Source organism: Ranitomeya imitator, chromosome 1 (genome assembly GCF_032444005.1).
Source record: "Ranitomeya imitator isolate aRanImi1 chromosome 1, aRanImi1.pri, whole genome shotgun sequence".
NCBI lineage: Eukaryota > Metazoa > Chordata > Amphibia > Anura > Dendrobatidae > Ranitomeya > Ranitomeya imitator.
Genome location: NC_091282.1, coordinates 877,616,296 through 877,904,653, shown reverse-complemented (window position 1 = coordinate 877,904,653; position 288,358 = coordinate 877,616,296). Strand labels below are relative to the sequence as shown.

The window sequence follows — 288,358 nt, the reverse complement described above, 5'->3', positions numbered from 1 at the left end:
CCGGCTATGGCTGCACACAGACTACAGGGCGAGCTGGGCTCACACGGAGACCGTGCAGACAGCCGTAAACGGCGCTGCAAGGCCAAAAAACCCTCCTCTAGGTTATCCTATATAGTGTTTTTCCACTATTTAGCTGGATACGAGTGGAAAGACACTAATAGGAATTTTTTTTTTCAAATTTTAAACAGGCTGCACTATTTGAAAAAAAGGAAAATTTTTCTCAAGGTATGAGCCAGTAACGAACCCTGAGCTGAATCCAACCGGCTATGGCTGCACACAGACTACAGGGCGAGCTGGGCTCACACGGAGACCGTGCAGACAGCCGTAAACGGCGCTGCAAGGCCCAAAAACCCCCCTCTAGGTTATCCTATGTAGTGTTTTTCCACAATAGAGCTGGAGACTGGTGGAAAAACACTAATAGGAAATTTGAGAAAAAATGTGCAGCAGGCTGCACTAAGAGCAAAAAAGAACAACTGTGTGAGGCAGTGTGAACCCCCCCTGAGCTGAATACAACCGGGTATATGGCTGCACACAGACTACAGAGTGAGCTGCACACACACACACACAGAGACCTTGCAGAACGCTGTTAAAACAGCGCTGCAAGGCAAGAGCAAGGTGAACAGTGAAGAACACACAGCGTTTTGCTAAATTAGCCTTTGGAAAGGAAAATAAAGCAATTAGCTAGCTCAACTGGCCCTCAGTTAGAACACAGCGTCCTGTCCCTAACTGAAATCACAGCAGAGTGAGCGCAAAATGGCGGCAGCGCTTTTTTATAGTGCAGAGTGACATCATTTCAGCAGCCAATCCAAGCCTTGCCAGTACTTACATGCCCACCATGCTAAACAGGATGTGCCCACACTTTCATTCATTCCTCATTGGCTGCTGCGTTCAATTTGAATTCTGGGAACTTCCGATTCCGGTATCCGATACGCGGGAAGTATCGGAATTCAGTATCGGAATTCCGATACCGCAAATATCGGCCGATACCCGATACTTGCGGTATCGGAATGCTCAACACTAATCGTTAACGATATCGTTGCTTTTTGTGACGTAGCAACGATATCGTTAAGGAAATCGTTCTGTGTGACAGCGACCAACGATCAGGCCCCTGCTGGGAGATCGTTGGTCGCTGAGTAAAGTCCAGAACTTTATTTCGTCGCTGGATCTCCCGCTGACATCGCTGGATCGGCGTGTGTGACACCGATCCAGCGATGTCTTCACTGGTAACCAGGGTAAACATCGGGTTACTAAGTGCAGGGCTGCGCTTAGTAACCCGATGTTTACCCTGGTTACCAGCGTAAAAGTAAAAAAAACAAACACTACATACTTACCTACCGCTGTCTGTCCCCGGCGCTCTGCTTCTCTGCACTCCTCCTGCACTGGCTGTGAGCGTCGGTCAGCCGGAAAGCAGAGCGGTGACGTCACCGCTCTGCTTTCCGGCCACTGTGCTCACAGCCAGTACAGGAGGAGTGCAGAGAAGCAGAGCGCCGGGGACAGACAGCGGTAGGTAAGTATGTAGTGTTTTTTTTTTTTACTTTTACGCTGGTAACCAGGGTAAACATCGGGTTACTAAGCGCAGCCCTGCGCTTAGTAACCCGATGTTTACCCTGGTTACCCGGGGACCTCGGGATCGTTGGTCGCTGGAGAGCGGTCTGTGTGACAGCTCTCCAGCGACCAAACAGCGACGCTGCAGCGATCGACATCGTTGTCGGTATCGCTGCAGCGTTGCTGAGTGTGAAGGGGCCTTAAGTTAATGTAAACTGGAAAATATCAGAAGATACTAAAGGCCATGTATGGATTTTGTATAAATAGATAGATTACCAGTAGAAAGTAAAAATGGCAGCAATTTGTAGTTACTTATATTATACATACAGTATTTATTTAGCAGTAAGCCACATTTGATCAGATATATTTGTCATCTACAGATTGATGCTGACAATTCTGACTTTAGCTTTGACATTTACACTTCTTTGTTTCTTTATATAGAAAAATGGTATCTGGCAGCAGCTTCTCTCCCTCTCTTATTGAAACCACTTGCCTCTCCAGGCCGAACGTACATGATTTCAGTGGTTTAGTTTTGTATAGATTAAAGGGTTTCTACAGAGACATAAGTTATCACTAGCAATGAGCGAGCATGCTTGGTAATGTTCGGTGCTAGCCTGAGCATCACAGGTATCAGTGGCCAGGAATATTTTTTTTTTGCATCTTAATCCTGTTTATTTTTTTTTTAAACAATCCAGAGCATTTGCTTGTTGGTAGTGCAGAGAATACAGTCAGATCCTTTCTATAGTACAGCAGTAAAATCCAGCTATTTTAAACAGGGGTTTGGCCGTCACAGCGATCACATCTGAGTGCGCATAATATTCATTTTTGTGGTACTGTAAAAAAATTTTGGAGTGTCTTTTACAAGTTCTTGACACCAATTGGCTTAAAAAAAATATCTTTATCTACGGGGCAGATATTTTACACTGTGTTTTGTCCGCCACACGGATCGCCTATCCTTGTGCTCAAAATTGCGCCATTTCAGGACTCCATTGAATATTTTTTGCTGTGTCCTAGCCTACTTATTGACACAATTTTCCTGTAAAGGAAAAATACAGGCCAGATAATTTAAAGTCTGAAATCTCCGTCACATGCCTCACCTATCTGGGTGCTAAAAATTGGGGCATTTTTGGGCTCAATTGAACTGTTGTTGCTGGTTTTAGCCTCGTTATTGATACAATTTTGCTGTTAAAACAATGAATCCAGACCAGATAATTAAAAGTGGGGGGATCTCCGTCACAGGCCTCACCTATCTGTGGGCTAAAAATTGGGGCATTTTTGGGGCTCAATTTAACTGTTTTTGCTGTGCCTTAATCTAGTTATTGACACCAGTTTGCTTACAAAAAAAAGGTGTTACCTACAGGCCACATATTTTAAACTGTGGTTTTCCCGCACATGGATCACATATAAGTTCACTCCAAAGTCAGTCATTTTTAGTGAACGTGCAAAATTTTGTAGTCAATTTAAAACAGGCAAGGCACGTGCCAAGGGACGGGGAAGTGGGTGTGATGGTGATGGTGCATGCAGAGGGCGAGGCCGAGGATGTGGGCAAGCTGCCACCACCACCACCACCACCCTCTCTTACACACGGTCAAGTCTCAGTAGCTGTGAGTCTGGACTGCATATTCCTCCAACTGATCCTCTTTTCTCCCACCATGCAGAGCACCTGGAGACAACTGATCCCACACTTGGACACTCTGAAGAGCTGTTCACTTTTCAGAGCTGTTCACTCTGAAGAGATTCGGGCCTCTCTCCCGCTGCACTTGAAGTGGGGCAAGAGGAGATCGCATGTAGCAATGCCTAAATATTTGAGCAGCCACGTTCACATGAAGGCAACAGTGGGAATGTATCACAAGAGGTGGACAATGATGAAACACAATTGACAGAAAGTCAGGAGAAGGACCAGGGTGCGGAAGTGGAAAAGGAGGTGGTGGATGATATAGTAACACACCCAAGCTGGCAGGAGGACACGCAGAGTGATGACAGCTCACAGGGGGAGGTAGGCATAGCACTCCAACAGGTAGGAAGAAGCAGTGTGGTGGCCGCAGACAGAAGACAGGCAATCATTCCCCGTAACACAACACGATGGAAGTTGCCAGTACAAGTGTTAGGTCTTCCCAAGTCTGCTTGTTTTTTAAAGACTCTGCCAATAACCCCAAACAGGCGATTTGCACCACCTGCCATGCTCAGATCAGCAGGGGTAGCAAAACTACCAGCCTGACCTCAACCAGCATGATCAGGCACGTGGCAGCAAAGCACCCGACTTTGTGGGCCGAACCCCAGGGTCCAGAAACACTGTCTGTAGGTGAAACCACTGCTTCTTCCGCTGTTATGCGTGGAAGCTAATCCCCTGTTTATGGTGGCTTCAAAGATGCCTCCTGCCCTGCACCTGAAGTTGCACACACTCAACTAGCACCAACATCAAGCACACCCTAGTCCTCGGAACACAAGTGGAAATACACTGCAAACGCCCCACAGGTTGCCCTACTAAATTCACACATTTCTCGTCTGCTTGCTCTCAAAATGTTGCCTTTTAGGCTCATGGAGACAGAAGCTTTACACAACCTGATGTCAGTGGCCGTCCCAAGGTTCTCGGTCACCAGCCGCCACTTTTTCTCCCAGTGTGCTATCCCCACATTACAAAAGCATGTGTCCCTCAACATTAGCTGTGCCCTCAACAATGCTGTTACTGGGAAAGTCCAACTAACCACGGACACGTGGACAAGTGCTTGTGGTCAGTGACCGTATATCTCGCTGACGGCACATTGGGTAAACATAGTGGGAGCCGGGACCCAGTCAGACCTTCCGACACCGAGGATTGCGGGCCCTACGTCAATCAGGTTTGCCCCCACAGTCTACAGCTCCTGCACCTCCTTCTCCTCTTCAGCCTCCATCTCTGAAATAACCACATCAGTCACAAGCTAGAAACACTGCAGCACTGCCTCAGCCAAGCGGCAACAGGCTGTGCTGAAGTATGTTGAGGTGTACCCCCACAGAGGGAAATGTTTGTCAGCCCATACACTTAGTGTATGGGCATTACAAGTATAGGTGACCCGCTTCTTTAAATTGGGAAAACATTTTTAGGAGGCCATCCTCCACGTCTCTTCTGATACCACCACTAGATCACCAGGGTGGACGTGTTCCATGATGCAACAGCCACGTTATTGTTTTCATAGGTGTTTATGATGCCAGTAAAAAAAAAAGTTTACACAGTATGTTGATGTGTACCCCCAGGGTTCAAATGTTTGTCAGCCCACACCCTTAGTGTATGGGCATTACAAGTATAGGAGACCTGCTCCTTTAAATTGGGAAAACATTTTTAACCCCTTCAAGACCCAGCCTATTTTGACCTTAAAGACCTTGCCGTTTTTTGCAATTCTGACCAGTGTCCCTTTATGAGGTAATAACTCAGGAACGCTTCAACGGATCCTAGCGGTTCTGAGATTGTTTTTTCGTGACATATTGGGCTTCATGTTAGTGGTAAATTTAGGTCAATAAATTCTGCATTTATTTGTGATAAACACGGAAATTTGGCGAAAATTTTGAAAATTTCGCAATTTTCACATTTTGAATTTTTATTCTGTTAAACCAGAGAGATATGTGACACAAAATAGTTAATAAATAACATTTCCCACATGTTTACTTTACATCAGCACAATTTTGGAAACAAAATTTTTTTTTGTTAGGAAGTTATAAGGGTTAAAATTCGACCAGCGATTTGTCATTTTTACAACGAAATTTACAAAACCATTTTTTTTAGGGACCACCTCACATTTGAAGTCAGTTTGAGGGGTCTATATGGCTGAAAATACCCAAAAGTGACACCATTCTAAAAACTGCACCCCTCAAGGTACTCAAAACCACATTCAAGAAGTTTATTAACCCTTCAGGTGCTTCACAGCAGCAGAAGCAACATGGAAGGAAAAAATGAACATTTAACTTTTTAGTCACAAAAATTATCTTTTAGCAACAATTTTTTTATTTTCCCAATGGTAAAAGGAGAAACTGAACCACGAAAGTTGTTGTCCAATTTGTCCTGAGTACGCTGATACTTCATATGTGGGGGTAAACCACTGTTTTGGCGCACGGCAGGGCTTGGAAGGGAAGGAGCGCCATTTGACTTTTTGAATCAAAAATTGGCTCCACTCTTTAGCGGACACCATGTCACGTTTGGAGAGCCCCCGTGTGCCTAAAAATTGGAGCTCCCCCACAAGTGACCCCATTTTGGAAACTAGACGCCCCAAGGAACTTATCTAGATGCATAGTGAGCACTTTGAACCCCCAGGTGCTTCACAAATTGATCCGTAAAAATGAAAAAGTACTTTTTTTTCACAAAAAAATTCTTTTAGCCTCAATTTTTTCATTTTCACATGGGCAACAGGATAAAATGGATCCTAAAATGTGTTGGGCAATTTCTCCTGAGTACACCAATACCTCACATGTGGAGGTAAACCACTGTTTGGGCACATGGTAAGGCTCGGAAGGGAAGGAGCGCCATTTGACTTTTTGAATGAAAAATTATTTCCATCGTTAGCGGACACCATGTCGCGTTTGGATAGCTCCTGTGTGCCTAAACATTGGCGCTCCCCCACAAGTGACCCCATTTTGGAAACTAGACCCCCCAAGGAACTAATTTAGATGCCTAGTGAGCACTTTAAACCCTCAGGTGCTTCACAAATTGATCTGTAAAAATGAAAAAGTACTTTTTTTTCACAAAAAAATTCTTTTCGCCTCAATTTTTTCATTTTCACATGGGCAGTAGGATAAAATGGATCATAAAATTTGTTGGGCAATTTCTCCTGAGTACGCCGATACCTCATATGTGGGGGTAAACCACTGTTTGGGCACTCGGCAGGGCTCGGAAGAGAAGGCGCGCCATTTGACTTTTTGAATGGAAAATTAGCTCCAATTGTTAGCGGACACCATGTCGCGTTTGGAGAGCCCCTGTGTGCCTAAACATTGGAGCTCCCGCACAAGTGACCCCATTTTGGAAACTAGACCCCCCAAGGAACTTATCTAGATGCATATTGAGCACTTTAAACCCCCAGGTGCTTCACAGAAGTTTATAACGCAGAGCCATGAAAATAAAAAATAATTTTTCTTTCCTCAAAAATGATTTTTTAGCCTGGAATTTCCTATTTTGCCAAGGATAATAGGAGAAATTGGACCCCAAATATTGTTGTCCAGTTTGTCCTGAGTACGCTGATACCCCATATGTGGGGATAAACCACTGTTTGGGCGCACGGCAGGGCTCGGAAGGGATGGCACGCCATTTGGCTTTTTAAATGGAAAATTAGCTCCAATCATTAGCGGACACCATGTCACGTTTGGAGAGCCCCTGTGTGCCTAAACATTGGAGATCCCCCAGAAATGACACCATTTTAGAAACTAGACCCCCAAAGGAACTAATCTAGATGTGTGGTGAGGACTTTGAACCCCCAAGTGCTTCACAGAAGTTTATAACGCAGAGCCATGAAAAAAAAAAAAAAAATTATTTTCTCAAAAATGATCTTTTAGCCTGCAATTTTTTATTTTCCCAAGGGTAACAGGAGAAATTTGACCCCAAAAGTTGTTGTCCAGTTTCTCCTGAGTACGCTGATACCCCATATGTGGGGGTAAATCACTGTTTGGGCACATGCCGGGGCTCGGAAGTGAAGTAGTGACGTTTTGAAATGCAGACTTTGATGGAATGCTCTGTGGGCGTCACGTTGCGTTTGCAGAGCCCCTGATGTGGCTTAACAGTAGAAACCCCCCACAAGTGACCCCATTTTGGAAACTAGACCCCCAAAGGAACTTATCTAGATGTGTGGTGAGCACTTTGAACCCCCAAGTGCTTCATAGAAGTTTATAATGCAGAGCCGTGAAAATAATAAATACGTTTTCTTTCCTCAAAAATAATTATTTAGCCCAGAGTTTTTTAATTTTCCCAAGGGTAACAGGAGAAATTTGACCCCAATATTTGTTGTCCAGTTTCTCCTGAGTACGGTGATACCCCATATGTGGGGGTAAACTACTGTTTGGGCACATGCCGGGGCTTGGAATTGAAGTAGTGACGTTTTGAAATGCAGACTTTGATGGAATGCTCTGCGGGCGTCACGTTGCGTTTGCAGAGCCCCTGATGTGCCTAAACAGTAGAAACCCCCCACAAGTGACCCCATTTTGGAAACTAGACCCTGAAAGGAACTTATCTAGATGTGTGGTGAGCACTTTGAACCCCCAAGTGCTTCATAGAAGTTTATAATGCAGAGCCGTGAAAATAATAAATACGTTTTCTTTCCTCAAAAATAATTATTTAGCCCAGAATTTTTTATTTTCCCAAGGGTTACAGGAGAAATTGGACCCCAAAAGTTGTTGTCCAGTTTCTCCTGAGTACGCTGATACCCCATATGTGGGGGTAAACCACTGTTTGGGCACACGTCGGGGCTCAGAAGGGAAGTAGTGACTTTTGAAATGCAGACTTTGATGGAATGGTCTGCGGGCGTCACGTTGCGTTTGCAGAGCCCCTGGTGTGCCTAAACAGTAGAAACCCCCCACAAGTGACCCCATTTTGGAAACTAGACCCCCCAAGGAACTTATCTAGATATGTGGTGAGCACTTTGAACCCCCAAGTGCTTCACAGACGTTTACAACACAGAGCCGTGAAAATAAAAAATCATTTTTCTTTCCTCAAAAATTATGTTTTAGCAAGCATTTTTTTAGATTCACAAGGGTAACAGGAGAAATTGGACCCCAGTAATTGTTGCGCAGTTTGTCCTGAGTATGCTGGTACCCCATATGTGGGGGTAAACCACTGTTTGGGCGCACGTCGGGGCTCGGAAGTGAGGGAGCACCATTTGAATTTTTGAATACGAGATTGGCTGGAATCAATGGTGGCGCCATGTTGCGTTTGGAGACCCCTGATGTGCCTAAACAGTGGTAACCCCTCAATTCTAACTCCAACACTAACCCCAACACACCCCTAACCCTAATCCCAACTGTAGCCATAATCCTAATCACAACCCTAACCCCAACACACCCCTAACCACAACACTAATTCCAACCCTAACCCTAAGGCTATGTGCCCACGTTGCGGATTCGTGTGAGATATTTCCGCACCATTTTTGAAAAATCTGCGGGTAAAAGGCACTGTGTTTTACCTGCGGATTTTCCGCGGATTTCCAGTGTTTTTTGTGCGGATTTCACCTGCTGATTCCTATTGAGGAACAGGTGTAAAACGCTGCGGAATCCGCACAAAGAATTCACATGCTGCGGAAAATACAACGCAGCGTTCCCGCGCGGTATTTTCCGCATCACGGGCACAGCGGATTTGGTTTTTCTTATGTTTACATGGTACTGTAAACCTGATGGAACACTGCTGCGAATCCGCAGCCAAATCCGCACCGTGTGCACATAGCCTAATTCTAAAGGTATGTGCACACGCTGCGGAAAACGCTGCGGATCCGCAGCAGTTTCCCATGAGTGTACAGTTCAATGTAAACCTATGGGAAACAAAAATCGCTGTACACATGCTGCGGAAAAACTGCACGGAAATGCAGCGGTTTACATTCCGCAGCATGTCACTTCTTTGTGCGGATTCCGCAGCGGTTTTACAACTGCTCCAATAGAAAATCGCAATTGTAAAACCGCAGTGAAATGCGCAGAAAAAAACGCGGTAAATCCGCCATAAATCCGCAGCGGTTTAGCACTGCGGATTTATCAAATCCGCAGCGGAAAAATCCGCAGAGGACCAGAATACGTGTGCACATTCCTAACCCTAACCCTAACCCTAACCCTAGCCCTAACCCTAACCCTACCCCTAACCCTACCCCTACCCCTAACCCTACCCCTACCCCTAACCCTAACCCTACCCCTAACCCTACCCCTAACCCTACCCCTAACCCTACCCCTAACCCTACCCCTAACCCTAACCCTACCCCTAACCCTACCCCTAACCCTATTCTAACATTAGTGGAAAAAAAAAAATTTCTTTATTTTTTTATTGTCCCTACCTATGGGGGTGACAAAGGGGGGGGGGTCATTTATTATTTTTTTTATTTTGATCACTGAGATAGATTATATCTCAGTGATCAAAATGCACTTTGGAACGAATCTGCCGGCCGGCAGATTCGGCGGGCGCACTGCACATGCGCCCGCCATTTTGGAAGATGGCGGCGCCCGGGAGAAGACGGACGGGACCACGGCTGGATCGGTAAGTATGATAGGGTGGGGGGGGACCACGGGGGGGGGATCGGAGCACGGGGGGGGGAATCGGAGCGCGGGAGGGGTGGAACGGAGCGCGGGGGGCGTGGAACGGAGCACGGGGGGGCTGGAACGGAGCACGGGGGGGTGGAACGGAGCACGGGGGGGGTGGATCGGAGTGCAGGGGGGGTGATTGGAGCACGGGGGGGTGATTGGAGCACGGGGGGAGCGGACACGAGTACGGGGGGGAGCGGAGCACAGGGCGGAGGGGAGCCGGAGCAGTGTACCGGCCAGATCGGGGGGGTGGGGGGGCGATCGGAGGGGTGGGGTGGGGGCACACTAGTATTTCCAGCCATGGCCGATGATATTTCAGCATCGGCCATGGCTGGATTGTAATATTTCACCCGTTATAATGGGTGAAATATTACAAATCGCTCTGATTGGCAGTTTCACTTTCAACAGCCAATCAGAGCGATCGTAGCCACGAGGGGGTGAAGCCACCCCCCCTGGGCTAAACTACCACTCCCCCTGTCCCTGCAGATCGGGTGAAATGGGAGTTAACCCTTTCACCCGATCTGCAGGGACGCGATCTTTCCATGACGCCGCATAGGCGTCATGGGTCGGATTGGCACCGACTTTCATGACGCCTACGTGGCGTCAAAGGTCGGGAAGGGGTTAAAGAGGCCATCCTACATGTCTCTTCTGACACCATCACTAGATTACCAGGGTGAATATGTTCTGTAATGCAACAGCTACGTTATTCTTTTCAGGGGTGTTTATGATGCCCGTAAAGAAAAAAGTTTATACAGTATGTTGATGTGTACCCCCAGAGGGAAAGGTTTGTCAGCCCATACACTTAGTGCATGGGCATTACAAGTATGGGAGACCCACTCCTTTATAATGGGAACATTTTTTTATGAGGCCCTCCTCCACATCTCTTTCAAGGGGCATTGGATTGCCTCCTAATTTTTGGCAGGCCTTGCATTCACTGCATAGGCAAACACTATGGGAGACCCAATTCCTAATAATGGGAACATTGTTTTCAGGAGACCCACCTCTACTTCTCTTCCAAGGGTTATTGGGGTGCGTGTAACTTTGGGGCAGGGCAGACCTTGCATTCAATGCATAGGCTAACAGTATGGCAGTAGCAAATTAATAATAATGGGAACTTTGGTTTCATGTGGCATCCAGTATGTTGGTTCAAAAGGTTTTTGGGGTGCGTTAAACTTTGGGGCAGGCCTTGCATTCTAACAGTATGGCAGTGTCAAATAAATAAGAATGCGAAATTTGGTTTCATGTGGCCATCCATGACAAATGTTCCATGGGTTATTGGGGTGCGTCCAAATTTGGGGCAGGCCTTGCATTCAATGTTTAATAATGGGAACAGCAAAGCATAGCCGGCTGATGGCTCTCTAAGAATAGTGAGGACCAATTGCTGTCCCTTTAAAAATACTAAAGTCTGCCTGATGGCCCTCCTCCTTTAACAGTCCCTCTTTCATAAATTAAACAGGATGTGTCTGATGATGTGTCACACAACACATGGCCAGATAAGGTTGTAAAATGTTAAAATGCATTTCCCAGTGAATGCATTTGTCTTGGTTGAAAGCAATGCTAAAGTTAAAAAATGCATCAAAAACGCTACGTGTGAATATAGCCCAAGTGGTGGAGGAACATTTTTGTTTTGGGTTATTTATTTTGCCTTACATATAAATCATTAGGCTGGAAAGGATGTTCCTTAATATATTTCCCAGGAAAATCAATTTATTTTTATTTTTTTTGGTATGTTTTACTGTGCGCCCAGAAAAATGGCATAAAACGCTGAGAACATTGTTCACAGCAGTGAACTGAGAGTCAGAAATGCTTCCAGGGGTCTTCCCCTTATGTTCCCATGTCATTTGAGCACTGCTGCCATCGATTTCCGATGTTTTTAGACCCTAAAAAGACCCATGGGGGGGTCACGGCAAAAATGCTCGGGTTTACCATAGACTTACATTGGGATCGTTGCTTGGGTCGAGCACCCGAGCATTCCAATTTGCTCTGCCCGGGCAATGAGCACCTGAACATTTTTGTGCTCACCCATCACTAATTATCACCTATTCATATTATAAGTTATAACTTACAGATTGGTAGTACAATCGCTGGGACATTCTCTGATCAGCAGTATGGAAAACTTTTTTTCCCATTAGAAAGTAGTGGCAGTGCACAGGCACAATTGCCACGCTATTCATCCTCTATAAGGCTACCGGAACAATCCCAATAGGGAATGAATGAAACTACAGTCAGGCATACAATCTGCCTCTCCATTCATTTTCTATAGGGCTACCGGAACAAGCCTAATGGGGAATGAATGGAGCTACGGTCAGGCATACAACCTGCCGCTCTATTCATTCTCTATAGGGCTACCGTAACGAGCCCACTAGGGAATAAAGGGAGCTTCAGTCAGGCACACAACCTGTATTTCCCAATAGTCGGCCTTTGTGGATTCATAATAACTTCACTGGAGAACCCCTCTAAATATTGTACCTACAATGTGTATGTGGACCACATATCTAATATGCATAGGAAGAAGGCAAAGGAAGCATTGGACTATGAAAAATACAATATAATTGAATAATTTGATTTATTTTCACCATAGAAATACTTTTTATTTTAATTAAAAAAGACTATGAGAAAATTGTATATCATTTAATTTCTCAGTGAATTCCCAGCCAGACTCTTAGGCTCCCTTATATCTCATTTGTGTGAATGTGCTACACCAGCCAAGATTTGGATTATTACGTTTATGGAAAAATCTTCAGAGCTCAAGATGGATTACTATGGTTTTAGCTTTTCAGCTACTCCTGAGGAATAAGTTGTGATCTCAATTATCAATCTTGTTTGCTTTCCAAAATTGAACACATACCCAGGCTTTACTCTTTAAGGCATCCTGACCTGAAAGGCACAGTGGATTTTTTTTATACAAAACAAATGTTGAAGACTGATTGCTATAACCAAGCATCAACATAGCCTTTTTTCTACATGCAAATGCTTCTCTATGGAACTGAGGGTTTAATACAGCTAAAAGATTAATCAAAATGTACATGGGCATTTTTACTTTGTAAATTGTGCAGAGCTGAATATACATACCTTTGCATACCTATACATACCTTTGCATTGTGGTCTATTATTTTTAAGTATTGATGGGCGAACCCGAACGGTAGAGTTCGGAGTCTGTACCAAACACCTAGTATGTCCGTGCACGGACCTCGAACACGGACTTCTCTCTGTTTGGGTTAGGCAGCTCGAACATCAGGTGTTTCCCATGCTGTAATTTGCATGACAGAGCTAGAAACTCCGCCTCTGATTGGTGGTAAGCTTGTTACCGTTGGTCAGAGCGCTACAGTTCACAAAATATCATACAGATGACAGCATGTGAGCCAGCAGATGTGACCGGCGGTAAACAGGCTGCTGCGAGTCACAGGTGTCAGCTGATGAGAGTACTAGTCTCATCATTGTGCGCCCGTGTCACAAGTGTGTCACATCACCATGGAAGACTTGGAGTTAAACGGTCACGTTGTGTAATGAATCGCAGTCCTCTTTAGAGATGGTGTGATTCGTGTCCTAGTTTAAATGGATTTCTCTTTCCTGTTCTTAGGATAGGTGGAGTCCCAGTGGTCGGACCCCAGTGACATGGATTGGGAATACCATTCAAACTTGAGAATACTTGAAATTGTGTACCTCGTCTGCGAAAGCAAGTGGTGACAAGTTCTGTACAGCAATGCAATCTACTTTGACATTATATAGGCAGCAAGAATAAATAAAAGCCATTGAGTTACTGACCTCGGTACTCACTAGATTCTGACCAAGATTGTGTTTAGTTGTTTTCTTTCATTTATCCCCCTCGGGGTTCCCAAGGTATCAAGGGAAGTTCACAGGTCCTCATCTGCTTCAGGCACCAGTGAACTGAGCTCTGTCTTGACCGCAGGAGTACCCAATATGCAAGCGGCACTTGGAGATGAAGAGGACTGCAAAATGGTGAACATAATGTTTGTGGTTGGCCTGAAGTTTAAATTTATTGGTCTGAAGCCTGAATTTATTTAGAGGTCTGGTCTCTTAACTTTATCTAGGGAACTATAACTTGCTCACAGGCTGAGTCTCTTGTTGGAGACCAATGTATCACTGATATGCACACATGACAGTGGCCTTACTGTGTAAATTACTAGTCCTTTGGAGGCCCAATGTCTTGTGTTCCTCACAGAGGAACAGGATAGACCAAATTAGATAAAAACAGAACTTCCTTAATTGGCGAAGTTGATGACGGCACAAAGCTTGAAGTTTCACATCTATCTTAGGATTTCAGGCATCACTCAGAAGCCTGTTTTTCACACGCCTGTTCTATCTGTTCTATCCCATGTACTATAGGTGGTTGTTCACAATTCCATGTTTCTGGTGAACTAAGACATGCCCATTTTTTATCTGAGTCATGGATGAAAATTACCCAAACAAGTCTGTGGGTCTGTGAAAAACATGGACAGCTCACAGATCTATTTGCAATAGGCATGGTGTGTGGTTTTTAAAATTGTAATGGATAGGAGAATATTTACAATTTTTTTAGCATATGAAAAAAAATCACTGATAAAACACTAATATACCGACCAAACACTGATAAAAATGTGACCCAAAGCAGTGATGGACATCGGTCTGGATGAAGCAAGTACTCGTACTTGAAGACAGGTTACCACGATAGGCAGTCGGGATTCGCTATTCTTCACACAGTGTTCTTACCAGCACAAGTGTAGTTTATTCACTAAGTTCCCTGGAAAATTCCTTGTTCCTCCATTCCAAATTTGATTTTCTTAATCCCAGAGGGTCTCAGTGGCATAGTTGCCCTGCAGATCTTTTTCACTTAAAAGGGTATTCCCATCTCCAAGATCCTATCCCGATATGTAGCATGTATAATGATTATAATAACAATAATAATAATACCAAATTCTTCCAATTAGAAATATAATAAAGTTCTTCTGATTCCCTATGTTGCTTACCCCATGTGTAAGGCATTGCAATAGCTTAGGTAACCATGGTTACGACAACTCATATAGTGACAGTTAATTGTTATTGGTCACAACCATGAATACCTAAGCTACTTCAATACCTTGCACACAGGGTAAGTGACATAGAGAAGAACTATACTACATTTGTAATTGGAAGTATTTGCTAATATTATTATTACACATACCACACATTGGAATAGCAGCTTGGAGATGGGAGTATCCTTTTAACCCCTTTCTGACATCCGACGTTCTATCCCATCCATGTGCCCTGGGTTCATCTGACCATGGATGGGATAGTACGTCGTAACCGATCGGCTGCACACACGGGTGGTGTGAGACCGATCGGGGCCAGGTGAATGCTGATTCTCACAGCTGACACATGGCACTAAGTGCCAGGAGCGGTCACAGACCGCTCCCGGCACTTTAACCCCCCAGACACTGCGATAAAACATGATCGCAGCATTCCGGAGCCGGCACAGGGGCTGACAGTCTCATTGCCTTTGGATAGGAGACCCCGTGGCGTGCCACGGGGTCCCAATCACTGCCATGGAGACATCCAGGTCTCCAGAGCTGAGAGACTTCCTCTCATGCACAGTGCAAGTCAGGAAGTCTCTCAGGTCAGTGTAAAATACATGCAGAGCTGACAGCTTCTATAGCATGCAGATCTGTATGCTATAGAAGCGATCAGCCTGCACAAAATGATTGTCCTACAGTGGGACAAAGTGTAAAAGTAAGAATGAAATAATAAAAAAAATGTTTTAAATAATTGTAAAATATTTAAAGAAATAATAAAAAAACAATATTCTTTCTATAAATAAATATTTAAATGAAAAAAAAAATTGAAACAATAAAAGGACACATATTTGGTATCACCGCATCCGTAATGACCCGACCTATAAAACTGTCATACTAGTTAACCCCTTTAGTGAACACCATGAAAAAAACAAGGCAAAAACAATGCTTTATCACCATACTGCCGAACAAAAAGTGGAATAACACGCGATCAAAATGACTGATATAAATAAACATAATACCACTGAAAACATCATCTTGTCCTGCAAAAAACGAGCCGTCATACAGCATCATCAGCAAAAAAATAAAAATGTTATAGTTCTCAGAATAAACCAATGCAAAAATAATTATTTTTTATATAAAATAGTTTTTATTTTATAAAAGCGCCAAAACATAAAAAAATATATAATTGAGGTATCGCTGTAATTGTACTAACCCAAAGAGTAAAACTGCTTTATCAGAAACGGTATAAACGCCCTTCTCCTAAAAGAAATTAATGATTTGCTGGTTTTTGTTCATTCTGCCTCCCAAAAATCGGAATAAAAAACGATAAAAAAAATGCCATATGCCCTAAAATGGTGTCAATAAAAATGTCAACTTTTTCCGCAAAAAACAAGACCTTATATGACTCTGTGGGCCAAAATATGGAAAAATTATAGCTCTCAAAATGTGGTGATGCAAAAACTACGGTATTTCTTTAAAGAAAAAGTGTCTTTTAGTGTGTGACAGCAGCCAAACAGAAAAGCCCGCTATAACCCCTCATACACACGTCCTGATATTTCCGGTACTGGAGATGTCAGTGTCCGTGTGTGTAATACTTGCGGCACACGTGTGGCATGCGTGTGCCACATCAGTACCACAAGGATGGGCACCAGGGAAGAAGCGTTAAAGTAAGCGCTGTTCCCCAGCGCCGGGTGTTGAACACGGCTCTCATCATTCTCCGCTGCTCTGCTGGCAATCGGCACAAGCAGGGGAGAATGATGAGAGCCTTATTCAGCACCCGGAGCCGGGGAACAGTGCTTACTGTAATGCTTCTTCCCCATCAACGATGCAAGTCACATGGATGACATCCATATGTGTTATGCATATGCACAAGTGCATGATGTTTTGTGGTCCGTGCTCACATAAAAAAATGGACATATCACTATGTTTTGCCCATGGACACATCGTCCGTGGAAACACACTGACGTGCAAAGACCCATTCAACTGAATAGGCAAATAGCGCTCCGTTCCTCCCGAGTCTCTCCGCATGGCTGCCCACTGGTAAAAATTCTGTGACACACCCATGATCACTGCACCCCTAGATGAATTCATTGAGAGGTGTAATTCATAAAATGGGTCACTTATGGGGGGTCCTGCTGTTTTGCACTTCATGGGCTCTCCCAGTGGGTCATGGCACCTGTAAACCATGACAGTAAAATCTGGCGCTCCTTCCCTTCTGAACTCTGCCATGTGCCCAAACAGTGGTTTACCCCCACATATGGGGTATCAACGTACTCAGAACAAATTTCGCAATAACTCTTGGGGTCTAATTTCTACTGTTACCCTTGGGGAAAATAAAAAAATGAGGGGCAAAAAGATCATTTTTGTAGATGCACTTGGGGGTTCAAAGTGCTCACCACACAACTAGATAAGTTCCTTGGGGGGTCTAGTTTCCAAAATGGTTTCACTTGTTTGGGGTTGCCACTGTTTAGGCACATCAGGGGCTCTCCAAATGCAACATGATGCCTGCAGACCATTCCATCAAAGTCTGCATTCCAAAATGTCACTACTGCCCTTCTGAGCCCTGACGTGTGCCCATACATTAGTTTTCTCCAAAATATGGGGTATCAGCGTACTCAGGACAAATTGGTCAACAACTTTTGGGGTCCAATTCCTCCTGTTACCCTTGAGAAAATAAAAAAATGAGGACTAAAAGATCATGTTTGTGGAAAAAATATGATTTTTTTATTTTCACGTCCGGGCATTATAAACTTCTGTGAAGCCCTTGAGGGTTAAAAGTGCACACCACACATCTAGATAAGTTTCTTTGGGGGTATAGTTTCCAAAATGGTGTAATGTGTGGGGTTTCCACTGTTTAGGCACATCAGGGGCTCTGCAAACACGGCATGGCTTCCGATCTCAATTCCAGCCAATTTTGCATTGAAAAGTCAAGTGACGTTTCTTCCCTTCCGACCTCTGCCATGCGCCCAAACAGTGGTTTACCCCCACATATGGGGTATTAAAGTACTCAGGACAATTTGCAAAAGAACTTTTTGGGTCCTGTTACTCTTGGGAAAATTAAAATTGGGGTGAAAAGATAATTTTTGTAGAAAAAAATGATTTTTTAATTTTACAGCTCTACTTTATAAACTTCTGTGAAGCCCTTGGAGGTTCAAAGATCTCACCACACATCTAGACAAGTTCCTTGGGGCGTCTTGTTTCTAAAATGGTGTCACTTGTGGGGGATTTCTACTGTTAAGGCACATCAGGGGCTCTCCAAACGCAACATGGCGTCCAATCTCAATTTCGGCCAATTTTGAGTTGAAAAAGTCAAACGGCGCTCCTTCCCTTCCGAGCTCTGCCATGCACCCAAACAGTGGTTCCCCCCACATATGGGGTATCAACGTACTCAGGACAAATTGCACAATAACTTTTGGGGTCCTGTTACTCTTGGGAAAATTAAAATTGCTCACCACACATCTAGATAAATTCCTTTTGGGGGTATAGTTTCCAAAATGTTGTCATTTGTGGGGAGTTTCCACTGTTTAGGCACATCAGGGTCTTTCCAAACGTGATATGGCGTCCAATCTCAATTCCAGCCAATTTTGAGTTGCAAAAGTCAAACGGCGCTCCTTCCCTTCCGAGCTCTGTCATGCGCCCAAACAGTGGTTCCCCCCCACATATGGGGTATCACCGTAATTAGGACAAATTGCATAATAACCTTTGGGGTCCAATTTCACCTGTTACCATTGGGAAAATAAAAAAAATTGGATCTGAAGTAATTTTTTTGTAATAAAAAGTTAAATGTTCATTTTTTTTAAAACATTCCAAAAATTCCTGTGAAGCACCAGAAGGGTTAATAAACTTCTTGAATGTGGTTTTGCGCACCTTGAGGGGTGCAGTTTTTAGAATGGTGTCACTTTTGGGCATTTTCTATCATATAGACCAAAGTGACTTCAAATGTGATGTGGTCCACTATGCCAAGATCAATATACCAATAATACCACATACAAGAAACAAATAATGCCTCAACACCATGGCCATATATTTCTACCATACAGTGTGTGAATCCTTTCACTGAACAAAGCACAGTATACCTATAATACCACATACAAGAGACAAATACCGTCACACCATAACCATATATTAACACTAAATAAAGATCAAATAATACCACTATAGTAATCATTGATAAAATCTTACCAACACTAATATTACCCGCATACATTGATGGTATAGTTGAAGGTAATAGTATATACAGTATAGGTAACTACAGATTGAAGTAATGTCCTACTAAGTAGCACTTGTATTAATATTGCCCTCCTATGTGGCCCTCATGCAGTAATATTGCCTCCCTATGTTGCCCACATGTAATAATAATGTTCACCCATGTGGTTCCTGTCTAGAAGTAATATCCCTGATAGGCAGCTGCGATCTGCCCCCAGTGTTCCTCACACTGCTATTTAAAGACCAACCAAATTGCCTTGGTACTTTGGCATCATGCCCCAATCCCCGCTTGCATTTGTGATGCCAACATACTCTTCTGCTTTGACCACTGATAGACGTACAGTAAGTACAGGGCAGGTAGCCAGTGGCTCTTTTCTTCACAATAGTTTTGAACTGAAGGTGCATCCAAAGTCCTCAGAAGAAAGAGATGTTGATGTTCAACTAGCAGGAAAAGTTTACAAAATCATTATTGAAGCCTTCAGACTCCACCAATCTATCGACATGCTCCCCACTCAGGAGCTGTCAACTGACAAAGATCATTCCAAAGGCAAGGCTCATGGTAATCACATAGAACAGAGGGTGACCTGCAAGCAACTAAAAGTCTCTCTACATTAGTTAATGTTCTTGAGTGCCTCGGAAAGACTGCAAGTAGAAAGTCACTGCTCTTCAAAAAGAACAGGTTGCCCATCTGCTGTTTGATAAAGATCATCTGGACAAAACAAAAGGCTGTTGGAACCTTGTTTTGTGGAAGGATTTGTTTTAAATGATAAGCTATATGTACAGAGAAAGAGAAACAGTGCACTACAACATGACAAATATCATACCATCTATGAAATACGGTGCTGTTAATATCATGGTTTGGACCTGTCTTGCCGCCTCTAAGCAACAACAGCTTGCTATCAGTAATGGAACAATTAATTCAGAATTTTCTTAGAAAATTCTAAAGTAATATGGCAGGACATTTGTCCATGAGCTGAATCTCAAGAGAATGTGAGCAATGCAGCAAGACAACAACCCAAAGCACACAGGTTGTTCTACAAAAGAATAGTTAACAGAATAAACTTAAAAGTCCTGACCTTAAACTAAGGCATTCAGTCCTCCATGTGACGTGTAGTTCTGTCTGCTTTTTTCTCTGACAGAACATTGACATTGACCCATAGAGTTTCTTGATCCATGCACACTTTAGTTTTGAAAGTGAGTCTGTGTCTTCGATCCCGTAGACTCAGAGCAAGTCCTATTTTCATTTGTTTTGCGTATCCCACTGTGCCATTAGAGACCATGGTGATCCGTGGTGAAACTAGTAATATGCACTCTGTCTTAAGAGTTACAGCCTAGTTTCATCAGATAATAGTCAATGGTAAAAAAGATCAGTCTACCTGCTTTAGTGAAAAAAGGGATGAATAAAAAACTGATGCAACTAGGATATAACTACAAAGTGACTAAGATGCAACTAGAATGATACCTAAAAAAAATCAATCTGTTTCTTTCGTATGGTAATATTCATATGAATGTGTGAATCTAGCCATGTAGAAATGTTGGTGAAAAACCTGAAGTGAGCAGTTCATAGAAGACAAGCTACTAATGTTACAAGGATGAAGCTGTTTTATATGGAGGAATGGGCTAAAATTCCTCCTAGCCAATGTCAACAAGTCAACAATTACTGAAAATGTTTAGATGCCATTACTACTGCACTAAATGCACTAAATGAAGGCAAAGGGTAACATACTCACAGACAAGTGATATTGGATCATTTTCCTCAATAACAAAGTCAAACATTTTTGACTTATTTGTTTACTTTTGTTTTCTTTATCTACTTTAGGATTTGTGGGAAAATCTGATGCAGTTTTAGGTCATATCTAATAAAAATATGGACAATTCTGAAGGTATCATAAACTTTCAAGCAGCAGTGTACCATTTGAGCACACCACAGATATCATTTAATTATATTGTAACACATACCAGGCCCGTTTCTTTACATTTTTGTCTAGCCACCTGAAGGACCTTTTACTTAAATGCATATATTTTTGACTGAAAACTTTTTTTCTGATATACTTTTATAAAAACAGAGCTGCTTGATTTGAGCTATGAAAGCTCAGTGAAACCTAGTACATAACTGTAAAATCACATGTAAAGCGCCATGGAATAAATGGCGCTATAATAATAAATAATAATAATAATAATAACTGGCTGTAAAAAGGAGTTCATGGTAATCATCCATCAGAGAGTTTGTTAATAATAATATAATAATAATAATAATACATTTTATTTCTATAGCGGCAACATATTCCGCAGCACTTTACATTTTAGAGGGGAGTTGTACATACTGTACAATAGACATTACAGCATAACAATAAACACATAGATCAAAACAGATACCAGGAGGAATAAGGGCCCTGCTCGCAAGCTTACAATCTGTGAGGAAAAGGGGAGACACGAGAGGTGGATGGTAACAATTGCTATAGTTATTCAGACCGGCCATAGTGTAAGGATCGAGTGTTCATGTAAAGCTGCATGAACCGGTTAATTGCCTAAGTATGTAGCAGTAACGACACAGAGGGCTATTAACTGCATAAAATGAATGAGAACATGATGCGAGGAACCTGGTTATGGTAAAAATGTTGAATGGGCCACACAGGGATAGTGAGGTTAATGCATTGAGATGGTATGGCATTGTAACAGGATGTTTTCATTGAAGAGATGCAGAAAAACCTTATCTCACTGTTTTTCTCAGGTGGACCAAAGGATCAGGCCTGACAAACTCCAACGTGCCCAATACCTTTTTTTTCCCAACTTCTGATAAGAAGGTAGAGTTGTCATACTACCACACACCTTAGATCATTTTCCTCCCCAAATGAAGGCGTCAGCTGATGTTCAGCTAAAGTGTATGGGAACTTTAATGGATTGTAAGAACAAATTTCTGAAAATGTATTGTGTTTACTTACGTTTCCATCATCTAATGCAATTAAATATCTGAAGCCAGTGTCAGAAATATGCACATCCTTAAAAAATATTTTAACACTTTCTATCAGTTTTAGGCATCTATCCTTAGCAGTTTTGCTATATGACATAGTTGACTTACTGGAACAACCATATATGACAAAAGTGCAGACTGGTTTGTAAAATAAATGGATAGCACAATTACTTTTGTGTTCTATATAAATACTAGGCTCATAGAAAAGTGTACAGCAAAGACACAAAGGTCAGAATTTATCTGCAGCTTTGCCTGCACAGTATTTATCTTTCGTGCTAATTTATGACGAGAAGATAATACTTGACAGTTTGATATACTAGCTTCTTGAAATAACCCACAATATTTCCCTCCGGAGGATTTTATCAGTTTGATAGATATAGGCCATATAGGTTCCCAGCTGCCCTTCCTTGCTGTCTTTTTCTTCAAGCTGCTTAACCATTATCAGTGTATAAGAAATCCTATATCTCCCGAAGTACTATCATATCATCTTTGGGATATACTACCTACCCAAATACAATATATAATTATACATACCCTAGTCTTAAAACAACTGTACAGTATTGTGCTCAAAAGTCAGATGTAAGTCAATACTTTTAGCTGATGCTTACCTGCTATTTATTTTCTTCACTTCTTGCTTTTAGCTGTATTCCATCATGCAGAGCTGTGATCTGTGACTACAGCTTATCTACATTGCCTGCAGGTAGCCGGAGGTGGTCTGAGACACGCCTCCTCTCTGGTGATTTAACTCTGCAGTACTGTCTTCTCAGATAGGTGATGGAAAGGTGAGAAGAGCCATGCTATACCAGATGCACAGCTAGTAGACCTGCATGACCAAACATCTCTTTTTCTTATGTGCTTGCGCCATAATAAAGCAGTAACTGATTGTATTGGAAATGACTTGGACTTTGATGCTTTTTTTAAATTATGCAAGTTAAACCCATATTTGTGCATTTCTTTTCATACACATATATGGTTCCCTAAAGAAAAATTGTGATTTTTGATCTGTAATGAGATATACACTATAATTTCATTTGCGCAAGCAAGAAAATACTTCATATAAGATAATGTCACTCTTCCACATGACTTATTTCAAATCCAGACTTTGTCAAAGTCAAATCAAAACTTTAATTGCATCTTAGCTAAGGAATATAGATTAGTTCTTGGTTCCGTGTTTTGCACTTCTCCTGATCCTTAGTCCTGCAACTCTAGAGCTTCAACTTTTTTTTTTATACATGACTGGACAAGAGTAGTATTACACACAGTGGCATGTAAAAGTTTGGTCACCCCTGGTCAAAATTACTGTTGTGAAGAGTTAGGCAAGTTGAATATGAAATTATCTCGGAAAAGTCTAAAGTTAAAGATGACACATTTCCTTTGTATTTTAGGCAACAACAATTTTTTTTTAAAAATTACAAAAATGAAAATGAACCCTGCATGGTTAGTACATAGTAGTACCCCCTTTTGAAAATAATACAGCTTGTAAATTCTTTTTGTAACCAGGCAAGAGCCTTTAATTCCTTCTTCCTTGGAAAATTATTCCAGTTCTGTGAGATTCCTGGGTCGTCTTGCATGCGCTGCTATTTTGAGGACTAGCCACAGATTTTCAATGATGTTCAGATCAGAGGATTGTGAGGGACATTGTAAAACCTTCAGCTTGCGCCTTTTGAGGTAATCTAGTGTGGATTTTGATGTGCGTTTATGATCATTATCCATGTGTAGAAGCCATCCTCATTTTAACTTCAGTTTCTTTAAAGATGGTGCTATGTTTGCATCAAGAATTTGTTGAAATTTCATTGAATTCATTCATCCATCTACCCGTGAAATGTTCCCCTTGCCATTGGGTGAAACCCCAAAAGCATGATTAATCCACTGCCATGCTTAAAGGTTGGCGAGATGTTCTTTCCATGAAATTCTATGCTCTTTATTCTCAATTTGATCAATGTGGACACATAGTACTATTTTAACCTAATCTGTCCATGGGACTTGTTTCCATAATGCATAAGGCTTGTTTAAATGTTAATTTCCATACTTCAGATGCTGAATTTTATGGAGAGGATGCAGGAAGGTTTTCTTCTGATGACTCTTCCATGAAAGCCATATTTGTGCTGGTGTCTCTGAACAGCAAAGAAAGGGGTAGAAAAAAAGCAGACAGTTTATTAAACCCATAAAACATGATTGATTTGAACAAATAAAATTACAAAAAAAGTAGCAAATTCAGAGGCAGCTGAGCACAATGCAGGGACTCACACAGATATAAACAGTGGTAACACGTACATATTAATAAAGAAATAGAGGTATAGCCCTAATATTCCTAAGTGTCATGGGATAGACTTTTCCCATGATGGAAAAACAATTGATAGTACCATAACATGCACAGACCACCGGTAACTGCGACGTCCCCACCGGCCCAACGCACATTTTGTTCTTTCCTCTTCAGGAAAGAACGCTTTTCTATCTTCTTATAGCATTCTCCTGCTTTGTGAGCCTCCATCTTTTTTATTTTCAGAGTGCTAGGCTGCTGCTTAGAAGAACCCATGGCTGCCATTTTTTGACACAAGGTTAGAGGAGGTTGGGTTTTCATAAAGCTTTGAAATTTGCATCACCTGGCCTATTCCAATGATGATATTGAACGATCTATAACCCTAGTAGGTTAATTAAGATCTGAAACCTTGGTCAAAGTTATCTGAGCACACAAATCTCCAAGGTTGTCAAAACTTTTGCATCTGCCCATTTTGTTTTTTTGTAATTTTTTAAGTGTAAAAAATTACAATATATCTTTTTCCCCTAAAATGCAAAGGAAATGTGTCATCTTTAACTTTAGGCATTTTAGAGAACATTTCATTTTCAACTTGCTTAACTTTTCACAATAATGGTAATTTTGACCAATAGGTCCCAAACTTTTACATGCCCCTGTAGAAAAGGAAGAATTTGTGGTTCCCTTCAGAAACGCAAAATTTTCCTGTGCCTAGGACAGCATACCATTGTCACACTATCCTACTACCACCACCATGCTTGATTGTATGTATTGTGCTTACTATGTAATCTTGTAGTACATTAACTACGAATAAAATTCAAGATGCATGCAGTTCTTTTAATGTTCGTTAAAGGGTTGTCCACTTTTGGGGACATTTTTTTTTTCTTAAATGCATGTAATTGGGGCTAAAGAACTGAGAAGCTGTCAGTCAGCCCACCATGATGGACTGACATTGAGTGTGAAACTCTTTTGTTGGTCTTCTGCTTTAGCTCCTTTCAACTAATGTTCAAGAACACACCACATCAAAGTTGAATGTGCAGGGAAACGAAGAGCCTGTAAAAGCAAAATGGTGCAAAGTTTTAAATGATACCCAATTGCAAAAAAATAATTTCATCCCCAAATACATGCATTTAAGAAAAATAACAATAGTAATATTAGTCCCCAAAGGTGGACAGCCCCTTTAATAATAATTTATGACTTCCTTGCTGCACTTATGGAGTGGATTTGTCTGTACTATTTTGTGTCACCCCTGTTTATTTAGAGATAATGACTCTCTATAACGTTTGCCATAATTGGAATTAAGTATTTTGTACATAAAAATCTATCTCTGTTTCAAAGAAATTTTGCAAAGGGTAGTGGCCCCGTGTTAAAATTTCTACAGAAGGCTGAAATAGTCAATTATAGAAATTGTTTAGTTGCTGCTAAAATGGTGCAACTAGTAATCAAAAAACATTTTTTTTTATAGTGGATGAAATGGCTATTGTATGCCCATACAAATTAGATTTATGTCGGCTAAATGTGTTGCAGCCAACTTCATGCACCAATACACATGCACAATCAGAATGTTTCAGTGCACACATTTCTCAACAGTGCACACCTTGCATGTCACCATATTTAGCCCGTACCTATAGCTCTAGTGTCTAGGATCATGGCTTAGGACTTGAACCACAAAATAAATTCCTAACTTTTGATGCTGAAGAAAGCAGACGTGGCACTCACCAAAGGTATGCTGCATTCACCTGGACCCGTAGAAGCGCATTTGCGCGAAACGGCCGTCGTCCTCTCCTCACTCCCCACACCCCCTCTTTCTCCTGCCGCCTCTCCACTAAATGTCCATCCTTGTATAAAGATGAATAAAGGACATTGAATGCAGCATACCTTGGGTGAGTGCCACGTCTGCTTTCTTCAGCATCAATTGTTTCTGTATTTCTGCTATATGTTGAGCACCACCCGTGAAATGCTTGGAACACACGTGCTATAACGGTCTTAATAAGAATCCTCCTGTATTAACTGAGCCTGTAAATATAGTACCACCTTGTGCCGTTCATTCCTGGACTTCTTGTGCATTCAAAAAACCCTAACTTTGTTCTTTAACCCCCTTAACGACTGGCAATACACATTTTAACAGCGGCAGTTAAGGTGCTTAACTCTTTTTTAGTGGTGCTGAGAAATAAGGGTACAGCGCCACCCAGCATCGTAAAATCTCTGGGCTCTCAGATATTGGGGGTAGCTTAGACCCCGGAGAACATGATTCGAGTAGGTTTTTGGGGTTAAGGTTGTGTTGGGGTTAGGGTTGTGTTGGGGCTAGGGTTGGGGTTACGGTTATGGTGTTGGGGTTAGGATGGTATTAGGGTTAGAGTGGTGTTGGGGCTAGGGTTATAGTTAGGGTTACGGTTGTGGTTATGGTTGGGATTAGGGTTAGGAGTGTGTTGGGACTAGGGTTGGGGTTAGTGCTCTGTTAGAGTTGGAGTTAGAATTGGGGTGTTCCACTGTTTAGGTACATCAGGGGGTCTCCAAACGTGACATGGCACGCACCAGCCACTGATTCCATTCAATTTTGCATTCAAAAAGTCATACGGTGCTCCCTCCCTTCTGAGCCCTGCCATGCGCCCAAACAGTGGCTTTCCCTCACATAAGGGGTATCGGTGTACTCAGGAGAAATTGCTCAATAAATTTGGTGGTCCATTTTTCTCTTGATATCCCTGTGAAAAGAGTTTGGGTCTAAAGCAAATTTTTTTTTCCACATTGCTTTAGTTCTCGTTAATCACCTGAAGGGATAATAAACTTTTTGAATGTGTTTTTGAGCACCTTGAGGGGTTTAGTTTTTAGAAAGGTTGTTAACAGCTGATGCTGTTCAAATAGTCCGCTTAAGGTAATCATACAATATTAACAAATTGCAGAAGGTGACACCATTCTAAAAACAATTATTAACAAATTGCAGAAGGAAAATAAACCCCATCTACAGAGTATAAAAATTAACTTTTAATTAGACTATTTAAAGGAATTTTAAAAAAAATCTACTTAGTCAGTGATGTCCTAGGATATCGGTACACTACTATATTGGTGTGGCCGCTAAGCATATAAGGGGAGGTATATCCTAACCCTAATATGAGACACTAAGCTATCGGGATTTAATACGGTCTCAGTATGATGTGATCTCTTTATAATAAGAAAAATTTCTTGATAGGATATAATACTTAATTGGGATCATGTATAGTAAGTAGTATGCTGTTATCCAAGAACATCACTGACTAAGTAGATTTTTTAAAAAAAATTTCCTTTAAATAGTCTAATTAAAAGTTAATTTTTATAGTCTTTAGAAGGGGTTTATTTGCCTTCGGCAATTTGTTAATAATTGTTTTTAGAATGGTGTCACTTTGGTATATTTTCTGTAATATTGACCCCCCAAACTCACTTCAAATGTGAGGTGGTGTTAGGGCTAGCGGAACGCACCAAATAATTAAATAGATAGAATAAGGTGCGATCGCAGCCCGGGATCCACCGTGCAGAGATGGAACCTGCTGCTAAGTAATGATGGACTATATGGCGGTACAATGAGGATACACATGGGTTAACTTCACCCTGTATGACGAAAGCGAACCCTGTTACGTCACAGGGTCGCGGTACCACACAGAGAGTGCAAGCAAGAAATCGCAGAACTCTATCCCAGGACACAGGATTAGAGTTCATGTAGACCTCTTGCGATCGACACCACAATTGGGGTATCAGAGTAACTAATATGCACAGAAATGCGTGCTGTGCCACACTGGCGGACGCCACTAACCACCCAGACTTGGGTAAGGTAAGCACTCTAGTAGCAGTTAGATGCTGTTTATGTGTGGCTTTGTGCTGATAGCTCAGCCGGGTGCTAGATAGCAGACATCCACCTTTTGCGAGCACTCATACACAAGGGAGGGGATGTTTAAAGAACGACTTGCACTCATCAACACACACATGTTTTCAAATGTATACCAGCGTATGGCCATGCGGCCATGCAAACCTTTTATAGCTGCAGCAAGTACAGGACCTTCCCAGAAGGACCAATGGGAGTCTGCCACAGAAGAAGAACACCTTCAGGACTTTCCTAGAGGACCAATGGGATTTGCTGCAGTACCTAAGCATGTGACCCCCGACCTCCAATGGGAGGTCATCCCGTGGACATGCTCAGAAAGGGAAAAGCTGGACTTAGTCCCAGAAAGACCTGCTCGCTGCTGAACATTGCTGGCTACAAGAACAGAGCCTGGAAGGGCAGTAGCAATCAGTCATCCAGTATCAGCCTGAGCTAGACACTGGGACCGACGTCTCCACTGTGGCTGGAGAAGAATGGGAGACCGCAGCGGAGATGGTTTGAGATTTCCTTTGTGCAGAGGCGGGAACTCGACACCTAACAGGTGGTCCCTAAAAAAATGGTTTTGTAAATTTTGCTGGAAAAATGAGAAATCGCTGGTCATCTTTTAGACCTTATAATGTCCTAACAAAAAAAATGTATCCAAAATTATGATGATGTAAAGTTGAGATGTGGGAAATGTTATTTATTAGCTATTTTGTGTGACACGACTTTCTGATTTAAGGGCACAAAAGTTAAAAGTTTGAAAAGTGCAACATTTTAAAATTTTTTGCCAAATTTCAGTTTTTTTAATAAATAAACACAAGTCATATTGAAGAAATTTTACCAATAACATAAAGTACAATATGTCACGAAAAACAATCTCAGAATCGGTAGAATCAGTTGAAGCGTTCCAGAGCTATAACCTCATAAAGTGAGGCTTCGTCATTAAGGTCAAAATTGTCTTGGTCACTAAGGGGTTAAAGGGATTATTCCCATAATCATTTTCGCTCCAAGTCCTTAAAGTCTGTTAACCCCTTCATGACCTTGCAATTTTCCATTTTTGGGGTTTTTCTTTTTTGCTCCCTGTACGATAGTGGTAGGACAAAAGATGTAATATGGTTCAGTTACCAGTAGATGAAAGGCCTGGCTTGCGGAGGAGGGGCTGCTGCATGGGAAGATTATGATCCTCTCTGTTCTTGGACTTCTCCTCATGTGATATGTTGTCACAACCTTCCCAGAGAAAAAGCACTGGGCCATGATTTACCAAAGCATTTAATCCCTAGGGGTCACTCCCCTCCTGCCCTCTAGGCTGAACCTAAATCCCCTCCCTTTGCCTCTACAGCTGCAGAACTGCAATACCTATGAAAGATCATAACTCCTTTCTGGACGGTCCTAGGATGGCCATTCTGGCGCCATCGGATCCAGTTGGGTCTCTGCTAAGCATTAAGCCCAAACACACACAGCTTTAGTACCTGGCTTCTAGCAGCTGTTCTATGTATCTACATACCCCTTGGTGTTAGAATGGATGAAGACCCTGGAAAGAATTTAGTGCGTTCTGGGAATCTTGGTAATGTTCACGATGTATGGCTAGGACATATACTATCTCCATAACTCCTAAGGGAGTCATTTCTGACTTAAAAAAGCAATTTTGACCACATGGTCTGAATCCACAGGGGGTCTTCCTGTAGGAGCTGAATTCTAGCTGGCTGGTGGGGTATGTGAATTCTGACTTTGCAGCTGAAAGGCAGGAGTTATATACGTCCCTGCCCAGGTGTGTCAACGAGTGCTGTCAGAGGTTGCCACTGGGTCCTAAAGTCCTAGGAAGGAGTCTGCAAAGCCAACTGCTGAGATTGTCTGCAGCTTGATGGAGCGTGACTGTCTGCAGCCTCTGACTCACCCATGACACTGCCATTATATCCCCTCATCCTTCACATTCCCCTTCTTCCCAGAGTCATAACTTTTTTATTTTTCCATCAATATGGCCATGTGGGGGCATGTTTTTTGCAGGACGAGTTGTAATTTTGAACAACATCATTGATCTTACTTGTACTGATGTACTGGAAAATGGGAAAAAATCCAAGTGTGGTGAAATAAAAAAAAAAAAATTCACAATTGTTTTTTGGGGTTTTTGTTTTACCATGTTCAGTAAGTGCTAAAAACGTAATTCTGGCATTTCACTTTTTTCCTCTTATTGCCGTTTAACGATTGGATTAATTTACTTTATATTTTTATAGATAGAGCGATTCTGAACACAGCAGTACCAAATATGTATTTTTTTTGTTTGTTTTATTTTGAATGGGGCAAAAGGGGATGATTGAAGCCGCGATAATTCGATTGCCTGTTCTACACAAAGCAGGGCTTAAGCCCTGCTATGTGTAGCAGAATTCATCATCTCCTGTTCATAGCTGTTAGGCCAACCCATCGGCGCCCTGTCATCATGTGACAAGGGCGTTGATGGGCTGTTCTTAGGTTGTGCTTCCTACACACTAACAGCAGCAAGTGGATCGCAATTCCACCCGCAGCTGTTAGAGGCACATGACAGCTGATTACAAAATGTGGGCTCAGTGCTGGAGCCTGCATAAAAGAGGGGTACAAGACCTTGGACGAATCTAAACATCCAAGGTCATAAAGGGTTTAAAGAAAAATTCTTGGCAAAATTTGTATTCCATAATCCTGCTGCGCAAATGCTCTGGTCCATTTGATTTTCTGGTGCTCTACGTTGGGCTTTACAAGTAGCCCGGCGTGGTTCATGTGTTGTATATCCAAGGCCTGTATAAAGTCTCCTTAGAAACACACCTGTGTCTTGGTATTGCTCTAAGACTTGCAATAACTCTATTCGTTTGCTGTGCACAGTTCCAGTCCACATTCAGTCCACATTCATCAGGATGTCTACAGGCTGTCTGTGGTCCCTGTCCATTAGTTACTTCTCTGTGGTTTACAGTAACCTTGATCCTGTCAGTGGAGGACCTCTCATATTTGTCTACGGTTTCCAGGAACCTTGCTACCTGACAGTAGAGGACTTCAACTGATTGTCGACAGTTTCCAGTATTGCTACCCAATTGCCTATGGTTTCCAGTATCATCCTGCCTGTGGCTGTCTGTGGCTTCCAAGGTATTAGACTTTGTCACTCCTAAGTCTTGTCTTCTACCTGTCTCTGGTATTCTAGGACCTTCTGTATGTGTCCGCCTGCAATTTTCAGGATGTTTTCCTGGCTGTGTTTGGCTTCCACAATATTAGACTTTCTTGTCACTCCGGAATTTTTTCTGCCACCTGTCTGCATCTCCATGACTCTTCCTATCTGGCTGAGGTCCTAATTAACCATGTTACCTTTCTGAGGTCTTCAGTAATCCTGCTGCCTGTCCAAGGTCTTCAGAAAGGCTGGAGTCACACTAGCAAGTAATACGGACGAGTGCTATGCGAGAAAAAATCACATAGCACTCGGACCGCTGTTAATCTATGGGGCAGCTCCCATTACCGTTATTTTTCTTGGCCGTATTATACGTGCGACTGAAATCGGAGCATGCTGCGATTTGCTGCGTATATCGACTGAGACTCGCCAATGCAAGTAAGTGGATGTGAGAAAAAAATCTCACAGCACTCGCACCATGCGAGTGCTGTCCGATTTTTACGCACCTTTGTCCTTTGAAAAGCAGGTAATTCATGTGCAGTGTACAGAAAATCACACTGACAGGTTAGAATAGAATAGATAAATAAATAATAATAATAATCTTTATTTTATATAGCGCTAACATATTCCGCAGCGCTTTACAGTTTGCACACATTATCATCGCTGTCCCAGACGGGGCTCACAATCTAAATTCCCTATCAGTATGTCTTTGGAATGTGGGAGGAAACCGGAGAACCCGGAGGAAACCCACGCAAACACAGAGAGAACTTACAAACTCTTTGCAGATAAAATAGAAATATACACATAGAATATATATATATATATATAAGTATTGACACCCCTGCAATTCTGTCAGATAATACTCAGTTTCTTCCTGAAAATGATTGCAAACACAAATTCTTTGTTATTATTATCTTCATTTAATTTGCCTTAAATGAAAAAACACAAAAGAATTGTCCTAAAGCCAAATTGGATATAATTCCACACCAAACATAAAAAAGGGGGTGGACAAAAGTATTGGCACTGTTCGAAAAATCATGTGATGCTTCTCTAATTTGTGTAATTAACAGCACCTGTAACTTACCTGTGGCACCTAACAGGTGTTGGCAATAACTAAATCACACTTGCAGCCAGTTGACATGGATTAAAGTTGACTCAACCTCTGTCCTGTGTCCTTATGTGTACCACATTGAGCATGGAGAAAATAAAGAAGACCAAAGAACTGTCTGAGGACTTGAGAAACCAAATTGTGAGGAAGCATGAGCAATCTCAAGGCTACAAGTCCATCTCCAAAGACCTGAATGTTCCTGTGTCTACCGTGCAGTGTCATCAAGAAGTTTAAAGCCCATGGCACTGTGGCTAACCTCCCTAGATGTGGATGGTAAAGAAAAATTGACAAGAGATTTAAACGCAAGATTGTGTGGATGTTGGATAAAGAACCTCGACTAACATCCAAACAAGTTCAAGCTGCCCTGCAGTCCGAGGGTACATCACTGTCAAGCCGTATTATCCGTCGGTGTCTGAATGAAAAGGGACTGTATGGTAGTGTTAGGGCTAGCGGAATGCACCAAATAATAAGACAGATAGAGTAAGGTGCGTTCGCAGCCCGGGGTCCACCGTGCAGAGATGGAACCTGCTGCCAAGTAATGATGGACTATATGTTGGTACAATGTGAATACACACACGGGTTAACTTCACCCTGTGTGAAGGAAGTGAACCCTGTTGCGTCACAGGGCCGTGGTACCGCACCAAGAGTGCAAGCAAGGAGTCTCGGAACTCGATCGCAAGGCACAGGATTGAGTTCATATAGACCTCATGCGCTCGACACCGCAACTGGGGTGTCAGAGTGACAGAAATAATAATAATAAAGATGCACGAGAGTGCGTGCGGTGCCGCACTGGCAGACACCACTAACCACCCAGACTTGGGTCAGAAAAGCGCTGTGAAAGCACACGGTGCCGCACTGGCGGTCACAGCAATTGGACGCTGTATTGTGTGTTACGTGCTGATGGCTAAGTCGGGCGCTAGATAGCAATCATCCACCTTCCGCGAGCAGTCATACAACAGGGAGGGGATTTTAAAGCACGACTTTCACTCACAACACACACACGCTTACAAATGTACACTACCGCATGGCCATGTGGTCATGCGAAGCTTATATAGCTGCAGCACATTCAGGACCTTCCAATAAAGGGCCAATGGGAAGCTGCCACAGAAGTTTAGTACCTTCAAAATCTTCCTGGAGGACCAATGGGAACCGCCGCAGCATCTGAGCATGTGACCATCGATCTCCAACGGGAGATCTCAGCCTGGGCATGCTCAGAAGGGAAAAAGCAGGATTTAGTCCCAAAAGCGTCTGCTCGCTGCTGCCCAGCACTGGCTTCAATGGCAGGAGCAGGAAAAGCAGCAGCAATCCTATGCACAGAGTGAGACAGGGCAAGACGCTGGGAACAATGTCTCCGCTGAGCAGACTCCACTGCGGCTGGAGAAGAATGGGAGACCGCAGCAGAGATGGTTCGAGACTCCCCCTGTGCAGAGGCGGGAACTTGACACCTAACATTACCCCCCTCCTTGGACCCCGCTACGCTCGAAGGCAGCAATGAGCTGTGGAGCTTGAATGTATTCAGCAGGCTCCCAGGACCTGTCCTCTGGGCCATAACCCTTCGAATCCACCAAATAGAATTTTTTGCCACGTACCACCTTGCACCCCAAAATAGCATTCACCTCGTAATCGTCCGTAGACGAACCCGATGTCCCGGCAGATGACTCGGACGGAGAGCCACACTAAGTCGCCAGGAGCAAAGGTCGGAGCGGGACGCCGATGAGCATCGGTGGAGGACCTCATTCTCTCCTTGGAGGTCCGAATGGCATCCTGAGTGCGGTCCCAAATGTCCCATGCCTCCACAGCCCAGTCTGCCACCCTGGAGTTGGCGGAAGACACAGGCATGGGCACAGGGACACGCGGATGCGGGCCGTAATTTAGGAGGAATGGAGTCTGACCGGTGGAGTCAGCTACGGCGTTGTTAAGCGCAAACTCTGCCCACGGTAGCAAGGATGCCCAGTCATCCTGCCTGGCAGAAACAAAATGTCGTAAATATGTGACCAAGGCCTGGTTGGCAATCTCTACCAACCCATTCATCTCGGGATGATATGCCGAAGAGAGATTCAACTCAATACTGAGTAGACGACAAAGCTCTCTCCAGAATCGAGATGCAAACTGAAGACGCCGATCACTAACAATTTTGTCTGGCATACCATGTACGTGAAAAATATGTTTGATGAACAACACAGCCAGAGCCCGTGCAGAAGGTAGCCGTGGAAGAGGCACCAAGTGCACCATTTTGGAAAAATGGTCGGTGATCACCCAGATAATGGTGCAGTTACGAGACTTGGGTAAGCCCACTACAAAGTCCATCCCGACCATCTCCCAGGGCCTGTCCGCAACCGGCAGAGGGTAAAGCAAACCAGCTGGCCGTTGCCGAGGGGACTTGTTCTTGGCGCAAGAGACACACGCCCGAACATATTCTGTGACATCACGAGCCATATGCGGCCACCAGTATGTCCTCGCCAGTAACTCAGATGTCCTTTTGGAACCAAAATGTCCACCCACCCTGGACAAGTGTGCCCAAGAGAGAACCTCCGGTCGCAAACTGGATGGTACAAAAGTCTTGCCCGGAGGCACAGACTCTAGCGAAACCGGGGCCACAGTTTTCAAGCTCTCGAAGGGGACAATAAGCCGAGGCTCCTCTTCCTCCTCCACAGATGACACAACAGAGCGAGAAAGAGCGTTGGCCCGAATGTTCTTCTCCCCAGAAACAAAATGGAGGGTGAAATGAAACTGGGAGAAGAACAAGGACCATCTGGCCTGGCGAGAATTTAACGGCTGGGCTGTCTGCAGGTACACCAAATTTTTATGATCTGTGAAGACTTGGAAGGGAAAACGAGCTCCCTCCAAGAGATGTCTCCACTCCGAGAAAGCCAACTTCATGGCTAGCAACTACCTGTCCCCGATGAAATAATTCCTCTCTGCTGGTGAGAAGGTCTTAGAAAAGAAGAAGCAAGGATGCTTCCGACCTTGAGCATCCTTTTGGAAGAGGACTGCTCCAGCACCAACAGATGAGGCATCCACCTCCATGATAAATGGCTTATCTACATCGGGGCGATGTAGGATCGGAGTGCTAGCGAAGTGTGACTTTATGGGGTTAAAGGCCTTGGAGATCTCCTCAGACCACAATTTGGGATTTGCCCCCTTCTTGGTGAGGGCAACCAAGGGAGCTACCAAAGTTGAGAAGTGCGGAATGAACTGGCGATAATAATTAATGAACCCCATAAAGCGCTGCACCGCTTTAAGAGAATGGGGTTCCTGCCATTCCATCACAGCCTGTAGTTTGGCAGGATCCATAGCCAATCCCTGGGCGGAGATGATATAGCCTAGGAAAGGTAAGGACTCCTGCTCGAACATACACTTCTCCAACTTGGCATAGAGGGAGTTTGACCATAGGAGGTCGAAGACCAAACATCTCTCCGGTGGGAGTCAATATCTGGAGAGTAGATGAGAATATCATGCAGATAGACTACGACCGAGGTGGAGAGCATATCCCGGAAGATGTCATTCACAAAGTCTTGGAAAACGGCTGGGGCATTACAGAGCCCGAAGCGCATCATCAGATATTCATAGTGCCCATCCCTGGTGTTAAAAGCCGTCTTCCATTCGTCCCCCTCACGGATGCGAATCAGGTTGTAAGCACCCCGCAGATCTAATTTAGTAAATACCCTTGCTCCCCGAAGCCTATCAAAGAGTTCAGATATCAAGGGCAAAGGATATTTATTCTTAACGGTGATGGCGTTAAGACCCCTGTAGTCTATGCATGGACAAAATTCCCCATTCTTCTTCTGCACGAAGAAGAACCCTTGCCCAGCAGGTGACACTGACTTCCTAATGAATCCTCTTGCCAGATTTTCCTGGATGTGACTGTGACATTGCCTCCATCTCCGGGAGAGATTACGGATAGACTCGACCCCGGGGAGGCTCAGCACCAGGCAAGAGATCAATAGGACAGTCATGGGGGCGATGGGGCAGAAGGGTCTCCGCCACCTTTTTGGAGAACACGTCTGCATAAGATCAATATTGCTTGGGGAGAGAGGATAGATCTGCGGGTACCTCTGTAGTAGCAACCTAATGCACTCTGTTGTGAGTTCTGTTTTTGGGCTTCCTCTGGTGGTTACTGATGGTACTGGGTGACTTGTGTTCTCTGCGGTCTCTGGTGTCCACCTGTTCCATCAGGTTATGGGAGTTTCCTATTTAACCTGGCTTTTTTGTCATTTCCTCGCCGGCTATCAATGTAATCAGCGTGTCTTTTTACCTCTGCTCCCTGCGTCTGTTATCTTCAGGACAAGCTAAGTTTTGATTTTCCTGTTCCACGTTTTGCTTAATTTTTGTCTTAGTCCAGCTTGCAGAGATGTGATTCCTTGCTGCTGGTTGCTCTAGTGGGCTGAAATTACTCCTCATGTTCCATGAGTTGGCACATGAGTTCAAGTAATTTCAGGATGTTTTTTTGAAGGGTTTTTCGCTGACCGCGCAGTTCACTTTTGCATCCTCTGCTATCTAGCTTTAGCGGGCCTCATTTTTGCTGATTCTATTTTCATAACTACGTATGTGCTTTCCTCTCATTTCACCGTTATTACATGTGGGGGGCTGCTATTTCTGTGGGGTGTTTCTCTGGAGGCAAGTGAGGTCTGTGTTTCTTCTTATAGGGGAAGTTAATCCTTCGGCTGGCGCGAGACGTCTAGGAATCATCGTAGGCACGTTCCCCGGCTACTGTTAGTTGTGTGTTTAGGTTCAGGATCGCGGTCAGCTCAGGTTCCATGTCCCTAGAGCTTGTTTTGTTTTTGTGCTTGTCCTTTTGTGATCCCCTGCCATTGGGATCATGACAGTATAGCCGGCCCGAAAAAATTGGTCATCGTTTTGGCTGAAGTAGGAGGAAAAGTAGTCTGAGGAAGTTTTTTTTTTTTTTTTTTCTCCTTCTCAGTGTTTGCTGCCTAGCCTTAATTGCAGCTTGACTGCTTCTTTCCTCCTCTTAATCCTTGAATGGCTCTGACCTCAGCTGTTTATCATGGACGTCCAGAGTTTGGCTTCCAGCCTGAATAATCTTGCTGCTAACGTTCAAAATATACAAGATTTTGTTGTACATACGCCTATGTCTGAACCTAGAATTCCTGTCCCAGAGTTTTTTTCTGGAGATAGATCTAGTTTTCTGAATTTTAGGAACAATTGCAAGTTGTTTCTTTCCTTGAAATCTCGCTCCTCTGGAGACCCTGCTCAGCAGGTCAAGATTGTTATATCTTTCCTGCGGGGTGACCCTCAGAATTGGGCATTTGCATTGGCACCAGGGGATCCTGCGTTGCTCAATGTGGATGCGTTTTTTCTGGCATTGGGTTTGCTCTATGAGGAACCTAACCTAGAGATTCAGGCTGAAAAAGCTTTATTGGCTCTCTCTCAGGGGCAAGATGAAGCAGAAATATATTGTCAGAAATTTCGGAAGTGGTCGGTGCTTACTCAGTGGAATGAGTGCGCTCTGGCTGCAAAATTCAGAGATGGCCTTTCTGAGGCCATTAAAGATGTTATGGTGGGGTTCCCGGCGCCTACAGGTCTGAATGAGTCCATGACTATGGCTATTCAGATTGATCGGCGTTTACGGGAGCGCAAACCTGTGCACCATTTGGCGGTGTCTTCTGAACAGGCACATGAGATAATGCAATGTGATAGAATTCAGTCCAGAAGTGAACGGCAAAATTATAGGCGGAAAAATGGATTGTGTTTTTATTGTGGTGATTCAGCTCATGTTATATCAGCATGCTCTAAACGCACAAAAAAAGGTTGATAAGTCTGTTGCCATTGGTACTTTACAGTCTAAGTTCATTCTGTCTGTGACGCTGATTTGTTCATTATCATCCATTTCCGTCGATGCCTATGTGGATTCAGGCGCTGCCCTGAGTCTTATGGATTGGTCATTTGCCAATCGCTGTGGGTTTAGTCTGGAACCTCTGGAAGTTCCTATTCCTTTGAAAGGAATTGACTCTACACCTTTAGCTATGAATAAACCTCAGTACTGGACACAAGTGACCATGCGTATGACTCCCGTTCATCAGGAGGTGATTCGCTTCCTGGTACTGTATAATTTACATGATGTCTTAGTGCTTGGCCTGCCATGGTTACAAACTCATAACCCAGTCCTGGACTGGAAAACAATGTCTGTGTTAAGCTGGGGATGTCAGGGGGTTCATGATGATGCATCTCCGATTTCTATCGCTTCATCTACTCCTTCTGAGGTTCCGGTATTTTTGTCTGATTATCGGGAGGTTTTTGAGGAGCCTAAGCTCAGTTCGCTTCCTCCTCACAGGGATTGCGATTGTGCTACAGATTTGATTCCCGGCAGTAAATTCCCTAAAGGTCGTTTGTTCAATCTGTCAGTGCCAGAGCATACTGCTATGCGGAATTATGTTAAGGAGTCCTTGGAAAAGGGACATATCCGTCCATCTTCGTCCCCTTTGGGAGCAGGTTTTTTTTTTGTGGCCAAAAAAGATGGTTCCTTGAGGCCTTGCATAGATTATCGTCTTTTGAATAAGATTACAGTCAAATATCAGTATCCTTTGCCATTGTTGACTGATTTGTTCGCTCGCATTAAGGGGGCTAAATGGTTCACTAAGATTGATCTTCGGGGTGCGTATAATCTTGTGCGGATAAGGCAGGGTGATGAGTGGAAAACCGCATTTAATACGCCTGAGGGCCATTTCGAGTATTTGGTGATGCCTTTTGGACTTTCTAATGCTCCTTTTGTCTTCCAGTCTTTTATGCACAATATTTTCCGTGAATATCTGGATAAATTTATTATCGTGTATTTGGATGATGTTTTGGTTTTTTCTGATGACTGGGAGTCTCATGTTCAGCAGGTCAGGAAGGTGTTTCAGGTCCTGCGGGCCAATTCTTTGTTTGTGAAGGGTTCTAAATGTCTCTTTGGAGTCCAGAAGATTTCTTTTTTGGGGTATATTTTTTCCCCTTCTACTATTGAGATGGATCCCGTCAAGGTTCAGGCTATTTGTGACTGGACGCAGCCTACATCTCTTAAGAGTCTACAGAAGTTCTTGGGCTTTGCTAATTTTTATCGTCGCTTCATAACTAATTTTTCTAGTGTTGTTAAGCCTTTGACGGATTTGACTAAAAAGGGTGCTGATGTTACTGATTGGTCTCCTGCGGCTGTGGAGGCCTTTCAGGAACTTAAGCGCCGGTTTTCTTCTGCTCCTGTGTTGCGTCAGTTAGATACGTCGCTTCCTTTTCAGGTTGAGGTTGATGCTTCCGATATCGGAGCAGGGGCGGTTTTGTCACAGAGAAGCTCCGATGGCTCAGTGATGAAGCCATGTGCGTTCTTTTCTAGAAAATTTTCGCCCGCTGAACGGAATTATGATGTTGGTAATCGGGAGCTTTTGGCCATGAAGTGGGCATTTGAGGAGTGGCGTCATTGGCTTAAGGGTGCTAGACATCGTGTGGTGGTCTTGACTGATCACAAAAATCTGATGTACCTTGAGTCTGCCAAGCGTCTGAATCCTAGACAGGCTCGTTGGTCACTGTTTTTCTCCCGTTTCAATTTTGTGGTTTCATACCTGCCAGGTTCAAAGAATGTGAAGGCGGATGCTCTTTCTAGGAGTTTTGTGCCTGACTCCCCTGGAAATTCTGAGCCCACTGGTATCCTTAGGGATGGGGTGATTTTGTCGGCTGTCTCCCCAGACTTGCGACGTGCTTTGCAGGAGTTTCAGGCGGATAAACCTGATCGTTGTCCGCCGGAAAGACTGTTTGTTCCGGATAATTGGACCAGTAGAGTCATCTCCGAGGTCCATTCTTCTGTGTTGGCATGTCATCCTGGAATATTTGGTACTAGAGACTTGGTGGCCAGGTCTTTTTGGTGGCCTTTCTTGTCGAGGTATGTGCGTTCTTTCGTGCAGTCTTGTGGAGTTTGCGCTCGGGCTAAGCCTTGCTGTTCTCGGGCCAGTGGATTGTTGTTACCTTTGCCTATCCCGAAGAGGCCTTGGACGCACATTTCCATGGACTTTATTTCGGATCTCCCTGTCTCTCAAAAAATGTCCGTCATATGGGTTGTGTGTGACCGCTTTTCTAAGATGGTTCATCTGGTACCCTTGCCTAAGTTACCTTCCTCCTCTGAGTTGGTCCCTCTGTTTTTTCAAAACGTGGTCCGTCTGCATGGCATTCCGGAGAACATCGTTTCTGACAGGGGATCCCAGTTTGTGTCTAGATTTTGGCGGACGTTCTGTGCTAAGATGGGCATTGATTTGTCCTTTTCGTCTGCATTCCATCCTCAGACGAATGGCCAGACGGAACGAACTAATCAGACTTTAGAAACTTATTTAAGGTGTTTTGTTTCTGCTGATCAAGATGACTGGGTTTCCTTTTTGCCGCTTGCCGAGTTTGCCCTTAATAATCGGGCTAGTTCTGCTACCTTGGTGTCTCCTTTCTTTTGTAATTCGGGGTTTCATCCTCGCTTTTCCTCTGGTCAGGTGGAGCCTTCTGATTGTCCTGGAGTGGACATGGTGGTGGATAGGTTGCATCGGATTTGGAGTCATGTGGTGGACAATTTGAAGTTGTCCCAGGAGAGGGCTCAGCAGTTTGCTAATCGCCGTCGCCGCGTGGGTCCTCGACTTCTTCTTCCAGTATTTGGTCAAGTGGAAGGGTTATGGTCAGGAGGATAATTCTTGGGTGATTGCCTCTGATGTTCATGCTGCCGATTTGGTCCGTGCATTTCATAGGGCTCATCCTGGTCGCCCTGGTGGTTCTCGTGAGGGTTCGGTGACCCCTCCTCAAGGGGGGGGTACTGTTGTGAGTTCTGTTTTTGGGCTCCCTCTGGTGGTTACTGATGGTACTGGGTGACTTGTGTTCTCTGCGGTCTCTGGTGTCCACCTGTTCCATCAGGTTATGGGAGTTTCCTATTTAACCTGGCTTTTTTGTCATTTCCTCGCCGGCTATCAATGTAATCAGCGTGTCTTTTTACCTCTGCTCCCTGCGTCTGTTATCTTCAGGACAAGCTAAGTTTTGATTTTCCTGTTCCACGTTTTGCTTAATTTTTGTCTTAGTCCAGCTTGCAGAGATGTGATTCCTTGCTGCTGGTTGCTCTAGTGGGCTGAAATTACTCCTCATGTTCCATGAGTTGGCACATGAGTTCAAGTAATTTCAGGATGGTTTTTTGAAGGGTTTTTCGCTGACCGCGCAGTTCACTTTTGTATCCTCTGCTATCTAGCTTTAGCGGGCCTCATTTTTGCTGATTCTATTTTCATAACTACGTATGTGCTTTCCTCTCATTTCACCGTTATTACATGTGGGGGGCTGCTATTTCTGTGGGGTGTTTCTCTGGAGGCAAGTGAGGTCTGTGTTTCTTCTTATAGGGGAAGTTAATCCTTCGGCTGGCGCGAGACGTCTAGGAATCATCGTAGGCACGTTCCCCGGCTACTGCTAGTTGTGTGTTTAGGTTCAGGATCGCGGTCAGCTCAGGTTCCATCTCCCTAGAGCTTGTTTTGTTTTTGTGCTTGTCCTTTTGTGATCCCCTGCCATTGGGATCATGACAGCACTCCCTCTGACACCTACCCCCACAAGATTCACCCCATCCCAGAATTCTGCCTGAGGACCACTCGATATGAGGAGAGTGGTACCGTAGCCAAGGTATTCCCAACAGGACCTCATCAATTCACTCAGGAATGATGAGCAGAGATATAATCTCCTGATGGGATGGCGACATGGACAGAGTAAAAGGGATGGTCTGGTGTGTTATCTGTGAGGGCAGTGTCGACCCATTCACCACTCGTACCATTACTGGTTGAGCTAGCATAACCAGGGGTATTGCGTGATGTTGGGCGAAGGCAGAAAACTGCCCTCTGCCCCAGAATCCACGCAGAGCTCTACCGAGTGGGAGGATGAGCCTATAATAATTGTCCCCTTAAACAACAATTTGGAGGCAAACGTCGCCGTGTCTAGTGTACCTCCACCAACTACCACTAGACGCTGACGTTTCCTCGACCGCTGGGAACATCTGGTGGCAAGATGTCCTGACTGCTGGCAAACATGACAGACCTTGAGTGCACAAGCGGTCCGGGACTTAGATCCCGCTCGTGACACTTCCATGGCCAAATGGGACTCAGAAACCAGGACAGGAGATTCCAGAGGTTTGGCGAAGGTAGGAGCCAGCCGAAACCTCTGCCTACACTGGGCTCGTTCTAACCTCCGCTCGTTAAAATGGAGGTCAATACGAGTAGAGACAGCTATTAACTCCTTCAGTGTGGCAGGAATCTCCCTAGTGGCCAGAGCGTCCTTCACGTGATCAGCCAGCCCCTTCCAAAATAGCTCAGAAGCTAAAGTGCGGAAATGTATGGCAAAATGGCTGACCAAGGACTCACCCTGAGTTAATGCCAGCAGTTGGAGTGCAGTATCATGGGTGACTTGAGGTCCTAAAAAGACCTGTTTCAGAGTGCTCAGGAACAGTGGAGCACTCTGCACCACATGATCCCCACGCTCCCACAGCGGCGTAGCCGATTCCAGCGCCCTGTCTGACAAGAGAGACACAATAAATCCCACCTTAGCCCGCTCTGTGGGAAAATGTGCAGCCAGGAGCTCGAGGTGAATAGAGCACTGATTCACGAATCCCCTACAAGATTTGCTATCTCCAGAAAATTTTTCTGGCAGCGGGAGGTGAGATAATGTCGGAACAGGGGTGGCAGTGGAGAAATTTGCTGCAGCCATGCTAGCAGCCTGTACAGCAACTGCGGTAACATCCACAGCTGAGGTTGAGCTCTCGAGAGCCGCCAACCTACCCTCCAGCTGCTCGATATACCGCAAGGATTGCTGTATGTCCGTCATTACTAGCCAGACCCTGGCGCTAGTGTAATGTTAGGGCTAGCGGAATGCACCAAATAATAAGACAGATAGAGTAAGGTGCGTTCGCAGCCCGGGGGCCACCGTGCAGAGATGGAACCTGCTGCCAAGTAATGATGGACTATATGGCGGTACAATGTAAATACACACATGGGTTAACTTCACCCTGTGTGAAGGAAGTGAACCCTGTTGCGTCACAGGGCCGTGGTACCGCACCAAGAGTGCAAGCAAGGCGTCTCGGAACTCGATCCCAAGGCACAGGATTTGAGTTCATATAGACCTCATGCGCTCGACACCGCAACTGGGGTGTCAGAGTGACAGAAATAATAATAATAAAGATGCACGAGAGTGCGTGCGGTGCTGCACTGGCAGACGCCACTAACCACCCAGACTTGGGTCAGGAAAGCGCTGTGAAAGCGCACGGCGCCGTACTGGCGGTCACAGCAATTAGACGCTGTATTGTGTGTTACATGCTGATGGCTAAGTTGGGTGCTAGATAGCAATCATCCACCTTCCGTGAGCAGTCATACAATAGGGAGGGGATTTTAAAGCACGACTTTCACTCACAACACACACATTTACAAATGTACACTAGCGCATGGCCGTGCGGTCATGCAAAGCCTATATAGCTGCAGCACGTTCAGGACCTTCCAATAAAGGGCCAATGGGAAGCTGCCACAGACGTTTAGCACCTTCAAGACCTTCCTGGAGGACCAATGGGAACCACTGCAGCATCTGAGCATGTGACCATCGATCTCCAACGGGAGATCTCACCCTGGGCATGTTCAGAAGGGAAAAAGCAGGACTTAGTCCCAAAAGCGTCTGCTCGCTGCTGCCCAGCACTGGCTTCAATGGCAGGAGCAGGAAAAGCAGCAGTAATCCTATGCACAGAGTGAGAGTGAGACTGAGCAAGACGCTGGGAACGACGCCTCCGCTGAGCAGACTCCACTGCAGCTGGAGAAGAATGGGAGACCGCAGCAGAGATGGTTCGAGATTCCCCCTGTGCAGAGGCGGGAACTCGACACCTAACAGGTAGGAGACCCAGGAAGACCCCACTTCTTACCCCGAGACATAAAAAAGCCAGGCTGGAGTTTGCCAAAACTTACCTGAAAAAGCCTAAAACGTTTTGGAAGAATGTTCTCTGGTCAGATGAGACAAAAGTAAAAAAGGGGAAAAAAATCAATGAAAAGAAAAATTGTGGTTGTTTATAAAAGTTCTAAAATAATAAAAAATGGGGTAAGAGGAACGCAAAAAAACGGAGTAATAAACTGAGGCTAAAAATGTCCTCAAAATAGGCTGCTTCAGGAGAAGACACCAAGTAGGAAAAATGCCAAACGGTTAACATAAAAGGTGCTGCTGTAGTGCTTACCATATTGCTATGAAGAGAAAAGAATCAGCTGTGAGCGGCGCATGGAGAAGGATAGGCTCCTGTAGATTATCTTTTCATTGATTTTTTTCCCCTTTTTTTCCCCCTCTTTTACTTTTTTCACCTTTTTTTCGCTGTCTTTTTGTCTCCATAAACCCTTTTGGCATACTAAGGACCTTATATTGACTTTTAACGGCTTTGTTCTCACTGCTCACATAATGTCTCCTATAGGGTTGAGCGAAACGGATCGTTCATTTTCAAAAGTCGCCGACTTTTGGCAAAGTCGGGTTTCATGAAACTCGACCCGATCCCTGTGTGGGGTCAGCCATGCGGTACGCGACTTTCGCGCCAAAGTCGCATTTCGTATGACGCGCTTGGCGCCATTTTTTCAGCCAATGAAGGAACGTGGGCAGAGTGATGACATAGGTCTTAGGGGCGTGGACGCCTATCGTCATCTTGTCGATTGTGCGCAGTAGCGATTTGCAATGTGTAACACCAGCTTTTCTGTTCAGGGACGGAGGGGAGAGAGAGAGAGAGAGAGAAAGAGAGAGAGAGAGAAAAAAAATTCCCATTGACTTTGCATTGGGTTTCGTGTTTTGGTCGATACCCGACTTTTCGCCATAATCGGCCGATTTCACTCGACTCGACTTTAGAGATAGTCGGGTTTCGCGAAACCCGAATCGACCCTAAAAAAGTAAAAGTCGCTCAACCCTAGTATCCTACTCACAGCCTATTTGGCAATGACGTCTGTTATAATGCACTGAGATATATCTTGATTTTTTCAGGTGCTCCTCATCAATTATTCTGCTTCTTAATCAGATGCTACTAAATTTTGTAAAACATTGTCTTTTGATGATATCTATTGTTTGCGTGTACTCTGAACAAATCTATATAAATTCCTGTTTAATATGAGAATGAAAGAAACACATACAGCCTTCTGATGTCACATGTTATGTTAATGCCAGGATGATATGTTAGACCCTAATTTTAGGCATTATTTGTATTTTGTTGATTTTTAATTGTTTGTTTGTTTGTTTTTTTCTTTCAATCCTAGTCTTAGGAAGGTCTAAGTTACTGACCAAAACGTCATGAATTTTGGATTGCTTATAAATAAATCCTAATTGCCGAGAATTTGAGTGCCGGATTTTTTTGATTTATAGGGTTCTCCCACAGTATCTACTGTCTGGAATGGTAGTTGTTTTCCCAGTGTGAGTCAGTGATAGTCATAAAAAGGTTCCCTAGACTTACATTGAGAAAATGACCACTCATAAATGATGATGATTCGGCAAGTATGATTTCAGGTCAAGTGGGTCAAAAAGAGACCAGAGTGGCACAGCAAACTTGAGAGGACTGCAATTGGTAAGTATCGTAATTCACTTACACATCATTACATGCAAAATTAGGAGCGATTATAGAATCAATTTTACTGAGACTTCTTTAGTAGTTGTTAAACGGAATCTGTTAGCATCATTCTACCCCTAAACTATTTGCATACAGCACTTTCAAAGTCAAGTCTAGCAATACCATTACAGAGAAGGCTGTGCTGGGCGGGGAATAGAGCTGGTATGATAAAGGCTTTAGCTCTACAGCCTCATTTGCATATCAATTCAAACATTGATTTCTCATTATTATTAATGGAGGAATGAACTGGTCATGTAAAGGTATTGGTGGATTTGTCTTTGAAAGATCTACATGCACATATTAAAAGTTTGAAGGATAAAATCATTTTGAGAGATTCCCTTTGAAATCAACGGAGCTTATTTAAAGGCTAAAATTCATCAGAATTTCACCAGTGATCTAAAAGTAAGCTAACCAGCAAGCAGTGTAAACTTAGACAACATTGTTTAAAATATGCACTTAATATATTATCCAGGATCCTGTGACTCATCTTAAGACTCATATAAATTTAAACTGTGGGCACTTGCACAGTATTAGTAAATCTGCACAGGTGTTTCTAGCATAAGAAAATGCCCTTTACATCATTTTTGCTTGTATGTTAGTGTGAGGGAGGGCCAGGGCCAGGGTCGTAGTCATGGCCGAGGATACTGGGGCGCCTGTGCCCTGGCCTTCCTTCACGTGAAAATAATGTCCATTACTTTGCATACCTGTGGCTCCACTTTCTGCGCAGTCAGGGTCCCCTCTGTGACTGAAGTTCCGACTCAGCCTTCACTTCTGGCACAGGCTCCTCCAAGGTGGCCGCTGTTTCTCGTCCGCCGGCCTCCAGCTCTCAATGACTTGGTTCCGGTTCCCGGCAAAGAGGTTCCTGCTCCGGAAGACGTTGAAGGTCCGCAAAAACAGGTTCCGGCCCTCGCTGATGTTCCAGCTCTGGCAGCTGCCGGCACAACTCTTCCATAGGTAAAGGAAACCGGTCGGTCTTGGTTTCATCTGTGACTCCTCTCAATCACCCAGGTCAGGTCTTTTTCTCCTCTATCTGCCTAGACTGCCACAGCTACACACGAATATATCTTTGGGGCCCCACCCGTTCCATGGTGGGGTTGCTTCTGGCTGCTCCACCCATTTTCTAGCAATCGGTGGAAAGGGGCCAGGCCCTCTCCTCTTCAGACATTCCCACTAGGGACGGACAACATACTTAGACCGCCGACTTTGCCAGGTAGTTTTTCGTGCCATTTCTAAGTCAGGACACCCACGAGGGGCTGGATCAAAGTTGTTGTTCTCCATTTTGGTGCCACTTTCTGCCATCTTCATGGCTGTCATCTTGGCCACTGACACTGTCACATATGGTGTTCTAGACAAGTCCAATGCATCAGTCACATTTGTTCTTCCAGCAATATCCATATCTTCATCCTTCCTGTTACTGGTCACATTTAAGTAATCAGCATCTTGTTTGACTAGGCCAAGTGTGAAGGAGAGACGGGGCCGTAGTCATGGCTGAGGATGCCCTGACCTCCCATTACATAAAAATAAGGTCCATTACTTTGCATACCTATGGCTCCTCTTTCTGCACAATCAGGGTCCCCTCTGCTCTGCTGTAGGTTCCTGTTATGATCTGGTGGTTTAGGAGCAACAGGGGACGAGCTCTGAAGGAAGTGGTACCTGTACTGACCGCAGTCCCTAAGCTCAACACAACACTAGAAGTAGCCGTGGGATGCTCCTGACACTCCCTAGGCACCTCGTCACAGCCTGAGAACTAACTACCCCTAAAGATAAAAACAGGAAAACTATCTTGCCTCAGAGAAAATCCCCAAAGGATAGATAGCCCCCCACAAGTAATGACTGTGAGTGGAGAGGGAAAAGACATACACAGAATGAAACCAGGATGAGCACAGTAGGCCAGTCTAGCTTGATAGATAGGACAGGATGGAATACTGTGCGGTTAGTATAAAACACTACAAAATATCCACACAGAGTTTACAAAAATCTCCACACCTGACTAAAGGTGTGGAGGGTAATTCTGCTTCCCAGAGCTTCCAGCTTAACTGAATTAATTCATACTGACAAGCTGGACAAACATAGAAAGCACAGAACGGATAAGTCCACAACCTGTGGAAAGAAAAGAGCAAGCAAGGACTTAGCTTTGCTGAACTGGTCAGGATAACAGGGAAATCCAAAGAGATGTGAATCCAACCAGGAACCATTGACAAGTGGCACAAGCTGAAGCAAAGAGCCAGGCTAAATAGCCGAGCAGAATAGACAATCAGTGGAAACAGCTGCTGACTGCTAAATCCAAGGAGCAGCCATTCCACTTAAAACCACCGGAGGGAGCCCAAGAGCGGAACTCACAAAAGTGCCACTTACAACCACCGGAGGGAGCCCAAGAGCGGAATTCACAACAGGTTCCCTTTAGATGATGTTGCACAGATTGAGACACAATCCTTTTCAACTTTCATATAAACAACTTTACTATTTTATTTATGCAGCACATCCATATTTTTCACTGCATTTACAACAGGTTTCACATTGTAAATTTCTTCCTCTTTCCCTGCACTTTCCTTTCTGTCACACAGCACATACCCGGGTCGAACCGTACCGTATGGTTCCTCAGCATCCTCCCAATTCAGCTCTGCTACGGATAGACCTTCCTTAGTCTATTTTGCCACAGCCTCCGAAGTCAGTGGCCAATTGGCGAGCGACCTGCCCATCTGTACTGTACTCTGTGATGACCCAGCGCACTCCTGGTCCAAGCTCACTGCATCTGAGATTGCCCTCAGCCGTTTCACACTGGTTCTGAGGGCATCTGCACAGGCTATAAGCTGCCACATACTGGAGCTAAATGTGTCCTCGTCCTATCATGGTTTCTGTCTTTAGTCTCCTTGCTTGCTGCTGTACTGGCCTACTGCTAATCAGGCCCAATGCTGTGGCTGGCTTGGCTTCTCCCTTAGTGAACATTGCGTTGTCGCTGCTATCGTCCCAGGTACTTAAGCCCGTATGGACTGTATGGGTACCCTGGCCCACTTAATTGTAAAGTGCTGCCGAATATGTTTTCGCTATGTAAAATAAAAGTATTAATATTATCATACTAGCTGAAGAGCCCGGCGTTGTCCGGGCATAGTAACTAACTGGTTAGTTATAGCACCTCACTTCTCTCATTTTCCCATCACGTCTCTCATTTTCCCACTCACATTTCTCATTTTCCCCCTCATATCTCTCATTTTCCCCCTCACTCCTTTCATTTTCCTCTAACACCTGTCATTTTGACCTCACACCTGTCATTTTCCCCTCAGTATAAACCTGTATGTCATCTCCTGTATATAGTATATACCTGTATGTCATCTGCCCTGTATCTATAATATAACGCTGGGAGCGTCACTCTGTCCGAAGCCTTTATAGACTGCGCAAGCGCCGGCGCAGTCTGGGCCTCACAGAGTGATGCTCCCAGGAGATTGTGGTATTCGTAAACACTGAACGCACACCGCGACCTCAACCGGAGAGTCAGGGACCGCCAGGAGGGTAAGTATATTCACCTGTCCCCCGTTCCAGCACTGCATGCGGCTCCGTCTCCCGGGTCATCTGCTGTGACGTTCCCAGTTCAGAGGGCGCGATGACGCGCTTAATGCGCGCCGGCGCCGCCCTCTGACTGAACAGTCACAGCCAGAGGAGCCGGAAGATGGCGGCGCGCAGCGCTGCAACGGGACAGACAGGTGAGTATAGCAAGTGCTGGGGGCCTGAGCTAGCGGTGACTCCGGCACCTGACCCCCACAGCGCGCCGGTGTCCCCGCCTGCTCAGGCCCCCCAGCACTCGGCGCCCAGCGACGATAGGTGAGTATGGTATTTTTTTTTTTTTATATATGGCAGCATACGGGACATATATAATGGAGCATCTTATGGGGGGCATATAATACAATGGTGGCGCAGGATGGGAGCAGCACATGACAGAACGGGGGCGCAGGATGGCAGCAGCACATGACAGAACGGGCTAAGGATGGCGGCAGCACATGACAGAACGGGCGCAGGATGGGAGCAGCACATGACAGAACGGGGGTGCAGGATGGGAGCAGCACATGACAGAACGGGCGCAGGATGGCAGCAGCACATGACAGAACGGGCGCAGGATGGCAGCAGCACATGACAGAACGGGCGCAGGATGGCAGCAGCACATGACAGAACGGGCGCAGGATGGTAGCAGCACATGACAGAACGGGGGCGCAGAATGGGAGCAGCACATGACAGAACAGGCGCAGGATGGCAGCAGCACATGACAGAATGGGCGCAGGATGGTAGCAGCACATGACAGAACGGGGGCGCAGGATGGCAGCAGCACATGACAGAATGGGGGCGCAAGATGGGAGCAGCACATGACAGAACGGGCACAGAATGGGAGCAGCACATGACAGGACGGGGGCGCAGGATGGCAGCAGCACTTGACAGAACGGGCGCAGGATGGGAGCAGCACATGACAGAACAGGGGCGTAGGATGGGAGCAGCACATGACAGAACAGGGGCGCAGGATGGCAGCAGCACATGACAGAACGGGGGCGCAGGATGGCAGCAGCACATGACAGAACGGGCGCAGGATGGGAGCAGCACATGACAGAACAGGGGCGCAGGATGGGAGCAGCACATGAAAGAACGGGGGCACAGGATGGGAGCAGCACATGACAGAATGGGGGCGCAGGATGGGAACAGCACATGACAGAACGGGCGCACGATGGCAGCAGCACATGACAAAACGGGCGCAGGATGGGAGCAGCACATGACAGAATGGGGGTGCAAGATGGCAGCAGCACATGACAGAACGGGCGCAGGATGGGAGCAGCACATGACAGATCGGGGGCGCAGGATGGGAGCAGCACATGACAGAATGGGGGCGCAGGATAGCAGCAGCACATGACAGAACCGGCGCAGGATGGGAGTAGCACATGACAGAACAGGGGCGCAGGATGGGAGCAGCACATGAAAGAACGGGGGCACAGGATGGGAGCAGCACATGACAGAACGGGGGCACAGGATGGGAGCAGCACATGACAGGATGGGAGCAGCAAATGACAGAATGCAGGCGCAGGATGGGTGCAGAACATGTCAGAATGGAGGCGCAGGATGGGTGCAGCACATGTCACAATGGGGGCGCAGGATGGGAGCAGCACATGACAGAATGGGGGCGCAGGATGGGTGCAACACATGACAGAATGGAGGCGCAAGATGGGTGCAGAACATGTCAGAATGGAGGCGCAGGATGGGTGCAGAACATGTCAGAATGGGGGCGCAGGATGGGAGCAGCACATGTCACAATGGGGGCGCAGGATGGAAGCAGCACATGACAGAATGGGGGCGCAGGAGGGGTGCAACACATGACAGAATGGTGGCGCAAGATAGGTGCAACACATGGCAGGATGGGGGCGCAGGATGGGTGCAGCACATGACAGGATGGGGACGCAGGATGGAGCAGCACATGTCAGAATAGGGGTGCAGGATGGGTGCAGCACATGTCAGAATGGGGGTGCAGGATGGGTGCAGCACATGTCAGGATGGGGACGCAGGATGGAGCAGCTCATGACAGGATGGGGACGCAGGATGGAGCAGCACATACCAGGATGGAGACCATATAACAATATAGATGCTAGCCACCCGGGCGTCATCTCCTCCTGTATATAGCATATTATGCCTATGTGTCATCTCCTCCTGTATATAGTATATACCTGTATGTAATCTCCTCTTATATATAGTATATACCTGTATGTCATCTCCTCCTGTATATAGTGTATACCTGTATGTCATCTCCTCCTGTACATATAATATTCCTGTATGTCATCTCCTCCTGTATATAGTATATACCTGTGTGCCATCTCCTCCTGTATACAGTATATACCTGTATGTCATCTCCTGCTGTATATAGTATATACCTGTATGTCATCTCTGCTGTATGTAGTATATACCTGTGTGTCATCTCGTCCTGTATTAGACCTTGTTCACACGTTATTTGGTCAGTATTTTTACCTCAGTATTTGTAAGCTAAAACTTGGACTAAAACAATCAGAGGAAAAGTTTATTAGAAACATGTCACCACTGTATTTTTCTCCCACTCGTTGTTTTGGCTTATAAATACTGAGGTAAAATATTTAACCCCTTTCTGCCATTAGACGTACTATTGCGTCCATGTGGGGTGGGCTTTACTTCCCAAGGACGCAATAGTACGTCATATGCGATCGGCAGCGCTCACGGGGGGAGCGCCGCCGATCGCGGCCGGGTGTCAGCTGTTTATCGCAGCTGACATCCGGCACTATGTGCCAGGAGCGGTCACGGACCGCCCCCGGCACATTAACCCCCGGCACACCGCGATCAAAGATGATCGCGATGTGCCGGCGGTGCAGGGAAGCACCGCGCAGGGAGGGGGCTCCCTGCGGGCTTCCCTGAGCCCCCCGCAGCAACGCGATGTGATCGCGTTGCTGCGAGGGTCTCACCTCCCTCCCTGCTCCCTCCAGCCCCGGATCCAAGATGGCCGCGGATCCGGGTCCTGCAGGGAGGGAGGTGGCTTCACAGAGCCTGCTCAGAGCAGGCACTGTGAAGCAGCCTGCACTCCTATCAGATCAGTGATCTGACAGAGTGCTGTGCAAACTGTCAGATCACTGATCTGTGATGTCCCCCCCTGGGACAAAGTAAAAAAGTAAAAAAAAAAAATTTCAAATGTGTAAAAAAAAATAAAAAAAAATATTCCAAAATAATGAAAAAAAAAATAAAAATATTATTCCCATAAATACATTTCTTTATCTAAATAAAAAAAAAAAACAATAAAAGTACACATATTTAGTATCGCCGCGTCCGTAACGGCCCGACCTATAAAACTGGCCCACTAGTTAACCCCTTCAGTAAACACCGTAAGAAAAAAAAAAAAAAAACGAGGCAAAAAACAACGCTTTATTATCATACCGCCGAACAAAAAGTGGAATAACACGCGATCAAAAAGACAGATATAACTAAGCATGGTACCGCTGAAAACGGCATCTTGTCCCGCAAAAAACGAGCCGCCATACAGCATCATCAGCAAAAAAATAAAAAAGTTATAGTCCTGAGAATAAAGCGATGCAAAAATAATTATTTTTTCTATAAAATAGTTTTTATCGTATAAAAGCGCCAAAACATAAAAAAATGATATAAATGAGGTGTCGCTGTAATCGTACTGACCCGAAGAATAAAACTGCTTCATCAATTTTACCAAACGCGGAACGGTATAAACGCCTCCCCCAAAAGAAATTCATGAATAGCTGGTTTTTGGTCATTCTGCCTCACAAAAATCGGAATAAAAAGCGATCAAAAAATGTCACGTGCCCGAAAATGTTACCAATAAAAACATCAACTTGTCCCGCAAAAACCAAGACCTCACATGACTCTGTGGACCAGAATATAGAAAAATTATAGCTCTCAAAATGTGATAACGCAAAAAATATTTTTTGCAATAAAAAGCGTCTTTCAGTGTGTGACGGCTGCCAATCATAAAAATCCGCTAAAAAACCCGCTATAAAAGTAAATTAAACCCCCCTTCATCACCCCCTTAGTTAGGGAAAAATTAAAAAAATGTATTTATTTCCATTTTCCCATTAGGGCTAGGGTTAGAGTTAGGGCTAGGGTTAGGGCTAGGGTTAGGGCTAGGGTTAGGGCTAGGGTTAGGGCTAGGGTTAGGGCTAGGGTTAGGGTTAGGGCTAGGGTTAGGGCTAGGGTTAGGGTTAGGGCTAGGGTTAGGGCTAGGGTTAGGGCTAGGGTTAGGGTTAGGGCTAGGGTTAGGATTAGGGTTAGGGCTAGGGTTAGGGCTAGGGCTACAGTTTGGGTTGGGGCTAAAGTTACAGTTAGGGTTTAGATTACATTTACGGTTGGGAATAGGGTTGGGATTAGGGTTAGGGGTGTGTCAGGGTTAGAGGTGTGGTTAGGGTTACTGTTGGGATTAGGGTTAGGGATGTATTTGGATTAGGGTTTCAGTTATAATTGGGGGGTTTCCACTGTTTAGGCACATCAGGGGCTCTCCAAACGCGACATGGCGTCCGATCTCAATTCCAGCCAATTCTGCGTTGAAAAAGTAAAACAGTGTTTCTTCCCTTCCGAGCTCTCCCGTGTGCCCAAACAGGGGTTTACCCCAACATATGGGGTATCAGCGTACTCAGGACAAATAGGACAACAACTTTTGGGGTCCAATTTCTCCTGCTACCCTTGGGAAAATACAAAACTCGGGGCTAAAACATATTTTTTGTGGGAAAAAAAAAGATTTTTTATTTTCACGGCTCTGCGTTATAAACTGTAGTGAAACACTTAGGGGTTCAAAGTTCTCACAACACATCTAGATTAGTTCCCTGGGGGGTCTAGTTTCCAATATGGGGTCACTTGTGGGGGGTTTCTACTGTTTAGGTACATTAGGGGTTCTGCAAACGCAATGTGACGTCTGCAGACCATTCCATCTAAGTCTGCATTCCAAATGGCGCTCCTTCCCTTCCGAGCTCTGCCATGCGCTCAAACGTTGGTTTCCCCCAACATACGGGGTATCAGCGTACTCAGGACAAATTGGACAACAACTTTTGGGGTCGAATTTCTCCTCTTACCCTCGGGAAAATACAAAACTGGGGGCTAAAAAATAATTTTGGGGGGAAAGATTTTTTTTTTTAATTTTCACGGCTCTGCGTTACAAACTGTAGTGAAACACTTGGAGGTTCAAAGCTATCACAACACATCTAGATGAGTTCCTTAGGGGGTCTAGTTTCCAAAATGGTGTCACTTGTGGGAGGTTTCTACTGTTTAGGTACATTAGGGGCTCTGCAAATGCAATGTGACACCTGCAGACCATTCCATCTAAGTCCTCATTCCAAATGGAGCTCCTTCCCTTCCGAGCCCTCCCATGCGCCCAAACAGTGGTTCCCCCCCACATATGGGGTATCAGCACACTCAGGACAAATTGGACAACAAATTGTGGGGTCGAATTTCTCCTTTTACCCTCGGGAAAATACAAAACTGGGGGCTAAAAAATAATTTTTGTGGGAAAAAATGTTTGTTTTATTTTTACGGCTCTCCATTATAAACTTCTGTGAAGCCCTTGGTGGGTCAAAGCGCTCAGCACACATCTAGATAAGTTCCTAAGGGGGTCTACTTTCCAAAATGGTGTCACTTGTGGGGGGTTTCTACTGTTTAGGTACATTAGGGGCTCTGCAAACGCAATGTGACACCTGCAGACCATTCCATCTAAGTCTGCATTCAAATGGCACTCCTTCCCTTCTGAGCCCTCCCATGTGCCCAAACAGTGGTTCCCCCCACATATGGTGTATCATCGCACTCAGGACAAATTGGGCAACAAATTTTGGGGTCCAATTTCTCCTGTTACCCTCAGGAAAATACAAAACTGGGGGCTAAAAAAATAATTTTTGTGGGAAAAAAAATTTTGTTTTATTTTTACGGCTCTGCATTATAAACTTCTGTGAAGCACTTGGTGGGTCAAAGTGCTCACCACACCTCTAGATAAGTTCCTTAGGGGGTCTACTTTCCAAAATGGTGTCATTTGTGGCGGGTTTCAATGTTTAGGCACATCAGTGGCTCTTCAAACGCAACATGGCGTCCCATCTCAATTCCTGTCAATTTTGCTTTGAAAAGTCAAACGGCGCTCCTTCCCTTCCGAGCTCTCCCATCCACCCAAACAGTGGTTTACCCCCACATATGGGGTATCCGCGTACTCAGGACAAATTGTACAACAACTTTTGGGGTCCAATTTCTTCTCTTACCCTTGGGAAAATAAAAAATTGGGGGCAAAAAGATAATTTTTGTGAAAAAATATGATTTTTTATTTTTACGGTTCTACATTATAAACTTCTGTGAAGCACTTGGTGGGTCAAAGTGCTCACCACACCTCTAGATAAGTTCCTTAGGGGGTCTACTTTCCAAAATGGTGTCACTTGTGGGGGGTTTCAATGTTTAGGCACATCAGTGGCTCTTCAAACGCAACATGACGTCCCATCTCAATTCCTGTCAATTTTGCATTGAAAAGTCAAACGGCGCTCCTTCCCTTCCGAGCTCTCCCATCCGCCCAAACAGTGGTTTACCCCCACATATGGGCTATCAGCGTACTCAGGACAAATTGTACAACAACTTTTGGGGTCCAATTTCTTCTCTTACCCTTGGGAAAATAAAAAATTGGGGGCGAAAAGATAATTTTTGTGAAAAAATATGATTTTTTATTTTTACGGTTCTACATTATAAACTTCTGTGAAGCACTTGTTGGGTCAAAGTGCTCACCACACCTCTAGATAAGTTCCTTAGGGGGTCTACTTTCCAAAATGGTGTCACCTGTGGGGGGTTTCAATGTTTAGCCACATCAGGGGCTCTCCAAACGAAACATGGCGTCCCATCTCAATTCCAGTCAATTTTGCATTGAAAAGTCAAATGGCACTCCTTCGCTTCCGAGCTCTGCCATGCGCCCAAACAGTGGTTTACCCCCACATGTGGGGTATTGGCATACTCAGGACAAATTGTACAACAATGTTTGGGGTCCATTTTCTCCTGTTACCCTTGGTAAAATAAAACAAATTGGAGCTGAATTAAATTTTTTGTGAAAAAAAGTTAAATGTTCATTTTTATTTAAACATTCAAAAAATTCCTGTGAAGCACCAGAAGGGTTAATAAACTTCTTGAATATGGTTTTGAGCACCTTGAGGGGTGTAGTTTTTAGAATGGTGTCACACTTGGGTATTTTCTATCATATAGACCCCTCAAAATGACTTCAAATGAGATGTGGTCCCTAAAATAAAATGGTGTTGTAGAAATGAGAAATTGCTGGTCAACTTTTAACCCTTATAACTCCCTAACAAAAAAAAATTTTGGTTCCAAAATTGTGCTGATGTAAAGTAGACATGTGGGAAATGTTACTTATTAAGTATTTTGTGTGACATATCTCTGTGATTTAATTGCATAAAAATTCAAAGTTGGAAAATTGCGAAATTTTCATAATTTTCGCCAAATTTCCGTTTTTTTCACAAATAAACGCAGGTACTATCAAATAATTTTTACCATTGTCATGAAGTACAATATGTCACGAGAAAACAATGTCAGAATCACCAGGATCCATTGAAGCGTTCCAGAGTTATAACCTCATAAAGGGACAGTGGTCAGAATTGTAAAAATTGGCCCAGTCATTAACGTGCAAACCACCCTTGGGGGTAAAGGGGTTAAACTTTTTTTTTTAACTTTTGCCATACTTCAATAGCCTCCATGGGAGGCTAGAAGCAGGCACAACTCGATCGGCTCTGCTACATAGCAGCGATCTGCTGATCGCTGCTATGTAGCAGAAATGGAGGTGTGCTGTGAGCGCCGACCATAGGGTTGTTGAGATAGCAGTTGTTGAGATAGCAACGTGTTGGTTTAGTTAGCGCCGGACAGGCTAGGATTTATTTTTATGTTTTGTTTTATCTATGTTGCTTTCACGTTAATAAATCTGACCTGAGGTCAGCCTGCTCAGAAAACCTGCTGTACGCCTCAGATTCAATGTGACACAACACTCCGGGATCGCCTTTGCTGGGGCCTTTGTGTCACATTGTGGTGGAGAACGCGGGCATACCGTGGCACAGGCGACAGCATGGAAGACGTGGTGAAAGCCTTAGTACAGTCCACTGCCGTACAGCACGAAGCTAATCGCTTGATGGCCGCACAGCTGAAGGAGTTAGTGGACATGACGGTTGCAGACCGCCAACTTCTCCAACAGGTGGCGCAGCGCCTGGTGAGCATGCCTGACGCTGACTCGGAAGCAGAGTCCAGAAGGATCCATGTGAATCGATACTGGCAAAAGCTGACTGCAGAAGATGACGTCGAGGCATACCTGACAACGTTTGAGCGGACGGCATTGAGAGCGAAGTGGCCGAAGGCACGATGGGCCGATTTGATTGCCCCGTTTCTCTCCGGCGAGGCCCAAAAAGCTTACCATGATTTGGACCCGGAGGTCGCTCAGGACTTTGAGAAGCTGAAAGCTGAAATCCTGGCCCGGCTGGGTGTGACGACGGCTGTCCGGGCACAGAGGGTACATCAGTGGACATACCAGCAAGATAAACCGGCACGGTCTCAGATGTTCGACCTGATCTACTTGACAAAGAAATGGCTGCAACCCGAGGTACTGACAATACCCGAAATAATCCAGCGGGTTGTCCTGGACAAGTACCTGAGAGTACTACCACCAGCGCTGAAAAGGTGGGTAAGCCAAGGAAATCCCACGATAGCGGATCAACTTGTGGAGTTGGTCGAGCGTTATTCCATGGCAGAAGGACTTCCCGACGACACCGCCAGCCCCCGGTCTGTGCCTCCTCCTCGTGGAACCGGTAAGACTGTTCCAGGGACCACGGGTGAAGGAAAATCGCTTTAAACTGTGGGGGAGGAACCCGGGACTGCTCGCACTCCGAGACCGAGAGTATTGGACGGTGGTCTCAGTAGGGGACCTGTTAGGTGTTTCCGCTGCCATGAGAAGGGCCATGTTTCTGCGAACTGTCCTGTTACCGCTGAACCCATGCAGTGCGACATTATAGACTCTAAAAAACGCATGTCTTTGGTTACACGGCTAGTGAGTGTGAATGCGGGTCAAAATGATACAGCGAAACACCTGTGGGAAAAATGTTGTGGCATTACTAGACTCTGGAAGTGTGGTGACTCTGGTGAAAGCTAGTCTGGTGGCACTTCCATCTGGTCCGTCTGACAAGTTTTCTGTAACGTGTGTGCATGGTGACACCTGCTCGTACTTAACAGCGGTCATATGGATTTCCACTCCCTATGGGTCAGTGCAGCACAAAGTGGGACTCGTTCCCGCATTGTTACAGGATGTAATCCTGGGCAGGGATTTTCCCTATTTCTGGCAGTTGTGGGAGAATCAGTTGCTCCTTCACGGTAGCTGTACCCGTGAATCTGCTCCCATGCCCTCTGGAGGTCCCGAGTCCCTAGAGGAGACCCCACAGGAAGATGTTGCTGGGGAGGTTAGTGAATCTAACCTTCAGTACCCCTTCTCCGTCATGGCGGGGGAAACGGAGGAAACTGAGGAACCTCAGCGAGAGGCGGAGGCAGACAGCCATCCGGCACCCTGCCTGCCAGATTTGGGAGTCCAGTTGGATGACTTCCACAGCGAGCAAATGAAAGATCCTACCCTGACTCCGGCTAGGAAAAATGTAAAAATGATAGATGGGGTACCCGTAGAACCTGACACTAAGCTAGCGTACCCGTATATGGTTCTTGAAAATGATTTGCTCTACCAGGTAGAAAAAAAAGGGGAAGAGACAGTACAACTGTTAGTGGTGCCCAAACCTTATCGGCGGAAGGTACTGGACTTGGCCCACGGACATATAATGGGGGGACGTCTGGGGGTACAGAAAACCACAGAAAGGATATCGCATTGTTTTGTGTGGCCTGGAATACATAGTGATGTGCGCAACTATTGTGAGTCCTGTCCAGAGTGCCAAATCGCGGCACCTAAACCTCGGTTCCGTAGCCCTTTGGTACCCCTTCCTATCATTGGAGTCCCTTTTGAGAGAATTGGAATAGATTTGGTTGGGCCCCTTCCCCGATCCGCACGTGGGCACCAACATATCCTCATCATCGTGGACTATGCCACTCGTTACCCGGAAGCCATCCCTTTGCGTAACACAGCTACCAAGACGATCGCCAAGGAATTGGTACAAGTGTTTAGTCGGGTGGGAATTCCAAAACAGATACTCACCGACCAGGGGACTCCCTTTATGTCGAGGGTAATGAAGGAGCTCTGCAGACTCTTACAAATAGACCCGTTGCGTACGTCTGTCTATCACCCTCAAACAGATGGCCTGGTTGAGCGGTTCAACAAAACCTTAAAACAGATGCTCCGGAAGGCGATAGACAAAGATGGGAAGAACTGGGATTGTTACCCTATTTGCTGTTTGCCATTAGGGAAGTTCCCCAGTCTTCCACAGGGTTTTCGACTTTCGAACTGTTGTACGCCCGTCGTCCCCGGGGACTGTTGGACGTCGCAAAAGAAACCTGGGAAGGTCAAGTCACTCCCTTTAAAACGGTGATTGACCATGTAACACAAATGCAGGATCGTATTGCCGCTGTCATGCCCATTGTTAGGGACCATATGTTACAGGCCCAGGGAGCCCAGAGGCAAAGTTATGATAGAGGCGCTAAGGTCCGTACATTTGCATCCGGGGATAGGGTGTTGGTCCTAATCCCTATGGTGGATAGTAAATTTCTGGCGAAATGGCAGGGCCCATTTGAGGTCCTGGAAAGAGTTGGTGAAGTGAACTATAAAGTATACCAGCCTGGTAAGAGAAAACCAGAACAGATTTATCATGTGAATCTGATAAAACCCTGGAAAGACCGCTCTGCCCTAACGGCGGATCTGCCCCGTCCGGTTGGTTCACCTACCGTACCGGAGGTGCAGGTTGCCGAGACTCTCTCAGAACGACAAAAATCTGAGGTTAAGCAGTTTTTGTTACAGAACCGACAGTTTTTCTCGGAAAAACCTGGCCGGACTAAGCTACTGAAACATGAGATTGTCACAGAGCCTGGCGTCACAGTTCATGTGAAGCCCTACCGGATTCCGGAAGCACGCCGTGAAGCCGTCTCCCGGGAAGTGATGGCAATGTTGGACTTAGGAGTCGTTGAGGAGTCGCACAGCGCCTGGTCCAGTCCAATCGTGTTGATACCTAAACCGGATGGCTCCATACGGTTTTGTAATGACTTTAGGAAACTGAATGCGGTTTCTAAATTTGATGCGTACCCTATGCCCCGGGTCGATGAGTTGATCGACCGGCTTGGTAAAGCCCGATACATTACGACCCTGGATTTAACAAAGGGGTACTGGCAGATCCCTCTGGCCGAGGCGGCCAGAGAGAAGACGGCATTTGCTACACCGGAAGGTCTGTTCCAGTATGTCTACATACCGTTTGGACTTCACGGAGCTCCCGCAACGTTCCAGAGATTGATGGATCGAGTCTTGAGGCCCCACAGACAGTACGCTTCTGCCTACCTGGATGACATCGTAATTTACAGCATGGACTGGGAAACTCACCTCCGGAAGGTACAAGCGTTGATTGATGACCTGCGAGATGCAGGCTTAACGGCAAACCCCAAGAAATGTCACATCGGGCTTGAAGAAGCCCGATACTTGGGCTACGTGATTGGCAGAGGAGTGGTTAAACCCCAGATCGACAAAATACAGGCAATCCAGGGCTGGCCACAACCAGTGAACAAAAAACAAGTACAAGCTTTCCTGGGGATTGCCGGCAATTATCGCCGGTTCATACCCAATTTTGCAGCCATGGCTACCCCCTTGACAGATCTTACCAAAGGGAAGGGTTCCGTCATGGTAAAATGGACCTCAGCTGCTGAAGAGGCCTTCCACAGCCTGAAACGGGCTTTGTGCTCTCAGCCCGTACTAGTGACTCCTGATTTCAGCAGCGAGTTTGTGGTACAAACTGATGCCTCTGATACTGGTGTCGGAGCTGTACTTTCCCAGGTGAGGGACGGAGTCGAACACCCGGTCCTCTACCTCAGTCGGAAACTGAATGTACATGAGCAGAGATATGCGGTGGTTGAAAAAGAGTGCCTAGCCATTAAATGGGCTCTCGACACCCTCAAGTATTACCTGGCCGGTAGGAAGTTTAGGCTGGTCACTGACCATGCCCCTCTCAAGTGGATGCACCTCCACAAGGACCGTAATAGTCGAGTAACCCGGTGGTTCCATGCCCTGCAGGCTTACTTTTTTATGGTGGAGCACCGACCTGGGGTGCAGATGGGGAACGCCGATGCCCTGTCCCGAGTGCACTGTTTCAAGAGTGTTCTTGCTCGACCGGAGTGGTCTGAGCAAGGGGGGGGATATGTAAGACTCATGTCGGTGTGGTAGTTAGGGGCAGGTATATCTCGCCCAGGTATTTGTCCTATGTGAATTAGGCCACTCAGTATCTTCAGGATGCTAATGGGTTTACAAGTGCAGGAATAAAGGATGACCAGCTGGGGGTTTCCAGCGTCAGCCTGGGGCACACAGATTGCCTGTCTGTGTGAGACAAACGTAAGTGAGAGCTGTGCTCAAGAATTGTGTGATGTTAGCTGGGTGGAAGAAGCCCCCCCCAGTTGTTGAGATAGAAACGTGTTGGTTTAGTTAGCGCCGGACAGGCTAGGATTTATTTTTATGTTTTGTTTTATCTATGTTGCTTTCACGTTAATAAATCTGACCTGAGGTCAGTCTGCTCAGAAAACCTGCTGTACGCCTCAGATTCAATGCACAAACCATGTGGCCTTTGACCCCAGCAAAGGCGATCCCGGAGTGTTGTGTCACAATAGTATATACCTGTATGTCATGTCCCCTGTATATAGTATATACCTGCTGTGTGTCATCTCCCCTGTATATAGTATATACCTGTATGTCACCTTCTATATATAGTATATACCTGTATGTCATCTCCTTCTGTATATAGTATATACCTGTATGTCATCTCCTCCTGTATATAGTATATATCTGTGTCATCTCCTCCTGTATATAGTATATACCTGTATGTCATCTTCTATATATAGCATATACCTGTATGTCATCTCCTCCTGTATATAGTACATACTTGTAGGTCATCTGCTCCTGTATATAGTATATACCTGTGTGTCATCTCCTCCTGTATATAGTTTATACCTGTATGTCATCTCCTCCTGTATATAGTATGTACCTGTATGTCATCTCCTCCTCTATATAGTATATACCTGTGTGTCATCTCTCCTGTATATAGTATATATCTGTGTGTCATCTCCTCCTGTATATAGTATATACCTGTGTGTCATCTCCTCCTGTATTAGACCTCGTTCACACGTTATTTGCTCAGTATTTTTACCTCAGCATTTGTAAGCTAAATTCGCAGCCTAATAAATCCCCAGCCAACAAGAAGCCCTCCCCCTGGTAGTATATATTAGCTCACACATACACATAATAGACAGGTCATGTGACTGACAGCTGCCGTATTTCCTATATGGTACATTTGTTGCTCTTGTAGTTTGTCTGCTTATTAATCAGATTTTTATTTTTGAAGGATAATACCAGACTTGTGTGTGTTTTAGGGCGAGTTTCATGTGTCAAGTTGTGTGTGTTGAGTTGCGTGTGGCAACATGCATGTAGCGACTTTTGTGAGATGAGTTTTGTGTGGCAACATGCGTGTAGCAACTTTTTGTGTGTCGAGTTGCATGTGATAGGTTAGTGTAGCGAGTTGTGTGCAGCAAGTTTTGTACATGGCGAGTTTTGCGCATGGCGAGTTTTATGTGTGGTGCCTTTTAAGTATGTGCAAGTTTTGTGTGAGGCAACTTTTGCATGTGTTGCAACTTTTGTGCATGTGGCAATTTTTCCGCGTGTGCAAGTTTTGCATGAGGCGAGTTTTTCATGAGGTGAGTTTTGCACTTGTGGCGAGTTTTGCGTGAGCCTAGTTTTTGCATGTGGCGAGTTTTGCGTTTGTCGAGTTTTGAGTGGCGACTTTTGTGTTTCGACTTTTATGTGGCGAGGTTGGTGTATGTGTGGTGAAATGTGTGCTGAGGGTGGTATATGTGTTCAAGCACGTGGTAGTGTGTGGCGCATTTTGTGTGTGTTCATATCCCCGTGTGTGGTGAGTATCCAATGTCGGGGCCCCACCTTAGCAACTGTACAGTATATACTCTTTGGCGCCATCGCTCTTGTTCACATCTGGCAGCAGTCAATTTGCCTCCAACACTTTTCCTTTCACTTTTCCCCATTATGTAGATAGGGGCAAAATTGTTTGGTGAATTGGAAAGCGCGGGGTTAAAATTTCACCTCACAACATAGCCTATGATGCTCTCAGGGTCCAGACGTGTAACTGTGCAAAATTTTGTGGCTGTAGCTGCGACGGTGCAGATGCCAATCCCGGACATACATACGCACACACACACACACACACACATTCAGCTTTATATATTAGATGATTACCTTCAAATCAAATGTACGTTACCTCCCATCTCCCGCACCTTTATCCTGTTGAGAGTTCTATCTGTCATTATGTTTACATGTTTTTTTTTTAATGAATATATCATTAAATGTTAAAAAATATGTATTAGTCGTGTTTCACATGTATAGGTTTCTTTTTCTGAATGGTCACACAACAATCTTGAATGTATTGTGTATGCTAGTTTTCTATACATAACTGTGAATGCAGAGATTGCTGTCAAACACTAAATAGGGCCACCTACTGGACTGATGTGCATACAAACATCAGGGTTTTCAATGAATCAAATATGTTATACTGAATCTTTTCCACCAAATGTATACGTCATTCTGCTCAATGTCTCCATCTCTATACTGTGCTGTCCACAGATCAGACTGCATGTACAACATGACAGGGTCACCTTAGCAGCAGGGAATGTGCTGAATCTAAAGCAGGTGTCATCTGTGTTATCCCCAAAGTACGTGCTCTCATCACAATCCCACCAATTACATCCTATTGCCCCTTACCTCATAGGTTATGTTCACATAATGCTTTGCATTTCGTCCTTTGCTGCAATTTTCAAAACTTTCACACTGATTTTTTTGAAAATGCAAGGTATACATAGTACATGAAGATAACCAAATATAAACAGTTGAAACTAGAAGTTTGCATGCACTATATAATCAGACACATATACATGCTTTTCTCTATATCTGACATGAAATCAGAATAAATCTTTCCCCACTTTAGGTCAGTTAGGATTATCATAATTATTACTATTTGCCAAATGCCAGAATAATGAAAGAGAGAGAATGTTTTAAGGCATTTTTATTAATTACTGCAAAGTCAAAAGTTTACATACACTAAGATTACTATTCCTTTAAAGGGAACCTGTCACCTGAATTTGGCGGGATCGGTTTTCGGTCATATAGGCGGAGTTTTGGGGTGTTTGATTCACCCTTTCCTTACCTACCCGCTGGCTGAATGCTGGCCGCAATATTGGATTGAAGTTCATTCTCTGTCCTCCGTAGTACACGCCTGCGCAAGGCAATCTTGCCTTGCGCACGTGCAGTATGCTTTGCCCAAGCTGACGCACTATGTCCCGGAAGTATTTCGCTGTGTTCCGGGACATAGTGCGCTGGCGCATGTGCACTAATGCTTTTCGGCTTTGCCCGTAGTTGGGCAAAGCATACTGTGCGTGCACAAGGCAAGATTGCCTTGCGCAGGCATGTACTACGGAGGACAGAGAATGAACTTCAATCCAATATTTTGGCCAGCATGCAGCCAGCGAGTAAGGAAAGGGTGTATCAAACACCTCAAAACTCCGCCCAAATGACCGAAAACCGGTCCCGCCAAATTCAGAAAAAATAGCCGTAGGCACTACTATAAGTTGTGGTGCTCAAGTAGGTGCCCAAACCGTACAATATTAAAGATAAACTTGGCACACACATAGTGAGATGCAAGTGAGAATTTAATAAAAGGGGACTACATACAGTATGACGTTTCGGTCACAGATTAGACCTTCATCAATGTACTAAACAAAAAGAAAAACTAAATAAATAAAGTATATACAGCAGATTATACATAACAGATAATTAATATGGGTCCAAACAGAAGAACAGAAAAAACGATAAACACTGATCTAAACGGTACATTGGAAATGGCAATTCATTGCGGGTGATGCGACCGTTTGACGCCCTAATAATCATGCAATTATTATAGTGTAAATGTTGGGACTAATCCGAATATGATAAAGAGGTAACTAGGTGAACCTCGTAATTGTGACCATTAGGTTAAGACATGAGCTGTCTGTGAAGACGTGAAGAAAAGGAAAATACAGGGGGAAGCCTACCCTCTCATAGAGCATTTCATAGTTATTTGGGTCGACAGGGGATTAACCTGTAATGATATAGGAGAATAGGCTATAGGTCACTGGGAGGGACCCCCATGTCTGTGAATGGTAGGTAGTACAGGTGAGAATTTACATACCCCACTTCAGGCAAAGGGTCAGTTCAAGAGAGAGTCTGTATACGCCACTGTAGGGATAAAGAGCGGAATCTTAATGGTGGCCGCAGTATTAATATATCCTGTAAAAAGAGTGGTCACACGTCACCAAGTGGTGAGGGGTATGTAACACTTACCAAGTGCAGCGATTAACGGACGCGGTATCCACTGCTTGTCCTGAGTGTGGGGTGAGAGTCCCGGGGGCTGCATTATAATAATCCGAAATTCGGTACTTACCCATGCCTACAATGCACACAGTGCAACAGCGTACAGAGAGGCACTACCTTTTACCATCCCCCCAATGGCAAGGAATATCCCATGAAGGGATTTTTCACATGTGACACGTCATACGTAATCTATCTGATAAAATGCTCTTGTGGTTTATGCTATGTAGGAGAAACGACGCAATCCATTAAACAACGGATATCGAAACACAAATCTACGATTAGAAGTAAAAATACTCTATTACCCATACCTTATCGACACACTATCGCCCAATTAAAATTCCAGGTGATCGAGCAGGTCACACCATTACGTAGAGGGGGCAATAGGGTACACCTCAAAATGAGAGAGGCGTACTAGATACATGAATTGCAGACCTTGGCCTCGAAGGGCCTCAATAGAGATTATGACATCCAGTCTTTTATGATCTAATCAAGAACAAGACTTTTGTGTTAACGTATTTATTCGTTCAATATATTGCCTCAATCTGTGACTGTTTTAATGCCATTCTATATGCATGGGACTAATATATACATTTTTCTTGCAGAATCGTCTATATTAACTCATTAACCACAGGATCACCACCTCTTCACTTTGCTACGCAGAGATCGGTCACTTGGATAGATCACTAGTCTGTTACCACGCTTCTCCAGAGGAGCACATTTAATTCCACCCTTCTCTAAGTCATGACGCTGAGAACGATCACTCCATCCGCACGTCATCTGCCCCAGGAGGGCTTACTGCAAGAATACATCTAAAGCGCATGCTCCGAGTGGAACGCACAGTTCCGCCCATTTTTTAACAGGTGGAACGCACTACAGCAATACCCATACCCCCCACATCACTTCCGGTCGAGCACTTCCGGTCGCACGTCATCTTCACACATCCAGCGCGCCTTTATAATGCAGCCCCCGGGACTCTCACCCCACACTCAGGTCGAGCGGTGGATACCGCGTCCGTTAATCGCTGCACTTGGTAAGTGTTACATACCCCTCACCACTTGGTGACGTGTGACCACTCTTGTTACAGGATATATTAATACTGCGGCCACCATTAAGATTCCGCTCTTTATCCTTACAGCGCCGTATACGGCCTCTCTCTTGAACTGACCCTTTACCTGAAGTGGGGTATGTAAATTCTCACCTGTACTACCTACGTAAATTCTCACCTGTACTACCTACCATTCACAGACATGGGGGTCCCTCCCAGTGACCTATAGCCTATTCTCCTATATCATTGCAGGTTAATCCCCTGTTGACTCAACTAACTATGAAATGCTCTATGAGAGGGTAGGTTTCCCCCTCTATTTTCCTTTTCTTCACGTCTTCACAGACAGCTCATGTCTCACCCTAATGGTCACAATTATGAGGTTCACCTAGTTACCTCTTTATCATATTGGGATTAGTCCCAATATTTACACTATAATAATTGCATGATTATTTGGGCGTCAAACGGTCGCATCACCCGCAATGAATTGCCATTTCCAATGTACCGTTTAGATCAGTGTTTATAATTTTTTCTGTTCTTCTGTTTGGACCCATATTGATTATCTGTTATGTATAATCTGCTGTATATACTTTATTTATTTAGTTTTTCTTTTTGTTTAGTACATTGATGAAGGTCTAATCTGTGACCGAAACGTCATACTGTATGTACTCTCCTTTTATTAAATTCTCACTTGCATCTCACTACGTGTGTGCCAAGTCTATCTTTAATATTGTCCGCCAAATTCAGGTGACAGGTTCCCTTTAAACATGGACTGCCCATATGATGATGTCATGTGTTTGGAAGCTTCTGTTTTTGGCAACATCTGAGTTAATTAGAGACCCATCGGCAGATGTATTTTAATGCACACCTGAAACACACTGCTTCTTTGTGTAGCATCATGGGAAAGACTGAAGAAATCAGACAAGATATCAGGACGAGAATTGTGGACTTGCACAAGTCTGGCTCATCCTTTGGTACAAATACCTGAAGTTACCTCCTTCATCTGTACAAACAATTATACGTAAGTACAAACAAGATGGGAATGACCAGCTATCTTACCAATCAGGAAGGAGACGGGTTCTGTGTCCCAGAGATGAGTGTGCTTTGGTCCGACATGTGCATATCAACCCAAAGACAAAAGTAAAAGACCTCAAGAAGATGATGGCGGAAGCTGGCAAAATTGTGTCAATATCCACAGTGAAACGGGTACTGTATGAACATGGGCTGAAATGCCAATCTGCCAGGAAGAAGCCATTTCTCCAAAAGAAACATAAAAAGCCAGATTAATATTTGCAAATGCACACATGAACAAAGACCTTAATTTTTGGAGACATGTCCTGTGGTCTGATGAAACTAAAATTGAACTATTTGTGCATAATGACCATCATTATAGTGAGGAGGAAAAAGCGATAAGCTTGGAAGCCTAAGAATACCATCCCAACTGTGAAACCCCAGGTGGCAGCATCATGTTGTGGTGTTGTTTTGCTGCAGGATGGACAGATGCACTTCACAAAATATATGGTATCATGAGAAAGAAGTGTCATGGAGTTACCGCAACAGAGCAGTGCCAGAAGACTGCAGCGTCTGATGGCTCCTACTTCGCCACTGAGAAGAAGCACTTCTCAGTGTATTAAATGTGTTTGTTTTCTTTCAGCAGGAAAGGGGTTAATCGGCCATGTGGAAATCCCTGCATTCAGCTGTACTTGGTTAACCACCTTCTGGCCAGGTCCTTGTCTGAGTTAGCACTTGCTACATAGATCTAGAGAGGGAGAAGCTGGTGTTTGGAGAGCTGGAGGAGTTTATTGTGCGACTGTTGCTTGGTTTGTATGCTTGGATATCCTTATCTGTCTTATTTTCTTCCCCTGTCCTTCACACCCTGGTGAATACCTCTGTTATTTGTGAGAGTATGATTTGAGTGAGTGAAATTTCTTTTACCCTTGTCTTTGTTCCCCTGTCTGTCGGGTTGGTGTACTACGGTACACAGTAGCACCTCTCTTCCCCAGGTGGGGGAGGGGGACAGATGCAGGGCTGCAGCTAGGAGACAGGGCAAGTGCAGAGGCCCCGGCATCCTCGCCATCTGATGTATCCCGGGAAACAGGGCGAGCTAAGGCACCCCCTAGTGCTAGGGCCAGGAAAGGTGCCCCTGGTCCCAGTCTACCCACCAGTCCTATCGTGACAAGAAGATTATGTGGCAATACTGAAGTGACATCTCAAGACATCAGCCAGGAAGTTAAAGCTTGGGTGGAAATGGGTCTTTCAAATGGACAATGACCAGAAGCATACTGCCAAAATGGTAACAAAGTGTCATGAGGATAACAAAGTCAATGTTTTGGAGCGACCATCACAAAGCCCTGATCTCAATCCTATTGAAAATTTATGTGCAAAGCTGAAAAGGCAGGTGCGAGCAAGGTGACCTACAAACCTCGACTCGTTACACCAGTTTTGTCAGGAGGAATGGACCCGAATTCCGACAAACTATTGTGAGAAACTTGTGGAAGGTTTATTCTGAGAAAAACATACATATATTGTCTGTAACCTTCTGGTTTTAATTGTATATTATTGTAATTTTACTTACATCGCTAGACTGCTGGAATCCTTGGATGTGATACATCTTCCAACAACAGTGTTCATTGTTTTCCTCCAACTGAAAATTGTGGTAAAAATGTAAAATCACACAACGATTGCATGTTGTGATCCTACCCTAGGTGGAGCAGGGATGAACAGCAGGGTTGTGTCTTACGCTACAATGTGGTGGTGCTTTAGAGTGCTGGGAATGACAGCAGAAGAGAAGATTGTTGACAATTGCATATAAGTGAAGCAGCCATATAATAACTGCTAGAACCTGCAAGCAGAGCTGAATCCTGACAGTGAGTATATTTCAGGCTGTTAGAATTGGTTACAGGGCTTCATTTTATAATTAAAGAGTGTGTCCAGGTTTGAGATGAGAGTCTTCAGTCACTATGGATGGCTGCAGGCTTCTGAATTCTCACAGTGCATGCACTGCACACTTGGAGGATTCTCCCTTGCACAAGTACCGTATATACTCGAGTATATACGGTATGTGATTTGTATACTTCTCGCCACATTCTAACTAGATGTGTCCGGCTTCGCTCAATTCATTTTCACTGAGTGCGCCCACAGCACATGTCTAGTCAGCACGTGACCACATGTATGGAAATCACTGGCACTAGAGAATCCTGACAGAGTGAAGTGAGCACTGTGAGATTCAGAAGTCTGCAGTGACATAGAATGACTACAGACTCATCACAAACTTGGACAATCCCTTTAATATTCCTAACAATTAAAAATATGAGAATTAGACAGTATCATGAAAAATCATTTACAACCAGGTACCTGATAGATGATGGAGTCTCTGGAGTCGTTCTCTTTCTTTTCGTCTTCTTGTCCAAACTCCATAAGTTTTCTGATCCACAGCCATCTGTGCAGACTTCCATCTTCTCCGGTCTTCTGTAGCGCATCCCCACACAACACCCTTAAAGATAACAGTGCCATTATAATACTCCTGAATAAAAATATCTGCCCTGTGCTAAGCCCCTGAATAAATAATTGCCCCTCTCTACATTCCCTGCGCAAAATATGACCCCCATACTATCCCTCTTATGGTAAATGCTCTCCACACTGCCCCTCCTTTCCATACTGGGCCCATCTCTTCACACTGTTCTCTCACACTAAGTCTCCCTAAGTCTCTAAACTGTGCCCCCTCATCACACTCCCCCCTTCTTGGTATACTGTCGCCTCCTGGCTGTGTCCTTACACTGTTCCCCCATGCTACACTCCCCAAACTACTCAGTCTATTCTGTGCTCCCATACTGTCTACTTGCACTATTCCCCTCCATAGTCTCCTCACACGTTCCCCCTCCTCATACATTTACCCTTTCACTTTCCATGCTTTAAACAAAACTGGTTACTAAAGTTCACAAGATTTCTAGCATGGACAGTGAAGATATGCCGAAATATATCTTTATTAATCATAATGTAGTTGTTATTATTCGTGGACTAATGTACATTGGGATTCGCCAGTATAGACAATAGTATTTGCCTCTTCATGCAGTGACTTGGACAGACATAAAGCCGTGTAATATGCTCCACAAGGCTGCGGCACAAGTCACAAGATCTGCTGCCAAAGTCACAAATCCCTGTAGCCAAAGAGTTTGAGGCAGTGTGTCTTCTGGGCGCCGCAGTGTTGTCCCTCTCTCTACCCCCTCTGCAGGGCCCTTCGCTTTTTTACTATGGTAATAGTGACATTCAGCTGGAAAGGCTAGGAGCAGACATCAAAAGCCTAGACAGTGCTGGTGATTTCTCCTTTCAAGTCCCTGTGTGTCTATCTAAGAGCCTGACAATGCTGGACCAGAGACATTCCTTGGAGATGCACCCTCATAGCATCACCAGCCAAGGCTGGATGGAAGATTTGGAAATGTGGAAACCCAGATGCTAAAAAAAAAAACATTTTCCTGGATAACTCTCTGGATATTAAGCCTTTTATTAGAATTGTACTGCAATATCTGCTGGTCAGATACACTGATTGTATATGGCAAAGTTTTTTGCAGAGCTTCTGGGCTGCACATTGAGAGACAAGGGTGGGTCTCCTACATTTGAGGTGAGTCCCCAAGGAGATGAGGGTGCTCACCATGTGTCCACTGTGTGGCATAGTGGGTGGGATGCTGCATTGCTGGACCTCTCACCTTGCATGTTGTCTGGGGATGCTGCAGATAACTTTCAATTCATTGAAGATGCAGACACCATGGTGTTTTAGGGCAGCAGCCATGCCGGAATGTGTCACGTTATCGGATTCGGAAATGCCTATTATTTGTATTCCTACACATGCTATGTAGTGCAGTGGTGCTGACAGGCTTCACAAACATGTGTAGGACACTGCAGAGGATCACAACAGGGGAGACCTTTGTGAATGATCTGCCTGTTATTATTTTTAATTAAGGATCTACAGTAATGTCTTTTCCTCTGACTGTAAATTTGACGTTGTGCCCATTTTTTGTTTTGTTTTGTTTATACCACCCAAATTCTGTAAAAAAAAACACATTAAGTGAATCATGTCAGCTGGTGAAAGCGGTTGTATTGCAGTATATTATTTCAGCATTGTGCACATGGCTGATAATCTGATGGGCGTTATGTTTTCAGCAGTCAGACTTTCTTGGATTTAAAGTGACAGCTTGTTTTTTTTTTTAAATGTGCAGTTATATATACAGTTTATGACCTAGCTGGATTTTTTTTGCGTTAAGTTGATTCTTTGTCATAAATGTAGCTAAACATTGTAAAAAAAATGTAATGGTCACTTTAGCTTGTATTTTAGTCACTAATAGACATTGGTACTGTTAGTAAGTTTCTTTTGAACAAGAAAAAAACTATAATAGTGATCTTAGCCCCTCCAATGTCATTGTAACTATAGCAATGTCTATTTGTAAAAAAAAATACACAGATTTCTGTGCCTATATAATTCCGTACTGAAATAGAATTATACAACTCCCGTATAATACTGCTATACATTCACCATGTAAAAATGCAATACCATACCCAAAGGTCATATCACCGCTGTGCGCATTATATAATTTTGCACAGTATTAAAAAAATGCAGCCATACCGAGCAGAATTAAAAGTTCTATACAGTGCTAGGACCATCAAGGCATCTATGAAGGAATGGGTACACAATGTGTTTTTCAGGCAACCCACCTGAAAAAGCGTTAACATTAATGCAGCCATATCATGCACAATTAAAAGTTCTATACACTGCTCACAGGACGATCAAGGCATCTATAAAGGAATATGTACACAACGTCTTTTTTAGCTCGTAACTCACATAAAAAAGCGTTAAAAATAAAGAACATATATACAGTAATGTTAAAATGACTTGCTGTGCGTGTGTTCTAGGACTTTTTAAACGTTTTTTTAACTGCTTTAGGCTTTGAAAGTCGTGATTCAGCTAAGTGACCTGTTAATTCTTCATGCGGCTTTCGCTTGGAAGTCACCACTATGCTATATGTTAAATTAAGTCAAATGAAAATCTGTCTCCAAAAAGTTTTAAACAAGAAACTTCAGGAAAATCACAGTTTTCCTTTCTGCTTCAAAAACGATGCTGGTGTACCGGAATGTGAAAGATACTGTGTGCCAGGGCCAAACTAGCCATCTGGCAATTCTGGCAAATGCCAGAAGGACCTGTCTGGTTGTGGGCTGCCTTGTCTGCTACGTTATTAACAGAATCATTGTTCTCAAGACATCCATAATGTTAAGACTTGTGATGGAGCACAAAGTTGCTGACTCCATCACTTACCCCAGCCGGCCACAGGTATCATTAGACATATTGGTCTTGTAGAAAATCTTCCTTTCCTCCATCCAGGGTAATATTAGTAATATATCCCAGCTGGCTCATGGGGACGGGGACAACATGGGCCTTCGTGATTTGAAATGCCAGGGCTGAATTTCAGCCCCAGTCCGTACCTGCTGTGTGCACATACTTTTATAAAAAAAACAAGTATAGCAGTGCCAGCCAATTTTCCTCTACACTGCCAATATTCAGTTTTCCCCTTTAGTAGTACCACCCAGGGTTTCTTGTACAATGTTCCCTTCTCTTTACTACTCATGCTGTTCCCCTCTGTCAATCTAAGCAAAAAGTTAAAAGGTAGTGATGTATGGAAGACAACGTGCCAACCTCTATCATTTAATATTAGTGCTGAAAATAATGCAGTGTGATAGGCAGAAGTGGTCATTGACTTATTACTGCTGTTGACTGCTCTGTCCCCTCGGAATACTTCCCATTGAATAAATGAAATTCTGGCAAATATGAATATGAACAATATAAATGCAAATATTTAAATAAAAAAAAACTTAAAGCACACATTATTTTTTTTACGAAAATGTAATAATTTTATTTGCTTGACCAGCTTTGTTTCAATTCAATTTAGTGGAACATACAGTGGGGAAATAAGTATTTAGTCAGCCACCAATTGTGCAAGTTCTCCCCCTTTAAAAAGATGAGGGAGGCCTGTAATTGACACCATAGGTAGACCTCCAAAGGTTTTCTATGAGGTAGAGATTTAGAGACTGGCTAGACGACTCCAGGACCTTCATATGCTTCTTACAAAGCCACTTCTTCATTGCCCTGGCATTTTGCTTGGGATCATTATCACGCTGAAAGACCCATCCACGTTTCATCTTCAATGCCCTTGCTGATGGAAAGAGGTTTACTCTCAAAGTCTCATGATACGTGTCCGCATTCATTCTTTCATGTACACGGATTAGTCATCCTGGTCCCTTTGAAGAAAAAAGGCCCCAAACCATGATGTTGCCACCCCCATGCTTCACAGTAGGTATGGTGTTTTTTGGATGCAACTCAGCATTATGTCTTCTCCAAACAGTATGAGTTTTGTTTCTACCAAACAGTTCTACTTTTGTTTCATCAGACCATATGACATTTTCCCAATGCTCTTCTGGATAATTCAAATGCTCTCTAGAAAACTTCAGATGGGCCCAGACATGTACTGGCTTAAGCAGGGGGACACGTCTGGCACTGCAGGATCTGAGTCCCTGGCGGCGTAATGTGTTACTGATGGTAACCTTTGTTACGGTGGTCCCAGCTCTATGCAGGTCATTCACTAGGTTCCCCTGTGTGGTTCTGGGATTTTTGCTCATGGTTCTTGTGATCATTTTGACCCCACAGGGTGTGATCTTGCATGAAGCCCCAGATTGAGGGAGATTATCAGTGGTCTTGTATGACTTCCATTTTCTTATTATTGCTCCCACAGTTGATTTAATCACACCAAGCTGCTTGCCTATTGCCGATTCAGTCTTCCCAGTCTGGGGCAGGGCTACAAATTTGCTTCTGGTGTCCTTCAACAGCTCTTCGGTCTTCACCATAGTGGAGTTTGGAGTGTGACTGTTTGAGGTTGTGGACAGGTGTCTTTTATACTGATAACAAGTTCAAAGGTACCATTATTACAGGTAATGAGTGGAGGGCAGAGGAGCCTCTTAAAGAAAAAAGCCAAATACTTATTTTCCACCATAATTTGCAAAATAAATCTTGCCAAATCAGACAAGGTGATTTTCTGGATTTGTTTTCTCATTTTGACTCTCATAGTTGTGGTCTACCTATGCTGTCAACTCCAAGCCTCTCTCATCTTTTTAAGTGGGAGAACTTTCCCAATTGGTGGTTGACTAAACACTTTTTCCCCCATCATCATCATCCATTGTCTTCCACCCTTTTCTCCAGCCCCTTACCACTTGAAGCACCAAAAATGATTTAGTCTGTCTCTAAAGCCTCTGACCTTAAAACCAAAAGATAGGCCCACAAAAAGCATATTCACCTTTGCCACAGACCAACCCGGCTCCTATCAATGGCCCACCAGCAACAATAGTCTACTCTCATCCTCCATTTCCTCCTCTAACGATGCCCTCCAAACTTCCCAAATGCTCCACGCCTGACAACACTGGTCCCATAAAGAAAAAGAACCCAGCACTCAACTGATGCTTTAGTGCAATTTTAATCGTAGTAGTACCCAATAAACGTTTCGGTCCTTGAATGGACCTTCATCAGTAACGTACTGTAGAATAATAGAATAGACCGTATGGTCATAGGGTACAAAAAAGCAGCGTCTTATGTGTGAGTCAGATAGGAGCGGTACTGAGGAGACCGAGCTGGATAGTGGTGCTGTCAGACGCGGTGTCCACCGCTAGTCTCTCGAAACGTTTATTGGGTACTACTACGATTAAAATTGCACTAAAGCATCAGTTGAGTGCTGGGTTCTTTTTCTTTATAGTCTATGAAGGTGTGGGAACCTAACCTAGCACCATTCTTCTCCAGTAGTGCACACGGTTTTTGTATCTAATACTGGTCCCATGACCTATTCGACAGTGACCTAGAAAACATCCCTTAAGGACCACAGGGCAGGTTCCACAATTCTGCTGGACATTCCAGGCCCAAAGAATCCTCTCTAGGTGCCAACTCCCGAAGCTGATCCCACTGTGAATGAGAAAGAGCATCAGCAATGGGATTAAGCACAACCAACCTAACCTCAGACACAATCCATAAATTAAATTTTAAGCCCCCCAAAAAACAATTGTTGCAATTAGTGATGAGCGAGTATGCTCATGACTTGAGTTTCTCCGAGCATGCTTGGGTTGTCAACGAGTTTTTCGGTGTGCTTGGAGATTTAGTTTGTGCCAACGTAGCTCCATGATTTGCGGCTGCTGGACAGCTTGAATACATGTGGGGATTGCCTAACAAACAGGCAATCTGCGGTTGTACTCTCCTAGAAAGAGCGCCAACACCTTCAAGAGTTCCCGCAATTCTTTTTTTAGTCTTATAAAATGTACAGGGGATTTCACCCTTACTATCGCCAAAGATAACCATCGACAAAAAGCACACCCCATCGGCATGATCCTGCAAGAAAAATTCAGCTAGCCCAACAAAGAATGTGGATCACATAACGTTACTTTTCGTGAACTCGCCGCTCTTCTAATCTCCTCCCGCAAAGCAATCATCTTGTCCTCAGGTAATCTACACTCCATCGCCATATCGATCTCTATTCCCAAAAAACTCAATGAAGTTGCCGGCCCCACTGTCTCCTCTGCCAATGGAACCCCAAATCTGTTTGGCACACTCTCCATCGTATGCAATAATACCAAACAATCAGAGGCCTGAGCCAAACCGATAAACAAGAAATCGTCTAGGTAATGAATACAAGAATTCAAACCCGACACATCAACTAATTCCAAAAAAGTACTAAACTTTTCTAAATAAGCGCACAAAAGCGAACAACCTATGGGAAGACAGCGATCAACAAAAAACCCTCCATCCCCAAAGCAGCATGCACCGCACCCAATCCATAGCTGCATCAAACGATGTGTTCAGCAATGAGCACAATTGAGGATCGATCCTGTCATTCATCAACTATACTTTAGGAAAATATAAATGATGAATAAGCCTGAATTTATTGGACTCTTTCTTCGGAACCACTCCAAGTGGTGATACCCTCAAATTACCGAGGGGAGCCACTGCAAACGGGCCCGCCATCCTACCCAAAGCAACTTCTTTCTGTAACTTATCAGAAACCACCTCCGGAAACTGCAACACTGACTTTAAATTTTTCTTGGATAACCAAACTTCCTGTTTAACAAACGGGATTTTATAACATCCCTAAAACCATCTCTTAACAATACCCCAGCTGCTGCACTAGGATACCTATTTAGAGGTCCCCCTATCGTGTCCAGCTGAATCGGCGTGTCCCCTTTTTTAAATGGTATCGCCCCCTTTCTGTCTGCCCCCTTTGAAACATTTTGCTGCTCCGTGTGTGCCCCCACACACTGAACACTCATGTTTAAACTTACATTTGCTCCTGAATTTGCACTTCCCTTCATTAAATGAAAAACACAGTCCTCTCTGTATTACCACCAAGTATCCTGACTGTCCCTCTTGAAAATGCTGACTACTTTGACCCACCCTAGATGGAACCATCACCCTCTTCCACAAAGCTATATCCTTACCATCCCACCGAATACTAGGCCGAACAGCCTTCCTTTGATGGAACTGCTCATCGTAAGTTAACCAGCCCTGACCACCGTATACCCGATAAGCCTCGCCTATGGCATCCATATAGCAAAAAAAGGCCTTTTCCCCAATCACACTAGCCAAAATGGTGAACACTTGTAACCAATTGAAGAAAATTCTAGATATTAGACAATAACTCCTTTTTTCTTCATCCTCTCTCCTAGAATCCTCTCTCCTTACCATATCTAAATTAAAATGCTCTAACGGCAATAAAGAAAATATTTCAATATATTCACCTTTCCATATCTTCTCTCTCACTTCCTGCTTCAAATGAGCCCCCAATAGTCCCTCAAAACACATATACACCTCACCCTTTGCTGCATCATCCAAGCATATCGCGTCATCCTTCTCTTTGTCCCCACTTGTCCCTGCACCTTGTCCTGCACTTGCCGATTAGTCCGCTGGCGTGGTAACCCCGGAAGTTCTGCCACTGCCCACTGAAGAGGCTGAAACACTTGCCCCTATACCTGAATTATCATAACCACCAAAAATTCTCAGTGAGCCCACAGACCCCAAGACCGCCCTAGAATTCCCTAACCACGCGGCTGACGATGACACCCCTCCTAGTAGCCCCCCAGTCCCCCATTACATAGCTAAATCTCTGAGGCCATGTAAGATTAACAACATACCCACGATAATTCCCCGGAAAATGCATCCTGACTATTAAGCGCAGGGGAAGCTAAGCAAGAGTTAAAAGGAAAGAAATGATCACTCATGTTATGATCCGGTGACCTTGGAGCCGCATGGAACTTTCTCTGGAGTTGGTGTAAACTAGAAGTAGCCGTGGGGTGTGCCTAACAAATCCTAGACACCTCGACACAGCCAGAGGACTAAATACCCCTATAGATGGAAATAGGAATTCTACCTTGCCTCAGAGCAGAACCCCAAAGGATAGGCAGCCCCCCACAAATATTGACTGTGAGTAGTAGAGGAAAAGACACATGCAGGCAGGAAACAGGATTTAGCAAAAGAGGCCACTCTAGCTAAAATAGGAAAGGATAGGACAGAATACTAAGCGGTCAGTATTAAAATCCTTCCAAAAATATCCACAGCAGAAAATACAAAAAACTCCACCATATAACTAAAGATGTGGAGCGTATATCTGCAACTCCAGAGAATCCAACAAGACTGAGAAAACACTGACACAGTCTAAGCTGGACAAGAGAAAACAAATGAATAGCACAGAATTATTAAGCACACAGCATGTGTGCCACAGATACAAAAACCAGACACTTATCTTTGCTGAATTGGCAGCAAGGCAGGAGGAACCAGACAAAGATCCAAAACCTCCAAGAACCATGGACAACTGGCAAGGACTAATGAATCCTGCACACCTAAATACCCCAGTCAGAACTGCAATCAGCAGAAACACCTGACCAGGACTGCAACTCAGGGACAACTGCATTACCACCTACAACCACTGGAGGGAACCCAAAAGCAGAATTCACAACAGTACCCCCCCTTGAGGAGGGGTCACAGAACCCTCACCAGGGCCCCCAGGACGATCAGGACGAGCCAGATGAAAGGCACGGACAAATCAGCAGCATGGACATCAGAGGCAAAAACCCAAGAATTATCCTCCTGGCCATAACCCTTCCATTTGACAAGGTACTGAAGCCTCCGCCTCGAAAAACGAGAATCCAAAATCTTCTCAACCACATACTCCAACTCCCCATCAACCAACACAGGGGCCGGAGGATCAACAGAGGGAACAATGGGCACCACATATTTCCGCAATAAAGATCTATGGAAGACATTATGGATAGCAAAAGAAGCCGGAAGCGCCAATAGAAAAGACACCGGATTAATAATCTCAGAAATCCTATAAGGACCAATAAACCGAGGTTTAAACTTAGGGGAAGAAACCTTCATAGGAACATGACGGGAAGACAACCAGACCAGATCCCCAACCCAAAGCCGGGAACCAACACACCGACGATGGTTAGAAAAACATTGAGCCTCCTCCTGAGACAACACCAAATTGTCCACCACATGAGCCCAAATCTGCTGCAACCTGTCAACCACAGAATCCACACCAGGACAGTCAGAAGGCTCAACCTGCCCAGAAGAAAAACGAAGATGAAAACCAAAATTACAAAAGAAAGGCGAAACCAAAGTAGCCGAACTAGCCCGATTATTAAGGGCAAACTCGGCCAATGGCAAGAAGGCCACCCAATCATCCTGATCAGCAGACACAAAGCATCTCAAATAAGTCTCCAAAGTCTGATTAGTTCGCTCGGTCTGGCCATTTGTCTGAGGATGAAATGCAGACGAAAAAGACAAATCAATGCCCAGCCTAGCACAAAAGGCCCGCCAAAACCTAAAAACAAACTGGGAACCTCTGTCGGACACAATATTCTCCGGAATACCATGCAGACGAACCACATGCTGAAAAAACAACGGAACCAACTCTGAAGAGGAAGGCAATTTAGGCAAAGGCACCAAATGAACCATCTTAGAGAACCGGTCACAAACAACCCAGATAACAGACATCTTCTGGGAAACCGGAAGATCAGAAATAAAATCCATAGAAATTTGCGTCCAGGGCCTCTCAGGGACTGGCAATGGCAAAAGCAACCCACTAGCACGGGAACAACAAGGCTTGGCCCGCGCACAAGTCCCACAGGACTGCACAAAAGAACGCACATCACGTGACAAAAAAGGCCACCAAAAGGACCTACCAACCAAATCTCTGGTACCAAAAATACCAGGATGACCAGCCAACACAGAACAGTGAACCTCAGAAATCACTCTACTAGTCCATCTGTCAGGAACAAACAGTTTCCCCACTGGACAGCGGTCAGGTCTGTCAGCCTGAAATTCCTGAAGAACCCGTCGTAAATCAGGGGAAATGGCAGAAAGGACCACCCCTTCTTTCAGAATACCGACCGGTTCAAGGACCTCAGGAGAATCAGGCAAAAAATTCCTAGAGAGGGCATCAGCCTTAATATTCTTAGAACCCGGAAGATACGAAACTACGAAATCAAAACGGGAAAAAAACAAGGACCATCGAGCCTGTCTGGGATTCAGCCGTTTGGCAGACTCGAGGTAAATCAGATTCTTATGATCGGTCAAGACCACAATACGGTGCTTAGCTCCCTCAAGCCAATGTCGCCACTCCTCAAACGCCCACTTCATAGCCAACAACTCCCGATTGCCGACATCATAATCGCGTTCAGCAGGCGAAAACGTACGGGAAAAGAAGGCACACGGTTTCATCAAGGAACCAACAGGATCCCTCTGAGACAAAATGGCCCCTGCCCCAATCTCAGAAGCGTCAATCTCAACCTGAAATGGAAGAGAAACATCCGGTTGGCACAACACCAGAGCAGAAGTAAATCGGCGTTTAAGCTCCTGAAAGGCAGCGACAGCCGCAGAGGACCAATTCGCCACATCAGCGCCTTTCTTCGTCAAACCGGTCAAGGGTTTAACCACGCTAGAGAAGTTAGCAATGAAACGGCGATAAAAATTTGCAAAACCCAAAAATTTCTGAAGGCTCTTCACGGATGTGGGTTGAATCCAATCATGAATGGCCTGCACCTTAACCGGATCCATCTCCATAGATGAGGGAGAAAAAATGAAGCCCAAAAATGAAACCTTCTGCACCCCAAAGAGACACTTAGACCCCTTCACAAACAAAACATTGTCACGAAGGATTTGAAATACCATCCTGACCTGTTGCACATGAGACTCCCAATCATCGGAAAAAATCAAAATATCGTCCAAATATACAATCAAGAATTTATCAAGATAAGTCCGGAAGATATCATGCATGAAGGACTGAAAAACAGATGGAGCATTAGAGAGCCCGAATGGCATCACAAGATATTCAAAATGACCTTCGGGCGTATTAAACGCAGTTTTCCATTCATCACCCTGCTTAATACGAACAAGATTATATGCCCCCCGAAGGTCAATCTTAGTAAACCAACTAGCCCCCTTAATCCTAGCAAACAAATCAGAAAGCAAAGGTAAAGGGTATTGAAACTTGACCGTGATCTTACTCAAGAGGCGATAATCAATACAGGGTCTCAAGGAGCCATCCTTCTTAGCAACAAAAAAAATCCCACTCCCAACGGTGAAGAAGATGGCCGAATATGCCCTTTCGCCAAAGACTCCTTAATATAATTCCGCATGGCGGTATGTTCAGGCACAGACAGGTTGAAAAGTCGGCCCTTAGGAAACTTACAGCCTGGAATCAAGTCAATAGCACAATCACAGTCCCTGTGCGGTGTAAGGGAACTGGACTTGGGCTCATCGAATACATCCTGAAAATCAGACAAAAACTTAGGAATTTCAGAAGAGGAAGAAGAGGAGATTGACATCAAAGGAACATCATTATGAACCCCCTGACAACCCCAACTAGTCACAGACATAGACTTCCAGTCCAACACAGGATTATGTACCTGCAACCACGGAAAACCCAGCACAATAACATCATGCAAATTATGCAACACCAGAAATTGACAATCTTCCTGATGGGCTGGCGCCATGCGCTTGGTCACCTGTGTCCAAAACTGGGGCTTATTTTTTGCCAAGGGTGTAGCATCAATGCCCCTTAAAGGAATAGGGTTCTGCAAAGGCTGCAAGGGAAAACCACAACGCCTGGCAAACTCAAAGTCCATTAAGTTCAAGGCGGCGCCTGAATCCACAAACGCCATGACAGAAAATGATGACAATGAGCAGATCAAGGACACAGATAACAGAAATTTAGGTTGTACAGTACTGATGGTAAATGAACTGGCGATCCTCTTTGTCCGCTTAGGGCAGACAGAAATGACATGAGAAGCATCGCCACAATAATAACACAACCTATTCTGACGTCTGAAACCTTGTCGTTCCGTTCTAGACATAAATCCTATCACACTGCATTGGCTCAGGAATTTGCTCTGAGGACAACGCCACAGCGCGCACAGTTCTGCGCTCCCGCAAGCGCCGATCAATCTGAATGGCCAGAGACATAGAATCACTCAGACCGAAAGGCGTGGGAAACCCCACCATAACATCTTTAACGGATTCAGAATGACCCTTCCTGAAAATTGCCGCCAAAGCATCATCATTCCATTTAGTCAACACAGACCATTTTCTAAATTTCTGACAATACAATTCTGCCGCCTCTTGACCCTGAGACAGGGCCAACAAGGTCTTCTCCGCTTGATCCACAGAATTAGGTTCATCATATAATAAACCTAAAGCCTGAAAAAAGGAGTCTACATTAAGCAAAGCCGGATTCCCAGATTCGGGAATTTTTCATTATTGGCCAGTTGTACTGTTATGATCCGGTGACCTTGGAGCCGCATGGAACTTTCTCTGGAGTTGGTGTAAACTATACTGACCGCAAATCCTGAACTTAACACTGCAACTAGAGGTAGCCGTGGGGTGTGCTGTTATGATCCGGTGACCTTGGAGCTGCATGAGAACTTTCACTGGAGAAGGTGGCCACTATACTGACCGCAATCCTGAACTTAACACCGCAAGTAGAAGTAGCCGTGGAGTGTACCTAACACACCTAGACACCTCGTCACAGCCGGAGGACTAAATACCCCTAAAGATGGAAATTGGAATACTATCTTGCCTCAGAGAAAATCCCCAAAGGATAGACAGCCCCCCACAAATATTGGCGGTGAGTCGGAGAGGAAAAAACATACACAGGCAGAAAAACAGGATTTAGCACAGGAGGCCACTCTAGCTAGATAGGACAGGATAGGACAGAGTTCTGTGCGATCAGTATTAAAAACCCTTCAAAACATCCACAGCAGAATATACAAAAAACTTCCTACATCTAACTAAAAGATGTAGGAGCGTAAATCTGCAACTCCAGTGAATCCTACAATCAGAGCAGGAATAAAACTGAAACAAGCACACAGCAGTGTGCCACAGATACAAAAACCAAACACTTATCTTTGCTGAATATGGCAGCAAGCAGGAGAAGCCAGAAAGTGATCCAACACTTCACAAGGAACATTGACAACTGGCAAGGGCTAAAGGATCCTGCACACCTAAATAACCCAGTCAGAATTGTAATCATCCGATACACCTGGCCAGGACTGCGAGTCAGAGACAACTGCATTCCCACCTACAACCACTGGAGGGAACCCAAGAGCAGAATTCACAACAGTGTGCCTAACAAATCCTAGACACCTCGACACAGCCGGAGGACTAAATACCCCTATAGATGGAAATAGGAATTCTACCTTGCCTCAGAGCAGAACCCCAAAGGATAGGTAGCCCCCCAGAAATATTGACTGTGATTAGTAGAGGAAAAGACACACGCAGGCAGGAAACAGGATTTAGCAAAAGAGGCCACTCTAGCTAAAATAGGAAAGGATAGGACAGAATACTAAGCGGTCAGTATTAAAATCCTTCCAAAAATATCCACAGCAGAAAATACAAAAAACTCCATCTAACTAAAGATGTGGAGCGTATATCTGCAACTCCAGAGAATCCAACAAGACTGAGAAAACACTGACACAGTCTAAGCTGGACAAGAGAAAACAAATGAATAGCACAGAATTATTAAGCACACAACATGTGTGCCACAGAAACAGAAACAGAAACCTCCCAGAACCATGGACAACTGGCAAGGACTAATGAATCCTGCACACCTAAATACCCCAGTCAGAACTGCAATCAGCAGAAACACCTGACCAGGACTGCAACAAAGGGACAACTGCATTACCACCTACAACCACTGGAGGGAACCCAAAAGCAGAATTCACAACACTCACCTAGCTGCCTGGGTGCTGTGAACCCAGCAGCTGAAGATTCGGAATCCTGTCGAAGCTGTCCTGGTCCTATCCTGAGCCGATCCGCCATTGATTCTGCTGCTCCTGGATCTCTCTGTCCCACAGGGCCCTAGCTCCCCTCAGAAGCTGTGCTAAACTCCTGTGCAAGGACCCTCAGGGCTACTGTTGCGCTGGGTATGGGGTTAGCATCCTGCAGCCTGTAAGGAGATGCGCATCCAGTGTCCTGTGATGTGACCCCTAAACTGCTGACCGAGGCAGCTGACTTCTGCCCGCATCCTCCTGGTGGTACGTGTACTGCCCCCTCACCTGGGCCTGAGCTGCACTGCTGTTATGAAAGGCAATTCAGAAACACAATGTACATTGCGATCAGAGCACATACAGTGATCTGACAATAACCCAAAATAATAGAACGAGCTCTGAGACGTGGAAACTCTGTAGACCGCAATTCCTGATCCTCTCCAAACACAACTAGAGGCAGCTGTGGATTGCGCCTAACGCTCCCTATGCAACTCGGCACAGCCTGAGAAACTAACTAGCCTGAAGATAGAAAAATAAGCCTACCTTGCCTCAGAGAAATACCCCCAAAGGAAAAGGCAGCCCCCCACATATAATGACTGTGAGTAAGATGAAAAGACAAACGTAGGGATGAAATAGATTCAGCAAAGTGAGGCCCGATATTCTAGACAGAACGAGGATAGGAAAGATAACTTTGCGGTCTACACAAAACCCTAAAGAAAACAACGCAAAGGGGGCAAAAAGACCCTCCATACCGAACTAACGGCACGGAGGTACACCCTTTGCGTCCCAGAGCTTCCAGCAAAACAAATAGACAAGCTGGACAGAAAAAATAGCAACAAATAGCAAAGAAGCACTTAGCTATGCAGAGCAGCAGGCCACAGGAATGATCCAGAGAAACACAAGTCCAACACTGGAACATTGACAGGAAGCATGGATCAAAGCATCAGGTGGAGTTAAGTAGAGAAGCAGCTAACGACCTCACCAGATCACCTGAGGGAGGAAACTCAGAAGCTGCAGTACCACTTTCCTCCACAAACGGAAGCTCCCAGAGAGAATCAGCCGAAGTACCACTTGTGACCAGAGGAGTGAACTCTGCCACAGAATTCACAACACACTGCCCAACATTATCCTGTGCAGCTTCCGGCAAGGCGCTGCTTCCGGCAACACACTGCTTCAGACAACAGCTGCTGACAGGGTCGGCCGGCTGCCGCCAGCAATGCTCCCATTGCTGAAGGGCCACCAGGTAAGGCCCCAACCTCCTCGAATCCTGGGATCTCCACTGCTGAGCAGTTCCTACTGCAGTGCAGGTGCCCGCCGCTCCTGATCCCGGCATCCCCTGTCATGCTGTTGTGACGCCCAGGAGACTGGGATACCCAGCACCGGACCAATGGAGTCTGTCTCTTGAGGGGGATGTCACGGGTGGCTTGACCCGGTGCTGTGGCCTCAGGCAATGCACAGTGTAAAGGGTATCGTGAGGGGACAGGCACTTACTTGATCAGCAGCAGGTTCTCCCAGCGGTGACGATCCCGATCCTGGATAGATGGCTATTGTCCAAATGAAAGACTGAGGCACTGAAACGTTTAACCAGTTTACTTTAACATAAAAGGATTTACAACCAGTCCTGTCACCGGAGTCTGTATGGGAACTCTGAGTTACTTTGACCCTGCCGGGGTCTTCGCCTCTTATTGTGCGCAATTTCTGTGTGGCCCTGCTGCTGTATGTGAACTGGCTGCCGGCCCAATCTGTCCCCTCCGGGTCCTGGTTCGACGGGCAACCCGAGTCCTTTTATCGGTTTACCCCCTCTGGGAGTACCGCTGAACTCTGTGTCTGTTGCTGCGTCCGGCCCTAGTGAAGCTGATATCACCTCACGTTTTTCCGGTTGCTGTATTATATATAATGAATACAGCCACGGATCCGGTATCCGTCTTTGCGTCTGTTCTGGGTAGTGATTAATGCTACCCGGTTCTCACAATGTCCTTTTTCTCTATCCCTCTTCTCCTCAGACCGGTGATTTAGGCCTGGTAACAGTCACAAGGCTGTTAGATATTCAACTGTATGACCTCCCACTTTCAGCTCCTTGGCCCAACTGCCATTTCTTCTCTCAGACCAGAATGGATCAAGGGGAGTCTCTGGAGCTCCCCCTTCTGGCCGGAGGTGGTAGTGCAGTCTTGCTATTTTAGTATTTGTATTCAGTGTCAGTAACTATTTTTGTGGCAAATACCCCTAGGGGTGCCACATTCCCCCTTAGTTAAGAACAGTACTCCGGGACTGTGGGACAATAACATTTTGAAATAACAATTAATATGTACAGAGTCTTAAAAATGAAAAGTTACAAAAACCACTCAAGGAAACAAAAATAGAGTTCTGTAAAAAGTCACTTCAAATAGCGTCCATTAATACAGTTCTATCCTTGAAGGTATTAGGAAAGGCACTGTACTTAGTGTCCAGGAATTCAGTTCCATTTTTCCAACGGAGTTATCAATATAAAGTCTAAAGAAAGTTCAAAAAGAGCAAAAAGCAAAGTTCAAAAAGCAGTCTTTCCGGAGCTTTGATTTAGTGCCTCCGGGCTGATAAAAAGTTCAAGAATATGCAAGAAGTTCATACAGACAAGTCTCTGTAGGCACTGGGCTTAAACGTTGCAGACTGATAACAATGACTATACTACATTTTCTGTTTAACTATATACGGCATAACATATATACAATTCACATTATGAGCTTTATAGTTGGTAATCTGCATACCTGGCCGGTAATTGACCCTGGGTACTACGCTGTGATCTATGTAATAGTGGTGTCTCTTCATGTGGTGTACTACTGTCTACTGCGGATGTAGTATCTGCCCGCTCTGCTAAAGATAATTCCACGACTATGGAGTTGGCAAGTCCACCGTGAATGGGATTACTCTGACCAGGAATCTGTTCTTCCTGGCCTGGAACCTCCTGTAGTACGGGGTCAGCCTCTTCCTGTCTTGGGACTTCTGGTATTGGGTTCGGTGTTGGGTAAAAGGCCACCATGGGAACCACTACTGCACCATGGTATGTTAGTAGGGTTTTGGGAAAGTCTCCTATACAGGTGTGATACACTTCCTCTTCTTTTTCCTTTACTGGTTGAACCTGTATGGGTTGAATAACTTCTGGTTCTGGCTGGACAACGTCTGGCTCTTTCAATGCTTCCGGACATAATTTAAGATTGTCTCTTGACACTAGTACAGATGTTAAGCCTCCGTTTTTGCTAATGAGACACATTTTAGGATTATCCGCTCTTGTTGGTAAAACTGTGTAGGGTACGGCTTCCCACTGATTGTCCAGTTTATTGGTTCGACGATTTCTCTTGAGCACTTGGTCACCCGGTCTTAATGGGGTCGCTAGAGCATTCTGGTTGAAAGTTCGCTCTTGTCTTTCTCTAATTTGCTGAAGGCTTCTTTCCACACTCTCTTGCACTTGGCGATACTGCTTTTGCCGTATGATATCCCAATTGGAGTCTTGAACTTCTGCGTCTGGTTTCAGAATTCCCATTTCTAGATCGATTGGTAATTGGCCGGGTCTTGCACGCATAAGGTAAGCTGGGGTGCAGTTGGTGGAGCTCACCGGGACATGATTATACAGATCCACCAAGTCAGGCAATTTCTCTGGCCATTGATTCCTTTCTGTCTCAGGTAAAGTCTTTAGTAGGTCTATTACAATATGGTTCATCTTCTCGCATAAGCCGTTTGTTTGTGGATGATAGGCCGTCGTCCGGATCTTTTTGCAACCATACATATTACAGAATTCTCTGAAGATCTCTGATTCAAAGGCTGTACCTTGGTCAGTGAGAACCTGTTCCGGATATCCATGGGGTCTACAAAAGTACGTTTGGAACGCTTTGGCTGCTGTTTTTGCTGTCAGATCTTTTACGGGTACTACTACCAAGAAGCGTGAATAATGGTCCACGATGGTCAAGGCATAGACATAGCCGGACCGGCTTGGTATTAACTTCACGTGGTCTATGGCTACAAGTTCAAGTGGTTGTTTGGTGATTATGGGCTGCAGTGGTGCTCTTTGGTTCTTTTGATCGTTTCTTCTGAGGTTGCACGGGCCACAATTTCTGCACCACTGTTCGATTGATTTTCTCATCCCGACCCAATAAAATCTTTCTCTTAGAAGTGCTTCTAACTTTTTCCAACCGAAGTGACCAGCACCATTATGGTAAGCTTCGAGGACCATCTTGACATCTTGTTTAGGCACGATAATCTGCCAAACCAATTCATGTGTTTTCGGATTGGTGTACCTTCTACAGAGCTTCTCTTGATACAGGAACATTTTGCCTCTCTCTTTCCAGAGTTGATGCGTCTCTTCTGGGGCATCCTCATCGGGATATGCACTTTGGTCAGTTAACAGTTCCTTCACCAACTTCACAGCCGGATTGCTGTCTTGGGTGTCAGCCCATCTATGGTGTGCTAACGGATTAAAATTCACCTCTTGTTGTTTCTGATAGGTACTTGACTGATGATGTTTTGCCTTGGGATGATGGAAGGCTGGTAGTTCAATTTCTTCAAGCTCCCCCATTTCTTCTTCTACATCTCTCAAGTGTGGCATCCGGGATAGGGCATCAGCATTTCCATTCTTGCGACCTGCTCGATACTTGATCTTGAAGTTGTAATTAGATAACCGGGCTATCCATCGCTGTTCTAACGCACCTAATTTGGCTGTGTCCAGGTGGGTCAACGGATTGTTGTCAGTATAGACAATAAATTCTGCAGCGGCCAGATAGTGTTTGAAACGTTCAGTCACAGCCCAAACAACTGCCAGTAGTTCCAATTTGAAGGAGCTATAATTTTCTGGATTTCTTTCAGTAGGCCGGAGCTTTCTACTTGCAAAGGCGATGACTTTCTCCCGACCTTCTTGCTTTTGTGACAGCACCGCTCCTAGTCCCACATTACTGGCATCGGTGTAGAGGATGAAAGGTTGATGGTAATCTGGGTATGCCAGAACCTCTTCTCCGGTTAGTGCCTTCTTTAGTTGTTCAAAGGAGTCTTCCCTTTCGTCGTTCCACTGGAAAGGAGGGTTTCGGTTTGAAGGTTTCTTCGTCTGCCCTACCAAGGCGTCTTGCAAGGGTGCTGCCAACTTGGTAAATCCTTTTATAAATCTGCGATAGTAACCCACCAATCCCAGGAATTGCCTCACTTCTTTTGCGCTGGTAGGTCTCGGCCAATCCCTTATGGCGGTTATTTTCTCGGGATCCAGTGCTACTCCCTCCGAACTCACGATGTGTCTCAGGTACTGTACCTTTGGCTTGAGAAGGTGACATTTGGATGGCTTGATTTTCATGCCATACCTGGATAAGGCTTCGAACACTTCTGCCAAGTCTTTTAAGTGTTGTTCGTAAGTCTTTGAGTAGACGATCACATCATCTAGGTACAGGAGGACGGTCTCGAAGTTCTTGTATCCGAGGCAGCATTCCATCAGCCGCTGGAAGGTACCGGATGCATTGCAGAGTCCGAACGGCATGCGATTAAATTCACTTAGACCCATTGGTGTGGTGAATGCCGTCTTTTCCTTATCTCTCTCAGCCACAGGGACTTGCCAATACCCGCTTGTTAAGTCTAAGGTGGAAAAATAATTAGCAGATTTCAAAGCAGTCAAGGACTCTTCTATCCTAGGCAATGGGTAGGCGTCTTTATGGGTGATGTTATTAATCTGCCGGTAGTCTACGCACATTCTCATGGTTCCGTCTTTTTTTTTGACAATCACTAGAGGGGCCGCCCAGGGGCTACAGCTGTCTCTTATTACCCCGGCCTGTTTCATCTCCCTCAGCATATCTTTTGCACATTGATAGTGAGCGGGCGGTATGGGTCTATATCTTTCTTTTATTGGGGGATGATCACCGGTGGGGATTGTGTGTTCTACCCCTTCTATCCGTCCGAAGTCCAATGGGTGTTTACTGAAGACTTGTTCATATTCCATCACTAGCCTATACACCCCTTGTTTTTGATGGGTAGGTGTTGAATTTATGCCCACGTGTAGCTGTTGGCACCAATCCTCCATTTCTCCATCTGAGCCATTGCCTTCCACCTGACAGGTTGGTTCTAAGGGCTCAATGGTTGTGATGGCATTGTTGTCAACAGTATATAGCTTTGCCATTGTAGCATACCTTGGCAAAGTGACCTCTTCCTCTCCACAGTTCAAAAGTCGTACCGGCACTCGTCCCCGGTGTACCTCGACTATCCCTCGTGCTGTGAGTATAGTGGGCCTGCTGTCGGTGTACACTGGTTCTATTAAGGCTTGATAATCTCGTCCCTTAGTACCAATGGCTGCTCTACACCATACCAGCATTTCTGTTTTTGGTGGGATTACAATAGACGTTGGATCACTTACCCTCACACTGCCGATTTCTCCACCTGCAACTTCTACCTGTTGCCTTAACATCAATACTTTTATTTCCCTCCGGAGAACTCTCTGCTGGCAGGATTGGGCAGTTTCAGCAATTTGCTGTAAGACAGAAATGACTTCGGAAAAGCAGTTCTCTAACACATTCATTCCTATCAATACAGTTGGTTCACAGTTCCGCCGGTCAACATCAACAACAATTATACCCTGTTTCTTCAATTCTACTTTACCAATCTTTATGGTCATCTCCCTGAATCCTAGTTTCGGTACCAACTTACCATTACTGGTCCATATATCTAGTTCAACATCAGAGGGCCCTTTATCAATATCTGCATCAGCCCAGTACCTCTTATAAAGGATATACGGTATAGATGAAATCTGGGAACCTGTGTCCAGCAAAGCGTTGAGAGGAATTCCGTCCAGCACAATAGGGATAATGGGTCGTCCTCCGATGTACCTGTCGTGCCAGGGTGTTGGGCCTTGAAAGTTCATTCCTGTGAAGCGGCCCACATTCCCAGGGGATTCCCATTTAAATCACAATCTCGTGCAAAGTGGCCTGGCTGCTGGCAACGGCGGCAAATGGGCTGTCCATCCGGTTGGTAGCGGTCGCGGGGTCGTCCTCTCCATGTCGGGTATCTCCGGGGTCTCATCCATGGAACATCTTCTCTATGGTTTGCCAACTCCATCTTGGGTCCTCTCATCTCCTGCATGGTTTTAGCCATTGAAGCAACAACATCAGTTAAAGAGTCAAGCTTTTGTTGAAGAGCCTCATTAGTACTGGGCCCCAGGGGCTTAGCAATGGCCTCGGACATAGCTGATGTCACTGGTACTCCATGTTGTTGAGGAGCCTCTGCCATGAGTTGCGCAGGCTCCTGATCCCGAGGTGCTTCTGCCAGCTGGAGACGTATAACGCTCTCCTTTAATTGGGCAAATGTCAATTCAGGGTTCTTAAAAACAAGCATGCTCACATGCCCCCGGTGAGAAGGGGTGTAGAGTCCCTCAATAAATTGATCTCTTAGCAGTTTATCCGCTCCGGTGTTAAAAATGGGTTCAGCCAGTGTAAGTGATTTAAGGGCTTCCTGCAGGTTTAAGGCAAAGTCTCTCACGCCCTCATTAACTTTTTGTTTGCAATTAAAGAATCGTACTTTAGCTTTGCTGCTGGCAGTGGTTTCAAATGTAGCTTTTAATCCAGCAAATATGCGTTCAACAGTGCCTTTTAGATCAGCTGCCCATGCTGTGACTTCTCGCTTAGCATGGCCACTTAACTGCATCATCAGGAGACTAACACGCTGAACTTCACCCACGGGGAACATGTCAAAATGGGCCAGCATCTTTTCTCTGAAATCATCAAGGGTATTAGGCTCACCTTCATACATTGGAAGCCATGGACCACCCGGGGTATATGGCATCAGCACCGGCATGATGGGCGCCACTCCTTGCACCGCTGCGCTACCGGACTCTCTATCGACACTCTGTCTTTCAGCTGCATTAGCGTCGCCGGGTGCTGCGGCGTCTCCGTGCTGCGACATACTGTGCCCCCTTAGTTAATCTGGACCCTTCCGGTCCTCCGCTTCCGTCGGGATAGTGTAGATTCGTTCCGCTGTGCAGCAGGATCGATTTTCCCCTTGCTCTGACGTCAGAGCGCTCAGCTTGGTGCCGCCCACAATGACACGCCCCCTGCTGCTCCCACCCGCCGCGCGCTCTGTAATGGCAGATTCTGAAGTTTTTCAGTTAGACTGGGGCTCAGGTGATGGCGTAGCTCAATTAACAGTCTCGTGCCTAACGGTTATGAGGTGATTACCCCAGGGGATGGCGGCCATCTTTACTCCATTATAACCAATGGGGAAAAGTCACTTTCAATAGTTTTCAATGGGAAATGGAATTTTCTTTAACAAAGTCAATTTTCAAGATTTTTTCATCCAAGTTTTCACAGTTTTGGACTCCAATCATGGCACACAATACCCGGTATACGGGCTGGCTGAATCCTGTTTGTGACGCCAATTGTGACGCCCAGGAGACTGGGATACCCAGCACCGGACCAATGGAGTCTGTCTCTTGAGGGGGATGTCACGGGTGGCTTGACCCGGTGCTGTGGCCTCAGGCAATGCACAGTGTAAAGGGTATCGTGAGGGGACAGGCACTTACTTGATCAGCAGCAGGTTCTCCCAGCGGTGACGATCCCGATCCTGGATAGATGGCTATTGTCCAAATGAAAGACTGAGGCACTGAAACGTTTAACCAGTTTACTTTAACATAAAAGGATTTACAACCAGTCCTGTCACCGGAGTCTGTATGGGAACTCTGAGTTACTTTGACCCTGCCGGGGTCTTCGCCTCTTATTGTGCGCAATTTCTGTGTGGCCCTGCTGCTGTATGTGAACTGGCTGCCGGCCCAATCTGTCCCCTCCGGGTCCTGGTTCGACGGGCAACCCGAGTCCTTTTATCGGTTTACCCCCTCTGGGAGTACCGCTGAACTCTGTGTCTGTTGCTGCGTCCGGCCCTAGTGAAGCTGATATCACCTCACGTTTTTCCGGTTGCTGTATTATATATAATGAATACAGCCACAGATCCGGTATCCGTCTTTGCGCCTGTTCTGGGTAGTGATTAATGCTACCCGGTTCTCACAATGTCCTTTTTCTCTATCCCTCTTCTCCTCAGACCGGTGATTTAGGCCTGGTAACAGTCACAAGGCTGTTAGATATTCAACTGTATGACCTCCCACTTTCAGCTCCTTGGCCCAACTGCCATTTCTTCTCTCAGACCAGAATGGATCAAGGGGAGTCTCTGGAGCTCCCCCTTCTGGCCGGAGGTGGTAGTGCAGTCTTGCTATTTTAGTATTTGTATTCAGTGTCAGTAACTATTTTTGTGGCAAATACCCCTAGGGGTGCCACATTGTCTTAGACGAGAGGTAGGCCGACTCCTCACCCTGTTGTAGGCCCTGCCATCCTGTTGGATTCTTCACAGCTCTGTAACACAATGCCGCCAGCCTGTGGCCTGCATCACTCACTGGAGAGTCCCCGGAGGGGCTCCTGTTTCGGCGCTGGACCCAGGGAGTGAACTAGGGACTTAAGCACGCCGTAGGCCTCGACCTCCGTGGCCTGCGTCCATCTGGGTGAGCTTGGGGAGCTCTGGTCACCATCCCCTGCAGCAGGTCGCTGATTGATGCCTGCAGCCATTCCGTGCCCTGGGTGCCTGCTGCGTCCCTCAGCCTTTGCAGCAAGGCCTCCACATTCATCACTAACAGGTACCCTACAGCTTCTTGTTCTAACAGGTAGGTGCCTAAAATTGTTGCCCTACTAAGATGGCTGACCTTTTCATACTGGCCGCTTAACCCCACCACTGACCCCTCCTTCCCCATGACCTAATCTCCACACCTCCCATCACGTGTTATTAACCCCTTAATCTATCCTATTACCCTGCCAGCTCACTACATTCCTATGTCACCCAGTCATGTTGGCCTCCCCCAAAGGCCGGGGGCCCAGTACGGCCTCTCTTGACAACTAAACATGGCAGTGGGGTGCGCAAAGTGAAGCAACACAGACCTCAGTTGTGTGGACAAGCTGTCTTGTGAAATACTTGTGGGATAAAAGGCATATATTTTCTATCAAGCAAAGGGATGACTATTGGAAAGCCATGCTTTTAGACCCTCACTAAAAAAGCAGGATAAGCTGTGTTCCCTTGCAAAGCTTTCACAGAGAGGATGTCTGCCAACCCCACAGCTGAACAGGAGACCCCTCTTCACTTTTTGCAGAACCAATACTCTCACAACTATACTAGCTATGACAAATAGCCTAGGCAGCAGCAACAACTATAGTATATTTTACAATACATGGTGGACCTGATATTTTGTCTGCCGTTGCACCAACCTGACACACTTCAGCAAACAGAAATGAACCAGCTGAACAGCCAGGTCCAGTCTTACCTAGATTGTGTCCTTTTTCCAGCAGATACCCGATTTCAGCAGATTGACCCAGTGGTAAGAACTTACCCAGTAGGCTATGAAAGTGTACTCTCTAAGAAAATATTCTACACTGCTGGTAGCTTTGTCACACCGAAGTGGACCAGGGTATCCTGCTGTGAACAACCTTACATTTATCAAAATGAATCAAGTAAGGATCAGTGCTAACTTTCATTAATCTACAGGTGATGCCAATGATTAGATCAGCTACACCATTTTTCTTAGTTCCGATCCATTGTCTTCTACACTGTTCTGCTGCCCCAAGTACAGATGACCCATGTCCAACCAGACATCTACTCCCTGTTCAACATACCATCTATACTTTTCTGCTGATGCTTAGGGCTGCCATTTTGGAGTTGCCCTATTTTGCCAGACTTCTCCTTGCGTGCCGCTTCATATTTTTTATACCGTGCAACCCCTGCTATTGCCATTGTACAGTCATACCAATCATGCATCTCCTGGCTGCCCAGCGTCTTCTATTACAGTTATACTGTACTTCTGCTGCCAGATTTTCCAGAGCCATACATCTCTCTGACTTTCCTGTCATATTTTTATAGCGTGCATGTTATGCCACTGCCATTGCCACAGCACAACCATACAAGCCACATACATCTCTTGGCTGCCCATAGTGTTTTGTTGTGCTGTACTGCTGCTTCCATGGCACATCTTGCCTGTCCTGAACTATACTGTGCGGTTGTTGCCACTTGAGAAGCCATTGTTTCTTCACCTTCAAAACAGCATACTTGTTTCTGCTCCTTAAATAAAGTGATAATTTGTAGATGACTTATTGAAAAACTACCAGTTTATCAAAGAATAAATCTCTCGATACTCCTCAAACACAGATAATTTTTCCACCACGTCTTTTGAAAATGCCACTTCTTTTTTCTTTGTATAAACAGTGTTTAAAAAACAGCAAAGCAGGCATTTGTCATCCAAAAGAAATAATTTTTGAACAATTTCTACCATTTAGGAAGCCTAAAAAGTTTGTTGGATGATTACTAAACGTTACTAGCACTAGAAGTGTGTTGCATCAGGTTGTCTTCTGGGAGAACAAATGGATGAGGTGTTTGGAATCAAGGTGCCCAATCCTTATCTCCTAAACATCTTCTTAAGGCTATGCGCACACGTTCAGGATTTCTTGCAGAAATTTCCGGAGAAAAACCTGAATTTTTCTGGAAGAAAACGGCAGGAAATCTGCATGCGTTTTTTTGCGCGTTTTTACCACGTTTTTGGTGTGGTTTTTTTTTTGCGAATTTTTCTGGACATTTCCCAATGCATTATATAGTGGGAAATCCGAAAAAAATCCGCAAAATTAATGAACATGCTGCGTTTTTTACCGCGATGCGTTTTTTTGCGGAAAAAAACGCATCATGTGCACAAAAATTGCGGAATTCATTCTAAATGATGGGATGCATAATGTATGCTTTTTTTTGCGGTTTTATAGCGAAAAAACGTGAAAAAAACGTGAAAATTCAGCAACGCGTGCACACAGCCTTAGGGAAGAGTCAGAAGGTCCTCATTCACATCAGATGGTTGACAATCTCAAGTGAAATCAAGTCAGAGTTTAATCTGATGTGTATGTGGGAACTATAACTCCAATTACATTTCAGATATCTGCCAACCGCATGATGGTTTGGATGATCATTCAGCCAGCAGCTATCTCTCCCCATACACAGGAGCGCTTGCTCTGCCAAGAGCTTCAATGTTCTTTGTGAGAGAGCTACTGCAAGACATCTCTAGAGGCAGGTTATTTTTTAGAGATCAAAAGGATCGGCTGTCCAAATTCGGACATGCCATATCATTATCTCCCCTGATGTTTGATCATCTATTACACAAATATTTTATCATCCAACAGTATAATAGTCAAAAATGTAACTTTAAATGGCAGATTGGTCAGCAAGGTTGTGAAAGCAACTATACAATGATGGAAACTATGCTGTTGAAGGAGTTGTATCATCTTATTAAATTGGTAAAATTGCAAAGTAATTGTAAAATTAAACCACTTTGCAATTTACTTATTAAAAATCCTCTATGTTCTTAAGAGTGGAAGGGTTTTTAACTCTGTAGTGGAGAAATTGCCAAGGCTTCTTCTAGGCCAAGAACAAGTACAGGTCCTTCTCAAAAAATTAGCATATAGTGTTAAATTTCATTATTTACCATAATGTAATGATTACAATTAAACTTTCATATATTATAGATTCATTATCCACCAACTGAAATTTGTCAGGTCTTTTATTGTTTTAATACTGATGATTTTGGCATACAACTCCTGATAACCCAAAAAACCTGTCTTAATAAATTAGCATATCAAGAAAAGGTTCTCTAAACGACCTATTACCCTAATCTTCTGAATCAACTAATTAACTCTAAACACATGCAAAAGATACCTGAGGCTTTTATAAACTCCCTGCCTGGTTCATTACTCAAAACCCCCATCATGGGTAAGACTAGCGACCTGACAGATGTCAAGAAGGCCATCATTGACACCCTCAAGCAAGAGGGTAAGACCCAGAAAGAAATTTCTCAACAAATAGGCTGTTCCCAGAGTGCTGTATCAAGGCACCTCAATGGTAAGTCTGTTGGAAGGAAACAATGTGGCAGAAAATGCTGTACAACGAGAAGAGGAGACCGGACCCTGAGGAAGATTGTGGAGAAGGACCGATTCCAGACCTTGGGGAACCTGAGGAAGCAGTGGACTGAGTCTGGTGTGGAAACATCCAGAGCCACCGTGCACAGGCGTGTGCAGGAAATGGGCTACAGGTGCCGCATTCCCCAGGTAAAGCCACTTTTGAACCATAAACAGCGGCAGAGGCGCCTGACCTGGGCTACAGAGAAGCAGCACTGGACTGTTGCTAAGTGGTCCCAAGTACTTTTTTCTGATGAAAGCAAATTTTGCATGTCATTCGGAAATCAAGGTGCCAGAGTCTGGAGGAAGACTGGTGAGAAGGAAATGCCAAAATGCCTGAAGTCCAGTGTCAAGTACCCACAGTCAGTGATGGTGTGGGGTGCCATGTCAGCTGCTGGTGTTGGTCCACTGTGTTTCATCAAGGGCAGGGTCAATGCAGCTAGCTATCAGGGGATTTTGGAGCACTTCATGCTTCCATCGGCTGAAATGCTTTATGGAGATGAAGATTTCATTTTTCAGCACGACCTGGCACCTGCTCACAGTGCCAAAACCACTGGTAAATGGTTTACTGACCATGGTATTACTGTGCTCAATTGGCCTGCCAACTCTCCTGACCTGAACCCCATAGAGAATCTGTGGGATATTGTGAAGAGAAAGTTGAGAGACGCAAGACCCAACACTCTGGATGAGCTTAAGGCCGCTATTGAAGCATCCTGGGTCTCCATAACATCTCAGCAGTGTCACAGGCTGATTGCCTCCATGCCACGCCGCATTGAAGCAGTCATTTCTGCCAAAGGATTCCCGACCAAGTATTGAGTGCATAACTGAACATTATTATTTGTTGGTTTTTTTGTTTGTTATTAAAAAACACTTTAATTTGATTGGATGGGTGAAATATGCTAATTTATTGAGACAGGTTTTTTGGGTTATCAGGAGTTGTATGCCAAAATCATCAGTATTAAAACAATAAAAGACCTGACAAATTTCAGTTGGTGGATAATGAATCTATAATATATGAAAGTTTAATTGTAATCATTACATTATGGTAAATAATGAAATTTAACACTATATGCTAATTTTTTGAGAAGGACCTGTATTTGCATGCTGTTTGCCATATACTGTAGCTTGATCGCTGGATCCGAGAAGCCTAAGTGCCACTGCGCTTCTCTCGTTTTACAGAGGCAATGTGTACCTTTGTTTGCAGCATGAGAAAGTGCACATTTCGGGCACATTTTGAATCAGGGGTACTCCTGAAGAAAGTAGCGAGATATCATACCTTTAAGATAATATACACACGTTTGGATGCTCAATGAAGAGTAAATACTTGAAAGCATAAAATTATAGATAATATTACAATGTTTGGTGTTATCTGCAGGCTGATATGTTAATATATTAATATATGGCCTTGTGAGAAGAAATATCTCAGTGGAATAGTTTCACTTTAGAAAGAAACAAAAGAGGCCATCATAGTCATTAACCTCTTATCCTATAATAATTTCTTGTGTGGTTGAAAAGTTAAGTGTCAATTGCTTCGAGCATTTGCCATTTTTTTTCCTGTCTATTCTGCTGTGCATTTTGTCAGTTTTGATGAACAAGAATTTTTCACCTTCATGCTAAAGAATAAAAAATGGAAATGTGCACACCAGGACTAAGGAAATACACCATGCTCCAGGGATTTTGTATTATTAACATAAAAGGTGATAATCATCTCTACAGTAATATTTAGAAATGTTTGCAATATTCATTTACAATGCTTTCTGGCATAAAATGGGACATAGGACCTCATCTCTCCTCAATTAGAAATCACTAGAATTGTAAATGACTCATGGAATTTGATGGTCCTTTTTCAGATTGTTGCATTAGAGATGGAGAACAAGAGCTTCAAGTTTTTGTCTACCTACACATTTCATACTTTTCTGCAAAAATGTGTTATTTTTGCTGAACTGTTCAAAATATGTGTAAACAGCATAATTCTGAAAAATTGCCGTGAATGTGTGATTGGAGTCTAAATAAATCAATCACACCATTTTTGACAGTTTTACATTACAATACATATGTATAGAATAATCACTGCACCGAATGGCCTGCATTCTGTTTCTGTGCCTTACGACATTCGGTACAGGACTCCAATTCTTCATGTCCAAAATAACCTCTGCAAAGGCATAGGGAGATGTGAGGAAAATTTGAGCTATGCCTCCCATGGTGTGAGATCGACCTGAATTGATGATGATGCTGTGTTGATTCCATAGCAAAAAACAGGCAGGTGTTGGATGTTCTCTTTAAATCATTTTTTTTTAATTTCTACGTTTACAACCAAATTAATCTACATAGATGCAAAAATCCTAACCTCACAAGGGAACAATGGGGAACAGATCTAAAAACTAGTACAAGTGCTAACAATGGTGTTTCCCAAGGAGAGTTAGATCTGTTTCATTAATCCCTTAGTGACCAAGCCAATTTTGACCTTAATGATCAGGCCAAATTTTACAATTCTGACTAGTGTCACTTTATGTGGTAATAACTCTGAAACGCTTCAATGAATCCCACTGATTCTGAGACTGTTTTTTCGTGATATATTGTACTTCATGATAGTGGTAATATTTCTTTGCTATGACTTGACTTGCATTGTTTATGAAAAAAATAGAAATTTGGCAAAAATTTTGAAAATTTAGCGATTTTCAAACATTTTCTTTTTGTGCCCTTAAATCAGAGTTATATCACACAAAATAGTTAATAAATAACATTTCCCACATGTCTAATTTACATTAGCGCAAGTTGACCAGCGATTTCTCATTTTTCCAACAACATTTAAAAAAACATTTTTTAGGAACCACATGACATTTGAATTAACTGCGGGGGCCTATATGACAGCAAATACCCAAAAGTGACACCATTCTAAAAACTGCAGCCCTCAAAGTACTCAAAACCACATTCAAGAAGTTTATTAACCATTGAGGTGCTTGACAGGAACTAAAGCAATGTGGAAGGAAAAAAATGAACATTTAACTTTTTTTCACAACAATTTTAGCTCTAAATTTGTTATTTTCACAAGGGTAACAGGAGATAATAGACCCCAAAATTTGTTGTTCAATTTCTACTGATTATGCCGACAGCCCGTATGTGGGGTTAAACCACTGTTTGGGCTCATGGCATTTCTCAGAAGGGAAATGTGAGGCTAGTCACTTCTCATGCCCAAGTCATGAGTCAGCATTGTCAAGGAATCAAAGGTCAGAAGCCAGGAGGGCACGTCATAAACATAAGGAAGAGGCAAAAGCATAGTTAGGTAACGTTCCGAGGTCATAATACAAGGAGGATAATGGATCAGAGCAGAAGAGGTTAAACAGACGATCAGAATGAGGTCCAAGGCCAGGCAACAAAAGATCAAGCATACAGAACTCAAGGCACAGAGCGAACAAACCTCACTTAGCTGAATGTACATCTGGCAGAGGTCTGCGAGAAGCTGCTCAGTTAAGTAGCATGGAAATCACTTGGGATAATGAACACTTGGAGACAGCCAGCACCCCCCAGTCTTGGACTGGATGGTCAAGCTGTCAATGTACACACTGACAATTTAGCATGCCCTTGTACCAGACTGGATGACTGAGCTGTCAATCATAGCACAGACAGCTTCAGCACACCCCTGTACCAGATTGGATAGCTGAGCTGTCAAAAACTGCATCCCACACACACTGAGGGGTGGAACCATGACAGGAAGTAGCACACACAAAACACAAAAATGTCTGGAATCTGGAGCGGACTCTATGTCACGCTTAGAGAGTCCCTGATGTGCCTAAACAGTGGAAACCCCCACAAGTGACCCCATTTTGGAAACTAGACCGTGTAAGGAATGTATCTAGGTGTATGGTGAGCACGTTTAACCCCCAGGAGCTTCACAGAAGTTTATAACATAGAGCTGTGAAAATAAAAAAAAAACACATTTTACCCACGAAAAGGAAATTTTTGCCCCAATTTTATATTTTTATAAGGGTAACAGGAGAAAATGGACTCCAAAATTTGTTGTGCAATTTCTCCTGAGTACGCCGATACCCCATATGTGGGGGAATACTACTGTTTGGGCGTCCGTCAGGTCTCGTAAGGAAAGAAGCACTGCTTGAGTATTTGAATGCAAAAATGACTGGAATAGAGGGCAGACGCCATGTCACATTTGGAAAGCCTCTGATGAGCATAAACAGTAGAAACAACTCACACATGACCACATTTTGGAAACCAGACCCCTTAAGGAATGTATCTAGATGTGTGGTGAGCCCCTTATCCTCCAGATGCTTCACAGAAGTTTATAACTTACAGGTGTGAAAATTAAAAATCACACTTTACCTGCAAAAATGTACTTTTAACCTCAATTGTTTTAATTTCACAAGGGAAACTGGAGAAAATGGACCTCAAAATTTGTTCTGCACTTTCTCCTGAGTATGTGGATACCACATATGTGGGGAAATGCTATTATCTGGCTGCAAGGTAGGGCTCGGAAAGGAAGTAGTAGCGTTTTAGAGCACAGACTTTGACGGAATGGTCTGCGGGTGTCATGTCGCGTTTGATGATCTCCTGATGTGCCTAAAAAGTGAAAACCCACACAAGTTACCCCATTTTGGAAACTACACCCTTCAAGGACTTTATCCAAGGGTGTAATCAGCATTTTGAACCCACAGGTACTACACAAATTTTGATAACATTAGTATTGAAATTTTTTATTTTTTCATGAAATGTTGTTTTCGCACCAAATTTGTAATTTTCTATATGGATAATAGGAGAAAACGGACCCCATAATTTGATGTTCAACTTGTCTGGAATGTGACTATACCCAATATGTGGTCAAAACTTCTGCTTGGGCACATGGCAGGGCTAGGAAAAGAAAAAGCGCTATTTGTCTGGGATAGATTGTGAATGCCATGTAGCATTTGAGAAGCCCCTGATATGTGAAAACAGCAGAAACCTCCACAAGTGACCCCATTTTTGAAACTAGACCCCTCAGGGAATTCATCTAGCGGTGTAGTGAGTGTTTTGAACCAATAAGTGCCTCATAGAATGTTATAATATTGAGATATGAAATATGACATTTTAGTAGTAAAAATTTAATTTTTGCATTTGCAGCAAATTTATCAGGGTGAACAGGTGAAACTACACCCCACAATTTATTGCACAATTTTCCCGAACATGGTACTGCCCCTTATGTTGTCAGAAATTACTGTTAGGCCACATGTCAGGACTGAGAAGGAAGGATCGCTATTTGGCTTTTGGAGTCCAAGTTTTGCTAGGATAGTTTGTAGGTGACATTTGCAAAGCCAATAAAGTGCCAGAAGAGCAGAAAAAAACCCAAGTGACCCTGTTTTTTAAACTGTGCCTCTCATTGAATTCATCTATGGCTGCAGTGACTATTTTGTAACATCCATACCTGTTTTTTTTTTCTGGAGAATTGAAAATCTGCCAGTCTAGTGCCCATACTGTTGTGAATTCTGTGGCAGAGCTCCCTCCTGTGGTCACAAGTGGTACTTCGGCTGATTCTCTCTATGAGCTTCCGTTGGTGGAGGAAAGTGGTACTGCGGCTTCTGAGTTTCCTTCCTCAGGTGATGTGGTGACGTCGTTAGGTGCTGCTCTATTTAACTCCACCTAGTGCTTTGATCCTGGCCTCCAGTCAATGTTCTAGTATTGGACTTGTTTCCTCCTGGATCGTTCCTGTGGCCTGCTGCTCTGCATAGCTAAGTTGCTCTTGTGTTATTTTTGTTTGCTGTTTTTTCTGTCCAGCTTGTTTATTTGTTTTTCTTGCTTGCTGGAAGCTCTGGGACGCAGAGGGTGTACCTCCGTGCCGTTAGTCGGTATGGAGGGTCTTTTTGCCCCCTTTGCGTGGTTGTTTGTAGGGTTTTGTGTTGACCGCAAAGTTACCTTTCCTATCCTCGCTCTGTTCAGTAAGTCGGGCCTCACTTTGCTAAATCTATTTCATCTCTACGTTTGTCTTTTCATCTTACTCACAGTCATTATATGTGGGGGGCTGCCTTTTCCTTTGGGGTATTTCTCTGAGGCAAGGTAGGCTTATTTTCTATCTTCAGGCTAGCTAGTTTCTCAGGCTGTGCCGAGTTGCATAGGGAGCGTTAGGCGCAATCCACGGCTGCCTCTAGTGTAGTTGGAGAGGATTAGGGATTGCGGTCAGCAGAGTTCCCACGTCTCAGAGCTCGTTCTATGTTTTTGGGTTATTGTCAGGTCACTGTATGTGCTCTGACTTCTATGTCCGTTGTGGTACTGAATTACCAGATCATAACAGTACTGGAGGCCCAAAGTACTAATGATTCTCAATAGAGGGAAAAAAGAAGTTCTGAGACCATTTTTTTTTCTCTGCACTGTGTTTTGCCTTTTTTTTCCCCTAGACATTTGGGTGGTTCAGGACACAGGTGTAGCGATGGACATCAAAGGTCTGTCTTCATGTGTGGATCAGCTCACGGCAAGAGTACAAAATATTCAAGACTTTGTGGTTCAGAATTCTATGTTAGAACCAAGAATTCCTATTCCTGATTTGTTTTTTGGAGATAGAACTAAATTTCTGAGTTTCAAAAATAATTGTAAACTATTTCTGGCTTTGAAACCTCGCTCCTCTGGTGACCCAGTTCAATAAGTCAGGATCATTATTTCTTTTTTACGTGGCGACCCTCAGGATTGGGCATTTTCTCTTGCGCCAGGAGATCCTGCATTATGTAATATTGATGCGTTTTTCCTGGCGCTCGGATTGCTGTACGATGAACCTAATTCAGTGGATCAGGCAGAGAAAAATTTACTGACTCTGTGTCAGGGTCAGGATGAGATAGAGGTATATTGTCAGAAATTTAGAAAGTGGTCCGTGCTCACTCAATGGAATGAAGGTGCGCTCGCAGCTATTTTCAGAAAGGGTCTCTCTGAAGCCCTTAAAGATGTCATGGTGGGATTTCCTATGCCTGCTGGTCTGAATGAGTCTATGTCTTTGGCCATTCAGATCGGTAGACGCTTGCGTGAGCGTAAATCTGTGCACCATTTGGTGGTATTATCTGAGCATAAACCTGAGCCTATGCAGTGTGATAGGACTTTGACCAGAGTTGAACGGAAAGAACACAGACGTCAGAATGGGCTGTGTTTCTACTGTGGTGATTCCACTCATGCTATCTCTGATTGTCCTAAGCGCACTAAGCGGTTCGCTAGGTCTGCCACCATTGGTACGGTACAGTCAAAATTTCTTCTGTCCGTTACCTTGATCTGCTCTTTGTCATCGTATTCTGTCATGGCATTTGTGGATTCAGGCGCTGCCCTGAATTTGATGGACTTGGAGTATGCTAGGCGTTGTGGGTTTTTCTTGGAGCCCTTGCAGTGTCCTATTCCATTGAGAGGAATTGATGCTACGCCTTTGGCCAAGAATAAGCCTCAGTACTAGACCCAGCTGACCATGTGCATGGCTCCTGCACATCAGGAGGTTATTCGCTTCCTGGTGTTGCATAATCTGCATGATGTGGTCGTGTTGGGGTTGCCATGGCTACAAGTCCATAATCCAGTATTAGATTGGAAATCCATGTCTGTGTCGAGCTGGGGTTGTCAGGGGGTACATGATGATGTCCCATTTCTGTCTATTTCGTCATCCACCCCTTCTGAGGTCCCAGAATTCTTGTCTGATTACCGGGATGTATTTGATGAGCCCAAGTCCGATACCCTACCTCCGCATAGGGATTGTGATTGTGCTATCGATTTGATTCCTGGTAGTAAATTCCCAAAAGGTCGACTGTTTAATTTATCTGTGCCTGAGCACGCCGCTATGCGGAGTTACGTGAAGGAGTCCTTGGAGAAGGGGCATATTCGCCCGTCATCGTCGCCATTGGGAGCGGGGTTCTTTTTTGTGGCCAAGAAGGATGGTTCGCTGAGACCTTGTATAGATTACCGCCTTCTAAATAAGATCACCGTTAAATTTCAGTACCCCTTGCCGCTGTTATCTGATTTGTTTGCTCGGATTAAGGGGGCTAGTTGGTTCACCAAGATAGATCTTCGTGGTGCATATAATCTTGTGCGTATTAAGCGAGGCGATGAATGTGTGTAAATGGGTTAGTAACTGGCTTAGTGATAGAAAGCAGAGGGTGGTTATAAATGGTATAGTCTCTAACTGGGTCGCTGTGACCAGTGGGGTACCACAGGGGTCGGTATTGGGACCTGTTCTCTTCAACATATTCATTAATGATCTGGTAGAAGGTTTACACAGTAAAATATCAATATTTGCAGATGATACAAAACTATGTAAAGCAGTTAATACAAGAGAAGATAGTATTCTGCTACAGATGGATCTGGATAAGTTGGAAACTTGGGCTGAAAGGTGGCAGATGAGGTTTAACAATGATAAATGTAAGGTTATACACATGGGAAGAGGGAATCAATATCACCATTACACACTGAACGGGAAACCACTGGGTAAATCTGACAGGGAGAAGGACTTGGGGATCCTAGTTAATGATAAACTTACCTGGAGCAGCCAGTGCCAGGCAGCAGCTGCCAAGGCAAACAGGATCATGGGGTGCATTAAAAGAGGTCTGGATACACATGATGAGAGCATTATACTGCCTCTGTACAAATCCCTAGTTAGACCGCACATGGAGTACTGTGTCCAGTTTTGGGCACCGGTGCTCAGGAAGGATATAATGGAACTAGAGAGAGTACAAAGGAGGGCAACAAAATTAATAAAGGGGATGGGAGAACTACAATACCCAGATAGATTAGCGAAATTAGGATTATTTAGTCTAGAAAAAAGACGACTGAGGGGCGATCTAATAACCATGTATAAGTATATAAGGGGACAATACAAATATCTCGCTGAGGATCTGTTTATACCAAGGAAGGTGACGGGCACAAGGGGGCATTCTTTGCGTCTGGAGGAGAGAAGGTTTTTCCACCAACATAGAAGAGGATTCTTTACTGTTAGGGCAGTGAGAATCTGGAATTGCTTGCCTGAGGAGGTGGTGATGGCGAACTCAGTCGAGGGGTTCAAGAGAGGCCTGGATGTCTTCCTGGAGCAGAACAATATTGTATCATACAATTATTAGGTTCTGTAGAAGGACGTAGATCTGGGTATTTATTATGATGGAATATAGGCTGAACTGGATGGACAAATGTCTTTTTTCGGCCTTACTAACTATGTTACTATGTTACTATGTAAAGCAGTTAATACAAGAGAAGATAGTATTCTGCTACAGATGGATCTGGATAAGTTGGAAACTTGGGCTGAAAGGTGGCAGATGAGGTTTAACAATGATAAATGTAAGGTTATACACATGGGAAGAAGGAATCAATATCACCATTACACACTGAATGGGGAACCACTGGGTAAATCTGACAGGGAGAAGGACTTGGGGATCCTAGTTAATGATAAACTTACCTGGAGCAGCCAGTGCCAGGCAGCAGCTGCCAAGGCAAACAGGATCATGGGTTGCATTAAAAGAGGTCTGGATACACATGATGAGAGCATTATACTGCCTCTGTACAAATCCCTAGTTAGACCGCACATGGAGTACTGTGTCCAGTTTTGGGCACCGGTGCTCAGGAAGGATATAATGGAACTAGAGAGAGTACAAAGGAGGGCAACAAAATTAATTAAGGGGATGGGAGAACTTCAATACCCAGATAGATTAGCGAAATTAGGATTATTTAGTCTAGAAAAAAGACGACTGAGGGGCGATCTAATAACCATGTATAAGTATATAAGGGGACAATACAAATATCTCGCTGAGGATCTGTTTATACCAAGGAAGGTGACGGGCACAAGGGGGCATTCTTTGCGTCTGGAGGAGAGAAGGTTTTTCCACCAACATAGATGAGGATTCTTTACTGTTAGGGCAGTGAGAATCTGGAATTGCTTGCCTGAGGAGGTGGTGATGGCGAACTCAGTCGAGGGGTTCAAGAGAGGCCTGGATGTCTTCCTGGAGCAGAACAATATTGTATCATACAATTAGGTTCTGACAATTAGGTTCTGTAGAAGGACGTAGATCTGGGGATTTATTAAGATGGAATATAGGCTGAACTGGATGGACAAATGTCTTTTTTCGGCCTTACTAACTATGTTACTATGTTACTATGAATGGAAAACTGCATTTAATACGCCCGAGGTCCATTTTGAGTACCTAGTAATGCCATTCGGACTTGCCAATGCTCCATCAGTGTTTCAGTCCTTTATGCATGACATCTTCCGAGAGTACCTGGATAAATTCCTGATTGTATACTTGGATGATATTTTGGTCATCTCGGATGATTGGGAGTCTCATGTGAAGCAGGTTAGAACGGTGTTTCAGGTCCTGCGTGCTAATTCTTTGTTTGTGAAGGGATCAAAGTGTCTCTTTGGTGTTCAGAAGGTTTCATTTTTGGGGTTCATTTTTTCCCCTTCTACTATTGAGATGGACCCTGTTAAGGTCCAGGCCATCCATAATAATAATAATAATCTTTATTTTTATATAGCGCTAACATATTCCGCAGCGCTTTACAGTTTGCACACATTATCATCACTGTCCCTGATGGGGCTCACAATCTAGAATCCCTATCTGTATGTCTTTGGAATGTGGTAGGAAACCGGAGTGCCCGGAGGAAACCCACGCAAACACGGAGAGAACATACAAACTCTTTGCAGATGTTGTCCTGGGTGGGATTAGAACCCAGGACCCCAGCGCTGCAAGGCTGCTGTGCTAACCACTGCGCCACCGTGCTGCCCAATCCATGATTGGACTCAGCCAACATCTCTGAAAAGTCTGCAAAAGTTCCTGGGCTTTGCTAATTTTTATCGTCGCTTCATCTGCAATTTTTCTAGTATTGCTAAACCATTGACCGATTTGACCAAGAAGGGTGCAGATGTGGTCAATTGGTCTTCTGCTGCTGTGGAAGCTTTTCAAGAGTTGAAGCGTCGTTTTTCTTCTGCCCCTGTGTTGTGTCAGCCAGATGTTTCGCTTCCGTTCCAGGTCGAGGTTGATGCTTCTGAGATTGGAGCGGGGGCTGTTTTGTCGCAGAGAAGTTCTGATCGCTCGGTGATGAAACCATGCGCCTTCTTTTCCAGGAAGTTTTCGCCTGCTGAGCGAAATTATGATGTGGGTAATCGAGAGTTGCTGGCCATGAAGTGGGCATTCGAGGAGTGGTGTCATTGGCTTGAGGGAGCTAAGCATCACGTGGTGGTCTTGACTGATCATAAGAACTTGACTTATCTCGAGTCTGCCAAGCGGCTGAATCCTAGACAGGCTCGCTGGTCGCTGTTTTTCGCCTGTTTTGACTTTGTGATTTCGTACCTTCCGGGCTCTAAAAATGTGAAGGCGGATGCCCTGTCTAGGAGTTTTGTGCCCGACTCTCCGGGTTTGTCTGAGCCGGCGGGTATTCTCAAAGAGGGAGTAATTGTGTCTGCCATCTCCCCTGATTTGCGGCGGGTGCTGCAAAAATTTCAGGCTAATAAACCTGATCGTTGCCCAGCGGAGAAACTGTTTGTCCCTGATAGGTGGACGAATAAAGTTATCTCTGAGGTTCATTGTTCGGTGTTGGCTGGTCATCCTGGAATCTTTGGTACCAGAGAGTTGGTGGCTAGATCCTTTTGGTGGCCATCTCTGTCGCGGGATGTGCGTTCTTTTGTGCAGTCCTGTGGGATTTGTGCTCGGGCTAAGCCCTGCTGTTCTCGTGCCAGTGGGTTGCTTTTGCCCTTGCTGGTCCCGAAGAGGCCTTGGACACATATCTCTATGGATTTTATTTCAGATCTTCCTGTCTCTCAAAAAATGTCGGTCATTTGGGTAGTTTGTGATCGCTTCTCTAAGATGGTCCATTTGCTACCCTTGTCTAAATTACCCTCCTCCTCTGATTTGGTGCCATTGTTCTTCCAGCATGTGGTTCGTTTACATGGCATTCCAGAGAATATCGTTTCTGACAGAGGTTCCCAGTTTGTTTCGAGGTTTTGGCAAGCCTTTTGTGCAAGGATGGGCATTGACTTGTCTTTTTCCTCGGCTTTCCATCCTCAGACTAATGGCCAGACCGAACGAACCAATCAGACCTTGGAAACATATCTGAGATGCTTTGTTTCTGCTGATCAGGATGACTGGGTGTCCTTTTGGCCTTTGGCTGAGTTCGCCCTTAATAATCGGGCCAGCTCAGCTACCTTGGTTTCGCCGTTTTTCTGCAACTCTGGGTTCCATCCTCGTTTCTCTTCAGGGCAGGTTGAGTCTTCGGACTGTCCTGGTGTGGATACTGTGGTGGACAGGTTGCAGCAGATTTGGACTCATGTAGTGGACAATTTGACCTTGTCCCAGGAGAAGGCTCAACGTTTTGCTAATCGCAGACGCTGTGTGGGTCCCCGACTTCGTGTTGGGGATTTGGTTTGGTTGTCTTCTCGTCATATTCCTATGAAGGTTTCCTCTCCTAAGTTTAAACCCCGTTTCATTGGTCCGTATAGGATTTCTGAGGTTCTCAATCCTGTGTCTTTTCGTTTGACCTTTCCAGATTCTTTTTCCATCCATAACGTATTCCATAGGTCATTGTTGCGGAGATACGTGGCACCTATGGTTCCATCTGTTGATCCTCCTGCCCCGGTTTTGGTGGAGGGGGAGTTGGAGTATATTGTGGAGAAGATTTTGGATTCTCGTGTTTCAAGACGGAAACTCCAGTATCTGGTTAAGTGGAAGGGTTATGCTCAGGAAGATAATTCCTGGGTCTTTGCCTCTGATGTCCATGCTCCCGATCTTGTTCGTGCCTTTCATATGGCTCATCCTGGTCGTCCTGGGGGCTCTGGGGAGGGTTCGGTGACCCCTCCTCAAGGGGGGGTACTGTTGTGAATTCTGTGGCAGAGCTCCCTCTTGTGGTCACAAGTGGTACTTCGGCTGATTCTCTCTATGAGCTTCCGTTGGTGGAGGAAAGTGGTACTGCGGCTTCTGAGTTTCCTTCCTCAGGTGATGTGGTGACGTCGTTAGGTGCTGCTCTATTTAACTCCACCTAGTGCTTTGATCCTGGCCTCCAGTCAATGTTCTAGTATTGGACTTGTTTCCTCCTGGATCGTTCCTGTGGCCTGCTGCTCTGCATAGCTAAGTTGCTCTTGTGTTATTTTTGTTTGCTGTTTTTTCTGTCCAGCTTGTTTATTTGTTTTTCTTGCTTGCTGGAAGCTCTGGGACGCAGAGGGTGTACCTCCGTGCCGTTAGTCGGTATGGAGGGTCTTTTTGCCCCCTTTGCGTGGTTGTTTGTAGGGTTTTGTGTTGACCGCAAAGTTACCTTTCCTATCCTCGCTCTGTTCAGTAAGTCGGGCCTCACTTTGCTAAATCTATTTCATCTCTACGTTTGTCTTTTCATCTTACTCACAGTCATTATATGTGGGGGGCTGCCTTTTCCTTTGGGGTATTTCTCTGAGGCAAGGTAGGCTTATTTTCTATCTTCAGGCTAGCTAGTTTCTCAGGCTGTGCCGAGTTGCATAGGGAGCGTTAGGCGCAATCCACGGCTGCCTCTAGTGTAGTTGGAGAGGATTAGGGATTGCGGTCAGCAGAGTTCCCACGTCTCAGAGCTCGTTCTATGTTTTTGGGTTATTGTCAGGTCACTGTATGTGCTCTGACTTCTATGTCCATTGTGGTACTGAATTACCAGATCATAACACCATACTTTGTGTCCCAATTGTGTCTAGTACCCATGCAGTGTAGAGCCCCCATATGTTGTAGGGCCCCAATACATTGTGCCCAGCTTGTGCTTTTGGCGATATGCACCTGTAAATTAAGTGCTTTCTGTCCATTGCAATAGTGGCAAACATGTGGCCGCTTACTGTAGATTGGTCACAGTGGGGCTCAGGAGGGGGTTTTTGGATTTGGGAGGGCATAGTTCATTAAATTTTATTTATTGGGGTGGGAGCCATGTCGCTTTCCAGAGTTTTTGTACCAGTAATGTGGGAACCCCCTATAGTTCAGTTCCAGTGACAGACGATGGACCTGAGTTTTGTGCGGGAAAAATTAGGGCTGTTATTGGTAACATTTTGAGGCATCCATCCTTTTAGGCGTGCGCAGATCTGTGGTCGCCCACACTTGTGAGGTAAAAAGACTCCTAAAATGATGGGATACTGCCAGAAAACATACCAGTTCAAAGTTACTCCATCTGCCTTATAAGTGAGATGTTCCACTGCACAGGGGAAATCTCGAACCATGTCCAATGCAGTCTCCCATTTTCTTCCAGCTGCAGTGAAACCTGCTCAGAATAGATGTCGATTCCAGTGTCTGGCTCAAGCTGATACTGTGTGCTTGGGTATTGCTGTCTTTCCAGGCTCTGCCTTTGTAGCAAGCACTGATCAGCAGTGAGCAGGCATTTTAGGGACTAAGTCCTGCTTTTCCCACACTGAGCATGCCCACAGGACGACCTCCCATTGGAGGTTGGGGGTCACATACTCAGGTCCTGTTGCGGCTCCTATTGGACCACCACGAAGGTGCCGGAGTGCTACTACTATAAGAGGTTCGCATGGCCGCTCGGCCATGCGCTAGTGTAAACTTGTGTGTGTGGATGAATGCCTGTCGATGGATGAAAGCTCCGAATCATTCCCATCCCTAGTGTTGTTGCCTGCACGCGAATAGTAGTTCTACCTAGCGCCCGACAGTGCTATCCTGCACATTGGCACAAGATACAGAATCTAGCTAGCAGCGACCGCCAGAGCGGCACCGTGCGCAAATAGTGCACTTTCCTAGCCCTAGTTTGGGTGGTTAGTGGCGTCCGCCAGAGCGGCGCTGCATGCACTCCGGTGCAATAAATGTTTTGTTTAGTTAATTCCCTGGCACTACAGTACAGTGCTCAGCAGAGAGCGCAGGATAAATGTGAGCCGAGCCTTATTCCAATTTTTGGGATGTAGAATGAACAAATAGACATCAGTACAAGAATAGTTTTTATAATAATAATATAATAATAATAATAATACCGTATATACTCGAGTATAAGCCGAGATTTTCAGCCCAAATTTTAGGGCTGAAAGTGCCCCCCTCGGCTTATACTCGAGTCACGGTAGCGGTGGGGTCGGCAGGTGAGGGGCTGAGGGCGCTGGGGTATACTTACCTAGTCCCAGCGATCCTCGCGCTGTCCCTGCCGTCCCACGGGCTTCGGCGCTGCAGCTTCTTCCTCTCTTCAGCGGTCACGTGGGACCGCTCATTACAGAAATGAATAAGCGGCTCCACCTCCCATAGGGGCGGAGCCGCTTATTCATTTCTCTAATCAGCGGTGCCGGTGACCGCTGATAGAGAAAGAAGCTGCAGCGCCGAAGACAGGAGGGGACAGCGCGAGGATCGCCAGGACTAGGTGAGTATGTTATATTCACCTGTCCTCGTTCCAGCCGCCGGGCGCCGATCCATCTTCCCGGCCGGCGCCTCCATCTTCCCGGCGTCTGCGCTCTCTGACTGATCAGGCAGAGGGCGCGATGACGCATACAGTGTGCGCGGCGCCCTCTGCCTGATCAGTCAGAGCAGAGACGCCGGGAAGATGGAGGCGCCGGAACGAGACGCCGGGAGCTGCAATCAAGGGAGGTGAGTATGTGTTTTTTTTATTTTTATTGCAGCAGTAGCAGCGGCAGCACAGATTAATGTGGAGCATCTATGGGGCACAGTGAACGGTGCAGAGCACCGTATAAGGCACAGCTAGGGGGCACAATGAACGGTGCAGAGCACCGTATAAGGCACAGCTAGGGGGCACAATGAACGGTGCAGAGCACCGTATAAGGCACAGCTAGGGGGCACAATGAACGGTGCAGAGCACCGTATAAGGCACAGCTAGGGGGCACAGTGAACGGTGCAGAGCACCGTATAAGGCACAGCTAGGGGGCACAATGAACGGTGCAGAGCACCGTATAAGGCACAGCTAGGGGGCACAGTGAACGGTGCAGAGCACCGTATAAGGCACAGCTAGGGGGCACAATGAACGGTGCAGAGCACCGTATATGGCACAGCTAGGGGGCACAGTGAACGGTGCAGAGCACCGTATATGGCACAGCTAGGGGGCACAATGAACGGTGCAGAGCACCGTATAAGGCACAGCTAGGGGGCACAGTGAACGGTGCAGAGCACCGTATATGGCACAGCTAGGGGGCACAATGAACGGTGCAGAGCACCGTATATGGCACAGCTATGGGGCACAGTGAACGGTGCAGAGCACTGTATATGGCACAGCTAGGGGCACAGTGAACGGTGCAGAGCACTATATGGGGCACAGCTATGGGGAAATATGAATGGTGTAGAGCACTATATGGCACAGCTATGGGGAAATAATGATCTATTTTTATTTTTGAAATTCACCGGTAGTTGCTGCATTTCCACCCTAGGCTTATACTCGAGTCAATAAGTTTTCCCAGTTTTTTGTGGCAAAATTAGGGGGGTCGGCTTATACTCGGGTCGGCTTATACTCGAGTATATACGGTAATCTTTATTTATATAGCGCCAACATATTCCGCAGTGCTTTACAGTTTAACAGTTTCAAACACAACAGTCATAACTAACAATGTTAACAATACAATAATTAAAGCAAAATAAGACGACCCTGCTCGTGAGAGCTTACAATCTACAATGAGGTGGGGAGATACAAAGTACAGGTGTGTATTTACAATGATGTATTTACAATGATGGTCCAGCCATCTTCAGGGGGTGGGGGATAGTGAATGGCCTACACACACACAAACATAACATGACTTTGATTACTGAATGTGATAGGCCGCTCTGAACAAATGTGTTTTGAGTGAGCCCCTAAAACTATGCAAATTGTGGATGGTCCTAATATCTTGGGGTAGAGCATTCCAGAGGATTTGCGCAGCGCGGGAGAAGTCTTGGAGTCGGGAGTGGGAGGTACGGTGTTGTGAATTCTGCTTTTGGGCTCCCTCCGGTGGTTGTAGGTGGTAATGCAGTTGTCCCTGGGCTGCAGTCCTGGACAGGTGTATCTGCTGATTGCAATTCTGACTGGGGTATTTAGGTTTGCAGGACTCATTAGTCCTTGCCAGTTGTCAATGTTTCTTGGGAAGTGTTGGATCTCTGTCTGGCTTCTCCTGCTTAGCTGCCAATTCAGCAAAGATAAGTGTCTGTTTCTTTTTCTATGGCACACAAGCTGTGTGCTTGTTTTTTGATTGTATTCCTGCTCTGAGTGTAGGAGTCTCTGGAGTTGCAGATATACGTTCCACGTCTTTAATTAGATGGAGGAATTTTTTGTATAATCTGCTGTGGATATTTTTGGAAGGGTTTTAATACTGACCGCATAGAACTCTGTCCTATCCTTTCCTATTTTAGCTAGAGTGGCCTCTTGTGCTAAATCCTGTTTTCTGCCTGCGTTTGTCTTTCCTCTCCTACTCACAGCCAATATTTGTGGGGGGCTGCCTATCCTTTGGGGTTCTGCTCTGAGGCAAGGTAGTATTCCTATTTCCATCTATAGGGGTATTTAGTCCTCCGGCTGTGACGAGGTGTCTAGGGTTTGTTAGGTACACCCCACGGCTACTTCTAGTTGCGGTGTTAAGATCTGGATTTGCGGTCAGTATAGTTACCACCTACTCCAGTGAAAGTTTTCATGCTGCTCCAAGGTCACCGGATCATAACAGTACGGATTAGTACAGAGGTTAGTCGAAAGTCATTTGCAGAGCACAGCGGTCGGCTAGGCCGATAGACCGAAATGAGGGAGGAGATGTATGGGGGTGCCGCACTGTGCAGAGCTTTGTGGGTGAGAACAAGTACTTTGAATTGTATCCTGTAATGAATGGGCAGCCAGTGTAACGACTGGCGAAGAGCGGATGTGTCCGATTAATGACTAGCCAGATGGACGACCCTGGCTGCTGCATTAAGGATAGACTTGAGAGGGGAAAGTCGAGTAAGGGGGAGGCCAATTAGTAGAGCATTACAGTAGTCCAGGCGGGAGTGGATCAGGGCGACAGAGAGGGTTTTTGTTGTTTACATGGTGAGAAAAGGGCGGATTCTAGAGATGTTCTTTAGGTGTAAGTGGCACGAGAGGGCAAGAGATTGTATTTGGGAGGTAAAGGAGAGGTCGGAGTCAAAAATAACACCCAGACAGCGTGCTTGCTGCCGGGGTGTTATTATGGTGCCACCCACAGAGAGGGAAATGTCAGATTTAGAGAGGTTAGTAGATGGCGGGAGCAGAAGAAGTTCAGTTTTGGAGAGGTTGAGTTTTAGATAGAGAGCAGACATGATGTTGGAGACTGCAGACAGACAGTCAGTGGCGTTCTGTAGTACAGCGGGGGTAAGGTCAGGGGATGACATGTATAGTTGTGTGTCATCAGCATAAAGATGGTACTGAAAGTCAAATCTGCTGATGGTCTGTCCAATTGGGGCCACGTAGAGAGAGAGAGAAGAGAAGGGGGCCAAGGACTGAGCCCTGAGGTACCCCGACAGTGAGAAGAAGAGGAGATGAAGTGGAGCCAGAGAACAGAACACTGAAGGAGCGGTCAGAAAGATAGGAGGAGAACCTGGAGAGAGCAGAGTCCTTAATGCCAAGTGATTGGAGCCTAGAGAGTAGGAGAGGGTGGTCAACAGTGTCGACAGCTGCAGAAAGGTCGAGAAGAATGAGCAGAGAGTGGTCACAGTTACGTTTTGCTGTCAGAAGGTCATTGGTCACTTTGGTGAGTGCAGTTTCTGTCGAATGTAGGGGGCAGAAACCGGACTGTGAAGGGTCTAGGAGGGAGTGAGTGGAGAGGTAACGGGTAAGGCGGGAGTATATCAGGCACTCCAAGAGTTTAGAGATGAAGGGGAGATTGGAGACTGGTCTGTAGTTGTTTGTGCAGGATGGGTCGAGGGTGGGTTTCTTTAGTAATGGAGTAATGATAGAGTGTTTGAAGGAGGAGGGGAAAATGCCAGAGGAGAGGGAGAGATTAAAGATTGTAGTTTGGTGATTTGTGACAACTGGACAGAGAGACTGGAGGAGATGTGAGGGAATTGGGTCGGTGGTGCATGTAGTCGGACGAGAAGAGGAGAGGAGCCTGGAGACTTCTTCTTCTGTGATGGGATCAAATGTGGAGAGTGAGCCAGGGGAAATGCAGGGAGGTATGGGAGTCACTGAACTTGGTGATTGCCACCATGGGAAATGGCTGCAGGGGAGATAGTGTCAGAGTCCTGGATCGAGGTTTCAGTGAGGGCCAACAGATTCAGAGAGTTTTTCAGAAAGTAATTGTGAAGGAAAGGAAGCTTGTTGCAAACAGACCGTGGATTCCAAAGTGCACAATTAAAAGAAGGAGATGAAGCGGATTGGGAGCGGATTTCCTGATGGATATTGTCTATTTTCCCTATAAAGTGGGAGGCCAGGTCATCAGCACAAATGTCTGTGATAGGGGCTTGTGCTTTTGGCTTGAAGAGGGAGTGAAAAGTGTCAAAAAGTTTCTTGGGGTTGTTGGATAGTGAGGAGATCAGGGTGGTGAAGTGGATCTGTTTGGCGAGGTGAAGGGCAGAATTATAGGTCCTTAACATAAATTTGAAGTGTATGAAGTCTTCTGGTGTGCGTGTTTTCCTCCATAAGCGTTCAGCACACCTAGAGCATCGCTGGAGAAATTGGGTTTGCGATGTGAGCCAGGGCTGTTTCATTCTGTGTTTGGAGGTTCTGAGGGTGAGGGTAGCTACTTGGTCAAGGGTGCTTCTAAGAGTGTCATTGAAGTGATGTACAGCCAAATCAGGACAGGAAAAAGAAGAGATTGGGGACAATGATGAGTGTAGGGAGTCTGAAAGTGTATGAGGGTTAATGTCATGTAGATTTCTGACTGAATGGTAGGTAGGAGGGTGCTGGGGTGAGCGAGGATTTGTGAGTGTGAAGGAGAGAATTTTGTGGTCAGAGAGGGGAAGCGATGAGTTATCTAGGTAGGAGATTGAGCAAAGCTGGGCGAAAACCAGGTCCAGGGTGTTACCGTCTTCGTGTGCTTCAGAGGTTGAGAGCTGTGAGAGGCCTAGAGAAGTGATAGAAGCTGGGATGCAGATGTGGAAGTGGGGCTGTTAATGGGGATGTTGAAGTCTCCCAGGATAAGGGATGGTAGTTCTGAGGACATGAAGTGTGGCAGCCAGGCAGAGAAATGGTCCAGGAAGTGGGTGGGTGAGCCTGGGGGCTGGTCGGTATATGACCGCTACTCTGAGGGAGAGGGGGCGGAAGAGCCTGATGGTGTGGACTTCAAAAGAAGGGAATGAGAGCAATGGAACTGGGGGGATGACCTGGAAACTGCATTGTGGGGACAGGAGTATGCCGAATCCACCACCAGTTCTGTTTGTGTGTCTCGGGGAATGGGAGAATTGTAAGCCACCATGGGAAATGGCTGCAGGGGAGATAGTGTCAGAGTCCTGGATCGAGGTTTCAGTGAGGGCCAACAGATTCAGAGAGTTTTTCAGAAAGTAATTGTGAAGGAAAGGAAGCTTGTTGCAAACAGACCGTGGATTCCAAAGGGCACAATTAAAAGAAGGAGATGAAGGAGTGCAAATAATATTAGTAAGATTATTAAGGTTTCCATGTGAGTTAGGGTAGGGGTTGAGGTTAAGGTTGGTGGATGGTGGACCGGGGTTGGGGGAGATGTCCCCTGAAATCAGTAGGAGCAGGAAGATAAAGAGCAAGTAGTTTTTTGGAATTGTATGAAGTTTTTTTGTGCAGTGTGTTTGGGTAAGATGGACTGAGGTTTTTCAAGAAGGTGAGAAGTGCATGGGAGCTGTATATGGGAGAGGGAAGGAGTAAGGAGCTGATGTATATGAGTCGTGATGGAGGGGAGATTGGTCAGTGTAAGTGGATTGCAAGGGAACATAGGAGGATAGGAATAAAGCACATGGATAGACGGGAGTGCAGAGTGTGGGTTACCTGACTCCTGCCCCTGTACTCATGTACAGCAATGTATGAGACTGTCAGTGATTCACTGACACAGCTTGTGAAAGCAAGCTTATTGCTGAATCTCACAGGCCCCCGTACACATGACCTCAGGATACCATGGTAACCATCGGTATCTGAGATTATCTTTGCTGGGGTCCGATGGTTACTAAGGGGGTCTTGTGACCCCCTTGAAATAAGTTAAATATTGCTGTCACAGTTGACAGCAATATTTAATTGGTTAATCGGCCCCGATCAGTTGCAAAACTGGGCTGGGGCAGATACACAGGGTGTCAGCTGTTATGTATAGCTGCCACCCACTGGAATTGTTGTCACTTGACGTCGCTATTCCATTATACCCGATCGCCATTTTAAAATGGAAAAAAGGGGATAAGTACCCTTAATGACCTCTGTTTTAATGGGTATCGGCGGTTGTTAAGGGGTTAAAGGGAATCTGTCAATAAGATCAACACTCCAAAATGGCATATACAGACACGCAGGCCTTTGAAATTGTAAATCCATCGACAGCTATATACCTTCTATCTGTGGCTGCATTCCTGAGAAATCAATGTTTATATATATGTGTTATATATATGTGTTATATATATATATATATATATATATGTTTCTTTTCCCCTTTTTTTTTCCTATACTATGTTGTGCATAAATATGTGATTCTTCAGAATTTGTTTTAGTCTTTGCCTGATGAAGAGACATGTGTAGTCTCGAAAGCTTGCAATTTGTTACCATCTTTTCAGTTAGCCATTAAAAGGTATCAATCACTGAGGACTCTCAATTCTAAATATTTTTCTATCCACTGGCTAACACGGTACCAAGATATATTTCTTTCCTGTATATATATGTGAGGCATTACGTTTTCTGGGTGTGACAGAGCACTTAAGGAATGTCTGCCTCCTGAAGTTGTTTCTCCACCTAGCAGCAGTCTCTTTAGTTTGATTGATAGCTCACTGTCTGATTTGGGTTTCTCGGTCATGGAGTGAATTTCTTGTTTGATGGACTACTTGCTAGAGATGGGCTGCATCTTACGAAAATAGGAAAATACATAATTGATAGACACCTTACTACAGTCATCAGGAGAGATTTTAACTAGAGAAATATGGGATTGGAAATATATAGGAAAAAATATGTAGCTAATTAATTGTTTTGAGAGCTCTACTATTAGAAGTGGAAGTAAAAAAAACAAAAACAACAAGCGCTGAATGAAAATTGAGGAGTATGTCGAAAGGCCGAACTTTTAAATTCCTATTTTGCATCCGTGTTTTCTACGTAAGCAATTGTAATCAACTGATCTTCACGGTGCCATCAAAAGTATAAAATATTCCACATTATCTATAAACAGAGAGATGGTGAGGAAACACTTAGCTAACTTAAATGAATTTAAATCTCCTGGTCCAGAGGAATTACATCCTAGGGTACTGAAATAATTTGAGGAAATTGAAGAACCACTAGCCAGAATGTTTGAAAAATCCTGCAGAACAAGAGAAGTCCCAGAATAATGCAGAAGGGCAAATATTGTCCCTATCTTCAAAAAGGAAAATAAGATGGAGCCAGGAAATTACAGGCCAGTGAGTCTTACCTCTCTACCAGGAAATATCTTTGAACAAATTATTAAACAGCATGTATGTAAGTACTTGGATAAGAATACAGCAATTAACCAGTATGGGTTTGTAGCAAACAAGTCATGCCAGACTAATCTAATTTCCTTCTATGATGTAATCACTGACTGGATGGATCAGGGAAACGTGGTAGATATAGTATATCTTGACTTCAGCAAAGCATGTGATAAAGTACCTCATACTGTACTTATTAAAACAATGACCAAGAATGGGATTGACAAGGCTATGGTTAGGTTGATTCAGAACTGGCTCAGTGATCATACTCAAATAGTTGCAATAAATGGTTGCACATCCAATTGGAAGAGTATTTCACGGGGGTTACCATAAGGCTCCGCCATGGCCACTGTATTATTCAATTTTTTTAATAAATTATCTAGAAAAGGAACTGATGGTAAAGTAATCAAATTTTAAGACGATGTGAAGCTAGGAGGGATAGCTAACACTAGAGAAGAGAAAAAAAGGGTTTCAAAAGGATCTAGATAAGCTTGAACAATAAACAGCAACTAATAGAATGGTATTTAACAGGGAGAAATGCAAGATTCTACATCTGGGCAAGAAAAATTACATCTACAGAATGGGTTGAGTAAAACTAAGCAGCAGCAAGTGTGGAAAACACTTGGGCATACTAATAGATCACCGACTGCACATAAGTCAACAGTGTGATGCAGCAGTTATATTATGTATTAAGAAAAGCATAGAGTCTAGATCACGTGAAGTAATTATCCCCGTCTACTCATCCTTGGTCAGGCATCATCTAGAACACTGTGTCCAGTTCTGGGCACCAGAGTTAAAAAAAGACATTGAAAAAGTGGAGCCAGTTCAGAGAAAAGCTGCCAGGATGGTGAGCAGACTTCAAAGTATGTCCCACAAGGACCGGATAAAGGATCTGGGAATGTTTTGCTTGCAAAAAAGAAGGCTAAGAGGAGACTTAATAGCTGTCTACAAATATTGGAAGGGATGTCACAGTGTAGAGGGATCATCCTTATTCTCATTTGCACAAGGAAACACAAGAAGTAAAGGAAAGAAACTAGAAGGGAGGAGATACAGATTAAATATTAGAAAAAACTTTTTAACAGGGAGGTTAATCAATGAGTAGAACAGACTGCCACGAGAGGTGGTGAGTAGGGTTGAGCGACTTTTACTTTTATAGGATCGGGTCGGGTTTCACGAAACCCAACTTTTTCAAAAGTCGGGTCGAGTGAAATCGGCCGATCCTATAAAAAAGTCGGGGTCGGGGTCGGCCGAAACTCGAAACCCAATGCAGTGCATTGTGTTTCCAATGGTTCTCAGGGTCTGAAGGAGAGGAATCTCTCCTTCAGGCCCTGCAATCCATATTTAAGTGTAAAATAAAGAATTAAAATAAAAAATATCGCTATACTCACCCTCGGACGCGCCCTGGTACTAACCGGGAACCTTCCTTCCTTCGAATCAGCGCTTGCAGGACCTTGCGGTGACGTCGCGGCTTGTGATTGGTCGCGCGACCGCCCATGTGACCGCTCGCGCGACCAATCACAGGCCGCGACGTCACCGCAAGGTCCTGCAAGCGCTGATTCTTAGGAAGGAAGGCTGCCGGAAAGAAGCAGGGCGCGTCCGAGGGTGAGTATATTCCTATTAGGTATATACTCACCCTCGTACGCGCCCTGCTTCTTTCCGGCAGCCTTCCTTCCTAAGAATCAGCGCTTGCAGGACCTTGCGGTGACGTCGCGGCTTGTGATTGGTCGCGCGAGCGGTCACATGGGCGGTCGCGCGACCAATCACAAGCCGCGACGTCACCGCAAGGTCCTGCAAGCGCTGATTCGAAGGAAGAAAGGCTGCCGGTTAGTACCAGGGCGCGTCAGAGGGTAAGTATAGTGATATTTTTTATTTTAATTCTTTATTTTACACTTAAATATGGATTCCGATACCGATTTCCGATATTGCAAACATATCGGAACTCGGGATCGGAATTCCGATACCAGATTCAGAAGATTGCCGACTTCTTGGCCGACCCCACACAGGGGTCGGGTTTCATGAAACCCGACTTTGCCAAAAGTCGTCGACTTCTGAAAATGGCCGACCCGTTTCGCTCAACCCTAGTGGTGAGTTCTCCTTCAATCGAAGTCTTCAAGCAGAGGCTTGACCAACATCTGTCTCAGATGGTTTAGTGAATCCTGCATTGAGCAGGGGATTGGACACGATCACCCTTGAGGTCCCTTCCAACTCTACGATTCTATGATTCTATGATTTCTGTGCTTGGTGCCTGAAGTCATATAGACAGTGAGCTATCAATCAAGCTAAAGAGGCTTGTGGTAGGAAAGGAAACAACCTCAGGAGGCAGAGGCTTGTTAAGTGCTATGTCACACCGAGAACATCTAAGACCTCATTTGCATATGAATGAAAAGGCTAATTACTCTGAAATCTAGCAACAGACAGAAGATTTGACAGTGTTGATGGATTTATATTTCAAAGACCTGCATGCTTATACTGACTGTATATCATTCTAAAGATTTCACTACTAATACAGTATATATTCTCTCTTCCCCTCCCACATCTTCTTTATAGGGAAGGTGCCATCAAAAAAATTTTTTTACAGCAATTGAAAAAATGTAAAGAATTTATGTTCACATTTTCTTAAAAAAACATTATCATTTGTTTATAATTTGGTAAAATATGAAAAATAATTTGAAAAGGTTTGGCATTTCCACTTTTAAACACTAGGGGGAGCAGTTGCTGAAATTTGACAAAAACCTAGTGTACAACTAGCTCACATTACTGCACTGCAGTAAATATGGGCGGAGTATGCTGATGTGTGTGATGTCACTCTTCTCCTCCCCTTCTGGTGTTTGGTAAGGGATAAGAGAGGATGATATTCAGGAACCCAATGAGCAGCCATTTTGTTGGTGATTGCAAACCAGGGATTCAAGCTTGAGGAGGCTAATTTGCATATTCCAGGTGCCTTCTGGGAAAAGCGAAGAGTCTCCCTAAGCTAGAAGATCGTTGGGTACAGCCGGGACCAGCTGCTTGGAAAGAATTTTTGCCTGTAGGACATTAATGCAAGAGAGCTTGGCTGAGTAGATTACACAAGAAGGAAAACACACAGCAAGTCAGCAGGATCTAGGAGCAACATGGCAGATGTGACAACCTACATGGTGAGCTGCAGCATGTGCTACATGTTCACAGATCGACCAGAAGAAGAATTAAATTTCACCTGTCAGAAGTGTAGACTAGTGGCCCTTTTAGAAGAAAAGGTGCGGGGTCTGGAAGAAAGAATAGCAACTTTGAAACTCATCAAAGAGAATGAAGACTTTCTAGACAGAACAGAAGCATCTCTACTGGTCACAGAAGGTGAAAAAAGTGTCAGAGAACCTCCAAAAGCAGATGAGTGGAAGCATGTGACCAAAAGAAGCAAGAAGACCATGGAGAAATCACCAACCACACAACTGAAGAACCGATATCAAGTCTTTGTAGAGGATGAAGATGGCACACCTAAGGATGAAGCAATACCAGCAAGCAAAAAAGAAAAGGGCACACAGCAACAAGTGACAGCAAAATGTACAGCCAAGAAGCAACGAAGAGTGGTGGTGGTGGGAGACTCACTACTGAGAGGCACAGAAGCAGCCATCTGTAGACCGGACATAACTGCAAGAGAAGTATGCTGCCTTCCAGGTGCGATGATCAAGGATGTGACCGATAGGATACCAAAGCTCTTCAACTCCAAGGACGTCCACCCATTTCTTCTGATACATGTTGGCACCAATGACACGGCAAGGAAGGACCTACCGACAATCTGCAAAGACTTTGAAGAGTTGGGGAAGAAAGTAAAGGAACTGGATGCACAGGTAGTTTTTTCTTCTATCCTTCCAGTAGACGGGCATGGCACCAGGAGATGGAACAGGATCCTTGATGCAAACAACTGGCTAAGAAGATGGTGCAGACAACAAGGATTCGGATTCCTGGACCACGGTGTGAATTACTTGTACGATGGACTCCTCGCCAGAGACGGACTACACCTCAACAAACCTGGGAAACACACATTCGCCAGAAGACTCGCTACACTCATCAGGAGGGCGTTAAACTAGAAGAAGAGGGGACGGGAAGAAAAACATTAGACTTGAACAAAGAAGATCCAGGAAAACATACTCAGAAGGGAGGTAAGAACATTTCTAAAACAATCCACAGCGAGGAGATTGGAACAAAACAAAATCCTCTAAACTGCATGCTCGCAAACGCCAGAAGCCTGACAAACAAGATGGAAGAACTAGAAGCAGAAATATCTACAGGTAACTTTGACATAGTGGGAATAACCGAGACATGGTTAGATGAAAGCTATGACTGGGCAGTTAACTTACAGGGTTACAGTCTGTTTAGAAAGGATCGTAAAAATCGGAGAGGTGGAGGGGTTTGTCTCTATGTAAAGTCTTGTCTAAAGTCCACTTTAAGGGAGGATATTAGCGAAGGAAATGAGGATGTCGAGTCCATATGGGTCGAAATTCATGGAGGGAAAAATGGTAACAAAATTCTCATTGGGGTCTGTTACAAACCCCCAAATATAACAGAAACCATGGAAAGTCTACTTCTAAAGCAGATAGATGAAGCTGCAACCCATAATGAGGTCCTGGTTATGGGGGACTTTAACTACCCGGATATTAACTGGGAAACAGAAACATGTGAAACCCATAAAGGCAACAGGTTTCTGCTAATAACCAAGAAAAATTATCTTTCACAATTGGTGCAGAATCCAACCAGAGGAGCAGCACTTTTAGACCTAATACTATCTAATAGACCTGACAGAATAACAAATCTGCAGGTGGTTGGGCATTTAGGAAATAGCGACCACAATATTGTGCAGTTTCACCTGTCTTTCACTAGGGGGACTTGTCAGGGAGTCACAAAAACATTGAACTTTAGGAAGGCAAAGTTTGAACAGCTTAGAGATGCCCTTAATCTGGTAGACTGGGACAATATCCTCAGAAATGAGAATACAGATAATAAATGGGAAATGTTTAAGAACATCCTAAATAGGCAGTGTAAGCGGTTTATACCTTGTGGGAATAAAAGGACTAGAAATAGGAAAAACCCAATGTGGCTAAACAAAGAAGTAAGACAGGCAATTAACAGTAAAAAGAAAGCATTTGCACTACTAAAGCAGGATGGCACCATTGAAGCTCTAAAAAACTATAGGGAGAAAAATACTTTATCTAAAAAACTAATTAAAGCTGCCAAAAAGGAAACAGAGAAGCACATTGCTAAGGAGAGTAAAACTAATCCCAAACTGTTCTTCAACTATATCAATAGTAAAAGAATAAAAACTGAAAATGTAGGCCCCTTAAAAAATAGTGAGGAAAGAATGGTTGTAGATGACGAGGAAAAAGCTAACATATTAAACACCTTCTTCTCCACGGTATTCACGGTGGAAAATGAAATGCTAGGTGAAATCCCAAGAAACAATGAAAACCCTATATTAAGGGTCACCAATCTAACCCAAGAAGAGGTGCGAAACCGGCTAAATAAGATTAAAATAGATAAATCTCCGGGTCCGGATGGCATACACCCACGAGTACTAAGAGAACTAAGTAATGTAATAGATAAACCATTATTTCTTATTTTTAGGGACTCTATAGCGACAGGGTCTGTTCCGCAGGATTGGCGCATAGCAAATGTGGTGCCAATATTCAAAAAGGGCTCTAAAAGTGAACCTGGAAATTATAGGCCAGTAAGTCTAACCTCTATTGTTGGTAAAATATTTGAAGGGTTTCTGAGGGATGTTATTCTGGATTATCTCAATGAGAATAACTGTTTAACTCCATATCAGCATGGGTTTATGAGAAATCGCTCCTGTCAAACCAATCTAATCAGTTTTTATGAAGAGGTAAGCTATAGGCTGGACCACGGTGAGTCATTGGACGTGGTATATCTCGATTTTTCCAAAGCGTTTGATACCGTGCCGCACAAGAGGTTGATACACAAAATGAGAATGCTTGGTCTGGGGGAAATTGTGTGTAAATGGGTTAGTAACTGGCTTAGTGATAGAAAGCAGAGGGTGGTTATAAATGGTATAGTCTCTAACTGGGTCGCTGTGACCAGTGGGGTACCGCAGGGGTCAGTATTGGGACCTGTTCTCTTCAACATATTCATTAATGATCTGGTAGAAGGTTTACACAGTAAAATATCGATATTTGCAGATGATACAAAACTATGTAAAGCAGTTAATACAAGAGAAGATAGTATTCTGCTCCAGATGGATCTGGATAAGTTGGAAACTTGGGCTGAAAGGTGGCAGATGAGGTTTAACAATGATAAATGTAAGGTTATACACATGGGAAGAAGGAATCAATGTCACCATTACACACTGAATGGGAAACCACTGGGTAAATCTGACAGGGAGAAGGACTTGGGGATCCTAGTTAATGATAAACTTACCTGGAGCAGCCAGTGCCAGGCAGCAGCTGCCAAGGCAAACAGGATCATGGGGTGCATTAAAAGAGGTCTGGATACACATGATGAGAGCATTATACTGCCTCTGTACAAATCCCTAGTTAGACCGCACATGGAGTACTGTGTCCAGTTTTGGGCACCGGTGCTCAGGAAAGATATAATGGAACTAGAGAGAGTACAAAGGAGGACAACAAAATTAATAAAGGGGATGGGAGAACTACAATACCCAGATAGATTAGCAAAATTAGGATTATTTAGTCTAGAAAAAAGACGACTGAGGGGCGATCTAATAACCATGTATAAGTATATAAGGGGACAATACAAATATCTCGCTGAGGATCTGTTTATACCAAGGAAGGTGACGGGCACAAGGGGGCATTCTTTGCGTCTGGAGGAGAGAAGGTTTTTCCACCAACATAGAAGAGGATTCTTTACTGTTAGGGCAGTGAGAATCTGGAATTGCTTGCCTGAGGAGGTGGTGATGGCGAACTCAGTCGAGGGGTTCAAGAGAGGCCTGGATGTCTTCCTGGAGCAGAACAATATTGTATCATACAATTAGGTTCTGTAGAAGGACGTAGATCTGGTGATTTATTATGATGGAATATAGGCTGAACTGGATGGACAAATGTCTTTTTTCGGCCTTACTAACTATGTTACTATGTTACTATGTTATACTGACAAGTAGACAGTCACCGAGGATGGCAGGCAGCAAGGATTCTGGGAGATATATGGTGGAGGGAGCAGGGTGACAGCAGCGCAGAGTATTTCAGGAGAGCAGTGTGCTGGTCTATGGGGGCCCCCTGTTTGGTGCACAGAGCAGCCAGGGATTGTACATAGAGCGCTGTCTTTTATACACGTGGATGGACCGTCTCCTCAGAAATCCAGGAAACATTTCTGTGGATTGATGGCCTGTTCTCATCCAGACATTGCATGCAAAGACCCCATTCCCCTCCTCAGATCCTGTCTTCTCCATCCTGTCCTGGCGATGTGTGAAAGCGAGGCGACAGGCGAAGTACGGGGTGACGCTGGGAAGGAAATGTCGCCATATAGTAACGATAAAAATGAGACCCCTCTCTTAAGCTGCCTCACCAGCCCTCCCTTGACTGCACCTAACTGGAGATCATGCTGCCCCCTCTTATTACCCCAGACTCATGCTCAGCCACAACCACCCTAGAATGGGTCCTCTTTCTGAAGATAATACTGCCATAGTGTTCTCACATAATACCGCCATAGTGTTCTCACATAATGCCACCATATAGATCACACATAATGCCGCCATATAGATCACACAGTGCCACCATATAGATCACACATAATACCGCCATATAGATCACACATAATACCACCACATACGTCTCAGATAATACCGCCACATACGTCTCACATAATACCGCCACATAGAACACACATAATACCACCATATAATTTTCACATAATACCGCCACATATCACACATAATCCCACAATCTAGTTCTCATATACCGTCATATAGCTTTTACATCATTCCACAATACTAGATAAAAATAATACCGCCATATAGATCACATAATACAGCCATAGATCACACATAATGCCATAATACAGCATGACCGCAGCTGCTCCTGTTATTGAGCTGTGTGTGCAATGGGGAAAGACATGCAGGGGGGAGAGGACTGCATAGGAAAGGATTAGATACACAGCTCAGCAGACAGTATCACACAGGATAGGATTAGATACATAGCTCAGTAGTCAGTATCACACAGGATAGAATTAGATACACAGCTCAGCACAGTATCACACAGGATAGGATTAGATACACAGCTCAGCAGACAGTATCACACAGGATAGGATTAGATACACAGCTCAGCAGACAGTATCACACAGGATAGGATTAGATACACAGCTCAGCAGACAGTATCACACAGGATATGATTTAGATACACGGCTCAGCAGACAGTATCACACAGGAGAGAATTAGATACACAGCTCAGCAGTCAGTATCACACAGGATAGGATTTGATACACAGCTCAGCAGTCAGTATCCCACAGGATAGGATTAAATACAGGGCTCAGCAGTCAGTATCCCACAGGATAGAATTAGATACACGGCTCAGCAGTCAGTATCACACAGAAGAGAATTAGATACACGGCTCAGCACAGTATCACACAGCAGAGGATTACATACTCGGTTCAGCAGTCAGTATCACACAGGATAGTCATAGATACACCACGGTCTGATGTCCTTGATCAGTGGCTGCAGTGAGAGGCAGGGAGCAAGCAGCACAGAGAGACTCTCCCCCTCCCCCGTGTTACCTCTGCAGCTCATGATAAGAGGACATCAGACAGGCAGCAGAGGACAGGGAACAGCCGCTGACAGTGTGAGGGGAGACAGATGGAGCTGCCCCTCCAACAGCACAGCTCGCAGTCACAGTGGAGCTCACAGGTACACTCCACTGTGGCTGAAGAAAGATGGCGCCGACCTCCTGCCTCTGCTGAGATGTGGAGACAGCCCAGGGGGCATGGCCACATCACAGCAGGGAGCAACACACATTGCACAATGATAGGTATGCGGTCGGACGCTGACTGCTGACTCCTATGCCCAGGGCTGCCGTATTTGCAGAGTGTAAGTGTTGTGCAGCTACACTTACACTCCTGCAAAGCAAAATGGCGGCGCCCAGTGGCTGCAAAAATAATTAATAATAAAAAAGATATTAAAGTTAAAAAAAATAATTTTGTAATAAAAATAATTGTTTATATAAACAATCATTTTTAATACAAAAACAAAATTGCGGCACCTTCCCTTTAAAGATATTTTTGCCACATAACCTGATAGCATCATAATATAGAGCCATACAGTATCTTCCGATAGTATTCACCCCCTTGGATTTTTACAATTTTGTTACATTACAACCTGTGTTTAAATATTTTTGTAATCCGATTTGTGTCTGAGAAATCAGTACTAAATAGTATAAGTCGTTGAAGTGAAGTGAGAAAAATATAGGCATAATCTACATTTATGGGATCAAATGACAAAAAATTGGCATGTGCATATGTATTCTACTATTCACCCCTTTTGTTATAATGCCCCTTAAAATGTCTGGTGCAAACAATTACCTTCATAAGTCAAAGACTTAGTGAAAGGAAGCTCACCTGTGTGCAATGTAAAAGTCACATGGTCTGTCAGTATACACACACCTTTTCTGAAAAGCCGCACAGGTTGCAACACCATTAAGCAAGAAGTACCACTAACTAAACACCACCATTAAGACCAAGGAGATCTCCAAACAAATCAGGAACAAAGTTGTTGAGAAGTACAAGTCAGGGTTGGGTTATAAAAAAAACCCTCAATCTCTGATAATCCCCCAAAGCACCATCAAATCATCAAATCCATTATCATCAAATGGAAAGAACATGGTACCACAACAAATCTGCCAAGAGAGGGCCATTCATCAAAACTCTCAGCCCGGGCAATAGGGCATTAAACAGAGAAGCAGCACAGAGGCTCCAGGTAACCCTGAGAGAGCTGCAGAGTTCCCAAGCAGAGAATGGAGTATCTGCCCATGCGACCACAATAAACCGGACACTCCATGTAAGTGGGCTTTGTGAAAAGGTGGGCAGAAGAAAGCCTTTACTTACACAAAAATTGTAGGACTCATTTTGAGTTTGCCATAAGATATGTGGTAGACTCCCCAAATGTATGGTGATGTGGTCAGATGAGACCAAAATTAAACTTTTTGGCCACTAAAGTAAACACTGTCAGTCACCAACCTAACACAGCTCATCACCCTAAGAACACCATCCTCACAGTGAACATGGTGGTGGCAGCATCGTGCTGTGGGGATGTTTTTTGGCAGCAGGGACAGGGAAAATGGTTGGAGTCGAGTGGAAGATGGATGGTGCAAAATCCATGAATATTCTTGACCAAAACTTGTTACAGTCTATCATTGATTTGAGATTGGGACAGAGGTTCACCTTCCAAAAGCATACTGCTAAAAATTAGCCACGTCATGGAGGATTCACCCCCTATCCCAATTGGTGTGGTGCATCTATGCAGCTAAAAGCAACACTCAAGTGGTTTAAGGGGAAATGTGTAAATGTTTTGGAGTGGCCTAGTCTAAGCCCAGACCTTAACCCAATGGTGGTCAGACTTGAAGATTCCTGTTCACCAGAGGAAACCATCTAACTTGAAGGAGCTGGAGATGTTTTGCCTTTAGGAATGGGAAAAAAATCCCAGTGGTAAGATGTGGGAAGTTCATAGAGACTTATCAACAGCAACCTGAGTCTGTAATGGCAGCAAAAGGAACCTCTACAAAGTTACTGACTTTAGGGGATGAATAATTATGCACACTGAAGTTTTAAGTTATTTTGTCGTATTTGTTTGCTTCACAATAAAAAGAAAACCAAATGTTCACTGCTGTAGGCATGTTCTTTACATGAACTGACACAAACCGTCAAAAAAAAGAGGGAAGCTCAAGGTTGTGAGGTAGCAAAACACAAAAATGCCAATGGGGTGAATACTTTCACAAGACACTGTAAACCCTTATTCCAGTTATGTGTCACTTACTGGGCTGTTTTATAAAATTCCTTTTTCATCAGCAGAAGACTAATAAACTTGATGCACAGTGTACATAGAAAGCTGCCAATAAGTGGTGTGGGTGCGGTTATGCAGAGTGTAGATTACAGAGAATTAGTAGACCTAGAGCAGATAAAAAAGTGATTTTTATCAAAACTACTGTGAGCCTTCCAGTGAGTGATACATCACCAGAATCAGGGTCTCTGTTCCTACAGTATGCTCTTCTCAGATCTGGTAGCAAAAACCTGGTAAGAGTCATTTTCAAAGGTCTTTATTAAAGCAAGCTTTGCAAGATTGTTGAGGAACTTTTGGCTGATATGTTGATGTTTCCTTTGTAGACCTCAAGAAAACACTGTTTCAGTCCTAAATCTAAACTGCATATATGCTCTATGTAGTTTTATCCAAATATAAATCAGTTCTTTAGAACTACAAATGATGTGTGGTTCATGGCAACATTAAATGCCAGTGGCACTGCATTTATCCGCAACATCAGCACTTAACCCCTTTACTTACCTTTGATCAGGAATCAATAGAAATACCTACAGCACTTCAGGGGTCAATGGATTGTGCCATTAATCTAAAAATGCTCCATCCGTTGAAATGTCAGGCAACAAACTGAATTACAGGTTAAGTAGACTAGGCTGCTGATTCCATTTGTAACAGTATTATCGCTTATTCTTCCAATTCGTTTACAACGGTTGTTGTATAATTCAGCTGTAAGTCATGATACCGTGACTCAGCAAAAGTTCAATGTATTCTTGATTAAGTCAAGAAATCTGTTTATTTCCTATGAGCAGAAGGCACATAACTCTCCAGCATTTAAACTTAACTAGCCAAGTAAGCAAGTGCCTGGGAACATGTGTTTGAAGGTTAACTAGATCAATAATGCCATATTCCCCCTTATATTAATGTCAGCAACAGTACAATGCAGAGCAAAAGTGTCAGAAATAAACACAGCTTGTGCTTAGTCAGAAAAACATAAGTATCGATCGTGCATTCATTAGTGTTATTGTACGACAGACCAGGCGTGTATGCATTTCTGGCTCCTCACTCCTTTGTGTCTCGTGCCTCTTTTTCCTTCTGTTTGTCTATGTGCCTTAGGATTCATACTAATATTAGTGCATGAACGTTTTTGTATTTTGATATTATGCTATCTTATAAATTGGAATATCTTACAATCATTGATGATAAAAATGTCACATACTAGTTCCTCTTCCATGCATAAGCTGGGCACCTACAGCGAGGCAGCCACCGGTGGCTGAAACTACACCACTCAGTGGTAGGCAATGGCAGCACAATTTTTAAGGTAGTTGCTCTGTTTTTTCCACAAAATATTTTTGCTATTGGCCTCTGCCTTGGCTACATGTGGCTTTAACAGTGTGAAAACCCAGCCTTCGTGTCTTCCAATGTTTTAACTAAACTACAATTTATTGAATGAACACTGTTTAGCCCAATTCTATGCACAGGCTGAACTTGGTTCTTCTGTTTGCATTACCTGCAATAACCAATATCAGAATATGTCATAAAAGTAAGCTTGTCTGTTTGTGCCTGAATATTGAACCCAACATGGTTATAGAGTTAACCCTGCCATACACATGAGATGACCTTTGATGAGCAATGCTTTGGTGGATCTTTTGACTGACAGCCATCTCGGCCAGCTCTCCAATACACAAGAATGCTAGATTTACAAAGCACGGTTATGTTCTCTAAGAAATAGTCATGTCTGGTGGCAGCTTATGTCCAGGAGAACAAATGAATCAGCAGTCCGAAATCAGACATGCAGATCAATATTTGCAGGAATACATGCACTCACACACTTTGGCATGTATATATTCCTACATACATACGCTATGTACACTCAGTTACAGGGACACCTACACAACTACAGGAGCTTTCATGATATTCCATTCTAATTATTCTATAGACATTAATATGGCGTTGTTCCCTTTTGCAGCTAAAACAACTTTTTTTGCTTCTATAAAGACTTTCTGAAAGATTTTGGAGTGTGTTAGTGGGACTTTTTTCTCATTCATTGAGAAGAACATTTGTGAGGTCAGACACTGGTGTTTGACAAGAGGGCTTGGCTCAAAGTATCTGTGTGGGTCAGTTCTTCCACACCAAGCTCACCAACTATGGCTGTATGGCTCTTGATTTGTGCTATGGGACACTGACATGTGGGAACAGAAGCCAGCGAACCTAAACTGTTCCCAGAAAGCTGTAAGCATACCATTAACTTAAATGTCTTGGTATGCTGAAGCACTAGGATATCCTAGAAGTAATGCGCCTAAGCCAACCTCTGAAAAACCACCAACTAGCATTATCTCTCCTCAACCAAACTTTACAGTTTGCATAATTTAGTCAGGCAAGTAAAGTTCTCCTGGCACTCACCATACCCAGACTCATCTATCATACACATACATGGAGAAGCGCCTCAGAACACGTTTCCATCACTTCAGTTAGACAATTACCATTGTACTTGGGGATGTAAGGCTTACATGTATCGGCATAGTCATGGAAAACCAATCCATAAAGCTCACGTCACTCAGTTTTTGCGCTGATTTTAAGAACTGAGAAGGTTTCGGACTTTTTTTGCATCATGTGCTTCAGTACTTCACTACTGAGTAATCTCACTTATTACAACAGTGGCAATCTTTTACAGTGCCATACATGAATTTGGTGGGTTCATTCAGTGTGTTGGCACCCTTTTATTGTACCATACTTGAATTTGGTGGGTTCCTTTAGTGATCAATTTTTTTTTGTAAATGTTAGTGAAGGCAGGCTATGTATCTAGGTGCAGGATTTTATACGTCTGTGATAATGGAACCGAATGGAAAACCTGAACTGAATGATTAAGAGGTTTATCCCATGTAATAATAGAACAACACGGCATTCGTAGTAGTGTATAGAGTAGGTGCTCAAGTAGGGTATCCAGCCCAACAAATCCAAATCCAAAAAACTTGGCACTCTAGATGAATAATTATCATATGCAAAAGGTTTATTGATGTGCATCCATAAAGGCAAGTCGAACGTTTTACCCAGCGACTCCGGTCACATTACACGTGCGTCCACGTGGACAGGACTTCTTGCTGCATCCAGGCTACCCTACCAATATTGGAATTTATAGAGACAGGATTAACGTTTCTCCCTGCACCAGATCTCTTATATTTGTTCTGATGAAGGTCCAGATATGGACCGAAAAGTTCGACTTGCCTTTATGGATGCACATCAATAAACCTTTTGCATATGATAATTATTCATCTAGAGTGCCAAGTTTTTTCGGATTAAGAGGTGCATCCCAATATTTTTTTTATTGATTTTTAGTAACATTAATAAAATACAAAAGGTTATATGAAGAGTATTGGCTCAGCAGGTGTGTATATAACTCACACCATTGTCCCTATGGTACTGTCACTCCATGTAAGTAGATCTCATGACGTTCCAAAGTTACAACAGTAGATCTCCAAGTCGCAAAGGTTTTCTACCACTGTCCTGGACAAACTTCAACAACAGCTATAAGGTATGTTAGTCTAAATGACCCCATATAACAGCGGTTACAGTATATGACCTATATAGATGGACCTGATTTAGAAAGTTTATTCTGGACCACCTATATAACAGAAGGTTGGCTCTGAAGTCTGAATAGCCTTCTAAGGCTGGTATCACACACAGCGAGATACGGCCGAGTCTCGCAGGTTAAAACCAAGCTCTGGCACCGGCACTCCAGAGCAGAGCGTGCGGCCACATAGCAATACATGGAGCCGCACGCTCCGCTCCGGAGTGCCGGTGCCAGAGCTTGGCTTTAACCTGCGAGACTTGGCTGTATCTCGCTGTAGTGTGACTCCAGCCTAAGGCATAGTCTAGAGATAGAACATCCTCTATAACAACGTCTCAGATTCCTGGTCAGTGGGGTCAGTGGCCAACTGATCTGAAGAAGTAAAGACAACACTATGGCAGACAATGTTTAAAAACAACAGAAAATACATTACATACTTATTTTTCACTAGCAATTCATTAAAGTCGGTTTTCAAAGTGACCTCATATTTTATGTTTCATTTCCTCATGGGAACTGTCTGCTTATATTTTGCGGTAGCTTCTAACTTGGAAACTTATGAATTTTAATGAGCACTTGTGCAGTAATCTAGAGCAAACAAGTTAAGGTCTGTCTTTATTATAGACATCATAAGTCTTATTTTATTTTAACTGACAGGCTGGAATTAAATGTAATCCTATGGAATTAGATGTGAAAATGCTAAATCATTTGAGTGAAGCATCTCCATTAGTCATTTCACAGAAAACACGATAACGGATCTCATTGTTGAATTAAGTTTTTTAAAACCTAGTCTTCAAAATGCACTTGGAAAATATAGAAACTAGAACTTATTTGAGTAGCACCGTGGTGGAAATCAACATCTTGCCAATATTCATGATAAATGTCATTCATATAAATATGGCTCATTTACATTTACAATTCTTTAATACATTTAGGCCACATGTCTTGTCATTTTTGTGATTTGTCTATCCAATTTTCTGACTCATAATTCTTTTAAAGAGAAAATGAAACAGTCAAATCACAGACATACAGTGGATTTTTACCTATTTTGTTACATTTAGTGATGGGCGAGCTCTGAATGTTCGGGTTCAGTCAAACAGCTAAAGTTCAGTTTGGGTACCGTAAAGTACCTGAACCCGAACCCCAACACCATTCACAGGAAAGGGGGGTCGAACATCTATTGTTTGCCACGCTGTCATCTGCATGACAGCATGGCAAAAACTGCCTCTGATCGGTGGTAAAATCATTACCACTGGTCAGAAAGCTGCGACTCCCATGCTGTGGGGATGTTTTTTGGCAGCAGGGACGGGAAAATGGTCCGAGTCAAGGGGAAGATGTATGGTGCAAAATACAAGGATATTCTTAAGCAAAACCTGTTTCAGTCTGTCAGTGATTTGATCCTGGGACGGAGGTTCACTTTCGAACAAGACAATGACCCAAAGCATATTGCTAAAGCAATACTCGAGTGGTTTATGGGAAATGTCTAAATGTTTTGGCATAGCCTAGTCAAAGCACAGACCTTAATGCAATTGAGAATCTATGATCAGACTTGAAAATTGCTGCTCACCAGAGGTCACCGTCTAACTTGAAGGAAATTTTGTCTTGAGAAAAGGGTAAAAATTCCAGTGGCAACTTGCAGCTGTAGTTGGAAAAAGGAGGCCCTACAAAGCACTGACTTTTAAAGGGTGAATAGTTATGCACACTGCAGTTTTCAGTTATTTTGTCCTATTTGTTTGCTTCACAATAAAAAGAAAACCAAATGTTCACAGTTGTAGGCATATTCTTTACATTAACTTGATGCAAACCCTCAAAAAACAGTTAAATTCCAGGTTGTGAGGTAGCAAAACATGAAAAATGCCAAGTGGGGTGAATACTTTCACAAGTCACTGTCTCACATGGGAGTCCACAGTCCCATACGAGTTCTAAAATAGAGTCCATCACATGATAAGAGCAAAGTTATGCAGCCCAAAGTCTACCAGATTTTGCCTGTTGTGTCCTAGTCATAAGATTGCAACGCGACCCCTCTTACAATTACTGAATCTTCATGTCATGCAACAAAAGATGTTTTATAGATTTAGAATAAGTTTAAAGTGGGAAGGAAATTTTTTTGCACTGGACATAATATTGCTGTTGTTTTCCATTGGTCAGGATAGGAGTCAACTGGGGTGTTTCTAAATCTCAATCAATTAAAATCAGAGAATGTTGAAATTGGATGTTTTGGTGGTTGTGAAGAGGGAGACAAGATATTTTCATACCAGAAATAAGATTGATAAAGCGGTGAAGCTCTTCGGCTCCCAGTATGGCCTGGAAATTCATTGGGAGAAGTCTGTGTTACTTCCACTTGACAAAGGCATTAAAGGGAACCTGTCACCTGAATTTGGCGGGACCGGTTTTGGGTCATATGGGCGGGGTTTTCGGGTGTTTGATTCACCCTTTCCTTACCCGCTGGCTGCATGCTGGCTGCAATATTGGATTGAAGTTCATTCTCTGTCCTCCATAGTACACGCCTGCACAAGGCAAGATTGCCTTGTGCAGGCGTGTACTATGGAGGACAGAGAATGAGCTTCAATCCAATATTGCAGCCAGCATGCAGCCAGCGGGTAAGGAAAGGGTGAATCAAACACCCGAAAACTCCGCCCATATGACCCAAAACCGGTCCCGCCAAATTCAGGTGACAGAGTCCCTTTAATCACTTAGTGGGAACATTCAGATATTTGAGATTTTTCATCACTGAACATCAGAAAACTGGTTCTTAAGAGACAAGGTTATTACTGGTTTTATTCAAATGGTAATTTTGTCACACGTTTTATATGTTTTCTGTGCCATAGGGTATGAACAAAGCTGAAATATTTCATGAAAACAAAAAAGTAGGGTATGGAACTTCTATTTTTTCCGGGGGATATTCTATCGCTGCACAGTTGAATTAATTGGCGAAAACTGAAGAATCTCGTTTTAAGGTCGAACTAATTAAAAGAGAAGAAGGGAAGCTGAGCTCCGTTTTTTATTTATTGGAATCAGATCAGTTGAGCCAAGGAGTATTCATTTAGTGGCATAGTTGCTCTGCATTAATGTTGGGTTTGATGGAGAAGGTTTTTAAACATTGATAATAGAATTGAACTGCGCATCAATATTGGATACTATTTATTTAACAGAATTTTGCTTTATACCAGATCAGTCTTACTCGAAAAGGAAAGGTGTCAAATTGCTTACTTAGATATTTAAGGAGGGCACATTATGCTCTTGGAACACAAATGAGTTTTTAAATATTATCAATTGTATCATACTATGCCTCAATAATTGCCAATTACAAAATTGTACAATTTAATATACAGTAGTTCACTGAGTGTATCTGTACATACCATATAGGCCCTAATAAGATTAGTGAAGAGTAGGGTTGAGCGAAACGGGTCGGCAATTTTCAGAAGTCGCCGACTTTTGGCAAAGTCGGGTTTCATGAAACCCGACCCGACCCCTGTGTGGGGTCGGCCATGAGGTCGGCGATCTTCTGAATCTGGTATCGGAATTCCGATACCGAGTTCCGATATGTTTGCAATATCGGAAATCGGTATCGGAATCCATATTTAAGTGTAAAATAAAGAATTAAAATAAAAAATATTGCTATACTTACCCTCTGACGCGCCCTGGTACTCACCGGCAGCCTTCCTTCCTTAGAATCAGCGCGTGAAGGACCTTAGATGACGTCACGGCTTGTGATTGGTCGCGCGACCGCCCATGTGACCGCTCACGCGACCAATCACAAGCCGTGACGTCACCGAAGGTCCTTCAAGCGCTGATTCTTAGGAAGGAAGGCTGCCGGAAAGAAGCAGGGCGGATCCGAGTATGAGTATATACCTAATAGGAATATACTCACCCTCGGACGTGCCCTGCTTCTTTCCGGTAGCCTTCCTTCCTAAGAATCAGCGCTTGAAGGACCTTCAGTGACGTCGCGGCTTGTGATTGGTCGCGTGAGTGGTCACATGGGCGGTCGCGCGACCAATCACAAGCCGTGACGTCATCTAAGGTCCTTCACGCGCTGATTCTAAGGAAGGAAGGCTGCCGGTTAGTACCAGGGCGCGTCAGAGGGTAAGTATAGCAATATTATTTATTTTAATTCTTTATTTTACACTTAAATATGGATCCCAGGGCCTGAAGGAGAGTTTCCTCTCCTTCAGACCCTGGGAACCATTGGAAACCCAATGCACTGCATTGGGTTTCGTGTTTCGGCCGACCCCGACCCCGACTTTTTTATAGGATCGGCATATTTCACTCGACCCGACTTTTGAAAAAATCGGGTTTCGTGAAACCCGACCCGATCCTATAAATGTAAAAGTCGCTCAACCCTAGTGAAGAGAACAAATGTCCACCTTGCCCACTACCTGGTGCAAATGTTGTCTATATAATTTGAGAATGTGAATGTTTCAGGTAATATTTTGATGGAATTTCTCAAACTATTCAGCTGAGAACTATTCAGCGGAGTTAAAGGGAACCTGTCATCAGGATCAGGTTTTTATGCCACAATCTAATGCCATCTTCTTCATCAAGAACTCACTGTGTATGCACGACCTGGCGAATGAGGCCACTTGCGCTAGATCTTGGGTGACAGAGGCAGGTCACTCTCAATTACTGACAGGGGACAGGCAGCAGTTGGGGAATAGGAAAGATGGACAATGGAGCTGTAAGTACAGTGCCTGCCCATTGTACCAGTGGTTAATTTGCTAACAATTCAACAATACATTTCTATAAAATCTAAACAAGGATTTATAAAATAAAGGTATGGATGTAAACAGCATTACAGTGATTTTAACTGATGACATGTGCCTTTATAGGTAATCAGTTTCTATCAATGGACTTGTATACACAGTAGTGATTAAAGTACCAATCTAGTGTCCAAATTGACAATATACAGTTAGGTCCATATATATTTGGACAGAGACAACATTTTTCTAATTTTTGTTATAGACATTACCACAATGAATTTTAAGCAAAACAATTCAGATGCAGTTGAAGTTCAGACTTTCAGCTTTCATTTGAGGGTATCCACATTAAAATTGGATGAAGGGTTTAGGAGTTTCAGCTCCTTAACATGTGCCACCCTGTTTTTAAAGAGACCAAAAGTAATTGGACAGATTAAATAATTTTAAATAAAATGTTCATTTCTAGTACTTGGTTGAAAACCCTTTGTTGGCAATGACTGCCTGAAGTCTTGAACTCATGGACATCACCAGACACAGTGTTTCCTCCTTTTTGATGCTCTGCCAGGCCTTCACTGCAGTAGTTTTCAGTTGCTGTTTGTTTGTGGGCCTTTCTATCTGTAGTTTAGTCTTTAACAAGTGAAATGCATGCTCAATTGGGTTGAGATCAGGTGACTGACTTGGCCATTCAAGAATATTCCACTTCTTTGCTTTAATAAACTCCTGGGTTGCTTTGGCTTTATGTTTTGGGTCATTGTCCATCTGTAGTATGAAATGACGACCAATCAGTTTGGCTGCATTTGGCTGGATCTGAGCACACAGTATGGCTCTGAATACCTTAGAATTCATTTGGCTGCTTCTGTCCTGTGTCACATCATCAATAAACACTAGTGACCCAGTGCCACTGGCAGCCATGCATGCCCAAGCCATCACACTGCCTCTGCCATGTTTTACAGATGATGTGGTATGCTGTGGATCATGAGCTGTACCACGCCTTCGCCATACTTTTCTCTTTCCATCATTCTGGTAGAGGCTGTTCTTGGTTTCATCTGTCCAAAGAATGTTCTTCTAGAACTGTGCTGGCTTTTTTAGATGTTTTTTGGCAAAGTCCAGTCGAGCCTTTTTATTCTTGATGCTTATGAGTGGCTTGCACCGTGCAGTGAACCCTCTGTATTTACTTTCCTGCAGTCTTCTCTTTATGGAAGATTTGGATATTGATACGCCGACCTCCTGGAGAGTGTTGTTCACTTGGTTGGCTGTTGTGAAGGGGTTTCTCTAAACCATGGAGATTATTCTGCGATCATCCACCTCTGTTGTATTCCGTGGGCGCCCAGGTCTTTTTGCATTGATGAGTTCACCAGTGCTTTCTTTCTTTCTTTCTCAGGATGTACCAAACTGTAGATTTTGCCACTTCTAATATTGTAGCAATTTCTCGGATGGGTTTTTTCTGTTTTCGCAGCTTAAGGATGGCTTGTTTCACCTGCATGGAGAGCTCCTTTAACCGCATGTTTACTTCACAGCAAAACCTTCCAAATGCAAGCACCACACCTCAAATCAACTCCAGGCCTTTTATCTGCTTAATTGAGAATGACATAACGAAGGGATTGCCCACACCTGTCCATGAAATAGCCCTGGAGTCAATTGTCCAATTACTTTTGGTCCCTCTAAAAACAGGGTGGCACATGTTAAGGAGCTGAAACTCCTAAACCCTTCATCCAATTTTAATGTGGATACCCTCAAATGAAAGCTGAAAGTCTGAACTTCAACTGCATCTGAATTGTTTTGTTTAAAATTCATTGTGGTAATGTCTGTAACCAAAATTAGAAAAATGTTGTCTCTGTCCAAATATATATGGACCTAACTGTAGTTGTAGAGGGATACTAATTATTAAAAATGAATCATTGTTATATATTACATTAAAAAGAATATTACAAAAATATATGTGACCTAGTGCATGTCTATTGTATCATGGTATAGAGCACACTACAGTTACAGTTGTGCTCAAAAGTTTACATACTCCGGCAAAATTTCTGGTTTCTTGGCCTTTTTTCAGAGAATATGAAAACTTTAGTTAGTGGTTGGATGAAGCCATTTATTGTCCTGTATTTTCTCTTTTTAAATCATAATGACAATCCAAAACATCCAAATGACCCCGATCAAATGTGTACAAATGTCTCCTGATGCCAAATGATGGAAGAAAAAAAAAGGTCAGGCATGTTAGATTTTAACATGCTTGATCCTTTTTCCTTGTTGGAGATAAGTTGCTGCCTGAATATCTGTAAATTTACCTTAATAAATATTTCACTGACTGCAATTTAATCAGCTTGAGACTCATTTAGAAATAAGACTTTTTATGGCCTAACACTCTCATATCAGAATCAAATATTTGATACGGCAAACTCATTTAATGTATTGTAAATGTAAATATTAGATAAGCTATTTCTTACAAGCTTTTCTCTAGCATGAAATTTTAATTACATTTTATATGAATATGTTTGCCATTTTAAATTAACTGATCAAAATGAAATAACTAAAATGCCAAAGACACTAATTTGATCCTAACTGGCAATGGCACAAAAAATATTTGTGAATAAGAGCACATAATAATTAAGATTTGTGTGATAGGCAGATAATTGCAGATAAATGCACAGAAAATGGATGAAATCCAGGGCACCTTAGGAAAGCAACACCTAAACTAGTCAGTATAATCACAATAAGCCAGGGGTGCACAACATTTTTTGGACCAATGGCCACCTTATAACACTGGACTATTCCCAATGGCTGCAAAAAAATGAAATAAAACGGGTACTGACATGAATACATCACCTCTTAGAACTACAATCAGTGTATAAATACATCACCAGAATCAAGTTTTGAAAAGTTTTGCATTTTAGAGGATAATTTGGAGAGTTTCTGCTCAGTTGCTGCTCCAAAAACTCAGTTTAAACAAACCGTCACATAAAACATGAATCCAATACCCAAGTCACTGCACTACATGAATCCAGCACCAAAACCGCAGTCAGCACATAAATCCATCACCAAAAGCAATGTCAGTACATGAATGCATCAACAGAACTATTGTCAGTACATGAATGTAGTAGCATAATCATAGTTAGTACATAAATACATCACCAGAGCCACCATCAGTATATGGATACAGCACGAGAACCATCATCAATACATGACTGTACCACCAAGCTTCAGGCAGTGGTGAATTGTTAGGTCAGGTCAGTCCCTACCATATACATTGCACTTATATGAAGCAGGATACAGTCCACGGGAATAAATATAAATAGCACAGAACCTAAAACTTAACTTTTATTACTACACAAACAAAAAGTGATAAACTCAAACCACCAAGTGGGGGAAATTACATAAACACACCAGGGAAATGTTTAAAAGAAAAATGCTGAGTTACAATATCATCCTATATATATATGTAGGTAGTTTTTTTTATAACAGAAACCAAACCTAAGGACGTAATACCAAATAGAAAGGTCCCTTCTATAGGACGTGCCCATTGCACTCCAACAGGGGAACAGGGGGCAAAACTCCCCTATAATATAAACCTATAAGCAACAAAGAGCATAATGCCCCATATATGAAGAATACAATATAATCGATTTTAAAATATAAAATCAATAAACTTTATTAACAAAACAACATGCAAAAAATACAACAGTGTATATTGAGGATAAGGTGTGTGACACTAAAGGACGTACACACCAGAGTGCGCACATAGAACAAAGTAAGGGCGCAGTGAGAACAGCATAAGGGGAAAATGTACCATGTAACAACAGGTTAGTAATAAGGTGCCACAAGTTATATGTGCAGAAATCGGGTAGTAGCCAAAAGGGCCAAGGGGTTAAATAAAGCCAGTAGCTCTATAGTGGGGATAAACCCTGCCCTTATAAGCACTCACCCATATTGCAACTTGCCCAAATAGTACTGCACCATAGGGATACACCCCTAGACCTGCCTACTGCTTACCCATGTGCGCAGACTCCAGTGTGAACTGTCCCACGGAAAGCCCCGACACGTGTTTCGCGTAATAAATGCTTCCTTGGGGGGCTGTGTGGCTTCTGGCAAAACGCCCGGTTTTTATATCCACACTGCAGCTGGGACAAATGAGGCGCAGAAGCGCTGCAGCGTACGTAGGCAGGTCCAACAGCCGGCAACACACCACTTCCGGCCTTTCCAGCGACGCCCAGAGCAGAGGGAAATCCCTTGTGACGTCACCAGATCTGGGTGTCGCTGTTAAAGAAGCCTTGTGGAGGCGCGGCACGGCTGGGGATCCACAGCGCAGGCGCAACACCCCGGCGGCCATATTGAGGAAGGGAAGAAGTACTGGCACTGCAAAGACAGGTAATTTATAACAATAAAAGACAAAGCCAAAGTCCCGCCCGGCAATATACCCAGGAGACAATGGACATTACTACTATAAGTCTGTCCCTCTCCCAGAATTTACACTGATGGTGTGCTTGTCTGGGCCGCCAGGCCTGACCCTAACTCCTGTTTCAGCCCTATGCTGAAACCTCCACCCGCCACCCAGTGATAAGACCACACACCAACCTACACAGAAAGTACAGGCAGGGAAAACTAAAAACGCACCACGCCGCAGACACACAGGAAAACACTATAATGTGCAAAGGGCAAAAATAAACACAAATATAGGAAGGAGAAATATGACAAAGGATAATACACCACCAGACACGATACTTCAACTCCTAGACCACCACTCCAGACCGAGATCACCAGGCACAAGACACAAGCTATAATCGGCTCCGCCCAAAGTCCAGAATGACTATTTAAAGGCCACAGGCGTGACCCAGCCTCCAACCAGATTACCAGCCAGATTAACCCTGGATAACCTGGATGAAATCTAGCTGGCGCCACTGAGCATATAGTGGACAAATGTGGAATTACCACTGTCTGTCGGACGCCCTAGTGTGAATAGCGTCCGACATGACACTTACTGAATAATACCATACATAGGGGACAAATACCACCACACCATGACCAGACCACATATTACCACCACATAGTTACTGAATAATACCGAATACAAGGAACAAATACCACCACATTGTGACCAGACCCCATATTACCACCACAAATTGACCAATTACTACAATTCTGATCATAAATAAAAAAACACAATACTAATATTACCTAATAATTAAAGTGCCATTATACATAGGAGTGCTGTACATAGCATACAGTGAACAGTGTACAGGTAATACAGTGATCACCAGTGACATTATACACAGGAGCTCTGTATATAATGTCAGTGTACAGGTAATACAGTGATCACCAGTGACATTATACACAGGAGCTCTCTACACAGTATATAGTGTATATTGTCAATATACAGGTAACACACTGACTCACTGGTGACATAATTCTCTAGTTGAAGTGCTTCATATTCACTTTTCTTTTTCATCCAGGTTTACCAACATTACTTCTTCCAGCTAGGACTCATCTCTCCATAAAATAACACACAATTAACTAGAGCACTGCTTCCAGTGCTCATTCCCCAACTTCTACACTTTGCAGCTGACTACAGATGTGCACCCACCATTAATATATATTTAGTTATTATTAGTGATGGGCAAGCACTAAACTGCTCGGGTGCTCATTGCTCGGGTCGAGCAAATTGGAATGCTTGGGTGCTCAACCTGAGCAACAAGCCCAATGTAAGTCTATGGGAAACTTGAGCATTTTTATCGCGGCCCCCCGGCGGTCTTTAAAGGGAATAGAAATTGTGGAAATTGATGAGAACAGTACTCAAATGACATGGAAACAGCCTGGGGAAGAACCCTGGAAGCATTTCTGACTCCCAGATCACTGCTGTGAACAATGTTGTCAGAGTCTTACACCACTTTTACAGATTCACAATAAAACATACAAAAACAAAACCAAAATGGATTTTCCTTGGAAATGTGTTAAGGAACATCCTTTCCAGGGTAATGACTTGTATATAAGGCAAAATAAATAGCCAAAAACAAAAATGCTCCTCCACACCTTGGGCTATGGTCACATGTAGCGTTTTTGATGCGTTTTTGAACTTTAGCATTGCTTTCAACCAAGACAAATGCATTCACTGGGAATTGTCATTTTAACATTTAACATTTGACACATCATCAGACTCATCCTGTTTCATTTATGAAGGAGGAAATCTGAAAGTCACAAAGCCTATTTTAATAGGGCCATGAGGTGGTCTTTACTATTCTTAAAGGGCCAGCAGTCGGCCCTCACTATTCTTAGAGATCCATCAGCCGTCTATGCTTTGTTGTTCCCATTATTAAACAGTGGGTCTCCTATACTGTTATAGCATTTGCAGTGAGTGGCAGGGCTGCCAAAAATTAGGATGCTCCCTAATACCCCTTTGAAGAAAAGTACAAGAGGGCCTCCTGAAAACAATGTTCCCATTATTAGGAAGTGGGTCTCCCATAGTGTTTGCCTATGCAGTGAATGCAAGGCCTGCCCAAAATGTGGATGCATCATAATACCCCTTTGAAGAGACGTACAGCAGGGCCTTCTGAAAGCAATGTCCCATTATTAGAAAGTGGGTCTCCCATACTGTTTGCCTATGCAGTGAATGCAAGGCCTGCTCAAAATTTAGACGCACCCCAGCACCCCTTTGAAGAAAAGTACAAGAGCGCCTCCTGAAAACAATGTTCCCATTCTTAGGAAGTGGTTCTCCCATACTGTTTGCCTATGCAGTGAATGCAAGAGCTGCCAAAAATTTAGACGAATCCCAATACCCCTTTGAAGAGACGTACAAGAGCGCCTCCTGAAAACAAAGTTCCCATTAGTAGGAAGTGTGTCTCCCATACTGTTTTTCTATGCAGTGAATGCAAGAGCCGCCAAAAATTTAGATGCACCCCAATACTCCTTTGAAGAGACATAGAGGAAGGCCTCCTGAAAACAATGTCCCCATTATTAGGAAGTGGGTCTCCCATACTGTTTGCCTATGCATTGAATGCAAGGAGTGCCCTAAATTTGGATTCACCCCAATACCCCTTTGAAGAAACGTACAGCAGGGCCTCCTGAAAACAATGTTCCCATTATTAGGAAGTGGGTCTCCCATACTGTTTGCCTATGCAGTGATTGCAAGAGCTTTCAAAAAATTGGGAGCACCCCAATACCCCTTTGAGGAGACATGGAGGAGGGCCTCATAAAACAATTTTCACATTATTAGGAAGTGGGTCTCCTATACTGTTTGCCTATGCAGTGAATGCAAGGGCTGCCAAAAATTGGGACGCACCCCAATACCCCTTGGAAGATACGTGGAGAAGGCCTGGAGGAGCAGAGCCCTGCTATGGACATTTATCAGTAGCGTAGCTACCAGGGGGGCAGAGGGTGCAGCCGCCCCGGGCCCACAGCTCACAGAGGCCCACCCGGAGTTACACTACACTTAATTAGCTCCGTGGTAGAGCAGATCTCCCTGCTCTACCTCGGGCAGGGGCTGGAGAAAGGCAGTGAAGCTATGCCCCCAGTGCTGACTCTGTACCTGTGTCCAGCAGACATGCCCACATTGCACGCTCAGTGAACGTGTCTGCAGCAGAGAAGTCAGGACCATGGCGCTGGGTCTTCCCTCCAGAGAGGAGCAGGACAGGAGAACAGCTCACACTTCTGCCTGTACAGCCGGAGGTGTCTGCACTGTGCAGGGAGGAGGTGATAGGACACTGCTCCTCTCCAGATAAGACCCAGCCACATGCTGTATCTGCACTCTCTGAGACACTGTAGATTTATGGTCATTTTGAGTGCAAATCGCCCAAGCATCACCCGATCTGTAAAAAGCTTCAGAGCAGCTGATATAAATCTCAGATAGACAAGACTGGTCAGTAATGTGCACTGATCGATGTGACCCCAGCTGCAGGACCCCACAGATGAGGATATAGGTCTCTTTCCTATATGTGTATATATATATATATATATATATATATATACACACACACACGTTTCCTTTTTCCTTTTTATATATAGGAAAGAAACCTATATCCTCATCTGTGGGGTCCTGCAGCCGGGGTCACATCTATCAGTGTACATTACTGACCAGTCTTGTCAGTATGTATATATACCTTTCATTTAGGCTACTTTCACACTAGCGTCGTTCGACGCACGTCACAATGCGTCGTTTTGAAGAAAAAAACGCATCCTGCAAAGTTGCCTGCAGGATGCGTTTTTTCTCCATAGACTTTCATTAGCGACGCATTGCGACGGATTACCACACGTTGCATCCGTCGTGCGACGGATGCGACGTGTTTTTGCAGTCCGTCGGGACAAAAAAACGTTGCTTGCGGCAGCGGATGCGTTGTAAAACTGCATCCGCTGCCCCCGTTGTGCTTTTACTTCACAGCATTCTTTGGTACGTCGGACCGACGCACTGCGACGGGCCCGTACTGACGCTAGTGTGAAGAAAGTAGCCTTACTTATAGGAGATCATACAGACATTGGACTGGTAGGATCCTGACCCCTGCTATAGGCGATATATATATATATATATATATATATATATATATATATAATATAATGCAGTCCTATAGCCGGGATCCGGATCTCAGTCCAGTGTCTGTATGATCTCATATCAGTAAATCCAAGGTTGTAAACACAAAACCCCATTATAAAACCTATTATTAAAAAAAAAGTTATGGGTGAGTTTATACAGTGTGATAAATAGCCAGACAGAAGAAAAAAGCATCACAAGTAAGTGTGTATAGAAAATCACATATGGGTGCAGGCCCTTGAACATATACTCAGTCTAGACAACAAGACCCCAAAGGGGGAGAAGGGAAAAAGAGAGGAGCAGACGAGCCAGGGGGGGCACTTTCTTCTTTAGATTGGTAATATTCTACCTTCCCATCTTTCTTCTGGTTGCCTCTTTTCCTTTTCCCTCTTTGGAGTCTTGTCCAGACAAGAGTATTTTTTTAGGGTTACCTGGATACATTCAGGAAGCTATACCCATACACTGGCCTCTATACACACCCACTGGCTGTTTCTATTTTCTTCTATTTAGCTCTTTGTTAAGTATATCAGGGCTGTACAAGTAGCAGCCCACACACAGGGACATGCAGTGACCAGATTCTAAGGAGTGGGAGCTATTGCAAGTTCCATTATGCAGTGTGGGAGCTACTGTGGGGGTCATTATACAGTGTGGGAGATAATGCAAGGGCTGTTATACAGTTTGGAGGCTGCTGTCGGGCCATCATACAGTGTAGGGGTGTATAAACAGGGAGCTACTGTGGGGGTCACTATACAGTGTTGGGACCACTGTGGGGGCTGTAAAGAGTTTGGGGCTATTGTGAAGGCACATAGACATTTTACTATGTAAAGGCACAATGGTGGCATTACTATGTGAAGCAGTATGAGGAACAATGCTTTTGCACCACACAGCAGATGCAGTAATAGGGACACATACGGCAGCAGCAGCTCAGTATTGGGGTATCAGGTGCAGTAATAGGGTCACATACGGCAGCAGAGGCTCAGTATTGGGATATCAGGTGCAGTAATAGGGACACATACGGCAGCAGCGGCTCAGTATTGGAATATCAGTTGCAGTAATAGGGACACATACGGCAGCAGCGGCTCAGTATTGGGGTATCAGGGGCAGTAATAGGGACACATACGGCAGCAGCGGCTCAGTATTGGGGTATCAGGTGCAGTAATAGGGACACATACGGCAGCAGCGGCTTAGTATTGGGGTATCAGGGGCAGTAATAGGGACACATACGGCAGCAGCGGCTCAGTATTGGGGTATCAGGTGCAGTAATAGGGACACATACGGCAGCAGCGGCTCAGTATTGGGGTATCAGGTGCAGTAATAGGGACACATACGGCAGCAGAGGCTCAGTATTGGGGTATCAGGTGCAGTAATAGGGACACATATGGCAGCAGCGGCTCAGTATTGGGGTATCAGGTGCAGTAATAGGGACACATATGGCAGCAGCGGCTCAGTATTGGGGTATCAGGTGCAGTAATAGGGACACATATGGCAGCAGAGGCTCAGTATTGAGGTATCAGGTGCAGTAATAGGGACACATTTGGCAGCAGCGGCTCAGTATTGAGGTATCAGGTACAGTAATAAGGACACATACGGCAGCAGCGGCTCAGTATTGAGGTATCAGGTGCAGTAATAGGGACACATACGGCAGCAGCGGCTCAGTATTGAGGTATCAGGTGCAGTAATAGGGACACATACGGCAGCAGCGGCTCGGTATTGGGGTATCAGGTGCAGTAATAGGGTCACATACGGCAGCAGTGGCTCAGTATTGGGTTTTGTCAGGGGCAGTAATAGGGACACATACGGCAGCAGCAGCTCAGTATTGGGGTGTCAGGTGCAGTAATAGGGACACATATGGCAGCAGCGGCTCAGTATTGGGATATCAGGTGCAGTAATAGGGACACATATGGCAGCAGCGGCTCAGTATTGGGGTGTCAGGGGCAGTAATAGGGATACATATGGCAGCAGCGGTTCAGTATTGGGGTATCAGCAGGATGAGGAGTTTGTGCAGGTTGGGAATAGATGGTGATGGGGCTGGAATATGAGAAGTGAAATGTGTCTTTGCTGTATTCTCTGCAGCCGAGTCGTTTCTGGAAGAAGTTGTCATGTCGGTCTGGGCCAGATGGAAAAGACAGGAAAAGTGACGACTCCATCAGAAAGAACGTCAGTGGTAAGTCACCATCTGTAACTGTGCAGTGATCTATGTTCTGTTGGACTGGTATCTACCACTTTATGGTCACATGGGGTATCAGGGGCAGTAATAGGGACACATATGGCAGCAGCGGCTCAGTATTGGGATATCATGTGCAGTAATAGGGACACATACGGCAGCAGCGGCTCAGTATTGGAATATCAGTTGCAGTAATAGGGACACATACGGCAGCAGCGGCTCAGTATTGGGGTATCAGGGGCAGTAATAGGGACACATACGGCAGCAGCGGCTCAGTATTGGGGTATCAGGTGCAGTAATAGGGACACATACGGCAGCAGCGGCTTAGTATTGGGGTATCAGGGGCAGTAATAGGGACACATACGGCAGCAGCGGCTCAGTATTGGGGTATCAGGTGCAGTAATAGGGACACATACGGCAGCAGCGGCTCAGTATTGGGGTATCAGGTGCAGTAATAGGGACACATACGGCAGCAGAGGCTCAGTATTGGGGTATCAGGTGCAGTAATAGGGACACATATGGCAGCAGCGGCTCAGTATTGGGGTATCAGGTGCAGTAATAGGGACACATATGGCAGCAGCGGCTCAGTATTGGGGTATCAGGTGCAGTAATAGGGACACATATGGCAGCAGAGGCTCAGTATTGAGGTATCAGGCGCAGTAATAGGGACACATCTGGCAGCAGCGGCTCAGTATTGAGGTATCAGGTACAGTAATAAGGACACATACGGCAGCAGCGGCTCAGTATTGAGGTATCAGGTGCAGTAATAGGGACACATACGGCAGCAGCGGCTCAGTATTGAGGTATCAGGTGCAGTAATAGGGACACATACGGCAGCAGCGGCTCGGTATTGGGGTATCAGGTGCAGTAATAGGGTCACATACGGCAGCAGTGGCTCAGTATTGGGTTTTGTCAGGGGCAGTAATAGGGACACATACGGCAGCAGCAGCTCAGTATTGGGGTGTCAGGTGCAGTAATAGGGACACATATGGCAGCAGCGGCTCAGTATTGGGATATCAGGTGCAGTAATAGGGACACATATGGCAGCAGCGTCTCAGTATTGGGGTGTCAGGGGCAGTAATAGGGATACATATGGCAGCAGCGGTTCAGTATTGGGGTATCAGCAGGATGAGGAGTTTGTGCAGGTTGGGAATAGATGGTGATGGGGCTGGAATATGAGAAGTGAAATGTGTCTTTGCTGTATTCTCTGCAGCCGAGTCGTTTCTGGAAGAAGTTGTCATGTCGGTCTGGGCCAGATGGAAAAGACAGGAAAAGTGACGACTCCATCAGAAAGAACGTCAGTGGTAAGTCACCATCTGTAACTGTGCAGTGATCTATGTTCTGTTGGACTGGTATCTACCACTTTATGGTCACAATATGGCGGTAATATCAGTGTTGGTCATTGTGGAGATTTTTTTTAGTTACAGGAGGATCATTGACTGAGGTTTTTATACACACAATTACAGTGCCACACCGTAGTTGTAATCAGGGGTTAGGGGCCCACTCAGATATCTCGCCCCACCTGAGCTGAACCCCTAGCTACGCCTCTGACATTTATACTTTGTTTTGCCTGAGCTAAAGGCTATTTATTTTCTGTTTGTGCTTCTGGGGTTTATGAAGAAATAAACCCACATGAACTTTAAAAGGAACATGTCTCCTGTTTTCCTCCCATTACACCTGAGTGAGTACAACCCCTGCAATTGGTGGAGAATGAGGGCAGCATTCCCAGCAGAGATGGAAGACTAGTATAGGAAGGACATCATGTTCTGGGTCAAGTCTGTCACAAGCCAGCAAGCATTGCCAGATAAATGGAGGGTCTGCTGAAACACATGGTCGAATCGCAGCAGCAGCAAGACACAAGCATGCTGTTGTTACAACAGATCCAACAGAGTCAGCAGGTGCAGCTTCGGGTGACCACCATTCAGGGCAGGATGAGCACCCAACCCCAGGTCCGGCTGATGACATCCTTGTCCGGAAGGTGGTGAGATGGGCTTTGCAGAAAATTACTCCTGGGGATAATGTTGAGGCTGAAGAACCTGCAGTGGAGAATCGCAATATTGAAGCTGAAGAACCTGCAGTGAATTGCAGTGTTGAGGCTGAAGAACCTGCAATGTAGAATTGCAGTGTTGAGGCTGAAGAACCTGCAGTGGAGAATTTCAATGTTGAAGCTGAAGAACCTGCAGTAGAGAATGTCAGTGTTGAAGCTGAAGAACCTTCAGTGGAGAATTTCAATGTCGAAGCTAAAGAACCTGAAGTGGAGAATTTCAGTGTTGAGGCTGAAGAATCTACAATGGAGAATAGCAATGTTGAGGCTTTCCTGATGGTGTTTGAAAGGGTCGTCGAGAGGGAGAAACTCCTGCCAGAGCAGTAGGCAGAGGTACTGGTGCAATACTTGACGTGGGAACCCCAGAAAGCATACTATGATTTAGCTTTGCAGGATGCTAAAGAGTATGGCAAGCTAAAAATGGAGATTCTTGCATTCTTGGGGGTAACAATGACTCTCAGGGCACATCGGGTCCACTGGTGGGCGTATCACCGTGACAAACCACTGTGCTCCCAAATGTTTGACCTGTTGCACTTGGTCCAGAAGTGGCTGCAGCCAGAGTCCTCTGTGCCTGCGCAGATGGTAGAACGGGTGGTGATGGACCTGTTTGTGCACTCCCCGCCGAGGCGCGTACAGACTTGGGTTCCCCTGAATGCCGATGAACTGATAGGACTGGTCGAGAGATACCAGGGGATGGAAGGTTCTGTGGGAAAGCAGCACACTCCGTACTGGGGTCCCAACGGGGGATGGAGGCCCAAAAGGAAGTGAGGCACCCAAGGTCCAAAGGGGTGGGGAAGGTGGTGCCCAAGGTCCCTACGGGTGATGTTATTTGCTGGAGGTGCCATGGGTCAGGACTAGTGATGAACGAATATACTCGTTACTCGATATTTCCCGAGCACGCTCGGGTGTCCTCCGTGTATTTTTTAGTGTTCGGAAATTTAGTTTTTTTGCCTTAGCTGAATGATTTACATCTGTTAGCCAGCATAAGTACATGTGGGGGTTGCCTGGTTGCTAAGGAATCCCCACATGTACTTATGCTGGCTAACAGATGTAAATCATTCAGCTGCGACAATAAAAACTAAGTCTCCGAGCACTAAAAAATACTCAGAAGGACACCCGAGCATGCTCAGGAAATCTCGAGTAATGAGTATATTCGATCAGGACATATGGCCGCCCGTTGTCTCCTGACCACCGAGCAGATGGATTGCAGCATGGGAAGCTGTAGTTCATATTATGCATATCCGGTGCGGTGTGAACTCTCCACTCAACGAGGAGCCTTAGAGGAGGGCCTTATGAAAAAATGTTTCCATTATTAGGAAATGGGTCTCCCATAGTGTTTGCCTATGCAGTGAATTCAAGTGCTGCCAAAAATTTTGGAGGTACTCCAATGCCCCTTGGAAGAGACATGGAGGAGGGCCTCATAAAAGAATGTTCCCATTAGAAAGGAGTGGGTCTCCTATACTTGTAATGTCCATGCACTAAGTGTATGAGCTGACAAACATTTACCCCGGGGAGAATACATGAACATGCTGTATAACTATCATTTTTTTACGGGCAACATAAACACCCTTTAAAAAAATTATGTGGGTGTCGTATCACGGACCACAGTCACCCTGGTGATACGGTGGTGGAGGATGAGGAGAAGGAGGAGGACAACAGCAAATAGCTAAAATCAGGAATCGTATACCCTTGTGTGGGTGTGAAGAGGTGCATGGGAATAGACCTCCCCAAAAATGACACTGGATTTGAGTTTATGTTACACTGCTATGCTTTGGTGTTGTTGAGAAGTCTGCCCAATCCAACCCTTGTTCATTTTTATAAGAGTCAGTCTGTCAGCATTTTCAGTTGACAGGCAGATGCGCTTATCAGTTATAATTCCACCAACGGAAATAAAAACCCACTCTGACAAAATGCTAGTGGCAGGACAGGCCAAGACCTCCAAAGCGTAGAGAGCCTGTTCATGCCAGACTTATGTGTCCAGCTTGAATACTCAATAATTACAAGGCACAAAGGAATCACGGAGGACGTTGGTATGGTCAGCAAGGTAAACCCTCAGCATCTTCCAAAACTTTGCACTCCTTGTGAGAGCGCCCCGCACCTCCGGGCCTGTGCGATGGCAGAGTCTGAGAATACTCTCCCAGAACTTTGCCAGTGTTCCCCTGCCTCTCTTGGATTGGAGTTGTGTCTCTCTCGCCTGTATTCCTTGGTTGTCGAACGAACTGTGACCTTTGTCGCCAGCGTTTTCAGATGGGAATTTTTTTTTAATAATTCTGCAACAAGTGCCCTGTGGTATTGCCCCATTTTAGTAGATCTATCCGCCTTGGGAATAAGAGATAGAAAGTTCTCCTTGTAGCATGGGTCTAGAAGTGTCATCAACCAATAATGACTGTCGCCCAAAATTTTGAGAACTCGAGGGTCACGGGAAAGGCAGTAACATAAAGTCAGCCATGTGTGCCAGACTGCTAACAGGCAAGACTTCCATATCCTCACCAAGAGGACAACTGACCATGCTCTCCTCCTCCTCCGTGTCCTCAGGCCATCCATGCTGAACAGATGGTATGACAGTTGTGCAGGTAGTATCGTCTATAACGCATGAAACTAGCTCCTGTTCTTCCTCTTCCTCAATGTCATCCAATCCACGTTGGGATGAGATGAGGCTGGGCCGTGTGTAATTGCCCTGTACACTCCCTGACAGAAGTTATGTAGCTTATCCATGTTATGTAAATAAAAGCTTATAACCTGACATTAAATTCATCCATTGGTTGTATAAATTATTGTTTTGAAATCTGAAACCCTCTGAAATGTGGCTTAGGTTAAGAAAATAAATTGGCATCAATGCAGAAATAATGATCAGTTAATGGACACAGAATGGTCAGATTTTGGCAACACAAAAGTTTTGTCGCCCACAGAAAGTAATGTGATATTCAAACAAATTATTAACTTAAAATACAAATATATGCTGCATAACATTGGTGAATAAAGCTATTGTGCTATTAGAGTCATATTTAATATTTTGCGTGTCTTCCATGAACTTGAAGGACTGCATCCATGCGGTTCAGCAATGATTCATACAATTTATTAATGAAGTAATCAGGAATAGCAAAGAATGCAGTCTTACATGCCTCCCAGAGTTCATCTAGATTCTTTGGTTTTGTCTTCCAAGCTTCATCTTTCATCCTACCCCAAACATGCTCAATGATGTTCATGTCTTGTGACTGGGCTGGCCAGTCCTTGAGCACCTTGATCATTTTTGCTTGGAGGAACCTTGTTGTAGAGATGGATGGATGAGATGGAGCACCATCCTGCTGCATAATTTGACCCCTATTATGATTTAGAATATTAGAGGTAGCTAATACTTCTTGATATTTTAGGATATTGATATTGCCTTCCACCTTGCCAATATTTCGCACACCCCCATACTGAATGTAACCCCAGACCATGATCTTTCCACCATCAAATTTAACTGTTTTCTGGGTGTATTTTGGATCCATACGGGCTCCAGTAGGTCTCCTGCAGTATTTGCGGCGGCTGTGATGTAATTCTACTGAAGATTCATCAGAGAAATCCACCTTCTGCCACTTTTCAAGTGTCCATCTGTTTAACAGGCTGTGGGACTTTGCAAATGCCACATGGTTTTTTATTTGCCTTTTGTTTAGTACTGGATTCTGGGCACTGATTCGACCATGGAGGCCATTTCGAGACAGAATCCTACAAACTGTTGTAGTTGACACAGGGACTTGAGGTAACCAGGCCTGTTGGAGCTCTGCTGCAGTGGAAGAGGGGCTTGCTTTCGATTTTCTAACCAACAAACGTTCCTCCTGAGAAGTTGTCTTGTGGGATCTGCCAGACCTGGCCTTGTCAAACACATCTCCAGTCTCTTCAAATCTTTTTTTAATTCTTTGTACTTGATGCTGAGACACATTAAAGGTGCCAGCCACCTCTGCAGTTGGTCTGGTCTTCAGCCTCTTGATAATGCAGGCTTTGGTTGCAGGGTGGATTTTTAGCATGCTGTCAGAGCTCAAGTTGCAGTTCAAGTGAAGGTCTTGGGTGCTGGGCTTCTTTTTATACACACACTAATTAACCGATCATTTACTGAGCACAGGTGAGTATGTAAACTAGGATTGGGTGCATTATATGACCCTACGACAAAACCTTTGTCTTGCCAAAATTTGACCATTCTGTGACCATTAACTGGTCAATATTTCTGCATTGATGCCAATTTATTTTCTTAATCTAAACCACATTTTGGAGGGTTTCAGCTTTCAAAAGAATAATTTATATAACCAATGGATGAATTTAATGTCAGGTTATTATAAGCTTTTATTTACATAACATGGATAAGCTACATAACTTCTGTCAGGGAGTGTATGGTTCCTTGCTCCATCTCATTGTGCTTCACCTGCAATACCTCCTCTTTGATTGTGAGCAGAAAGTGTTTCAGAACACAGAGAAGCAGGATGGTGATGCTAATTATGGCATCATCACTGCTCACCATCTTGGTGCAGCCCTCAAAGTTTTGGAGGATGGTACATATGTCTGACATCCTTGTCCACTCCTGAGGTCTTATGATCAGAGTCTGAACTGAATACCAACGGCCTTGTTGATGCTGGTAGTCAACAACTGCCCTCTTCTGCTCACAAATCCTTTCCAACATCAGCAGTGTAGATTTTCAATCTGTGGGGACATCACACACCAGTTGGTGAGCTGGAAGCTGCAAACGATACTGAAGCATGGCAAGGGTGGTGAAAGCTGTAGCTGACTTTCTAAAATGGGCACACAGGCAGCATACTATGACAAGCATATCCAGCAGCTATGGGTAGGTTTTAAGAAACCGTTGAACCATGAGGTTAAGCACATGGGCCAGGCATGGTATGTGTGTGAGCTCACCTAGCCTAAGAGCCGCCATCAGGTTCTAGTCATTGTCACACATGATCATGCCTGGCTGTAGGTTCAGCGGTGTTAGCCACAGATCTGCCTGCTCTTTCAGAGCTGTCCACAACTCTTCTGCATTGTGTGGTTTGTCAGCATATTAGCTTCAGTACAGCCTGTTGCCGCTTGGCTGAGGCAGTGCTGCAGTGCTTCCAGCTTGTGACTGATGTGGTCATTTCAGAGATGGAAGCTGAAGAGTAGGAGGATGAGGTGCAAGAGCTGTAGACTGATTGATGTAGGGCCTGCAATCCTTGGCATGGGGAGGACATGTTCCATCCCAAGGTCCGACTGGGTCCCGACTTCCACTATGCTAACCCAGTGTGCCTTCAGCGAGATCTACCATCCTTGCCCACAAGCACTTGTCCATGTGTCCGTGGTTAGATTGATATTCCCAGTAACTGTATTGTTGAGTAGGGTTGAGCGACCTTGACTTTTTTAGAGTCGAGTCGGGTTTCGCAAAACCCGACTATCTCAAAAGTCGGGTCGAGTGAAATCGGCCGATTATGTCGTAAAGTCAGGATCGACCGAAACACGAAACCCAATGCAAGTCAATGGGGCAGCATAGTCGGCAGTGAGTAGGGGCCAGGAAAACACCTAGAGTGCCCATTTTAATTGCAAAAACATCCATTCTTCTTAATGAAGCTTGTCAATCTTAATTTCCCTTACAATAATAGTTAGGCATTGGAAATTGGAGGTCATTTGGCTAAAGTTGTTGGGGGTAGGGCTGGTTCAAGCATTTTGTGGGCCCAGGAAATCTGGACCACGTCACGGCAGTGGAGCAGGGCGAGGTAATTATTTAAACTTTGCAAGTGCTGTGATCCTGAGCCAGCAGGGGGGGCCCACTCGTTGGCATTGGCACTGGCACAGGGCCCCTCAAAGTACGGCGGTGTGTTTGCACGGCGGGGGCGCCTCCCACCGGCAGCGACACTTTTGCATACTATGAGGGGCCCTGTGCCAGTGACGTCGCCAACGAGTATGCCCCCCCCACCTGATGATGGAACTTGCACTTTCATCTTCACCTTCCTCTTTGTCCCCTTGTAAGGTGTTATAGTATGTGGGAAGGGGAACCTGAATTTCAGCAGGGTCAGATTCTGGCTGTGCAGCGTGCAAGGGGAATGTAGTGGTCTGGGGCAATGTACCAGCAGACTCATCTATCACTGGCTGGGCAATGGGCAGGATGAGGAAGAAACACAGATATAGGCCCAAATAATAAAGTTGACTAAATGCAGTTCAAAATTGGTAACAGGACTAACCAGGGGGCATTGCTTTGTTCAGTGGAGGACAACTGTAATGAGAGGCTGACACAGTGAGTAGGCCCAAATCAGTAAGTAGGCTAAATGCAGTTCAAAATTGGAAACAGAAGTAAACAGGCGGCACTGGTTTGTTCAGTGAAGAACAGCAAGGAGCGGCAGACACCGTTAGTAGGGCCAACAAAACAAATAGGCCAAATGCATTGTTATATTACAAAATCTAATGAGAGCCTCAAAATTGAAGCTAAGGAAAGGCAACGTGGAGAACACCTTGGAGCGGCAGACACCGTTTCTAGAACCCAACCAAACAAGTAGGCCCACTGCAGTTTTTAAATTAAAAAACTCTTCAACGAGAGCCTGAAAATTGAAGCTCAGGAAATGCTACCAGGAGAACACCTTGGAGCGGCAGACACCGTTAGTAGGCCCTACCGAAGTAGTAGCCTCAATGCAGTTTTCAAATTCCTATAGGCTGAAAACCAGACAATTGACGCTCAGCTTTTTTCAGAGGAGGACAGCTGTATTGAGTGGCGCAGACAGACACAGGTAGTAGGCCTTAAACAAAAAATTTGGCTCAATGCAGTTTAAAAAAGGTTACAGGGGTACACAGGCAGCATTGGTGTGGTCAGCGGAGGACAATTTGAATTAGGGACTGCAGACAGACTTAGTAGGCTGTCCCCTGTGGACCATGCATCCACCACATTAACCCAGTGCACCGTAATGGACACGTAACCTTCCGTGGACATGCCTACTGGTCCATGCATCTGTTGTCAGGTGCACCTTTCTACTCTTAGATTGCCTGAGTGCATGGACAATGCAGACTTTTACATGCTGGTGGAGGGCTGGGATGGCTTTTCTCGCAAAAGAAGTGTCGACTGGGTAGCTCGTACCGTGGTACAGTGTAGTTCATCTGGGCTTTATAAATATAAAATGAAGAAAAAAAGTAGGCTCTATGCACTTTCAACTAGGTTCCAGGGGTACACGGCCAGCATTGGTCTGGTCAGTGGAGGACAATTTCAATTATGGACCGTAGACAGACTTAGTACGCCTACAATTAAAAAAAGGATGCTCTATGCAATTTAAAATGGATTCCAGGGGTACACGGCCAGCATTGGTCTGGTCAGTGGAGGACTATTGGAAGGAGGGACCACAGACAGGCTTAGTAGGCCTAACATAAGAAAAGTAGGCTGTAGGCACTTTATAATAGGTTCCAGGGGTACACGGGCAGCAGTGGTGTGGTCAGTGAAGGACAATTTCTATTATGGACCGCAGACAGACTTAGTACGCCTACAATTAAAAAAAAGGATGCTCTATGCAATTTAAAATGGATTCCAGGGGTACACGGCCAGCATTGGTCTGGTCAGTGGAGGACTATTGGAAGGAGGGACCACAGACAGGCTTAGTAGGCCTAACATAAGAAAAGTAGGCTGTAGGCACTTTATAATAGGTTCCAGGGGTACACGGGCAGCAGTGGTGTGGTCAGTGAAGGACAATTTCTATTATGGACCGCAGACAGACTTAGTACACCTACAATTAAAAAAAGGATGCGCTATGCAATTTAAAATAGGTTCCAGGGGTACACGTCCAGCATTGGTCTGGTCAGTGGAGGACTATTGGAAGGAGGGACCGCAGACAGGTTTAGTAGGCCTAACATAAGAAAAGTAGGCTGTAGGCACTTTAAAATAGGTTCCAGGGGTACACGGGCAGCAGTGGTGTGGTCAGTGAAGGACAATTTCTATTATGGACCGCAGACAGACTTAGTACGCCTACAATTAAAAAAAGGATGCTCTATGCAATTTAAAATAGGTTCTAGGGGTACACGGCCAGCATTGGTCTGGTCAGTGGAGGACTATTGGAAGGAGGGACCGCAGACAGGCTTAGTAGGCCTAACATAAGAAAAGTAGGCTGTAGGCACTTTAAAATAGGTTCCAGGGGTACACGGGCAGCAGTGGTGTGGTCAGTGAAGGACAATTTCTATTATGGACCGCAGACAGACTTAGTACGCCTACAATTAAAAAAAGGATGCTCTATGCAATTTAAAATAGGTTCCAGGGGTACACGGCCAGCATTGGTCTGGTCAGTGGAGGACTATTGGAAGGAGGGACCGCAGACAGGCTTAGTAGGCCTAACATAAGAAAAGTAGGCTGCAGGCACTTTAAAATAGGTTCCAGGGGTACACGGGCAGCAGTGGTGTGGTCAGTGAAGGACAATGTCTATTATGGACCGCAGACAGACTTAGTACGCCTATAATTAAAAAAAGGATGCTCTATGCAATTTAAAGTAGGTTCCATAGGTACACGGCCAGCATTGGTCTGGTCAGTGGAGGACTATTGGAAGGAGGGACCGCAGACAGGCTTAGTAGGCCTAACATAAGAAAAGTAGGCTGTAGGCACTTTAAAATAGGTTCCAGGGGTACACGGGCAGCAGTGGTGTGGTCAGTGAAGGACAATTTCTATTATGGACCGCAGACAGACTTAGTACGCCTACAATTAAAAAAAGGATGCTCTATGCAATTTAAAATAGGTTCCAGGGGTACACGGCCAGCATTGGTCTGGTCAGTGGAGGACTATTGGAAGGAGGGACCACAGACAGGCTTAGTAGGCCTAACATAAGAAAAGTAGGCTGTAGGCACTTTAAAATAGGTTCCAGGGGTACACGGGCAGCAGTGGTGTGGTCAGTGAAGGACAATTTCTATTATGGACCGCAGACAGACTTAGTACGCCTACAATTAAAAAAAGGATGCTCTATGCAATTTAAAATAGGTTCCAGGGGTACACGGACAGCATTGGTCTGGTCAGTGGAGGACTATTGGAAGGAGGGACCGCAGACAGGCTTAGTAGGCCTAACATAAGAAAAGTAGGCTGTAGGCACTTTAAAATAGGTTCCAGGGGTGCACGGGCAGCAGTGGTGTGGTCAGTGAAGGACAATTTCTATTATGGACCGCAGACAGACTTAGTACGCCTACAATTAAAAAAAGGATGCTCTATGCAATTTAAAATAGGTTCCAGGGGTACACGGCCAGCATTGGTCTGGTCAGTGGAGGACTATTGGAAGGAGGGACCGCAGACAGGCTTAGTAGGCCTAACATAAGAAAAGTAGGCTGTAGGCACTTTAAAATAGGTTCCAGGGGTACAAGGGCAGCAGTGGTGTGGTCAGTGAAGGACAATGTCTATTATGGACCGCAGACAGACTTAGTACACCTACAATTAAAAAAAGGATGCTCTATGCAATTTAAAATAGGTTCCAGGGGTACACGGCCAGCATTGGTCTGGTCAGTGGAGGACTATTGGAAGGAGGGACCGCAGACAGGCTTAGTAGGCCTAACATAAGAAAAGTAGGCTGTAGGCACTTTAAAATAGGTTTCAGGGGTACACGGGCAGCAGTGGTGTGGTCAGTGAAGGACAATTTCTATTATGGACCACAGACAGACTTAGTAGGCCTAACATAACAAAAGTAGGCTCTATGCACTTGGAATTATCTTGCAGGGGTACACAGGCAGCATTTGTGTTGTCAGCGGAGGCCGATTGTAAGGAGTGTCTGACAGTTAGTACTCCCAAAAATTAAATAAATGTTAATGTCTCGCAATACAACAAAACCAAAAAACAAAAGGGTGGAATACTTAGGTACAGGGGTGGGCTCCTCTGCTGAGTTTCAGACCTAGTAATTTGGCGCTAAGTATTTACTGGTGTAAATAAAGGACACTGCTCCTGACTATTTTAAGTAGCATCATACATGTCAACACATTGGTATTGTCAGTGCCAGGCATTGAAGGATGTCAGCGCATAGACTAAACATTGGTGGAGCTGTGAGAGATAATTTTGCAAGTGGTAGAGCACTGTTTCAGCTGGGGGGGGGAACTGTCTTGTGGCCGGCGGTACAGGCCCAGGGCCCCTCATGTTACAACGGTGTGTCTGACGTTGGTTGCGCGCCACCACCGCCAGAGACACTTTATTGTACTATGAGGGACCCAGTGGCAATGCCATCGACCAAAAGCGTGCACACCCACCTCTTCAGACAAACGGCACTCTCACGGGTGCTTGCACTGTTATGACCTGGTGGTTAGGAGCACCCGGAATGACCAGATGGTTAAACTCACAGGACAAGCTCTGGGAAGTGGGAACTTTGCTGACCGCAATCCCTAATCCTATCACACACACTAGAAATAGCCGTGGAGCGTACCTAACAGGCCTAGACGCCTCGGCACAGCCTAAAGAACTAGCTAGCCCTAGAGATAGAAAATAAAGCCTACCTTGCCTCAGAGAAATTTCCCCAAAGGAAAAGGCAGCCCCCCACAAATATTAACTGTGAGTTAAGATGAAAGTCACAAACACAGAAATGAAACAGGTTTAGCAAAGGGAGGCCAGACTAACTAAATAGACAGAGGATAGGAAAGGTATCTTTGCGGTCAGCACAAAACTACAAAAGACCACGCAGAGTGTGCAAAAAGACCCCCACACCGACTCACGGTGCGGAGGCGCCACCCTGCATCCCAGAGCTTCCAGCTAGCAAGACAAACTCATGAAAGCAAGCTGGACTAGAAAACCATGAGCAGAAAATAACAAACGGGGACTTAGCTTCTTGCAGGAAGAGACTGGTCTCCAGAAGATCCAAGAGCGAACTGAACCAGCACAGGAACATTGACAGCTGGCATGGAGTAACAATCTGAGTGGAGTTAAATAGAGCAGCTAACCAAAGGATAAACCACGTCACCTGTGTAAGGAACCTCAGAAGCAGCAGCTTCACTCACAGCCACCAGAGAGAGTCCATGGACAGAACTCGCCGAAGTACCATTCACGACCACAGGAGGGAGTTCAACAACAGAATTCACAACATTGCACCAAGTGGCGAGACCACGGCCACGTGGGGGGAGTTTGCCCATTTAGGGAGGTGTAAACATGTTGTATGCTGGACAAACAGCTGCTGCAAATTACGAGATTGGAAAACTCAGTCAGACCAGTCCACAAGCAAGACCTTTTCATAGGAAAGCTAGGTGTCAGCCGGGAAAGGTGGGGCAAAAGAATTCGAAATCCAGGAGTGGTTCATTTTAATGAAGGTTAGATCATCAACATTTTGGGTAGCCAGACGAGTCCTTTTTTGGTTAATATTGAACCAGCAGCACTGAATACTCTTTCTGATAGCACACTGGCTGCTGGGCAAGCAAGCTCCTGCAATGCATATTCTGCCAATTCTGGCCAGGTGTCTAATTTGGATGCCCAGTAATCAAATGGGAATGACGGTTGAGGGAGAATATCGATAAGGGATGAAAAATAGTTAGTAACCATACTGAACAAATGTTGTCTCCTGTCACTTTGAATTGATGCTGCAGTACCTGTCCTGTCTGCGGTCATAGCAAAATCACTCCACAACCTGGTCAGAAATCCCCTCTGTCCAACGCAGCTTCTGATTTGTGCACCTCTAACACCTCTGGTCTGCTGCCTCCTGCAGCTCGTGTGAGAACCATCACTGGCGCTGTGTGCTGGGAATGCCTGAATCAAACGGTCAACAAGAGTTGATTGTTTGGTTGCTAATATTTGTTCGAGGTTCTCATGTGGCATAATATTTTGCAATTTGCCTTTATAGCGAGGATCAAGGAGTCAGGCCAACCAGTAATCGTCATCGGTCGTCATTTTAATAATGCGTGGGTCCCTTTTGAGGATACGTAAGGCATAATCCGCCATGAGGGCCAAAGTTCCAGTTGTCAAATCTGCGGTTGTGCTGGGTTGAGTGGCAGTTACAGGCAAATCTACGTCACTTGTGTCCCTCAAAAAACCTGAACCCGGCCTTGCCACGCCACCAATTTGCATTGGCCCCGGAGAAGCTTCCTTATTAAAAAAATACTCATCCCCATCATCCTTCTCGTCCTCCTCCTCCTGTTCGCCCACTACCTCGTCCTGTACAGTGCCCTGACCAGACAATGGCTGACTGTCATCAAGGCTTTCCTCTTCTTCTGCTGCAGACGCCTGCTCCTTTATGTGCGTCAAACTTTGCATCAGCAGATGCATTAGGGGGATGCTCATGCTTATTATGGAGTTGTCTGCACTAACCAGCCATGTGCATTCCTCAAAACACTGAAGGACTTGACACATGTCTTGTACCTTCGACCACTGCACACCTGACAACTCCATGTCTGCCATCCAACTGCCTGCCCGTGTATGTGTATCCTCCCACAAATACATAACAGCACGCCTCTGTTCGCACAGTCTCTGAAGCATGTGCAGTGTTGAGTTCCACCTTGTTGCAACGTCGATGATTAGGCGATGCTGGGGAAGGTTCAAAGACCGCTGATAGTTCTGCATACGGCTGGAGTGTACGGGCGAACGGCGGATATGCGAGCAAAGTCTGCGCACTTTGAGAAGCAGGTCGGATAACCCTGGATAACTTTTCAGGAAGCACTGCACCACCAGGTTTAAGGTGTGAGCCAGGCAAGGAATGTGTTTCAATTGGGAAAGGGCTATAGCAGCCATGAAATTCCTTCCGTTATCACTCACTACCTTGCCTGCCTCAAGATGTACAGTGCCCAGCCATGACTGCGTTTCTTTCTGCAAGAACTCGGACAGAACTTCTGCAGTGTGTCTGTTGTCGCCCAAACACTTCATTGCCAATACAGCCTGCTGACGCTTGCCAGTAGCTGCCCCATAATGGGACACCTGGTGTGCAACAGTGGCAGCTGCGGATGGAGTGGTTGTGCGACTGCGGTCTGTGGACGAGCTCTCGCTTCTGCAGGAGGACGAGGAGGAGGAGGAGGGGGGGCGAATGGCTACAGCCAACTGTTTCCTAGACCGTGGGCTAGGCAGAACTGTCCCAATATTGCTGTCCCCTGTGGACCCTGCATCCACCACATTCACCCAGTGTGCCGTGATGGACACGTAATGTCCCTGGCCATGCCTACTGGTCCATGCATCTGTTGTCAGGTGCACCTTTGTACTCACAGATTGCCTGAGTGCATGGACGATGCGCTCTTTAACATGCTGGTGGAGGGCTGGGATGGCTTTTCTCGAAAATAAGTGTCGACTGGGTAGCTCGTAGCGTGGTACAGCGTAGTCCATCAGGGCTTTGAAAGCTTCGCTTTCAACTAACCGGTAGGGCATCATCTCTAACGAGATTAGTCTAGCAATGTGGGCGTTCAAACCCTGTGTACGCAGATGAGAGGATGAGTACTTCCTTTTTCCAACGAGAGTCTCATGTAGGGTGAGCTGGACTGGTGAGCAGGAGATCGTGGAACTAGCGGGGGTGCCGGTGGACATGGCAGACTGAGAGACGGTTGGAGACGGTATTCTTGATGGTGCCCTACATGCAGTGTTTCCTACTACGAAACTGGTGATTTCCTGACCCTGACTACTTTGGCCTGGCAACGAAACCTGCACAGATACTGCAGGTGGTGCGGGAAATGGTGGGCTTACAGTGACGGAAGGGATGTAGCGTTGCTGACTAGCTTCATTGGCCGAGGGTGCTACAACCTTAATGGACGTTTGGTAGTTAGTCCAGTGTCATGATTCCAATGGCAGGGAATCACAAAAGGACAAGCACCAACGAGCTCTAGGGTGATGGAACCTGAGCTGACCGCGACCCTAAACCTGAACACACAAATAACAATAGCCGGGGAACGTGCCTACGTTGATCCTAGACGTCTCGCACCAGCCGAAGATCTAACTTCCCCTATTAGAAGAAACACAGACCTCTCTTGCCTCCAGAGAAATACCCCACAGAAATAGCAGCCCCCCACATATAATGACGGTGAAATGAGCGGAAGGCACATACACAGTATGAAAACAGATTCAGCAAAATGAGGCCCGCTAAAACTAGATAGCAGAGGATACAAAAGTAAACTGCGCGGTCAGCAAAAAACCCTTCAGAAAACCATCCTGCAATTACTTGAACTCATGTTCCAACTCATGGAACATGAGGAGCAATTACAGCCCACTAGAGCAACCAGCAGCAAAGAAACAATTATATGCAAGCTGGACAAGACAAAAATAAAGCAAAACGTGGAACAAGAAAATCAAAACTTAGCTTGTCCTGAAGATTACTGAAGCCAGAAGCTGAGGTAACAAAACACTCTGATAACCTTGATAGCCGGCGGGGAAATGACAAGAAAGCCCGGTTAAATAGGAAACTCCCAAATCCTAATAGAACAGGTGGACACCAGAGACAGCAGAACACAAATCACCCAGTACCATCAGTAACCACCAGAGGGAGCCCAAAAACAGAACTCACAACAGTACCCCTCCCTTGAGGAGGGGTCACCGAACCCTCACGAGAACCACCAGGGCGACCAGGATGAGCCCTATGAAAAGCGCGGACCAAATCATTAGCATGAACATCAGAGGCAACCACCCAAGAATTATCCTCCTGACCATAACCCTTCCACTTGACCAAATATTGGAGTTTCCGTCTGGAAACACGAGAATCCAAGATCTTCTCTACAACATACTCCAATTTTCCCTCCACCAGCACCGGAGCAGGAGGCTCAAGCGAAGGAACAACAGGTACCTCATACCTCCGCAACAACGACCGATGGAACACATTATGAATAGCAAACGATGCCGGGAGATCCAAACGAAACGACACAGGGTTAAGAATTTCCAAGATCCTATGAGGACCGATGAACCGAGGCTTGAACTTAGGAGAAGAGACCTTCATAGGAACAAAACGAGAAGACAACCACACCAAGTCCCCAACACGAAGTCGAGGACCCACGCGGCGACGGCGATTAGCAAACTGCTGAGCCTTCTCCTGGGACAACTTCAAATTGTCCACCACATGACTCCAAATCCGATGCAACCCATCCACCACCATGTCCACTCCAGGACAATCAGAAGGCTCCACCTGACCAGAGGAAAAACGAGGATGAAACCCCGAATTACAAAAGAAAGGAGAAACCAAGGTAGCAGAACTAGCCCGATTATTAAGGGCAAACTCGGCCAGCGGCAAAAAGGTAACCCAGTCATCCTGATCAGCAGAAACAAAACACCTCAAATAAGTTTCCAAGGTCTGATTAGTTCGCTCCGTCTGGCCATTCGTCTGAGGATGGAATGCAGACAAAAAGGACAAATCAATGCCCATCTTAGCACAGAACGTCCGCCAAAATCTAGACACAAACTGGGATCCCCTGTCAGAAACGATGTTCTCCGGAATCCCATGCAAACGAACCACGTTCTGGAAAAACAGAGGGACCAACTCAGAGGAGGAAGGCAACTTAGGCAAGGGTACAAGATGAACCATTTTAGAAAAGCGGTCACACACAACCCAGATGACAGACATTTTTTGAGAGACAGGGAGATCCGAAATAAAGTCCATGGAAATGTGCATCCAAGGCCTCTTCGGGATAGGCAAAGGTGACAACAATCCACTGGCTCGAGAACAGCAAGGCTTAGCCCGAGCACAAACCTCACAAGACTGCACAAAAGAACGCACATCCCTCGACAAGGAAGGCCACCAAAAAGACCTGGCCACCAAGTCTCTAGTACCAAATATTCCAGGATGACCTGCCAACGCAGAAGAATGGACCTCGGAGATGACTCTACTGGTCCAACTATCCGGAACAAACAGTCTCTCAGGCGGACAACGATCAGGTTTACCCGCCTGAAACTCCTGCAAAGCACGTCGCAAGTCAGGGAAGACGGCCGACAAAATCACCCTATCCCTAAGGATACCAGTGGGCTCAGAATTTCCAGGGGAGTCAGGCACAAAACTCCTAGAAAGAGCATCCGCCTTCACATTCTTTGAACCTGGCAGGTATGAAACCACAAAATTGAAACGAGAGAAAAACAGTGACCAACGAGCCTGTCTAGGATTCAGACGCCTGGCAGACTCAAGGTAAATCAGATTTTTGTGATCAGTCAAGACCACCACACGATGTCTAGCACCCTCCAGCCAATGACGCCACTCCTCAAATGCCCACTTCATGGCCAAAAGTTCCCGATTACCCACATCATAATTCCGCTCAGCGGGCGAAAATTTTCTAGAAAAGAACGCACATGGCTTCATCACCGAGCAATCGGAGCTTCTCTGTGACAAAACCGCCCCCGCTCCAATCTCGGAAGCATCAACCTCAACTTGGAAAGGAAGCGAAACATCAGGCTGACGCAACACAGGAGCAGAAGAAAACCGGCGTTTAAGTTCCTGAAAGGCCTCCACAGCCGCAGGAGACCAATCAGCAACATCAGCACCCTTCTTAGTCAAATCCGTCAAAGGCTTAACAACACTAGAAAAATTAGTTATAAAACGACGATAGAAATTAGCAAAGCCCAAGAACTTCTGCAGACTCTTAAGAGATGCAGGCTGCGTCCAGTCACAAATAGCCCGAACCTTGACGGGATCCATCTCAATAGTAGAAGGGGAAAAAATATACCCCAAGAAAGAAATCTTCTGGACTCCAAAGAGACACTTTGAGCCCTTTACAAACAAGGAATTAGCCCGCAGGACCTGAAACAGCTTCCTGACCTGCTGAACATGAGACTCCCAGTCATCAGAAAAAACCAAAATATCATCCAAATACACAATCATAAATTTATCCAGATATTCACGGAAAATATCGTGCATAAAGGACTGGAAGACTGAAGGAGCATTAGAAAGTCCGAAAGGCATTACCAAATACTCAAAATGGCCCTCAGGCGTATTAAATGCGGTTTTCCACTCATCACCTTGCTTTATTCTTATAAGATTATACGCACCCCGAAGATCAATCTTAGTGAACCATTTAGCCCCCTTAATGCGAGCAAACAAATCAGTCAACAAAGGCAAAGAATACTGATATTTTACGGTAATCTTATTCAAAAGACGATAATCTATACAAGGCCTCAAGGACCCATCTTTTTTGGCCACGAAAAAAAAACCTGCTCCCAAAGGGGACGAAGATGGACGGATATGTCCCTTTTCCAAGGACTCCTTAACATAATCCCGCATAGCAGTATGCTCTGGCACTGACAGATTGAACAAACGACCTTTAGGAAATTTACTACCAGGAATTAAATCTATAGCACAATCGCAATCCCTGTGAGGAGGAAGCGAACTGAGCTTAGGCTCCTCAAAAACATCCCGATAATCAGACAAAAATACAGGAACCTCAGAAGGAGTAGATGAAGCGATAGAAATCGGAGATGCATCATCATGAACCCCCTGACATCCCCAGCTTAACACAGACATTGTTTTCCAGTCAAGGACTGGATTATGAGTTTGTAACCATGGCAGACCAAGTACTAGAACATCATGTAAATTATACAATACCAGGAAGCGAATCACCTCCTGATGAACGGGAGTCATACGCATGGTCACTTGTGTCCAGTACTGAGGTTTATTCATAGCTAAAGGTGTAGAGTCAATTCCCTTCAAAGGAATAGGGACTTTCAGAGGCTCAAGACTAAACCCACATCGCTTGGCAAATGACCAATCCATAAGACTCAGGGCAGCGCCTGAATCTACATAGGCATCGACGGAAATGGATGATAATGAGCAAATCAGAGTCACAGACAGAATGAACTTAGACTGTAACGTACTAATGGCAACAGACTTATCAACCTTTTTTGTGCGTTTAGAGCATGCTGATATAACATGAGCTGAATCACCACAAGAAAAGCACAACCCATTTTTCCGCCTATAGTTTTGCCGTTCACTTCTAGACTGAACTCTATCACATTGCATTGTCTCAAGTGCCTGTTCAGAAGACACCGCCAAATGGTGCACAGGTTTGCGCTCCCGTAAACGCCGATCAATCTGAATAGCCATAGTCATAGACTCATTCAGACCCGTAGGCGCAGGGAACCCCACCATAACATCTTTAATGGCCTCAGAAAGGCCATCTCTGAACTTTGCAGCCAGGGCGCACTCATTCCACTGAGTAAGCACTGACCATTTCCGAAATTTTTGACAATATATTTCTGCTTCATCTTGCCCCTGAGAGAGAGCTAATAAAGCTTTTTCAGCCTGAATCTCCTGGTTAGGTTCCTCATAGAGCAAACCCAATGCCAGAAAAAACGCATCCACATTAAGCAACGCAGGATCCCCTGGTGCCAATGCAAATGCCCAATTTTGAGGGTCACCCCGCAGGAAAGATATAATAATCTTAACCTGCTGAGCAGGGTCTCCAGAAGAGCGAGATTTCAAAGAAAGGAACAGCTTGCAATTTTTCCTAAAATTCAGAAAACTAGATCTATCTCCAGCAAAGAACTCTGGAATAGGAATTCTAGGTTCAGACATAGGAGCATGTACAACAAAATCTTGTATATTTTGAACCTTAACAGCAAGATTATTCAAGCTGGAAGCTAAACTCTGGACGTCCATGATAAACAGCTAAGGTCAGAGCCATTAAAGGATTAAGAGGAGAAAAAAAAAAAAAAAAAAATCAGCCAGGCTGCAATTAAGGCTAGGCAGCAACCTCAGAGGAGAGAAAAAAAAAAAAAAAACTTCCTCAGACTACTTTTCCTCCTACTTCAGCCCAAACATTTTGGCCGGCTATACTGTCATGATTCCAATGGCAGGGAATCACAAAAGGACAAGCACCAACGAGCTCTAGGGTGATGGAACCTGAGCTGACCGCGACCCTAAACCTGAACACACAAATAACAATAGCCGGGGAACGTGCCTACGTTGATCCTAGACGTCTCGCACCAGCCGAAGATCTAACTTCCCCTATTAGAAGAAACACAGACCTCTCTTGCCTCCAGAGAAATACCCCACAGAAATAGCAGCCCCCCACATATAATGACGGTGAAATGAGCGGAAGGCACATACACAGTATGAAAACAGATTCAGCAAAATGAGGCCCGCTAAAACTAGATAGCAGAGGATACAAAAGTAAACTGCGCGGTCAGCAAAAAACCCTTCAAAAAACCATCCTGCAATTACTTGAACTCATGTTCCAACTCATGGAACATGAGGAGCAATTACAGCCCACTAGAGCAACCAGCAGCAAAGAAACAATTATATGCAAGCTGGACAAGACAAAAATAAAGCAAAACGTGGAACAAGAAAATCAAAAACTTAGCTTGTCCTGAAGATTACTGAAGCCAGAAGCTGAGGTAACAAAACACTCTGATAACCTTGATAGCCGGCGGGGAAATGACAAGAAAGCCCGGTTAAATAGGAAACTCCCAAATCCTAATAGAACAGGTGGACACCAGAGACAGCAGAACACAAATCACCCAGTACCATCAGTAACCACCAGAGGGAGCCCAAAAACAGAACTCACAACAGTCCAAGCTTGCAAATGCATGGTGGTTTAATTGGCTATGCATGCAACTTGTATTTAGACTTTTCAGATTCTGACCTCTGCTTAAGGTAGTTGAACATTTTTGACAGATGACTTTGCGCTGATCATTTGGATGTTGTTTAAAAAAATGCCAGACTGCACTCTTTCTACCATCGGATACCTTTTTAGGCATTGCAGACTGAGCTTCTTTAACCGGATGGCCACGCTGTCCTCCAACTGGTTTTGGCTTTGCCACGCGTTTTGGGCCAGAGACGGACCCGGCAGATGGAACCTGTTGCGATGTTGATGCCTGCTGCGGCCCCTCCTCCTCCGCTTCAGAACTACTGCCACCTGCACCCTGTTCCCCCAATGGCTGCTAATCGGGGTCAACAACTGGGTCATCTATGACCTCCTCTTCTATCTCGTGTGCAACTTCTTCTGTGTCACCGTGTAAGCCGGTGGTATAGCGTTCGTGACGGGGCACCATAGTCTCATCAGGGTCTGATTCTGGATCAGTACACTGCGAGGGCAATGTTGTGGTCTGAGTCAAAGGAACAGCATAGTAATCTGGCTGTGGCTGTGCATCTGTGCACTCCATGTCCTATTCAACTTGTAATGGGCATGGCCTGTTAACTGTTTCACTTTCTAACCCAGGAACGATATGTGTAAAGAGCTCCATGGAGTAACCCGTTGTGTCGCCTGATGCATCCTTGTCTGTTGTTGTATTGCTGAAGAGGACAAGGAAGCGACTTGTCCCTGACCGTGAACATCCACTAACGACGCGCTGCTTTTACATTTACCAGTTTCAGAAGAGGAGGCAAAAGAGCTAGAGGTTGAGTCAGCAAGGAAAGCCAAAACTTGCTCTTGCTGCTCCGGCTTTAAAAGCGGTTTTCCTACTCCCAGAAAAGGGAGCGTTTGAGGCCTTGTGTAGCCAGACGACGAACCTGGCTCTACAACTCGAGACTTACGTGCTATATTGCTTTTCCCACGACCACCTGATGCTCCACCACCACTACTGTTATGATGCGGTGGTCTAGTAGCAACATGGAACGAGCTCTGAAGGAAGTGGTAACTTTACTGACCGCAGTCCCTAAGCTCAACACAACACTAGAAGTAGCTGTGGAATGCTCCTAACTCTCCCTAGGCATCTTGTCACAGCCTAAGAGCTAACTACCCCTAAAGACAGAAGCAGGAAAACTATCTTGCCTCAGAGAAAATCCCCAAAGGATAGATTAGCCCCCCACAAATAATGACTGTGAGTGGAGAGGGAAAAGACATACACAGAATGAAACCAGGATGAGCACAGGAGGCCAGTCTAGCTTGATAGATAGGACAGGATGGAATACTGTGCGGTCAGTATAAAACACTACAAAAATCCACGCAGAGTTTACAAAAAAATCTCCACACCTGACTAAAGGTGTGGAGGGTAAATCTGCTTCCCAGAGCTTCCAGCAAGACAGAATTAATTCATACTGATAACGCTGGACAAACATAGAAAGCACAGAACGGATAAGTCCACAATCTGTGAACAGAAAAGCGCAAGCAAAAACTTAGCTTTGCAGAACTGGTCAGGATAACAGGAAAATCCAAAGAGATGTGAATCCAACCAGGAACCATTTACAAGTGGCACTGGCTGAAGAAAGAGCCAGGCCTAAATAGCTGAGCAGAAGAGACGATAAGTGGTGGCAGCTGCAGACAGCTAACTCCAAGGAGCTGCCACACCACTAGAAACCACAAGAGGGAGCCCAAGAGCAGAACTCACAAAAGTGCCACTTACAACCACCGGAGGGAGCCCAAGAGCGGAATTCACAACACACTACCATCATTTCCAGCTGGCAATGACCGCCCACGGCCACGACCTCTTCCACCAGACTTCCTCATTGTTTGCAAAACGTAACCAAAGTAACGGTATTTGTTACTGTAAAATAACTTACAAGGTGAACTCTAACTTCTGTAGGATTTAGATATCCCTTTATAGGTGGGTGAGACTGCAAGGAAAATCAGGCACAATGTTACACACTAGGTTTTCTGTGGCACAAAATGAGAGAGATGCCACACACGCAGGACTGTCACTCAAGCACAAATGCCAATATTAATCTCCCACTAATTTTTTTTTTCAGGGAGAATTAAAAAAAAAATTAAATAAAACAGTATTATAGACACTAGGCTTTCTATGCCCCACAATTTGAGAGAGATGGCACACACGACTGGCACTCAAGCACAAATGCCAATATTAATCTCCCACTATTTTTTTTTAAGGGAGAATTAAAAAAATAAAATAAAACAGTAGGGTTGAGCGACCTTTACTTTTATAGGATCAGGTCGGGTTTCACGAAACCCGACTTTTTCAAAAGTCGGGTCGAGTGAAGTCGGCCGATCCTATAAAAAAGTCGGGGTCGGCCGAAACTCGAAACCCAATGCAGTGCATTGGGTTTCCAATGGTTCCCAGGGTCTGAAGGAGCGGAAACTCTCCTTCAGGCCCTGGGATCCATATTTAAGTGTAACATAAAGAATTAAAATAAAAAATATCGCTATACTTACCCTCTGACGCGCCCTGGTACTAACCGGGAACCTTCCTTCCTTCGAATCAGCGCTTCCAGGAAGTTGCGGTGACGTCGCGGTGACGTCGCGGCTTGTGATTGGTCGCGCGGCCGCCCATCTGACCGCTCGCGCGACCAATCACAAGCCGCGACGTCACCGCGACGTCACGCAAGGTCCTGCAAGAGCTGATTCTTAGGAAGGAAGGCTGCCGGAAAGAAGCAGAGCGCGTCCGAGGGTGAGTATATTCCTATTAGCTATATACTCACCCTCGGACGCGCCCTGCTTCTTTCCGGCAGCCTTCCTTCCTAAGAATCAGCGCTTGCAGGACCTTGCGTGATGTCGCGGTGACGTCGCGGCTTGTGATTGGTCATGCGGCCGCCCATGTGACCGCTCGCGCGACCAATCACAAGCCGCGACGTCACGCAAGGTCCTGCAAGAGCTGATTCTTAGGAAGGAAGGCTTGTGATTGGTCGCGCGAGCGGTCACATGGGCACCCGCGCGACCAATCACAAGCCGCGACGTCACCGCAAGTATAGCGATATTTTTTATTTTAATTCCTTATATTACATTAAATATGGATTCCGATACCGATTTCCGATATTGCAAACATATCGGAAATCGGGATCGGAATTCCGATACCACATTCAGAAGATCGCCGACTTCATGGCCGATCCCACACAGGGGTCGGGTCGGGTTTCATGAAACCCGACTTTGCCAAAAGTCGGCGACTTCTGAAAGTGGCCGACCCGTTTCGCTCAACCCTATAAAACAGTATTAGACACTAGGCTTTCTGTGCCCCACAATTTGAGAGAAATGGCACACACGACTGGCACTCAAGCACAAATGCCAATATTAATCTCCCACTATTTATTTTTTTTCAGGGAGAATTTTAAAAAAATAAAAGTAAAACAGTATTAGACACTAGGCTTTCTGTGCCCCACAATTTGAGAGAGATGGCACACACGACTGGCACTCAAGCACAAATGCCAATATTAATCTCCCACTATTTATTTTTTTTCAGGGAGAATTTAAAAAAAAAAAAAAAAAACAGTATTAGACACTAGGCTTTCTGTGCCCCACAATTTGAGAGAGATGGCACACACGACTGGCACTCAAGCACAAATGCCAATATTAATCTCCCACTATTTTTTTTTTTATTTCTGGGAGAATTGGCAAGAAATCAGGCCCACTGTTAGGCTGCCGTCACACTCGCAGTATTTGGTCAGTATTTTACATCAGTATTTGTAAGCCAAAACCAGGAGTGGAACAATTAGAGGAAAAGTATAAAAGAAACATATGCACCACTTCTGTATTTATCACCCACTCCTGGTTTTGGCTTACAAATACTGATGTAAAATACTGACCAAATACTGCTAGTGTGACGGCAGCCTTAGACTGTATGTTTTCTGTGCCAGAAAATGAGACACAGATGCCACACACAGGACTGCCACTGATACAGATTTGCCAATTTTAATCTGCACCCTTTTTTTTTTTATTCAGGGAGACTAGTGAATAAATGTGGGCCACTATATTAGAGTATATTTTCTGTGGCAGAAAGTGGCTTAGAGAGATGTAACGAAAAAAACAGGGACTGTCCTACAATTACTATCTCCCTGCAGTAATCTCAGCAAGGTATGGCAGGCAGCAATAACAAGGAGTGGACTGCTGCACAAATTAAATCAAAAGTGTGGACAAACAAACAAGATAGCTGTGCAGAAAGGAAGGAACAACAGGATTTGTGCTTTGAAAAAAGCAGTTGGTTTGCACAGTGGCGTACACACAGCAATGCAGCTATCAGGGAGCCTTCTAGGGCTGCTCAATGAGCTACAGCGCTGAGGGAAAAAAATGTAGCCTCCACTGTCCCTGCAAACAAAAGGTGGTGTTGGACAGTGGAAATCGCTACAACACAAGCGGTTTCGGGGTTAATGTACCCTGCCTAACGTTATCCCTGCTTCTGACGAAGCTGCAGCAACCTCTCCCTATGCTCAGATCAGCAGCAGTAAGATGGCGGTCGGCGGGAACGCCCCTTTATAGCCCCTGTGACGCCACAGACAGCAAGCCAATCACTGCAATGCCCTTCTCTAAGATGGTGGGGACTGAGACCTATGTCATCACGCTGCCCACACTCTGTGTCCACCTTCATTGGCTGAGAAATGGTGCTTTTCGCGTCATTGAAACGCGACTTTGGCGCGAAAGTCGCGTACCGCATGGTCGACCCCACACAGGGATCGGGTCGGGTTTCATAAAACCCGACTTTGCCAAAAGTCGGCGACTTATAAAAATGAACGATCCGTTTCGCTCAACCCTATTGTTGAGGGCTAATGTTGTGGGTCACGTGCTTGTGTAATGCAGAGACAGCACACAGGGAGAAATAGTGGTGGCTGGGGACCGAGAACTGAGGGACGGTGCCGCCATCAGGTTGTGGAAAGCTTCCGTATTCACGAACATAAAAGGCAACATTTCAAGTGCAAGCAGTCGTGAAATGTGTTAATTTAGTAGTGTGGCCTGTGGGAAGTTGGCTGCAAATTTGCGCTTGCATTCCGAGGACTGGGGTATGGACAACTGAAAGCTGCACTTGGATAAGAACGTGGACATGCTTGATGATGGTGCTAGTTAAGTGTGTGCAATGACAGGTGCAGGGCAGGAGGTATCTTCACATGCATTATGGACAGGGGATTGGCTTGCATGCATGCATAACAGCGGAAGAAGCAGTGGTGTCACCTGTTCCTGGACCATGAGGTTCAGCCCACAAAGTCGGGTGCTTTGCTGCCATGTGCCTGATCATGCTGGTGGTGTTCAGGCTGGTAGTTTTGCTACTCCTGCTAATGCTGTCCTGGTAGGTGGGGCAAATGGCCTTTTTGGGGTTATTGGCAGAGTCTTTACAAAACAACCAGAATCGGGAAGACCTAACAGTTGAACTGGCAACTTCCATTGGTGTTACGGGGAACGGTTGCCCACCTTCTGTCTGCAGCCACCACACTGCTTTTTCCATCCTGTTGGGGTGCTATGCTTCCCTTCCCCTGTGTGCTGCTGTCCTTGCTCTGCATGTCCTCCTGCAAGGCTGGTTCACTTACTATATCATCCACCACCTCGTCCTCAACTTCCGCACCCTTGTCCTCCTCCTGACTTTCTGGCAATTGTGTCTCATCATCGTCCACCTCTTTTGACACTTTCCCACTATCGCCTTCATGTAACTATGGCTGTTCAAATATTTGTGCATCGCTACATGCAATCTCCTCTTGCCCTGCTTCAAGTGGACAGGGATGAGAGACCCGAATCTATAAATCTAAAAGTGAACAGCTCTTCGGAGTATCCAAGTGTGGGATCAGTTGTCTCCAGGCACTCGTCATGGTGGGAGGAAGGAGGATCAGGGTGAGGAATATGCTGACTCACGGCCACTGAAACTTGACCGTATGGAAGATAGGGTGGTCGTGGTGGTGGCAAAGTGACTGTAAGCATTATCTGCTATTCAAACAACAACCTTTTGACGCTGCTCTGGGTTCAATAGCAGTGTTCTGCGGTCCCTTAGTAATTCAGCCAGGAAGGTTGGGCGAGAAGATGTGGGTGGGGTGTTTGCTGTGGCACAATTTCAGCTTGCCCAGAGACTCGGCCTCGACCTTTGCATGCACCATCACCATCACATCCAGTTTCTCATCCCTTGCCATGCGCCTTGTCCATTTTAAATGGAGGACATTTTTTTCCACGTTCACTACAAATGGCTGAATTTGAAGCAAACTTATATGTGATCCGTGTGATGGAAAACCACAGTTTAAAATATCATGCCTGTAGGTAACTATTTTTTTCAGCAAACTGGTGTCAATAACTTGGGGAAGACTGTGCAAAAAAATAAATGTAGCCCTGAAATGGCACAATTTTGAGTACACTGATATGTGATCTGTGTGACGGACAAACCACAGTTAGAAATATCTGGCCTGTTGGTAACTATTTTTTTAAGCAATCTGGTGTCAATAACTTGGTAAGACACTGCAAAAAAAATAAATGTAGGCCAGAAATGGCACAATTTTGAGCGCACTGATATGTGATCCATGTAACAGACAAAGCACAGCTTGAAATAGCTGGATTTTTAGCTCTGTAATATGGAAAGGATCTGGCTGTATTCTGCAGTGCCAACAAGCAAATGGAGCAGAAAAACAGTGTTCTCTGGATTGCTTTTAAAGCAAAAATTCACAATTAAAATCCCCCAAAATATTATTCCTGGCCCCTGATACCTGGGGCTATGTCTAGAAATATCTGTAATAGGCAGCAGCAGCAGATAGAACTGGAATGGACCCTCTTGCTATATGCACTGAATTCAGCCATATACGCTGCCTGCCTGCCTAGCACTGATATCTATGCAGCTTTATTAGTCCTCAGAAGGACTGTTAGTTGAGATGGATATGTGTGTTACTTATGGTATACCCACACTAAATAGGTAGCAAACAAATCTCTTCCTAGCTCAGCAGTAACTCTCCCTATGCTGCCTGTTTCTGGAGCAGACTGGGATGAGCATGGCGGTGCCAGGTTTAATATAGACCTGATGACGCTGTGTGGCCAGCCAATCACTGTAATGCCACAATCAACATGGCTGCAGCACTACAGTGTGTGGCGGCCAATCCCTGCATGTTCATTGGCTCTCTAAAGAGCTCCAAACATGCAGGGTGGGGACCCAATCTCTCGCCGAGCAAATTTGGAAATACTCAGCGAGCTCCTAGCATCGCGAGAACTGCGATGCTCGGGTGGGCACCGAGTAGTGACGAGTATGCTCACTCATCACTAGTTATTATGCAACCCATTATTCCAAATATAAATTGATATTCTACTCCTACACTAATTAGAAGCACTTTAGCTAAGTGGAACGACCCCACGCTCTGTAGCCAGTTCTGTGTAAGTGTGAAGGATGCCTTAGCCCTGTATGAGATTCCAGTTTCCCTTGAATCGGCCAAGTCTCTAGCTATCCGGGTGGATTGCTTTCTTCGCCAGAGACATAAAAAGATGCCCCAATGTGCAGGAGGTTTGGGGACAAGGGAAACCTAGTCTGAGTCATCTGAGGAATCTATGCAGTTGGATGAGGTAACTCGTTCTGCAAAGCAGTCTGTTGTTCAGCGCAAAGAGGGAGAAGGGGGAGTTTTTAGTGTGGTAGAAAGGGCCATTTCATGGGCACGTGTCCTTCCCTATTCTCACTGTAAACAGTCGCTATAAAACTAAAGAGCCCAGGTTGCGAGGAGGTTAGCAACCTAGGTGTTCATATCTCCTCCATGGGTAGGACACAATTTTTTCTGCCTGCTGAAATCCATCTGTGCAAAATAAGGTGGTTGTTTATGTCTTTCTGGACAGTAGGGCGGGGATTAACTTGATCGACACTAGGTTCATCCAAGTCCAGGGCCTCAAACCACATACACTGTCCGGACCCATAGTTTCCATCCACTCTGCACCCTTGAGACAGGGGTCTCTTACTCACATTGTCCGAGGATTACATCTATAGGTAGGGGCCATACACTCAGAAGGTATTGGCTTTTATGTGCTAGAGGGTCTACCCTCTGCTGTGGTTCTTGGACTTCATCCTCATCCCTTATTATTGCAGGGTTTTTCTTTGTAAAGAAGAAAGACTCGGGGTTACACCCCTGCCTTGATTTAGGCAAACTCAATCAGATCAGCTAACATAGAAAAAACTCAGAAAAAATACATACCATGAGATGCGGCCTTCCCAAAACCCTGCCAGATGACAAATGCACACTTAGCAGGATGCAGCAGGCCTCCACTGATAAAGGCTAGGAGCGGAACAGGTGCAAGCTACTTGATAAAAACAGCCACCCCAACCAAACATTGCAGGGGTTGACTGCCTAGCAGAAAAAATGCACATTAATATAACTCACATAGGACGCCAATCACACTGATAGGTGTGGTGCACAGTGTCTGGTATGCAACCTATTAATGACGCCCCTTGTATTAACAGGCGGGCTGCCCAGCACTAAAAAATGCAGCACACAGTGACAGACGCCCCAGAAAACCTAGCCAACATAAAGAGGCCTGGCCACATCCTGCAGAAAAGGATATGATATAGTGCAAAAAAATGCATGCATATGATAAACACATACACTATATGAGGTATTGGTTTAATATTTTGGCCAAAATAAAGTAAGCCCGCAACCCAACGTCAAGGGTCCCCATAATACTGCGGGTCCTACCACTAATATCAAAAAACAGCTGACAGAAAAAACTCAGAAAAAATACATACCATGAGATACGGCCTCAATCAGATCACTGTCTGGGATCTGTATCTGCTTCCTCTCATCCTCGACCTCTTTCATTAGATTGTAGGAGCAAAATGGTTTTCTAAACTGGATCTCAGGGGGTTACATGATCTGATTTGTATTAAAAAGGTGGGTGAGAGGGAACAGCTTTTAATACGCCTGAGGGACACTATGAGAACTTTGTGATGCCATTAGGGTGGATTAATGCTCCCGTCGTCTTTCAGCGCTTTGTAAATGACATCTTTAGTCATATGGTAGGTATATTTGAGGTAATCTATCTTTATGACATATTAATTGGTTCACCTGACCTTGAGTCACATCAGGTACTTGTCAGGCACGTCTTACAAGTACTCAGAGACAATAAATAATTTTGTCAAACCAGAGAAATGTATGTTCTCGCTCCCTTTTCTAGGATGTTCTATTGTCCATCGGTTTTCGCATGGATCTGTGAAAGTCCATTCGGTACTGGATTGGGATCATCCTGAGGAATTGAAGGTGTTACAAGGGTTTTTGGGTTTCGCCAACTACTACCTTAAGTTCATCAAAAACTTTTCAGCAGTGGCCAAATCTCTGACGTATATGACCAGGAAAGGGACAGACTTTTCCAAGTGGTTCAGTTCGGTTAGGGAGGCATTCGATACCTTAAAGGAGTATTTTTCACCTGCACCGATTCTCATACAACCTGACGTCACTCAGCCTTTTAATGTAGAAGTTGATGCATCTGAAGTGGAGGTAGGGGCTGTATTGTCGCAGGGTGTATCTCCTGTTAAATAGTGTCCATGTTCATACTTTTAAAAAAAACTATCTTCTGCGGAGAGAAACTATGACATTGGTAACAGAGAACTCTTGGCAATCAAGTGGGTCTTTGAATAGTGTAATTTTCTTGAGGTGGCAGTTCATCTGGTTGTGGCAATCACGCATCAGAAGAATCTTGTGTATCTAGATATAAGTATATTAAAACCTAAGCACAATTGTAAAATGGTGCACAAGTAGCTTCCCAAACCGTGCTTGACTAGTAGAATAAACTTGGCACACAGAAAAAATGCTTGAGTTGTGATTTAATATGATTCACGTGTTGTATTAAAATAAACATACATACAAACATTTTGGTCGATCAGACCTTCCTCAGTGAACCGACTGCAAATAGAAAATAGATATGTGGTATAGACACTGTTGTCTAATATCCATGAAGGGACGTATGAAGCGAGGAGCGAACTTAGTGGACTCAACTCGCAGCCTGGTGTTATGGGCAGAGAGCCACACTAAGTTGCCAGGAACAAAAGTCGGTGCGGGGCAGCGATGATCATAGGCAGAGACCCTCATTCTTTCCTTAGAGGTCCGAAGGGCATCCTGTGTGTGGTACCAAATGTCACGGTCCTTCACCACCCAGTCTGCCACCCTAGAGTCGGTGGACGACACGGGCATGGGCACGGGAACATACGGATGCTGGCCGTAATTAATGAGGAATGGGGTCTGCCCTATGGAGTTGGCAACGGTTTTATTAAGGGCAAATTCCACCCACGGTAGCAAGGATACCCAGTCATCCTGCCTGGTGGAGACAAAATGTTGCAAATATGTGACCAGGGTCTTGTTGGCACTCTCTACCAAACCGTTCATCTCGGGATGGAAAGCTGAAGAGAGGTTTAGCTCAATGCTGAGCAGAAAACAAAGCTCCTCCCAGAACTGAGAAGCAAACTGGGGACCCCAGTCACTGACTACTTTGTCAGGCATGCCATGTAGTTGAAAGACATGTTTGATGAACAACGCCGCCAAAGCCCACCCGTGCCGAAGGCACCCAGGGAAGAGGCACCAAGAGCACCATGGTTGGTGACTACCCAGATAACGGTACAGTTATGGGATTTGGGTAAGCCCACCACAAAGTCCATCCAGACCATCTCCCAGGGCCTATCTGCCACCGGCAGGGGATACAGTAGACCTGCAGGCCGCTGCCGTGGAGACCGATTTTTGGCGCAGGAGACACATGCCCGAATATAGTCTCTGACATCACGGGCCATATGTGGCCACCAATACGACCTTGCCAGGAGCTCGGATGTCCTCTTAGGCCCAAAATGTCCACCCACGCTGGACAAATGAGCCCAAGAGAGAACCTCCGCTCACAAATTAGATGGAACAAAAGTCTTGCCTAGGGGCACAGAATCTAACGAAACCATGGCCACGGTTCTCAGGCTCTCTGATGGGACAATAAGCTGAGGCTCTTCTCCCTACTCAGATGAGACTACAGAATGGGAGAGAGCATCGGCATGAGAGTTCTCCTCCCCAGAAAGATAATGGAGGGTGAAGTGAAACTGGAAGAAGAACAGGGACATCTGGCCTGGAGAGAGTTCAGCAGCTGGGTTGTTTGTAAATAAAGGAGGTTTTTATGGTCGGTAAAAACTTGGAAGGGGTAGCCAGCCCCCTCTAGAAGATGCCTCCACTCTGAAAAGGCCAACTTCAAAGCTAGCAACTTCCTGTCCCCGATAGAATAATTCCTCTCCGCCGGTGAGAATGTCTTGGAGAAAAAGAAACAAGGATGTTTCCGACCTTTAGCATCCTGAAAGAGGACAGCTCCAGCACTGACGGAAGAGGCATCCACCTCCATAATAAAGGGTTTAATGGGAGTGCTAGCAAAGTGTGACTTAATAGACAGAAAGGCCTTGGAGACCTCCTCCAACACAATTTTGGATTAGCTCCTTTCTTGGTGAGGCAATCAAAGGAGCTACCAAAATTCAGAAGTGGGGAATGAACTTGGCATAGTAATTAATGAACCCCATAAAGCGCTGCACCGCTTTAAGAGAATGGGGTTCTAGCCAGTTCATCACAGCCTCTAGTTTGGTAGGATCTAGAGGCCAATCCCTGGGCCGAGAAGATATAGTCCAGGAAAGGCAAAGACTCCTGCTCAAACACGCACTTCTCAAGCTTGTTGTAGAGGGAGTTAGCCCGTAGGAGGTCAAAGACTTTGCAGACATCTCTCCGGTGGGAGTCTATATTTGGAGAGTAGATGAGATTATCATCCAGATAGACTACGACCGAGGTGGATAACAGATCCCAGAAGATGTCATTCACAAAGTCATGGAAAATGGAGGGGCATTACAGAGCCCGAAGGGCATCACCAGGTACTCATAGTGGCCATCCCTGGTATTAAATGCCGTCTTCCACTCGTTCCTCTCACGGATGCGTATCAGGTTATAGGCACCCCGCAGATCTAGTTTAGTAAATACCCCCACTCCCCGCAACCTGTTGAAGAGCTCTGAAATTGGAGGTAGAGAAAATGCCAAAAGTGTACAAAGCAGTCATCAAAGCAAATGGTGGCTACTTTGAAGAACCTACAAATAAGACATATTTTCAGTTGTTTCCCACTTTTTTTGTTAAGTATATAATTCCACATGTGTTAATTCATAGTTTTTATGCCTTCAGTGTGAATGTACAATTTTCATAGTCATGAAAATACAGAAAAATCTTTAAATGAGAAGGTGTGTCCAAAGTTTTGGTCTGTACTGTATGTATTTAAAAAATTACCCTAGAACACAGAATAGTGTATGGGTAAGAAATCTAACTCAGGAATTTTTTTTAATCAATTTTTGGAGTGTTATATAACATACAAAATTAACACAAAACACGTAATATTCGATGGATCAAAATGGATGAAATGATCTGTAATATAAAAGTAGAAAGATCCACACTACCGTAACACCTGTGTGGTGCACACCTGATTGTGTCAGCACAGTAACGACTTAGTCTGTCTCCAGGGTCTCTGGTGCCAAACCAAATATAGAGCAACAAAAATGTACAACAGAAGTAATGAATGGTTGCACTCAATGTCCCTTTTAAAGAAATTTCTTTATTCAAAACGCTTAAAACATCGGATGCAGGAGAGTCTCATGTGGAGCTTGCGGGACGACGTCCGTTTCGCACACTTTGCGCTTCTAATTGCTTATATAAAACAATGTAATCCTTCTATATTGCATTGAATTATGCCTGTCAGCATAGACCCAGTCTCTATAAGAAGCAAGATGAGCAGCATCCCTCTGTCTAACCATTTAGATGCTGCAGTTGCTATTTACTATGGCATTTAAGAAGTTAGCCTGCCAAAATCATGGCTGCTAGTAATCTCAGCAGTTGAGGCTGGAGAACAGCTAAGTAATACAGTACTCTTCCTGACACTGATCTCTTATGTGTACAGTTAACACCCATAAGATAAGCCTGATAAAAATCTATAGTGTGACAGTGGGATTTGGGAGCTGATTGATATTAATTTCCAGTGCTGGTCGGCAATTGGTTAAAGAAGTAGTCATTTAAAGTGACGGGATCATTGTAACAAAACATATTCCCTATATTCTTATTATTTAATATTACAGTAAGATGCAAAGCTTTGAAAAATCTTGGAATGGTTTGAACAATACATGCTCCAGTATAAACAGATTTTAATTGAATGTATTTATTTTTAGTCCTATCAGTATGTTGTTCTTTGTATGGTTTACAACAGTCTACAGCATATACTTAAACTGTCCATAAGGATACTAAAATAGAATGCATGGCAAGCGATTTAGCCAATATGCTGCATCCTTGCTATTTAAGTTGTCTAACTGTTCACACTGTTTTGTGTAATAGATGCCTTCGCGAAGCAACATATGTTGATTTTATGATCCTCTGCGATAAATAATGCCATCCAACCCCCTAGTTAAATTTGCTCTAGATGTTATTAAAAATGCAGCTGGCATTACAAATGTAAGGTTGAAAACACATTTTCGGATCCTGATCTAATATATAATTGCCTAGAATACTACTTCCTGCAATTTGTAAATAACAGGGTATTTGGTTGATACGTTTTTTGCAAAAAATGTATACTAAGCTGCTCTACCAATCTTCACGGTATACCCATATCAGAGCAGTCCTAACTAATGTATGCAATCCCTATCTGATGTATTTAAAAACCTGATCATCTGTATATTACCTGTGTGAACAGGGTTCAGAGAGGAAAAATCCATGTGTGCATACAGGGCAGAACAGCTTTTGTGCAGCTAGCCCAAGAGGAGTGGTGGAACTCCCCAGTCTTGTAGACACAAGAGAACAATCATGGAAACAGGAACACATGGGCTACTTGCACAGTGAACAAGTCTGTAAGAACATGTTCACACACCACCAAGAAACCTGAAGACACAAAAGAGAATGGTAAAACCAAAAACACTCAGTTTGAAAAAATGTTTGCAGTAATCCGCAAGTGCTAGTAAAAGATGTAAATAACAGGGTATTTGGTTGATACGTTTTTTGCAAAAAATGTATACTAAGCTGCTCTACCAATCTTCACGGTATACCCATATCAGAGCAGTCCTAACTAATGTATGCAATCCCTATCTGATGTATTTAAAAACCTGATCATCTGTATATTACCTGTGTGAACAGGGTTCAGAGAGGAAAAATCCATGTGTGCATACAGGGCAGAACAGCTTTTGTGCAGCTAGCCCAAGAGGAGTGGTGGAACTCCCCAGTCTTGTAGACACAAGAGAACAATCATGGAAACAGGAACACATGGGCTACTTGCACAGTGAACAAGTCTGTAAGAACATGTTCACACACCACCAAGAAACCTGAAGACACAAAAGAGAATGGTAAAACCAAAAACACTCAGTTTGAAAAAATGTTTGCAGTAATCCGCAAGTGCTAGTAAAAGATGTAAATAACAGGGTATTTGGTTGATACGTTTTTTGCAAAAAATGTATATTAAGCTGCTCTACCAATCTTCACGGTATACCCATATCAGAGCAGTCCTAACTAATGTATGCAATCCCTATCTGATGTATTTAAAAACCTGATCATCTGTATATTACCTGTGTGAACAGGGTTCAGAGAGGAAAAATCCATGTGTGCATACAGGGCAGAACAGCTTTTGTGCAGCTAGCCCAAGAGGAGTGGTGGAACTCCCCAGTCTTGTAGACACAAGAGAACAATCATGGAAACAGGAACACATGGGCTACTTGCACAGTGAACAAGTCTGTAAGAACATGTTCACACACCACCAAGAAACCTGAAGACACAAAAGAGAATGGTAAAACCAAAAACACTCAGTTTGAAAAAATGTTTGCAGTAATCCGCAAGTGCTAGTAAAAGATGTAAATAACAGGGTATTTGGTTGATACGTTTTTTGCAAAAAATGTATACTAAGCTGCTCTACCAATCTTCACGGTATACCCATATCAGAGCAGTCCTAACTAATGTATGCAATCCCTATCTGATGTATTTAAAAACCTGATCATCTGTATATTACCTGTGTGAACAGGGTTCAGAGAGGAAAAATCCATGTGTGCATACAGGGCAGAACAGCTTTTGTGCAGCTAGCCCAAGAGGAGTGGTGGAACTCCCCAGTCTTGTAGACACAAGAGAACAATCATGGAAACAGGAACACATGGGCTACTTGCACAGTGAACATGTCTGTAAGAACATGTTCACACACCACCAAGAAACCTGAAGACACAAAAGAGAATGGTAAAACCAAAAACACTCAGTTTGAAAAAATGTTTGCAGTAATCCGCAAGTGCTAGTAAAAGATGTAAATAACAGGGTATTTGGTTGATGCGTTTTTTGCAAAAAATGTATACTAAGCTGCTCTACCAATCTTCACGGTATACCCATATCAGAGCAGTCCTAACTAATGTATGCAATCCCTATCTGATGTATTTAAAAACCTGATCATCTGTATATTACCTGTGTGAACAGGGTTCAGAGAGGAAAAATCCATGTGTGCATACAGGGCAGAACAGCTTTTGTGCAGCTAGCCCAAGAGGAGTGGTGGAACTCCCCAGTCTTGTAGACACAAGAGAACAATCATGGAAACAGGAACACATGGGCTACTTGCACAGTGAACAAGTCTGTAAGAACATGTTCACACACCACCAAGAAACCTGAAGACACAAAAGAGAATGGTAAAACCAAAAACACTCAGTTTGAAAAAATGTTTGCAGAAATCCACAAGTGCTAGTAAAAGATGTAAATAACAGGGTATTTGGTTGATACGTTTTTTGCAAAAAATGTATACTAAGCTGCTCTACCAATCTTCACGGTATACCCATATCAGAGCAGTCCTAACTAATGTATGCAATCCCTATCTGATGTATTTAAAAACCTGATCATCTGTATATTACCTGTGTGAACAGGGTTCAGAGAGGAAAAATCCATGTGTGCATACAGGGCAGAACAGCTTTTGTGCAGCTAGCCCAAGAGGAGTGGTGGAACTCCCCAGTCTTGTAGACACAAGAAAACAATCATGGAAACAGGAACACATGGGCTACTTGCACAGTGAACAAGTCTGTAAGAACATGTTCACACACCACCAAGAAACCTGAAGACACAAAAGAGAATGGTAAAACCAAAAACACTCAGTTTGAAAAAATGTTTGCAGTAATCCGCAAGTGCTAGTAAAAGATGTAAATAACAGGGTATTTGGTTGATACGTTTTTTGCAAAAAATGTATACTAAGCTGCTCTACCAATCTTCACGGTATACCCATGTGTTCCTGTTTCCATGATTGTTCTCTTGTGTCTACAAGACTGGGGAGTTCCACCACTCCTCTTGGGCTAGCTGCACAAAAGCTGTTCTGCCCTGTATGCACACATGGATTTTTCCTCTCTTAACCCTGTTCACACAGGTAATATACAGATGATCAGGTTTTTAAATACATCAGATAGGGATTGCATACATTAGTTAGGACTGCTCTGATATGGGTATACCGTGAAGATTGGTAGAGCAGCTTAGTATACATTTTTTGCAAAAAACGTATCAACCAAATACCCTGTTATTTACATCTTTTACTAGCACTTGCGGATTACTGCAAACATTTTTTCAAACTGAGTGTTTTTGGTTTTACCATTCTCTTTTGTGTCTTCAGGTTTCTTGGTGGTGTGTGAACATGTTCTTACAGACTTGTTCACTGTGCAAGTAGCCCATGTGTTCCTGTTTCCATGATTGTTCTCTTGTGTCTACAAGACTGGGGAGTTCCACCACTCCTCTTGGGCTAGCTGCACAAAAGCTGTTCTGCCCTGTATGCACACATGGATTTTTCCTCTCTGAACCCTGTTCACACAGGTAATATACAGATGATCAGGTTTTTAAATACATCAGATAGGGATTGCATACATTAGTTAGGACTGCTCTGATATGGGTATACCGTGAAGATTGGTAGAGCAGCTTAGTATACATTTTTTGCAAAAAACGTATCAACCAAATACCCAGTTATTTACATCTTTTACTAGCACTTGCGGATTACTGCAAACATTTTTTCAAACTGAGTGTTTTTGGTTTTACCATTCTCTTTTGTGTCTTCAGGTTTCTTGGTGGTGTGTGAACATGTTCTTACAGACTTGTTCACTGTGCAAGTAGCCCATGTGTTCCTGTTTCCATGATTGTTCTCTTGTGTCTACAAGACTGGGGAGTTCCACCACTCCTCTTGGGCTAGCTGCACAAAAGCTGTTCTGCCCTGTATGCACACATGGATTTTTCCTCTCTGAACCCTGTTCACACAGGTAATATACAGATGATCAGGTTTTTAAATACATCAGATAGGGATTGCATACATTAGTTAGGACTGCTCTGATATGGGTATACCGTGAAGATTGGTAGAGCAGCTTAGTATACATTTTTTGCAAAAAACGTATCAACCAAATACCCTGTTATTTACATCTTTTACTAGCACTTGCGGATTACTGCAAACATTTTTTCAAACTGAGTGTTTTTGGTTTTACCATTCTCTTTTGTGTCTTCAGGTTTCTTGGTGGTGTGTGAACATGTTCTTACAGACTTGTTCACTGTGCAAGTAGCCCATGTGTTCCTGTTTCCTGCAATTTGTGCCAACTTCCGTGGCTTTGTCCGGAGCTAATGTCCGGAGCTAATGTCCGGAGCTAATGTCCGGAGCTAATGTCCGGAGCTAATGTCCGGAGATTAATTGCCTAGAATACTACTTCCTGCAATTTGTGCCAACTTCCGTGGCTTTGTCCGGAGCTAATGTCCGGAGCTAATGTCCGGAGCTAATGTTCGGAGATAATGTCCGGAGCTAATGTCCGGAGCTAATGTCCGGAGCTAATGTCCGGAGCTAATGTCCGGAGATAAGTGACGTCAACAGTGTCCAGTGTCTGATTGGTTGCCTGTTGTGAATTCTGTGGCTGAATTCACTCCTGTGGTCACAAGTGGTACTGCAGCTTCTGAGCTTCCTCCCTCAGGTGTTCTGGTGAGCTCGTTGACTGCTTCATTACTTAACTCCGCCTGATGCTGCTATCCTTGCTCCTTGTCAATGTTTCAGTGTTGGATCTGAGCTTCTCCTGATTTTTCCTGTGACCTGCTGCTCTGTATAGCTAAGTGCTTTTTGCTTTTTTGTTGCTTTTTTTCTGTCCAGCTTGTCTTTTGTTTTGCTGGAAGCTCTGAGACGCAGAGGGTGTACCGCCGTGCCGTTAGTTCGGCACGGTGGTTTTTTTTTGCCCCCTTTGCGTGGTTTTGCTTTAGGGTTTTTTGTAGACTGCAAAGTTCGCTTTACTGTCCTCGCTCTGTCCTAGAATATCGGGCCCCACTTTGCTGAATCTATTTCATCCCTACGTTTTGTCTTTTCATCTTACTCACAGTCATTATATGTGGGGGGCTGCCTTTTCCTTTGGGGAATTTCTCTGGGGCAAGTCAGGCCTATTTTTCTATCTTCAGGCTAGCTAGTTTCTTAGGCTGTGCCGAGTTGCCTAGGTAGTTGTTAGGCGCAATCCACAGCCGCTTTTAGTTGTGTTTAGGATAGGATCAGGTGTGCAGTCTACAGAGTTTCCACGTCTCAGAGCTCGTTCTTGTATTTTTGGGTATTTGTCAGATCACTGTGTTCGCTCTGATCGCTAAGCACACTGTGTTTCTGGATTGCCTTCATAACACCTGTCATTAGCAAACATAACAGTTGCCGCCTGCTGCGAGCGACCAATCAGAAACGTGCCGTACTGTGACACACTACGCCCGCCATTTTGGTGTGATTTTTGAATTTTTACCTCACAGCAAGTTTCTACTGCGTGGAGGCGGGCCCAGTGACGTTGCTCTTCAAGCTCCTGCCGAATTTCGTCAAAAAAATGATAATACCATTTACCAAAACTATATATATTTAGTTGTGAAGTGGTTCAGTGACATTTTCACACCAATTTTGAACTTTTGTTTGGTGTTTTCTCCATATACTGCCTATTATTCACTGACTGTTATACTGAGAGACTGCCGTTTATTAACCTCTTCTTTGCCACATTGGGTATATTGCTCTATTATTTGCCACATAAGGACATTGTCCATTATTGCCCAGCAATTTCTCTGCAATATAAACTGCCTATTTATTAATATCTGCATTCCTGCAAAGAACTATTGCCTATTATTAACTGGCTATTTTCCTACTACCTGACACTGCCTCTTATTAACCTGTTGTTTGCCACCACCACGCTTAAAGCTGTTTAGCTTAGCCAACATGAGCTCTAATAGTAAGGATACTAATGACACAGAGCCCAAAGCTGCTGATGGCGCACGTAAGATTAGGTCTGATAGAAAGTATACTAATAATGCAGAGCAAAAAGACGCCGATGCCGCACGTAAGCGCAAACAGCGTGCTAACAAGAGTACAGAGGATAGATGCAAGCGCATGGACACTGTTAAGTATACTAATGACACAGAGTCCAAAGCTTATGATGGCACACGTAAGATCAGGTCTGATATAAAGTATGGTAATGATGCAGAGCGAAAAGCCGCCGATGCCGGACGTAAGCGCAAACAGCGTATTAACAAGAGTACAGAGGATAGATGCAAGTGCCTGGATACTGTTAAGTATACTAATGACACAGAGCCCAAAGCTGCTGATGGCGCACGTAAGATCAGGTCTGATATAAAGTATGGCAATGATGCAGAGCGAAAAGCCGTCGATGCCGCACGTAAGCGCAAACAGCGTGTTAACAAGAGTACAGAGGATAGATGCAAGCGCCTGGATACTGTTAAGTATACTAATGACACAGAGTCCAAAGCTGCTGATGGCGCACGTAAGATCAGGTCTGATATAAAGTATGGTAATGATGCAGAGCGAAAAGCCGCCGATGCCGCACGTAAGCGCAAACAGCGTGCTAACAAGAGTACAGAGGAGAGATGCAAGCGCCTGGACACTGTTAAGTATACTAATGACACAGAGCCCAAAGCTGCTGATGGCACACGTAACATCAGGTCGGATAAGAAGTATACCAATGACGCTGAGCGAAAAGCCGCCGATGCCGCACGTAAGCACAAACAGCGTGCTAACGAGACTACAGAGGACAGACATAAGCGCCTGGACACTGTTAATGCTGCTTGCAATAAACGCATTACTAATGAGTCTTTTGAGGACAAAACTAATCGATTAAGTAATAAAGCTGCTGCTGCACGCTCTCAACGTTGCAAACATAATATTTCCACGTCCTCAGTCATAGATTCTGCCCACAATATAGCTTCTTTGTCTCCATTCATAGAATGTGTGCAGCTTGAAGCTCCTTTAACCATTGGTAAATCTGCACGTAAGCGCAAACACTGTCCTACTTACACTCCAAATGATAAACGCCGTCGCCTGCACACTGTTAAGTCTGCTTATAAGACATGCTTCACACCTGACTCTTCTAAGGCAACAAACAAACCATTACCAAATGCAGCTGGTGCACGCCGTGAATGGCGCAAAAAAACCGCTTGCACCACCATATTAATAAACTCTGACCACGATACACCTTCCAACTCCTCAGTGATTGAATCTGTGGACAGTGAAGATCCTCTACCAGGTCCACGCTTTATATATGTTGGCTTACAGAAACATTCCAATGCTCCGTTATCACAACCTGTACCTCAACATCCTACAGGTTTTACTAATGATGACAGTACCATAGTAGAACACTCCTGTGGTCCTATGAACTATTTATGTGAACATTGTCAAGCATTACATTTTAATGCTGAGATACCAGCAGATAAAAATTTTACTCTATGTTGTCACAAGAGTAAAGTGCATATACCTATACCCCAATATCCCGAGGTCTTTAAACGATTGCTGACAGGGGAGAGTGAGTTCAGTAAGAATCTCATGGAAAATATTCGTAGTATTAACAGCTCATTTGCTTTCGCCTCCATGGGTGCCAATATATCCCCTCCACCTGGACATGGCCCTTACTGTTTCCGTATACATGGACAAATATATCATCGTACTGGAACTCTACATCCCAGTGATGATCAAGTTCCAGCTTATGCCCAACTGTATATTTTGGATACCGCTACCGCGAATGAACAACGTTTAAACTGTGAACAAAATCAAAAATGTCATCCCACTTTGATGAGTATAATTGCTCTTCAGTTAGACAATGTGAATCCCTTTGTTGCTGCCTACAAAATGTTACGAGATGTGGAACATGAAGAACATCTTAAAGCTGAAGCTAATGGCACTCTCATGCCAAATATCATCATGGCCCTTAAACAAGATCGGAATCAAGACCCTCGCCGATATAATAATCCAACTGTCAATGAAGTTGCTGTCATATTTGAAAATGACAATGGAGAGCCACCATTTAATCGTGATATTTTAATACATTTACAACCGGACCCCAAAAATCCTTTGGCGCCAAGAACACAACAGGTCAGCATTCTACACAGTAATTTAGATGCTTTACTCTATCCTTTATTTTTCCCTTACGGAGACCAGGGCTGGCATGATGGCCTCAAGCAACAAGGGCAAAGTCCACGCAGAGTTACACAACTGCAATATTACTGCTATGTGCTGTCTGTCCGTAATCAGTTTAATCCACTCCTGAATGGTGGCAAACTCACTCAGCAGTACTTAGTGGATGCTTATGTGAAAATCGAGGCAAATCGCCTAAATTATATCCGTCAACACCAAAAGGATTTGAAAGTAGAGGATTATTGTGTACTCCAGGAACATCTCCAGAAAAAATCCATTGAGAAGGGCATCCCCATTGGAAAAACGGTCATTTTACCATCTTCGTTTGAAGGCAGTCCCAGGAATATGCAGCAGCGGTACCAGGATGCCATGGCTATTGTGACTAAATATGGTCGTCCTGATCTATTCATCACCATGACCTGTAATCCGAAATGGAATGAGATTACTGAGAATTTGGAACCTTGGCAGCGTGTGGAACATAGACCTGATTTGGTGGCACGTGTTTTCAAAATAAAACTGGAAGCACTCTTAAAAGACATTAACAATGGATTATTTGGGAAAGTTTGCGCTATGGTTCATGTAATTGAATTTCAAAAACGTGGCCTTCCACACGCTCACATTTTGATTATTCTGGACAGCAACTCCAAATTAAGGACTGAGGAGGACATAGACAATACAGTGTGGGCTGAAATTCCCAATCTTACCCACTACCCTCAGCTCCATAAAATTGTTCTCCAACATATGATTCATGGTCCGTGTGGAGAACACAACCCAAATTCTCCCTGTATGGATCTGGGGAAGTGTACAAAAGGTTTCCCTAAAGATTTGCAACCAAGAACCATCATAGCTAAGGACGCCTATCCTACTTACCGCAGACACTTTGGCCCATCTTTTCAACACCATTCTAACATGATTGATAATTCATGGGTGGTTCCATATAATCCGTTCCTGCTATTAAAATACAAGTGCCATATAAATGTCGAAGTTTGTGGTTCCATTCAGGCTGTGAAATATTTATTTAAATACGTCTACAAAGGACATGATAAAGCCAATCTTGAAATCTGCCAGACTAACATCCAATATGATGAAACACACCAATTCATGGATTCAAGATATGTCAGTGCACCAGAGGCAGCTTGGCGAATATTCTCATATCCAATGCATAAACAATCTCATAGCATCATTCGCCTTGCTGTACATCTACCGCATTCTCAGCCACTCTATTTTCATGAGGATGACTCTATTGGAAACATCAAACAAAAGCTCCATCAAAATTCTACACTTATGGCCTACTTCAAGCTTAATCAGAACGACCATCATGCTCATATTTATTTATACCGTGAAATTCCCGAAAACTATGTTTGGAAAGAAGGTTCTTGGGAAGTTAGAAAGCGAGCAGGTGGTTCTGTGATTGGACGAATGTATACTGTCAGTGTGAAAGACCAAGAACGCTACTATTTAAGATTGTTATTGTTACATGTCAAAGGTGCAACCAGTTTTGACAGCATAAAAACTGTACACGGAGTCACACATGAAACCTTCAAAGATGCGGCATTAGCTCTTGGCTTACTATTTGATGATAGTCTGTGGAGAAATACATTACTTGATGCCAGTATTCTCAACATGCCAGCAGAGCTACGTGACATGTTTGGCCTACATTTGTATTTTTGGTCCTCCAGCTAAACCTCGGGACTTATGGGATGAATTTAAGGAACACTTTGTAGAAGACTACTGCCATGCATACCACTCCGACACTCTGGAGTGTGTCAATTGTGAAGGCTATGCTATGACAGATGTCCAACATGTTCTTAAAGCTCATGGCAATACTTATATTGATTTTAATTTGCCACGTCCAGTCAAGAAACAACACCTCCTCCCACAGTATGATAAAGATTATGAGTTATCAGCAGCTGCTGAAATGAAAGCTACTCTAAATGAGGACCAACTTTTTGCTTTTGATGCTATCACTCAAGCTTTAGAAGACACTAATTCTACAGCAAAGTGTTTTTTCCTTGATGGTCCTGGTGGCAGCGGAAAAACGTACCTATATCATCTACTCCTACATCAGCTAAGAGGACAAGGAGACATTGTGTCACCTGCTGCCACTACTGGAATTGCCGCCAACTTGCTACAAGGTGGACGAACCATTCATTCTCTTTATGGGATTCCAATTCCTGTGAATGAAACATCTGTTTCCAGGATTAAGAATGATACCGATGCAGCAAAAGATTTGCACAGCACTAAACTTTTTATTATTGATGAGTGCACAATGCTATCCAAATATGCATTGCATGTCATTGATAGAGTTTTACGTGATGTCATGACAACAAATGTAGCTCACAAAGAAAAAACACCGTTTGGAGGTAAAGTGATTGTTTTTGGAGGCGACTTTAGACAATGTCTTCCTGTCATCCCTCATGTGACAAGAACTGATGTTGTAGAGAGCTGTATAAAATATTCACAACACTGGCAACATTTTACTCGCCTGCCACTTATTAACAACATGCGCTCCATTGATCCTCACTACAGCAGTTGGTTGCTTCAACTGGGAAATGGTGAACTATCTAATGAACATAACCTTGGAGATGATGTAATTGAAATTCCTCCAGACATGGTATGTACTGGCTCTTTAATAATTGAAATTTTTGGAGATAATCTTTGTATTGATGTGAGTGACACCGAAAGTATAAATACAGCTGCATCTCATGCAATTTTATGTCCAAAAAATGAGGACGTTGAGAAAGTCAATTCCCAAGTCATGGATTTATTGATAGGTGACTATACTGAATATATCAGTGATGATTCCATCGATCCTGATGAAGCTGATGACCTCGATCAATACCCACTTGAGTTTTTGAATTCACTAACACCAACTGGTATGCCTTCACATTGGCTGAAACTTAAAATTGGCACCATTGTCATGTTATTACGTAATGTGAACACGAACAAAGGTCTCTGCAATGGTACGCGGCTCATTGTCACTGCCTTACATGCCAATATCATACTGGCTAAAGTAATTAGTGGGTCAGCAGCAGGAAATGTGGTATTCATTCCACGAATTGATTTGTGTCCATCAGAGACTGGATTACCTTTTAAATTAAGACGGAGACAATTTCCCATCAAGCCCGCATTTGCAATGACCATAAATAAATCTCAAGGCCAGACCCTCCATCGAGTTGGCATTTATCTACCAGAACCTGCTTTTGCCCATGGTCAATTGTATGTTGCTTTTTCCAGGGTGAAGCAATGTTGAAATGTGAGGGTTAAAGTGGTTAATACACCACTTCAAGGACGATTATTGGCTGATAGTACTAAAGTCTTCACACGTAATATTGTGTACAAAAATATTTTAGTTTAAACTTAACTTTCTTTTTTTTCATTATTCAGTTTTTCTAATAACATAGACAGCAATAGGCAAATTCTATGTGTAGAGATAAGGAAAAAAAAAAAATAAAAAAAAATTAGTGTAGCCATAGACATATAGATTTTAAGTACTTATGTAGGAAATACGTATATAACATACGTACTCATAAGCATATAGGGTTAATAACTCTATATCATATCTACATAAATTTAGAAATATGATATATCAATACATATTTTTATAGGTAAGTAGAACACACATTAAGTACAAGATGTAAGATGTGTATCATTCAAATGCCTGTATTTGGTGATAGGAACCTGTATTTGAAGCTCCAGCAGTATAGCTGCTGAGAGATTTCATTTTGTTTTTAAAAAGGGTGAGGTTTTTGTGAACAGGTAAGAGACGGGTGGGATGGCTGTTCACACACATCTCTATCTTCAGGTGTGTTCTGTACATAGAAATAGATATATAGATAGGTACATTTTTAGATAGATAGGGAAAGAATAGAGATTTTGCTTTCACATCAACATTTTTCTGCTATTTGGAGAATTTATGGTGGAAAAAAGGCTATTTCTGCACTTCCTGCCTAAGGGCTGACCCACGCCACTCTTGCTGTAAGTTGCATGCAATGTATACGGAATTTGTACTTCACTTGCGGCAGGTGCGGCACATGTGGTTTCTGCTGTTTTCGCCACAAAATCTCCACTTACCAGTGTTTTTGTTGTGGCTGCATTTAATGCAATTGCCGAAGCCGCGTTTGCTGCATTTACTGCAAGTTAACTCCAAGCTTCATCTACATTGCACGGCACTTGCTGAAAGTGTGTTGTAGGTCAGTTCTTTGGTGCCAAGTGTGGAAGTTGTATTGTTTTTAACATTACTTCTGCAAATATCAGAAACATGCAGATGTAAAAGAGGTCTGAGTATTAAGAAATAGGAATCAGTTAGTTAGGACCCATCAGTTCAAAGGCTACCGTGATGTGGTTGATGGGCATGCTTATATTAGCCCATCGGTGTACTATGAACGTTGATTTCTTAAATTTTACACTTCTGTAAAAAAAAACACAAAAAATTTGGGTACACAAAAAGGCTTTTATTTCTGTTGTACCTATTAGAATTATTTAAAATGAAGGCTTAGCTAAGCCCAAGAGATGATTAAAAACGTTTCATACCAACCCATCAGATGTAAAATTACTGTGAAAATACCTGATGGGCACACAAGTATGCGCCAGTATGGGTACTAAAAGCCTTTCCACATAATAATGAAATATTTTAAAATGTCATAGAACATACCAATATACATAGTTATTGATACATATTATTTATTATTTACATTATTGTTCTTAAGCAAAGAACCGTTGTTGTGGCATTTGCCACAACACGCAAAGTTGTCGTCTGATGTCTTTCATCCCTCCCCTCATAAGCATGTTCATGGATCCTGTGTAACTGTACCTTAAATAACAAGAATTGTCAAGAGCTGGTGAGTGCAGCCATTTTTTGTTCTTTCTTACTATTATTTATTAATTGTATTATTCTTACATTTGAATAAATAAAGTATATATGGATTCTAGACTCCTGATTCTTTAGAATCGGGCTGCCATCTAGTAGTTAATATTCTAAGATAGGTAATTTACATATTATTTTAGTTTCCAAACAATTATAGTTTCAAGGAGGAAAAAAGAATTCAAGTAAAGGTAACAATTAGGTCTTTGAGTCTAGCATTGCAAAACCTTACACTATAATGGGCATCTATTTGAGCCCTTGCTATCAATTCCCGTTTCTTCTACAATATATATGCTGATGACCTTGATTAAAAATGGTAGAAACATTTTGACATGTTCTTTTTCATGTAAACTAATTACCCATCCTATAATTTTTTTCAAGATGTCGGCAAGTTTCATAGTGCTGAGAGATAAGCTGAAGCTAATTTAGAAAAGATGCAAAGAAAACAAAACAAAGCATATAAAAAAATCCCAAAACAGCTGACACTCTTCACGTGATCAGGAGGTGTGTAGTGCTAGGGGCGATGAAACAATGATCACATTCCAGCAGAAAGAGAAATGTTCCTGCAGCTCACCACATCTGTGCAAAGCCACTTTCCTCTCTCATTACTTATAGAATAGTAGACTCCATCTGAGTGTCCGCCTCCAGTAGAAATATATGTCCGAAAATGATGCAGAGCGCACGTTCACTCTGTCAGCGCCATATTAGTCTATGCCCTCATTGGTACATACGTCCAAATCCCGTTTTGCGGGGGTTCGGACATAAGCCCTGATGGGGCCAAAACTCAATGTGAAAACACCCTAACTTATCCAAATCCCAGCACAAGGTTCTGTGAAAATGAACTTGATATTTATTTCCTCATATGCAGTGCATTAAAAAGATTACAAAAAAAACACTTTTGGGTTGATTCTTTTGAGGCCTTGCTCTCTATATTTATATCCCATGGCTATGAATCAGAAAACCTTCAGACCAAAAGCATATTTTTCTTTTCTTCATGCTGACTTTGTAATGTTTTCAATGCACTAGATATGAAGAAATAAAGATCAAGTAATGTTTTATGGAACTTTGTGCTGACGTTTTGGATGAATTATAAATGGTCAGTATTTTGCAAGGACTATCAATTTTTACAATATTTATAGATTGTAGAAACATATGGGGGTCAGGCTTACTTCATGCTTCAGGCCAATGTGTAAGTCATAGTGGGTCCTCTTATGTGTAAGCCACTTAAAACAGTAAATAAGTGTGCCATTTTCCTAGAGGTGCAACATTACGGCACACACACATACAGATGCATCTCACAAAATTAGAATATCTTTAAAAAGTTAATTTATTTTAGTTCTTCAATACAAAAAGTGAAACTGATATATTATATAGAGTCTGTTTGCTGTTTATTCTTATATGATACTAAAATATATGTTCGTACGATTAAATAAAAAAATATATATACAGTCAGTAACAGAGTGATCTATTTCAAGTGTTAATTTCTGATAATGTTGATGATTATGGCTTTTAGTTAATGAAAACCCAAAAGTCATTATCTCAGGAAATTAGAATACTTTATAACACCAGCTTCAAAACTGATTTTAAAATCCAAAATGTTGACCTACTGAAATGTATGTTCAGTAAATGTGCTCAATACTTGGTTGCTGATCCTTTTGCATTAATTGCTGCATCAATGTGACGTGGCATGGAGGTGATCAGCCTGTGGCACTACTAAGGTATTATGGAAGCCCAGGTTGGTTTGATAGCAGCCTTCAGCTCATCTGCATTGTTGGATTCTCTATGTGGTTAAGGTCAGGCGAGTTTGCTGGCCAGTCAAGTACAGTGATGTTTTTAAACCAGGTATCGGTACTTTTGTCAGTGTGGACAGGTGCCAAGTCCTGCTGGAGAATAAAATTTCCTTCTCCAAAAAGCTTGTCGGCAGAGGGAAGTGTTATGATGCGGTGGTTTAGGAGCAACATGGAACGAGCTCTGAAGGAAGTGGTAACTGTACTGACCACAGTCCCTAAGCTCAACACAACACTAGAAGTAGCCGTGGGGTGCTCCTAACTCTCCCTAGGCACCTTGTCACCGCCTAAGAGCTAACTACCCCTAAAGACAGAGGCAGGAAAACTATCTGGCCTCAGAGAAAATCCCCAAAGGATAGATTAGCCCCCCACAAATAATGACTGTGAGTGGAGAGGGAAAAGACATACACAGAATGAAACCAGGATGAGCACAGGAGGCCAGTCTAGCTAAATAGAAAGGACAGGATGGAATACTGTGCGGTCAGTATAAAACACTACAAAAATCCACTCAGAGTTTACTAAAAATCTCCACACCTGACTAAAGGTGTGGAGGGTAAATCTGCTTCCCAGAGCTTCCAGCAAGACAGAATTAATTCATACTGATAACGCTGGACAAACATAGAAGCACAGAACGGATAAGTCCACAAACTGTGAACAGAAAAGAGCAAGCAAAAACTTAGCTTTGCTGAACTGGTCAGGATAACAGGGAACTCCAAAGAGATGTGAATCCAACCAGGAACCATTTACAAGTGGCACTGGCAGAAGGACAGAGCCAGGCATAAATAGCCGAGCAGAAAAGATGATCAGTGGAAGCAGCTGAAGACAGCTAACTCCAAGGAGCAGCCATACCACTAGAAACCACAAGAGGGAGCCCAAGAGCAGAACTCACCAAAGTGCCACTTACAACCACCGGAGGGAGCCCAAGAGCGGAATTCACAACAGGGAAGCATGAAGTGCTCTAAAATTTCCTGGTAGACGGGTGCGCTGACTTTGGCCTTGATAAAAACACAGTGGACCTACACCAGCAGATGACATGACTCCCCAAACCATCACTGATTGTGGAAACTTCACACTAGACCTCAAGCAGCTTGGATTGTGGCCTCTCCACTCTTCCTCCAGACTCTGGGACCTTGATATCCAAATGAAATTCAAAATTTACTTTCATCTGAAAACAACACCTTGGACCACTGAGCAATAGTCCAGTTCTTTTTCTCTTTGACCCAGGTAAGGCGCTTCTGGCGTTGTCTATTGGTCATCAGTGGCTTGACACAAGGAATGCGACACTTGTAGCCCATGTCCCGGATATGACTGTGTGTGGTGGCTCTTGAAGCAATGATTCCAGCAGCAGTCCACTCCTTGTGAATCTCCCCAAAATTTTTGAATGTCCTTTTCTTAACAATCCTTTCAAGTCAGCGGTTATCCCGGTTGCTTGTGCACCTTTTTCTACCACATCTTTTTCTTCCACTCAACTTTCCTTTAATATTCTTGGATACAGCACTCTGTGAACAGCCAGCTTCTTTAGCAATGACGGTTTGTGGCTTACCCTCCTTTGTGAAGTGTGTCAATGACTGCCTTCTATATACAAAAGTCAGCAGTCTTCCCTATGATTGTGGAGCCTACTGAAACAGACTAAGGGACCTTTTTAAACGCTTAGAAACGCTTAGGAAGCTTTTTGCAGGTTTTTTTTAATTATTCTAATTTACTGAGATAATGACTTTTGGGTTTCAATTGGCTGTAAGCCATAATCATTAACATTAACAGAAATAAACACTTGAAATAGATCACTCTGTATTTAATGACTCTATATAATATATTACTTTCACATTTTGCATTGAAGAACTGAAATAAATTAACTTTTTGATGATATTCTAATTTTGTAAGAAGCACCTGTAAAATCCAATTCTTTGATGGCAACTTTCTAAAGATTTGCTGCTCACAAGGAACTCTCCTCCAGGATCATGAAGAGAAAGCTGTATTATAAACATTTCTGTTATTGAATATGTAGTAAAAGGAAAAATCCCAAATTCTAAAAGTTAGAAATGTTAATGTTGCACAAGCATGGTAGGGTCATGCTGTACACGCTTAGCTTTACATAGAGATGTCAGCAGGAGCCAACTTGCCTAATGTGTTCAATCTTCGCAATAAAATACAAAATGAACAATGTTTAGTGCAAATTACAAATTGAGCAATATCATTGAAATATTTTTGCATTAAAATCCATGAAGGGGAATTTGGATAGTCCTAATACACTTTAGCTTATCAGTATATTCTGATAAAAATGGTGAAATTGTTAACATCTTACAACTTGGTAGGTTTGGAAATTGTTTACTCCAGCTGATCTACACTAAAACAATTACGGTATGTTTCCGTTTCTTGAAAGTTTCCTCTTCATTTACAGTGAGATTTTTGTTTTGAGCAATAGATTTATGATTCTCCCTGTCAATTTCAACAATTACAATTTGCCTGATCCTTTAAATAACTTTTTTTATTTTTACCAAACAGGTAAAGAGTCAGTCCCGTATTACCCTGAATCAGAGCACCAAAAGAAAGGTATGTGAAATTTTACTGTCCGGTAACAAAAATGGATATATATTTATTGTTAGACTAGATTCACACATCCACTTCAGGGCTACCATCCGAGAGAAACGGAATTATATTTTTCTCAGATATCATCATAGTTGAATCCTAGTTGCTTCCTTTTTTTATTTACATCCGTTTTTTCCCTTAAGCAGGTGGACGGTCTGTTTTTAAACATTGACTTCTAACTTTGGATCAGTTGATCAGTTAAAATGGATGAAACGCAGATGGAACTCTAAAGTACAAAGTATGTCTTCAGTATGTCATCTGTTTTACACGGATACTCATAGACTTTAATGTCGGAGTCCATTAAACAGTTGAGAATAAGACATGCTCTGCGTCTCTTGGACTGGACACATGGATCCGCTTTTAAAATGATTATTATGTGTATGGATCAGGGAAACTCTGTGGTCCATTTTCTGTCTGGGAATAAAAAGGCAGCACGTGTCACACAGATGTGTGAATGTAGCCTAATTTGCATGTCAAGTAGCAAAGTCTCCTTTTGCTATTAAAGATGCTTGTGATGCCAAAATTGATAGATTTTTTAATCTTAAAGAGATTTCTTTGTTTGTACAAAAACAACCAATGAGCATGCATTGAGATGAACAATGTCTACTTTGTACATGTGCTCTTTAATCCAGTGCCTGATCCAACTTCCTGTACTAGACACCATTGAGAACATCCTGTACAATCAGGTGGAAGGGTTGTGGATACTGTAAGACTCATGCTGGTGTGGTAGATGGAGGCAGGTATATCTCGCCCAGGTGTTTGTCCTATGTGAATTAGGCCACCATCTTCAGGGTGCTAATGGGTTAATGATTGCAGGAATAAAAGATGACCAGCTGGGTGTTTCCAGTGTCTGCCTGGGGCACACAGATTGCCTGCCTGTGTGAGACAAACGTGAGTGAAGAGCTCTGCTCAAGATCTGTGTGATGTTAGCTGGGTGGGAGAAGCCCCACCAGTTGTTGAGATAGCAACGTATTTGTTTAGTTAGTGCCGGACAGGCTAGGATTTATTTTTATGTTTTGTTTTTTGTGTTGCTTTCACGTTAATAAATCTGACCTGAGGTCAGCCTGCTCAGAAACCTGCTGTACGCCTCAGATTCAATGCACAAACCACGTGTCCTTTGACCCCAGCAAAGGCGATCCCAGAGTGTTTTGTCACATTGTGGTGGAGAATGCGGGCATACCGTGGCACAGGCGACAGCATGGAAGACGTGGTGAAAGCCTTAGTACAGTCCACTGCCGTACAGCAGCAGGCCACTGCCGCACAGCACGAAGCTAATCGCTTGATGGCCGCACAGCTGAAGGAGTTACTGGACATTACGGTTGCAGACCGCCAACTTCTCCAACAGGTGGCGCAGCGCCTGGTGAGCATGCCTGACGCTGACCCGGAAGCAGAGTCCAGAAGGATCCATGTGAGTCGATACTGGCAAAAGCTGACTGCAGAAGATGACGTCGAGGCATACCTGACAACGTTTGAGCGGACGGCGTTGAGAGAGAAGTGGCCGAAGGCACGATGGGCCGACTTGATTGCCCCGTTTCTCTCCGGCGAGGCCCAAAAAGCTTACCATGATTTGGACCCGGAGGTCGCTCAGGACTTTGAGAAACTGAAAGCTGAGATCCTGGCCCGGCTCGGTGTGACGACGGCTGTCCGGGCACAGAGGGTACATCAGTGGACATACCTGCAAGATAAACCGGCGCGGTCTCAGATGTTCGACCTGATCTACTTAACAAAGAAATGGCTGCAACCCGAGGTACTGACAATACCCGAAATAATCCAGCGGGTTGTCCTGGACAAGTACCTGAGAGTACTACCCCCAGCGCTGAAAAGGTGGGTAAGCCAAGGAAATCCCACGACAGCGGACCAACTTGTGGAGTTGGTCGAGCGTTATTCCGTGGTAGAAGGACTTCCCGACGACACCGCCAACCCCCGGTCTGTGCCTCCTCCTCGTGGAACCAGTAAGACTGTTCCAGGGACCACGGGTGAAGGAAAATCGCTTAAAACTATGGGGGAGGAGTCCGGGACTGCTCGCACTCCGAGACCAAGAGTATTGGACGGTGGTCTCAGTAGGGGACCTGTTAGGTGTTTCCGATGCCATGAGAAGGGTCATGTTTCTGCGAACTGTCCTGTTACCGCTGAACCCATGCAGTGCGACGTTATAGACTCTAGAAAACGCATGTCTTTGGTTACACAGCTAGTGAGTGTGAATGCGGGTCAAAATGATACAGTGAAACACCTGTGTGAATTATCTGTTGATGGGAAAAATGTTGTGGCATTACTAGACTCTGGAAGTGTGGTGACTCTGGTGAAAGCTAGTCTGGTGGCACTTCCGTCTGGTCCGTCTGACAAGTTTTCTGTGACGTGTGTGCATGGTGACACCCGCTCGTACTTAACAGCGGTCATATGGATTTCTACTCCCTATGGGTCAGTGCAGCATAAAGTGGGACTCGTTCCCGCATTGTTACAGGATGTAATCCTGGGAAGGGATTTTCCCTATTTCTGGCAGTTGTGGGAGAATCAGTTGCTCCTTCACGGTAGCTGTACCCGTGAATCTTCTCCCATGCCATCTGGAGGTCCCGAGTCCCTAGAGGAGACCCCACAGGAAGATGTTGCTGGGGAGGTTAGTGAATCTAACCTTCAGTACCCCTTCTCCGTCATGGCGGGGGAAACAGAGGAAACTGAGGAACCTCAGCGAGAGGCGGAGGCAGACAGCCATCCGGCACCCTGCCTGCCAGATTTGGGAGTCCAGGTGGATGACTTCCACAGCGAGCAAATGAAAGATCCTACCCTGACTCCGGCTAGGAAAAATGTAAAAATGATAGATGGGGTACCCGTAGAACCTGACACTAGGCTAGCGTACCCGTATATGGTTCTTGAAAATGATTTGCTCTACCAGGTAGAAAAAAAAGGGGAAGACACAGTGCAACGGTTAGTGGTACCCAAACCTTATCGGCGGAAGGTACTGGATTTGGCCCACGGACATATAATGGGGGGACATCTGGGGGTACAGAAAACCACAGAAAGGATATTGCATTGTTTTGTGTGGCCTGGAATACATTGTGATGTGCGTAATTATTGTGAGTCCTGTCCAGAGTGCCAAATCGCGGCCCCTAAATCTCAGTTCCGTAGCCCTTTGGTACCCCTTCCTATCATCGGGGTCCCTTTTGAGAGAATTGGGATGGATTTGGTTGGGCCCCTTCCCCGATCCGCACGTGGGCACCAACATATCCTCGTCATCGTGGACTATGCCACTCGTTACCCGGAAGCCGTCCCTTTGCGTAACACAGCTACCAAGACGATCGCCAAGGAATTGGTACAAGTGTTTAGTCGGGTGGGAATTCCAAAACAGATACTCACCGACCAGGGGACTCCCTTTATGTCGAGGGTAATGAAGGAGCTCTGCAGGCTCTTACAAATAGACCCGTTGCGTACGTCTGTCTATCACCCTCAAACAGATGGCCTGGTTGAGCGCTTCAACAAAACCTTAAAACAGATGCTCCGGAAGGCGATAGACAAAGATGGGAAGAACTGGGATTACTTGTTACCCTATTTGCTGTTTGCCATTAGGGAAGTTCCCCAGTCTTCCACAGGGTTTTCGCCTTTCGAACTGTTGTACGCCCGTCGTCCCCGGGGACTGCTGGACGTTGCAAAAGAAACCTGGGAAGGTCAAGTCACTGCCTTTAAAACGGTGATCGACCATGTAACACAAATGCAGTATCGTATTGCCGCTGTCATGCCCATTGTTAGGGACCATATGTTACAGGCCCAGGGAGCCCAGAGGCAAAGTTATGATAGAGGCGCTAAGGTCCGTACATTTGCACCCGGCGATAGGGTGTTGGTCCTAATCCCTACGGTGGATAGTAAATTCCTGGCGAAATGGCAGGGCCCATTTGAGTTCCGAGAAAGAGTTGGTGAAGTGAACTATAAAGTGTACCAGCCGGGTAAGAGAAAACCGGAACAGATTTATCATGTGAATCTGATAAAATCCTGGAAAGACCGCTCTGCCCTAATGGCGGATCTGCCCCGTCCGGTTTGTTCACCTACTGTACCAGAGGTGCAGGTTGCTGAGACTCTCTCAGAACGACAAAAATCTGAGGTTAAGCAATTTTTGTTACAGAACCGACAGTTTTTCTCCGAAAAACCTGGCCGGACTAAGTTGGTGAAACATGAGATTGTCACAGAGCCTGGCGTCACTGTTCATGTGAAGCCCTACCGGATTCCGGAAGCCCGCCGTGAAGCCGTCTCCCGGGAAGTGATGGCAATGTTGGACTTAGGAGTCATTGAGGAGTCACACAGCGCCTGGTCCAGTCCAATTGTGTTGATACCTAAACCGGATGGCTCCATCCGGTTTTGTAATGACTTTAGGAAACTGAATGCAGTTTCTAAATTTGATGCGTACCCTATGCCCCGGGTCGATGAGTTGATCGACCGGCTTGGTAAAGCCTGATACATTACGACCCTGGATTTAACAAAGGGGTACTGGCAGATTCCTCTGGCCGAGGCGGCCAGAGAGAAGATGGCATTTGCTACACCGGAAGGTCTGTTCCAGTATGTCTATATGCCGTTTGGACTTCACGGAGCTCCCGCAACGTTCCAGAGATTGATGGATCGAGTCTTGAGGCCTCACAGACAGTACGCTTCTGCCTACCTGGATGACATCGTAATTTACAGCATGGACTGGGAAACTCATCTCCAGAAGGTACAAGCAGTGATTGATGACCTGCGAGATGCAGGTTTAACGGCAAACCCCAAGAAATGCCACATCGGGCTTGAAGAAGCCCGATACTTGGGCTACGTGATTGGCCGAGGAGTGGTTAAACCCCAGATCAACAAAATACAGGCAATTCAGGGCTGGCCACAACCAGTGAACAAGAAACAAGTGCAGGCTTTCCTGGGGATTGCCGGCTATTATCACCGGTTCATACCCAATTTTGCAGCCATGGCTACTCCCTTGACGGATCTTACCAAGGGGAAGGGTTCTGTCATGGTAAAATGGACCTCAGCTGCTGAAGAGGCCTTCCACAGCCTGAAACGGGCTTTGTGCTCTCAGCCCGTACTAGTGACTCCTGATTTCAGCAGCGAGTTTGTGGTACAAACTGACGCCTCTGATACTGGTGTCGGAGCTGTACTTTCCCAGGTGAGGGACGGAGTCGAACACCCGGTCCTCTATCTAAGTCGGAAACTGAATGTACATGAGCAGAGGTATGCGGTGGTTGAAAAAGAGTGCCTAGCCATTAAATGGGCTCTCGACTCCCTCAAGTATTACCTGGCCGGTAGGAAGTTTAGGCTGGTCACAGACCATGCCCCTCTCAAGTGGATGCACCTCCACAAGGACCGTAATAGTCGGGTAACCCGGTGGTTCCTTGCCCTGCAGGCTTACTCTTTTACGGTGGAGCACCGACCTGGGGTGCAGGTGGGGAACGCCGATGCCCTATCCTGAGTGCACTGTTTCAAAAGTGTTCTTGCTCGACCGGAGTGGTCTGAGCAGGGGGGGGGGATATGTAAGACTCATGCTGGTGTGGTAGATGGAGGCAGGTATATCTCGCCCAGGTGTTTGTCCTATGTGAATTAGGCCACTCAGTATCTTCAGGGTGCTAATGGGTTAATGATTGCAGGAATAAAAGATGACCAGCTGGGTGTTTCCAGTGTCTGCCTGGGGCACACAGATTGCCTGCCTGTGTGAGACAAACGTGAGTGAAGAGCTCTGCTCAAGATCTGTGTGATGTTAGCTGGGTGGGAGAAGCCCCCCCAGTTGTTGAGATAGCAACGTATTTGTTTAGTTAGTGCCGGACAGGCTAGGATTTATTTTTATGTTTTGTTTTTTGTGTTGCTTTGACGTTAATAAATCTGACCTGAGGTCAGCCTGCTCAGAAACCTGCTGTACGCCTCAGATTCAATGCACAAACCACGTGTCCTTTGACCCCAGCAAAGGCGATCCCAGAGTGTTTTGTCACAATACCAAAAGAATAAACTTGTGATCAAGCTATAAGAATAATATTAGGGAACGAAGAATAATACATTTGGGTCCCCTTGTTTGACATGTTAAAGACTTTTTGCTTCTTTGCTCCACCTCGTCCTTTCAAAGAAGAAAAGGAATTTTTTGTCTTTTGGATGGATCTAAATGAGACACCAAAGATCCAAAGGTTAGACTCAAATACTGACTCATTTGAAAGTTATATCTTATAAAAAGTTATCTTTGTGCCTTTCCATTTCTACCAGCGACATGACTTGGTTGGTGTACTTTACATCTGCATTTGTGCCAAAATAATGGTGGATGTCATTCATGAATTTGCCATATCTCTTGACATCTTTTAGCCATGACACTTTCTGTAAACTAATCACAACTGTTGAGATGGGTAAAAATGGTCTAAAACACCATACATTTTCTGTTCATCATGTATGTCTCCCATTTGTCACAATTAGTGGCAGAATTCTAGTACATTTTGCTTACTCAATCTTATGGAAGTTTTCTGTGATGCAATAAAAAAATAATTTACATTGATGTTTGTTCATGGACTAATTGCTAATGCAGAATAGAATAAATATAGATTGAATGAATTAGGGACTATGCATGTACTCATTTTGCAACTTGTGTAAGATAGCGCTTACTGCATTTGTTGGGGGACACTCGCTTAGCAATGGGATTTAGTCACACAGGCACGTTTTTCTCACATAAACAGTCCATGTGGTTTAATGCACAGTTCATTGTATACTTCATAGAACACAATAGGAACCAACAGATGACATTAAGTTGCAGTCTCTAAACATGCTGGACCTTACTCCGTCCAGTTACCATGGGTGACTGCAAAGTTCATTAACTGATCCCCTGTCAGTGCACACAGTTCCCCAACTCTGGGTTACCTTGCTGGAGCTCCTGCTTCACACGCTGATTCCTTGTCAGTCCTTCTTCCCAGGGAAGCTGCCGAACTGGGTTCACCGTCCAGAACAATGCCTTGCTCACTAGGCCACCTGACAATCCAGATCTTCAGATGGGCTGTAGATTCCCTAATGCAGTGCCATTGCAGACTCTGCATACATTCAGCCTTTCCGTGCACTCTTCAGGATGTCTGTCCTCACCTGGGAACGTCCAACACACAGGCCACTGTGTGTGCTGATCAGGACGTCCGTCCCCACCTGGGACTGTCCAACACACCAGTCTTTCAGTATGCTATTCAGAGATACGATCCTACTCCCAGGATCTCCCAACACACAAGTCTTCAGATCCACGGCCTCTCAGTGTTCTATTCTGGGATCCAGTCCACACACAGGACTTCCCAACACACAAGCCATCCAGGATCTACACACTCTCAATTATAGAGCCCATGTGACCACACCATGGTCATATTTTGTACCTGTAACCACTCCCATAGGTGGGAGGTTTGTGTGGTTAGTTCGACCCGCTCAGCTCTCAATCTAACCCTGTAAACCTCCCCTTACAATTATACAAACACTTGTTGGACTACAGGTCCCAGAACAGCAACATTACTGGCTTACTGCGCAGACTCCCTCTGCGACACATACAATCCTGCCGCTCACTGTTTCACCATCATAATCACAGATATGCCTCCATGTGAATCCTGAGGAGCACCTACATCACCCCCTAGCTGTAACAGGGGTCACTGCATCACATACCCCCACCGTTCAAACTTGTGGGGCTGAACACCAGTCATACACCCGGGGTCTTGAGACAGGTCACGCACGTTATCTTGCCCTACCAGATGAGAAAACCATCTTAGTCGGGTTTGAGCATCATACATCATCACACCGTTGTTAGGTTTTCCCCACCCCTAGTGGTCAACATGTAGGCCTTGAGCTTTGGCCCTTAAGTCACAGTCTGTCTGTATCACCAGATCTTTAGTCACCACTATTGTTGAGCATTCCGATACTGCAAATATCAGGTATCGGCCGATATTCGCTGTATCGGATTTTCGATACTGAGTTCCGATATTTTTAAGATATCGGATACCGGAATCAGAAGTTCCTATAGTGCAATGATGCACTATAATGGAGTGTGGGCGGTGCGTGGGCAGAGACTGCATCTGTATGTGCAGGCGGGGTCTGTGCGTGACCGTGGGGGGGGTCTGTGCGGGCCTGCTGCGGGTCTGCATGGGCCTTTTGGGGGTCTGTGCGGCCTGCCGGGAGTCTGTGCGGCCTGCCAGGGGTCTGTACGGGCCTCTCTGGGGTCTGTGCGGCCTGCCGGGGGGGTCTGTGCAGCCTGCCAGGGGTCTGTATGGGCCTCTCTGGGGTCTGTGCGGTCTGCTGGGGGTCTTTGCGTCCTGCCGGGGGTCTGTACGGGCCTCTTGGGGGTCTGTGCGGCCTGCTGGGGGTCTGTGCGGGTGTGCAGGCATCGTCCAATGGGACTACAAGTCCCATCGGGCTATGTCTGCTACAATGGCAGTGATTGACACATTAGCCAATGATGGGACAGTAGTAGTCCCATCATCCGGCTAATGTGTTGAATGTAAAAAAAAACAAAAAAAAAACATGCATACTACATACATACTACATGCATACTACATACTACATACATACTACACGCATACATACAACATACTACATACATACAACATACTATATACATACAACATGCTACATGCATACATACATACTACATACATACTACATACATACATACTACATACATGCTACATACTACATACATACAACATACATACAACATACATACTACATACATTCTACATACATACTACATACATACATACTACATACATACTACATACATGCTACATACTACATACATACTACATACCTACTACATACATACAACATACATACTGCATACTACATACATACATACTACATACTACATACATACATACTACATAAATACTACATACACACTACATACATACATATATACTACATACATACTACATACATACATACTGCATACATACATACTGCATACATACATACTATATACATACTACTTACATACATACTACATACATACTATATACAATACATTCATACATTACATACAATACATAGACATACAGTACATAAAACATAGATTACATACTCACCATTACTTTTCATTTTGATTCCCGAAGCCAGTGTCATCTGTAAAAAAGATTAAAATAACAAACAACCAATGTACTCCCTGATCCACAGAAATCTACGAGTGTCCCATGACGATCTCCCGTGGAAAACGGCAGCATCAACTGATGCGACCGCTCTCTAGGCGCTCCAGGAACACAATGACGGGAGGAAGGTATCCTTCCGCATTGTATTCCTCCGCCGCTGTAAAAAAAATAGTCCCTAGTCTCACTTTTGGCATTGCTGTGTGAGAAATTTTCCCACGCAGCAATTGCCATAAAGTGAGACTTTGAACTCTAGTAAAACTTTCACGTTTTTTGCAGGCGCTAAAGTATGGTAAGTATGGTTAAATGAAGAATATTAAAATACTTTTTTCCTAATGTGTGTGTGTTTTATTAACCCTTTACTAGTATTGAATTAATAATGGATAGGTGTCTTATTGACGCCTCTCCGTTATTAACCCGGCTTAATGTCACCTTACAATAGCAAGGTGACATTAACCCCTTATTACCCCATATCCCACCGCTACATGGGAGTGGGAAGAGAGGGGCTAAGTGCCGGAATTGGCGCATCTTACAGATGCACCATTTCTGGGGCGGCTGCAGACTGGTATTTGCAGCCGGGGGGGCCAATATCCATGGCCCCTCTCTAGGCTATGAATATTAGCCCGCAGCTGTCTGCGTAGCCTTTCTAGCTATAAAATATAGGGGGACCCCACTTCATTTTTTGGAGGGCCCCCTACTTTAATAGCCAGTAAAAGCTATGCAGACCCCGGCCGTCGGCTTTCCCCCTCTGGCGCAGAAAATTGTGCTGGAGCCCACGCCGTTTTTTTCCGTTTTTTTATTTTTTAAATTAAACGCTCATTAAGGCCTCTTTCATACTTGCGTCGTTACGGGTCCGTCGCTATACGTTGGGCCAACGTACATTGTGAAACTTGTGCACGATGTGGGCAGCGGATGCAGTTTTTCAACGCATCCACTGCCCATTGTGTAGTCCGGGAAGAAGGGGGCTGAGTTTCAGCCACACATGCGCGGTAGAAAATGTCGGACGTGACCGAAAAATAAAAGGGGTTAATGTCACCTTGCTATTGTAAGATGACATTAAGCCGGGTTAATAACGGAGAGTTGTCAATAAGATGCCTATCCATTATTAATCCAATACTAGTAAAGGGTTAATAAAACACACACACATTAAAAAAAAAAATTTTAATATTCTTCATTTAACCATACTTACCATACTTCAGCACCTGCAAATAATGTAAAATAATAAACCGTATACTACCTGTCCGCCGTAGTCCAATTAATAATGAGTGTCCCACGACGATCTCCCCTATAGAACAGTGACATTGGGTGATGTCACTGCTCTATAGCAGGGGTCCCCAACTCCAGTCCTCAAGGCCCACCAACAGGTCATGTTTTCAGGATTTCCTTAGTATTGCCCAGGTGATAATTGCATTACCTGTGCAAAACAAAGGAAAACCTGAAAACATGATCTGTTGGTGGGCCTTGAGGACTGGAGTTGGGGAACTCTGCTCTATAGGACCCTCAGTGACACACTGACAGGAGACAATGGCTCCTGCAGTGCATCACTGAGAGGTTTCCTTAGGACAAAGGCTCACTTTATGGCAATTGCTGCCATTCTGAAGTCCGGGTAGGAGGGGGCGGAGTTTCTGCTACGTATGCGTGGTAGAAAAAGGCAGGCGCGACAGCTAAAAAAACGTTCACCTGAACTTTTTTTCGTGCCGACAGTCCGCCAAAACACGACGGACCCATTGCACGACAGACGCGACGTGTGGCCATCCGTCGCGATCCATCGCTAATACAAGTCTATGGGTAAAAAACGCATCCTGCGAGCACATTTGCAGGATCCGTTTTTTCCCGCCAGAATGGATCCAGCAAAAAACGGATGAAACGTGTGCCCATCAGGCGCAATCCGGTGCTAATACAACTCTATGAGAAAAAAACGGATCCGGTGGAAAAAACGGATCCGGTGGAAAAAAATGGATCCGGTGAAAAAAACAGATACGGTGAAAAAACGGATCCGGCGGAAAAAAACGGATCTGGTGGAAAAAAACGGATCCGGCGGAAAAACGATCCGGTGAAAAAAAATGGATTCGGTGGAAAAAATGGATCCTGCAAATGTGCTCGCAGGATGCGTTTTACCCATAGACTTCTATTAGCAACGGATCACGACGGATGGCCACACATCACGTCCGTCGTGCAATGGATCTGTCGTGTTTTGGCAGACCGTCGGCACAAAAAAACGTTCTAGTCACCTCTGCCAAGTCCCAGAGTTGGTCAGACCCACATTTCCGTCTGGTCATACGTTCTGGTATGGCTACCACCATCACCTTGTGAAGCACTGTCATTCCACTGTGTCAGTGCTTCTGTCAGCACACCATTATACTCAGCCATTGTGGTTGCTACTGGCAATGACACGTCATAGTCACCCCCGGAGTCTGTGTCACACCCCACAGTATGGTGAACCCTCAAGTCATTCTCTAACCGCGTGTCAGTTCTACTCGTTTTATCTACCACACCACTATCAGTCATATTGTGGCACACGTCAGGTGATATCATATCCGTCAGTTGGGCAGACGCACCCTTCCCACTTGTCAACCCGACATCTGACCGATCAATTTTGGAAGGTATTAATGCTTTTAAGTACGCAACCCCATTAGCCAATAGCCCTCCATTCTCCTGCTGCAGAGGAGCTCCCTTCTCCCACAAGTCTGAGTATAACCTAGAGTCGCAACCTATTATCACAGGTTAAGTTTGTGACTATAGCAACATCATGGAATGCAATGTCCCTGACATCTTGAGGATCACTCTGGCCACTGGATAGTCCTCAGTGCTCCCATGCATGCAGATGACACCGATCTTCCCATTTGGCACTACCCTTCCCTTGGGCGGAACCCTCACCAGAGTCAGTGAGCTCCCAGAATCGACCAGTCTGAACACATCCTCTTCATTCATCTGCAAGGCACACCTATATAGCCTCTTACCGGGTGGGTAGTTCATAGAGCAGATTGGACACACATAATACATTTGCCCCATGCAACAATCCATCTGTGCCATCCCTTCAGTATGCGCCGCCCCTTTTGGGACTCTAGTCCTTTTTGGACAACTATCCCTGTTTGGGTTGCTGCCCCCCTTTAGGGACTCCACCCCTTTTTGGGACACCATCCCCCTTCCCTGGGGTACACCCTGTGGACTCTCCATGGTACTGTCAGGCCCCAGTTCGCACAGTACACCAATTTGTCTCTGGGCTCACACTGGCCCTTTAAGAGTTTGTTCGGCAAGGACCACCAATGTTTGTATGACACCTCACCAGCTCCTGCTGGTACTACCACAGCTCCTGTTGCAGTCACAAACCGCCAGCACCTTCGGCTGCCGATCACAAGTCGCTGCTGCTGCCACTGCAGGGCTCCGCACAGCAGATTTTGTGGACCCGCCGATCCACAGCAAAACTTTGTAACCCTTCTGAGTTACAGCCAGATGCTTGTAGGCTTCGTGAACCCGCCGATCCACTGCAAACTTCGTGACTCCGCTAAGTTACAGCAATCACCTCCACACGTGCTTCCTGGACTGCTGCCCTCAGTCTAGCACTATATGTAGGATAGCACTTACTGCATGTGCAGCGCCCCAGAGATCTGGTCGTTGCAGTATGACACTCTGCCACTAAGGGGAGTGATAGTACGTCTGATGACATTGAAAGAATTCTCCTGACCAGGTATCACCAGAACACATTACACTTCACACTCCGGCCACTAGGGGGAGAAAAAGGCTTTATTTATTGGGCCACTCCTCACACTGGTAAAACTAGGGGCTGGGGAGGAAGTTAGTCAGAAGCTGACTGGGTTGGATTCAGGCAACATCCCGTGGCAGGGGGTGTTGCGGGGAGAAGACACAGGGGGGTCCCTGTCAGGCGTGGGAACATGGCAGGTGCCTAGCGAACAGAACAGAACATTACGGAGCCGTGCCTGCACCTCTTGCGGCGGCATCCTAAGAAAGAGACAAGAAGAGAAGGATATTGTGGAACAGTGTAAACGAGATCAAGCAAAGAGGAGAACCAGTAAGAGTCGTGCCGTGAGACCGAGGCAACATCTTACTGAGGCGTGTAGCCGGTGGCCGGAACACCGCGGGAGTAACTGACTTCAGGCCTTACTTCGAACTCCGCAGGACAGTTAATTATAGGTTGGCTGTCTACCTTAAATTTCCTAAGAAGACATAGGGGGCAACATTGGGAGAGGGGCGTCTCTAGGGACCCGGAAGACCTCCAAGCCTTCCCGTCATACGGGTGCGTCCTAGCCAAAACATACTGGGGGATGAGAAACTAGTAACATCTGGAACAAAAGAGAAAGAGAGAGCTGTAGAGAATGAACGAACGAGAACAGCAGTTGTGAGGACTATACCGAATGCTCAGCAGGGTAGGACTACAACACACAGGTGCTAGTGGTGGGCAACGATTTCCATCTGCAAGGGAAACTCTGGAAGTGCCCATCAGACCGGCCTGTCTCTGATAGCCCTGTTAAACGTGCTCTGGATTGAGGATCCTGAAGTCATCAGTAAAGAGGTAAAGAGACTGCAACCTTGTGTCCTCGTTATTGCCTGCACCTCACACCATTGCCACCTACACTGGGAAGCCCTGGGGACATACTTCACCTGTGGGAAGGTATACCATCCAGCTGCCATTCCATCACCCCAGCGGACCCCATAGCAGCGTCGGTCACCCTGACTGAACACCACAGGTGGCGTCACGAACCCCTGACAGACTTCACCACCTTCATTGGACGCCCCTTAGCAGGGTCGCGGACCGGGTATAGCCACCGTGACAGCCTCAGAACCGAACCAGAGAGGCCCGGTACCTAAAAAGCGTAGCCCTGTGTCTGGGGGCGATCCACATGTATTGGGGAACACTCGCTTAGCAACGGGATTCACTCACACAGGCACGTTTTTCTCACATAAACAGTCCCTGCGGTTTATTATGCAATCATAAACTGTAGTATGCACAGTTCATTGTATACTTCACAGAACACAATAGGCACCAACAGATGACATTAAGTTGCAGTCTCTAAACATGCTGGACCTTACTCCGTCCAGTTACCATGGGTGACCGCACAGTTCATTAACTGACCCCCTGTCAGTGCACACAGTTCCCCAACTCTGGGTTACCTTCCTGGAGCTCCTGCTCCACACACTGACTCCTCGCCAGTCCTTGTTCCCAGGGAAGCTGCCAAACTGGGTTCGCCGTCCTGAACAATGCCTTCCTCACTAGGCCACCTGACAGTCCAGATCCTCAGATGGGCTGTAGCTTCCCTAATGCAGTGCCATTGCAAACTCTGCATACATTTGGCCTTTCTGTTTGCTCTTCAGGACATCCATCCCCACCTGGCACCGTCCGATACACAGGCCACTGTATGTGCTGTTCAGGATGTCCATCCCCACCTGGGACCATCCAACACACTAGTCTCTCAGTGGGCTATTCAGGGATTTGATCCTACTCGCAGGATCTCCCAACACACAAGTCTTCAGATCCACGGCCTCTCAGTGCGCTATTCAGGGATCCAGTCCACACACAGGACCTCCCAACACACAAGCCATCCAGGATCTACACACTCTCCATTACAGAGCCCATGTGACCACACCATGGTCACATTATATACCTGTAACCACTCCCATAGGTGGGAGGTGTGTGTGGGTAGTTCGACCCGCCCAGCTCTCAAACTAGCCCTGTAAGCTTCCGTTTACAACTACACAAACACTTGTGGGACTACAGGTCCCAGAACAACACAACAACATTACTGGCTTACAGCGCAGACTCCCTCTGCGACACATACCAGCCGTTTACAAACCTGATGGTCACTGTTTCACCATCATAATCACAGATGCACCTCCATGCACATCCCGAGGAGCACTTACAGCGCCCCCTAGCTGTAACAGGGGTCACTGCATCACACTTGATTTGTCATAGCGTTCTCTACTGTGGATCTTCTACTTCTTAGCTATTCATTTCCTAAAGTAACTTTTTAAGGCTTATTGCAGAGAAAAAATACCAAAACTTTCATATATATTTTTAATGGTGAGATATATTATGAATACAAAGGATGAAGAAATGTTGAAATTAGTAGTCCCCGCAGGAATAAGGTTGGATCACTTATGACCACATCTGAGGGTGAAGAGAAATGGGAGGACAGTGTGAAAAACATATTACTTATTCATCAAAGAGCTAGACTCTAGATTTGAAGACCTTCTAGTTTATGTTTCTTCCTATCTAAGGTATTAATATTTAAGACTAGCTGTAAAAATTAAATAAGCAAAACTTTTCTTCATAGAATATCACATTCTGCATACTATGGCTAGGAATAAATATATAATTGAAGTATGGAACATAAGGCATATTCATTGTATATTCAAAAGTTAAGCAATATTCCAATATATATTGAGTTCTCAATCCTTATGTTTTGAAAGATTCATAGTTGTATGTTCCGAATTAGATTCAGAAGATGAAAAGTGTGCATTGACTGTAAGTTAAAAAAGTTATATAAGAGTATATATAAAAGTATTATAAGAAGCCTGACACTTTTTGACTGTGACATAACCATGACCATGGCGGATTTTTATTCTTTGGAAATAAACAATAAAGATTTCCATTAAACGAGTACAACAGAAAAATTAAAAAAATTGTAAAAAGTTTTAAAGTATAAGAAGATAAGTCCTATGAATTGGCTTTTTAAGGGTTTCTTTCTACTAACTTCTTCTATGACATTTCAATCAATCAGAGTTTGATTGGTGGGAGTCCTACCATGGAGACCCCTGCTAATTTTGAGAATAAGGGGTTCTTGTTTTCTGTTCTCAGGAGTATGATGGCCTTTTAGCATGGTCGCTCTCCATTGAAATCTATTGGAGGTATGGACATAGCCAAATGTCAGCTTATTCATTAGATAACCTCTTTAAATGCTAAGACAGTTGGCATTCAAGACTGCTTAAAGGAAGTCTGCAACACAGTGCATATGAAAGTCTTTTTGCTTGTGAAAATAAAGCTTTTACTTCCAGCCCCAGCAACATTGTAAGTGACAAATGAATTGTATACCTAAAGTATACCTTTCAGGTTTTTGCACCATACTTTGAAATTAAGGCTATGTGCACACATTGCGTATTTGCTTGCAGAAATTTCTGCAAGGTTTCTGCATCTCTTGGCAGAAAAATGCAGCTGAAAGTACACGCGTATATAAAGATATATATAAAAAAAGAATTGTGATGTCATTTCCTTGTTCAACCTCTTCATCCAGACTCCCTCATTAATATTAAATAAAGACACACACATACACACTAGGTAGGGGCATTAACATAATTAACCTAAATATGATGTTACAAAAAAGCAGCTGTCAGAAATCCGCATGAAATGCAATATCTGTTTATTTCTTTTAAAAAAACTGCGTGGGCTCCCGCATAATTTTAATAACCAGCAGGTTAGGGAAAGCCGACGGCAGAGGGCTGATGTTAATATTCTTGGAAGGAGAAAATTGCCAAAGGTTCCCAGGCTATTAATTTGAGCTCACGGCTGTTTGCTTAGCCTTTACTGGCTAGTTTACGGGGGAACTTCAGAAAAAAATTGACATGGGGTCGCCCTATAAAATCGAACCAGCAAAGGCTAGGCAGACAGTTGTTGGCTGATATTAATAGCCTGAGAAGAGGGCATGGATATTGGCATCCCCCAAGCTAAAAACATCTGCTCTCAGCCACCCCAGAAATGGTGCATCTTATACAGTTATATGAAAAAGTTTGGGCACCCCTATTAAGCTTAATGTTTTATAAAAATTGGGGTTTTTTTTGCAGCAGCTATTTCAGTTTCATACAGTACAGACCAAAAGTTTGGACACACCTTCTCATTTAAGGATTTTTCAGTATTTTCATGACTATGAAAATTGTACATTCACACTGAAGGCATCAAAACTTTGAATTAACACATGTGGAATTTTATTCTTAGCAAAAAAAAAAGTGTGAAACAACTGAAAATGTCTTATATTCTAGGTTCTTCAAGTTGCTTTGATGACTGCTTTGCACACTCTTGGCATTCTCTTGATGAGCTTCAAGAGGTAGTCACCGGAAATGGTTTTCACTTCACAGGTGTGCCCTGTTAGGTTTAATAAGTGGGATTTCTTGCCTTATAAATGGGGTTGGGACCATCAGTTGTGCTGTGCAGAAGTCTGGAGGATACACAGCTGATAGTCCTACTAAATAAACTGTTAGAATTTGTATTATGGCAAGAAAAAAGCAGCTAAGTAAAGAAAAATGAGTGGCCATCATTATTTTAAGAAATGAGGGTCAGTCAGTCTGAAAAATTGGGAAAATTTTGAAAGTGTCCCCAAGTGCAGTGGCAAAAACCATCAGGTGCTACAAAGAAACTGGCTCACATGAGGACCGCCCCAGGAAAATAAGACCAAGAGTCACCTCTGCTTCTGAGGATAAATTTATCCGAGTCACCAGTCTCAGAAATCTCAGGTTAACAGAAGCTCAGATTAGAGACCAGGTCAATGCCACACAGAGTTCTAGCAGCAGACACATCTCTACAATAACTGTTAAGAGGAGACTTTGTGCAGCACACCTTCATGGTAAAATAGCTGCTAGGAAACCACTGCTAAGGACAGGCAACAAGCAGAACAGACTTGTTTGGGCTAAAGAACACAAGGAATGGACATTAGACCAGTGGAAATCTGTGCTTTGCTCTGATGAGTCCAAATTTGAGATCTTTGGTTCCAACCATTGTGTCTTTGTGCGACGCAGAGAAAGTGAACGGATGGACTCTTCATGCCTGATTCCCACCATGAAGCATGGTGGAGGAGGTGTGAGGGTGCTTTGCTGGTGACACTGTTGGGGATTTATTCAAAATTGAAGGCATACTGTACCAGCAAGGCTACCACATGATATTGAAGCGGCATGCTATTCCATCCGGTTTGCGTTTTTAGTTGGACCATCATTTATTTTTTAAACAGGACCTCCAGGCTGTGTAAGGGCTATTTGACCAAGAAGGGGAGTGATGGGGTGCTACGCCAGATGACCTGGCCTCCACAGTCACCAGACCTGAACCCAATCGAGATGGTTTGGGGTGAGCTGGACCGCAGAGTGAAGGCAAAAGGGCTAACAAGTGTTAAGCATCTCTGGGAACTCCTTCAAGATTGTTGGAAGACCGTTCTTGGTGACTACCTTTTGAAGCTCATCAAGAGAATGCCAAGAGTGTGCAAAGCAGTCATCAAAGCAAAAGGTGGCTACTTTGAAGAACCTAGAATATAAGACATAATTTCAGTTGTTTCACACTTTTTTGTTAAGTATATAATTCCACATGTGTTAATTCATAGTTTTGATGCCTTCAGTGTTAATGTACAATTTTCATAGTAATGGAAATACAGAAAAATCTTGAAATGAGGTGTGTCCAAACTTTTGGTCTGTACTGTATATCTAATAACTGTTGGACATAGTAATGTTTCTGCCTTGAAATGAGGTTTATTGTACTAACAGAAAATGTGCAATCTGCATTCAAACTTAATTTGACAGGTGCATAAGTATGGGCACCCTTATCATTTTCTTTTTTTAAATACTCCTACCTACTTTTTACTGACTTACTAAAGCACTTTTTTTTGGTTTTCTAACCTCATTGAGCTTTGAACTTCGAAGCCAGGTGTATGCAATCATGAGAAAAGCTACTTAAAGTGGCCACTTGCAAGTTGTTCTCCTGTTTGAATCTCCTCTGAAGAGTGGCATCATGGGCTCCTCAAAACAACTGTCTAATGATCTGAAAACAAAGATTATTCAACATAGTTGTTCAGGGGAAGGATACAGAAAGCTGCCTCAGAGATTTAACCTGTCAATTTCCACTGTGAGGAACATAGTAAGGAAATGGAAGAACACAGGTACAGTTCTTGTTAAGGCCAGAAGTAGCAGGCCAAGAAAAACATCAGAAAGGCAGAGAAGAAGAATGGTGAGATCAGTCAAGGACAATCCTCAGACCACCTCCAGAGAGCTGCAGCATCAACTTGCTGCAGATGGTGTCACTGTGCATCGGTCAACTATACAATGCACTTTGCACAAGGAGAAGCTGTATGGGAAAGTGATGCGAAAGAAGCCGTTTCTGCAAGCACACCACAAACAGAGTCAGCTGAGGTATGCAAAAGCACATTTGGAGAAGCCAATTTCTTTTTGAAAGAAGGTCCTGTGGACTGATGAAACCAAGATTGAGTTGTTTGGTCATACAAAAAGGCGTTATGCATGGCGGCCAAAAAACACAGAATTCCAAGAAAACACTTGCTACCCACAGTAAAATTTGGTGGATGTTCCATCATGCTTTGGGGCTGTGTGGCCAATGCCGGCACCGGGAATCTTGTTAAAGTTGAGGGACGCATGGATTCCTCTCAGTATCAGTAGATTCTTGACAATAATGTTCATGAATCAGTGACAAAGTTGAAGTTACGCAGGGGATGGATCTTTCAGCAAGACAATGATCCAAAACACCACTCCAAATCTACTCAGACATTCATGCAGAGGAACAATTACACTGTTGTGGAATGGCCATCCCAGTCCCCAGACCTGAATATCATTGAACATCTGTGGGATCATTTGAAGAGGGCTACCCATGAACGGCGACCATCAAACTTAACTCAACTGGAATTGTTTTGTAAAGAGGAATGGTCAAAAATACCTTCATCCAGGATCCAGGAACTCATTAAAATTTGCAGGAAGCGACTAGAGGCTGTTATTTTTGCAAAAGGAGGATCTACTAAATATTAATGTCCCTTTTCTGGTGGGGTGCCCATACTTATGCACCTGTCAAATTTTGTTTGAATGCAGATTGCACATTTTCTGTTAGTACAATAAACCTCATTTCAAGGCAGAAACATTACTGTGTCCAACAATTATTAGATATATGAAACTGAAATAGCAGTTGCAAAAAAAAACTATTTTTATAATACATTAAGCTTAAGATTAATAGGGGTGCCCAAACTTTTTCATATAACTGTAGATGTGCCAATTCTGGCACTTAGCCTAGCTCTTCCCACTTGCCCTGTAGCAGTGGAAAGTGGGGTTCATATTTGTGGGGTTAATGTCACCTTTGTATTGTCAGGTGACATCAAGCCCACAGGTTAGTAATGGAGAGGCATCTATAAGACACCTATCCATTACTAATCTTTTAGTTACATGGTAAATAAAGACACAGCCAGAATAAAGTACTTTATTTGAAATAATCACACAGACTTTTTTAAAATAAATTTGCAAAAATTTCTACATTTCTGTTTTTTTCCAGTCAAGATGGGGTGCAGAGTGTACATTAATGAGAAAAAAAATGAACATTTTTGAATTTACCAAATGGCCGCAGTGAAACAAAGAGTGAAAAATTTAAAGGGGTCTGAATACTTTCTGTAGCCACTGTGCATAGGTACATCTGCCACCATCTGCATATGCTTGGGAATGTACAGTTGTGCTCAAAAGTTTACATACCCAGCAAAATTTTTGCTTTCTTGGCCCTTTTTTAGAGAATATGAATAATAACACTAAAACTTTTTTCCATTCATGGTTAGTGGTTGGATGAAGCCATTTATTCTCAAACTACTGTGTTTTCTCTTTTTAAATAATAATGACAGCCCAAAATATCCAAATGATCCTGATCAAAATGTCACATACCCTGGTGATTTTGGCTTGATAACATGCACAGAAGTTGACATAAATAAGATAACATCCCCCTCTGTGACCTATTTGCTTGCAATCAGTGTGTCTGTATTACAGCTGAGTGAGTTTCTGGGATCCAGACAGACTCTTGCATCATTCGGCAAGCCACTGACTTTTCTGGATTGTGAGCCATGGGGAAAGCAAAAGAATTGTCAATGGATCTACTGGAAAAGGTAGTTGAACTGTATAAAACAGGAAAGGGATATAAAAAGATATCCAAGGAATTGATAATGCCAGTCAGCAGCGTTCAAACTGTGATTAACAAATGGAAAATCAGGGGTTCTGTAAAAACAAAACCACAGTCAGGTAGACCAACAAAAATGTTGCCCACAACTGCCAGGAAAATTGTTCGGGATGCAAAAACACACCCGCAAATAACATCAGCTGAAACACAGGACTCTGAAAACTAGCAGTGTGGCAGTTTCAAGATTCACAATAAGAAGGCACTTGAAGAAAAATGGGCTGCATGGTCGAGTCAACAGAGGAAAGCCATTACTGCTCAAATCCCACAAAGTATCTTGTCTACAATATGTAAAACAGCACAGAGACAAGCCTCAAAACTTCTGAAACAAGGTAATTTGGAGTCATGTGACCAAAATTTAACTTTTTGGCTACAACCATAAACGTTACATTTGGAGAGAGGTCTACAAGTCCTATGATGAAAGGAACACCTTCCTACTGTAAAGGACGGAGGTGGATCGTTGATATTTTGGGGATGTGTGAGCTACAAAGGCACTGGAAACTTGGTCAGTGTTGAAGGAAAGATGAATGCAGCAGGTTATCAGCAAATACTGGAGGCAAATTTGCGCTCATCAGCACGGAAATTGAGCATGGGTCTTTCTTGGACGTTCCAATATGACAACGATCCAAAACACAAGTCAATCTGTCATTGGCTGCAGCAGAACAAAGTGAAGGTTCTGGAGTGGCCATCTCAGTCTCCTGACCTCAATATCATTGAGCCACTCTGGGGAGATCTCAAGCGTGCAGTTCATGCTAGACAGCCAAGGAATTTACAGGAACTGGAGGCTTTTTGCCAAGAAGAGTGGGCAGCTTTACCATCTGAGAAAATAAAGAACTTCATCAACAACTACCACAAAAAACGTAAAGCTGTCGTTGATGTTAGGGGGGCAACACATGGTATTAAGAAATGGGGTATGTGAACTTTTGATCAGGGTCATTTCGATGTTTTGGTTTGTCATTATGATTTAAAAAGAGAAAACAGTAGTTTGACAATAAATGGCTTCACTCAACCACTAACCATAAGTGGAGAAAAATGTTTGTTGTTATCATTCATATTCTCTGAAAAAAGGCCAAGAAAGCCAAAATTCTGCCAGTGTATGTAAACTTTTGAGCACAACTGTATGCAAGTACATTCCTTAACATTGAAATTGAAACATCAAGAAGGAAAATTCATGCAATTCTTGAAAAAGCATGATCAATAAACATTTTAATGATATGCAAATGATGAAAAGATGGAAACAAAATTTTCAAAAAATCTCCATTTATTCAGTACTGAGCATGAGCACCACGTGCAGAACTAAATGCACTTACATGCCTTGTCATGCTATCAATGATAAAATAATGGTTATCTGAAGAATGTTCTTCTGCACTGAATGCACTTGGGTGCACAAATCATCAAGATCCGCTGCTGTAAGTTCTCTTTGCAATTGCTGATCAATGATGTTCCAGATGTACTTGATGGGAGACAAAACCAGAGATGCTACAAGCCATGGTAACACATTTAGGCCACCCAAGCTGCTCAATGTAGCACCAACATGTGGCTTTGCATTGTCATGTTTAACCCCTTACCGGCATCGGACGTACTATACCGTCCGATGCCGGCTCCCCTGCTTTGATGCAGGGCTCCGCGGTGAGCCCGCATCAAAGCCGGGACATGTCAGCTGTTTTGAACAGCTGACATGTGCCCGCAATAGGTGCGGGCAGAATCGCGATCTGCCCGCACCTATTAACTAGTTAAATGCCGCTGTCAAACGCAGACAGCGGCATTTAACTACCGCTTCCGGCCGGGCGGCCGGAAATGACGTCATCGCCGACCCCCGTCACATGATCGGGGGTCGGCGATGCTTGTATATTGTAGCCATAGAGGTCCCAGAGACCTCTATGGTTACTGATGAGCGGTGGCTGTGAGCGCCACCCTGTGGTCGGCGCTCACAGCACACCTCCATTTCTGCTACATAGCAGCGATCAGCAGATCGCTGCTATGTAGCAGAGCCGATCGTGCTGTGCCAGCTTCTAGCCTCCCATGGAGGCTATTGAAGCATGGCAAAAGTTAAGAAAAAAAGTTTTAAAAAATGTGAAAAAAATAAAAAAAACATAAAAGTTTAAATCACCCCCCTTTCGCCCCAATCAAAATAAATCAATAAAAAAAATATCAAATCTACGCATATTTGGTATCGCCGCGCTCAGAATCGCCCGATCTATTAATTAAAAAAAAGTATTAACCTGATCGCTAAACAGCATAGCGGGAAAAAAATTCGAAACGCCAGAATTACGTTTTTTTGGTCGCCGCGACATTGCATTAAAATGCAATAACGGGCGATCAAAAGAACGTATCTGCACCAAAATGCTATCATTAAAAACGTCATCTCGGCACGCAAAAAATAAGCCCTCAACCGACCCCAGATCATGAAAAATGGAGACGCTACGAGTATCGGAAAATGGCGCAATTTTTTTTTTTTTTTTTTTTTTTTTTTTAGCAAAGTTTGGAATTTTTTTTCACCACTTAGATAAAAAATAACCTAGTCATGTTAGGTGTCTATGAACTCGTACTGACCTGGAGAATCATAATGGCAGGTCAGTTTTAGCATTTAGTGAACCTAGCAAAAAAGCCAAACAAAAAACCAATGTGGGATTGCACTTTTTTTGCAATTTCACCGCACTTGGAATTTTTTTCCCGTTTTCTAGTACACGACATGCTAAAACCAATGATGTCGTTCAAAAGTACAACTCGTCCCGCAAAAAATAAGCCCTCACATGGCCAAATTGACAGAAAAATAAAAAAGTTATGGCTCTGGGAAGGAGGGGAGCGAAAAACGAACACAGGAAAACGAAAAATCCCCTGGTCATGAAGGGGTTAATAATGTCTCCAGGGATGCTTTAGTACATGGCCGTACCACTGGTTCCATGACTGACGAATTCTAATGGTATGCATTTTTGGTATATTTTCATTTGAATAGTCATACGCTATAATAATTTGTATGTTACCCCAATACACACTACATAATGTGCCAGTACTAGCAAATTTAGGTAACCTATATGGGCACGTTTATACTTCTACACGTGAAAAGGTGGTTGTCTGTAATAAGAGAGCTTCTCATTCTTCTTGGAGTTACGGTAATTGTGCTTAAGCACAAATTGTTCTCCTAACACATGGAGAACAAAATACATTGAATACCGTATGTACAATAATAGTAACAATAATACGATTTTAGAAAAAAGAAATAACCAACTAGACATACAAGACAAATATAAAGAAAAGCAAAAGCTGGCAACGCTTGCCCTAGTGATAAATAGGGAACATGAGAGGAAATAAAAATTGTAGAAATGAATATAAAAGAAGACATTAAAATAACATAAAACTGCATTTAACAAGCCAGAATCTGAATGCATGATGCAGTATAGAGATAGGAAAGATTAAAAAAAAACTGTATTATGTTCTACAAGATACCCAAGTGAGTTTATAATATATAGTACTAGTATTGTCTCTAGTGATGCCAGCGTCTGTTGGAAAACCACTGTGGATAATAAGTATGAGCTCAGGATGAGCTTTATTACAAAGGTAAATCTTTATGGAGGATTAATGAGCAGAGGAGTAAAACCACAGAGCATTTGCAATTTTCATTGCAGTCTCCTATCGGTGCAGTAACTTTTACCTGTCTCCATATTAATCTGCTTGACACTTCTGTAAAGCTTTTCTATGCAGGCAGGTGATAAAGAGTCCCAGCACAGCTTGTGGTTCTTCATGAAAATTGAAAATCTTTGTCACAGCCCTGCTGCTGGGCCTCTGGGGTTACAACAATTTGATCATGTTATTCTCATGGCTGTAGGCTCCTAAATAAAATGGCAAAAATAAATATCCCAACTACGGAAAAAAACCCTAAATTATTACTCCACTGGATTAGATTACTTTATAATCTAAATATTCTAGAAATTTATGTATAGCTATAACAATTCTCAATATCTTTATTTTAATACAAATGTTTGCTGCTTAAATATTTCATAGTGTCCCATAGGGCGTAAGAGAACCAGAGCTGTATCTAGGTTATCTGGCACCAGAGGCAAGAAATCAGTTTGGCGTTTCCCCCACCCAAGCACTTATCAAATTTTCACATTTAGGCCGGAGTCACACTACTGTACAATATGGCTGAGTGTTATGCCATAAAACATCGCATAGCACTCGGCCCAGAGTTACTTTATTGGCCATCTCACTTCTACGATTATTTTATTTTCTCATGCCGAATCGGCATGTGAGAACAATAGCAGTATACTGCGATTGGCACCAAGACTCGGCCGAGTCTCGCTCACTCGCACGCTATAAATCTATGGGTGCGAGTGACACAGCGCACAGCACTCTGATTTCATCTGAGTTTGGTGCGATATGCATCAACATCTGCCGTGGAGGAGATGGTGAAATTACTTTCTCCGCCTCCTCCTCTGCTGTACTCCGATCCTCTCTGTGTGAGAGGCTCAGAGCACAGTAGCATGACTTTCGGCTCCCGCTCGCAGCAGATCGTATCTGATCGTATCTGATGCTCTCACATGTGATACGCTGGTGCTATTCCAGCCTTAGCCACATGCCAATGATCTGCTCTCCCCTAATTCTCTCAATGTTGAGTGAAAAACTGAGAGAAGCGGGAAGAGAAGCTTGTTGTCACATGACCGTAAGATTGAAAATCACATTTGAGTGAAGTGGCTATGTGATGACTGCTGGAACCTGCACGTAAAACACTGTTAGGATAGGCTACAGGGCTTAATTTTATAATTAAAAGGCTCGTCCAGGTTTATGAAAGCATGACTGCAGACTTCTCACAGCGCATGCACTGCACATTTTTAGGATTCTCCCATGCACAAGCATGTGATTTGTATAATTCTGGCTGCATTCTGACTAGATGTGACCGGCCTCGCTCAATTTATTTTCATTGAGTGAGGCAACGCATGTCTAGTCGGCACGTGACCGCATGTATGCAAGTCGCCATCATGAGAGAATCCTGACAGCGTTCAGTGCACACTGTGAGAATTCAGAAGTCTGCAGTCACATGGAATGACTCTTAACATAAATAAAAATATGAGAATTAGTCAGCATCACAAAAAAAAGGAGCATGACAGATGATGTTGTCTCTGGAGTCATTCTCTTTCTTATCTTCTTCGTTTTGTCCAGATGCCTTGATGAGTTTTGTCATCCACAGCTCGCCTCTGCAAACTTCTATCTTCTTCAGTTTTCTGCAGCACATCCCGACATGATGCCTTTATAGCGAACTTGTTGGCAGAATTTTGCTCAGTAAACTACAGACACTGTCAGGTTGGCGATAGATGCTACTGTGCATGCGCCCCGCCTGCACCCATTTTTATTAAGTTAATTTTTTTACCTTGCAATATTATAGGCATAATGCTTTATGCAGTATTTAAAATACGGGACAGGTTAGTGAAGGATCAGCAACCTGTCATAAGCTAATACAGATGAATATGTAAGCAGAGCACCACATAAAGTCCCGCCCACAGGACCATCCCGAAGCACCAGAATCTCATTAACTGAAAACTACAAATACAAAGTAAACTATAACCACAATACGCATTTCATCAACCCAGGTATCATTTTAATCAGTATAATGGCGCCAACCTGACAGTGTCTGTCGTTTACTGAGCAAATTTCTGCTGACAAGTTCGCTTTAAAGATAGCAGTGTCATTATAATGCTCCTAAATAAAAATACCTGCCCTATGCTGAGCCCCTGAATAAATTATTGCCCCTCACTATATTCCCTGCACAAAATATGACTCAAGCTGTCCCTCTTATGGTTCATGCTCTCCACATTGCCTTCTCCTTTCCATACCGGACCTCCTCTTCACACTATCCTCTCACACTGTATCCACTCTATAGGGCCCATTCTCTATACCAATGTTCCCCAACTCTGGTCCTCAAGAGCCACCAACAGGTCATGCTTTCAGGATTTCCTTAGTACTGCACAGGTGATAATTGCATCACCTGGACAGGCAAGCATTCGATCACCTGTGCAATACTAAGGAAATCCTGAAAACATGACCTGTTGGTGGCTCTTGAGGACCAGAGTTGGGAACACTGCTCTATACTGTGCCCTCTCACCACACTTGCTCTCCTTGGCTTACTATCACTCCTGGCTATGCCTTTACACTGACACCCCTATGCTACCCCTCACACTACTCAGTCTTTATTCTGTGCCCACTCACACTTTTCTCACCTAATACTGTCTCCGTGCACTATTCCCCTCAATAGTCTTCTCACAAATGTACCCCTCCCTCCTCATACATTTAACCTCTCAGTCTCCATAGCCAGTAGCCAGTCCTCACACATCCCCTGACTCTCCATACTGTGTCCACATCTATAACATCACTCTGTCTCCCCACTTTGTGTCCACATACATTTTACCCTTGCTCCTCATACTGTGTCTGCACCCACCCCCACTCATACTGTGTCCACACCCATCCACCCATTCACCATACTGTGTCTGCACCCATGCCCCCACTCACTATACTGTATCTGCACCCATTCTTTTTGGTATTAACTCCACTTGCTTTGCTAGGAGGAAGAAGAATAATGAGTACAACCCCATGAACACCATCCCAACTGTGAAGCATGGTGGGGGAAACAATATACTTTAGGAGTGCTTTTCTGCAAAGGGGACAGAGCAACTGCACCGTATTGAAGGGAGGATGGATGGGGTCATGTATCACTAGATTCTGCCCAACAACATCCTTCTCTCAGTAAGGGTTGAGGGGGCCATGTATACCAGGATGGGGATGACGGGGACATATTTACCAGGATGGGGATGAGGGGGCCATGTATACCTGGATAGGGATTAGGGAGCCATGTATACCAGTATAGGGAGGGAGGGCACCATGTATACCAGGATGGGGGTGGGAACCATGTATATCTGGATGGGGATCAAATATATCAGGATGTGGAGGCCATGCATACCTGGATTGGGGACATGCAGTATACATACCATGATGGTTGATATTAGTACAGAACTGGGTGACATTACCCATATAATAGTCTTATAGTCCAAAAAATACAGTACTTATTTTCCCCACTGTATATATATATATAGACATATATATTCCCAGAAATATACAGTATATATATATATATATATATATATATATATATATATATATATAATGAAAAAAGGAACAGCATCAAAATACTACCTTGAAAAGACGTGCAGTGCTTTCCAAACCACTATTGTAGGTGGTTGAAATATAAAAAAGAAAAAGGAAAACAGCTGTTTTCCTCTTTCATATATATATATATATATATATATATATATATATATATATTTAAAATCCAGCAATACTTTGTGTCATTGAGACTAAGTGATTGAATATCAGAACATTGCTAGTAAGCAAATAGCAAGCAAATAAACAGAACTGTAGCGGGTGCAAACTATGCCTTTTTAAAAGTAATTCAGCAGACGTTTCTTCCTAGATATCTTCCCCTCTAAATGAACTTGAATTTGTGCTTGCAGATTAATTAACTAAAGAGTTCCACTGTCTGCTCTTGACAGGAACAGTTGGGGGGTAACAAAAAGGAGCAAAGGCACTAGAAACTTGTGCAACAAATACATACTATATACCAAATATTAATATTTCTGTAGGAATTAGTATATATTAGGTGAAGCCCTATAGAACTCTATGAGATTAATGTAAAGTATCAAGCTAACAAATACTAATTCTAATAAAGCAAAGTGATAATGCTAATTTGAGAAGTAGCATATCAGCAACCAACCCTTTAAAAATAATAATGCTGAACTTTCCTTGTACCTAAAATAAGATAATAGAGTGGAAACTGCCTTTTGTAAAATATCAAAATAGTTTAGTTATCATATTAAAGTTTAAACAAATACATATAGGTCTAAAAAAAAGTATTCACAGTTTGATGAAGATTTTAAGACATCTAAACTATGCTACTTAACCATGGATTGGAGAGATACTGAGGATGAAGTGAATAAAAGAGAGATGATTAAATCAATCAGCTGTAAATTGGATTTGAGTCGAATTCCATGAAATTCGCAGGTCCTAGTGAATTCAAACAATTTGCAATTCGATTCATTTGAATCACAAAAATAAAATTTCCTGCGCCATTTTCAAACATTGCTTAAGATTGCATTGGCCGGGGATTAGGCTCAAGTGATGTCAGGCGTGGCCTTACTGGCTTCCATATAATGACTTGCAGCCATCACATTACATGGACTAGCAGAGAAAATCAGGGGTAACTATCACAAGCACTATAAGAGATTAGGGCAAGGAAAGCATTGGCCATTTTATGGTTTTGTAATGGTATGGGTCAGAACACACAGCTCATCATTGGAGACAGGTATAGAAAGGCCTAAATCAGATTGTGGTATCTTACTGCAAAACTGAAGAATGTAGAAAATGGGAGTGGTAGTCAGTCTCAGTAATAATATATACTGTAGATACAAGTGATAGGGAGGTGCTGGACTTGCAGAGTTTCTGGGACATTGAATTGATTGCTTAATGACCCAATTTTTTTTAATTTTTTGAGGAGCTAAAAAAATAAAAATTAAGGAGGGCAAAGTTTGAGTCCCCTCAGTCCGTCTAACAAAGTGTACTTCATGCTTTGTGAGAAAGACTAGCCATAAGCCAGTGGTCCCTAACCTTTATGACCTTGAGAGTCACATTCAGTTTGAGAGAGGGCAGCGAGACATATTTAGGTCTAAGGCCAGTTTCACATTTGTGGTTGTGTCTGCAGCGTTTCTGATGCATACATCCGCATGCGTCTTGATTTCGTATCTTTTACATTGTGGACGCAGGTACATGCAAATGGAAGCAAGCTGATTCTGAGGGAAGACTCTGCTATTATTACAAAATGTGAGTATACAAGCTAATGTCTGTCTTTTTTTGTTTCTTCTTGCAGTCTGTACTCATTTCTGTCTCTTTCTTGCAGCACTTCGAACACACCGGACAGGAGACTGAAGTGAGTACATTTGGTAGTGATTGGTAAGTATTCACTGTCACTACAGTATTTACACATGTGGCAAAATCATGTATTTTCTTTTACAGAACACTTCAACAAGTGCAGAGGAGCAGGAGCAGCAGACTTCGGCCCAAGTTGCGTTAGCAAGACTGTGTGTAAGTATTCTTGACTGTTTGAATTTATTCTTGACTGTTTTGTTTTTTCTTGACAGTCTTGTGTTTCTCTTTTTTATTTTTAAATTGGTTTATCTTTCCAACATTAATATCTTTCTTTCAGTTCTAGGTTCCACAATGGGATGAGGATTTAATCGACAATGAACTCCTCATACCATTGGTGCAAGAGAGAGTTCCTTTGTGGGACACCCGTGAGCAGCAGCACTCAGACACTGTGGTCAGAAAGGAATTTCATAAGTATTGCAATGTGGTCTGATGCGGCAGTGAACCTGATGGCCGAGTTTCTCGCATCACACACGGTTGTGTGATCCCGGTCTAAAGTGCATTGTTTAACAATTTTTTCCCTATTCACAGTGAACAAAGTCAAAACCCATTGGCAATCGATGAAGGATCGCTTCAACAAGGACCTGTTGCTGGCTTTCCTGAGACCTGTCCTTGCTCAGAGAATGTAAGTATTTTTGTGTTGTTTTCTATTGTGTTGTGTTTGATTTTTAAACAGATAGAGCTGGGCATGTCGGAACACCTTACGCCTGAACTCCAGCTCAATGTGATGCAGGCCTGCAATGCTGCTTACATTCAGGCAGCAGACTCAGTACTTCCAGTAGCCACAAGTAGCATTTCCGCCTGTGCCACCACTAACCCACTTCAGTTTACCAAGTTCTGCTGCATACCACAGTACGGCCACCACCATGCTCAGTCCTGCTGCACACCACTATACCACCACCAATATGCCGGAACCTGTAGAATGCCAGTCAACCACCACCACCATGCCAAGTCCTGCTCCTGCACGGCCATCCACCGCCACCACCATGCCAGGTCCAGACCCTGCACGGCTGTCTACCGCCACCACCAGGCCAGGTCCAGATCCTGTAGGCCCTGCTGACCCCACCACTCCCACCCTCCCACCCCCAAGGAGATTCAAGAAAAGAAGGCAGCCGCCTAAGATGGGACAGAAATCTAAAGAGTCGTGCCATGAGAAGTGTCTAACTACCTCCACCCTTATCTCCCAATGTGTCTCTCGCGTCCCATAATTCCACTTCTAATGTGTCTACTTCCATCCTTGATCTCCTAGACACCACAAATTTAGTAGGCCTTTCCCCTGGAACCCCTTCATCATCCACACCTAGCCAATCCTTCCAGCTTCACACACCCCCATGTTCCTATTATGTCCCTCTCATTGTCTTGTAAAAATTATTTTTTCTTTTGTTTGTGTTGTTAAATAAATTTGTGTTGTTTTTCCCCTACCACTGCTTGTTTTTTGTCTCTTTCGTTGCCGGCAACACACACTGTGCACCATCAACACACACGTTGCTGTCTATACACACTGTGTTTTTGCCACCTCATAGCTCCATGACACAAAATCTGCTGCCCCTATTCTTTATTTGCTTTACACTGCAGCTTTGCCTCTTGTGTCTGTCATGGAGCTGTGAGCTGGCAAAAACACAAAGAGGACTGAAAATCCTCCAAAAATATATATATATACAGCACAAAGCAATGCATCAGCAATGCTCGCTTGCCCAGGTGTTAGCACTAGTGCACTCAGGATGTTGGGTTTTCTGCATCCTGAGTGTACTATTTCTGACACACGGCCATCTGAGTAAAGATATGAGGAGGATTAGCGCCATCATCTCTTCAGTCTGCATTAATCTATTGGACTATAGAAATGCAGACTAAAGAGACAATGGAGCTAATCCAACGTCACCTACCATAGCACTGACCTCAGAGAGAAGAGGTTTAGTGTAAAGCATGGGTGACATAACCCAATTTGGTTATAATCCAATCCCTTTCTCATGCAATCTGCATAAGACAGGGAGTGGATTTTATAAAGACTGTAGTTGTGAACTGGTGATCATCACCTTAGTAAACTTTAAAAAAAATTATTGTAATATAGAGGGCACTTGGAACATGTGTTTTACTAGAGGTGTTTTATTGTCAGCAAACATTAAAGGTACATTTTAATAATTCCAGGTACATAACATTACAAGAACATTTTATTAAACCATTTCATCTTGCCAGGACACACATCCACTCTCAGAAAAAAAGTAGGACACAAATGTATCCCTCATTTGGGCAACTTCAACTGTTGTACTGATGATGGTAATCTGGCAGTGGGTTACACACAGGTTCATCAAGTTCAACATTGGGTCGTTTTTAGCCATTGTGCAGTTTTGCAGAACCACACACGCTTTGACCATCTCATCAACTGTCTCAATTTTGAGATTAATGGCTGTCCCTAAAATGCGCCATTTCGAGACAAGCATACCAAAGGCACACTCAACTTTTCTTCATGCCCTGGTTAGTCGGTAATTAAAAATCCTTTTTGTGTGCATTAAGTCCCGACTAGAGTATGGTTTAAGGAGGTTTCCATACATCTGAAAGGCATCATCCACAGCCACAACAAATGGCATTGGCGGGCCCTGAGTGTTGGGAAAACATCGTGGCATGGGGAAATTGGATTGATTACCATACAACGGTTGGCTCATGTCCAAGTTTTTAAATGTCTGGGAGTCATTACCACGGCCAAAAGATCCAATGTACATGGCGACAAAGCTACAGTCCGCAGCTACAATTGTCATGAGCACTAAGGAAAAATATTTTTTATAATTAAAGTACTCGGATCCAGTTCCAGCCGGTTTGGTAATTCCGATATGTTTTTCCATCCACTGCTCCCAAACAGTTGGGGAAATTACAAACTTCCAAGAATTTATCTGCAGTTTCCTGCCAGACTTCCGTAGTGGGTAGGGAGATAAATTCCTCATGGAGAACATCCCACAAAGCCCAGCAGGTGTCTGCGACAATCCCAGAAATTGTTGACATTCCTTAAGGAGTGGTAGGCTCCATGGCTCTGTCGGAGTTCAACAATGGGGTGTTGCCAAAATCTCTGATGCCATCTTCTCTGCCTTTCTCTTTTCCATTCTTGCTCACAGGCAAATGTAAAGGCAAGAAACAAGTTGACATCCAAATCCAGATTCCGATAGAAACTGCCCATGCTAAGATCAATCTTGACGCTAGATACAGGAGCAAAATCTGAGGATTTCATCAGTACAAGGCTCTATACATAGAAATCCCATGAGACACGCCCATTTGGCGTGGCTTGTGTCAGGAAATTCTCCTGGAGAATCTTTTTCCTATAGAATGCATGCGCAAAAAAACCGGAAATGCATGCAAAAACTCTTGCAAACACATTCAAACGCAGCGTTTTTTTTATCATCATGCATAAGCGGATGCAGCTAAAATATGCTGCATTAGCATGCGTTTGCATGCATTTTTGCATGCATTTGTGGTTGCGGACGATACGCTGCAGACTCAACTGTAAATGTGAAACTAGGCTAAGAGAGAGTCATGAGGCACATCCATCCCCTTCCCTCCTCCCAGTAGTGACATTCAGAGCCCCCATTATTGGTATAATTTTAAGATAGTGAACAGGAGAGAAGAAGAGTATAGTTGATGCCTAGCTGAGTAACTGCAAGCAAACACGCTCATTTGCTTGCGCTCTGGCACCATTTCAAAGATGATATTATTTTTATTTGGTCAGGTGGTGAATCATCTCTTTTAGAATTTTTTAAGGAAATTAATGAAAATGATTTTTTTCTTAAATTTACATCATCATATAGCCATAATGAAATGCACTTTTTGGATCTAACCGTCTTTATAGAAAAAGGCAATATCCACACACATGCATATAATAAACCTACTGACAGCAATAGCTATATATCTATGTCTGGTTGTCACTTACCTAACGCAGAGGAGGTGGAGTAGGAGGAAGACGAGGAGGTTACGTTGCGGCTTCCCACACAGACACGAAATGATGCAACCACGACAAGCACTGCATCCTCAGCCCCAACTCTGGCTGTGGCCAGCACCGGTCACAAGTGTGTAGTTCTCAGGGGCGGCAAGGATTGGCTAACCTGGGCCTTTTTTGAGACCCCAAGGGATGATCGAATGCATGTTACCTGCCAAATTTGCACAAAAAAAACTCAGTAGAGGCAAAAATTGCAACAATTTGACAACTACACGTATGAATCGACACATGCACGATCAAGATGCCTAAGTGTGGGAATCTCACTTTGCTAAAATGCAGGATAGTCGGCCTCACAAACCAAAGGCTGCCCCATCAACTATATCTGCTGCTTTTTCCTCATCAATCACCATGACACGTCTTCTTACACTGGTCTCCAGCCGCAGGAACTCCACTTGTTAACCCCTAACAGTTGAAGTGAGTGAGAGCCCGTCAGCTGTTACAGAAGTGGACATAGCTGCTGTTTTTGTGTCACCTATCACAACACATCTTTATTAATCCATCATAGCATCTACACCTGCACCATTCACAGTTCAGCAGTTTGTCCTGTTCTCTGTACTCCACCCTCTCTCAGCACACCAGCCAGCCCTTGGTCCCGCATTTGTGGTCAGTGGTCACGCATTTGTGGTCAGTGGTCACATAAAATAATTTTTCCTTCTATACATGCTAAAGCTAAAGGTACCGTCACACTGAACGATATCGCTAGCGATCCGTGACGTTGCAGCGCCCTGGCTAGCGATATCGTTCAGTTTGACAGGCAGCAGCGATCAGGATCCTGCTGTGATGTCGTTAGTCGCTGCAGAAAGTCCAGCACTTTATTTTGTTGCTGGACCTCCTGCAGACATCGCTGAATCGGCGTGTGTGACGCCGATTCAGCGATGTCTTCACTGGTAACCAGGGTAAACATCGGGTTACTAAGCGCAGAGCCGCGCTTAGTAACCCGATGTTTACCTTGGTTACCATCGTAAAAGTAAAAAAAACAAACCTACATACTTACCTTCCGCTGTCTGTCCCCCGGCGCTGTGCTTTCCCGCACTGACTGAGCGCCGGCCAGCTGGAAAGCACAGCGGTGACGTCACCGCTCTGCTTTCCGGCCGCTGTGCTCACAGCCAGTGCAGGAAAGCACAGCGCCGGGGACAGACAGCGGAAGGTAAGCATGTAGTGTTTGTTTTTTTTACTTTTACAATGGTAACCAGGGTAAACATCGGGTTACTAAGCGCGGCTCTGCGCTTAGTAACCCGATGTTTACCCTGGTTACCGGCATCGTTGGTCGCTGGAGAGCTGTCTGTGTGTCAGCTCTCCAGCGACCAAACAGCGACGCTACAGCGATCGACATCGTTGTCGGTATCGCTGCAGCGTCGCTTTGTGACGGTACCTTAAGAGTTTGAATTCCACCATCTCCAATCTGTTGACCATGTAAATGCTGCCTTTCCTCCTGGTGGATACAGACGGTTTCAGAAAGTTGATGGCCGTTGCCATCAGTACCACTAGTCTTTTTTGAGAAAGCTGTGCCTGCGCTACATCAGTATGTGGCAGACAACATCACCCTTTCCTTGAAAAAAATCTCTGTCTGCCAGGGTGCATTTGATCACTGACATCTGGACAAGCAAACATGGGAAAGGGCGTTACTTATCACTGACTGATGATCTGGTAACTCTGGTGGCTGTGGGGTCAGGCAGTAAAGGGGCTGCTCCACAACTCTTTGAATCCCCAAGGCTTGCGGGACAAACCTCTGCATCTAACACTGTTCTTTCTCTGTATCTCTACTGTTCCTCCACCTCCTCTAGAGCCTCCCAGTATGCCCCCAACCTCTTCCATAATCAGACACGCGTTCCAACAGTGCAGATAGATCCCCCCCCTCCACACTGCAGCGATGGCTCACCGCAATTAGGCAGTGTTTAAATTAGTATGCCTTGGCAATCACAGTCACACAGCTCAAGAGTTGTGTACAGCTATCCAGGTCGAGTTAGAGCAATGGCTGTATCCACTGATGCTGGAGCCAGGGAAGGCCTTGTTCGATAATGGTGCAAACCTTGTGGTAGCCCCAGCTTCACACATATACCTTGCATGGTTTACATTCTCAGCCTGGTGCTACAGCAATTTCTCCACCACTATACCAGCCTGAATTCGCTGCTGCAGAAAGCACAGTAGCTGTGTATTCACTTCCGCCGATCACACATTGCAGGTCATCGACTTGCATCACTACAGAGGTCCTTAGGCCTACCGGTTAACCTTTTAATTTGTGATGTTTTGAGTCAGTGGATTTCCACTCTGCACATGTTTCAACAACTGTAGCAGCAGCAACAAGCCCTTGCGCAGTATGTTCTTTTGCATAGCCTGGGACAACGCAGTACAGATGTGGTGCAAATGACACATGCGGAGTGGGCACAGATGAATGACCTCTGCACCCTTCTGCACAGTTTTGAAATGGTTACTAAGATGGTTAGTGATGATGATAGTGTCATCAGCATCACTATTCTGTTATCTACATACTGTAGCACACTTTGAATAGTCTGCGTGAGGAGGTGACGGTCGGAGATGAAGAGGTGGAAGCAGAGGAGGATACAGAAGGCATAACAATGTCTCAAATTTCTGGACTTTTGTTGCACATGCAGGTGCCAGAACCTATTTCGGGTCCCTGAGAGGACAGTGAGCCCTTTGTGGTGCCAAAGGACTGAGGCATCAGTGGTGGCCGATGCGGTCACAATGGACCAATGTTGCCTTTCCGCTTTACCTAGTTTCAGTTGCGCCTGTTGATCCTTCCATGCTGGACCCAGGGGGCTGTAACCCTATGAGGGTTGAGTGCGGTGGGTTCTGTTTGTGGCTGCCTAAGAACTGGACTGAATTACCCCTGCATTCTGCCCCACTTCTACCCCTCGACTGGCCCCATGTTGAGTGCAGCCTACCACCATCCAAAAACCTGTGGTCCACTAAAAGGAGGGAGGGGAGAAAACTGTGAGCAGGAGGCCCGAGGACTGAGCCGAGCCTGGATTGGGAGCACCAGTGTTGAATGGACACTAGGCCACTTTAAGAAACTACGTTCCTGTTATGGACTGCGCTACGCTCTTATGTTTTTCTGAACTGTATGAACTGGAGTGTGGTGACTTAGCCGACACCATGCTCGGTCTACTGGCAATAACAGACAAAGACTGTATGCATTTTAAAAGGGCTGTGTTGCATTTCTTATATAGGCCCTGGCAGTCGAGGATGACCATGTTTTTTGGAGGGAGGGGTGTAAGGAGGTGGCGGAGGACCTCGTTGCCCCCCTCTCTCTCTCTTTTACTGTGTTGTGGTTTCCCTGTATGTAACCTGTTGATGTGTATTGTCTTGTAATGTATGTACTGTGAAATGTGTTGTACCTGCTATGTACATGTTAAAGGCAGTGACAGAAGGGATTAACCCAGGAGGTTGGGCTAAGAGCCCCAAAAGGAGCAGGAAGTTCCTGCTCCTCAGTCAGTGCCAGGGTAGTGAAGTGGGCACCAGGACTGCATAAGTGCCCCTCCGAGGACTATAAGCATCCAGATACCAGCTTGTGGATTATCACTTCTACTGCTACTGCCACGGACACTGCAGTGAATGTTGTTAGGGAAAGTGTAGGAAGTTTATCCAGATTACTACATCTTTCTTTTCTACAATAAATTGTTTTCCCTGTTGGATCACAATTGTGCCTGGATTGTGTTCCTGGACCCCTATTGCCTATGCTGCAGTGACTGTGGAGGGAAGGTAAATCACTTGGGGTTGCATCTGTCCTGTTTTATGTGCAGGGGGCCGGGGTGTTTGTGGACTGTTGGAGGGAGAAGGGAATACCATGTAGGGGCGCCGACAATAGTGCTATATCAAGCAACAGCCAAACTGGTGTGTGGGTTACTTTGGGATCTATAATTGGCAGCTAATGCTTAACTTGGGTCACCTTATTGAAGCTGTTTTTAAGGTTAACCCCTTTACCCCCAAGGGTGGTTTGCACGTCAATGACCAGGCCAATTTTTACAATTCTGACCACTGTCCCTTTATGAGGTTATAACTCTGGAACGCTTCAACGGATCCTGGTGATTCCGACATGGTTTTCTCGTGACATATTGTACTTCATGATAGTGGTAAAATTTCTTTGATAATACCTGTGTTTATTTGTGAAAAAACGGAAATTTGGCGAAAATTTTGAAAATTTCACAATTTTCCAACTTTGAATTTTTATGCAATTAAATCACAGAGATATGTCACACAAAATACTTAATAAGTAACATTTCCCACATGTCTACTTTACATCAGCACAATTTTGGAACCAAAATTGTTTTTTGTTAGGGAGTTATAAGGGTTAAAATTTGACCAGCAATTTCTCATTTTTACAACACCATTTTTTTTTAGGGACCACATCTCATTTGAAGTCATTTTGAGGTGTCTATATGATAGAAAATACCCAAGTGTGACACCATTCTAAAAACTGCACCCCTCAAGGTGCTCAAAACCACATTTAAGAAGTTTATTAACCCTTCAGGTGTTTCACAGGAATTTTTGGAATGTTGAAATAAAAATGAACATTTAACTTTTTTTCACAAAAAATTTACTTCAGCTCCAATTTGTTTTATTTTACCAAGTGTAACAGGAAAAAATGGACCCCAAAAGTTGTTGTACAATTTGTCCTGAGTACGCTGATACCCCATATGTCGGGGTAAACCACTGTTTGGGCGCATGACAGAGCTCGGAAGCGAAGGAGGGCAATTTGACTTTTCAATGCAAAATTGACAGGAATTGAGATGGGACGCCATGTTGCTTTTGGAGAGCCACTGATGTGCCTAAACATTGAAACCCCCCACAAGTGACACCATTTTGGAAAGTAGACCCCCTAAGGAACTTATCTAGAGGTGTGGTGAGCGCTTTGACCCACCAAGGGCTTCACAGAAGTTTATAATGCAGAGCCATAAAAATAAAACAACATTTTTTTCCTACAAAAATTATTTTTTAGCCCCCAGTTTTGTATTTTCCCAAGGGTAACAGGAGAAATTGAACCCCAAAATTTATTGTCCAATTTGTCCTGAGTACGCTGATACCCGATATGTTGGGGTAAACCCCTGTTTGGGCACACGGGAGAGCTCGGAAGGGAAGGAGCACTGTTTTACTTTTTCAATGCAGAATTGGCTGTAATTGAGATCGGACGCCATGTCGCGTTTGGAGAGCCCCTAATGTGCCTAAACAGTGGAAACCTACCAATTATAACTGAAACCCTAATGCAAACACACCCCTAACCCTAATCCCAACGGCAACCCTAACCACACCTCTAACCCTGACACACCCCTAACCCTAATCCCAACCCTATTCCCAACCGTAAATGTAATCCAAACCCTAACACTAACTTTAGCCCCAACCCTAACTATAGCCTTAACCCTAGCCCTAATCCTAGCCCTAACCCTAACCCTAACCATAGCCCTAACCCTAGCCCTAACACTAGCCCTAACCCTAACCCTAATCCTAGCCCTAACCCTAGCCCTAATCCTAACCCTAACCCTAGCCCTAGCCCTAACCCTAACCCTAGCCCTAACCCTAGCCCTAACCCTAGCCCTAACCCTAGCCCTAAGCCTAGCCCTAACCCTAACCCTAGCCCTAACCCTAGCCCTAACCCTAACCCTAGCCCTAGCCCTAACCCTAACCCTAGCCCTAACCCTAACCCTAGCCCTAAACTTAGCCCTAACCCTAATGGGAAAATGGAAATAAATAAATTTTTTTAATTTTTACCTGACTAAGCGGGTGATGAAGGGGGGTTTAATTTACTTTTATAGCGGGTTTTTTAGCGGATTTTTATGATTGGCAGCCGTCACACACTGAAAGACGCTTTTTATTGCAAAAAATATTTTTTGCATTACCACATTTTGAGAGCTATAATATTTCCATATTTGAGTCCACAGAGTCATGTGAAGTCTTGTTTTTTGCGGGACAAGTTGACATTTTTATTGGTAACATTTTTGGGCACGTGACATTTTTTGATCGCTTTTTATTCCGATTTTTGTGAGGCAGAATGACCGAAAACCAGCTATTCATGAATTTCTTTTCGGGGAGGCGTTTATACCGTTCCGCGTTTGGTAAAATTGATAAAGCAGTTTTATTCTTCGGGTCAGTACGATTACAGCGATACCACATTTATATCATTTTTTTATGTTTTGGCGCTTTTATACGATAAAAACTATTTTATAGAAAAAATTATTATTTTGGCATCACTTTATTCTGAGGACTATAACTTTTTTATTTTTTTGCTGATGATGCTGTATGGTGGCTCTTTTTTTGCGGGACAAGATGACGTTTTCAGCGGTACCACGGTTATTTATATCTGTCTTTTTGATCGCGTGTTATTCCACTTTTTGTTCGGCGGTATGATAATAAAGCGTTGTTTTTTGCCTCGTTTTTTTTTTTTTCTTACGGTGTTTACTGAAGGGGTTAACTCGTGGGACAGTTTTATAGGTCGGGTCGTTACGGACGCGGTGATACTAAATATGTGCACTTTTATTGTTTTTTTTTTTATTTAGATAAAGAAATGTATTTATGGGAATAATATTTTTTTTTTTTTCATTATTTAGGAATATTTTTTTTTTTTTTTTACACATTTGGAAACATTTTTTTTAACTTTTTTACTTTGTCCCATGGGGGGACATCACAGATCGGTGATCTGACAGTTTGCACAGCACTCTGTCAGATAACCGATCTGTCTCAGAGCACTGCAGGCTTCACAGTGCCTGCTCTGAGCCACCTCCCTCCCTGCAGGACCCGGATGCCGTGGCCATCTTGGATCCGGGCCTGCAAGGAGAAGTAGTAGGTAAGAGATCCTCGCAGCAATGCGATCACATCGCGTTGCTGTGGGGGTCTCAGGGAAGCCCGCAGGGAGCCCCCTCCCTGCGCGATGCTTCCCCATACCGCCGCCACACCGCGATCATGTTTGATACCCGGCCGCGGTCGGCCGCGCTCCCCCCGTGAGCGCGGCCGATCGCTATGATGTACTATCCCGTCGAGGGTCAGATAGGCCCAGGGCACCTCGACGGGATAGTACGTCTAAGGTCAGAGAGGGGTTAAAGTGGGGGGGGGGCATCGAGTTGGCACACTGATGCAGTGAGGTTGACAATCAGAGTGAAATTAATGGCGACAATGTTGACTTCAGCCATGATGACCAACATTTGCAGCAAGGAGAGGAAAACAATCCAATGGGGCCCTTGGTTGTGCTGGTGAGCATGGCTTGCAGTATAGTTGAATGCTTGTAGGATGAAAGGTGTTTCGTTACCATCAAAGAGTTGACTATTGGATAGCCATGCTAAAATGGGGATTTTTTTCAGCTTCTGAAAAGGAGCACAAATTGGAATATTATCAGTACAGGCTATGCAACCTGCTCAGCAAAATTTCCACAGAGTGGATGTCTGCCAACCACACGGCTAACCAGGAGATGACTCTCCTCTCCCCATACAGCACCAATGACAACAGCAGATAGTTAGTGGCCATTCCCTACTGATGACATTGGGGGCATATCTGCAATACCATCATAACCGCCTTGACAAAAATGCAGTATTTGCTGGGCTGCAACATATCTTCTGGTAGTTCTCTAAAGCAATAGATTTTATAGTATAACAGTTTTGTGTAAGATATAGAAAATTTTTACTCTCCAAACATACTCTTCACATTATAAGAACCTTTTGGGAATGTTAAAATGTCTTCATAGGCATATGACTGTGAATGGAAAATTATTGCTAAAATTATAGGACTGGATGGGGTGCCAGAGTGCAAATGTTAATATAAGTACGTTGCATGGTTTATAGTTTTTCAATTTTTAGCGAGTCATAAGCCCTTTTCAAAATCAATGAAAACCCCTTTAAGTGCCATTTTACATACTGTATTCTCTAATAAGAATTATTTTGTGTTTGTAGAAACCATATGCTGAAATGAAAAGTGACAACAATCTTTTTGCAGAATGCATTGTTCCATATGACTAGTTAATTAATTATGTCATAGAGATTTAGATTATAGGGCTTGTAACATAATATAAATTTTTCTACTCATCGGTAAACTCTGTGACTGTTTAAAATTAGTGGAATTAAATTATTCATATCTCACTATCATCCATTCCCCACCAAATGACCTTGAGGGTGAAATGTTGTTCAAATCCATTAATTTTTATGATGTTTTTATTGGGATTTGAAATTAGGCATGTTATTAAGTGTTTAGAAAGGCAGGAGCAGTCAACATGGTTTTTCATGCTTTTCTGTGTAGTTAGACCTTTAATTATCTATTATTACTGTGAACTGCTATTAACGTAATTGAGATGTGGATGATGCAGATAAGACTGCGGTGTTAAACCCCGTTGTCATATTTTAATGAAACAGTTGTTAGCTGAGACTGGGAGTCCGGTGTTGCATATACAGTAGTTTTGTGAAGCGTTCACATAGTGAGAGTTTTTATGTTACATATAAAAGAATATGTTATACAGATATGTTTAACAGAATCTTTTCAGAAAATATTCAGACAGCTTCTCTTTTTCTATATTTTTTTACATTACAGGCTTATTCTAAAATAGTTAATATTTTTTTGGATTCAGTAATCTATATAAACAGGGTTGGACTGGCCGGGTGGGGTAACATGGAAATCCACGGTGGGCCCTTGTCTGTGGGAAGGAGAGGAGGAGAAGAAGAAGCAAAGGAGAAAAAAAATCCGTGGTTTTTAGGGGCGCAGGCCCTTTAAAAGCACATGCAGAGTATGTGCAGGGATGCGCGCACGCACCGTTCATTACCTGAACCACCGTGGCGCACATCATGATCAACACTGAACAGTGTGCAGCCATCGTCACCGGCATATGACGTCAGTGTTATGCGCCGCATGCGATGTGCGCACACATTCACCGCCGGCCTCTGATATGTCGGTGGCCATTTTTCTATGTGCGTGCTGAACCTGCAGAGGAGGAGGAGGACTCCGCACAGCTCTCTCTCTCTATCTTTCTCTCTATCTCTGTATCTCCAAGGGGCCAGGATGGAGACAAATGGGGGAAACAGGATGGAGACACATGGGGGGAACCAGGATGGAAGCACATGGGTGGGGGCCGGGGATGGAGCCATATGGGGGGCCAGGATGGAGACACATGGGGAGGACCAGGATGAAGACACATGGGGGGCCAGGATGGAGACACATGGGGGGCCAGGATGAGGACACATGGGGGACCAGGTTGGAGACACATGGGGGTGGACCACGATGGAGATACATGGGAGGGGGACCACGATGGAGACACATGGGGGAGGGGGCCCAGGATGGAGAAAACATGAGGGGCCCAGGATGGAGACATATGGGGAGGACCAAGATGGAGACACATGGGGGAGGACCAGGATGGAGACACATAGGGGGACCAGGATGGAGACACATGGGGGACAGCACAGTAACTTCCTGTTATGAGCACAGTGGTGTAATCCATGAGGCTCCTCCCTTTCCACTGACATCATGCCTCACAGGAGCAATTCCATTCTAGACACGATGGAGCTAGGTGTGGCTTGTTCCTGCCATGCACTGATACTCTGTCGCAGCCGGTGAGTTTTGCAGGGTGGCTTTTGAGGTGAATGTGTCTAAGCCTGTGTGCGCTAACAACATAGGCAGTGTGGATGGGGCTTTGCGTGTGGAGTGAGTGTGGCAATGTGGAGTAGACAGGGCTTTGGTGAGTGGGCATGGCTTGATACATACACACATACATACATACACTCAGCTTGATATATATAGATTGCATTTAGATGGTAATTTATCTCCTCGTTCTTCCCCTGTGACCTCTCACCCACACAGGCAAGTCATTGCCAAGGTTTGTTTCATCAAATGGGGTGGCACCTGCCAGGAGAGTTCCTGATGACATTGCAAGATCAAAGTACTGACTCCTGCATCGTCATTTGCTGCTCACTGCGCTGTCTCCTTCATTGCTATAAACTTGGGCAACGAGGAACAAAGTGAAGTCCATCATTCTCACATCATAACCAGTTTTTCCCCACGATTTGGGGTAAATCTCAGTGCCTGACTGGTATAACTGCTTTCACAGTACCAGGGACAGATCTCTCTCTTATTTGTATGTGTGTAATAGGTGTGTGCAGGCTGACCCCGAGCCTCAGGCACTGGTGGTTGAACTCTCTTCTGTTTTTGGTACTCCATTTCAAACAGCAGAGTAACAATTTACAGATGTAATGGGTATGATAAAGCCAATAGCTTTCTCAGTCTTTGAAAAGGTTAACGCAAATGATTTCTCTCAAGGCGTAATTACTCAGGCTTATTTTCCTACTGAGGTATGAGTGACCTAACTGAGATGCTTCTCAGTATTAAGGTACCTTCACACATAACGATGTTGTTAACGATAGCGTTGCTTTTTGTGACGTAGCAACGATATCGTTAATGAAATCGTTCTGTGTGACAGCGACCAACGATCAGGCCCCTGCTGGGAGATCGTTGGTCGCTGAATAAAGTCCAGAACTTTATTTCGTCGCTGGACTCCTGCTGACATCGCTGGATCGGCGTGTGTGACACCGATCCAGCGGTCTTCACTGGTAACCAGGGTAAACATCGGGTAACTAAGCGCAGGGCCGCGCTTAGTAACCCGATGTTTACCCTGGTTACCATCCTAAAAGTAAAAAAAAAAAAAACACTACATACTTACCTACAGCCGTCTGTCCTCCAGCGCTGTGCTCTGCACTCCTCCTGTACTGGCTGTGATCGTCGGTCAGCCGGAAAGCAGAGCGGTGACGTCACCGCTCTGCTTTCCGGCCGCTGTGCTCACAGACAGTACAGGAGGAGTGCAGAGCACAGCGCTGGAGGACAGACGGCTGTAGGTAAGTATGTAGTGGTTTTTTTTTTTTTTACTTTTAGGATGGTAACCAGGGTAAACATCGGGTAACTAAGCGCGGCCCTGCGCTTAGTTACCCGATGTTTACCCTGGTTACAGGCATCGTTGGTCGCTGGAGAGCTGTCTGTGTGACAACTCTCCAGCGACCAAACAGCGACGCTGCAGCGATCCGGATCGTTGTCGGTATCGTTGCAGCGTCGCTTAATGTGAAGGGGCCTTTACATAGGTTTAACAAATCAATGTTGAACACTAAAGTAGTCTCAATGAACTACAGGTCAATAACTAATCTGAAACGTGGCTAAAGTACAAGTCCCTATTAAGAGTACCCCACTGTGCTTTAGCCGGTTCAATATATAATACTCTCTACAATAGGAAGAAAACAATTTTAACAACTTAAAGGGTTTGTTCCTTGAGAAGTTATTCCCTATCCTAAATATGAGGGACATCTTCATCATCGCTGGAGATCTTACTGGTTCTCAAGAATTTGGATAACTTCTCATCTTTGTACAAACCCGTTAATTTATCATACCATTGGTACACCAGGTGCACTTTGCTGTTTTCAGACATGTGTCATTAGCACCTTATCAAATGAAATCTCCCTGCAGTCTCTGGCTCTCTGGGCTTGTCCAGGGGTTGATGCGACCAATCTGCAGTCTGTATTGTTTTAGGGTACCCAATGAATGAACTGGAAGTCGACCACTGTGCTCTCACCAGGATACTTCTCCTAATTTTCTTTGGTGCATGTTTCTTTCCCACCTGGATATACGCAAAGCAAACAGAAACTTATCTTACTCCAGACACCACCCAGCTCCTTACAAATCTCACACCTTGGATAAATAATAATAATAATGATAATCTTTATTTATATAGCGCCAACATATTCTGCAGCGCTTTACAGTTTTACAGTTCCAAACACAACAGTCATAAGTAACAATGTTAACAATACAATAATTAAAGCAAAATAAGACAACCCTGCTCGTGAGAGCTTACAATCTACAATGAGGTGGGATAGATACAAAGTACAGGTGAGTATTTACAATGATGTATTTACAGTGATGGCCCAGCCATCTTCAGGGGGTGGGGGATAGATGGAAGTAGTGAATGGGCCACACACACAAACATAAACATTTTTTGATGAAGTAACGTGATAGGCCGCTCTGAACCAATGGGTTTTGAGGGAGCACCTAAAACTATGCAAATTGTGGATGGTCCTAATATCTTGGGGTAGAGCATTCCAGAGGATTGGCGCAGCATGTGAGAAGTCTTGGAGTCGGGATTGAGAGGTACGGATTAGTGCAGAGGTTAGTCGAAAGTCGTTTGCAGAGCGCAGTGGTCGGTTAGGCCAATAGACTGAAATGAGGGAGCAGATGTAAGGGGGTGCCGCACTGTGGAGAACTTTGTGGGTGAGAACAAGTACTTTGAATTGTATCCTGTAATGAATGGGCAGCTAGTGTAATGACTGGCAAAGAGCGGACGCGTCCGAGTAACGATTGGCTAGATAGACAACCCTGGCTGCTGCATTAAGGATAGACAGGAGAGGGGAAAGTCGAGTAAGGGGGAGGCCAATTAATTGAGCATTGCAGTAATCCAGGCGGGAGTGGATCAGGGCGACAGTGAGGGTTTTTGTTGTTTCCATAGTGAGAAAAGGGCGGATTCTAGAGATGTTCTTTAGGTGTAAGCAGCAAGATCGGGCAAGAGATTATATATGGGATGTGAAAGAGAGATCGGAGTCAAACATAACACCCAGACAGCGCGCCTGCTGCCGGGGTGTTATTATGGTGCCACCCACGGAAAGGGAGATGTCAGATTTAGGGAGGATGGTAGATGGTGGGAGCATAAGAAGTTCAGTTTTGGAGAGGTTGAGTTTCAGATAGAGGGCGGACATGATGTTGGAGACTGCGGACAGACAGTCACTGGCGTTCTGTAGTACAGCGGGGGTAAGGTCAAGGGATGATGTGTATAGTTGTGTGTCATCGGCATAAAGATGGTACTGATCACCAAATCTGCTGATGGTCCAATTGGGGCCGTGTAGAGAGAGGAGAGAAGGGGGCCAAGAACTGAGCCCTGAGGCCAGCAAACTGAACACTGAAGAAGCGGTCAGAAAGATAGGAGTAAAACCAGGAGAGAGCAGTGTCCTTAATGCCTAGTGACTGGAGCCTAGAGAGTAGGAGAGGGTGGTCAGCAGTGTCGAAAGCTGCAGAAAGGTCGAGAACAATGAGCAGAAAGTGGTCACCATTACATTTTGCTGTCAGAAGGTCATTGGTCACTTTGATGAGTGCAGTTTCTGTTGAATGTAGGGGGCGGAAGCCGGACTGTGAAGGGTCTAGGAGGGAGTGAGTGAAGAGGTAACGGGTAAGGCGGGAGTAGACTAGGCGCTCCAAGAGTTTAAAGATGAAGGGGTGAGTGAGGATTTGTGAGTATGAAGGAGAGAATGTTGTGGTCAGAGGGGGGAAGCAGTGAGTTGTTTAGGTAGGAGATTGAACAGAGGCGGACAAAGACCAGGTCAAGGGTGTTACCGTCCTTGTGTGTCTCAGAGGTTGAGAGCTGTGAAAGGCCGAGAGAAGTGGGTAGTAATAGAAGCTGGGATGCAGATGTGGAAGTGGGGCTGTTAATGGGGATGTTGAAGTCTCCCAGGATAAGGGTGGGGAGTTATGAGGACATGAAGTGCAGCAACCAGGCTGAGAAATGGTCCAGGAAGTGGGTGAGTGAGCCTGGAAGCCGATATATGACTGCTACTCTGAGGGAGAGGGGACGAAAGAGCCTGAGGGTGTGGACCTCAAAAGAAGGGAATGAGAGTGATGGAAAGGGGGATGACCTGGAAGGTGCATTGTGGGGACAGGAGTATGCCGACTCCACCACCAGGTCTGTTTGTGGGTCTCAGGGAATGGGAGAATTGTAAGCCACCATACGAAATGGCAGCAGGGGAGACAATGTCCGAGTCCTGGATCCAGGTTTCAGTGAGGGCCAACAGATTTAGAGAGTTGTTCAGAAAGTAGTTGGGAAAGAAAGGAAGCTTGTTACATACAGACCGTGGATTCCAAAGGGCACAATTGAAAGAGAGAGATGAGGGAGTGCAAGTAATATTATTAAAGTTAGAATGGTTTTGATAGGAGGTAGGGTAGCGGTTGAGGTTGTGGGATGGTGGACCAGGGTTGGGGGAGATGTCCCCCAAAATCAGTAGGAGTAGGAAGATAAAAAGGAAGAAGTTTTTGAAATTGTATGAAGATTTTTTGTGCAGCGTGTTTGGGCAAGATGGGCTGAGGTTTTTCAGGAAGGTGAGAAGTGCATGGGAGCTGCACATGAGAGAGGGAAGTATAGAGGGGCTGATGTGTATGAGTCATGATGGAGAAGGGAATGGGTTGTGAATTTGGATGGCAAGAGAACATAGAAGGATAGAAATAAAGCACATGGATAAAAGGGAGAGCAGAGTGTGGGTGCCCTGACTAACTGCTATGAAGTAACTGCCCTTTAGCTTGATGCTTAGCTAATGCGATGCTGTGCTGAATGTGTGCGACCCCACACATGCGTGCCCCCAAAGATGAATCTAAATTTATAGGCCCCCAGTACAGGGAGAGGAGAGTGGGATTATGGGAGCTGGTTGGTTGTAAATTAGCAACAGCTGCTCAACACATCCTGGTGAGGATTGATGATCAAAGACGCAGTCCTGATTACATCTCTATACTATAGCACCTCTCCTGAGATAAACATCTACAGAGATCCCCCCTGGAGCTACAACAGTAAAGGCCCCTTCACATTAAGCGACGCTGCAGCGATACTGACAACGATCCGGATCGCTGCAGCGTCGCTGTTTGGTCGCTGGAGAGCTGTCACACAGACCGCTCTCCAGCGACCAACGATGCCGGTAACCAGGGTAAACATCGGGTAACTAAGCGCAGGGCCGCGCTTAGTAACCCGATGTTTACCCTGGTTACCATCCTAAAAGTAAAAAAAAACAAACACTACATACTTACCTACCGCTGTCTGTCCTCCAGCGCTGTGCTCTGCACTCCTCCTGTACTGGCTGTGAGCACAGCGGCCGGAAAGCAGAGCGGTGACGTCACCGCTCTGATTTCCGGCTGACCGACGCTCACAGCCAGTACAGGAGGAGTGCAGAGCACAGCGCTGGAGGACAGACAGCGGTAGGTAAGTATGTAGTGTTTGTTTTTTTTTACTTTTAGGATGGTAACCAGGGTAAACATCGGGTTACTAAGCGCGGCCCTGCGCTTAGTTACCCGATGTTCACCCTGGTTACCAGTGAAGACATCGCTGGATCGGTGTCACACACGCCGATCCAGCGATGTCAGCAGGAGTCCAGCGACGAAATAAAGTTCTGGACTTTATTCAGCGACCAACGATCTCCCAGCAGGGGCCTGATCGTTGGTCGCTGTCACACATAACGATTTCATTAACGATATCGTTGCTACGTCACAAAAAGCAACGATATCGTTAACAATATCGTTATGTGTGAAGGTACCTTAAGTACTGAGAACCATGTAACTGATGGATTCTTGCAAAGGAGTTGAATGACATGATTACCATTCAGGATGCTTGCTGACATTGAATGGAGTAAAAAGACATGCAAGGTAGTTCAGATCAGAGGTTGAATGACATGATTACCACTCAGGATGCTTGCTGACATTGAATGGATTAAAAAGACATGCAAGGTAGTTCAAGGGACACTGTCACCTGAATTTGGAGGGAACAATCTTCAGCCATGGAGGTGGGGTTTTGGGGTTTTTGATTCACCCTTTCCTTACCCGCTGGCTGCATGCTGGCTGCAATATTGGATTGAAGTTCATTCTCTGTCCTCCGTAGTACATGCCTTGCACAAGATAATCTTACATTGTGCAGGCGTGTACTATGGAGGACCGAGAATGAACTTCAATCCAATATTGCAGCCAGCATGCAGCCAGCGGGTAAGGAAAGGGTGAATCAAACACCCAAAAACCCCGCCTCCATGGCTGAAGACTGTTCCCTCCAAATTCTGGTGACAGTGTCCCTTTCAGTTCAGAGGTTGAGTGACATGATTACCATTCAGGATGCTAGCTGACATTGAATGGAGTAAAAAGACATATTCACCAAACCAAAAAGACCCTGCACACCTTTGGTATTAATTTACAGGTGCACAAATATGCTATGGCCAATTTACAGTCCTAAATATATAAACTACTAGATGGTGGCCCGATTCTAATGCATCGGGTATTCTAGAATATGTATGTAGTTTATTTATGAAGTTTTCATAATAATGCAATTTATACAATGGATATGGCCGGCCGCGACCAATTAGCAAAGCGTGGTTCAAATTCTGCGCCAATTCGCAGGCGGACTGCAACTGTCGCTGATTGTTCGTGGCCGGGTGTGACCAATCAGTGAAGCAAGGACTGACTCCAGGTTTTTGAGGGCCCCGGATGAAAGAGTCTCAGTGGGCCCCCTCTTTAACACATACCACGATTCATGATGCACAGATACAGCAGAGAAATATAGCACAGCCAAGTAGCGTATAACACAGCCTACGTAGTATATAACACAGCCCACGTAGTATATAGCACAGCCACGTAGTATATAACACAGCCCACGTAGTATATAACACTGCCACATAGTATATAGCCCAGCCACGTAGTATATTGCCCAGCCACATAGTATATAACACAGCCCACGTAGTAAATAGCACAGCCACGTAGTATATTGCCCAGCCACGTAGTATATTGCCCAGCCACGTAGTATATTGCCCAGCCACGTAGCATATGGCACAGACTCATAGTATATTGCCCAGCCACATAATATATTGCATAGCCACGTAGTATATTGCACAGCCACGTAATATATTGCACAGCCACGTAGTATATAACACAGCCACGTAGTATATAGCACAGATACGTAGTATATAACACTGCCCATGCAGTATATAACCCAGGCCACATAGTATAGAGCACAGCAATATAGTATATTGCCCAGCCACGTAATATATACTCTCAGCCTGAGAGTAATTAAAGAACGAGACTAGCTGGGAGGCCAGATTAGGAGCAATTATTTTGTAATAAAGACTAAAGAACCCGTTAGGTCCTGGAGTCTAGGAAGGTTAGCCCAACTTATTGGCCAAGAGTACCTTTTCAAAAGAGATCTGCATCAAGTCCCAATGCCCTGCTGATGAAGAAAACTCTATCCACAAAATGATTCAGAAAGGTGTCAGAGGGAGCGTATAGTTACAAATATAAGTTAAAGAATTAATTTGTGATTAGGCCAGGATCTTAAGTTAGGATCTCATATGAGGTGTGCAAATTAGGAAGAGATCCCAGTCCAGATCACAAAGAAATCTTGCTAGCTAGAATAGTATTATCACATAGCAGATAGGATCTACATTTGGTCCAGTGTAGACTTTTTTCAGCATAACATGTTCGTAGACATGAGAGGATTTGTTCACGGAACTGTGGTCCAGCATCCAGGTCAATGGTACCTGGCAGCTAGGTAGGAGTCCCACAAATCTAATTCTTTTCAGCATCCCCAGCATGGCATTTGATTAGTCAGGGCTGGTGCATTGTCCTTTGTGCGAAAAAAGTGTGAGACTCCCAGTTTAGTCTTTAGTCTATGAGTGGAATATTCAATTTTTCATCAAATCAAGTTGCAGTTTGCTCACGCTACTATAAGCAGCTTTCGTGGCCTAAACATGATACATGCCTGCAGCATCTTGGGACTTGTCTCCCATCAAGTGAGCACAACTGTCAGGTCATTGGTTGGCAAATGCAAAAGGACCTGCCAGCAGCTGATCCTGTTGATTTCATGTCCAAGTGCATTCAGCATGGCAGAACAACCTTCAGAAAACCATTAACAACATGCAAGGTGTATAAGTGTGTGTCTTTCTGCAAGTGGCCCTTATACTCGATACTGAATGAATCTAAATGTTTTGAAAATGTTCTTTCCATTTTTTATCTTTTGCATATCATTAACATGTGTATCGATCCTGTGATTTACATAATTGCACGACTTTTTCTTCACGGTGCTGAATGGCTTTTCTTCAATGTCGAGGAAGGTATGTAAATAACACTATTATCAATTCATCAGTATTATATACAAATCAATGTCCAGCAATCAGGTATTCTGTGGCTGCTGGATGAGAGCTCTTAGAACAACCTCTTACCTGATGGCTTCCTCAGGTCTACTATTGATTGGCCAAACTGGCATGATACCACATGTGCGTCACACTGCAACATGTGCGATGATGTTACACCAGGGTGACTAACCAAATGAAGAGCCTGGGTGCCAGGAGGTGAAAAGTGGTTTCAGGGCTCCAGGCTAACAGACAGAGATTACTGACCTGGCCTCTGGACTGGATCCTGCAAATTAGGTCAAACCAACTCTATGGGGGGTGTTTATCAAGTAACTTGTTAACATAAAATAATGTCTATTTTGCTTACAAATATATATCCATGCTCTGTTTGTCTTTCAGACAGCCATATTCAGCAAACTGTCAAGTGAGAAGTCATTATGTGAGCCAAAGCTGGTAGGTCCTCTGCTCCATCATTGCTATGTTTGCTTGCTATCATGTACCCATGCTCTATCATGCAAAGTCCCTCATCATAGATTTCGGTGGAAACTTACCCCTTCCAAATATGTATTGTGTTTCTTGGCCTATAATATTTCATGTAACCATATATAGCTTAATTTGTGATTGTATGTTTTATTAAAATACCAATAACTATTTTCAATGAAAATATACTGATATATGTTCAGAATGACAGATTTCTCACAACTTCCAGTTGTCACCTTATGTATCGTCATCACTACATGAACATTTACCGTACTCGATGATTGTCATCGAACTGGCTAATAGCAATCTCTTCAACTCAATGATATTTTTATTAGTTTGCTTTTATAAGTTAGTTTTCATTTCGATGTCACAACATAATACTAGGTGGCATGTACTCTTCTGATTTATATGAGGCCTACCATCTTTGAAATCAAGGAGAACTGCCATCGATCCATTGTGAATATTGTCGCCGAGGTATAGATGAGTTGGAATATTTCTGGATACCATAACTCCTCATTTAAAATACTTGATTGACTCAGAGTAAAGATCTGATGATATAATTCCTGCTCATTGGTGTTTAACATTCAGCTGCATTCTTTAGACAAGGCTATATGCCAAATTGTTTCCAAATTGATTTCTAAATGATAGGCATCTTCACATTGGCTTAATTGATACTCTTGGCAAATATTGCTGCGCAGAGTGTGGCTACTGTGAATGCTGATTATATGCATAATGCTAAATACATTTTATTCCCCGGTTGGTACTTTAACAGATGGGCTAGGCTCCCCAAAAGCTGGTTGAAAGTTAATGAATTGAGATTAATTCCATATCATTAAATCTTTGATCAAATATGATTTTGATGTTGAGCTTAGAATAATAAAAGCAACCAGAATAATCCTCAGGGGAGAGTTATAAAATGCTTTACTGAAATGTTTGTCTATATTGTATGTCTGATTGGGTTGTATAACCTCCATGACACCCAAGAGGAAGCTAAAAAAATAATGTCCTTCAAGTATTTTAGAGAACTTCTGCGGAACACAACTGAAAAAAAAAATTCAGCTTTTTGGCAAATTTTTTACATAGCTGTAGGTTTTTACAAGGGCACAGCTGAAGTTTTCTGCTGTACAAGATCACTTGTCCACTGAGCAAAACTGACATGAGTATAATTTTCCATATGAGCAGTATTTAAGCTGACTTTCTGCTTATCGTGTGGTATCAAAAATGTATTTCTTCAACCTTATGGGTCACTTTGAATGCTGAGATAGTAATTATGTAATTTTAAAAATTATTTTATTGTTTTCCAAAAAATAAGATAATTTTTCGGGTAAAATAACTTTTTTTTTAAATTTCTTACTTAAAATTGCATTTCTTTTCACTTTTTAGAAATGTTTAATTCTACGGTAGTTATTCTATGAGCTATTGTTAGGCTCTATACTGCCAGAGGAACCCATGCAGATTGGTCGGATATTCGAGTCAATTACATGTGCATATATTCCGCAGATATGCTATAAATGTCCTAGATGGATGGTACATTTATAGCATAACACTGTATAGTGAGAGAAATCGAATTGGCCCAAAATATGGCAGTTTTTATGAGCCTTTATTTACAATGGAAGGAGTCTTCAGCAATGAAGTGCTAGTAAAAAGTAAGGGAGCTGATTAAGGTTCTCACTTTAACCCCAATGTGTTTAGCTTTGATCAGCGGCTCAGCACATTTTATTTTTAAACATAATCTAAGTAGCAGAACTTTTCAATACGGAACATAATTATTCCAGCTGACTGACTACAACTCCCAAATGCCTCTTTGAGTTGACTCAAGTTTGTGATTTTGTTAACTGGATTGTGGCAATGCTGATAATGCAGTCTAAAAGCTCTGTAATAAAAGAAGAACACTGTCATGCACACTATACTTATGAATACATATATAGATATATCGATAGATAGATAGATAGATAGATAGATATGAGATAGATAGATAGATAGATAGATAGATAGATAGATAGATAGATAGATAGATAGATAGATAGAAATACAGTCATGGTCGAAAGTGTTGACACCCTTGAAATTGTTCCAAAAAATGAAGTATTTTCCCCACAAAAAGATTGCAATTTCATAATGTACATAATTTCACGCTAAACACCAAAAATAGGTTGGACAAAATTGTTGGCACCCTCATCTAAATATTTGGTTGTACACCCTTTGGAATAAATAACTGCAGTCAATCGCTTCCTATATCTATCAAAAGCTTCTCACACCTCTCAACTAGAGTTTTGAAGCACTCTTCTTTTGCAAACTGCTCCAGGCCTCTCATATTTGAAGAGTGACTTCTCCCAACAGCAATTTTTATCTCTCTTCACAGGCGTTCAATGAGATTTAGATCCGGGCTCATTGTTTGGCACTTTAGAACTCTCCAGCACTTTATTTCCATCCATTTCTGGGTGCTTCTTGAAATATGTTTGGGATCATTGATCTCCTGGAAGACCCATGACCTAGGACGCAAACCCAGAGTTCTGACTCTGGGCATTACATTGCTACCCAAAATCCTTTGGTAATCTTCAGATTTCTTGATGTCTTTCACACAATCAAGGCACCCAGTGCTAGAGGCAGCAAAACAACTTTAAAACATCCAAAACCCTCCACCATATTTGGCTGTATGTACTGTGTTTTTTTCTTTGTAGGCCTTATTTCACTTTTGGGAAACAGTAGAATGATGTGCTTTACCAAAAAGCTCTATCTTGGTCTCATCTATCCACAAGATGCTTCCCCAGAAGGATTTTGGCTTACTCACATTCATTTTGGCAAACTGCAGGCTATATTTATTATGTCTGTTAGCGGTGGGGTCCTCCTGGGTTTCCTGTCATAGTGTTTCATTTCATTCAGCTTGAATTTTTTTGTAACTTGATTAAAACTACTTATCCACCATTCGGACTATTCTGCATTGCAACCTTTCATAATTTTTTCTCTGCTGTCTAAATGCAGAGAGATTAGCTACATTGCCATGGGTTATAAACTTCTTGATTATATTGTGCACCGTGAACAAGGGAACATGAAGATCTCTGGAGATGGACTTGTAACCTTGAGATTGTTGATATTGTTTAAAAATTTTGGTTCTTCAGACAGTTCTATTCTCTCTCTGTTCTCCATGCTTAGTGTGACACAAACAGACACAAAATGCAAAGATTGAGTCAACTTCTCTGCCTCTTATTTGGTTTCAGATGCAATCTTCACATTGTCTACACCTGTTGCTTGCCAGTTGCCACAGCTGAGTTTGAATGAGTATCACATGCTTGAAAAAAATTGTTTACCCACATTTTTGGAAAGGTACCAACAATTTTGTCCAGGCCATTTTTGGGGTTTAGTGTGAAATACTTCATTTTCTGGAACAATTTCAAGGCTGTCAACACTTTCAGCCATGACTGGATATAGATATATACATACAACCCCTGGCCAAAATGGTGTAATCACCGGCCTTGGAGGATATTCATTCAGTTGTTTAATTTTGTAGAAAAAAAGCAGATCACAGACATGGCACAAAATTAAAGTCATTTCAAATGGAAACTTTCTGGCTTTAAGAAACACTAAAAGAAATCAAGAACAAAAAATGTGGTAGTCAGTAATGGTTACTTTTTTAACCAGGCATAGGGGAAAAAATATGAAGTCAATAAATTCTGAGGAAAAAAATATGGATTCACCCTGTAAATTTTCATAACCAAAACTAACACCTGCATCAAATTAGATCTGCTCGTTAGTCTGCATCTAAAAAGGAGTGATCACACCTTGGAGAGCTGTTGTACCAAGTGGACTGACATGAATCATGGCTCCAAACTCTTAAAAGAGGGTAAATCATCACGCAATGTTGCATAAGATGTTGGTTGTTCACAGTCAGCTGTGACTAAAATCTGGACCAAATACAAGCAACATGGGAAGGTTGTAAAAAGGCAAACATACTGGTAGACCAAGGAAGACATCAAGCGTCAAGATCGGAAACTTAAAGCAATATGTCTCCAAAACAGGAAATGCACAACAAAACAAATGAGGAACGAATGGGTGGAAACTGGAGTCCATGTCTGTGACAGAACTGTAAGAAACCGCCTAAAGGAAATGGGATTTACATACAGAAAAACTAAATGAAATCCATCATTAACACCTAAACAGAAAAAAACAAGGTTACAATGGGCTAAGGAAAAGCAATCGTGGACTGTGGATGACTGGATGAAAGTCATATTCAGTGATGAATCACGAATCTGCATTGGGCAAGGTGATGATGCTGGAACTTTTGTTTGGTGCCGTTCCAATGAGATTTATAAAGATGACTGCCTGAAGAGAACATGCACATTTCCACAGTTATTGATGATATGGGGCTGCATATCAGATAAAGGCACTGGGAAGATGGCTGTCATTACATCTTCAATAAATGCACAAGTTTATGTTGATATTTTGGACACTTTCCTTATCCCATCAATTGAAAGGATGTTTGGGGATGATGAAATCATTTTTCAAGATGATAATGCATCCTGCCATAGAGCAAAAACTGTGAAAACAAATTCCCTGAAAATAGACACATAAGGTCAATGTCATGGCCTGCAAATAGGCCAGATCTCAATCCAATTGAAAATCTTTGGTGGAAGTTGAAGAAAATGGTCCATGGCAAGGCTCCAACCTGCAAAGCTGATCTGGCAACAGCAATCAGAGAAAGTTGGAGCCAGATTGATGAGGAGTACTGTTTGACATCCATTAAGTCCATGCCTCAGAGACTGCAAGCTGTTATAAAAGCGGTGGTGCAACAAAATACTACTGATGTTTTGGAATTTTTTTTGTTTGTTTGTTTTTCATGATTCCATAATTTTTTCCTCAGAATTATGAGACTCCATAATTTTTCCCCTATGCTTGGTTAAAAAAAAGTAACCATTACTGACTACCACATTTTTTGTTCTTGATTTCTTTTAGTGTTTCTTCAAGCCAGAAAGTTGTCATTTGAAATTATTTTAGTTTTGTGCCATGTCTGTGATCTGTTTTTTATCTACAAAATTAAACAACTGAATGAAAGGCTGGTGATTACATAATTTTTGCCAGGGGTTGTATATAAGCAAAAGTTTTATGCAGGTGAGGAAAAACTCTGCAAAGCAAGAATGCTTATAGAAATTGAAGTGTTAATATTTTTGTTAGAAGATAACAAAATGCAAAGTGAATGGACAAAAGAAAGATCTAAATCAAATGAATATTTCTATTAGTACTTAGATAAAAATTACACATACATTAAAGGTAAAAAGGTGTACTGAAATTTGTGAATGGTAGAAAATAAGGAATGTTTTGAATGGTTGAATTAAATCTTAGCTGTATAGACTTATCCCAATTATTTATCACGCAAAAATATTCCTCATAACTTGCATATTCCTAAATATGCATGCACAGGGAATAACACATTAACATATGTATGCCTAATGAATAAAGAAAAATGCCCCTGAAGACATCTCCTGCTCAAATGTTGGTAAAGAGCAATAGACAGTTCATACAGCTGAATTTGCAACAAATATTTTCAAAATGAGAAAAACTTTCTTGATAATACTAACAATATATTAACTTGATATCTGGAATGTACATTGCAATATTTAAAATTTGTGCTGCATTGTCAAGAATTATAACATTTTCAGGAATCCGGATAGCTAAGTAATAGTACAAGTCTTTTGTAATACATCATTCACACTTCCGTAAATCATATACCGTATATACTCGTGTATAAGCTTTTTTTGTGCTGAAAACACCCCCTCGGCTTATACATGAGTCAATTGTCCCAGAAGCCGGTGGGGGAGGGGAGCGACAGAGCAGCGGGTCACAGAGGCAGGAGCTGGCGGCTGTGGCTAAAGCCAGTGTGCAGCTGCTGTATAAGCGCAAAGTGCCAGCTGCAGCCACCGGCTTCCAACACATATACTACTCGCCTACCAGTGCGCGCTCACTGGCACTACATCTCTTTCGTTCCAGCGCCAGCAGCTCTTCCTATGTCGAGCGATCACGTGGCCCTGCTCATTAAGGTAATGAATATGCATTTTTTCTCCACTTCCACTTCCAAGGCTTGAAAAAGACCTTGGTTGGTTGAAACGTTGCATCTGGCACAATAAAGAACTTTTTGATATTTCACCAGGATTGCATGCTGTCCTTCATTTCATTTTGGTATGTATTTTTCCATTGGGTCCAGTGGAGTTAGGACTTGCATCCCCATATCTGATGTGCTGTCAGCTATTTTCTAATTTGTGAATATGCCACTCCAGTCTAATGGGGATAAATGTTCCACATTCTGCTGATTGAGTCCAAACAGTCAGACTCCCACGAATCAATATGTCATCATTTATACTGTGGAGGGGTGATTACTTTTTTCACAAGTGAACCCCTGTAAGTGCATCTCTGTCGCTTTGTTCCAAGTATTTAATCTCTAATGGAAATAAATAATCTTCTCCTAATTAATATTAGAGAGAACAAATGACTGCCAGAGACAACACAATCCACTTTACCAAGACCAATAATACCACAAACAGGGAAGAAATACTACCACACCATGACCAGACCACATAGTGACAAATAATACCACATACAAGTAACAAACATGCCACATTATGAACAGACCACATAGTGATCAAATAATATCACATATTACCAGCATATAGTGACCAAATAATACCACATACAAGAAGAAATACCACAACATCATAACTAGACTACATATTCCATCACGTAGTGACCAAATAATACCACATACAAGGGAGAAATACTGCCACAATGTGAACTGACCACAAATTACCACCACATAGGGACCAAATAATACCACAAACAGGCGACAAATACTGCCACACCATGACCAGAAAGAAATTACCACCCCACGGTGATCGAATACTACACTGCTCATCATGAGTACAAACCACAATACTAGCAACACTGTTATTACCATCCATGACATTATACACTAGAGCTGTGTATATAGTATACAGTGTAAGTGTACAGGTAATTCAGTGATCACCAGTGACATTATTATTATTAGTATTATTATTATACATTTATATAGCGCCATTTATTCCATGGCGCTTAACATGTGAAAGGGGCAAATATAGACAAGCACAATAAACATGAGCAAAACAAGGCACACAAAAGTACATAAGGAGAGAGGACCCTGCCCATGAGGGCTCACAGTCTACAGGGGATGGGTGAGGATATACTAGGAGAGAGAAGAGCTGGTCGTGCGACAGTTCAGCAGACTAAGGATCACTGCAGGTTGTAGGCTTATCGGAAGAGGTGGGTCTTCAGGTTCTTTTTGAAGGTTTCTGTGGTAGGCGAGAGTTACAAAGTATGGAGGAAGCACTGGAGAAGTCTTGTATTTGGTTGTCGGAAGAAGAGATAACAGGGGAGTAGAGATGGAGATCTTGAGAGGAACAAAGGTTACGTGTGGGTAAGTACTGGGAGACCATGTCAAAGATGCATGGAATAGACAGGTTGTGGATGGCTTTGTATGTCATAGAGTTTTGAACTGGAGCCTCTGGACAATAGGAAGCCAGTGAAGGGCTTGGCAGAGAGGAGAGGCTGGGGAATAACGGGGAGAAAGGTGGATTAGTCAGGCAGCAGAGTGTAGGATGGATTGGAGTGCTAGAGGAGAGGCCAGAGAGTAGGAGGTTGTAGTACTCGAGGTGGGAGATGATAAGGGCGTGCACTAGCGTTTTTGTGGTTTCATGGTCAAGGAATGCATGGATCCAGAAATATTTTTGAGTTTGAGTCGCAGGAGGAGGCAAGGGCCTGGATATGAGGCTTGAAAGAGAGGGCAGAGTCGAGGATCACCCCGAGGTACCAAGCATGTGGGACTGGGGAAAGTGAGCAGCCATTGACATTGATGGATAGGTCTCATGGAGGGGGAGTGAGATGGAGGAAAGATGATGAATTCTCTTTTGTCCATGTTCAGTTTTAGAAAGCGAGCAGAAAAGAAAGCTGAGATAGCAGACAGACATTGTGGGATTTTGGTCAGTAAGGACGAGAGGTCGGGTCCAGATACAGTCGGTAGATCTGCGTGTCATCAGCGTAGAGATGATACTGCAAACAGTGGGATTCTATGAGCTTTCCCAGGCCGAAAGGGTAGATGGAGAAGAGCAGGGGCCCTAGGACTGAGCCTTGGGGAACACTGACAGACAAGGGGCGAGTTGAGAAGGTGGTGTGGGAGAGTGAGACACTGAATGTTCGGTCTGCTGGATATGACGAGATCCAGGATAGGGCCAAGTCTGTGATGCCAAGTGATGACAGAATCTGTAGCACACATTACACACAGGAGCTCTGTATATAGTGTCAGTGTACAAGTAATACAGTGATCACCAGTGACATTATACACAGCAGCTCTGTACACAGTATATAGTGTATAGTGTGCATGTACATGTAATACACTGACTCACCAGTGATGTCTGTAGGTAAAGTTCTTTAACTTCGCTTTTCTTCTTCGTTCAGCACACACCATTCAAAATTTTCTTCATAACCAGGACCCTTGTATCATCTGTTTTCACATGCTTTAGGCATTTAATAGCCCTCAGTATGTGTAAAAGTACAAACACAATTTGGTTACCAGTTCATGCAGCATTACATGAACACCCTACTTATTACATTGATGGCTGGTCAGAACAATGAAAGCAATTGTTACAATCCACATTTCGTGTCTCCCTTATTTCCTCATAGATTGTAAGCTTGCGAGCAGGGCCCTCATTCCTCTTGGTATCTGTTGTTTATGCAATTATTGTTATTCTGTAATGCTTTTATTATCTGTACAAGTTCCAGCTAAAATGTAAAGTGTTGTGGAATATCTTGACGCTATAGAAATAAAATGATCTAAGATCTTATTTTGCGCAAAAAAAGCATGCGTTTTTTTCTCTATACTTAACATTAAAACCGCATGCGTTTTTTGCATGCGTTTTGATGCGTTTTGACGCGTTTTTGCCACGCACGTGTTTTTTCTCTGCATGCGTTGTGTTGCAGAAATGCAACAGAGAAAAAAAGAAAATATGCACACAGTGGGATCAACCTAATAAATTTTTATTATAACAATCCACCATATTCAAAAGCAAGAGAGGGAAAGACAAACATTTAAAAACATTTAAAAACAAATCGGACCTACCCGCATCCCCCCAAATACAGTAACAAGGATCCAAATGACAATATATAATGATATACAAATAATACAAATGATACAAGGAACCCCTAAACAGATAGGCAAGTTGATGCAATAATAAGCATAAATATTCAATACACTATGCTGCCAATCTGACAGAGCCCTCATAGAATAAGACACATTATCAAAAAATTGGATCCCAAAAATAAACGATACTCCCCCAGTAGCACACCGTTCCTATAATAAGACAGGTTGCTATCCAGCAAGAGAGTTATAGGTTATGCTGGCAAGATAACCAAGTAGCTAAAACAGCTATACACCTACCCTAAAGCTGACACCCAGTATAATACTTTACCAGAATGACACACCAGGCTTCCAGTCACCAAGGAGTCAATACCCCATTGATGTTCGTGAATAAATGACGATTCCAGACATGCGCACAATGGTACCGTGGGTGAAGCCGGTGTATCCACCTATCGGCTCCCACGTAGCTCCCATAAACCAGGTTAATTAAGAGAGACCAGCTCCGATTGGTCCAGGGGAGCGATGTGACCAGTGCGCACGCGCACAATCCGGCATACAATCTTGCCTTGCGCAGGCGTGTACTACGGAGGACAGAGAATGAACTTCAATCCAATATTGCAGCCAGCAGGCAGCCAGCGGGTGAGGAAAGGGTGAATCAAACACCCAAAAACCCCGCCTCCATGGCTGAAGATTGTTCCCTCCAAATTCAGGTGACAGTGTCCCTTTAAATCACTGTGAGCTCATTGTTTATAATATTAAGTTGTAAAGTAGAGGACAACCCTTTTAAAGCGTATTTGTCACCAGATTTAACAATATGAATTACATACCCATTTAAACAGATCTCTAAGACCAGATGAGGCCAGAGTACTTACTTTGAAAACCCATACCAGATTGGCTATATATTTCTGGCATAAAATCATGAACATTTTATTAGTCCAGTTAAGGAGTGAGAGAGCTGTGTTTTTGGTTTCCAGCCTGACTGGAAGCTGCAACATGTACTAGGCAGTGTGAGATCTCAGCAGGGAGGAGAGACAGTGAGGAGCTGTCAATAAGACTGGGTGAGCATAGATTAAGTTTAAACTTTCAAAACCATCAGCAAACATTCAGAACTGGATTTTAATAGTAAGTACATAGCCCTGTTTGGTCTTAGAGATTTATTTATTAAAGTATGCAGTTTGCATTGTGAAATCTAGTGAAATATCGGCATTTATTGCATGGTGCCAAATAAGGGACAATATGAATCTTAGTTCCAATGCATTTCTCTAGAAAATAAAATACTGTGCATAAAGGGATTACATCATATGTCATTGCCTTCTTTTACTACTATGAGAGAACATTTATACTTATTTATTGTAATGCATCTCCTTAATTACATTTTCATTCTTCAAGTTCACCTTATTACTTTACAAACTAAATGCCCACCTTCCACAGTGGTAGCATTATATTTTATTGATATTTTAAATTAAATAATTTACGTATGTACATACGGTCATATTAGAATTGAGAATACCCTTTAAAATGTTCCCTTTTATCGATGTCCTGCAGACTATTTGTATTCACATCAACTGATTCTTATGTCCTTGGAGATCTAAGGTACAAAGGTGAATACAACGTTATGTCTCAAGGAAGGTGTCCCAAAACCGTTATAGCAATGTCACTGCTTATGAACAAGGGCAACCAACCACCAAATGACCTTGAAATAATTACATTCTCTTTTGCCCTGAGGGTACAGCGTTTTTTTTTTATGGACTGGGACTCGGATTTATTATGGGAGTTTTTTTTCACATTAGAATGGTGCAGCTCGATTTTGTAATAAAACCAAAATAAACTTGAAGAACACAAAACTTGCTATAAGTGTGCACGAGTCTACAATATAAACGTCCTCATCCATGTTTTCCAACATTTCGCACACAAAATGAATTCAAGTAAAAGCTGATTCATATCCTGTAGACAGTAGCTTTAAAGCGTTCCCCTGGAGCAAAGCGATAGACTGAATTCCCAACTCAATTATTTTGATTGACGTAAATATTCTTAAAGGAAATATCTTAAAAACTGAATCGACTCCCACTACGTTGTCTTTTAGAATGATTGATTTATCATGAGGTAGAATTGTATACAAACTCTAAAATTATATCACACTCAATACTTTAGTCTATCAGTGCACATTATTCAGAATTGTCTACTTTTTTGTGATATTCCATTAAAATTTAAAGGGAAGGTGCCCTAAAAAAATATATTTCAGCAATTGAAAAAATGTAAAGAATTAATGTTTACATTTTCTGAAATAATATTATCATTTGTTTACATTTTAGTCAAATATGAAAAATAATTTTAAAAGATTGGTATTTCCACTTTTAAACACTAGGGGGAGCAGCTACTGAAATTTGACAAAAACCTAGCGTCCAACTAGCTCACATTACAGCACTGCCTATTAGGTATATACTCACCCTCGGACACGCCCTGCTTCTTTCCGGCAGCCTTCCTTCCTAAGAATCAGCGCTTCCAGGACCTTCGGTGACGTCGCGGTGACGTCACGGCTTCTGATTGGTCGCGCGGCGGTCACATGGGCGGTCGCGCGACCAATCACAAGCCTCGACGTCACCGCAAGGTCCTGAAAGCGCTGATTCGAAGGAAGCAAGGTTCCCGGTTAGTACCAGGGCACGTCAGAGGGTAAGTATAGCGATATTTTTTATTTTTATTCTTTATTTTACACTTAAATCTGAATTCTGATACCAATTCCCGATATCTTAAACATATCGGGAATCGGTATCGGAATTCCGATTCCAGATTCAGAAGATCGCCGACTTCATGGCCGACCCCACACAGGGGTCGGGTCGGGTTTCATGAAACCCGACTTTGCCAAAAGTCGGCGACTTCTGAAAGTGGCCGACCCGTTTCGCTCAACCCTAGTGACTGCAGCTCTGGAGGTGACAAAATAAACTTCTCTCAGCAAAGGATCAAGCGATGTCCTTACACCATGCTTTTCACAGCAGCACTGCATGCTCTGATTGGCTGCTGAAAATAAGTAGAAGCCCACCACAAATTTAGCATAAAGTCCAAGTATGGTGTTCTGTTAAAACTTTTGGCAAGAAATAAATAATTATAAATCGCAAATCTTCTAAATCAGTAGTGAAAAAAGAGATATTCGAAATAAAGCAATTTAGCAAATTCTACTATAAAAAGTTGCACATTTTGGTGCAAAGTTGCGCAAAACTACAACTTTTGGTGTTTTCACACCATTTTTTTTTCAGCCCTGTAAAAATGGGCACAATGATACACAACAGGGCATGACACTACAGCTTGTCTAATTCATGACAATTGTTCGCTATGCCAGAAATCGTACTCCAGTTGGAGACTGAAGTAAGATCTCTGGTGTGCCACATGGAGGCATATGCTACTGGTCAGATGGTTCTAATTCTTGAACTACAAGCGTCTGACTCAACCACATGTCTCTTCATCAATAATATCAATGAGAAAATCACTAGTCTTGATGAATCAAAGCTATAGCCTGAGGCAAACTTAATATTACATTAGCAAGAGGCAAACTTAATATTACATTAGCAAGTCATTAATGGATGGACATTGTTTTTGAAAAATAATGATTAATGGGGTTATTCAGTCAAATTAAAACAGATAGAAAGTACAATACGTAGTGATGAAAAAGTTCAGCACTGAAAGGTTGCACGCCAACAAACTTGATCTAAAATCTTCATATAAAAACATAGACAACCAACAATAGGAAAAATGGCAAAAATAGCAGAGATCCCAGACAACGGTTTAAGCTTTTCAGGGCCAAATATGCTCCTTAGTCATAACCAAACTGATGACATGCACAGAAGTTGACACAAATGGGTTTGAATGGCTACTAAAGGTAATATCCTCACCTGTGACCTGTTTGCTTGTAATCAGTTTGTGTGCATAAAAGCTGAGTGAGTTTCTGGGATCCAGACAGACTCTTGCATCTTTCATCCAGCCACTGAAGTTTCTGCACCATGAGTCATGGGAAAAGCAAAAGAATTGTCAATGGATCTACGGGAAAAGGTAATTGAATTGTATAAAACAGGTAACGGATACAAATAGATATCCAAGGAATTGATAATGCCAGTCAGCAGCGTTCAAACTGTAATTAACAAATGGAAAAATCAGGAGCTATGTAGAAACAAAATCACAGTCAGGTAGACCAACAAAAATATCATCCACAGCTGCCATGAAATTTGTTCGGGATGCAAAAAAAATCCACAAATAGCATCAGCTGAAATACAGGACTCTCTGAAAACTAGCGGTGTGGCTGTTTCAAGATGCACAATAAGGAGGCACTTGAAGAAAAATGGGTTGAATGGTCGAGTCACCAGAAGAAAGCCATTACTACATAAATGCCACAAAGTATCTAGCCTATAATACACAAAACAGCACAGAGACAAGCCTCAAAACTTCTGGAACAAGATAATTTGGAGTGATGAGACTAAAATTGAACTTTTTGGCCACAACCATAAATGTTACATTTGGAGAGAGGTCAACAAGGCCTACGATGAAAGGAACACCATTCCTACTGTAAATCATGGAGGTGGATCACTGATGTTTTGGGGATGTGTGAGCTACAAAGGCACAGGAAACTTGGTCAAAGTTGAAGGAAGATGATTACAGCAATTTATCAGCAAATACTGGAGGCAAATTTGCACTCATCAGCCCAGAAGATGCTTGTGGGATGTACTTGGATGTTCCAACATGACAACTATCCAAAACACAAGGCCAAGTCGACCTGTCATTGGCTACAGCAGAACAAAGTAAAGGTTCTTGAGTCCCCATCTCAGCCTCCTGACCTCAATATCAGTGAGCCACTCTGGGGAGATGTCAATCATGCAGTTCATGCTAGACAGCCCAGGAATTTACAGGAACTAGAGGCTTTTTGCCATAAGACTGGGTAGCTTTACCATCTGGGAAAATAAAGAGCCTCATCCACAACTGCCACAAAAAACTTCAAGCTGTCATTGGTGTTACTGATGATAAGTGAACTATTCCTCTTTGTATAATATTTATACCAATTATTTGACACATGCGTGTATATTCTTTTTGCCCCCCTCTTTTCTTCCCTTTTTCCTTTTTTGACATACATTACATGGTGATATTTATGTACATCATGGACGTCCTGATTTTCTCAGGTCGCCCCCTGCGCATTGTGCTTAGGGGGTGCACATGCTCCTGCCCTCTTAAAGGGACAGCGCATGCCGTCCTAAAGTATCCCCAGCCATTAGCTGGGAGACACTTACTATTTAAGGCACCTCCAACTATTGGGACGTGCCAAAGAAATGTGTTCACTTTGGCTTGTTGCATGCTTTCTAGTTCTCAGGTCCCCAGTCCCTGCCTGTTCCTGCCTGTACTAGTCTTCCCATACCTGCTGTATTACTGTATTCCTGCCGTACCAGCCTGCACCTGCCAGTGCCTGCCTGTATACTAGTCGTACCAGCCTGCACCAGCCAGTGTCTGCCTTTACCAGCTGTTCTTCCCTTCTGGGCTGATCCAGCTCTTGTCCCTTGATGGTCAGCTGCCGTGCATCTGAGGTCCTTCCTGATGTCCATCTGGAGCTAAATCTAACCCTACCATCAAAGGCTCTAGTGAAAAGTCAGGGGTTTGTCCCTTCAAGCTCTCCTCAGACCACGGCAAAGTGGTTTCACTATTTTTTATTTATTGTACTTACTTATATAGAGCCATTAGTTTTGTTACAGATATTTCTTGTGTGGCACCTTGATAATGAGAAACCTTTTTATATTCCATCAAGTGAACCAGCTGATATTATTCTTGACTAATTGGAAGGATTGCTTTCTGATTACTGATAAATTTTAGCTGGTGTCATGACATTCCATGGCTTTTTGCACCTCTCTTTCTTCATAATGTAAAGTGTCCAAAATTGGTAATCATGACCGAGTTGTAGTCGGTTAATGCTCTGGCCCTTTACTGGAAAACAGTGTCCTAGTCCCAGTGTGCAGTCATGTGTGAGGTACATCAAACTCATTTGTAGCTAACAGTCTCCGCTGTCTTCAGGCCTCCATCTTCAGGAGTTGACGCACACAACTCAAGGGACACCAAGTTTATTGCAACAAGCAAATGTTTACTGGCCAGTTCAAGTTCATCAGGTTGTATGATGAAGGGGACTCTTCACCCAAAACGTTAAAGTAATTCTGTACTTACCACATTATAACCAATTGATATGACTTACTGATGATAAATCCTATTTTAAGCATCTCCAAGTGTCTTTAGGTGTGCAGTTCCTTCACTCTGTCTACTATTGGTCTTCAGGAGCTCCAGAGGAACTAGCACCCTTCTAAGCTAACCGTATTTCACAGGTTGTGCCACTTACCTGTTTGATTACTAGATTTCCTATAATGGTTACACCACTGTGCTACAATAAATTATTCCATGTAAGGACTCTTTCCAGGGACCGTATTTTCAGTTCCAGTGCTGTCTGTGGAAAAGCGGATATCACTAGGACCAATGTTATTCAATGGCACAATGAAGATGAGCACTTTTTTTCACTGACCAAATCTATGCATGAAAAAAAAAATTGCAGCATGCACTAGTATTTTCCTTAAATTGGATGAGACTCACCCACCCAAGTTTATGGTTGCGCAAAAAGAATCGGATGCCATACAGAGACACAGTATGGCATCTGTTTTTCATGGAGACATTGCAATTCGGTAACAGGAAACTGTAAATGGTCCTGTAAATGATTAATATCTGCTGTAAAAAACTGACTGCACATGGATTGCACATAGACGAGAAGTGAGAGAAAAAAAAAACGTCCACTTTTCTGCGAAACTCTGAGCAAAACGATGTATAGCTTTTAGGGTGGCAATATGTTGCCGATTCTGTGGGATCTTGCTTCTAAAGGGGTCCATAAATGATGTCTTGGGAAATAGAAACTGTGTGAGTGGGCAATAGAAAAAGGGGGGGAAATGGAAAATTGTAAATTCTACAAGGACGGAATGGACATTAAAATAGTCGTAAGCTCTTTATATCCTGAACTAACTTTGTACAGAAATGGTTATACTGAAATGGGGCCTCATACTAAGTTCTGCTGGCCCTGTGACTACTTATTACTCCCCTGTTTATATTTCATTGCTATTTTTCATTCAATTCTTTGGATTGCTGGCGCATTTTTACAGGGATATTGGGAATATTTTCCAGTAACATTTTTATATTATTGTTGAACAATATTTACGTGCCTCTATGGAGTTTTCATAGCTTAGCATTGAATTCAAACTACAAATAAAACCTCTACAGTAGTACATTTACAACATGAAATGGCACTATTTTACAGCGCTTCATAGAATTCTCCATAACATTAGCATTTACTATAAAGTAGGGACAAACTGTCTATTTAGTGGGAAAAAAAATATATAAAACAGTGAGACCAACCAAACACAATATTTAAAGGCATTGCATTTCCCAACTTAGAGCATTTTATTGCACGCTGCAGTAGTACTCAGATTCACACACTGAGTTTTGATCCAATGATGTACTCAATAGAGCCACCTTAGGTAACTTGGCTTCTGAAAGGAGTAACCATGCCAATTCTTTATCAAGATATACCGTTTTGGTGGTTTTAGGAAAACTCTTGATGCAAGGTCTCTTACATCAGCAAATATTAAGTTATAGAAACATAAAAATGACGAGTAAATTCAAGTAACAACCCTTTATAAACAAAAAAAAAATCTATTAGGAGCAGCAGTGATGGAGCAGCAGGTCACAAGAGGCAGGAGCTGGCTGCTGCGGCTAAAGCCTGTGCACACTGCTAAAGAGAAATTAATATTCACTTAGTTCGCAGTGAATATTTATTTCTCTGTAATAGCGGGCACAGTAGTTGCAGCTGCCGGCTTCCTGCAGCAGCCGGGTGATCATGTGTGCCTACTATTTAAGATAAATGAATATTCCCTTTTCTCCACTCTCATGGGCTTGGAGGGCAGTGAATATTCATTCCCTTAAGTAGTGGGCACACATGATCGCCCAGCTGCTGCAGGAAGCCGGCGGCTGCGGCTGACACTGTGCTAATAAATAGCAATGAATACTTACTGCCCTCCATGCACATAGCCCCGGTGTGAGGAGCAATAAGCTGTCCTCTGCTTGTAAGCAGCGCATGACATCACTGCCATGCACTGGTTACAAGCATAAATCAGCTGCTAATACAAGAACAAGAGGCTGCGAGGGAGCACAGGGATGGTAAGTAGAATGGGGTTTTTTTAAATATTTTTTTGATTGGGGCTATACATACAATGATAGGGATGAGGAGCCATGCAGATTAGAATAGGGATAAGAAACCATGCATACCAGGTAGGGATGAGGAGCCATGCAGACCAGGATGGGGATAGTGAGCCATTCATATGAGGATAGGGATGAAGAGTCAAGCAGACCAGGATAGGGATGTGGAGCCATGCATTACAGGATGGGGATGAGGAGCCATGCAGATTAGAATAGGGATAAGAAACCATGCATACCAGGTAGGGATGAGGAGCCATGCAGACCAGGATGGGGATAATGAGCCATTCATATAAGGATAGGGATGAAGAGTCAAGCAGACCAGGATAGGGATGAGGAGCCATGCATTACAGGATGGGGATGAGGAGCCATGCATACAAGGATAGGGCTGAAAAGCCATGCCGACCAGGATTTGGATGAGGAGCCATGCAGACCAGGATGGGCATGAGGAGCCATGCATACAAGGATAGGGATGACGAGGCAATGCATACCATGATAGGGATGAGGAGCCATGCAGACCAGGATGGGGATGAAGGGGCCAGGCATACCAGGATGAGGATGAGGAGCCATACATTCCAGGATGGGGATGAGGAGCCATTCAGATCAGGATGGGGATGAGGGGGACATTGCATACCCAGATTATACTCAAGTCAATAAGTTTTGCTAAGTTTTTGTGGCAAAATTAGTTGCCTCGGCTTATACTCGGGTCGGCTTATGCTCACCTATATATGGTAATAATTAGGTGTAATTAAGTAATCAATCATCGTTGCTCATCACGTGATTTTCCTTGAAAGTTTTTAAACTTCCTAAAAACTGGAGTAAGATTTGTGGTGTAAGGGACGCTGCTGCTCATCACGAATTTGACAAGCAGGGGTTTTCACATCCATTTCCCACCCCAGCTCCTCCCACTTTTTTGCGCCAAGTGAAACTGGCATGAGAATGCCATAAGTAGAAACATTTTAGTGGAGCCTCATGTTGTGCCAAAGTGTAGCAACGTTTCAAAGCTTTTTATGCCAGAATTCTGGCACAAAAGCTTTAAAGAATTGAAAAAATTTGTGAAACCAATTGATATGCTTTTAAGCTGAAGAAATAAAATCAAGATTTTATTCTGGATGCTGGCTTATCTTCCTTTCTTCATGTTCCATTGCCTAGTAAGTAGCTGTGTAACCAACAAGGTTTGAGTGAACTGAATATCACTGTAATGCAACTGTGGAGCAGTTGCGCTCAGCCACCCCCAGGGGGCGCTGTTACAGACAAAAGGGTTGCACTTACTGTGCAGCACTTCAGTGCAGAAGTGCAGGCCACCACCAGGAGGCGGCAGAGTAGTCAGACAGGCCGAAGTCAGCAGCAAACAGAGAAATGAAGTACCAGAGGTTACAGCAAAGCACGAGGTCAGAGACAAGCCAAAAGTCAGAGCCAGACGAGAGCACGGCATCCAAAACGTGAGACAGAAAGAGGAGTCAAGGTACAAGACAGAGGGTCAAAAGCCAGTCTGGGAACGCAGTACCAGAGACAGAAAAACCGAAGGTGGAGTTCAGAGTTCAAGCCGAGTCATAAACTGTAAGGAAATCACCAGGGATAGGGAACAGGTCCGACAAACACGGGAAGTCAGAGGCAGAAGGATCAGTAAGGAATACAGATCAGCTGCTCTGGCCAAGGACCAGAACTATCACTGATGAAGGCTTCCAGAAATAGCACCAATAAATAGGCACCCAAGAACCAAAGAGAGGCAGGAAAGGTTAACCCCTCCATGACAAGGCCGGCAAAAGAAAAGCAAGAAGCAAAGCCCGACCTGGATCATTACCATCACTGATCATTTTAAATTCATCAAAAAGGTGCACAAGGTCTATGAATTTTGCACAGTCAAAAATTGTCTTTTTTTCCTATTTTGATGAATTTAAAAACATCTGGAAACCCTAAACTATGCCCACACGACAAACTAAAAAAAACCACAGGCGAACAGTATAAAATAGAGCTGAAAAAAGTGCAACTGGAAATATGACTTTGTTGCAAACAAAAAAAGGCATACAACACCAAAAACTCGGCAAAAAACAGGTGCATACTCAATAATAAATTAAGCCCTTAAAGTTCTAAGAAATTACAAAATATGGATAAAGCAGCCAATAAAAACACATAGAACTTTCCAATTCATTCAAGGACAGATTGTGTATCTGAAGCGAGCGCTCAGGGGCATAAGTTTTATGCATTACAATTTTTTATACATTCTGTTCCCAATTGCTCTAGTTAACACATCTCCTGAGCCACTAATCTGCATGTAGAATGGATGTAACTCACTTGAGGCAAGGATAAATGAATATGTTCATGAGTACAGAAGAAATTATCAGTGCACAGGCATTTCTTAGTTTACTGTTATACAGTGCAAGTTTAAATGCAGCCATGGTGCTCAGCTCACCCCAAAAAAACTATGCAATTTGCCAAATATATCATATATAAAACACAGAATCCAAGTACATATACAATGTACGTGATGCACATTATATTTGACAGTTCCTAGGGGGTGGCCGTGTTCCATAGCCTGAAACTAGGAACGCAGTCAAAATTTTAAAGTGAATCTGTCAGCATGTTTTAACCGTGTAATCCCTAGACAGCATGAGGTAGGTGTTAAAACACAGAATTCAAAGATGTGTCACTTACTAAGCGATGTGCTATTATTCACTTACATTGAAGGTTTTATCACTAGGACATTATCATTGCTGTGACTAGTTGTCACGTGAGCACTCGTCTGACCATACCACTTCCTATGATAAGCAGCTCACTGTCAATAGACAATGTACATACAGAGCCTGGTGTATACTGGCCTATCTTTATGAACTTTGCTGGTCTATCTTTCTGAACTAAGTGATACAGTGAACAGAAGCATTGGCATTGCCGATTCTTCCATAGCACCTGGCTATCATACAATCACTTGGTGTCTGGCCAGCATAGCAGAGGTGCTGGGTTCTAGCAGGCCCAAGTCAGCTCGGCCAGTGATGTGTGGCACAGTAAGGGACAGTTCTCTCCTGTAAGGCTAGAATTTAAACTGGTTTCCAACAATACAGTATAACAGTTTTCATACCTCTCCCTGACTCTGACTACATTATACTCATCTTTTAATTATAAAACCAATATGTGCAGTCTATTTATTTATATTTTGCAACAATAAAAGTAGAATTGTACTGTGCACACAGAGGTAAATCACTCAGCTTATTGCCACCAATCCTAATGCCTTCTCCTTAAAATACAAAAGTGGAAAATATAGATACTATATCAGAATCAAGTGAAATGCACCAAATTTGGGTTCATAATATAGAAATAGCACCAAAACTATAGATACAGTATCAGAAATAAACTCACAAATAAATACAGCATCCGAACCAAGCTCATAACATAAATGCAGCACTAGAACCAATATAATATCAAATCAATAATTGTGACCATCCTTTGCCTTAAAAACAGGATTAATTAATTCTTCTAGGTACACTTCCACACACTCACAGGGAGGTGGTTCCAAACATCTTGTAGAACTAACCACAGATCTTCTGCAGATGTAAGCTTCTGCAATTCCTTCTGTCCCTTTATGTAATCACATACAGACGTGATGATTTTGTGATCGGGGCTCTGTGGGGGAGGGGGGCACAGCGTCACTTCCTGGACTCCTTTTTGTTCTTTATTCTGAAGATAGTTCTTAATGAAATTGACTATACAGTGGGGCAAAAAAGTATTTAGTCAGTCAGCAATAGTGCAAGTTCCACCACTTAAAAAGATGAGAGGCGTCTGTAATTTACATCATAGGTAGACCTCAACTATGGGAGACAAACTGAGAAAAAAAAAATCCAGAAAATCACATTGTCTGTTTTTTTAACATTTTATTTGCATATTATGGTGGAAAATAAGTATTTGGTCAGAAACAAACAATCAAGATTTCTGGCTCTCACAGACCTGTAACTTCTTCTTTAAGAGTCTCCTCTTTCCTCCACTCATTACCTGTAGTAATGGCACCTGTTTAAACTTGTTATCAGTATAAAAAGACACCTGTGCACACCCTCAAACAGTCTGACTCCAAACTCCACTATGGTGAAGACCATAGAGCTGTCAAAGAACACCAGAAACAAAATTGTAGCCCTGCACCAGGCTGGGAAGACTGAATCTGCAATAGCCAACCAGCTTGGAGTGAAGAAATCAACAGTGGGGGAGCAATAATTAGAAAATGGAAGACATACAAGACCACTGATAATCTCCCTCGTTCTGGGGCTCCACGCAAAATCCCACCCCGTGGGGTCAGAATGATCACAAGAACGGTGAGCAAAAATCCCAGAACCACGCGGGGGGACCTAGTGAATGAACTGCAGAGAGCTGGGACCAATGTAACAAGGCCTACCATAAGTAACACACTACGCCACCATGGACTCAGATCCTGCAGTGCCAGACGTGTCCCACTGCTTAAGCCAGTACATGTCCGGGCCCGTCTGAAGTTTGCTAGAGAGCATTTGGATGATCCAGAGGAGTTTTGGGAGAATGTCCTATGGTCTGATGAAGCCAAACTGGAACTGTTTGGTAGAAACACAACTTGTCGTGTTTGGAGGAAAAAGAATACTGAGTTGCATCCATCAAACACCATACCTACTGTAAAGCATGGTGGTTGAAACATCATGCTTTGGGGCTGTTTCTCTGCAAAGGGGCCAGGACGACTGATCCGGGTACATGAAAGAATGAATGGGGCCATGTATCGTGAGATTTTGAGTGCAAACCTCCTTCCATCAGCAAGGGCATTGAAGATGAAACGTGGCTGGGTCTTTCAACATGACAATGATCCAAAGCACACCGCCAGGGCAACGAAGGAGTGGCTTCGTAAGAAGCATTTCAAGGTCCTGGAGTGGCCTAGCCAGTCTCCAGATCTCAACCCTATAGAAAACCTTTGGAGGGAGTTGAAAGTCCGTGTTGCCAAGCGAAAAGCCAAAAACATCACTGCTCTAGAGGAGATCTGCATGGAGGAATGGGCCAACATACCAACAACAGTGTGTGGCAACCTTGTGAAGACTTACAGAAAACGTTTGACCTCTGTCATTGCCAACAAAGGATATATTACAAAGTATTGAGATGAAATTTTGTTTCTGACCAAATACTTATTTTCCACCATAATATGCAAATAAAATGTTAAAAAAACAGACAATGTGATTTTCTGGATTTTTTTTCTCAGTTTGTCTCCCATAGTTGAGGTCTACCTATGATGTAAATTACAGACGCCTCTCATCTTTTTAAGTGGTGGAACTTGCACTATTGCTGACTGACTAAATACTTTTTTGCCCCACTGTATGTGTAAGGGTTCCGGATATTCCTTGGAGCCTGTTTCGCCCTTGTCCAAGATGGAGTCTGGTACTTTGCCCTGCGCCTGAACTTCCTGTCTGTTTTGCTATTTAAGTCCAGGTCTGGAGATCCTCTTTGCCTGAGTATTTTGTTCCTGCTGGCTCCAGAGCTTCTGTCTGTTTGCTGGAGCACTCGCTGCTGCTCGTTACTCGGTGTTCTACCTCTCTTCGTTCAGCTGCCTTCAGCCCTCTGTGTGCTCGTTGATCCTTACCGTGGTTACCTATTGTATGGACTATTAGTGTGGAGCTACTTGCCTCTGGATCTGCTGTGGTCAGTAAAAGTTTCTGACTTATGTTTTCCTGGACTGTGTCTGTTGGGCTTTGGTGCTGGACTTGTGTGGGACTTTTCAGCCCTAAAAGGTACTTTTAGAGACCTTCTCCTGTTGTCGCTCCACCTGTGTACTCCTGGACTTTCTCATATTAGTGCCGTGCACACTGCTGATCAAATTATTGCTGGACTTCCACGTTTAAGCACTGTGTGCATTCCCACAAATATTATTGCTGGACTTCCACGTTTAAGTACTGTGTGAACTCCTGCATCATATATTTGCTGGACTGGTTCGTATTAGCGGTCGCACCCGCTTTCAGTTTGCTGAACTCTACTTAATTGTACTGTGCACTATGTTAGAATTGCAGGAAGATCTCTGTTTGTTTTGGTTTGCTCTTCTACTTTGTTAATACACTTGTTTTCTCCAGCCTTGGTCTCAGATGGGTTTCATCCCACGCAATCAGATTCCATAATACCCACATAAGTGTTACAGTATGTTGGAGGTCGTAGACCTGCTGCAGGATAAATTTAGAGTCAATGAGATTCCTCACTAATAGTTTTGTATGATGGACAAGTATTTGCCTTTATTTCTCAGCACTAACATCACCACTAATCCTGACCAAATCCTCAACTCCATTGGAATGCAGACCCAAACTCACAAGGAACCTCTACCTTGATTCACTGGAATATATTTTGCATATTGCAGTATATACTAATTTCTGTTTTGGGGGTAAATTTTTGGTTTATTTATTACATTTTGTCAAATGCTCCAATTTAATATATATATATATATATATATATATATATATATATATATATATATATATATACAGTGGGGCAAAAAAGTATTTAGTCAGTCAGCAATAGTGCAAGTTCCACCACTTAAAAAGATGAGAGGCGTCTGTAATTTACATCATAGGTAGACCTCAACTATGGGAGACAAACTGAGAAAAAAAAATCCAGAAAATCACATTGTCTGTTTTTTTAACATTTTATTTGCATATTATGGTGGAAAATAAGTATTTGGTCAGAAACAAACAATCAAGATTTCTGGCTCTCACAGACCTGTAACTGCTTCTTTAAGAGTCTCCTTTTTTCCTCCACTCATTACCTGTAGTAATGGCACCTGTTTAAACTTGTTATCAGTATAAAAAGACACCTGTGCACACCCTCAAACAGTCTGACTCCAAACTCCACTATGGTGAAGACCAAAGAGCTGTCAAAGGACACCAGAAACAAAATTGTAGCCCTGCACCAGGCTGGGAAGACTGAATCTGCAATAGCCAACCAGCTTGGAGTGAAGAAATCAACAGTGGGAACAATAATTAGAAAATGGAAGACATACAAGACCACTGATAATCTCCCTCGATCTGGGGCTCCACGCAAAATCCCACCCCGTGGGGTCAGAATGATCACAAGAACTGTGAGAAAAAATCCCAGAACCACGCGGGGGGACCTAGTGAATGAACTGCAGAGAGCTGGGACCAATGTAACAAGGCCTACCATAAGTAACACACTACGCCACCATGGACTCAGATCCTGCAGTGCCAGACGTGTCCCACTGCTTAAGCCAGTACATGTCCGGGCCCGTCTGAAGTTTGCTAGAGAGCATTTGGATGATCCAGAGGAGTTTTGGGAGAATGTCCTATGGTCTGATGAAACCAAACTGGAACTGTTTGATAGAAACACAACTTGTCGTGTTTGGAGGAAAAAGAATACTGAGTTGCATCCATCAAACACCATACCTACTGTAAAGCATGGTGGTGGAAACATCATGCTTTGGGGCTGTTTCTCTGCCAAGGGGCCAGGACGACTGATCCGGGTACATGAAAGAATGACTGGGGCCATGTATCGTGAGATTTTGAGTGCAAACCTCCTTCCATCAGCAAGGGCAATGAAGATGAAACGTGGCTGGGTCTTTCAACATGACAATGATCCAAAGCACACCGCCAGGGCAACGAAGGAGTGGCTTCGTAAGAAGCATTTCAAGGTCCTGGAGTGGCCTAGCCAGTCTCCAGATCTCAACCCTATAGAAAACCTTTGGAGGGAGTTGAAAGTCCGTGTTGCCAAGCGAAAAGCCAAAAACATCACTGCTCTAGAGGAGATCTGCATGGAGGAATGAGCCAACATACCAACAACAGTGTGTGGCAACCTTGTGAAGACTTACAGAAAACGTTTGACCTCTGTCATTGCCAACAAAGGATATATTACAAAGTATTGAGATGAAATTTTGTTTCTGACCAAATACTTATTTTCCACCATAATATGCAAATAAAATGTTAAAAAAACAGACAATGTGATTTTCTGGATTTTTTTTTCTCAGTTTGTCTCCCATAGTTGAGGTCTACCTATGATGTAAATTACAGACGCCTCTCATCTTTTTAAGTGGTGGTACTTGCACTATTGCTGACTGACTAAATACTTTTTTGCCCCACTGTATATATATAATTATTTTTTACATACTATATCAAAGGAAGAAGAAAAAGAGAATTAGGCCACTTTCACACTAGTGTCGTGCACTGCACGTCGCAATGCGTCGTTTTGTAGAAAAAACGCATCCTGCAAAAGTGCTTGCAGGATGCGTTTTTCTCCATTGACTTGCATTAGCGTCGCATTGCGACGGTTGCGCCGTGTTGTGGCGGACCGTCGGCTGCAAAAAACTTTACATGTAACGTTTTTTGCTGCCGACGGTCCGCCATTTCCGACCACGCATGTGCGACCGGAACTCCGCCCCCACCTCCCCGCACCTCACAATGGGGCAGCGGATGCGCTGGAAAAATGCATCCGCTGCCCCCGTTGTGCAGCGCATTCACTGCTAGCGTCGGTACGTCGGCCCGACGCACTGCGACGGGCTGAGTACGACGCTAGTGTGAAAGTAGCCTTAACTGCTCCTCTACTGGTAAATAAATATTCCAAAAGGGAGTTAAATCTTGTGGTTTCATTTTCTACTCATTGCAAAGTTGTACGGACTTCTTCTTCAGGAGAACCACACATTGTGAGAAAGGTAAAAATTTGAAGACGCAAGGATAGTCAGGAAACGGGCCGAAGTCTAACACATGAAATATCAGAAAAACAGGAAATATGATAAAGGTGTGTGAATTAGGCAAGTAAAACTGTAACTGGCAACCTCCTGCCGTAATCAGAAAGTTTTAGTAGTGTGTTGTGCTGTCCAACTGGCCAAATCATGGAGCCAATCTAGTCTCAGTGGTTGAACAGAGCCCCCAGTGCCACCCAAAGCTTCTGGCCCTCAGGTCTTCCTGATCACCAGCGCTGCTTGCAGAATGATTACAGCAATGAATGGCGACAGAAGCAGACATTGCAGGAGCTGGTCCCAGGCAGAGAAGATGTTATCTTATGCAACTAAATAAACAATGTAAATTTTCCCACAACAATTGTTAATTTTCACCTGCTAAAATTAAAATAATAACCAAACAACTCAAAATGTACAAAAATACATATCTGAAATGTCAACAAAAATATCAGTGACCAATCAAGCTACCCATCTTTACTTTAACAGCTATAAGCCTTCCATCCATGAAGTCTGTTAGTTTCTTAATCTGTTGACTATCAACTTTTTGGGAAGCACCAACCACAGCCTCCTTGACACTGTTCGGAGAGGTGTACTGTTTCCCTTCACTGTGAATCTCACACTTAATAAGGAAGGGCTCACAAGTTCTAAATAGGGTTTAAGTCAGGTAAAAAGAGGCCATGTCATTATTCTTTCATTTTTAAGGCCTTTACTGGCAGCCAAGCAGTAGAGACTTCGATGATCGGATGGAGCATCCTGCATAAATTATATTGTTTTTGAAAGATGCAGATTTTTTCCTGTACCACTGCTGGAAGAAAGTGTCTTCTAAGAACTGGCAGCAGGTTTGGGGTGTGATTTTGTGTCCATCTTAAACTTAAATATGTCCAACTAGCTCATCTTTATCAATAACACCAACTCATAGCAGCACCCACCTCCACCTTGCTGGCGTCTGAGTTGAAGAGGAGGTCTGCAACCATTACTGATCCAGCCACGGGCCCATTCTTTTGGTCCGTCAATCACTCTGGTCCGTCAAGAATTACTTTCATCTCATCAGTCCTTAAATCTGTTCGGCTGCCATCACACTAGCAGTATTTGGACAGTATTTTACATCAGTATTTGGAAGCCAAAACCAGGAGTGGAACAATTAGAGGAAAAGTATAATAGAAACATATGCCCCACTTCTGTATTTATCACCCACTCCTGGTTTTGGCTTACAAATACTGAGGTAAAATACTGACCAAATACTGCTAGTGTGATGGCAGCCTTAGAAATCTGTATTCAGATATTTCTTGGCCCAGCCTTGATGTTTCAGCTTCTGTGTCTTGTTCACTAGTGATCGGATTTCAACCTTCCTTCCTTGGCCAGAGCCTTGGCTCTGTCAATCCCTTGACTGGCTTCCCTTTTTTCTTGGCCTTGGCCTGTAGTGCACTGAACACCTTGTACTTTCTGGGCACTACAGTGTGCCTGCAGATCTGGAATATGACAGCACTGGAGGATATCTTGGTCATTTCACGATTGATTCTTTTCAAATCTTTGACAATTAGCGTGCAACTTTTTTTCTCAACTGTGACTATTTGCAACAAAAAGTTAGACAGTTCTGTGATCACGCCTCAATATCTTAGCAAATTCAAGAGCGCTGCATCCCTCTGTAAGACTTGAAATCATTTTTTACTTTTCAGACTTACTAAATCTCTTTTTGGCACATTTTGACTAAAGAAAACAAAATGCCTAGTAATTCTGCACACCTTGTAAGGCCTCCTTCACACTTCCGTCTTTCAACTCCCGTCACAATCCGTCGATTTTTTTTTTTTTTTTTTTTTTTAAGAATGATCCTGCATTTTCTGATAGACTTGTATTAGCGACGGATTGTGAAAGATGGCCATCCGTTTCATCCGTCGTGCACTGGATCCTGCGTAAAAAAAATGGTCCGTCGGGCAGAGAAAACGTTCAGAGGAACGTCGGAAAATCGCTCAGCGACGCATCCTGCGCTGCCGGTCACTGGCTACAATGGAAGCCTATGGGCGCAGGATGCGTCGCTGCCTGTGAGAAGCAGGAATCCAGCGACTGGTTCCGTCTTTTCAAACTGAGCATGCGTGGAAAAATTTCCCATCAGGGAAATTCTCTCTTGCTCTCTCTCTTTCTCTTTTTACTATTGATGCTGCCTATGCAGCATCAATAGTAACAAGATATAATGTTAAAAATAATAAAAAAAAATTAAAAATCACAATATTCTCACCTACCGACGTCCCGCGCAGCGTCACCGATGCTCCCGGCAGCTAGCGTTACTTCCTAGTAATACATTGCGAAATCTCACGAGAAGTCATGGTCTCGCGAAACCGGGACTTCTCGCGAGATTTCGCAATGTATTACTAGGAACGCTAGCATCGCTGCGCTGGACGCCGGTAGGTGAGAATACTGCGATTTTTTTTTTTTTTTTTTTTTTTTTTTGATTTTTTTAACTTGGTTTGTGTTGTGTATGCGTTTTCTCAGCGGAAAACCGCTGCGAAGACGCATACACAACAGGTGCACATAAGCTTGACGGGTCTGTCAGAAAGACGGGCCCAGTGTACACATTTTCCACAATCAGGATCCGTCATTTCAACGTCTTGCCGGATCCTGTGCAGATTTGGAAGACGGAAGTGTGAAAGAAGCCTTAATAAAGGGTCTTCATATTAGGCCACACCCTTTTTTTTTATTGCAAAATACACATCACCTAATCTGCTTCTTCCAATAACCTTTCAAGGTTATAAAATTTAGAGGTGGAAAATCTGAATAAAAATCATGATATGGTCAAAATAGTCACTTGCTAATAATTCTGCACACGGTGTAGTCAGGGACGGTTTCCCAGGCTCCTTATGGCAGCGCCAGTTGTGACTCTCTTGTGATAATCCTAATTAAAGGAGGCCCATGTACAGTACAGCAATAATGTATTGTTTGGAGCTCAAACATTTTGTGATTATTATCATACAATATTTCCATGTAGGGGTCACCCATAGAAATATTTATATCTGCCATTTCCATTAAAAATGTATAATTGCTTTAAATTTTTTGTTTTGTTTTATTAAATATGTAAAGAGTATCTTTCAGAACTCTCGATTTGTATTGCCTTTCCTGCTCCATTGTTGATTTTGTTTTTTGCTTCCAGGCTGCAAATGTTCCAGCATTTACTTTTTTAATAAAATAACCTGTACAAAATTATGACAATGCATAATGCATTCATATTTGGTTATAATCACAAGAAGCAATCACATTTTCTCAAAAAATTGCTTAAAAATGCAGTGGTTTCACTGTGATTTCAGAAAATCATGGCAAAAAAACTTACAGTATGATCACATGGTGTGAACACATTCTTTGCGGTATCTTGGAGACTAAATTGGGAGATTAGTTTCCAAATGAACCATTAGGTGGCACTATAGAGACATCCCGAGCTTGGGCTGTGTATTTCACTATGCCTAGGTTGGTTGTGCTCAGTGTATTCAATGCAGTTTATAGTATTTGTTCACTTTTAATTTAACACTACCTAAAGTTTTACAATCATCAGTTTTTATTTAAATTAGTAAATTGGTGCAATTTTATGTACAATACTCTAAAAAGTGTTCCTCTAGTCATAGTACAACCCGTATTTTCTTTTAACTATCTGCAAACTGCCTATCATTCATGTAACATGCATTCATGTGGTGCATAGTAAATTGCTGATTTCTGATGTTAAAGCATGGCCACCCTATTAATATTTAACCCCTTTACCCCCAAGGGTGGTTTGCACGTCAATGAGCAGGCCAATTTTTACAATTCTGACCACTGTCCCTTTATGAGGTTATAACTCTGGAACGCTTCAACGGATCCCAGTGATTCTGACATTGTTTTCTGGTGACATATTGTTCTTCATGATAGTGGTAAAATTTCTTTGATATGACTTGCGTTTATTTGTGAAAAAAATGGAAATTTTGTGAAAATTTAGAAAATGTTGCAATTTTCCAAATTTGAATTTTCATGCCCTTAAATCACAGAGATATGTCACAAAAAATTAATAAGTAACATTTTCCACATGTCTACTTTACATCAGCACAATTTTGAAACCAATTTTTTTTTGTTAGGGAGTTATAAGGGTTAAACGTTGACCAGCGATTTCTCATTTTTACAACACCATTTTTTTTTTTTTACGGACCACATCTCATTTGATGTCACTTTGAGGGTCTATATGATAGAAAATACCCAAAAGTGACACCGTTCTAAAAACTGCACCCCTCAAGGTGCTCAAAACCACATTCAAGAAGTTTATTAACCCTTCTGATGCTTCACAGGAATTTTTGGAATGTTTAAAAAAAATGAACATTTTACTTTTTTTTTCACAAAAAAATTACTTTAGATCCAATTTTTTTTTATTTTCCCAAAGGTAGCAGGAGAAATTGGACCTAAAAAGTTATTGTACAATTTGTCCTGAGTATGCTGATACCCTATATGTGGGAGGGGGGAACCACTGCGCATGGCAGAGCTTGGAAGAGAAGGAGTGCTGTTTGACTTTTTAATGCAAAAATGGCTTGAATTGAGATCGGATGCCATGTTGTGTTTGGAGAGCCCCTGATGTGCCTAAACAGTGGAAACCCCCAGAAAATGACACCATTTCGGAAACTAGACTGCCCAAGGAACTTATCTAGATGTGTGGTGAGAACTTTGAGCCCCCAGGTGTTTCACAAAAGTTTATAGCACCTAGGTTTGAAAATAAAAAAATATTTTTTCTACAAACATGAATTTTTAGTCCCCAATTTTTTATTTTCCTAAGGGTAACAGGAGAAATTGGACCTCAAAAGTTGCTGTCCAATTTGTCCTGAGTACGCTGATACCCCATACGTGGGGAAAAAATACTGTATGGGCACACGTCGGTGCTTGGAAGGGAAGTAGTGACGTTTTGGAATGCAGACTTTGATGGAATGGTCTGCGGGCGTCACGTTGCGTTTGGAGAGCCCCTGATGTGCCTAAACAGTGGAAACCCCCCACAAGTGACCCCATTTTGGAAACTAGAGCCCCCAAGAAACATATCTAGAGGTGCGGTGAGCACTTTGAACCCTCAAGTGCTTCACAGAAGTTTATAATGTAGAGCCGTAAAAATAAACAATCATATTTTTTTTTTCTACAAAAATGATTTTTTCGCCCCCAATTTTATATTTTCCCAAGGATAACAGAAGAAATTGGACCCCAAGACTTATTGTGCAATTTGTCCTGAGTACGCTGATACCCCATATGTTGGGGTAAACCACTATTTGGGCACAGTGCAATGCTCATAAGTGAAGGAGCAGCAAATTTTACTGTTATGGTTTGCAGGTACCATGACCCACTGGGAGAGCCCACGAGGTGCCAAAACAGAAGACCTCCCTCCATAATGACCCCATTTTGCAAATTACATCTGTCAATTAATTCATCTAGGGGTGCAGTGATCATATTGACACCATAAGTGTGTCACAGAATTTTTTACCATTGGTCAGCTATGCGGGGAGACTTGGGAGGAATGGAGCGCTATTTGCCTATTCAAGTGAATGGGTCTGTGCACATGTCAGTGTGTTTCCACGGACTGTGTGTCTGTGCGCAAAACACGCAAACATGTCCGTTTTTTAATGTCACGGGCCACAAAACATCCAGCACACGTTCATACGCAGAACACACATGGATGTCATCCATGTGACACACATCGGTGCCGGGAAGAAGTGTTACAGTAAGCGCTGTTCCCCTATCGCCGGCAGAGCAGGGAAGAATGATGAGAGCCTTCATTCTCCCCTGCTTGTGTCGATTGCCTATAGAGCAGGGGGAGAATGATAGAACCGTGTTCAGCACCCGGTACCAGGGAACAGCGCTTACTGTAACGCTTCTTCCCTGGCGCACATCCTTGTGGTACTGACGTGGCACACGCATGCCACACATGTGACGCAAGTATCACACACACGAACACTGACATCTCCGGTACCGGAAATATCAGGACGTGTGAAAGAGGCGCTATAGCGAGTTTTTCTGTTTGGCAGCTGTCACACACTAAAAGATGCTTTTTATTTCAAAAAACAGTTTTTGCATCATCATATTTTGAGAGCTATAATTTTTCCAAATTTTGGCCCACAGAGTCATATGAGGTCTTGTTTTTGTGGGACGAGTTGATGTTTCTATTTTCAAGCACATGACATTTTTTGATCGATTATAATTCTGATTTTTGGGAGGCATAATGAACAAAAACCAGCAAATGATGATTTTTTTGAGGGGGAGGGGCGTTTATACCATTCCGCATGTGGTAAAATTAGTAAAGCAGTTTTATTCTTCCGGTTAGTACGATTACAGCATTGCCTCATCTATATTTTTTTATGTTTTGGCACTTTTATACAATAAAAACCATTTTACATAAAAAAATAATTATTTTGCATTGCTTTATTCTGAGAGCTATAACTTTATTTTTCCGCTGATAGAGCTGTATAGGGGCTAATTTTTTTGCAGTACAAGATGATGTTTTCAGTGGTACCAAGTTTATTTATATTCGTCTTTTTTATCACGTGTTATTCCACTTTTTGTTCAGAGGTATGATGATAAAGCATTGTTTTTTGCCTTTTTTTTATGGTGTTCACTAAAGGGGTTAACTTTGTGGGACAGTTTTATAGGTCGGACGCGGCTATATCAAATATGTGTACTTTTATTGTTTACATTATAATCTACTATATAATTGTCTATGGGTCACTTCCGTCTCTCTGTCTGTCTGTCATGGATATTCATTGGTCACAGCTAGGGTTGAGCGAAACGGGTCGTTCATTTTCAAAAGTCGCCGACTTTTGGCAAAGTCGGGTTTCATGAAACCCGATCCGACCCCTGTGCGGGGTCGGCCATGCGGTACGCGACTTTCGCGCCAAAGTCGCGTTTCAATGATGCGAAAAGCGCCATTTCTCAGCCAATGAAGGTAAACGCAGAGTGTGGGCAGCGTGATGACATAGGTCCTGGTCCCCACCATCTTAGAGAAGGGCATCGCAGTGATTGGCTTGCTGTCTGCGGCGTCACAGGGGCTATAAAGGGGAGTTCCCGCCGACCGCCATGTTACTGCTGCTGATCTGAGCTTAGGGAGAGGTTGCTGCCGCTTCGTCAGAAGCAGGGATAGCGTTAGGCAGGGTCCATTAACCACCAAACCGCTTGTGCTGTAGCGATTTCCACTGCCCAACACCACCTTCGGTGTGCAGGGACAGTGGAAGCTACATTTTTTTTTTCCCCTCAGCGCTGTAGCTCATTGGGCTGCCCTAGAAGGCTCCCTGATAGCTGCATTGCTGTGTGTACGCCGCTGTGCAAACCAACTGCTTTTTTCAAAGCACAAATCCTCTTGTTCCTTCCTTTCTGCACAGCTATCTTGTTTGTTTGTACACACTTTTTATTTAATTTGTGCATCAGTCCACTCCTTATTGCTGCCTGCCATACCTGGCTGAGATTACTGCAGGGAGATAGTAATTGTAGGACAGTCCCTGTTTTTTTTTTTTTTTTTGTGGGAGATTAAGATTGACATTTCTGCTAGAGTGCCATCCCTGTGTGTGCCATCTCTCACTCAGTGGGCCATAGAAAGCCTATTTATTTTTTTGCTTGATTTGGGTTATAAAATCTACCTGAAAAAATCACTACATCAATCAGTGGGAGAAAAATATTGGCCTCAGGGCCTGTGTGCCAGTCCTAAGCGTGCCATCTCTCTCTCTCAGATAGTGGGCCATAGAAAGCCTATTTATTATTTTTTTTATTGGGTTTATAAATTTTCCCTGGAACCAAAAAAAAAAAAGTGGGAGATTAATATTGGCCTCTGGGCTTGTGTGCCAGTCCTGAGCGTGCCATCTCTCACAAATAGTGGGCCATAGAAAGCCTATTTATTTTTTTGCTTGATTTGGGTTCTAAAATGTACCTGAAAAAATCACTACATCAATCAGTGGGAGAAAAATATTGGCCTCAGGGCTTGTGTGCCACTCCTGACTCCTGTGTGCATCATCACTCACTCAGTGGGCCATAGAAAGCCTTTTTTTGTTTTATTTGTTTTCTAAATTCTCCCTGAAAAAATCATTTTATTCTATTTTTTTTTTCCTAAAGTCTCCCTGAAAAAAAAAAAAAATCAAATCAGTGGGAGATTAATATTTTCATTTGTGCTTCAGTGACAGTCCTGCGTGTGTGGCATCTCTCTCATTTGTTGCCACCAACAACAGAGTATGTAACATTGTGCCTGATTTTCGTTGTGGTCTCACTCACCTGTAAAGGGGTAGCTAAATCATACTGAAGTTATAGCTCACCGTGTAATTTGTGTGACAGCA

At 43.8% G+C, this 288,358-nt stretch overlaps 1 long non-coding RNA gene across 1 annotated transcript; it reads left to right on the top strand.

Annotated features, from left to right (window-relative positions):
* The first annotated feature begins 71,258 nt into the window (after nt 1–71,258).
* LOC138652112 (uncharacterized) lies at nt 71,259–253,972 on the top strand. The gene is made up of 3 exons (XR_011315572.1): nt 71,259–71,615; nt 201,607–201,654; nt 253,918–253,972. It is a non-coding gene; the product is annotated as an uncharacterized lncRNA (long non-coding RNA).
* Nucleotides 253,973–288,358: the final 34,386 nt, after the last annotated feature.